Consider the following 221579-nt stretch of genomic DNA (forward strand, 5'->3'; position numbering starts at 1 on the left):
ATATCTTGTGTTTGGCACCTATAATAATCCATAATATAAGTCTCTTTCCCCTCATGTAATTGCTCTACTGAATCGGCCTTCGGAAAATGAAACATTCCGAAACTGAATGAATGTTCGCATGATGCTTCCACCTCGCGGGCGCGTGAACGAGCTCGTGCAGAAGAAGAAGTTACGTAGCTCTGACGCCATGGGCCACGCAAGAGACGCTCTGTGGGACTTTGAGGATTCCGAACTGCCGCCGTGGAGTCCCGACCTCTACAGCACCGATGGTCCCCGTTCATCATCGGTGCCGTCAAGATGGCCACCCAGAGGAACCGGCAAGGAAATCTGGCAACACGAACTCAGCCTCTTGTCGGAGGCATCCGAGGACAGCAGCTACCCAACAGCCGCCGCCAGCAGTTCTCGGATCCTCACACGAAAACCACGAAAGCTGTACCGTAAGCACGCCAGGGGTTCCAACGCCGTTCAGAGCAGCCACAACCGCCGCCTCAGCCTCGGTTCCGGTACGTTCTCCAGCATGGAGGCAACCGCAGAGAACGACGTCACAATAACGGAAGCCACGAGCAAATCCAATCCGCAACAAGCAAAACGTCAAGCGGAATGGTTGAAAAGGGCGCGCAAACCAGCCCCTTTGCCACGTGCAGCACGCAGACGCAGCACGTACGACCTCACTGGCGATGACGCCGATGTGACCTTGACCCAAATGAGGACGCCCGCTACTACGACCGATGTCAAGTTTAGTTCTCACGCGCGAGCGTCAAAGTATCGTCGTCAGTTTGCGACCAGAAACGCAGAGGGACCATCGGCGAGAGCGCCAAAAAAGCAGATAATGGTATTCTCCAAGACACGGCCATCATCTTTGCTGCCTCCGCCTCGGATTGATGAATTCTCGGACATCCCTCCCGTGGAAGTTATACTTTTCGAGCCGCCATCACAGTTGCTGAGCTCGGAACGGCACGGACCACAGCAATCGGCAGCACGTCTGACGTCGTCGGCCAAAAAGACCGAACGAAGCCGGCAGGTGCCAGCCTTGCGCAAGTCACCACTGTCACAGAGATCACCAGTATTGTCAGTGCCCGAGGAGTCAGACGAGCGACAGAATTCGCCAGCGCAAGGAGCTGTCTCCGGTAGGTTCACCCTCACGCAGATCTGGCTGTTCAGCGTCGTGGCGTTGGCGACGCTCCTGTTGCCATTAGGCCTGGCAATCATCTCCTACCTGTTCACGCCGGTGCGAGGCGCGAACAACGTCACAATGGTCACAACTGAACCTCCAGGCTTGAAGAAAGGAACAATGTCATCGTTTACCCTGGCTACCTCGCAGACACAGCCGGTTGCAGACGCCTGGGCGGGTGTGCCTCCCTCTTGTCACCGACAACCGAAGATAAACGACGACATCCACAATTTGTCGACTGGGACTTCCCATCCGAGGCAAGATGTGCCTGGTGATGACTTTTTCTGCCTGTACAACAACTCGAGGTTCTACAGGGTCCCTTTCTCATTCTTGCCCAACAATATGCCTTTCTGGTTCTGCCGGTACATCGTCTACTGGTCGTTCGGGCTCCGCGATGGTGTTCCATTTAGCAGGGCACCGGCATTCGACAACGCTTACGGACTGTTCAAGCTTAAAGAAATCCTCCGAAATGCCAATGCCACACATGTTAAGATCCTGCTCGCCGTGGGCGGTTACGTCGAGGACAACCCGCAGTTTGCTTTGCTGAGTAGGGACGCCTACGCGATGGCTCGTTTCGTCGTCGGCGCAATGCGTCTGGTCACCAGTTATGACATCGACGGCTTCGCCTTACACTGGCTCGAGGCTGAAAGTGGCTGCCGATACGGAGGCGTCGACGACCATCTGACGCTGCGTGCCATTGTGGTCGGCCTGCGCAGAATCTTCGACGTGAACGGTTTTCGCGGGATTCTCGCTGTCATCCTGCCGATGCAAGTCTCGAACCTGATCATTGACCACGTGATCGACATTGTTGATTACCTCTTTCTAGAGACGCATAAGGCGCCATTAGTGCCTCCTCTGGAATATGACATCTGTATGAAAGTGGCCGATGTGATGCTAAGGGCTCTCGAAAGCCGCATCAGTTACGCTGGCAATAAGCACAAGATGTGCCTCTCGTTAAGCCTGGCGCCATGGGTGGTTGAAGCAGAGCCGAGGATGCACTCCCTCCGTGAGGTGAAGCTCTTAAATCTGTCCACTGGCGGAAACCCTGCCGGTATCGGCAGCATGTCGGAAATGTGCAGATCGAATCCGTGTGTGCTCCATCAAGCAAGGCAGGTGAGCCAGCAGTCCTGCTTCGCAGTGCGAGGCTCACCATCGCTGATCCCGTTCCCTGTGTACCTGCTTCCCCTCGAAATTACGCTGCTCACCCTCTTCAGGAATGCAACAGTGCCCGCACACAGTGGCCAAGGTTGCGCCCTTCTCGTGGATCTTGATTTGGACAATTTTGCGGGTCAGTGCATCTTCAACTCTTCGTCTCTGTCTCGGTGGAATGTGAATGATTACTGGCTGGCTGATTACCTGCTGGCTTCACTCAAGAGAAATAGTTCAAACCTCTACCGTAGTTGGTTGTCGAGTTGTTGAGGCGGCCTGGAGGCCGTTCAACCGTCACGGACTTCGTGAACAAATAAATGTTTCTTTGTTTGCAGCATTATGCGATTTCCTGAGCGACCTTGTTTTCCCGTTGCCGCTGCAACCTGTCGCTGTGGGGCTGGTATCGGGCAGGTGACGCGGCGTTGTAGAGATCGGAGCCGGCGTTATAGAGTCTGCTCAGTTTACTGTAAGGAGAGTCGGACGAAGCGAAGGGCACTCACTCCCGTTATATGCTCCGTTATAGCGTGGTTCTGTACAAAAATACTCCGGTGTCACGAAGGAAATGCTGTGGCCCTTAGGCCGAAAGTTCTTAATTTTGCGGGGAGCGACCAGCGTTCCGACCCACCCCGCTACATATTGAGAATTAACAAGACCTCATAGTAAGAGAGCCTAGTTTCACAGCCTGAGTCCTTTCTGTAATAATCTGGCGTCTCTCGGTAGTGTAATCTTCCTTCGTGTAATTGTCCTATACTTGCCAATAAGTAATACTGCTTCGCCATTCCGGCGAAACTGCAGCCTCTCTCTATCTCTTTCTTTTTCTCTCAGTCCGAATATAAGCACTGCTGCGCATGAATGCTTTTGATTCTGATTTCGTGTGATCCCGGCTTGGCCTCATTTCGGTTACTGAGTGAATTGTACAGGGTGCTCCAACTACCATGCTCCAAGGCTTAAAAAAAAAGAGGAGTGGCGTTACTCCAGCCGCCAGTAATCTTTTTGTTACTGTTTTTTTTTTCGCTAATTGCAATTAGTTATCTAACTCGAAAAGTAGTGTCCGAATTATCACAGTGTCAATAGCCCGTTTTTAGGCACCCCCAAATGACATCTAACTACGGTGTTTTCAGCACCGCACTAATTTCGTACCATTTCTTTCGACTGGCAAAGAAGCATCACGAAATGTGAAACATTTCATGTGACTGTCCTCCCACCTACCCCATAAAGCAGCGCCCTCAAAAAACCTGTTTTAAAGCAGCTGCATTGCTTGTCGTAAACCCGAAGAGACAACGCATCACCTTGAAGATGATACGGAAGGATCACCAACAGCAGGTTTCGCGGCTATTCCTTCCTCTCATTTCTGTACTGCACACTTATTATTCGGCTCTCAACGCCGTCTGATCACACTAATAACCAAAGCCCCTTGATAGCGCGGCCGAAGCCAAACTCTGACCACGCACAAAACTCGGAAAGCAATACAATAGGCATAGAATGTTTCAAAATCCCGGCTTTGCTCGCACCTCATTGGAAAAGTCCGCGCTCATCTATATTTCGCGCCAGATACTTACTTGGGACCAAAGCCAAATTAAAGTGACGGTTTTATTTTTCATGAAAGGGTATGCGTGCTGCAAGAACAGGTTTGTGGTAAAAAATAAAAGCGAGACAAACAGTCCGAGAAGCGACCCACCTGTAGAAAAAAGGCAAAACCGATGCGTTCAAGAAAGAAAATATACCACTTCTAAATGGGCCGCATTGGCAATCGTGATGCCTGTATAAAAAATACAAAAGAAACATCATATTTCAGCACGCCCTTACTCGTAAGTGCCGTTGAACACCAGCTGCTGCCTAGAGGACGCGTTCGAATATGTCTCCTTCTGCAGCTACGCAGTACTCAGTCTGCTTTATAACATCTTCAGTGGCTTTCTTGATGGCCGACGCTGGAATTTTACGGCAGGCATCCGTTGTCCTTGCCTTGAGCTAACCTAATGTCCGTCTTCCTCATCTGATCACGATCTTTCACATAACCCCAAAGAAAGAAATCGAGTGGAGAAAGGTCAGGGGGCCTAGCCGGCCAGTTTACGAGCCCGTGCTTTCCAATCTATTGCGCACGAAAAGTCGCATCCAGCCAGATTGGTGCTCGGCTGCCGCTGTGTACCCCATCTTGCTGATGCCACAGAAGTGGAATACGTGACAGCGGCACTTCGCTGAGAAACTCGTCAACCACTCCTTCAAGGATTTCATCCACGTAACGCTGTTCAATTGGTGTTGTATCGAAAAAGGTTGGACCGAATATAGCACCGGTTTAAATTCAGAACCACACATTGAACGACCACTGGTACTGGTGCCGAGTGTGCTTTAGCCAGTGTGGATTGGAGTCACTTGAATAGTGTGCATTATGCAAATTTACCTGGACGTTTATGGAAAATTGGGTTCATGTGTGCACATGATGTCGCTCAAGAAGTCCGGTGATGCATCGGCTTTTGTGAGGACCGAATTCGAGATATCTAGGCGATATTACAGGTCGCTATCTTCCAAGCATTGGTGCTGGTTGAGGTGGTATGGGTGAAAGGCCGTCATTTAGAATCCTCCAAACTGATAACTTGGAAATTGGTACCTGGGCGGCCACGTACCGCACTTCAGCATAAGTTTGAGGCCATAAATGGTAGAAAGTCCGTACATAGGCTATAGACTCAAAGACTCATCCGCCGATGTTTCTTAAATCTGCCGGTTTGTCTGAGGTTTCCATAATTTCTGATGATAGTCGATGCGTGTCGTCTACAACCGCACTTGCATGACTGATATATAATTGCGACCTTCCTATAGTTGCCATTTGCTGTTCCCAAGGCTAGGATTATGTTTTCTTTCTGCTAATTGGAGAAAGACATGGTGACTGGGAGGAAACAAAGCGTATATATGAACATTTGCACTGACGTTGTCGATTCGCTTTTGTGGGGATAGGTTTTGCGGCAAAAAAAAATAAAGAAAGAAACATCCGTGCACTTTATTTACGCTAAGACAACTACTATCATAGCTTGTTTCCAACTAACACAAAACGCGGCGTGGTACTTCGGCAGGGGCGCGGCACATAAGACACGAGCTCGATCATGATTTCTTCCTTGCTAGCTGAGGGGTAGCATGTTCGAGGGCACTGCTTTACGATGCGGGTGGGGGAGCAGTCACTTGGTATTCTCCATATTTCGTAGGGTCTACTTATCAATCGTAAATAATTACTACGCAATTAGTACGCCGCTAAATTTACTGCTGTTAAATGTCCCTTGGCAGTGCCCAGAAATGCCACATTATAGTTTAATAATGAGGACAGTATGCCTCGAGTTAGAAAACTAATTAGAATGTCATAAATAAGTGTCAGCAACGAAAAAGTTCATGGGCAGCTACTCCGCTGTACTGGCAACAATATGCACTAGATTTCTTTCGAGTAACGCATTGCTCTTTTTTAAATCTTGCTGAAAGTTCATTGGGACACTTAAGGCCTCTGCGTGCAAGTGACGATGTTTTGATCCCTAATAAATGTTATAAACTTTTTTTTTCGTGAGTCGTACGTTAGCATTGTTTACCGGAGAGGAAAGCAATACTGAGACACATACCATTCTTGTGCATTTCTAACGCCATTGATAAAAGACTCTGCCGAAGGGGTCAGTAAAGTCGTCTTTTTTTTTTTGAGGGTCAAAAAATTATGCAGATCCGATGCACTGTGGGAATCGATGTAAGCGAAACTTCCTGCTCTACTTGCTTTGATTGATGATATTTAGCGGTGCATGATATTGACGGCGAAAGCTTAATTTATTCCTTGTTTAGTCTAACGCGAGAGTGCTGAGTTGATGTTAAACATTACCTTGCGTGCACCACTGCTCTTTGTCTGCGTAGTAGACTGAACACACAGGGAGAGCTGTTTGCTTGAGGCGTTGTCGTGCGCCATATTTCATAACCTCAGAGAGGGTTGGAGATTGTCATTGCCTCTTATGGCACATGGTATTGTTGCAGAAGTATTAAAGTTGAATTGGACTATGGGGCTGTGCGTGCCAAAACCACAATCGGATTCTGAGGAACCCTGTAGTGGCGGACTCCGGATTAATTCGGACAGCGTACGCGATTTTCTTTAACATGTGCCGAAATCTAAGGGCACGCGCGTTTACTATTTGGCCCCCCGTCCAAATGCGGCTGCCGCGATTGGGGTCAAATCTACAACCTCTAGCAATGCCATAGACGCAACGCTATCGCGGCGGGCACAGAAGTCTTGGTTTGACGGTCGACCGCTTCCGTAGTGTCGCCTGGACCCTGCAGTTCGCTTTACATAATTCGGCTCCGCTTCTGCACGGCCTGCGTAAGTTGTGTGCTTGACGAATTTGCATGGTAATTATTTTTTGGAAATAGGAGGAACGTATTGTACGGTACCACAAACTAAGCTTAACCAGTTTCCCTGCTACCGCTGATGTATATTAGTATGCCAGTGTGGCGACGTGAAGGGAGCTCCACATGGTATTATGCACATTCAACGCGGTGGGGTCCAAACGAGTTGCTCACATCGCCTTTCATCTCTGACTCGCTCCTATCATGTGTTCACACGCTCTGCCCTCCCCCCCCCTCTCCCCGCGATGTGGTGTGCCAGACAGCACAAGCCACAGCAGCAGCAGCAGTGGGAAAGCCGAAAGACGAGGCAAAGAGAGCTTCCTTTTAAAAAGCAGGCAAATAAATTTGAAGCGAGGTGAACATACAGCAACAAATTCGTTCTCTATACATAGGCGATCCATACGCTTAGAAATAATTGTTTATTGGCTACCTCCTTCTGCTTCACACATACAATGAAATTTGTGCTGTGCACATACTTAAATATATTGTGTGTGCATGGTGTTTATACTGTAAATTTAAAACAACGTTGAAGTAAGAAAACACGGTTGAGGCAGCCGCCGCTGGTACTTCTAATGCGCTTGTCCTCCTTTTGTTAGGATTTGCAGAAATAAAGCGAAAGTATGAATTAAAGGCCAAGCACGTCCGGCCCAGCAATGATGAAGTAAGCTACTAGCCACAATAAAATTATAAGCGACACCACCGAAGCAAGTCAAAAGAAACCTCAAATGATGTGGGTGAAAAAGACTCAGTAATGACACTTTAGGTGTGTGTGGGGGGGGGGGGAGGCCTCGGCATCGCCGGAGGGGGGCCTCAGTCCCCCCCCCCCCTGCCGGAAACTGCAGAGGGGGCTCGGGCCCCTTCCGAATCTTGGAAGAACTGGTGGGTTTCCGGCGCCACCAGTGTCAAAGCGATGACGTCCCACATACGAGGCGAAAGCTAATGCGCTTGCGTTCATGAAGTACTTCACGCACTTTCCGGGGGTTATCTATGTTTATACCTATGTATCTGACCATTTCCACACATTCCTGAGTAATTGCGTAGTCCGTGGTCGTATGGTTAGCGCATCGGGCTGCTGTGATGTGGTAACAGGGTTAGAAACCAATCGTCGGATCAACATGGGTCACTGAGTATATGCCAATGCGTACGTAAGTGGCAATCATAAATGATATATTTTTTTTCACGCCGACATAGGTCCCCGATGGTGGTGCCGCTCTTCGAAGAAACTAGACCTTCGACGCCGATGTTGAGCACTGGATGTATGCCAGTGGTTGTGTGTCATTCTTGAATGAAGGTCGTTGACGCCAACTTGGGCAACTAGGATTGTTCCACTGGGAATGTGCTTCTGTACAATGACAAGACAGACTCCTTAAATTCCTGGGGTTCGCTGAGTGGAATCAAACCCACGTCACAAGAGTTCCACAAGGACAGCAACCCGATGCAGTAGGAGGCTGCGCGCCATGAATACACTGGGTATGTGCTGCTCTTCAAAGAACAGAGTGCAATTTGGGCCAACCACTGAGTATGTACCACTCGGTATGGAGTAAGCGAGGAAACAACTGTCGGCCGTCGCAGGCATCGGCGTGCCACGCTTCTTGTCTTTGAGGCCACGTGCGGACTTCTCGGCAGTTCCACTAGATGGCGCAGCGTGTCCAGAAAGAAGCGCGCGAAAGAAACGCGAGACGCCCGGTTTGCGCATGACACGTTTAGCAACGTTCGAAAACACTCCGGCACGCGCCATGAATTTCGGAGTCCACATGCAAGTTTCGCGGTGGCAGCGCTAGATGGCACCGAGTGTTCTTAGGGAAGCGCGAAAGAGGAATCTCGCAGAAGCACACGCCTCATGCAGCATACCTCACTTCGACGGTGGCAATATGTTGTGTCCCTAAATTGATTTATTGCTAACGCATTACCGTTGACAGTCATCGCGAGATGGGCTCTCCAGCATTCTTGTACGACAGAATTACACTCAATCAGATTTTCTATTTATCTTCCCTGGTAACTTGGTTGCACATAGTTCTCGTTCGTATTCTGTTGCATTGGCATACATATTAAGATGGTTTTGTTTTTGCCGACGAAGGAGGCGAAATGGCCTCGTTGGGTCGGCGTTCTACTTTTCCTGTAGGCCCTAATCATTCTCCGTTTCTGTATTGTATTGGCAGCCGTGTTACCGTGTGCACCTCGTTTGTTGTAAATCGCGACATGGCATGACAAAAAAAATATGTGAAACTTCGTCTCGCGGCTTTTGAAACTCATAGGGTCGGCCGTCACCTGCAGCCGCTAACATTCCCCTTTTCCGCGACCTGCGCCCTTTCACCCTCATCCCGACTTCGTACGTTCGAGAGTTTGCAACTGTAGTCGTTACACTTATACCTCGTGATCCCTACGACGGCCAGCCAGCCGCTCCAGTCACTGCCAACCACCGTCGGAAAGACCTAGACCTGACGAACGCCTGATCGCCGACTTCTATGGTTCCAGAACCCGCCACCATTGTCGTAAGCACCTTTACCAGTGGGCGCGACTTCGCCATCGACGCCTCACGTCTTCTCCTATAAACACTTTGCACGGCTATAGCACGGCTACCCCGCGGGCCCCGCCATGTTTGATCACGTTGTGACGCAGCCATTATATGCCTCAACTGCGTCCGTCGCAGCTGAACCTGCTGAAGATAGTAACTATAAAAGCTTATTTCTTTTTTATTTCTCTATGCTGATCGTGAATACGCATTGAAGAGGGTCTGGCAATATTCGGATGGAATTAAAAGGTACCGTCTAGTACTGACAAAAAAGATGTTTGGGGTACAAGGAAAAAAAAAATCCGACTCCTCACTTCGCTGTCGTTCGAATTTCGCACCGAGGTCGTTTTCCATTGTCAGAATTGTTTTAGAGCGCAGCTCTTTGGCGTCCGTTCCAGGGTTTCGCGTCGTCGTCGGCGTTGTCGTCGGCCTCGTAACCAGCTCCGCCCCCCTTTCATCCCCCCAGCGCTAGCAGCGACCGACTGATACCGCTGGATGCCGCTGACGCCGCTAGAGAGTCAAGATTACGTGACTGCATAGAACACCGTCGCCGCCATGCAGAAAGAGCAGGAAAGGGTCCCCCCCCTCCCCCTGTTCTTGTGTGGCGGATAGGGTGCTCTTCAGTTGCCGACGCGCCGGTTATTTCACGTAGGCCCCGGCACGTCGACGAATACGTGACCACCTTCCCACGGCTAGACCTGGTTCTTAGCGCTGCGGAAGCGAGGGTATCATATTGTTTGTGTCGGCATCGGCGGCGTTGTCCCTGAAACCAACTCCGCAGCTGGGGTTGACTCACTATCGGCGTCAGCGGCATCAGTCAGTCGCTGCTATCTCTTCCCTCCTCCCTTTATCGTGTTGTCCGCTTGCTGCGCGCGCTTCTGCCCCCATCGTTTGCCGCTGGGTGTACACGCCGCCCCCCTCCCCCCTCTTCCTGCGAGTCTCCGGTTGTCAAAGCGCCGGCTCGAACTTAATTCCTTTCTTCGCTCCTCCTCCAATGCAACCCCTGTGCGGTGGCAATCAGAGAGCCAGATCGGTGGCGGCGGATCTGTATATGTGCACCGCCCGAGCCGAAATTGCCGCTGCCGTTCGCCCTGTGCGGTGGCAATCAGAGAGCCAGATCGGTGGCGGCGGATCTGTATATGTGCACCGCCCGAGCCGAAATTGCCGCTGCCGTTCGCCACTGCGAAATTATCTGCCAGTTCTTTCTGAGCCATGAGCGAGACGACCGATGGAAGTCCTCCGTCTGCTGCTGCTGCTGCTGCTGCTAAACGAGCTGCCAGAGCAGAGGCCCAGCGCCGTCGCCGTCAGAATCCAGACGTGCGTGCCGCCGAAGCAGAAGCTTACCGTCGCCGCCGTCGAGATGATCCAGGAGTACGCGTCGCCGAAGCAGAGGCTAAGCGCCGCCGCCGAGAAGACCCTGCCGTTCGCGCCGCCGAAGCGGAGGCTCATCGCCGCCGTCGAGAGCAACCAGCAGTAAGCGAGGCTGAAGCAGAAGCTCATCGCCGCCGCCGAGAAGACCCTGCAGTTCGCGCCGCCGAAGCGGAGGCTCAACGCCGCCGTCGAGAGCAACCAGCAGTAAGCGAGGCTGAAGCAGAAGCTCATCGCCGCCGCCGAGAAGACCCTGCCGTTCGCACCGCCGAAGCAGAGGCTCATCGCCGCCGTCGAGAGCAACCAGCAGTAAGCGAGGCTGAAGCAGAAGCTCAAATTCTGTGATAGCGCATACATGTGTTGCTCGATTTCTTTGCCTCAATCTATCGAAAAGGTGAAACAGCTTATTTGCTGCGCTCAAATTTCGCATTAGGAAGTAACGTAATCGTCGGTAATTTTTTTCGCTCAGCATTTCTACTAGACGCGAGACAATTACGCATTTTCTCTTAATATCTTTTTGCCATTTCTTAGGAACTCACAAAAGTTTGCACTACGTTCATCTGCGTGAACGTAAGCTCTATCAGGCCAAATCGGGTCCTTCGCAGTGTATGCCATTGGGCATCTGCTTCGCTTAAATGAACCTCTGTCGACCGCGCCATATTGAGCCATTAAGTACGTACCGCTGTGCAAGGAACCTCTTCCACGCCAGCCTGTGTGTCACGGGGTATTAGCCACTGGCCTTGTGCCAATCATCGATGAAAAAATGAATACTTCAATATGTCGGGGTGGCCTGAACCGAACCCGCGTCCAGTGGTTTTTCTTAATGATCTGGAGGCGTTAATGAGCTGGACCAGACTGGGTATGGATCGCGATTGCTTGACAAAGAAAAAAAAAACCTTTAGAGATTTTTCCGGTACAGGGTGGAATCGAAATCGCGTCTAGTAGTGAGGCAATGGGCGTGTTAGGTTGCGGAGCTCAATCACGCTCCAGTCGGTAGAGCGCGGTCTGAGTAAACTTGACGGCCGAAATGGACTTCCGATGCATAAGGAAGCCTGCTCGGCACGCCCCAGCCTGGGAGATATGGGTGTGGGGCAGCTCGTGCCTGCTATGGCTTCCGGCAAGGTGACGTGTCTCCGCCATGCTTGCACTTTCCCTCTTTCAAGCCAGAGTTGGCGCATCGCGCCCCGTTCGGTCTATTCTTTTCTTTTATTACACGTTCTTGATTACGACACATTACAACACATAAGGAATAGGCAGTACTGGTTAGACCCATTGCCAAAGGCTAGTAGAGGGGTCCCCATAAAGTAAGGTATGCAAGTATGAGCAATACATTTTGCAACACAAATGCTAAATAATAAATCCATTTCTGGCGAAAGAAAATAAACCTAAAGAACAAAACATGAACTGCTAATCATTATAAGGTAAAGCAAAAAATTGCAAGATAATGTCATTGACGGAACCAATACAATTTACATGCAATCGATATACATTTGACATGGTGCTACATACACTGCAACTGCAATATAATATAAAGCTAATATATAATAATAATGGTAAGTTGTGCCTACCAATGACAGAGCGGAGAAAAATTTCAATACATACAAGAACTGCAGCAGCTATGGCAGCCACTTGATATGGCCGGACGGACTTTATTAAAAGAAAAATAAGAATCGCTAATGGTCGGGGCCCGTAGTCCAGGGCTCCCCTGGCACTTCGCATCTTCTCAGCTCTCTGGATAATCTTGAGCTGGCCATCGAGGGCTGGCATTTGCCTCCCATTGCTCCCTCGTGGTGTTCCTGTCGGGGTGTTCTATGTTGTATAGCTTGCACTCCCACGTAATGTGGTATAGGATTGGTGTGACCCCGCACAACGGGCATTTGTCCCTGTAGACTGTGGGGTGTAAGCGATGTAATTAATATACGTAGGTTCGTCTGAGTGCCGCTTATTAACAGCGGTTCCGTGTTCACAAAGCGCACGAAACGCGATTGCGCATGCGCAAGCGACGTAACGCCCGTCAGGTGGCGCGTTGGGGTTTCCGGGCAGTCGCTGAGATCGCCGTTAAGAGCGCATCCGAGTGCGTGGTCCTGGACAAGTCCGGAGTGTGGCAACCTATAGAGTGCGCCGAATATTATCCGAACTTATATTGAGACATGCGCCACGCGCGCATTTCACGGCGGCGTTGCTAGGTGGCGCGACGAGTGCTGAAGAGACCTCATGGGTGGCGGCAATGGGAAAAGAAACCTCCCATGAGTAACTTCTAAAGAGAAAAAAAAACGAAATCAGGAAGGAAACAATTTATGCTAACTCAAAGGGAAGCTCATTACTTTTCGAAGTGAGATCGGGACGCCTTAGAACACGCACCTGTAAAGCGAGATAGAAGAAGGAAGAAGAAGCACGTGCTTACTGCGGTAAAGCTAGGGAAACGGGGAGCATGTTTTATCAGAATGTGAAGATAAATGCCCAGTGGTCGATTTAGGCACCTCTGGCCTCCTTGAAGCTTCTTGGATTCAACGAGAGCCGGGGGAATTAAACATGTCCGCAATAGAGATTAGTAAGAGGCGAGTGGAAGATTGGTGGAAGAAAAGTAGGGAAACGGCAAATAATGGGGAGGCGTACAAAAACAAAGTTCCCAGTAGAGGTTCACAAACTTCGGTTGTGAGATTTTATCCTGTTTTTTTTTTTCTTTTTTAAGTTTGATAAAGTTTTTTTGTGCATCAATTTGATGTTCCTGCTATTCATGTTTTCCGAAGGGTTAAATTATTTGTGATAATTGCTTCGTCTTTTCTTGGTTTCCGGTTTAACTGCTTTCGTCGAAACCAATGGAATCAAAAAGTAAACGACGCTTTTACAGTTGATACGTAGTTCAGCGCGTTGTCTCAGCCATGCGCGCCCTTTCTATTTCCGAAGCATAGAAGGAAGCGCAAGTGTCTCATGATATAGCAACGGCAATTTTAAGCAATAATTATGTTGTACTTAATAACAGCCGTCTTCCGTGCAGTAATCTCACAGACTACATACTGATCAGGTACCATGATATCGCCAACAAGGCCTCACCACTTACTGATTTTGATAATTTCTTTGCCAATTTAAAATTATAGTTCCTACCTAAACGCGCGAACAGGGCACTGCATTCTGTCACTATAAATCATGGTCATTCCATTTCCATCAACGTCTCACAGCATGTTCGCTCAAGTTGTCAGTCCCTTTAATCGATTAAATGCTAAAATGATGCATGAAAAGTCGTGAATCGAATAAAAAATTTATCGACCGACCCTAACTGACATCGACAGTTGTATTGCGCTGGTTTCTGCTAGAATCTTTATGTATGACAACAAGCACTCTATCGTAGAGTTTGTTCAGTCAGCAGGTCAGCTACATAGATTTCAGGGGCATTGGGCGCCCGTCGTCTGCCTAGCGGGATAGATTGTACTTATAGGCGTCATTTTCAAGAATATCTTCATTGACCTTTATGACAGAAACTATGTAGGACCAATTGAAGCAGACATAGCATGGTATAAAGCGTCGGCTAAGCATATTGGTGCCGGAAAACTATTGTAATGAAAACAGCAGTTTCATCAAAAAGCAACGAATCCTTAGAACAGACACGGTTGAAATGACTACCAGTCATTTGTGACAAAGATGACGCCCTCCTCATTGCGGCCATGCGCGGCAAAGAAGAAGAAGAAGAGGCTAGCTTGGACAGTCATGAGTCGCGAACAAAGCTTCGAACAAGTCGGCGCTTCTGCGAGACTTTTGGGGAAGGCTGAGGACTCCAACAAAACAACAGTGAGTCCACCATCTCCAGAGTCCATCTGGCATTTGAAAGCGATTCACCGGCAAAGTCTGAAAAGCAAGATCGGCACCTTGAGGAGTGTACCGCAGGACCAGGGCACCGCTGCGACTCTTAGCCCAGCCACCAGTGGCAAGTACAGCTCGCACGCGAGCGAGTCAAGGCATCGGCGTCCATTGGAGACCAGGCCAGAAGCACGAACCGCGACCCCAAGTCCACCAAAGCGGCACGTCGTGGTATCCCCTCCACGTATTTCGCCAAAAGCGGAGCCGCCTGCGAGAGTCGGCTTCTCTTACGTCCCTCGAGAGGAACTCATTCTGTCAGAGGCGCCGAACCTTCCAACTGCACAACAGCAACGGTCCCAGAACTCAAGAACTCCTTTGACGTCATTGCCGAAGAGCGTCGTACAATCCGGGGAAAGCGGCTGGAAGGACAGTGCACCTATCGTGTTGGCGTCTTCTCCAATGGATCCGCAGCCACAGTCATCGCCGTCGCCCGAAGTGTGCGAGGGACCAGCGACGTCGGGTGCGCGGACCGCGGGCTGCCCCGTCAATTTCGTGCAGGTCTGGACCCTCGGCATCGTTGCGTTGGCAACGCTAGGCATGCCTCTGGGAATGCTCATCCTCTCCTACTTGGCCGCGCCGCAGCTGAACATCGGCGGCGTGCCAGCCGGGCACACGAGGCTCCTCGCCGCGATCAGTCCTTCCGCCACGACGACAAACCAATACGAACTTCCCGGACTACTGGCTCATCCAATACGTGTACTGGGAGCTCGAACATAGAAGTCCTAACTTCGTGCGCGTGTCTATGCGCAATTGACGTCGACGGCAAAGCGCAGTGACGGTTATCTACTGCGCGAACGGAATAAATCAATGTGGCTACTTGCCTTCTGACGCCGACCTATCTAGATGAAGCCATGGTTCACACCCTACGGGGCTGAGCCTGCGTTATCAATGCGAATACCGTTCGTTCGTTTTATTATGCTCACTTACTTCTGCTCAGAGTTTAAATTACACTTATGCTCATTAGCCTTAAAAAAATTATGGGGTTTTCACGTGCCAAAACCACTTTCTGATTATGTGGCACGCCACCTGGGGTTCGACCACCTGGGGTTCTTTAACGTGAACTTCAATCTAAGTACACGGGTGTTTTCGCATTTCACCCCCATCGAAATGCGGCCGCCATGGCCGGGATTCGATCCCGCGACCTCGTGCTCAGCAGCCTAACACCATAGCCACTGAGCAACCACGGCGGGTCTCATTAACCTTGCGGGAATATTTTGCTTGCATCGCATTTTTTTTTGCTTGTTTATGGGGGTATGAGCTATGCTCACGGGAGTATGAGCCGTTGACGATGACAGTTTTCGACTTGCTGTTCTATATGTTGTATATGTGATTAGAAAGAATTTAAGCAGCGGTCGCTTCACTTTGCTGAGTGCTTGTAGTCTCCGCCTTATGGGCACGGCGAAATACACTACGAACGGGATTATGAATGCTTAAGGGGCTATTAGTAATTGATGATGATAGTTCTTGTTCACGGAGAACAAGAATGCACGGAACCCTAGCCATATGGAGCTTCGTTTTAAGAACAGCCTGCCGCAGGTGGAATACGAACCCATGTTTTCGCATTACGTGTGCGAAGCTTTTACCAACTGAGCTATCTGGGTTTATCTACTATACGTAACCCTAGGAGTGTTAGCCAACGCCACGCAAAGGCGTGAATGGAGGACGGAATTCAACCGGGACGTATAAGACATGATGCACGCTTTCCATGTCGTAGCACTCTGCTAGTCCACCTACACATGTGCTTCACTGTTCACACTTCACATTTTATCGCTGGAGAACTTGTGGAGGTGCTGTAACGTCTCCCTCCTAAATATCACGTTTGCTAAAGAGAAGAACAATACCATTTGCGCTTGTGCGTGGAGCCTCTCTATGCTTGAGACCATCATTTTGCTTTGTTTACCAAATTCAGGACCTTCCAGCGTATAACGATCGACGTCACTCAGAGCCGTACAGAGCGAATAAATGCAATTGGAAGGCGTGAGCTTTAGCAGTATTGTGCGCTCACGTACCTTAGGTTTTTTTTCAGAAGTCAAGCTTTCTCTCAGCGTATAAAGATGGCACTTGCTTCTCGCCTAGCCTTTAGCCGAGCCTACAGTTGAGCCTAGCCTAGGGCGACCACGCATACACGCTTGAATTAGGCTGCTTCCTAGTAAATTGAAAACTGTGGAATTCTCACATTGGTCGTCACTCATTGGGTAGTGTAGCGGTCCAGTGAGTGGCTTCGTGTGTTACGTAAGGATGTGCAGAGCTGAGCATTTTGTCGCCAGCAAGAACTTAAGCGAGCGACGAATGGTATTACGTCTTGTCTGCAATCTATTAGAAAACTTCGAAACATGGATGCTTCCAAGAGCACCATAAACAAATATGGCGCTAATGGCACGTTCACCAGTTATTACGTTGACAATTGGGTAACGTAACGACGTCGCACCCATAAAACACGTTACTAAACGAAAGACGTGACTTCCTTTGGCTTACACGCCACCGGCAACAAATAGATTGCAGTAATCCTGATTTAAATACGGCATCTTAAAGTCTACGTGCGACTGTGTCTTGGAGAACGAGTTCAAGCCCTGCCGTCTTTAGAAAGCCCATCGTACGGAAGAGGGGATATGTGACATTTAAGTGTCTTCTGTAGCCTTGGCCAGAGTTTCGTTCCGTTCACGCAGTCAGTGCCGGTGATTAACGCTGCAACAAAGGCTTGCTCCAACATACCGGCGTCGGGAGCTGACGTTGTAACAGCGGTTAGCGGTGTCCGGCTGAAGCAAGCAATGGACACGTCACCGCGTGATCGCACATGGCGGAGTGCGAGCTCAGCGCTGAATTTTGCGATCGCTGTCAAAGCTTGGCCATTCGAACGAAACTACCAGTCTACACTTTCCTCTGCTCTCAGTGCCTAACATTTAGCGCTGTTCTTCTTCAATGAAGAACAGTTCTCCCAGTAGCTACTTGTAACTGAAACTCATTGCCTTTGACATCGCGTTTCCACATTTTTCCTTCGCTAGTGATCTCTTTGGCGAACCTTGCCTACCTATTTCGATTGCCTGTTTGGAACATCGAAGGGGACATCGTCCGTTTTACGTGAACCGTTTTTACTTGAACCCTTGTTCAGCCGTTTGTTATAACAAGGGCTGCGGGCTGCGGTGACGTTTATCTTGGGGCACGTGATCCAGACCCACCAGCTGCGACGGCTCGAGCTGCCTCGTGTGCTCTGTGTAAACTCCTGTCTGAGTGCATCGCCTGGATGTCACCTTATGCTGGCAGCATGACAAGTGTGTCGGACAGAGAACGAGAACTGCTATCATCGCATAGAGTTTCGACTAAGCTCTCACAGGCTTCTCACTTGACGCTCATCAGCGTCCCATGTACGTATACCTGCAGCTGACTATTTTCGCGTTCCCTTTCACCCGTGTTAGAGCACTCTGCGGTTATGCACTGCGTGTCTCTAAAATCGTACATCGTTGTCGAAGCTGCGTACTGCGCTGAGGAGAAGACTATCGGGAAAGCAATCATGTTGGCACTGCTGCGTTTCATGAAAGCGACTGGCCTAAGTGAGCGATTACAGGCGTGAAGTTATGGATATACGCACGTTGTAATGGTTGGGGTCGGGCATGAACTAGATGGTAGCTGGCCCATGCCGTCGTCCAAATTATACACGCCGAGGACGTTGTTGAAAGGATAGACTTGTTCCCATTGAGAACCAGGAATATGGGATTTATTTACAGTATTTGCATGAGAAAGTCACAGTTCGTCAGTCTAACATGACTGAAAGAGGAATGCACCCTGAGGTGCCGTCAACCGGCTCCTTAAATACACTCTGTCCTCCCCAGATCCCTAGGTGATAGAAAACGGCCATTCAACCTTCGACCAAGGGGAGCGTCCAAAGTCATCGTCGTCGACTGCTTTTGAGTCGGAGGGTTCACACACTCACTTCCGCACAGGTTTCACTGAACAAACCGAGGTGAGTGGGTTTCCTGCAGACAGGGGTCTTGACCCGAGCAGGCGCCTCTTGATTCAAGAACTGACCCCGTAGTCAGTGGTCGCCGCGTCTATCGATTGACCGACGACTTCTGGAGCCCGTGAGACCGCAACTGCCAAACATCTCTTTCCAGGAATTGCCCGCTCCAAGCGACACGTGGCGGCCACGGCGAATCCACAAGCAATACTTGGTCCGCCGACCGCGTTTAACCATAGCGGCCCGTAAGGGGTTGTTGATGCGGCACATACAATGATGCGGCACAGCTGCGGAGCTCGCCACCTCCGCAGCTGCAGCTGGCTGGCAAAATTTTGTAGGTCGGCACCCTTGCAGGTCGTTCGTAACAACGTATTCACACTAATATTGCCTTCTTTCCTCCCTCTCCTTTCTTTTCTTAAATCCACTTTCCCTGTGTAGGATAGCAAACCGCACGTGCGTCTCGCTGACCTACTTTACCTTTCCTTCCTTCCTTTTCATCCTCCTACTCCTCCTCATCATCATGTTCCCGTGCCTGAGTATTTTCTGTGACTGAGTTTGTCCTAGCGGCAATAATAGTAATAATGGTAAATCCTACTGTTTTCAGATCGAAACTTCAACTCGAAAAATTTCTTTTTCTGTTTGTTATTTCCGTCACGTCGATGACGATTGTCTCTGTTGTCAGTGTGTCGTAGACTTGAGGCCACGTCCTCGTCCTCAACTTCGCCTATCGCGTAGGAAGAAGGAAAACAAGGCTATCTGTGCCACCACTGCCCACTGTATATATGAGCACCCGTCCCTGCCCCAATGTGGAATCCGGAAGCTGTGAGTTAGAGCGCAGGTGACTAAAGTCACAGTGTTGCCCGATAGATGAAGCATTGGTAGCAATAGCGAATTATTAGACAACTACCTGAAGTGAAATCGTAGTTTTATTCGCTCGTAAGTTGCTATAAACATTCGCGCTACTAATTAAATTTCCAAACATGGTGTACCGCTCGCACAGGCGAACATGTACACATCTCACTTGATAAGCGCCAGCGCTTGCTCTCAGAGCGCGTGCATGATGAAGAGCACCGGAAGGAGGGAGGGAAGGCTTCGTGCAGCCTTATGCGCAGCTCACAAAGACGAGTAAAGGAACGACGAGGACGAGCGCTGTGCTCGTCGTTCCTTTTTTCGTGGTTGTCTGTGAGAAGCGATGTGCGCATCGTAATGGAACAGCAACTAGGTCAGTTTCACACCTTGGTCCGTGCAGCCGCTCGCTTCATCTTCTCTCGAAAACTCGAGATTACGCGAGCTCCGACATGAGGGCACGCGGGAAGACAGCGCGCACGAAGCTGGGAGCGACGCCTCGCCCAGCTTTGCATCCTCCGGCAAATTGCCGCCGAGATTTGGCACGCGGACTACCGGGCCTGTATCCTCGAGGTCCGCTATGGGAGAACGCAGGGAAGGAGTTTCGCTCGCGGAGGATAGACGGGGCGAGTGGAGTCTCGCTTGGCAGTGGAGTCCGCCCGCTGAAATCATGGCTCCGCGGCTCTGAAATATTTCTATCTCGGCTATTAATGAGCCTGAGATTAATGAGATTTGAAAAACGTTTGCTGCAGGATGCTCCCTAGAGGATATGTAACTTATTGCAGCGTATGACCAAAGTTTGCTATGGGGCCTGGTGAGGGGCCCCTTAAAAAGCGATTATCTCGCTTTCATTAGAGATGACAAAGTGCCCATGACATTTTGAAGATTATGTAAATTTATTGAAATCGTTAAGGGAAACGATGGGTACGTCACCGCATGCAAAAGTCGGGTTCGTTTGGTTTGGTGCCTACGGATATGGCCCAACCAACTACGGGGGATCGGCCAAGGATCGGGCGGCAGTAGCTAAGTCTTGTCTTGTCTCCTCTACAGTGGCGCGTACCCTTGTATGGGGGATTAGCCAAGAAGCAGGCGGTTTTCCTTATGGTTAGAAGTAGAGAAAAATATATTTGTATATTGGAGCTTGGGACGGTAGAACTGTAATTAAATGTGTAATGAAGATATTGTTAAGAATTTCGATAAAATAAGGTAACGTAAAGAAATGAAATAGTGTAAATTATGGATAATTTTAGAAATTCAGGAAGGTACTCTTTTTGTCTCTCTAATAAAATTGTAAACTGCCAGAAAAGCATCCCTGTGGCTGGATCCCAGTGAAGTCACCCGAAAAGAAAGAATGCTTGGCGAGGTTAGCGATAGGCCAAGTTTGGTAAATGAGTATTCTAATAGCTTTCTTTGTCTTAGAAAGCCGTGGAACGAGAGAAAGTAATGTTCGATAGTTTTAGGTGCACTGCAAAAAGAACACAGAGGGGACATTGCGAGACCAGACCTGTGTAAGTAAAAATTTAGAGGAGGTATATACGACATCTCAATTTTGTAAAATAAACTTCCAATTGCTTTCAAGGACATCAATTAATATTCAGTGGGAAGCCAAGATGGTGGAAATCTGAAGACGGTGTTTGCATGGATATTGCAGAGTTTTGAGATATAGCGAAATTTCTGTACCTAGCCGCGGTGACATAAGCTGATGTCGGCAAAATAGATACGATAGGGCGGTTCAGGGATGCTCGTGCGAGTGAATAAGCCATTTCATACAAGGGCAACCCATGATGTCCAGGTACCGAAAGCAAACATACTTTTCTAAAGTACGGACGTACAATCGAACGAAATGATCTTTGAATTGCTGAATTTAAAGATGCAGTTAGTGCTGTGCATACAGATAGCGAGTCGGTCACAATAACCGCTAATGGGTCATTTTGAGGGAGTTTTCGTAATGCTAATATAATCGCTAATAATTCTGCTTGAAATATAGGTGAGAAGTCGGGAAGGCGAAGGGAGTAAGACCGTTGAAGAGATTTAGAGAAGATCCCCACACCTGCTTTCTCATTGCACACAGAAGCGTCAGTATAGCTATTACATTGTCAGTGGTTAGCTGGTGTAGGTGGCCGTGTAAGATATTAATTAAATCTCGCCTTGGTAATAGTCTAGCATGATTTGGAAATATGTCCTCGAACTCAATATTGAGGATTGTTAAGCCTTTTTTGAATGGTAAACCTGGCGTAGGTACGCATCCAATTTTTGTAATTGTGCTTGTACGAAAATTATCTGGGGACTGTGGAATCTCGACCACAATACTTGAAAAAACTCAGACGGTTCAGTGATAAATACATCTTGCGTACGTCTTCTTAAATAGTCATACATTTTTAAAAAGGTCTGAACCATAAGTATGCGGAATCTGCAATCTAGGGTGGGTATATGAACTTCCTGGTATAAAACAGCGTTGGCAACAAATCCAGGTAGCCCAAGGCATCACCGTAGAGCTTCTCTTTCTAAAGGTATGAGAGCGTTAATTTTGTAGGCGGGGCTACCGGAAAATTTTACGCAGCCAAATTCTAATATGGGCCGAACATACATTTTATAGGTCATCAGTAAGGTATCCCTCCGTAGTCCAGAGCGTCGGTGGCTGAGCCGGCGGAGCATATATCTACGGCTCGTTCTGCTTTTGTTTTAATATGTCCAATCTGACTACGCCAGGTGAGTTTGCCATTGTAAATGACACCAAGGTACTTGAATTCGTCAACTCGAGGAATGATTTCCTGTCGGTACTGTAAAGATATATGCACCTGTGCAGTTAATGGGGAATACTAATACCGCACTTTTGCTAATATTTAACGACATACATAACCCCTCAAGCCATGTCTCCACCATTCCTGAGTGATTCCGCAACGACTGTTGTAGTGAATGTTTGTTATTTGCGGACGTAAAAAATGTGGTATCGTCCGTATAACCATAACATGTACTTCCGGAGATAAAGGAATTGTGCTTAGCAAAATGTTGAATAATATAACGGAAGGAACGGAACCCTGTGTTACACCTCTTGTCTGCTTGTGTTTGGACGTCGAAATACTGTGTTGGTAATTATAAATCTCTCTATCTCTTATAAATTCATAGATCCAAGCGGTTATATATTTAGGGAAATTCGTAGACTGAAGTATATCGAATATAATACAATGTTGAACAGAGTCGTATGCTTTTGATACATCTATCGTCACCAAAGCTGCGTACTCTAGTTTGCGGTGAGCAAGTTTAATGCGATTCTCTAAATCTACATGGGCGCACCATATGGAGTGCCCGGGAAGAAATCCAATCTGGCAAGGACTGAGAAGGGTATCATCCTGCACGCAATTTGTTATACGGAAGAACTATTTCTATTAATTTGACGACGTAGGAAGTAAGAGAAATCAGTCTTATGTAGTCTAAGTCAAGTTCATGTGATTTTTTCTTTAATAGTGGAATAATTTTAGCTATTCTTCCCTCTCTCGGAACCCATGCATTCCTGAGAGATAAATTTATTGTGTTTAAGAGGTCCTGAGGCGCATAATCAAACAAAACTTTTAGCATTCCTGTTGTAATTCCATCTGGACGGAGAGCTGACGCCGGTAACGAACTAATAATGCCTTCAAGCTCTGTCGCTGTTACTATTTCAAAGTCGTCTCCCAAGGGAGGATTGTTTAGGCCTAACGGCAATTTATGTTTTAAACGTCGCGCAAGTCCTTGAGCAGTTCTTATACTTCTTTTGTTAATAGAACGACAGAATCGACATTCACGGGCGCCGGTATAACTTTACGAGATCGAAGAAATTTAAACAGGGCCTTCTTATTGCAAGATTTCGAAAGGTATGTGTAGGGCTTGTAATCATAATCCTCCTTAGCTTTTGAGACTGTTCGTTTATATGTACTAGCTATATAAGTATAATCAGCCCAATTAACAGGGCTCTGGTTGTATAAAAGTATTTCCCGCGCAGCTTTTCTACGTATAAAATCTCGCTCGCAGTCAGAATTCCACCAGGGACAATAGGATCCACCCTTAGGAGATTGCGCAACGAACTGAACTATTTTTGATGACTGTTTTAGAATTGAACACATGCTCACTGCTTTAATATCCCTCTCCATGCCTTCCTGAGCGTGTAAAGCTGGTTTTAACGCAATTTTTAAGTTTCAGTAATTAACAAAAGTGCTCACATTACTGCCTAAACTAGTTAACAGGGTAAGCAGTTGAAAAATTATAGGGAGGTTATCACTGTTAGTTCCGGAGTATATAGTCTTCCAGGAGGTGACAGACATGCTCGAGGCAGCAAACGTAAGATCTAGGGCAGATCGCGACTGACCCCGTACGAAAGTATGTGCTCTCGAATTTAAGCAAGAGAAATGATTCGTTAAGACCCAATCCCACAAGCGTTTGCCACAAGTGTCCGTTCGGAAACCCCACGATACTTGATGAGAATTAAAATCTCCAACCAGTATGATGTTCTTCTGACTGCGAGCAATATAGGTATCCAGATAGCGGGTATCTCGCAACTCCAGCGGGGAAGTACGTGTTAATTATAGAAAAAGGTGTGCAACCCGGGAGAATTATATCCACTGCTAAGATTTCACAGTCTGGGCTCATTATCTGGTATGCTATAGTAGCTCCATGGCAGATTTTTATGAGACAAACAAAACTTAACCACCTACTCGGCATAGGCGATCCAATCAAAAGCATTGGTAATTTTTTAGATGAGAAGCCTCACCAGCAACAAGCCAAGTTTTCTGTAAAATAATAATATCTGGAGTATATTTAGAAGTAAGATATAATAAATCTGTTGCAGCGGAAAGTATGGAACAACAGTTCCACTGAATTACTGTTTAAGCTCCTATGGTGAATAAATCCGAGCAGCAGACACTGCTTGGTCTAAAACGCTCTTTTTTAAGAAGTCCTTCTTAGTCAGAATTACTCTAACGCCCTTTTTTGCCTTGGAGCTGGCTGGAGAGCTAGGTTTTCTCTCTGTCGGTGAGCTTGTTCGTTTAAGCGATCGGGGGTCCATATTCAAATCTTGATTTTCCATCCCATCTGTGTCGGAGAGACATACTTGGCCGACTTTCTCAGAAGTTGATGGCTTTGATGAATCGTCATTTGTGAATGTCTGCGCGGTCGATATTTCAATTCATGGAGTCCGCGGTAGACCCAACACGGATCCTCAATATTGGCTTTATTAGTTACTTGAAGCCACGGAGCTAGTTGTTAGGACAGCATCTGAACAAGGTAGTCGGTGAGATTTGTCATAATGCGCTCCATTGTTTCCTCCAGCGCCTTTTCTACGGAAGCTGCCACTGCCACAGCGATTTTTTCCATACACAGCGTTTGACGGGCCGTTATACCAGCATACCCCTGAGTCCTGCTCTGAATTTCTCCAATGGCCTCACGACGAGAGCATCGACCTCTATCAATTATTTCAAGGATTTGTACTTCTTTTGACCTTGCAATGCAATTAGGCTCATCTGCGGGGTGGGGACCACTGCAAAGGCAGCAGGGCCCATTTCGGGAAGAACAGTCATTTGAATTATGGCCTTCTCCACAAATTCGGCATAGTGTGTTGGACCTGCAGCCTTTTATGGAGTGCCCGAACCACCAGCACTTTAGACACTGAAGGACACGAGGTGATAGAGGCTCAACTCGGTGCATAAGTGGCGATGCCTTGATTTCCGATGGGCGGTTCATTCCGGCAAAACTAACAATCTCTGTTTTTGTGATTATGCGCTTATTATCAACGACACGGCTGCAACGATACACAGAAATCACGCCTGTCGATGAAAACATTTCCAAAATTTCTGCCGGACACAGATTTATGTCGACACCGCGGAGAATTGGTACAGGCAAGGTGATGAGGAATGAAACTGCTCACCGGATATGTCGGGAAAACATCGCACTTCAATAAATCTTGAATACAAGCCTGGTCTGACGAGCAGCAAAGAATGCCCCCTCGGCCAAACTGTCGAACCCCGGTGCTTTGTTGAAAATTGGCCGAGGCCATACGGAGTTCGGTTTGAATTGCTTTGGGATTCTTCATGCGAGTCACTCCGCCATCACTCGGAACCAAAGCCACAGGTACGCTGCTGGTCCCACTGCGTAACAAAAGCTCCACCGGCAAATCAAAGTTAGGGAGTGAAGCCGACCTGGAGGAAGCCTCCTGTCCTGGCGATGAGAGTGACATTGTAAAGAAACAGGAAATTACTCTGGAAGGTTGGCAGATATTGAAACAAAAGGTCAAAAACAATTACGTAAGAGACGCAGATTTAAAAAAACCCGCCAGCTACTTGACCAGAACCAGTGTTCGGGAGCTCAGGCACCAGGCCACCACTCGACTGTGCGCGCCGGACTAGCCGAAAGTATACTGAGCTCACGAGGCCGGCTCATCTTCTTCGTCCTCATGAACAGTTAAATTGTCGGGCGCGGATGGATGGATGGATGGATGGATGGATGGATGGATGGATGGATGGATGGATGGATGGATGGATGGATGGACGGACGGATGGATGGATGGATGGATGGATGGATGGATGGAAAAACTTTATTGTGAGTCCTGAGATACGCGAGGATGTTACGAATCATTTTCGCGCACCTGCTAATTGCATGTCATAATCGTGCCATTTGTGTAACGAGAGTGAATCTCAAGGACATTTGTTTTTACCATGCCGCCGTTTTATAGTTCAAAGAAAAGAATTTTAGAAGAGCTACTACACAAACTTCGCTGTACGTTGACTCTCCGGGTCTTCCTTCCTTCTTTTTTTGGTGCCACCGAACCGGATTTAATCCACAGAAGCGTTTGTGAGGCCCTCTGCAAAATTCTGGGGCAGAGAAAGTGAATGCTAGTTTTTTGTTTTATAAATTCATTTTTATATAATGTAATGCGTGGTCTCATTGTTTAATATCTATATCAAGTAATTACGCTTGATTTTCACAAGTTCCAGTTACCAAGTTGGATTGAAATTATATTACTCAGAATTAGCATTATGATTGTTTAGCCCTTGCACCGTTCGATTAATGGCCGATCGCCCAAAGTAGGTTGCGCCAGGTCACTGAGGTATGAAATTAACGAGGCTAATGTTAGGTAAGAATGTTGCGCTTGCCATGTTTGGCAAGGCTCAAAGCTCCGTGCCAGCAAACCCTGCAGAAGTGTTTTTCCCCACAACAGCCGTCGTCTTTCAGTTATTGTCAAGCATTCGTTGGCATACCGTCGTCGCTATCCCCTAGTGGTTGCTCCATCGTAGTCATTTCGGCTCCCTCATCGCATTTTCATCACACTTCTGTCCCCATGCCTTCATCGTAATGCTATTGTCGTCATGCAGTCAATGTCATTAATCTTCGTCGTACAATCAGAACTCGGTGTCATTATGCGGTCTTCATCACGCTGCTGTCGTCACTCTCGTCACACCGTTCTCGTGACGGCGTCGTATTCGCGCCATCGGCGTCATACAGTCATCTCATTGTCCTCATGCATACGCCGTCACGTTATCGCGGTTATATTATCGTCATCCCAGGGACATCAAGTCGTCATCGTCGTAGAACCTTCGTCATTTCACCAGCGTCCTCTTTTGTCGTTGTACGGTCGTCACCGCGTCGTCGTCTCACAGCCGTCATGTGGTCATGCTCGAGGCCAGCTCTTGCGAGCGGCATATCACAGTGGGCCGATCCTATCACAATGACCCCTATTATAAAGAAGTTGTCTTCAGGAACATTGTGGGTAGCTACATTGCTTGAATGGTAATCGCATTAACATCGACAGTGACTTTGAGATGGATTCTGCCGGAATTCCCTACAGCCGTATTCGCTTGCCCTCGTGCGGGGTAGCCACGGAGCAAGAAATATGGTAGGCAACCACACTAGCTTCGGGTTAACCTCCCCGAGTTTCTGCGCAACCCTTTTCTTATCAGCGAACTCTACCCCCTTCAAAGATTGTGGATCCACCCGCTCCCAAAAAGCCTAACAATCCCGAATACCATTGTTTCGTGTCGTACCCGCCAAGGGGGCACATAGCGGTATCGGTGTTGCGCTGGCAAGTCCAAGTAGCGTGCGGAATAAAATCCCGGCCATGGCAACCGCGTTTAGATGGAGGCAAAATGCAAAAACGCCCATGTACCGTGCATCGGACACTCGTTAAAGAAGTGAAACTACAGCTTGGGTGAGGTGGTTTATACTTTGATAAAAACGCAGTGCGACTGTGACAGGCACTTGCATTTGAGACAAGCACAGGGATAGAGCTTTGGGACGTAGATGTAGATACGTGGATGTAGATACGTGGATGCAGCAACTGAGACAAGGACTTGGATGTATCTTTGGGTTTCTTCTTTCTCTCAGTCGCACTGCGCTTTTATGCAATGTTAAACAACTTCAGGGGGTCAAGACTAAGGTGAAGTCGCCCATACCGCGTGCCTTCTAATTATATCTTGTGTTTGGCACCTATAATAATCCATAATATAAGTCTCTTTCCCCTCATGTAATTGCTCTACTGAATCGGCCTTCGGAAAATGAAACATTCCGAAACTGAATGAATGTTCGCATGATGCTTCCACCTCGCGGGCGCGTGAACGAGTTCGTGCAGAAGAAGAAGTTACGTAGCTCTGACGCCATGGGCCACGCAAGAGACGCTCTGTGGGACTTTGAGGATTCCGAACTGCCGCCGTGGAGTCCCGACCTCTACAGCACCGATGGTCCCCGTTCATCATCGGTGCCGTCAAGATGGCCACCCAGAGGAACCGGCAAGGAAATCTGGCAACACGAACTCAGCCTCTTGTCGGAGGCATCCGAGGACAGCAGCTACCCAACAGCCGCCGCCAGCAGTTCTCGGATCCTCACACGAAAACCACGAAAGCTGTACCGTAAGCACGCCAGGGGTTCCAACGCCGTTCAGAGCAGCCACAACCGCCGCCTCAGCCTCGGTTCCGGTACGTTCTCCAGCATGGAGGCAACCGCAGAGAACGACGTCACAATAACGGAAGCCACGAGCAAATCCAATCCGCAACAAGCAAAACGTCAAGCGGAATGGTTGAAAAGGGCGCGCAAACCAGCCCCTTTGCCACGTGCAGCACGCAGACGCAGCACGTACGACCTCACTGGCGATGACGCCGATGTGACCTTGACCCAAATGAGGACGCCCGCTACTACGACCGATGTCAAGTTTAGTTCTCACGCGCGAGCGTCAAAGTATCGTCGTCAGTTTGCGACCAGAAACGCAGAGGGACCATCGGCGAGAGCGCCAAAAAAGCAGATAATGGTATTCTCCAAGACACGGCCATCATCTTTGCTGCCTCCGCCTCGGATTGATGAATTCTCGGACATCCCTCCCGTGGAAGTTATACTTTTCGAGCCGCCATCACAGTTGCTGAGCTCGGAACGGCACGGACCACAGCAATCGGCAGCACGTCTGACGTCGTCGGCCAAAAAGACCGAACGGAGCCGGCAGGTGCCAGCCTTGCGCAAGTCACCACTGTCACAGAGATCACCAGTATTGTCAGTGCCCGAGGAGTCAGACGAGCGACAGAATTCGCCAGCGCAAGGAGCTGTCTCCGGTAGGTTCACCTTCACGCAGATCTGGCTGTTCAGCGTCGTGGCGTTGGCGACGCTCCTGTTGCCATTAGGCCTGGCAATCATCTCCTACCTGTTCACGCCGGTGCGAGGCGCGAACAACGTCACAATGGTCACAACTGAACCTCCAGGCTTGAAGAAAGGAACAATGCCATCGTTTACCCTGGCTACCTCGCAGACACAGCCGGTTGCAGACGCCTGGGCGGGTGTGCCTCCCTCTTGTCACCGACAACCGAAGATAAACGACGACATCCACAATTTGTCGACTGGGACTTCCCATCCGAGGCAAGATGTGCCTGGTGATGACTTTTTCTGCCTGTACAACAACTCGAGGTTCTACAGACGCCCTTTCTCATTCTTGCCCAACAATATGCCTTTCTGGTTCTGCCGGTACATCGTCTACTGGTCCTTCGGGCTCCGCGATGGTGTTCCGTTTAGCAGGGCACAGGCATTCGACAACGCTTACGGACTGTTCAAGCTTAAAGAAATCCTCCGAAATGCCAATGCCACACATGTTAAGATCCTGCTCGCCGTGGGCGGTTACGTCGAGGACAACCCGCAGTTTGCTTTGCTGAGTAGGGACGCCTACGCGATGGCTCGTTTCGTCGTCGGCGCAATGCGTCTGGTCACCAGTTATGACATCGACGGCTTCGCCTTACACTGGCTCGAGGCTGAAAGTGGCTGCCGATACGGAGGCGTCGACGACCATCTGACGCTGCGTGCCATTGTGGTCGGCCTGCGCAGAATCTTCGACCTGAACGGTTTTCGCGGGATTCTCGCTGTCATCCTGCCGATGCAAGTCTCGGACCTGATCATTGACCACGTGATCGACATTGTTGATTACCTCTTTCTAGAGACGCATAAGGCGCCATTAGCGCCTCCTCTGGAATATGACATCTGTATGAAAGTGGCCGATGTGATGCTAAGGGCTCTCGAAAGCCGCATCAGTTACGCTGGCAATAAGCACAAGATGTGCCTCTCGTTAAGCCTGGCGCCATGGGTGGTTGAAGCAGAGCGGTTGATGCACTCCCGCCGTGAGGTGAAGCTCTTAAATCTGTCCACTGGCGGAAACCCTGCCGGTATCGGCAGCATGTCGGAAATGTGCAGGTCGAGACCGTGTGTGCTCCCTCAAGGAAGGCAGGTGAGCCAGCAGTCCTGCTTCGCAGTGCGAAATTCACGATTGCTGAGGCCGCTCCATGTGTACCTGCTTCCCTTCGAAAATACGCTACTCACCCTCTTCAGGAATGCAACACTGCCCGCACACAGTGGCCAAGGTTGCGCCCTTCTCGTGGATCTTGATTTGGACAATTTTGCGGGTCAGTGCATCTTCAACCCTTCGTCTCCGTATGGGAGGAATGTGAGCGATTACTGGCTGGCTGATTACCTGCTGGCTTCGCTCAAAGGAAATAGTGCACCCACCAGAAGCTGGTTGTCGAGTTGTTGAGGCGGCCTGGAGGCCGTTCACCCGTCACGGACTTCGTGGACAAATAAATTTTTCTTTGTTTGCAGCATTATGCGATTTCCTGAGCGACCTTGTTTTCCCGTTGCCGCTGCAACCTGTCGCTGTGGGGCTGGTATCGGGCAGGTGACGCGGCGTTGTAGAGATCGGAGCCGGCGCTATAGAGTCTGCTCAGTTTACTGTAAGGAGAGTCGGACGAAGCGAAGGGCACTCACTCCCATTATATGCTCCGTTATAGCGTGGTTCTGTACAAAAATACTCCGGTGTCACGAAGGAAATGCTGTGGCCCTTAGGCCGAAAGTTCTTAATTTTGCGGGGAGCGACCAGCGTTCCGACCCACCCCGCTACATATTGAGAATTAACAAGACCTCATAGTAAAAGACAGTCTAGTTTCACAGCCTGAGTCCTTTCTGTAATAATCTGGCGTCTCTCGGTAGTGTAATCTTCCTTCGTGTAATTGTCCTATACTAGCCAATAAGTAATACTGCTTCGCCATTCCGGCGAAACTGCAGCCTCTCTCTATCTCTTTCTTTTTCTCTCAGTCCGAATATAAGCACTGCTGCGCATGAATGCTTTTGATTCTGATTTCGTGTGATCCCGGCTTGGCCTCATTTCGGTTACTGAGTGAATTGTACAGGGTGCTCCAACTACCATGCTCCAAGGCTTAAAAAAAAGAGGAGTGGCGTTACTCCAGCCGCCAGTAATCTTTTTGTTACTGGGATTTTTTTTTCACTAATTGCAATTAGTTATCTAACTCGAAAAGTAGTGTCCGAATTATCACAGTGTCAATAGCCCGTTTTTAGGCACCCCCAAATGACATCTAACTACGGTGTTTTCAGCGACGCACTAATTTCGTACCATTTCTTTCGACTGGCAAAGAAGCATCACGAAATGTGACACACTTCATGTGACTGTCCTCCCACCTACCCCATAAAGCAGCGCCCTCAAATAACCTGTTTTAAAGCAGCTGCAATGCTTGTCGCAAACCCGAAGAGACAACGCATCACCTTGATGATGATACGGAAGGATCAACAACAGCAGGTTTCGCGGCTATTCCTTCCTCTCATTTCTGTACTTCACACTTATTATTCGGCTCTCAACGCCGTCTGATCACACTAATAACCAAAGCCCCTTGATAGCGCGGCCGAAGCCAAACTCTGACCACGCACAAAACTCGGAAAGCAATACAATAGGCATAGAACGTTTCAATATCCCGGCTTTGCTCGCACCTCATTGGAAAAGTCCGTGCTCATCTATATTTCGCGCCAGATACTTGCTTGGGACCAAAGCCAAATTAAAGTGACGGTTTTATTTTTCATGAAAGGGTATGCGTGCTGCAAGAACAGGTTTGTGGTAAAAAATAAAAGCGAAACAAACAGTCCGAGAAGCGACCCACCTGTAGAGATAAGGCAGAACCGATGCGTTCAAGAAAGAAAATATACCACTTCTAAATGAGCCGCATTGGCAATCGTGATGCCTGTACAAAAAATACAAAAGAAACATGATATTTCAGCACGCCCTTACTCGTAAGTGCCGTTGAACACCAGCTGCTGCCTAGAGGACGCGTTCGAATAGGTCTCCTTCTGCAGCTACGCAGTACTGAGTCTGCTTTATAACATCTTCAGTGACTTTCTTGATGACCGACGCCGGAATTTTACGGCAGGCATCCGTTGTCCTTGCCTTGAGCTAACCTAATGTCCGTCTTCCTCATCTGATCACGATCTTTCGCATAACCCCAAAGAAAGAAATCGAGTGGAGAAAGGTCAGGGGGCCTAGCCGGCCTGTTTACGAGCCCGTGCTTTCCAATCTATTGCGCATGAAAAGTCGCATCCAGCCAGATTGGTGCTCGGCTGCCGCTGTGTGCCCCATCTTGCTGATGCCACAGAAGTGGAAGACGTGACAGCGGCACTTAGCTGAAAAACTCGTCAACCACTCCTTCAAGGATTTCATCCTTATTGGTGTTGGTGTTGTATCGAAAAAGATTGGACCCAATATAGCACCGGTTTAAATTCAGAACCACACATTGAACGACCACTGGTACTGGTGCCGAGTGTGCTTTACCCAGTGTGGATTGCAGTCACTTGAATAGTGTGCATTATGCAAATTTACCTGGACGTTTATGGAAAATTGGGTTCATGTGTGCACATGATGTCGCTCAAAAAGTCCGGTGATGCATCGGCTTTTGTGAGGACCGAATTCGAGAAATCTAGGCGATATTACAGGTCGCTATCTTCCAAGCATTGGTGCTGGTTGAGGTGGTACGGGTGAAAGGCCGTCATTTAGAATCCTCCAAACTGATAGCTTGGAAATTGGTCCCTGGGCGGCCACGTACCGCACTTCAGCATAAGTTTGAGGCCATAAATGGTAGAAAGTCCGTACATAGGCTATAGACTCAAAGATGTACTCATCCGCCGATGTTTCTTAAATCTGCCGGTTTGTCTGAGGTTTCCATAATTTCTGATGACAGTCGATGCGTTTCGTCTACAACCACACTTGCATGACTGATATATAATTGCGACCTTCCTATAGTTGCCATTTGCTGTTCCCAAGGCTAGGATTATGTTTTCTTTCTGCTAATTGGAGAAAGACATGGTGACTGGGACGAAACAAAGCGTACATATGAAAATTTGCACTGACGTTGTCGATTCGCTTTTGTGGGGATAGGTTTTGCGGCAAAAAAAAAAATGAAGAAACATCCGTGCACTTTATTTACGCTAAGACAACTACTATCATAGCTTGTTTCCAACTGACACAAAACGCGGCGTGTTACTTCGGCCGGGGCGCGGCACATAAGACACTAGCTCGATCGCGATTTCGTCCTTGCTAGCTGAGGGGTAGCATGTTCGAGGGCACTGCTTTACGATGCGGGTGGCGGCGCAGTCACTTGGTATTCTCCATATTTCGTAGGGTTTACTTATCAATCGTAAAGAATTAGTACGCAATTAGCACGCCGCTAAATATACTGCTGTTAAATGTCCCTTGGCAGTGCCCAGAAATGCCACATTATAGTTTAATAATGAGGACAGTATGCCTCGAGTTAGAAAACTAATTAGAATGTCATAAGTGTCAGCAACGAAAAAGTTCATGGGCAGCTACTCCACTGTACTGGCAACAATATGCACTAGATTTTTTTCGAGTAACGCATTGCTCTTTTTTAAATCTTGCTGAAAGTTCATTGGGACACTTACGGCCTCTGCGTGCAAGTGACGATGTTTTGATCCCTAATAAATGTTATAAACTTTGTTTTTCGTGAGTCGTACGTTAGCATTGTTTACCGGAGAGGAAAGCAATACTGAGACACATACCATTCATGTGCATTTCTAACGCCATTGATAAAAGACTCTGCCGAAGGGGTCAGTAAAGTCGTCTTTTTTTGAGGGTCAAAAAATTATGCAGATCCGATGCACTGTGGGAATCGATGTAAGCGAAACTTTCGGCGCTACTTGCTTTGATTGATGATAATTAGCGGTGCATGATATTGACGGCGAAAGCTTAATTTATTCCTTGTTTAGTCTAACGCGAGAGTGCTGAGTTGATGTTAAACATTACCTTGCGTGCACCACTGCTCTTTGTCTGCGTAGTAGACTGAACACACAGGGAGAGCGGTTTGCTTGAGGCGTTGTCGTGCGCCATATTTCATAACCTCAGAGAGGGTTGGAGATTGTCATTGCCTCTTATGGCACATGGTATTGTTGCAGAAGTATTAAAGTTGAATTGGACTATGGGGCTGTGCGTGCCAAAACCACAATCGGATTCTGAGGAACCCTGTAGTGGCGGACTCCGGATTAATTCGGACAGCGTACGTGATTTTCTTTAACATGTGCCGAAATCTAAGGGCACGCGCGTTTACTATTTGGCCCCCCGTCCAAATGCGGCTGCCGCGATTGGGGTCAAATCTACAACCTCTAGCAATGCCATAGACGCAAAGCTACTGCGGCGGGCACAGAAGTGTTTGGACGGTCGACCGCTTCCGTAGTGTCGCCTGGAGCCTGCGGTTCGCTTTACATAATTCGGCTCCGCTTCTGCACGGCCTGCGTAAGTTGTGTGCTTGACGAATTTGCATGGTGATTATTTTTCGGAAATAGGAGGAACGTATTGTACGGTACCACGAACTAAGCTTAACCAGTTTCCCTGCTACCGCTGTTGTATATTAGTATGCCAGTGTGTCGACGTGAAGGGAGCTCCACAGGGTATTATGCACATTCGACGCGGTGGGGTCCAAACGAGTTGCTCGCATCGCCTTTCATCTCTGACTCGCTCCTATCATGTGTTCACACGCTCTGCCCCACCCCTCTCCCCGCGATGCGGTGTGCCAGACAGCACGAGCCACAGCAGCAGCAGCAGTGGGAAAGCCGAAGGACGAGGCAAAGAGAGCTTCCTTTTAAAGAGCACGCATATTAATTTGAAGCCAGGTGAACATACAGCAACATATCCGTTCTCTATGCATAGGCTATCCATACGCTTAGAAATAATTGTTTATTGGCTACCTCCTTCTCTTTCAAACATACAATGAAATTTGTGCTGTGCACATATTTAAATATATTGTGTGTGTGCATAGTGTTTATACTGTCAATTTAAAACAATGTTGAAGTAAGAAAACACAGATGAGGCAGCCGCCACTGGTAGTTCTAATGCGCCTGTCCACCTTTTGTCAGGATTTGCAGAAATAAATCGAAAGTGTGAATTAAAGGCCAAGCACGTCCACCCCAGCAATGATGAAGTAAGCTACTAGCCACAATGAAATTTTAAGTGAAACCACCTAGCAAGTCAAAAGAAACCTCAAATGATGTGGGTGAAAAATATTCAGTAATTACTCTTTAGGTGTGTGTGTGGAGATGGAGGCCTCGGCATCGCCGGAGGGGGGCCTCCGCCCCCCCCCCCCCCCCCGTCGGAAACTGCAGAGGGGGCTCGGGCCCCTTCCTAATCTTGAAAGAACTGGTGGGATTCCGGCGCCACCAGTGTCAAAGCGATGTCGTCCCGCATACGAGGCGGAAGCTAATGCGCTTGCTTTCATGAAGTATTTCACGCACTTTCCGGAGGTTATCTATATTTATATTTATGTACCTGACTATTTCCACAGATTCCTGAGTAATTGCGTAGTCCGTGGTCGTATGGTTAGCGCATCGGGCTGCTGTGATGTGGTAACAGGGTCAGAAACCAATCGTCGGATCAACATGGGTCACTGAGTATATGCCAATGCGTACGTAAGTGGCAATCATAAATGATATATTTTTTTTCACGCCGACATAGGTCCCCGATGGTGGTGCCGCTGTTCGAAGAAACTAGACCTTCGACGCCGATGTTGAGCACTGGATGTGTGCCAATGGTTGTGTGTCGTTCTTGAATGAAGGTCGTTGACGCCAACTTGGGTAACTAGGAATGTTCCACTGGGAATGTGCTTCTGTACAATGGCAAGAAAGACTCCTTAAATTTCTGGGGTGCGCTGAGTGGAATCAAACCCACGTCACAAGAGTTCCACAAGGACAGCAACCCGATGCAGTAGGAGGCTGCGCGCCATGAATACACTGGGTATGTGCTGCTCTTCAAAGAACAGAATGCCAATTTGGGCCAAGCACTGAGTATGTACCCTTCGGTATGGAGTAAGCGAGGGAACAACTGTCGGCCGTCGGAGGCATCGGCGTGCCACGCTTCTTGTCTTTGAGGCCACGTGCGGACTTCTCGGCAGTTCCACTAGATGGCGCAGCGTGTCCAGAAAGAATCGCGCGAAAGAAACGCGAGACACCCGGTTTCCGCATGACACGTTTACCAGCGTTCGCAAACGCTCCCGCGCGCCATGAATTTCGGAGTCCACATGCAAGTTTCGCGGTGGCAGCGCTAGATGGCACCGAGAGCGAAAGAGGGATCTCGCAGAAGCACACGCCTCATGCATACCTCACTTCGACGGTGGCAATAGGTTGTGTCCCTAAATTGATTTCTTGCTAACGCATCACCGTTGACAGTCATCGCGTACAGTCATTGGGCACCTCCAGCATTCATGTACGACAGAATTACACTCAATCAGATTTTCTATTTATATTCCCTGGCAACTTGGTTGCACATAGTTCTCGTTCGTATTCTGTTGCATTGGCATAAATATTAAGATGGTTTTGTTTTTGCCGACGAAGGTCGCGATATTGGCTTGTTGGGCGGTCGTTCCGCTTTTGCTGTAGGCCCTAATCATACTCCGTTTCCGTGTTGTATTGTAGCCGTGTTACCGTGTGCACCTTGTTTGACGTAAATCGCGACACGGCACGGCAAAAAAATATGAAACTTCGTCTCGCGGCTTTTGGTACTGACAGGGTCGGCCGTCACCCGCAGCCGCTAATATCCCCCTTCTCCGCGACTGTGCCCTTTCACCCTCAACCCGAATTCGTGCGCTCGAAATTTCGCAACCCTAATCGTTTAGAAGCGTACGGTGAGGGGCTAGTTAGTATGACATTATGTAACCTAATCGTTACACTTGCACCTCGTGATCCCTACGATGACCAATGAGCCGCTCCAATCACTGCCAACCAGCCTCAGAGAGACATATGAATGACGAACGCCTCATCGCCGACTTCTGTGCTTCCACAGCCAAACTACCTTTGTCGTAAGCGCCCCTGCTAGTGTGCGCGACTTCGCCATCGACGCCTCATGTCCTATTCTATAAACCCTTTGCACGGCTATAGCACGGCTACCCCGCGGGCCCCGCCATGTTTGATCACGTTGTGACGCAGCCATTATATGCCTTAGCTGCGTCCGTCGCATCTGTATCTGATGAAGATAGTAACTTTAAAAGCTTATTTCATTTTTGTTTATTTCTCTATGCTGATCGTGAATACGCATTGAAGAGGGTCTGCCAATATTCGGATGGAATTAAAAGGCACCGTTTAGTACTGAAAAGAAAAGAAAAAGAACTTTGGGGTACAAGGAACAAAAAATCCGACTCCTCGCTTCACTGTCTTTTGAATTTCGCACCAAGGTCGTTTTTCATTGTCAGAATTACTTTTCGCTCAGCATTTCTACTGGGCGCGAGACAATTACGCATTTTCTCTTAATATCTTTTTGCCATTTCTTAGGAACTCACAAAAGTTTGCAGTACGTGCGTCTGTGTGAACCTAAGCTCTATCAGGCCAAATCGGGTCCTTCACAGTGCACGCCATTGGGCACCTGCTTCGCTTAAATGAACCTCTGTCGACCGCGCCATATTGAGCGATTAAGTACGTACCGCTGTGCAAGGAACCTCTTCCACGCCAGCTTGTGTGTCACGGGGCCTTGTGCCCAGTGCCACGTAGCCACTGGCCTTGTGCCAATCATTGATGAAAAAACGAATACTTCAATATGTCGGGGTGGCCTGAACCGAACCCGCGTCCAGTGGTTTTTCGTAATGACCAGGACGCGTTAATGAACTGAACTAGACTGGGTATGGATCGCGATTCCGTGACAGAGAAGAACAAAACGCCTATAGAGATTTTTCCGGTACATGGTCTAATCGAAATCGCGTCTTAGTATTGAGATAATTGGCGTGTTAAATTGAGGATCTCAAACTCGCTCCAGTCGGTAGAGCGCGGTCTGAGTAAACTTGACGGCTGAAAGGGACTTCCGATACATAAGGAAGCCTGCTCTGCACGCCCCAGCCTGGGAGATATGGGTGTGGGGCAGCTCGTGCCTGCTATGGCTTCCGGCAAGGTGATGTGTCTCCGCCATGCTTGCACTTTCCCTCTTTAAAGCCAGAGTTGGTGCATCGCGCCCCGTTCGGTTTATTCTTTTCTTTTATTACACGTTCTTGATTACGACACATAAGAAATAGGCAAAACTGGTTAGATACATTGCCAAAGGCTAGTAGGGGGGTCTCCCTAAAGTAAAGTATGCAAGTATGAGGAATAAATTTTGCAGAACAATTACTAAATAATAAATCCATTTCTGGCGAGAAAGAAAATAAATGTGAGAAACAAAACATGATGAAACAAAATTATAAGCATGAAACAAAATTGCATGATAACGCAATTGACTGAACCAATACAATTGACATGCAATCGATATACATTTGACATGGTGCTACTTACACAGCAACTGCGATATAATAGAAAGCTAATATATCATAATAAAGTTAAGTTATACAGAGTGCAGAAATATTTCAATACATACAAGAATTGCAGCAGCTATGGCAGCCACTTGACACAGACAGACAGACAGACAGACAGACGGACGGACGGACGGACGGACAGGCATAGACAGACACACAGACAGACAGACAGAAGGACGGACGGACGGACGAACAGACAGACGGACAGACAGACAGACAGACGGACAGGCAGACGGACGGACGGACAGGCATATACAGACAGACAGACAGACAGACAGACAGACAGACAGACAGACAGACAGACAGACAGACAGACAGACAGACAGACAGACAGACAGACAGACAGACAGACAGACAGACAGACAGACAGACAGACAGACGGACGGACGGACGGACGGACAGGCATATACAGACAGACAGACGGACGGACGGACGGACGGACGGACGGACGGACGGACGGACGGACGGACGGATATATGGATAGACGGACGGATATATTGTGATGTGTGGTGCGCGACATGGTGCGGTGATCGGGGACGGTCAAGAGCAGACGACAATGAGTACACGCGCGCCGAGGCGGATTCCATGCTGGAAGAAGGAAAACAACGATGCCTAAGAGCGTCCGGCACGAGAACGCGCGGCGCATGAAAACCAACAAAAGAAGAAAAGCAACCAATTAGAAAAGACCACGGGGAGTCAGGCAGCCAATCGGAAAATGCCAAATCGGCCAGATCAGAAGAAAAAGCGTGGTGCGCTGGCAGAAAAAGAGGACACGCATAGAGACGCAGAGGAGACGCAAGGGAGACGCCAGGAGAGTCCCAGGAAGCGACGGCAGGAGAGAGGTCAACCACCGGAGCGGGCGTTGAAGACGGGCCGTTGGGTTCTGGACCCGAGCCACCAGGACTTCACCCGACTGGGTCCTCCTGCCAACCTGTTCCTGTGCGTCGCCCGTCTACCCGAGCGTGCCGCCAGCTCCTCAAGGCCGGTGAGCTTCTGTGCTCGTGGGCACGACGAGAACAGTCGGGCTACGGGCCCGAGCTCTACACCCAGCTGCCCGGCCAGAACGCCGCCGCCGTCTACTCGTGCCACCAAGCCGCCTGCTTTACCTCTCTAAGCCAGAGCTGGCCAGCTCCGGTCGCCCGGCCAACCAACTTACACCACGACCTTTGGTGAGACCGGCGCCACTCCTTTCATCAGCTTGTCTGCGCGTCGCCGCGTCGAGACTGTTGTGTGTCCCTGCCGCCGTGGCAAGCCTGGACTCGCGCACTAGTTAGCTCCATACTAGCCCCAAGTGTGTTTCCTTCTGCGATGATGTCTATTTGAGTGTTTCTTTTATGTTTTCTATGTTCTTCTATTTCTTTTAAGCTTCTTTTTGTGTTCCATTAAGTATTTTTGTGTGTGTTCGAAACAAACGGCTTTGTCCTCAATTGGGTTCTCGGAGGCTCCGCCTAAGAGAACCGTCAGAACCTTTTGAGTACACGAACCTTTGTCCCATATTAGGGTCATCACATATATACATAGTCGGACGGATATATAGATAGACGGACGGATATATAGATAGACGGACAGACGGACGGACGGACGGACGGATATATAGATAGACGGACAGATAGACTTCATTAAAAGAATAATCAGAAGAATCGCGAATGGTCGGGGCCCGTAGTCCAGGGCTCCGCTGGCTCTTGCCATCTTTTCAGCTCTCTGGATCATCGAGGGCCGCGCTGGATAGCATTTGCCTCCCATTGCTACCTCGTGGTGTTCGTCTCGTGGTGTTCTATGTTGCGTAGCGTGCACTCCCACGTAATGTGGTATAGGGTTGGTGTGACCCCGCACCACGGGCATTCGTCCATGTAGGCTGTGGGGAGTACGCTATGTAATATGCGTAGCTTCGTGTGAGCGCCGCTTATTGACAGTGGTTCCGTGTTCACAAAGCGCGCGAAACGCGATTGCGCATGCGCAAGCGACAAAACGCCCGTCAGGTGGCGCGTTGGTGTTTCCGGGTAGTCGCTGAGGTCGCCGTTAAGAGAGCATTCGAGTGCCTGGCTCTGGACAAGACCGGAGTGCGGCAGCCTATACAGCGCTCCGAATATTATCCGAATTTATGTTCAGACATGCGCCACGCGCGCATTTCACGGCGGCGTTGCTAGGTGGCCTGGACGAGTGCTGAAGAGACCTCACGGGTGGCGGCAATTAAAAAAAAAAAATTAAATTATGGGATTTTACGTGCCAAAACCACTTTCTGATTATGAGGCACGCCGTAGTGGAGGACTCCGGAAATTTCGACCACCTGGGGTTCTTTAACGTGCACCTAAATCTAAGTACACGGGTGTTTTCGCATTTCGCCCCCATCGAAATGCGGCCGCCGTGGCCGGGATTCGATCCCGCGACCTCGTGCTCAGCAGCCCAACAGGTGGCGGCAATGGGAAAAAGAAACCTGGCATCAGTAACTACTTAAGAAGAAAAAAAAAAGAAATCAGGGAAGAAACAATTTATGATAACTGAAAGGGAAGCTCATTACTTTTCGATCCGAGATCGGTATGCATTTGAACACGCACCTATAAAGCGAGATATAAGAAGAAGCACGTGCTTGGCTGCGGTAAAGCTATAGGAAAACGATGGAGCATGTTTCATTAGAATGTGAAGATAAATGCCCAGCGGTCGATTTAGGCACCTCTGGCCTCCTTGAAGCCCCTTGGGTTCGGTGAAAGCAGGGGGACAGTAAACATATCCACAATAGAGATTAGTAAGCGGCGATACGAAGATTGATGAAAGAAAAGCAGGGAAACGACAAACAAGGGAGGCGTACAAAAAAACAATGTTCCCAATAGGGGTTCGCAAAATTTGAGCGTCCGAGAATCTATTCTGGCATGCTTGTTCTGTGGCCATTCAAAGAAGGTGTCGGTTTCACCCAAACATCCCAGCCAATTAACATTCCTTCGCTCTGTAGGCAAGAGCACGTGTTTTAACATCCTGAAACAGCAATTCTCTTTTCCCCTGTGTATATTGCAATTTCTTGTATATTGTACTTGGGACTTCACGTTTCACTTTTGCCATTTTTCTCATTTCTCGTTTAACTGTTCTGTAGGGGGATTCACTAGCGCCACGTATCTTATTTAATTCTGCGCTAAGTGCCATTTTATAATGCATGTTCTTTATCATTTTCAAAAGCCACTAGTGCCAACTATATTCAGGCTTTAACAAGTTAAAGATTATCTTTTATCAAACGTTTATGCACTTGTGTTTCAAAACGTTAAAATAGGGTCCTACAAAAGCAGATAGCTGTGTTTCGACGTTTTTGAAAGTGCCGGGCAGAAATTTCGATGAATAAATTAATCGATGAAAAACCCTGCATCGAAACCGATTAGAGAGACTGACAACCAATTTTCATAGTACATATTTTTTATTTAATGCAATGGAAAGCTTACCGGTCTGAGTGTCTAATGAAGTGGTAACGCGGCAAACGCCGTGGAACAACTCTTATTCAAATTTTTCGATCTGCAGTTACGATGTAGTCGTTCACTGGGAACATGCTGAAGACGGTGATAGGTGAGCACGATAGCGATTATACGCCGGCATTAGTGGGAGGCAGACGACCAGCGCCGCCGTAAGTTTGAGAGGGTCTTTTGTTTATAAAGTCGATGTTCCTGCGATTCATGTTTTCCGAAGTGTTAAACTATTTCTGTGATAATAGCTGCGTCTTTTCGGGGTGTCTTGCTTCACTGATTTCATATTTAACCAGTCAAAACGAAACCAATCGCATCAAAAACGAAACGACGCTTTTATACGTGATACACATTGCAGCGTGTTGCCTTAGCCATGCGTGCACTTTTGCTTTCCGAAGCATAGGATATAGGAGAAGTTTCTAATAATAATAATTATGTTGTACTTAATAACAGCCGACTTAGGTACGGTAATCTCATCGTATACAGCACGATCTAGTATCATGATTTCACCTCTAGGTTTCGCGACTTACTGGTTTTTGATACTTTCCTTGCACCCCCCCCCCCCGAATTTAAGATTATAATTTCTACTTAAATGCGCGGACAGCGTACCGGATTCTATCACTATAACTCACAGTCATTTCATTTCTATGAACGTCTCACAACACGTTCTGGCATGTTGTCAGTCCCTTTAATCGATGAAAGGCTAAAATGATGAGTAAATCGTTAATCGAATAAAAAGAGATATCGTCCGTCCCTTACTGACGTCGACAGTTATCTTGAAATAGTTTCTGCTAGAATCTTTATGTATGACAACAAGCCCTATATCGTAGTTTGTTCAGTCAGCAGGTCGGCTGCATTGATTTCACGGGCATTGTGCGCCCGTCTTATGCCTAGCGGACACACTGTACTGATAGGCGTCATTTTCAAGAATATGTTTTTTGACCTTTATCACATAAACTAGGTATGACCAATTGAAGCGGACATGAAAGGGTATAAAGCGTCAAGAAACCATATTGGTGCCGGAATGTTAATGTAACTAAAACACCCGTTTCATCTAAACATGCCAAATCTTTAGAACAGACACAGCTGAAATTACCACCAGTCACTTGTGACAAAGTTGACGCCCTCGTCTCATTGCGACCATGCGCGGCAAAGAAGAAGAAGAGGCTAGCTTGACAGCGATGAGTCGCGAACAAAGTTTCGAACAAGTCGGAGCTTCTGCGAGACTTTTGCGGAACGCCGATGACTCCAACAAAACAGCAGTGAGCCTACCACCTCCAGAGTCCATCTGGCTGTTAAAAGCCACTCACCAGCAAAGTCTGAGAAGCAAGGTCGGCACCTTCAGGAGTGCGCCTCAGGACCAGGGCGCCGATGTGACGCCCGCGATTCTTACCCCAGCCACCACTGGCAAGTACAGCCCGCACGCGAGCGAGTCGTGGCATCGGCGTCAATTAGAGACCAGGCCAGAAGGACGAACCACGACCCCAAGTCCACTAAAGGGGCACGCCGTTCTTTGCCATCCACGTATTTCGCCAATAGCGGGGCCGCCTGCAAGAGGCGGCTTCTCTGAGGTCCCCCGAGAGCTACTCATTCTGTCAGAGGCGCCGAACTTTCCAACTGCACAGCAGCAACGGTCCCAGAACTCAAGAACTCCTGTGACGTCATTGCCGAAGAGCGTCGAACAACCCGGGGAAAGCGGCTGGAAGGACAGTGCACCTATCGTGTTGGCGTCTTCTCCAATGGATCCTGTTACGTTTCGCCTACAACGCGCGGTAATGCCGGCGCGGATGCAACGGACGCCGGGGCTTCGTCCAAAGCGGCGGACATTTTGGCCCGTGCGACGCCGCCGCAACGCTTCCCCGCCAAGCGTGTCCAGGCGTGTTTCAGTGCCACGTGTCTTCGTGTGTGCGTGTGTGTGTGTGTGCCCTCGCTTGTCAAAGCGCGGCAGCCGGGGAGCGGAGTTCCCCAAATGAGGAGCCAGGAGGTCTCTCGGCTCGACCGTGCGCGCCGTCGTGTGGGCGGGTTGGCGATGCGTCACTGCACTCGGTTCACCATGTCTCTCGGCTCAACATGTCTCTCGGCTCGACCGTGCGCGCCGTCGTGGGCTCATGCTCCGCCGTCGCGTGGGCTCTTCCCGTGACCTTCCCTTTTGGACCGCGACGCCGAGAGTATAAGAGCAGCTGCCCCCGGACGCCAGGAGAGAGGCTCCGATTTGTACTGTTGAGTTACGTGCTCTCCCGTCTCTCCACTTCGGTCGACCTGACCGGCCGCTCTTTTGCTATGTTAGAATAAACAAGTTGTTCTGTTACCAGTCTTCTCTTGCTTTGCCGGGACCTTCGGATGCTTCCAGTGCCCCAGGCCGCCAGGCCAACGCTACCCTTGGGGCTTGCGACCCATTGGCAATAACGGGCGTCAGCACCGAGACCCCAACAACTCGTGCCAGCGGTGCGATTCCAACAACTGGTTGCCAGCGGTGAGATCGCGACAACGGAGGCCAGCAGCGAAGAGATGCGGTTGACTGTATGCTGAGCAGCACAACGACCATCCGGGAGCAGTGCAACGAGCCCTGTGTGACGACTGGTTGCCTGCAGCGGAACGACTGCGCTGAATTCTTGGCTGCGAGGTTTGGTGAGTGCGGGACTTTCTTCTTCTGAGTTTTGCCAGGCTTTTGTTAGTGTTAGAAACAGAGCTGGTAATTGGGGTTGTCGTTGCTGCCGGGTTAGTTTGCGGCAAGACAATAGTAGGCAGTAGAGAAAGCAGCATTCAGAGCAGCCATGGATTTGAAGTCGTTGCGCAAACCGAAATTGCTGGAGCTTGCGAGAGAGTTGGGTCTGGACGTCTCAGACAAACTCAGAAAACCAGAACTGCTAAGGGCTATTCTTGAGTTAGAAGCTGAGGATGACGAGCTGTCGGAATGCCTTGAGACCATTGAGGAGAGGGAGACGGCAAAAAGACAGGAGCGTGAACTTAAAGAACAAAAAGAGAAAGAAAAAGAAGAGCGCGACCGTCAACACGCTTTGGAAATGAAGCGTCTCGAGTTAGAGATGGAACGCGCTCGTAATGGAAGTCAGGCACACGGTGCAGGAGAACGAGTATTGTTCAAAATGACTGACCTGATGCGGCCGTTTAAGCTTGGAGAGGACATTGGTTTGTTCCTGGTTAACTTTGAGCGAACGTGCGAGAAGCAGGGGTTCTCTCGGGAAACGTGGCCACAGCGCTTGCTCACTTTGCTACCCGGCGAGGCGGCCGACGTAGTCGCTCGCTTGGAGAGAGAGGAGGCAGAGGATTTCGACAAAGTGAAATCGAGTCTGCTAAAAAAGTACCGGCTGTCAGCGGAGGCGTTCCGTCGGAAGTTTCGGGAAAATGAGAAAGGCAGAAGTGAGTCATATACAGAGTTTGCGTACAGGCTTATGTCAAACATGCAGGAGTGGCTCAAAGAAGAGAAAGCGTTTGGTGACCACGAGAAAGTTCTGCAGTGTTTCGGGCTAGAACAGTTTTATAGTCGGTTACCTGAGAACGTGCGGTACTGGGTCTTGGATAGGCCAGACGTTAGTACGGTGGCTAGAGCCGCTGAGTTAGCCGAGGAGTTTGTGACGCGTCGGGCTCGTGGAGCTAAGGACGGTCAAAAGGGTGAATTTGGCTCCAAGTTTGAGAGGCCAAAGTTCACGCCCATGAGAGCAAAGGGGGACACACGTAGTTCGGATGCGAGTGAAAGCAGTCCGACCGAACGTAAGGAGACGGCGGCAACCGAAGCCGAACGCAGAAAGCGGTTCGAGACGAGGCAAGCGCGCGTTTGTTATACGTGCCAGAAGCCGGGTCACTTTTCGGCGCAGTGTCCAGAAACAAAAACAAAAGTCGTGTTTTTGTCTTTATGCAGCACTGACGAGAACATGAAGCTTCTCGAGCCTTACATGCGAGACCTCCTCGTGAACGGGAAAGAGTGCCGAGTGCTTCGCGATACCGCAGCTACGATGGATGTCGTTCACCCCTCTTACGTAGAACCCGATATGTTCACGGGCGAGTGCGCATGGATCAAGCAAGCAGTGGAAGCTCATAGCGTGTGTCTGCCGGTAGCAAAAGTGCTTATTGAAGGACCTTTCGGAGCACTTGAGACGGAGGCCGCAGTGTCATCTATGCTGCCCCCCCAGTACCCGTACCTATTTTCGAACAGGTCCGATCACCTCCTGCGCGAGAAGGGGCTTTTGTTTGGTGAGGCTAGCGTTCAGGCCTTAACCAGATCGAAGGTTCGGGAGCTCGCTGCAAAGGCGGTAGTTGCGGGACCGACGTTGTCAAACAAGGAAAAAGGGTCAGAGGCGCAGCAAGCTGGTATTCAGAGCACGCCCGAACGGGATAAAATTGAGCCTGTAGCGTTAAAGGCACCAGATACTGGAGAGGAAATTCTCGATGCGGGAAAGTTAGAAGAGCTTCCGGTCGAGCTTCCGGGACTAGGCTCAGTGACGAACAGGAAAGACACCGATCAAGTCATTAGTGACTTAATAAGTAAAGCATCGCTGTCGCCTGAGCAGAAAACCGAACTACACCAGCTCTTACAAGAGTTTCAAGGTCTGTTCTCTGAGAGGCCTGGTAGGACTTCTGTCCTTACTCATGACATAGAACTTACCTCCCCAGAGCCAGTACGATCTAAGGCGTACCGGGTGTCACCCCGCCAGAGCGATATTATGGAGGCTGAGGTAAAGAAAATGCTACAGCTCGGTGTTATTGAAGCGGGTGAGAGTGATTATACCTCCCCTTTGATTTTAGTTGAGGTACCGGGCAAGGAACCTCGTCCTTGCGTCGACTACCGCAGGCTTAATTCCATCACTAAGGATCAAATTTATCCGATCCCTAACATCGAGGAGCGCCTTGAGAGAGTGAGTAGCGCTCAGTTTATTTCCACCCTAGATCTTGTCAGGGGTTATTGGCAGCTAGTTCCACTTACAGAAGAGGCTAGTAGGTATGCGGCGTTCATTTCACCAATGGGGACATTCCGTCCTAAAGTTTTGAGTTTTGGTTTGAAGAACGCGCCATACTGCTTTTCAAGCCTCATGGATAAAGTGTTGCGGGGACAGCAAGAATTCGCTTTACCGTATCTAGACGACGTAGCGATATTCTCCGCATCCTGGCCTGAGCATATGGCGCACTTGCGGGCAGTGCTAACCCACCTGCGCGATGCGGGCTTGACAGTCAAGGCTCCCAAGTGCCAGTTAGCACAGGCCGAGGTTGTCTACCTCGGACACGTGATTGGTCGGGGTCGACGCCGCCCCTCTGAAATAAAGGTGGCCGCTGTGCGAGACTTCCCGCAACCGCGCACGAAGACCGATATTCGGTCGTTCTTAGGTGTCGCCGGCTACTATCAGAGGTACATCCCCAGGTACTCTGATATCGCGGCTCCCTTGACGGATGCTCTAAGAAAGACAGAGCCGCAAACAGTCGTCTGGGATGAGACGAAGGAAAGAGCTTTTAGCGCCCTAAAGAGCGCCCTAACAAGCCAGCCTGTGCTACGATCGCCCGACTACACAAAAGGGTTCGTTGTTCAGTATGATGCTAGTGAGCGAGGCATGGGCGTTGTACTGTGCCAACGGGAAAATGGAGAAGTAGAACACCCCGTCCTGTATGCTAGTCGTAAGCTGACCAGTCGTGAGCAGGCGTATAGCGCCACCGAGAAAGAGTGTGCGTGTATCGTGTGGGCCGTTCAGAAATTGTCATGTTACCTAGCCGGCTCGAGGTTTATCATTGAAACGGATCACTGCCCTCTCCAATGGCTGCAGACCATCTCTCCCAAAAATGGCCGCCTCCTGCGCTGGAGCCTCGCTTTGCAACAATATTCCTTTGAGGTGCGTTACAAAAAGGGGAGTCTCAACGGTAACGCCGATGGCTTAAGTCGAAGCCCCTAACGTGGGAATCAGCCTCAAAATTGCTTGTTATACTGATGTTTTTCTTCCTGAGGCAGGATTTTTTTTAACTTATTGCCTTTGTGTAGTGTTTCAAAGTGATGATGTGCTTTCTAGTGCAATTTTCCGATTTGTGGACGCGTTCTGAGTGCTGCTAAACTACTGTAAGGAACTAGGCAGCAGTATAAAAGGGGAAAGAGCCTGGCAGGGCTTAGTGAGGGTTGTGCCGTGCTTGCTGACTGAGCGGTTGACTTTCGGCGTAGTTCTAACGCTTGCCGGAAACGAGAACAAAAATGTCAACTCTCCCGAAGTCACTTTGCACTGTCCTGTGTGCACCTGAACGTGAGAACGAGGCCTTCTCTGTGCGCTGCGCTCAAGAAACGCCAAAGGACGCCCGACTTCGGTTATGAGCATCATCGAGCGACATCCCTCCGGACAGCGGATGCAGTCCCCTGACCATCGGGATCTCCTTCCCCCGGCGGGGCGGTCTGTTACGTTTCGCCTACAACGCGCGGTAATGCCGGCGCGGATGCAACGGACGCCGGGGCTTCGTCCAAAGCGGCGGACATTTTGGCCCGTTCGACGCCGCCGCAACGCTTCCCCGCCAAGCGTGTCCAGGCGTGTTTCAGTGCCACGTGTCTTCGTGTGTGCGTGTGTGTGTGTGTGCCCTCGCTTGTCAAAGCGGGGCAGCCGGGGAGCGGAGTTCCCCAAATGAGGAGCCAGGAGGTCTCTCGGCTCGACCGTGCGCGCCGTCGTGTGGGCGGGTTGGCGATGCGTCACTGCACTCGGTTCACCATGTCTCTCGGCTCAACATGTCTCTCGGCTCGACCGTGCGCGCCGTCGTGGGCTCATGCTCCGCCGTCGCGTGGGCTCTTCCCGTGACCTTCCCTTTTGGACCGCGACGCCGAGAGTATAAGAGCAGCTGCCCCCGGACGCCAGGAGAGAGGCTCCGATTTGTACTGTTGAGTTACGTGCTCTCCCGTCTCTCCACTTCGGTCGACCTGACCGGCCGCTCTTTTGCTATGTTAGAATAAACAAGTTGTTCTGTTACCAGTCTTCTCTTGCTTTGCCGGGACCTTCGGATGCTTCCAGTGCCCCAGGCCGCCAGGCCAACGCTACCCTTGGGGCTTGCGACCCATTGGCAATAACGGGCGTCAGCACCGAGACCCCAACAACTCGTGCCAGCGGTGCGATTCTAACAATCCGCAGTCACAGTCATCGCCGTCACCCGAGGTGTGCGAGGGACCAGCGACGTCGGCTGCGCGGACCATGGGCTGCTGCGTCAATTTCGTGCCGATCTGGCTCCTCAGCATCATGGCGTTGGCACCGCTAGGCATGCCTGTGGGAATGCTCATCCTCTCCTACTTGGCCACGCCGCAGCTGAACACCAGCGGCGTCCCAGCGTCTCGCCGCAATCAGTCATTCCGGCACGACGACTAAGACGATGCCGTTGCCGCCGTTCACCACGGCGGCGCTCTGCCCGCTGCTCAGCGTGGCTCCCTGGCTGGTGGAAGCCCTACTTGGGTTATCCGGCAGCGCAGTGCCCCTACTGAGCCATCGGAGCGCCGCGTCACAATTGGGCAGCGCGCACGGAGTGGGCAGTGCTCTAGAAATGAGCGGACCACCGGATCCGTGTCAAATACCTTCGCCCGCTCCGAACGACAGTGACGCCTGTCTTGCAGTGACATCTACAGCGAACCCTCCTCTCGTCTATATGTTCCATAGCAATGTTACATTGTGGAACATCTTTTCCCAAGGCTTGCCGGCAAACTCCAGTGTGCGATGCGCCTTACTCGTGGACCTAGACCTGGACAATTATGTGCCGCAAACCAATACGAACTTCACGATCCACTGGCTCATACAATACGATTAGTTGGTGCTCGAACATAGAGGTCCTAACTTCGTGCGCAATTCTATGGGCGATTGCTGACGTCAACGGCAAAGCGCAGTGATGGTTATCTACTGCGCGAACGGAATAAATAAATGTGGCTACTTGCCTTTTGAGGCCCATGTATCTAGATGAAGCCATGGTTCACACCCTATACAGCTTAGCCTACGTTATCAATGCGAATAGCGTTCCTTCGTTTTATTATGCTCACTTACTTCTGCTCAGCGTTTAAGTTAAACTTATGCTCATTAACCTTACGGGCATATGAGCCATTGCATTTTTGGCTTGCTTACGGAGGTATGAGCGATTGTTCACAGGGGTATGAGCCATTGATGACGGCTTTCGACGTGCTGTTCTGTATGTTGTGTGCGTGACTAGAAATAATTTAAGCACTGTTCGTTTCACTTTGCTTAGTGCTTCACTTTGCTTGTGTACCGAAATCAGGGCCTTCCAGCGTATAACGATCGACGTCACTCAGAGCTGGACAGAGCGAAGAAATGCAATTGGAAGGCGTGAGCCTTAGCAGTATTGTGCGCACGTACCTTATGATTTTTTGTTTCAGAACTGCTAGTTCTCTCTCAGCGTAAACAGATGGCGCTTGCCCCTCGCCTAGCCTATAAGGGCACCTCGATATATATATATATATATATATATATATATATATATATATATATATATATATATAATGTGTATGAGTGTTGTCTTCCCTATCCTCCAGGCAGAGTCACTTAAGCTCACTGAAACTCAGTCACAACTTAAGTATGACTGCACTCATTGGGCAGTATGGTGGTCCAGTGAGTGGTTTCGTTTGTTACGTAAGAATGTTCAGAGCTGAGTGTTCTGTCGCCAGCAAGACCGTAAGCGAGCGACGAATGATGTTACGTCTTGTCTGTAATCTATTAGAAAACTTCGAAACATTGGATGTTTCAAAGAGCACCATAAACAAATGTAGCGCGAATGACACGTTCACGAGTTATTACGTCGAAATTTAGGTAATGTAACGACACCGCACCCATAAAACACCTTACTAAACCATACACATGACTTCCCGTGGTTTACACAACACTGGGAACAAATGGATTACACTAATCCTGATTTAATGCGGCATTTGCAAGTCTACGTACGACTGTGTCTTGGAGAACGAGTTCAAGCTCTGTCGTCTATAAAAGCGCACCGCACGGCAGCGGGCGTCGCATTTGGACGAAGCGCAATGAGATCGGAAGAGGGGATATGCGACATTTAAGTGTCTTCCAAAGCCTTGGCCAGAGTTTCGTTCCGTTCACGCAGTCAGTGCGGCGATTAACGGCGGAACAGCGGCTTGCCTCCGAGATCTGGCACGCGGTCTGGCGTGGCCTGCGACGTATGCGTGGCGCAGTCCTCGACGTCCGGTATGGGAGAACGCAGGGAAGGAATTTCGGTTGCCGAGGCTAGACGGGGCGAGTGGAGAGACCGTCTTGCTTGGCAGTGGAGCCCGCCTGCTGAAATCATGGCTTCGCGGCACTGAAATATAAATTTATATCTCGGCTATTATTGAGCCTGAGCATAATGAGATTTGAAAAATGATTCCGGCAGATTGCTCCCTATAGAACATGTAACAAATTGCAGCGTATGACCAAAAATTGCTATGGGGCCTGGTGAGGATTCCTCCAAAGAGCGATTATCTCGCCTTTGTTAGAGATCACAAAGTATACTGACACGTGTACTTATCTTTATCAGGCGGCCACGTTTGGCCGCCTAACAAATGTTACCACGCAGCGCAGGACGCGCCTGCACGTAAAAGAAGTTTCTGCAACGTTATCGATGGTTCCGTCCACTGTCTTTCGCCGCAACTTGTGTAATCTGATTGCATGTATGCGCGACGCGAATAGTGTAGAACTTTGTGGCAGACACGCGGGTCCCATCGGTTAATCTGGAACATTCGACGACTGATCTATAAAAAACGACGCGCTTGACCCGCTGATCAGATTTTCGACGATCGCCGACCGTGTTCGCCGCTATCGTTGTGCTACAAGTGTAGCCTCTTATTGTGGGCACAGGTTCGCCCAATAAAAGTTAGTTTTGTCTTTCACAGTATTGCTACTGCGTTCTTCAACGTCACCACCACCTGACAATACCATAACATTTTAAAAATTAGCTAAATTTATTGAAATATTTAAGGGAAACGACGGGTGCGTCACAACATGCAAAGTTGGTTTGGTAACTACGGATATGGCCCGGCCAACTACGGGGGATCGGCCTTGAATCGGGCGGCAGCAGCTAAGTCGGACAATGAGACAGCACCGTGCTCACGAGGCCGGTTCAACTTATTCGTCCTCTTGAACTGTTACATTGTCCGGAGCGGATGGATGGATGGATGGATGGATGGATGGACGGACGGACGGACGGACGGACGGACGGATGGATGGATGGATATGCTGTGGCCCATAGGCCGAAAGTTCTTATTTTTCCGGGGAGGGACCAGCTTTCTGCCCCCCCCCCCCCCCCGCCAACCTACATATATATGAGAATTTACAAGACCTCATAGTAGCAGACTGTTCAGTTTCACAGCCTGAGTCATTTCTGTAAGAATCTGGCGTCTCTCAGTAGTGTTATTTTCCTTCGTGTAACTATCCTATACTTGACTACAACTAATTCTGCTTCGCCGTTCCGGCGAAACTGCAGCCTCTCTCGGTCTCTTTTTCTTTTTCTCTGAGTCCGAGTATAAGCGCTGCAGCGCATGAGTGCTGTTGATTCTAATTTCGAGTGAACCCGGCTTGGCCTCATTTTGGTTACTGACTGAATTGTACAGGGGGCTCCAGCTACCATGCGCCAAGACTTAAAAAAGAAGAGGAGTAGCGTTACTCTAGCCGCCCGTAATCTTTTTGTTACTGAGATTTTTTTCGCTTATTGCAATTAGTTATCTAAATGGAAAGTAGTGCCCTAATTATCACAGTGTCAATAGCCCGTTTGTAGGCACCCCCAAATGACATCTAACTACGGTGTTTTCAGCGACGTACTAATAGCGTACCATCTTTTTCTATTGGCAAAGAAGCATCACGAAATATGAAAAATTTCACGTGACTATCCTCCAACCTACCCCGTAAGGCAGAGCCTTCAAATAACCTGATTGAAAGCAGCTGCATTGGTTGTCGCAAACCCGAAGAGACAGCGCAACAGCTTGATGATGATACGGAAGGAGCACCAATAGCAGGTTTCGTGGCTTCGCAGCTCTTCCTTCCTCTCATTTCTGTACAGCAAACTTATTATTCGTCACTCCAGGTAATCTGATCACATTGATAACAAAAGCCCCTTGATAACGCGGCCGAAGCGCCACTCTGACAGCGCACACAACTCGAAAAGCAATGGAATAGGCACATGTTTCAAAATCCCGGTTCTGTTCGCACAGCATAGGAAGAGTGGGCGCGCAGCTATATACTTGCTTCGGACTAAAGCAAAATTAAAGTGACGGTTTTATTTTCCATGAAACTGTAGGCGTGTTCGAAAATAGGTTCGTCGTAAATATTAAGAGTGAAACAAACAGACTGAGAAGCATAAAGAGGAAAGGCAAAACCGATGCGTTCAAGAAAGAAAATATACCACTTCTAAATGAGCCGCATTGGCAATCGAGATGTCTGCACAAAAAATACAATACTGCAGCTACGCAGTACTGAGTCTGGTTTATAACGTGTTCAGTGACTTTCTTGATAGCCGACGCTCGAATTTTACGGCAGACATCCTTTATCCTTCTCTTGAACTAATCCGACTTCCGTCTCGATCATGTAAGCACGATCTTTCACGCAACCCCAAAGACAGAAATCGAGCGGAGAGAGGTCAGGTGAGCGAGCCGGCCAATTTACTTGCCCGTGACTCCGAAACTATTGCGCATGGGAAGTGCCATCCAGCCTGTCCGTGCTTGGCTTCTGCTGGGTGCTGGTGCTCCGTCTTGCTCATACCACAGAAGGGGAAGACGTGACAGCGGACTTGGCTCAGAAACTCATCAACCCCTAGTTCAAGGACTTCGTCCACGTAACGCTATCCAGACAGTGTGTGATCGAAGAAGATGGGACTGATTATAGCACCGGTGTACATTCCACACCCCAGATTGAACGACCACTGGTACTGTTGCCGTTTGCGCTTTACACAGTGTGGGTTGCAGTCACTCCAACAGTGTGCATTATGAAAATTTCCTTAGGCGTTTCTGCGAAAATTGGCTTCATCTGTGCACATGATGTTGCTTAAAAAGTCCGGTGATTCATATTATTTTGTGAGGACACAATTCGAGAAACCTATACGATTTTACAGGTCCATATCTTGTAAGCATTGGTGCTGGTTAAGGTGGTAGGGGTGAAAGGCGGTCATTTAAAATGCTCGAAACTTATGACTTAGAAATTTGAACCTGGGCGGTCACGTTCCGCACGATAGCATGACGGTTTGAGGCCATAAATGCTAGAGCATCCGTGCGTAGGCTGGGACTCAGAGATGCAGGCCTCCGCGGTTTTTTCTTGAATCTGCCGGTTTGTCTCAGGCTTTCATAATTTCTTATGATTATCGATGCGTTCGGTTTACCGCCACACTTCCATGACCGATATATATTTGCGGCCTTCGACTTATTGCCATTTGCAGCTCCGAAAGCAAAGATCATGTTTACCTTCTGCTTATAAGAGAAAGACTTTGCGACTGGGCCGAAACAAAGCGTACCTTTGAACATTTGTAGTGACGTTGTCAATTCGCTTTTGTGGTGGTAGGTTTTGGGGAAAAAAGCAACAACATTCGTACACTTTATATACGCTAAGACAACCACTATCACAGCTTGTTTCCCACTAACATCAAACGCGACGTGTTACTATGGCCGGGGCACGGCAGATAAGGCACTAGCTCGATCACGATTTCGCGATTTCGTCCTGGCTAGCTCAGGGGGAGCATGCTCGAGGGCACTGCTTTACGATGCGGGTGGGAGCGCAGTCATGTGGCATTCTCCATATTTCGTAGGGTTTATGTATCAATCGTAAAAAATGTGTGCGCAATTAGTACGCCACTGAAAATATCGCAGTTAGATGTCCCTTGGCTGTGCCCAGAAATGCCTCATTAATACTTGAATAATGAGGACAGTATGTCTCGAGTTCGATAAATAATTAAAATGTCCTAAATAAGTTTCAGTAACGAAAAAAATTATGGGCAGCTACTCCACTGTACTGGCAACAATATGCACTAGATTTTTTTCGTGTAATGCATTGCTGTTTTCTAAATCTTGCTGAAAGGTCATTCGGACACTTAGGGCCTCTACGTGCAAGTGGCGATGTTTCCATCCCTAATAAATGTTAAAAATTATTAAAAACGTTTTTTTTCATGAGTCGTTAGCATTGTTTACCGGAAAAGAAAGCAATACTGAGACATACCATTCATGCGCATTTCTAACGCCATTAATAAAAGACGCTGCCGAAGGGGTCACTAAAGTCAACATTTTTTTTTAGGGTGAAAAAATAATGCACATCCCACGCACTGTGGGAATCTATGTAAGCGAAACTTTCTGCGCTACTTGCTTTGATTGATGATAATTAGCGGTGCATGATATTGACGGCGAAAGCTTAATTTATTCCATGTTTAGTCTAACGCGAGAGTGCTGAGTTGATGTTAAACATCACCTTGCGTGCACAACTGCTGTTTGTCTGCGTAGTACACAGAAAACACATGGGGAGTTGTTTGCTTGAGGCGTTGTCATGCGCCATAATTCATAACCTCTGAGAGGGTTGGAGATTGTCATTGCCTCACATGGCACATGGCATTGTTGCAAAAGTATTAAGTTGAATTGGACTATGGGGCTGTGTGTGCCATAACAACAATCGGATTATGAGGCACGCCGTAGTGGCGACTCTGGATAAATTCTGACACCGCACGCGGTGTTCTTTAACGTGTGACAGAATCTAAGTGCACGTGCGTTTTCTATTTAACCCCCGTCGAAATGCGGCTGCCGCGTTCGGGATCAAATTCGCAACCTCTAGCAACGCCATCGTCGCAAAGATACAGCGGCTGGCACAGGAGTGTTGATTTGACGGTCGACCGCTTCCGTAGTGTCGCCTGGACCCTGCGGTTCGTTTTAATTAATGCGGCTTTGCTTCTGCACGCCGTGCGTAATTTGACCGCTCGGCGAATTCACATGGTGTTTATTTTTCAGAAGTAGCAGGAAGGTACTGTACCGGAACCATGAACTTAAGCTTATCCAGTTTGCCACCAAGCGCTGTCGAATAGTAGTAGGGTTTCCTTGATTCCAGAAGAGGGTTGTAGCGCCGAAAAAGACAACACGAAGCAAGCGAGACGGGACAGGCGCAACTTCCAACTGTTTATTCACCGCGTATGTGAACGAATATAAGGACAAATCAAGATGGGTAGCAAGAACCACACATGCGCACAAGGGTTTTACAAAAAAAGAAGATAAAACATAGGTGAATCACACACGTATTTCACGCCCGTGTATCTAAAAAAGCAGTTTCATTCGTATAAGTGGAGATAGATGGGGCGCTAACACAATCGCTACAGTTTCTTTTAATATAGAAAATTGTCTTTTTCGGCGCTACAACCCTCTTCTGGAAACATGTAGCAACTAGCCCCCCAACAAGTATTACTCAGGGTTTCCTTGCCTTGTCATGGCACTGCCCCTCTTGTATGGAAACTGCCTCTTCTCCTCCCTCCTCTCTAGTTCTGTCTATGTCCACTCTGGACTCGCAGTTTAGTGGAAAGGGAAGCGTTGCAGTTTCTGCAGCGCTTTTGAGGGGTGTCATGGATAATTACAGCAGTCAAGAGGCTAGTGTGGCGACCCCCAGGGAGCTCCAGAGGGTGTTGTGCACAGTCGACGCGGGGCACTCCCAACGAGTTTCTCGCATCGCCCTTCCTCTCTGACTCGCTCATGTCATGTGTACACACGCTGTGAACCTCCCCTCCCTCCCCCCCACCCGACGCGGTAGGCCAGACAGCAGCAGCAGTGGGAAAGCCGAAGGCCGAGGCACGCAGATCAATTTGAAGTGAGGTGAACATACAGCAACATATTCATTCTCTAAGCATAGGCTATCCATACGTTTAGAAATAATTGTTAATTTGCTAACTCCTTTTCTTTCAAATATATCATGAAATTTGTCCTGTGTATATATTTAAATACATTGTGTGTGTGCATAGTGTTCATAGTGTAAATTTTAAAATATAGTGTGCGAAAGTATGAATTAAAAGCCAAGCTCGTCTGCGCCAACAATGATGTAGTAAGCTGTTAGTCCCCATAAAATTTTAAGTGAGAAGGTCGAAGCAGATGAAAAGAAGCCTCAAATGATGTGGGTGAGAAAGCTTCAGTAAGGACACTTGAGGAGTGTGCGAGGGGGGGAGGAGGCGACCCCCACCGGAAAGCTCCGGAGGGGGTCGGGCCCATAAGCACCTCCCCCCCCTCCCCAGAGTCGGTGCCTATGGCGTGGCCGGCGCCGACGCAACAGTGGCGACGAGTAACCACGTCAACAAGGTGCAGCCCACGGAAGAAGGCGAAAAGCAGCCGGTGTCGGCAAGCTTTAGCGGCTGCATGACGAACCCAACGACGGCCATGCCACAGAGAGGCTACAGAAAAAATAGTGAGTCTGGCAGTCCCATTCCTTAAAAGCACTTCTTGTTGGGCTAGTTGTAGCTGTTCATTATAAAACATGAAGACGCCAAATAAAGAGACACACACAAGAGAAGAGAACGGAACAGGGCGCCACTCGCAACTGTTTTATTTACAGAACGGAGGCACATATATACTGTCAGTCAACACATGCGCACAGAGCAAACATTCATTCAGGCATCTAATGAAACATTCATGACGCACCAAGCTCAAGAAACCTCGTCTCGGCCTTATATAATGTTATCGAAGTATCGCTAACGCACAAGCTGCCTTTCTTGCCTATGTAATAGGCTTCAACCAGTTCCCTGGCTCTAGTATCTTTACTTCGGGCAAGAATCCGCACGTCTGAAAAGCGTAGTTCACAAGAGCGTGAGGGACAGGTCCCGATGTGTTTAGGCAAATTTGGGCCCTCTTTCATTTGCTCAACATTTCTTTCATGCTCATCACGATGTTGATAACATGATGGTGATAATAACGATGCCTTTATTAATGGCGCGCAAGACACTGTAAAAGAAAGCGCCAGTGTAAGGCTGCGTAGGTGTCGACTGGTGTGAGATGCGAGCCAGTTCGTAACAACCACGGCGGAGGCGACGTGACGGCGCCATCTTAACGAACACAGCATTACGACAACAGAATGACGACAGGACCAAGCCGAGGGCCGTGGTGCGACGACGGCTGCGATGACGGCGGCGTGGTGAAGACAGCATGACGAAAGCGGAATTCCTGCAACCTATTTAAAGTATATCTTTAAAGTATAGTATATCTAAAGGCGTATTTCTTTTTCGTTTCTTTCTCTATGCTGATCGCGAGTACGCATTGAAGAGGGTCTACCAATTTTCGTATGGAATTAAATGTAACCGTTTAGTACTGACAAGAAAAATATGTTTGGGGTACAAGGAACGAAAAATTGGACTCCTCACTTCCCTGTGGTCGTTCGAATTTCGCACCAAGGTCGTTTTTCATTGTCAGAATTATTTTTCGCTCAGCATTTCTACTAGGCGCGAGGCAGTTATGCATTTACTATTAATATGATTACCATTTCGTGGTAACTCACAAATGTTTGCGGTACGTGTGTTTGTGTGAATCCAAGCCCTTTCAGGCCAAATTGAGTCCGTCGCAGCACATAAGCGAGGCACATTGGGCATGTGCCTCGCTTAAATGAACCTTTGTCGACTACTCCATGGAGTACGTGCCGCTGTTCAAGCAACCTCTTCCACGCCAGCCTGTGTGTCACGGGGTATTTGCAACTGGCCTTGTGCCGCTAATCGATGAAAAAACGAATACTTCAATATGTCGGGGTGGCCTGAACCGAACCCGCGTCCAGTGCTTTTTCGTAATGACCTAGACGCGTTAATGAGGTGGACCAGACTGGGTATGGATCGCGATTCCGTGACAAAGAAAAAAAAACCCTTTAGAGATTTTTCCAGTACAGCCTGGAATCGAAATAGTATTGAGACAATGGGCGTGTTAGGTTGAGGAGCTCAATCGCGCTCCAGTCGGTAGAGCGCGGTCTGAGTAAACTTGACGGCCGAAAGGCAGTTCTGATGCATAAGGAAGCCTGCTCGGCACGCCCCAGCCTGGCAGATATGGGTGTGGGGCAGCTCGTGCCTGCTATGGCTTCCGGAAAGGTGACGTGTCTCCGCCATGCTTGCACTTTCACTCTTTCAAGGTACAGTTGCCGCATAGCGCGCTGTTCGGTTTATTCTTTTCCTTTATTACACGTTCTTGATTACGACACATAGAAAATAGGCAATACTGGTTAGACCTATTGGCAAATGCTAGTAGTAGACCCCCTAAAGTAAAGTATGCAAGTATGAGCAATAACTTTTGGAAAAGAAATGGTAAACAGTAAATCCATTTCTGGCGAGAAAGAAAATAAACGTGAAAAACAAAGCATGATAATTGCTAATCATTATAAGGTAATGCATAAAATTGCATGATAATGTCATTGATTGAACCAATACACTTGACATGCACTCGATATTCATTTGGCATGGCACTACATACACTGCAACTGTAATGTAATACAAACCTAATATATCATAATAAAAAGTAAGTTATACATAACAATGACAGAGTGGAAAAAAATTTCAATACATACAAGAACTGCAGCAGCTATGGCAGCTAGTTGACATAGATAGATAGATAGATAGATAGATAGATAGATAGATAGATAGATAGATAGATAGATAGATAGATAGATAGATAGATAGATAGATAGATAGATAGATAGATAGATAGATAGATAGATAGATAGATAGATAGATAGATAGATAGATAGATAGATAGATAGATAGATTTCATTAAAAGAATAATCAGAAGAGTCGCTAATGGTCGGGGCCCGTAGTCCAGGGCTTCACTGGCTCTTGCCATCTTTTCAGCTCTCTGGATCATCGAGGGCCGAGCTGGATAGCATTTGCCTCCCATTGCTCCCTCGTGGTGTTCCTGTCGTGTTGTTCTATGTTGTGTAGCTTGCACTCCCACGTAATGTGGTACAGGGTTGGTGTGACCGCGCACCACGGGCATTCGTCCCCGTAGGCTGTGGGGTGTAAACGATGTAATTAGTATGCGTAGGTTCGTCTGAGTGCCGCTTATTAACAGCGGTTCCGTGTTCACAAAGCGCACGAAACGCGATTGCGCATGCGCAAGCGACGTAACGCCCGTCAGGTGGCGCGTTGGGGTTTCCGGGCAGTCGCTGAGATCGCCGTTAAGAGCGCATTCGAGTGCGTGGTCCTGGACAAGTACGGAGTGTGGCAACCTATACAGTGCGCCGAATATTATCCGAACTTATATTGAGACATGCGCCACGCGCGCATTTCACGGCGGCGTTGCTAGGTGGCGCGACGAGGGCTGAAGAGACCTCATGGGTGGCGGCAATGGGAAAAGAAACCTTCCATGAGTAACTTCTTAAGAGGAAAAAAAAATCGAAATCAGGAAAGAAACCATTTATGATAACTCAAAGGGAGGCTCATTACTTTTCGAAGCGAGAACAGGACGCCTTAGAACACGCACCTGTAAAGCGAGATAGAAGAAGGAAGAAGAAGCACGTGCTTGCTGCGGTAAAGTTAAGGAAACGGTGGAGCATGTTTTATCAGAATGTGAAGATAAATGCCTAGCGGTCGATTTAGACACATCTGGCCTCCTGAAGCTTCTTGGGTCCAACGAGAGCCGGGGGAATTAAACATGTCCCCAATAGAGATTAGTAAGAGGCGATCGGAAGATTGGTGGAAGAAAAGTAGGGAAACGACAAACAACGGGCAGGCGTACAAAAACAAAGTTCCCAATAGAGATTCACAAAGTTCGGTTATTGGATTTCATCCTCCTTTCTTTTTCTTTATTAATTTTGATAAAGTTTTTTTTGTGTATCAATTTGATGTTCCTGCTATTCATGTTTTCCGAAGGGTTAAATTATTGGTGATAATTGCTACGTCTTTTCTTGGTTTCCTGTTTAACTGCTTTCGTCGAAACCAATGGAATCAAAAAGTAAACGACGCTTTTACAGGTGATACGTAGTTCAGCGTGTTGCCTTAGCCATACGCGCCCTTTTTATTTCCGAAGCGTAGAATGAAGCGCAAGTGTCTCATGATATAGCAACTGCAATATTAAGCAATAATTATGTTGTACTTAATAACAGCCGACTTCCGTGCAGTAATCTCACAGACTACCTACTGATCAGGTACCATGATTTCGCCAACAAGGCCTCACCACTTACTGTTTTTGATAATTTCTTTACCAATGTAAAACTATAGTTCCTACCTAAATGCGCGAACAGGGCACTGCATTCTGTCACTATAGATCATTGTCATTTCTTTTCCATCAACGTCTCACTGCATGCAGTGGCGTAGCTAGGTCGTCTGGCCCCGGGGCCCATAGGTCTTCTTTCACCCCCCCCTCCCCCGAGTGTTGTCGAGGAAGGCGAGGATATCGAGAATTTCCGGGTTTCAGCACCAGTACAGCCGCCTTGGATACCGCGCACGTCCCCAGGGTCACCCTCTCCTTCGCTTTCTTTCCCAGAGATGGCGAATGCAGCAGGTATACACGATGTTTTTTCTGCGCCAAATAACACAGGGTGCTGCACTGATAACGTGTGATAAGCGCGTGTGCACATCTTCTATCAGACTGTAAGGCTTGGCAGCCAATACAAATGCGGCATCGTGGCAAATACGACTCACGTCACAAGTAAAAAACATTTCTTTATAAAGATTTAATTACCAATTTTAGCGGCAACATTACATTTGCAAAATTGAAGGCCGATATTCATATCTTGCCCAACAACAACTTCACAAAAATCGTCGTAGGTACTATGGCGCGCAGTATTTTGGCTGTGGGCAGCTCTGAACGAAAACGAAAATTAAATTGTGTGTCAGTGACGCTGATCTCCCCACCATATTAGAAAAACGGAAAACGCCATCTGCCTCCCTGCTGTGCGGGCGCCAAGGCTATGACAAATACGAGTTCTCTTCATTCTGATCAATAAAGCCTTATTTTTATTTGCTGCTATACGGACAAACGTGATTATCCGAGCTGCGGTACCACCAATAGATTGGGAACAGAATAGAGCACGCTTCGCGTCGATTCTTGGAAAAAAAAATAAGACCGCGATGAAGCTCGTGCCACCGAAAGCTTGCACTACTGTTGGTCTGCACTCGCAGTGGAGAGGATTGAGGGATCAACGTCACTGCTCCACTATTTCATATTCCTTTCGCTGCTGCCATACTGGGCGCCGGCCGCAGTGCCAAAGTACTGTAGGTTGTAGCACCCAAAACGATAGTGTTTAAGAAGTTTTTGTTGAGTTAATAATATGACTTTGAGTCCTCAATTCTCGAATTGAAGTGCTTCTTCTATAAGGACTAATTAAAGGATTATTAAGGATATGGATATTACTTATCTGCCATATTTTTCACGCTACCGAGTTCCTAGTAATCACAAAGACACATAACTTCATAGAATATCGGGAAATATCCTTACAAAATTCACCTTTTTTTAAATAAAATTCTGTGCAGCTGACACAGACACTTGTACTGTACTTGTGACATGAAGTCACACAACAACAACAGTTTTCTGAAACTTTCGAGGGTAAGAAGGAAAGCGTGAAACGTAACAGCAGGTTTCGCAGCGGCTTCTCGGAGCGACCGGGAGAGGGTAAGTAAAAGCAGCCGAACATCGCGGGGGGCCCGCGACTAGAGCCTGTCGAGTCATACGCCGCCGAACTCTTCGGCTGCACCGAGTCTGAAGACAATCCAGGGAATCCCATTCGCGACTTTTGACGGCCGTACATATGCAACGTTGTTCTCAATGAACGCTTCGCCGTAGACGCGAGCGCCGGGCGCGCTGGTTGAACGCCCTCTTGCTGCTGTCTTTGTTCGTCTTCGCTGCGCGTTCTGACTCCTGCTCCCAGCATGAACGCACGGCACGAGCGCACCCCACATGAAAAGTTCCGCGAAGGCGAGCAGTTTAGCGACCATTTTGCGAAATAATTTTTTTAGCCCGCACATTCGTGCAATGATTTCGTGGGTTGTTGACAGAGCTGCAGCCGACAATTCTGCGGCGCAACGCATCGAGTACATGAGCTCGGGCTACCGGGTACCGGAGCATTCCTTGCCACTTGCGCCCAGTCAAGCCGGCAGAAAGAGGGGTGTCTTCAGGCGTATATGACACCCCACCCCCCTCCCGCTAGCCCCTTGCACCCGGGGCCCACAGCCCCCCGGCCCCCCCTGTTGCTACGCCACTGACTGCATGTTCTCTAAAGTTGTCAGTCCCTTTAATCGATTAAAGGCTAAAATGATGAATGATAAATCGTGAATCGAATAAAAAATTTATCGACAGACCCTAACTGACATCGACAATTGTATTGAGCTGGTTTCTGCTAGAATCGTTATGTGTGACAACAAGCACTCTATGGTAGAGTTTGTTCAGTCAGCAGGTCAGCTGCATCGATTTCAGGGGCATTGGGCGCCCGTCGTCTGTCTAGCGGGTCAGATTTTACTTATAGGCGTCATTTTCAAGAATATCTACATTGACCTTTATGACAGAAACTATGTAGGACCAGTTGAAGCGGACATAGCGTGGCATAAAGCGTCGGCAAAGCATATTGGTGCCGGAAAACTATTGTAATGAAAACAGCCATTTCATCTAAAAAACGACGAATATTTACAAGAGACACAGCTAAAATGACCACCAGTCATTTTTGACAAAGACGACGCATTCATCTCATTACGGCCATGCGTGGCAAAGAAGAAAAAGAAGAAGAGGCTAGCTTGGCCAATCCCCCACAGTGGGTGTGCGCCATCGCATAAGGTGTACCATACCATACCATACCTTGACAGCCATGAGTCGTGAACAAAGCTTCGAACAAGTCGGCGCTTCTGCGAGACTTTTGGGGAAGGCTGAGGACTCCAACAAAACAACAGTGAGTCCACCATCTCCAGAGTCCATCTGGTATTTGAAAGCGATTCACCAGCAAAGTCTGAAAAGCAAGGTCGGCACCTTCAGGAGTGTACCGCAGGACCAGGGCGCCGATGCGACGCCCGCGATTCTTAGCCCAGCCACCAGTGGCAAGTACAGCTCGCACGCGAGCGAGTCGAGGCATCGGCGTCCATTAGAGACCAGGCCAGAAGCACGAACCACGACCCCAAGTCCACCAAAGGGGCGCGTCGTGGTATCCCCTCCACGTATTACGCCAACAGCGGAGCCGCCTGCAAGAGCCGGCTTCTCTTACGTCCCTCGAGAGGAACTCATTCTGTCAGAGGCGCCGAACTTTCCAACTGCACAACAGAAATGGTCCCAGAACTCAAGAACTCCTTTGACGTCATTGCCGAAGAGCGTCGTACAATCCGGGGAAAGCGGCTGGAAGGACAGTGCACCTATCGTGTTGGCCACTTCTCCAATGGCTTCGCAGTCACAGTCATCGCCGTCGCCCGAGGTGGGCGAGGGACCAGTGACGTCGGCTGCGCGGACCGCGGGCTGCCGCGTCGATTTCGTGCAGGTCTGGATACTCTGCATCGTGGCGTTGGGAACGCTGGGCATGCCTCTGGGAATGCTCATCCTCTCCTACTTGGCCACGCCGGAGCTGAACACCAGCGGCGTCCCAGCCGAGCAGACGAGGATGACGACAAAGACGATGCCGTTGCCGACGTTCGCCACAGGGGCGCGGCCGATGACGGTGGACCCGTGGATGGGAGTTCAGCCCTCCTGTCGACGGCGACCAAACGTCGCGGACAACAACAAACTCCTGACGCTGCAGAACCAGATCAGGCTGCAGAGACCGATTCGCCGCAACCTCTTCTGCCTGTTCAACGTCACCAGATTCAACAAAGGAAGCTTCGATTTCGTGCCATATAACTTGCCCTTCGACCTCTGCCCGAACGTCGTCTATTGGTCATTCGGCATCGCAGACGGCGCTCCGTTTAGTCGGGCGCCAGCATTCGACAAGGCGTACGGTCTCGACAGGCTTAGGGACGCCGTGATCAGTTCCGGCGCCCCGAACGTAAGTATTCTGCTGGTCGTCGGCGGATACCGCGAGGAAAACCCCGAGTTCGTGCTGCTGGGTCGGGATGCCGGCGCTCTGTCTCGCTTCGTGCGTGGCGCGATGCGGCTCGTGAAGACCAACCGGCTGGACGGCTTGGCCGTCCACTGGCGGGAAGCCGTACCTGGCTGCGGAAGCGGAACACTACCCGACGCTTCGTCGTTGCGTGCCACCTTCCTGGCCGTCCGCAGAGTGTTCCAGCTTAACGGCTTTCCTGGATTGCTCGCCCTTATCCTGCCGACGGAGGTGCCCAGTACGAACATCATCATCGGTCGCGTTGTCGACCTTGTCGACTACGTGTTTTTGGAAGTGCGACAGGTGATACCTCCGTCCCGTAACATTACGTACACGTTCTGCGGGCGACTAGCCTCGCGTATAGTGGGACTAATTAACAACAGTTCACGTTACGCTGGCAACGAGGCGAAGTTCTGCCCGCTGCTCAGCGTGGCTCCCTGGCTGGTGGAAGCCCTACCTGGATTACCCGGCAGCGCAGTGCCCACACTGGACCGTCGGAGCGCCGCGTCACAATCGGGCAGCGAGCCCGGAGTGGGCAGTGCTACAAAAATGAGAGGACCACCGGAGCCGTGTCGAATACTTTCGCCCGCTCCGAACGACAGTGACGCCTGTCTTGCAGTGACATCTACAGCGAACGCTTCTCTCGTCTATATGTTCCATGGCAATGTTACATTGTGGAACATCTTTTCCCAAGGCTTGCCGGCAAACTCCGGTGTGCGATGCGCCTTACTCGTGGACCTAGACCTGGACAATTATGAGCCGCAAACCAATACGAACTTCACGATCTACTGGCTCATCCGGTACGTGTACTCGGTGCTCGAACATAGCGTTCCTAACTTCGTGCGCAATTCTATGGGCGATTGCTGACGTCGACGGCAAAGCGCAGTGAAGGTTATCTACTGCGCGAACGGAATAAATCAATGTGGCTACTTGCCTTCTGAGGCCGATGTGTCTAGATGAAGCCATGGTTCACACCCTACGCAGCTCAGCCTGCGTTATCAATGCGAATAGCGTTCGTTCCTTTTTTATGCTCACATGCTTCTGCTCAAAGTTGAAGTTAAACTTATGCTTGTGAACCTTGCGGTAATATGAGTATTTGTATTTTTTGCTTGCTTACGGGGGTATGAGCCATTGATGACGACAGTTTTCGACATGCTGTTCTGTATGTTGCATGCGTGATTAGAAGGAATTTAAGCACTGTTCGCTTTACTTTGCTGAGTACCTGTAGCCTTTGTCTTATGGGCACGTTGAAATACGCTATCAGCGGGAGTATGAATGCTTACGGGGCTATGAGCCAAAAATGCACGGAACCCTAGCCATATACAGCTTCACTGTAAAAACAGCCGGTCGCAAGTGGAATACGAACACATGTTTTCGCATTACGTTTGCGATGCACTTACCAACTGAGCTATCTGGGTTTACCTGCTATACGTAACCCTGGGAGTGTTAGCCAGCGCCACGCAAAGGCATGAATGGAGGACGGAATTCAACCGGGACGTATAAGACCTGATGCACGCTTTCCATGTCGTAGCGCCCTGCTAGCCCGCCTACACATGTGCTTCACTGTTCACACTTCACATCTTTATCGCTGGAGAACTTGTGGAGGTGCTGTAACATCTCCCTCCAAAATATCACGTTTGCTCGAGGGAAGAAAATGCCACTTGTGCTTAAGCGCGGAGCCTTTCTATGCTTGAGGCCGTCACTTATTTGTGTGCCGAATTCAAGGCCTTCCAGCGTGTGATGATCGACGTCACTCAGAGCCGTACAGAGCGAAGAAATGCAATTGGAAGGCGTGAGCCTTAGCAGTATCGTGCGCTCACGTACCTTATTATTTTTTCAGAAGGTCAAGTTTCCTCTCAGTGTAAAGCGATGGCGCTTGCTCCGCGCCCAGCCTACGTTAGCCTTGGCTTTAGGGTTCACCCCAGCCTTATCATTTGTCGGTTGAAAACCCACCGTCAAGCCGAGCGCGTCACAATGGCGGTGTGAAGCTCTAGCGACGTTCGTGTGCTCAGGTTTAGGTGCACGTTAAGGTACACCAGATACTTTAACGTAACTTTTACACCAGATACGGAGCCAGAAGCGCGGAGTAATCCGGAACCCCAGTACTACCGCTACTCTCATAATCCTGTGTGAAGTTCCATGACGCTAAACACAACATTTAAAAAAAAACAGAAAACAATTCCGCTATATACGCTGCACGAGTACAGGCTTGAATAAGGCTCCTTCTTAGTAGGTTGAAAACGGTCGAATTCTCACAAAGGTCTTTGCGTTCAAAAGCTGGTGGCCTCGCAGTGGTTTGTGTTCATGATTTGAAGAATATATATATATTATAAATAATAATGTGTATGTTGGTTCTCTTCACTATAGTCGAGCCACAGTCACTGAAACTCAGTCACAACTCAAGTATCACTGCACTCTTTGGGGAGTATATGAACGGCGGCCGGTGAGTGGTTTCGTGTGTTACGTAAGAATGTTCAGAGTTGAGCACTATGTCGCCAACAAGAACGTAAGCGAGCAACGAATGATATTACGTCTTGTCTGTAATTCTACTAGAAAACTTCGAAACATGGTTGCTTCAAAGAGCACCATAAACAAATATAGCACAAATGGCACGTTTAGTGAGTTTTTACGTACAAAATTGGGTAATGTAACAACATCGCACCCATAAATCTCGCTACTAACCCAAACAAAGGACTTCCCGTGACTTACACGACACTGGCAACAAATAGATTACAGTAATCCTGATTTAATACGGCATCTTGAAGTCTTCGTACGACTGTGTCTTGGAGAAATAGTTCAAGCCCTGCCGTCCATAGAAAGCCCACCGTACGACAGTGGTCGTCGCATTTGTACGAACCACAGTGAGTTCGGAAGAGGGGATTTGGGACATTTAAATGTCTTCTGAAGCCTTGGCCAGAGTTTCGTTCCGTTCACGCAGTCAGTGCCGGTGATTAACTCCGCAACAGAGGCTTGCTCCAACATACCGGCGTCGTGAGCTGACGTTGTATTCAGAGGTTAGCGGAGTCCGGCTGAGGCAAGAAATGGACACGTCACCACGTGATCACACATGGCAGAGCGCGAGCCCAGCGCTGAATTTTGCGATCGCTGCCAAAGCTTGGCCATTCGAACGAAACTGCCAGTCTTCACTTTCCTCTGCTCTCAGTGCCTAACATTTAGCGCTGTTTTTCCTCAATGAAGAACAGTTCTCCCAGTAGCTACTTGTAACTGAAACTCATTGCCTCTTACCTCGCGTTCCCACATTTTTCCTTCGCTAGTGACCTCTTTGGTGCACCTTGCCTTGCTATTTCGATTACCTGTTTGGAAGATCGAGTGGGACATCGTCCCTTTTACGTGAACTGTTTTTACTTGAACCCTCGTTCAACCGTTTCTTATAACAAGGGCTGCGGGCTGCGGTGACGTTTATCTTGGGACACGTGATCCAAACCCATGCAGCTGCGACGACTCGAGCTGCCTAGTGTGTTCTGTTTAAACTCCTGTCTGAGTGCATCGCCTGAACGTCACTTTATGCGGGCGGCATATCAAGTGTGTCTGACAGAGAACGAGAACCTCCTCACTCGTGGAGTTTGCTTCTCTGGCCACGCCACTGCTATCAACGCGTAGAGTTTCAACCAAGCTCTCCCAGGCTTCTCACTTGACGCTCATCAGTGTCTGATGTACGTATACCTGCAGTGGATTTTTTTTTCGCTTTATTTCACGCGAATTAGAGCACTTGGTGCGGTTATTCAATGCGTGTCTCTAAAATCGTGCATCGTTGTCGAAGCTGCGTACTGCGTTGTGGTGAAGACTGTCGGGAAAACAATCATGTTGGCACTGCTACGTTTCATGAAAGCGACTGACTTCAGTGAGCGAGTATAGTCGTGAAGTTATGGACATCCGCATGAATTCACACTGATAGTACTTTCTTCCCTCCCTCTCTTTTCTTTTCTTCCCTTTAACCCCCTTTCCATGTGTAGGGTAGCAAACCGGACGTGCGTCTGGCTGACCTCCCTGCCTTTCCTTCCTTCCTTTTCATCCTCCTACTCCTCCTCATCATCATGTTCCCCTGCATCAGTATTTTCCGTGAGTGAGTTTGTCTTAGCGGCAATAATGGTAATAATGGTAAGTCCTAGTGTTTTCAGCTCGAAACTTCAACTCGAAAATTGATTTTTTTTTCTGTTTGTTATTTTCGTCACGCTGATGAGGATTGTCTCTGTTGTCGTCACCGTGTCGTTGACTTCAGGTCACGTCCTCGTCCTCAACTTCGCCTACCCCGTCGGAAGACGGAAAACAAGACTGTCTGTGTCAGCACTGCCCAGTGTACTTATGAGCACCCGTCCCTGGCGTATCTTGTAATCTGGAAGCTGTGAGTTAGAGCGCAAGTGACTGAAGTCACAGTATTGCCCGAAAGTTGAAACATTGGTAGTAATAGCAAATTGTTAGACAACTACGTGAAGTGAAATCGTAGTTTTATTGGCTCGTAAGTTCCAATAAACATTCGCCTTACGAATTAAATTTTCAAACATGGTGTCCCGCACGCACAGGCGAGCGTGTACACATCTCACTTGATGAGCGCCAGCGCTTGCTCTTAGAGCGCCTGCGTGATGAAGAGCGCCGGAGGGGGGGGGGGGGGGGGGGGAAGGCTTAGTGCAGCCTGTCGCGCTGCTCCCAAAGACGAGTAAAGGAACGACGAGAACAAGCGCTGTGCTCGTCGTTCCGTTTTTAGTCCTTGTCTGTGAGCCGCGATGTGCACATCCTAATGGAACAGCAACTAGGCCAGTTTCACACCTTGCTTCGTGAAGCCACTCGCGTCATCTGCGTCTCAAAAACTCGAGATCACGCGACCTCCAACATTAGGCACGCGGAAATACAGCGCGCGCGAAGCTGCGAGCTACGCCTCGCTCAGCTTTTGCACACGCCGCCAAATTGCCGCCGAGATCTGGCACGTGGTCTGCGCGGACAGCCATGCGCAGCCACGGCCGGGCTGGTAAGGACGCCCGCTCACCTGCACCCCCTCCCCTAGCGCGCGCTTGATCATGTTACCGGGAGAGCCTATCTGTGCCTCATCAACTTGGGCTCACGTGACCGCGGCGAGAACGTAACAGGCGACGTTTTTTTTTAGTGTAGTGGCGGCAGCTGCGCCTTTAACGGGGTGGATTCGGTCAATTTGACCGTTTGGAAAGATGGAAAGAAACAAAACCGTCAATTTGCGGTTTGGTACTAGAGCACACAGCAATTTCATGAATTTTGATAAGGCTCGCCTAGCATATTCAGCCTGTATAGGGAATGCATTTTTGTCTTAATTCCGGCTTCAGAAGCTGTCTAAAACGTTCTTGGACATATTGATATTCGTCTCCACAGCTGAACTTCCGATATTCCGATTGAAGAATTAGGAATATGGCTTTTCTATTTTCTAAAGCATTGGGATTGAAAAAAGAACCGTGCACCACTTTATACAGTGTATGGCCCTTCCGTCACTTTATGTTTGCTTCTCATTCCGACACAAACAGTTTTATTGAGAGGAACGAAGCTGTCACCCTCTGTTCTTGAAAATAGAGTTGGAACAGAAGCAGTAATATCCTTTATAAGACATTACTTATGTGTATGTGTGCATGTTTGTCTCTCTCTCTCTCTCTGTGTGTGTGCGTGCGCATGCTTTCTTGTGTGCGCCACCGCTACTCAGTATGTTAAATAACCTGTCATTCAGTGTCAACGTGGTTCTCGCGGCATCGCACGTCATGTTTCGGGAGCCCCTTCGCGTTTCCTCCATCAGCTTGTTATTGTCGGCCTTCGGTAGTTCGTTCCTCCAAGGCACGGCTTTCGTTCGTTCCGATGAATACGAGAAATCAGGAGCGCCGTGTTCGAGATACGGGATTCGGCGACCGTGGCGTCAGCGTCAACGTCATTTTGGTTTCACCTGTATGCTTCCCAGCCGTTCGCTAGCCTCGAGAAACGTGCTGGCCGGCGATGCGATCAGCACCACCACGACGCACTACACAGCTGAAGCGCGAGGGAGGGAGTGTGACGTGTGAGTGGCTGCTGCTTGTCGTCGGTGTCGTTATCGTTCGCGTTATCCTTGTTGCTGCTGCCGTTATTGTCGTCGCTGTAATCGCCTTTGTTGTTCTCATTGTCGTTGTCGTTGTTGTCATCGTCGTCTTCTTGTTGCTGCTGCCGTCGTCGTTGTTCCTGCTACTGTCATTGTTGCCGCGCTTCTTGTTGCTGTTCTCATTGTTGCCGTAGTGCTTGTTGCTGCCGTCGTTGCTGCTGTCATTCTTGTCGTTGATTTTGTTGCTGCTGTCGTCAGTGTTACTGTTGTCGCTGTTGTCGTCGTTCATCTTGTTGTCGTTGTCGTTGTTGTCTCTGCTTCTTCTATTGTTGTGGTCATGATCGTCGTTGTTTTCTGGTGAAGATTACGGTTGCATAAGCTGCTTCGGTGGGAAAGGGACAACAGCAGCATACGAATCAGTGGGTGACGTCACCAAACTTTATATATAAAATCGAGACAGCTCTTTCAGTTCATTGTGCGGTCTACCCATAGCAGTCTTGCAAAGGTGAGACTCCCGAAGAGCAGCGTGAATACGATGAGCGTCGAATAGTGCGAAATCGTAATGCTCAACAACGGTGTCGTGCTAAGACTAGGCAAAACAATAAAACATTTCACATCCGCATCGATGGCATTTGAGTGGTTTTCTAACAGCTTCGCAGGCCATCCACTCGCCATCTCGCCATCTACTATAGTGGATGGCGAGACAATTTTCAACCCTCCCGTGCATCCTCCTGCATGTGCGCATTTATCCATCTCTCCCTCTTTTCCCCTTTCCATTTTCCTTCCCTTGTTCGCAATCCAGGGTTACCAATTTCAAAGGAGAAGTTCGTCCGTTTTACGTCCTTGCCTTTTCTTGCTTTCTCTCTCTCACTCAGTCCCATTGGTAGATCGATCAATCAATCAATTATTCAGCCGCACCTGGTGCTGTTTTACTCTCGTCGCTTGGTTGGGCTCCGAGAGGACTGGTCCATACTGGCGAAGTGGCTTGACGTGATTATAGTAAAGTCCCAAACAAGTCATCTAGTGACAGCAATATCATTTTTGAGAAAAGAAAGGCAGCCGACTCCAAATGCTGAGAAACAAACGCACGAACATCCTTGTGGCCGTTTCTGTTTTTCTTTTCTTTTATTTGTCGTCAGCTTCGCAAGCTGCGAACGAGCCTCCTTCCCAGTGCATCCAGTGAGCATACCACGACACTAACCATGCGGTTGGTCCTGGAAACCCTTCTCGGCTCGCTTTTGTTGGCTACCGCCGGTTCGAATCCCGAAGGTAAGTTACAATACATTTACGTTCCATAGGAACTGAAAGGGACACACGAGAGAAACAATATTTGAGATGTCTAGGCAAACTACACTTCCACAATACAAAAAGGTACTCTTACCACGAGAAGGAGCTTGGTAAGCCAGAAAAAAAATGCAGAAACGAAAGACGCCTGGCGACGCCACCTTGAAATCCTCCCACTACCTCGCCGTGACGTCATCCCACTAAATCGCCGTGACGTCCTCCCGCTACCTCGCCTTGACTGACGTCATCTGCTCTGGCCCACTGAAATTCTTAACGGTAAACATCAAAATTGTATCCTAACAGAGCCACATGCTGAACTTCGGAAGCTTCAAGAACTCTCACTGGACCACAACGGCCGACGATTGCGAGAAGAAAGAAAGATACCTTGCAATCCGTAACGTCACACTGACATACCGCGGCCCCGAGGTGTAGGTGCGAAATTGAAGAATTAAATTTTGACCGTCGTTTTCTCTTCCTATAATCTATTGCCGCAACATGAAGGAAAGTAAAGTTCTTCAAGGATCCTTATTCAATCCAAACTGCTTTAGTTCTTCTCTCTGATGCCACGTTAAGTAATGTGGTTGTGGTTTGAAGTAGTTTGCAATGGCAGGTAACGAGTTAAACCCTTCCTCTATATGAACTGCTGACGTGGCCTTGAAGATACGAATGTACAAAATGAGACGCTTAGGGAGACGCGTTCTGTGGAGATCATTGTTGTGATCATCATTATCAAATAACCAAAGAAATGGAGGTGGTATCCTCATTTTAGGGGGGAAGCAATTAATCTTCCCCGTGTTGACTATACGTATTATCAAAGTAGAATTCCAGACATCTTAGAACGTGTCATTCTTTCACCGGATTAAATGTATTCGCCTTTGAAGATTTGCAACGTGTCCTCTGCGTCACTGTCCCCGCTAGTTCTTAACAATTGTGTAGACATTATATTTTGGAGTTCATCACTTCTTCAGCAAATTGTCTGTATTCTCATTGTCCACGAGGTGTCGCAACATCTACAATGTGCTGCCGAGCACTACATCTTATATAACACGCAGACATTCAATTACAATTACACCAAAGCTGTGCGTGCGAATATATAGGGTCGAAAACGTTATATGCGTGGATTAGCGATTTTCTGAAAAACCATGATACCACGAAGTTTACATTTTGATAAGATGTGGTCAACGTTGTTGACTATGTGCAGTCAAGTATCTAAGTGTGTGTGTTAATTAAGGATTAACTGAGCGATTCCAAGTGCTCGTGTTCGGCCTCTTAGAGGCGTTATGTCAAACGCTTACCATTTCGCCGCTGTGCTGAAAAACCGAACGTTGATAAAAATTTATATACCTGGAGGAGAAACAAAGGGTACACGTTATAGTTGACGTGTACGCAAAGTTTAAGGTGTGTAGGTTAATTCTGTAATTTGAAGGCAATTGTCTACTCATTCTTTCTCAATTTTCATGCGTTATAGTAGGCGTGCCAGTTGGTTTTCCCGGTTTCGATCCACGGGGAACTGTGTCAGGCGCATTATTTATGTTTCGTTGAAGTAGGAAGCATGTATCGAGTAACATTTGATAAATATTTCATCCTGCCTTGTGTGTAGGTTCATTACAGATTTTGTAGAAAATTACTTATCCAAGAATTCTAGTGTCACGTACGCTGCCATTACCTGCAAGGTTTCACAGGGTCATAAATATGCTGTACATAATACATAGTTCAAATTCTGAGGAAATAAGCGGCACGTTAAGTGTCAATGTGTAGTGAATCGAACGTCTTTGGTTTGATTAGAACCACTGCAAGCAATTGCTGAACCCTCGTTTTTTTTTCCTATTTTCATGCGTTGGACAATTTACTCGTGACCGATTTTCTCGGTGTCTTCGGTGAACTGTAAAGAAGGCACGTTGCTTTTATTAGGTGAAAATAAGGAAATACTGAATAAAGCAATCTGTAGGCAAAGTTCGACATGTTTAGCTTATTCGCGGTCTCTGTAATACATGAAGTCTAAGCGCTCCTTAATGCTATGAGTGTGTTTTACGAATGAAGCAGCATTTAATCCGTGCAGCCGGAGGCACTATAAATGCCAACAACATCAGATCTAGAAAAGCGGGCAGAAGATTACGGGCCATGTTCTCGCCAAGAAAAATATCTGTGCATGAATTACGGTTCTTGTAAGAAAAAATCTCTAACAGGTGTTCAGAAACGTTGTGTGTGGGCAAGCTTTCAAACGGGCGGATGGCATACGTGCCACATTAGTATGTAATATAAATACAGGCAACTGAAGTTCATATTGCAACTGCTCGAAATAAACAGCTTCGCTGGGAATCGGGTTGCCATTCAGCAAAGTCGGTTGAGCAGTCTTTTTATATGTACTCATCACCGACTGAATGTACATTCTTTGCCCCTGAGGAATTGCACCGTGTTCTATATGACTGTTCCCGCTACTTCTGTGAAAATTTATTGACATTCTGCTAGAGTTTAACACTTCACCAAATTCAATGTATTTTCTGTGTCCGCGAGGACTTACAGCAGCTACCACGTGCGGCTGCTGCAAATTTTCGTACAGTATATAAGTGTTCGTCTAGAATTTATGGGGTCTTCACTGGCGTGAAGTTACTTGCTTTGTCCCTGCGAATACTGAGCACGTTCTACGTGGCTGTTTCCCCGCTACTTATTGCAGAATGTATACGCCTTCTTTTGGAATTTATGACTTCTTCAACAAGTACAATGCATTTGCTTTGTTGCCTAGCATTTGCAAAATGTTGCATGTGGCTGTCGCCGAGCGTTTGCAAAATGTTGCATGTGGCTGTCGCCACAACTTGTCAGGGAAGGTCTCTCAAGTGCGCGCTACGTTTTCAGTAGAATCGGATGAAGTACCGGTATCTGAGTGCCCAATGAACGAAGAGCCTGGAGACCCGTGCTCAAGACCTGACCTCCCGTGTCGTGGAGACACCAAAGAAGGTAAACAGACAATACAATCTATTGCGACTATTGATTGCGAAAGATACGCAATAACTGAAGTATAAAGAGGAGGCGTATGAAAGGTACAATGCTAAATGTGGTTGTGCAGAAGAGAAAATAACCTATAAAGAAGCAGCATAGGCACGTAATCACGCATACTAACCTTAAACGGGCGTTTAAGGAAAATTAGGTTGAGCTGTGTTCGTTAACTAGCTTTCTGCAACACTAAAAAAATTCACTGTTATGCTGGCAAGCGTGAGAGCGCCTTAAGCAGTTTACTACAATGGTCGTTCTGCAAAGCAGTTCCAACTTTGTTTTCCAGAATGCGTGTCGGTCGTGACGTCATTCCCCAGAAAGTGGTCTCGTGAAAACAAGGACTTCGTGACGTTTTCGGTTGGCATTCACCCCGACTCGCTCGGCCGTCCGGTATGCTATGCCATGCCTCTCCGAGAGCGTAGCAGACGACCGAACCAGACGGAGCGAGTGCCAGAACGTCGCGGCTTCCTGTAGCCATGTGACCTGCTTCTGCCTGACGGCATGCATCCTGGGAAACAAATTCGAAACTTACTCATATAAAAGCTAATGCACTAAAGTTTTTACGTCGATTTGGGGCTGGACAATAATTTCTGTGTTGTTCAGAGGTCCAGGACCTTCGTTTAACGCAAAGGAAGAAAAATCGAAGGTGTCATGCAGGGTATACTCTTCAAAGAAATTGGCAGTTTTGTCCGAAGAGTGAAGTGTATACTGACTGCGATAGCAAGGTATGGCGTCGCGCTCAAGCTCCTCGAACGGTGTTCTAACTGTAAGCGGGTCCGACTAACTTGCGACATATGAGGGCGCGCCAAAATTCCTGGCACCCTTAAAAGAGAGAGAGGAAAGGGAGGGAGGTTAACCAGATGCGAGTTGTCAGTTTCCTACCCAGCACTGGAGTGGGGGATATAGGGGTTGTAAAGGAGACAGAATTAGAGGAGGAAAAAAAGGAACAAGAAAAAAAGGGAGAAGAAAGAAAGATGGAAAGTAAAACGATACAGATAACAGAAAAGGCGCTCCAATCACAGGCGTTCACACAGCCCGGTAAATCTCAAGAAGCGCAGTAGGGCTTGCACGGCCTTCTGATGCGATGTTAAGTCGCGTCGATGTTTCAATATTTTTTCTTCCGGCAGAGGCTTTAACACGCCGTGTAGAGCCTACAATGACATCGCGCAGGTAAAGACCCGTAAAAATACCCGTAAAGAGCCGCGCCAGTAAAATTGGCAACAATTTCAGGTTTAAGAACTGATATTGTTTTGCACCTTTAAAATTTAATAGTATTGAGAAGATTGAGAATAAAATGCATGCTTTGTGAATATTATGCTTCGTTAGATTTGGTTATGGGCTGCCATTCTCCCAATTCTGGGGAATAATTTGGTCAATAACGTAAGATCTTGTATGATCAACTTTAGTGACATCATGATGTGCCAATTTAGCCCGCATATGCAGCATACATAATCATACAGTATACATATACCTAAACATATGCGGAGTCTCACGGCGATACCGACGCCGACAGCGACAACGAAGGCGGAAATTCGCTAGGAGTGTGCGTATAATTGCTATCGAAACTGAAAGCTTCACTGCGAAGCAGTCGGAGGTGACATGTAAAAAGTGTGCCAGACCTACCCGACACGAGTTAATATTGTATATTAGGGCACGAGGCAAATATACCTGCTATTTCTAGTACTACATCCACCTGTAAAGTGACAATAACATGAAGTATTAATAGATCAATTCAAGCGCGAGATGGCCCGGCACTGAAGTGGAAATGACATTTTCTTCCCGTCGACACAAGTAAATTTTTTTTTTACTTTAGGGCACGAAGCAACTATACCGGCACGTACTATTTGCAGTACTACACCCACCTTTAAAGTGCTAGTAACGTAAAGTATTATGAGATCAAGCGCGAGACGGCCCCGCACTGAAGTGCAAGTGACATTTCCTTCCCGCGAGGGCGTGGAATATTAGGGCGGGAAGTGCTCAGACTTCTCCTAAAATTCCTCCTTGATGCAAAGCTAGAGTGTGAATGGAGAGTCACGTGGGTCGACGTTGACTGGACGGCGTGCCCCCTGTGGTGTGTCCCGGTTCAAGTACATTGTCGCCATCAGAATTCCCTGACGTTACCAGATGCCGTTGTGTTAACAGACGGAACATGACTGGCTTCAGACAAGACTCTACAGCACTCGATAGATCGCCACTCGAGCGGAGCAAATACTGGCAACTTTTGCAAGGCTGGGTCCACCTGCGGCAAGCAGCACTTCTTCTACACCATTGTGCTCTGCGAGCTAGCCTTATTCGTTTGGAGGACAGGCTATTCTCGGCGATATTCTCGGAGATCGGAGACCTCGGGATATTTGCCTAAGCAGACACCCATGCACAAGGTCAAAAAAAAAAAAAACCCTATTGCACTTTTTTAAGGTGACTGGGCTGTAGAACGCTCGTGACTATTAACGATCATTCCTTTGCGAATGTGCACAGAATTTTGGCTTCATCTCCGTTATCTTTCTTATCTTTCCTTTTACTTACGTATTCTGCCCCCTTTCCCCCTGCCCAAGTGTAGGGTAGCCAACGGGGCACCTCCCTGCTCAACATCCCTGCCTTTCTCACTTCGTTTCTCCCTGCAGCCTCACTCTCACTCTCCGCCTACTTTAATCGCAGGTCAGTCTCTGTCCCCCTCCAACTCCACGCGCGAGAAGGGATGCTCGGGTTGCGTCTGCAGAGAAGGCTTCCGGCGTTCGGCGTTCGGCGAATGCGTCGCCGAAAGCGATTGCCGCACCTGCTGGCGGGACCCTTTCTCCGACTACTCCTACTGCGGCGGCTGTCCACCCGTGTGCGGGGAGGTCTACCCCGCCCCGTGCCCAAGGACATGTTCATCCGGTTGCTACTGCCTGGACGGATTTGTCAGGTGGGTTTCCGCGCGCTCGAAGGACAATGGGGAAGGCGGCGACTGCATTTAACATGGTTTCGTTTGCCTCAGAACGACATAAAGCTCAGCTGGTTGGTAAGGATTCATAATACAAAAAAGGGGTGAGGCGTCCAGACACGGACACAAGAGAAGTGGACAACATGTGTTCCTGTTGTCCAATTCTCATGTCTTGTGTCCGTGTCCGCACGCCTTATCCTTTTTTTTTTGCATTATGATTTGCCTATCGTCCCGGGTTTTGCATGGAAGCTGCTCTTGTGGGCTCCTTGGTCGACCGCAATCTTGGTGGATATATTTGTGGCTATATACACAAAGGTCATATCAGAGCCGAATGCGAGAAATAGCAAACTGACTTACTCTGTAACGCCGATATGCTGACCGACAAAGTAGTGCCAGTAAGCGCACCTCTATTTTTTGGTACCCAAATGGATGTCTGCGCACCCGAAGCGCCGCGCCATGTTGGCGTTCTGTCCTCCTTTTGCCGTTTTTTGAATACCCGGAGATTTGCGTTCCCTAATCTTGGGTGCGCAAAACCTAAAACTGCCCATTAAATGAATTTCCGCATAAAACACTGAAAACCATGTCTGCTCATGGGTATCTCTGAAGCCCCTCGATAACTTAATGTACAAAAGCGCATTACATTCAACTGATTCTTTGATTTAGTCATTCGGCATGTGTCACAGGCTGCATGCGCTTTCTTGGCCAATACTCCAGAATGGGTACGAGCCATTGTGACGCAAGTAGCACACAATTCCTGAATATTCCCAGATATGTGCCATACTTCGTTACGTGGTTCGAGTTGTCCCAGCAATCGCTGTTAGTATGTTGTTCATCGGGCTTCGCACTAAGGTAGCAGCTTAGCAGACGAGCAAGATAGCCTGAGCAAATGGCGTCATGACGTCACGAGACGCACACCTCTTGTGAAGTGACCGCACGCTCACTCGAGCTCAAGCGGTTACACTCAGAATGCTACAAACAGACACACACCCCACGCAAAACAGACTACACCACTACATGCCTGAGCTCTACGGCAAGTCTGATTGTACCAATTGCAATACATCCCTTAACGTCTATAATTTACTCTGGCCGTGCTCGCAAGCTCACATAAACTCCGAACCGGACAAGCACGAGTTTGAAGAAGCAATCCGGAGCTAAGAACTCGCTCCCCAACTCCGGGCCGTCCAGCAGGTCCACGACGCCGCCAGGAAACTCAACCTTCCGGTTCCGTCGTGGGAGACGCCCACTCCATGAGAGCCCAAAGCTCTCGTGGCCTGCAGGACCTTGAAAAAAGTTGATTTCCTTCCTTCCTTCCTTCTTGGGAAGTGAAACCGAAACTGGTTCGTATGGAGAAGTCGCAAAAGTAAATAATTTATACCGTGTTTCATGCTGGCAACATTGTGGAATCTATATACGTCAGTAGTGCGCTCATAGAAGAAGTCTCAATCTCACTCTGCGCGTTTCGCAGTGTGGTTGCTTTTAATGAGCGACGCCCTTATATGCGGAATAACTACGTCATACATTACAACTACAGGGTGTGTATTCTGTAAGAGTCCACCTAGTGGACTGTCCGTTTCGGCCGCTGCTGATTGGCTAGGGCCGCTCGTCTCCTCCTCTCTCGTACAGCTGCATCCATTTAGCAGTGGCCGAAATGGACAGTCCACTATGTGGACTCTTACAGAACCTCCCCCCCCCCACTTGTGACGTAAGGGCTCTTCGAAAGAAGTATCACGTGAACAGCTCTGTGCTCCAAGTATGTGGCGCTCTACGTTTTGTGCGCGAGTGCGAGCGGTGTGCCGTGGCCGCTAGTGGTAGAAACCTGTCACTCCGCTCTCTCGGTGGTAGATATCTTCGAATTGGCGACGCCTTCCGTGTAAAGATTACGTCATATATATTGCGACGTGAAAGCAGGAAACCTAATGCGACATCGAATTCCATCACCAAACATATGCCTTGCTGTATATGGGACGCACTGTTTTTTTTTTGGTCGCGGATGTAAACAGTGAGAAGTCTCTCTATAGCTTTCTTAGCGTTGCCTGCTATCGTGAAATGGAGTGTACAGCGCTCTGAGGCTTGCCATTGTATTTTATCTGAAGTTCTTGAGTTCCAGGACTTTCATTCAAAGACAGAAAAAAGTCTAAGAAGCCGTACCAGAACCACAGTAAAGGGACTGTCTATCCCTTGGAACATCTATTTGGACTGTGGTGGGAATAAGAAGAATGTGTACCATAGTGACGGAAACGAGCATGCTTATATGCTTGTATCCCATAAACAAGGGATTATATTTTTAATTTGGCTCTGAAAGTGTGCCAAGAACGACATGCGGCACCACTAGACGGTTAAACAGTGCAACCAATTTGAGTACAGGTGCATAGCCAGAAAGCTCCACACGGAGACTAATTTTCGCTGTATATGTAATATACAATTTCCTGCAATTGCATTTACTGCCCTTCAGCTAACTTTTACTTGCGTGAGAAATAACTTCTTTCGATTCCAGGGAGCGCGTGGTGAAAAGTATATGGTCTCGCCGCCATGTGCAGGCGAACGCAGTCAAGGTGATCGGAGTGGTGCGTTTGTGCATGGCCTCCGAGATTAGCATCGCCTCCAGTAATCAGTGTTGTGTGCGCCCGTGCATAGTTTTGAGAAGATACTACGCCAATCGAAAAATTCTGTTTTAAAGATTTCTGCTCACTTTCCAGAGAAACCAATGCACGTTTTTACACTTGAAGTGGTAGGCTTTCTATTGCGCTACAGAATAGAAGAAATTTGAAAATTACTGCCCAAGCACTCCGTACAGACGGTTAACCAGCGAAGCTGAAACGTGCTGCCCCGGTGTTTCATCATCATCATCAGCAGCAGCAGCCTGGTTACGCCCACTGCAGGGCAAAGGCCTGTCCCATACTTCTCCAACTACCTCGGTCATGTACTAATTGTAGCCATGTTGTCCCTGCAAACTTCTTAATCTCATCCGCCCACCTAACTTTCTGCCGCCCTCTGCTACGCTTCCCTTCCCTTGGAATCCAGTCTGTAACCCTTAAAGACCACCGGTTATCTTCCCTACTCATTACATGTCCTGCCCATGCCCATTTCTCTTTCTTGATTTCAACTGAGATATCATTAACTCGCGTTTGTTCCCTCACCCAATCTGCTCTTTTCTTATCCCTTAACGTTACACCTATCATTCTTCTTTCCATAGCTCGTTGCGTCGTCCTCAATTTAGGTGGAACCATCTTAGTAAGCCTCCAGGTTTCTGCCCTGTACGTGAGTACTGGTAAGACACAGCTGTTATACACTTTTCTCTTGAGGGATAATGGCAACCTGCTTTTCATGATCTGAAAATGCCTGCCAAACGCAATCCAGCCCATTCTTATTCTGACTATTTCAGTCTCATGATCCGGATCCGCGGTCACCACCTGGCCTAAGTAGATGTATTCCCTTACCACTTCCAGTGCCTCGCTACCTATCGTAAACTGCTGTTCTCTTCCGAGACTGTTAAACATTACTTCAGTTTTCTGCAGATTAATTTTTAGACCCATCCTTCGGCTTTGCCTCTCCAGGTCAGTGAGCATGCATTGCAATTGGTCCCCTGAGTTACTAAGCAAGGCAATATCATCAGCGAATCGCGAGTTACTAAGGTATTCTCCATTAACTCTTATCCCCAATTCTTCCCAATCCAGGTCTCTGATACATCCTGTAAACACGCCGTGAATAGCATTGGAGAGATCGTATCTCCCTGCCTGACGCCTTTCTTTATTGGGATTTTGTTGCTTTCTTTATGGAGGACTACGGTGGCTGTGGAGCCGCTATAGATATATTTCAGTATTTTTACATACGGCTCGTCTACACCCTGATTCGGCAATGCTTCCATGACTGCTGAGGTTTCGTAGAATCAAACGCTTTCTCGTAATCAATGAAAGCTATATATAAGGGTTGGTTATATTCCGCACACTCCTCTATCACCTGATTGATAGTGTGAATATGGTCTATTGTTGAGTAGCCTTTACGGAATCCTGCCTGGTCCTTTGGTTGACCGAAGTCTAAGGTGTTCCTGATTCTATTTGCAATTACCTTAGTAAATACTTTGTAGGCAACGGACAGTAAGCTGATCGGTCTATAATATTTCGAGTCATGGGCGTCCTCTTTCTTATGGATTAGGTTTATGTTACCGTTCTTCCAAGATTCCGGTACGCTCGAGGTCATGAGGCATTGCGTATACAGGGTGGCCAGTTTTTCTAGAACAATCTGCCCACCACCCTTCAACAAATCTGCTGTTACTTGATCCTCCCCAGCTGCCTTCCCCCTTTGCAAAGCTCCCAAGGCTTTCTTTACTTCTTCCGGCGTCACTTGTGGGATGTCAAATTTATCTAGATTATTCTCTCTTTCATTATTGTCGTGGGTTCCTCTGGTACTGTATAAATCTCTATAGAACTTCTCAGCCACTAGAACTTTCTCATCCATATTAGTAATGATATTGCCGGCTTTATCTCTTAACGCATACGTCTGATTCTTGCCTATTCCTAGTTTCTTTTTCACTGCTTTTAGGCTTCCTCCGTTCCTGAGAGCATGTTCAATTCTATACATATTATAGCTCCTTATGTCAGCTGTCTTACGCTTGTTGATTAACTTCGAAAGTTCTGCCAGTTCTATTCTAGCTGTACGGTTAGAGGCTTTCATACATTAGCGTTTATTGATCAGATCTTTCCGCTCCTGCGATAGCTTACTGGTATCCTGTCTTACGGAGTTGCCACCGACTGCTATAGCAGACTCCTTAATGATGCCCATAAGATTGTCGTTCATTGCTTCACCATTAAGGTCCTCTTCCTGTGTTAAAGCCGAATACCTGTTCTGTAGCTTGATCCGGAATTCCTCTATTTTCCCTCTTACCGCTAACTCATTGTTCGGCTTCTTATGTGCCAGTTTCTTCCGTTCCCTTTTCAAGTCTAGGCTAATTCGAGTTCTTACCATCCTACGGTCACTGCAGCGCACCTTGCCGAGCACGTCCACATCTTGTATGATGCCAGGGTTAGCGCAGAGTATAAAGTCCATTTCATTTCTAGTCTGGTCATTCGGGCTCCTCCACGTTCACTTACGGCTATCCCACTTGCGGAAGAAGGTATTCATTATCCGCATATTATTCCGTTCTGCAAACTCTACTCTCCCCAGCTATTCCTAGTGCCTATGCCATATTCCCCCACTGTCTTGTCTCCAGCCTGCCTGCTTCTTGCCTACCTTGGCATTGAAGTCGCCCATCAGTACAGTGTATTTTGTTTTGACCTTACCCATCGCTGATTCCACGTCTTCATAGAAGCTTTCGACTTCCTGGTCACCATGACTGGATGTAGGAACGTACACCTGTACGACCTGCAATTTGTACCTCTTATTAAGGTTCACAACAAGACCTGCCACCCTCTCGTTAATGCTATAGCATTCCTGTACGTTACCAGTTATATTCTTATTAATCAGGAATCCGACTCCTAGTTCTCGCCTCTCCGCTAAGCCCCGGTAGCACAGGACGTACCCGCTTTTTAGCACTGTATATGCTTCATTTGTCCTCCTAACTTCACTGAGCCCTATTATAACCCATTTACTGCCCTCTAATTCCTCCAATAGCACTGCTAGACTCGCACCCTCTGCTGCGTCGCAGGTCTGACCGCCGCCGTGGTCAGTTGCTTCGCAGCTGCTGGGGACTGAGGGCCGAGCTTTGGTTGTTGTGTTCATGGGGCCCCGGTGTTTATCACTGGGTTAATCCAGATGGTCCATTAAATGATGGCTTGGTAGGATGCCGGACACTCGTTACGCAGTTGCTGCTTCCGCTCGGCTGCACGAGCTTGTTCTTGTGCCCGGGCTGCAGCACCGGCACGGCGTACGTGAGCTCGTTCCCGGTCCTGCTCGCGGCGCTGCTGATCGAAAGCTGTCTGCTCCTCGGGGGTACGTATGACGCGCGGCATACCCATTTCGGAGCCGGACAGAAACCGCTGTGCGCGCACTCGGCTTCGACGGAGAGCAACGACGTCACTACCGGAGCAGCCAATAACGTGCCTCTTGCTCTCTCTTCTTTCGCGCATGCGCATGGGGTTGCGCCGGAGGAGTTTTCGGCGTACAGGCGACGGATGGACGAATCGACTAGCCATATGCAGCTTGGCTTTAAAAAAACGGCAGACCGTCCCTTTAAGGAATTCAGTCATTGCAGGTCATCGCTGGACGGCGGGTCATGCGTACCGGTCTCCTCGTGCCCTCCCAAGTGCCTCTACGAGAACATGGTGTTCGTGGCCCACAAGTCCTGCTTTCCGGAACGCTGTGGCCACGACGGGCTGGAATGCGGCGCCTACGACTGTGGGCGACCCGGGTGCGAGTGCTCGCGGGGCTACCACCTTCTCGATTCCTTGACTTGCGTCGACGAGTGCCCGGCTTCCTAGGGAATCGCCGCGATCGAAAAGACGCGCTTGTTTGGTGTTATTATTATTATTAAAGCCGCGCTTTCATTGTGCACACTCCCGGCCATTGGTGACCGTGCATGTTTCCGCTGCTGGCTCGCGTCACGTTGCAAAAAGCGGGCGAGAGCACGGGCGCGCCAAAGCACGTGCTCGTGTACTGCTCGTGCTCAAGCACGTGCTCAAGCACGTGCTCGTGTACTAGGCCACAGACGCACGAACCCGCTGTTTTATGCATCGAAGCGCAAAAGTAACTGGAACACCGGTGCATTTCAACGGACACTTTGAAAAATTAATATCTCGGAACTGGTGCTGTCCAGAGAATTCGTTCTGAGCGGATGCGCCGTGCGAACTCAGCGGCTATAATGCGTAGATTGAAATATGTGGCGTAAAGTAATTAATTAAAAAGTCAATTAGCCTAATTACGCTAATTATTCTATTGAACATTTTGATTTCTCGTAAGTGTAATGACCGCCTCATCGAATAATTTAGATGAGTGGTTAGAATTGTACTATCTGCCATGGGCAATTATTAAAAATTTTGGCGCAGCTAAGGAAGACACCCTGTATTTCTCGTGTGCAACGAACTGCATTGTAGTACTAAACGAATCCGACATGTCGAATCCGACCTCGCATCGCTTGTTTCGTGCCAAGAAAAGACTTAGCTTACGAGAATATTGCACCTGAAGGGTCCAGCTACTTTTTTCGAAACTCAGATCTCCCGCCGCCCAAACGAGGGGGGGGGGGGGGGGCAAGGGGGAAGTGTGACATTGCGTCCGCCATCACCACCCTTTGCTGCCGTGGGTGAGTGAAAAGGCGCCCGATAGACGGCGATAGCGAGTCAAGACAGTCGTTTTCGGCAGCACTGGCCTCCTTGAAGCCCTTCGGTTCAGCGAAAGCAGGGGAAAAGTAAACATGTCCGCAATGGAGATTAGTAAGAGGCGATTGGAAGATTGGTGGAAGAAAAGTAGGGAAACGACAAACAACGAAGACGTACAAAATCAAAGTTCACAATAGGAGACCAGAAAATGTGGTTGTGGGCGTTCATAGTGTTTTTTTTTTTCTTTTTTTATTGTTTAACCTAGGTAGGACATTAGGCAGTATAGTAGCAAGAGCTTGTTGGCGCAACCCACCACCCCGTTCTAAAGGGGATGCTCACAACATCCATCCATCCAGAGCGACAGAGCGATGGATTCGCCGCTGCAGCTGCTTTTTGGTCAAGTGGCGTAGACGGTTCTGGCATCCCGCGACATCACATGGAAGTTGCAATTCTCTGCTGTTTGCAGTTGTGCGAGTTTCGCGAGCCAGCAAAACCAGCGCATCACTGCGCTATAACGAAAGCGCTGAAACGCGAAAGCGCGGGCAGCGCGGAGTCGAGCGAAAACGAAACATTTCGACCGCCCGCGTCGTTGTCACGGGTAATTTCAGTTAGTTCTTTCTTCTAAATATGAAATAGAACTGAACAAGTAGCATTTTATTTCGTGTTATAATACAATACAGGGACGTTTCTTGCAACGAGGGGTTGAGTACTAGTGACAGAATTTGAACGCAGAGTGCTTTCGTCATCGGGCAATTACTTGAATGTCCCGGGGGAGTCTATAATCATGTCTTGCATTTACCCCAATTTCTCTATTATTAAGGCTCTGTTCGCGATAATATTGACGCCTTAGAGATTCTCGAGCACTAATCTCTCATTTTAGCTTGACTTAACATTTGCCTTTAGTGTCCCTTTAAATGGGGCGTTACTAGGCGCATTAATTGATTGACTGATTTGTTGATTTGATGATGTTGAACTGACTGACTAAAGGGTTGTTTGGTTGACTGCTGATGCACAACGCTACAAAACAACACAAGGAATGGACATACGCTGCAGAGGAGGACTGCACCAACAAGCAGTCGAACCTACGACCTCGTTCTCAGCAGCTGAATCCTGCGGCCACTGAGCCATGACGGTCGATACTGGCGTACAGGGCTAAACGTTTCGTGTTCACATTACTCAGAATGTTTTGAATGCCGAGTACGAACGTGATACAAACGCACATGAGCCATTTCACGTACACATCGGCAATTTTAATGCATACAAAGCCGTGACAGCACAGTACATAGACAGTTGACCCTTCTTGCACAGTTGGCAGGTCGCGGGAGATGACACACCAATGAAACGTTTTCTTTATTCTAAAATTTCCGATCCAACTTACGTGAAATGCGCTGCAGAGCAGTATTCCTTCCTTCTGTTTAACTTTTCTCACGCTCTTCACGAACGTGTTTTCCATCACGTTGTGTAGGAAAACACGTTCTTTTTACTCGAAAGAAAGCATGATGAGCTCGTCATACTTCATACTCGTCATACTTCAGGAACGTCGCAGCGAAAGCTTGGCAATATACACACGATATCCCTTAACGAAGAACTTCCTGAGCGAAGTGTACCACTGCGTCGAGTCTCGAAGCTTTAGTCATACTTGGCGAAACTTCAGCGTACAAGAAACATATTTTATTGTGAGATTTCTTTTTTTGCTTTAAACTTCCTTTTTAGTTCGTCTTTTTTCTGTTTTCAGTTAATGTTGAAATGAAGGCGTTTAACCTTCTAATGCTCAATATATAGTATATGCTGTACTGAATTTAATACCTGAAAATTGATTTAAATACGGGCGTGCAAGTTTACGCATGGCCCACATAGAAGCGTTTGATACGCTGGAGCCAGTTTTCAGTTTTGGATAGTTCAGCCAACCAAATGCTTCTTAATTACTACACTAATTAGGTTATAGCTCGAATCACATTTCATTGTTGTTTTTTTCGCGAATGTACTATCCCTGCATGGCCAAAAATAAAGACGAACAATTTTCCTTCATGCGGGATTAGGCATTACAAGGTCGGTCACTGACAATTTTCATGCAGAGTTCCGCGCACGTTTCGAATGCAGTCAAACACTGATGAACTTTGCAAAAAACACGGCAAGTCCTAGTTTGACGAGAAATGTCGGCATCGCGTACAAGCACAAATATCACTTAAGGTAACAACCAGAATTAGCTTAGGCGTTGTTATCGAGATTTCAATGTCCAGAAACGGAACTTATGATACCTCTGGCAGTCTTTTTCTTTTTTTTTTAGTGTGTGTGAACGTATTCTCGAGACTCGGTCAGGCTGCATCGACATCGTGTGCGTGAACGACGCACGGAAATTGAACACTGACATCACACGAACATCTACGAACGTTTCGAGTAAAGCGCACGTATATATCTGACTGTACAGAATGTGCCACATCGGGTCAGACGGAATGTGACATTGCATGTTTTTTTTTTTCAAGTGAAATGTGTTTCTCACATGACACGAACATCGACGAACGTTTCAAGAAAAAGCATACACATATATATTTATGACTGTACAGAATGTGCCACACCGGGTAAGACGGAATGTAACATTGCGTGTTTTTGAAGTGAAATCTTACAAGGAACGAACCACCCACGACAAAACGGTTTTTCCATGTCCCCCCGAGCTGGATTCTCGCTTTATTTTATGCTTTATGTGCCTGTAAAACACACTAACTGCCTTCCTAATCAGGCCCGTGTATGATCGAAAACAATAAATTCTACTTTTGAGGGTCAGTTACTTTCGCAGAAATAATATGCAGAGATAATTAATGTGGTGACGACTACAACGATGACAAAAAAATTCAGAACGAAAATTTAGCATTGGTAATGTTTGACTCAGCACCTTGTCCAATGCACCTTTGAGGTTGCGATTCTTGTGTACAACTGGTCTGACAATAAGCGAGAAGCTCAATGGTAATCTTATTGAAGCCTGAGAATCTGTCAGCATAGTCTTTATTGGCGTTAGCATCACGATCCAGCGATTACGTCAAAGAAAGCAATCCTTGTAGCCTCACTTTCGGGCAGGCTCCAGACGACAGTTCCGTTGTAAATGCAAGATAGTCTAAATTCTGTAAGCATTAAACTACAGTGAGCTTTGTAACGCGGCTCTCCAAGTCTTATTGCAGCATCTTGCATAACACCAAGATGGCGCAAATAACATTCCGTCCACCCATCCCTGCACCCATCTAAGCACCATTACTTCTTTATTGTAAAGAACACGAAGTACCCACAAGTCACGTACACACTGATTCTAACCTCTACTTCACAAGTTTACGACTATTTCTAAGCTTTAGACGGCGCTTCACGAAAAAGAGACAACAATTACGACCAACGAAGTTTTTTTTTTTTCGCATAAGGCACAACATAAGAGGTCGAACGGAGTCAATAGGCAACGAGTATGTTGTGGTTTACTACGTAGCACAATATGAATCTCATGTCCAAATCTGCGCACTATCTTTTCAACGGCTCAACATGAAAACATCAACTTGTCAGAAATGAAAAGGAAAATATCAGCCCCATCAATCGAGGGCTCTACGCATCAAGCAGATTCGTGGTCGGCCAGTGCGACAAGTTCAAGACTACAAACAACAACGGGGCAAAACTACAGCGACCTTGTTTTCTGACCATCACAGTTTCTGTAGCTGGGTGACTACGCAGCGCGAAGTTATAAATTTTCATGGTCATGCGCGTCTCAACAACGTTTGACAAGCTTGAAGTTTCTGTACGTCGGTAACGCCTGTCTAGACGCTCTAGATCAAAAAGGCAGCACTTATGGGTTATATAAATTCTACATTTGGGTGTTCTAATGCGCATCAGCTAGATTCCGGGCTCAAGCAACCTGCTGTAAGGCGAAGAGGCGTTTTTTTTCTTTGGCTGAACAAAAAGGTGCGCCAAGAATTAGAGCCTGGAGCAAACCGTCACTTGCTGGAAGAACTGGTTTTGTGAAAGACATGTTTTGACGTTGTTGCATTGACGAAAGTCTACGTTACGTTCATCTCGATAGAAACATCTTTAAAAAATGGCACAAAATATGCACATCAAGAGGGCGTGCATCAGCGCTCGGAAAATTCGGCGAAGAACAAAGCGTTCCCAAATTCTGCATTTGTTCACTGCTTGTCTCGTATTTGTAATTCTAAAATATCTATGGGACGCATCCCGTGAAAGTAGGCGAGCGAAGGGAGACTGTGTCGCAATGATGAGAGGCAGTAAAAGAATTTGCTGGGTCGCGCTACCGGAAACAAACATAAGCCATTCTGAGCACTTTCCCGGCAAGATTATTCAGATATACGCTTCATTGTTCTATTATACCAGTATAGCATACTTGGTATGATATGTCGATCCCACTATCACGTTATAATGTCACCATTCCGTACACCGACAAGGCTTTCGTAATCTACACAATTCTTTTCTACTCGCGCACCATAAAAATAACGCATTTTATTATAAGCAAGCTGTCGGTGCAAATGAATGTTTATATGACGGTTCGTAATTAAAACAGTCAACAGGCAAACAGGCAAGAACGGCCGTTACAGTGGTAGCTAATGTGTTCCGTTTCTTTTATTGAAGGTGTGTTGCATCATGCAGTAGAATTTGAAACTAACTTTCACTTTGATTAAATACTTAGTGTTCTATATCGAATGCGCGTCTTGCCTTATCATTTTGTATCTGCGAACCACGCGAACCCTTAGTCTATAACCGCTATTTCTGAAGCAGCGACTCGTGAATATAGGACGTCGATAGCGGTACAAAAGAATGAACCGGAATCAAATAACCGGCTAATTCTAATGGCACCATAATGACAAACATGAAATTACAAGGATTTAGCATAGCCCAGACGGTTCAGCACTGACGCACACCAAAATATCTAGAGGCATATTCGAGAGCTTCAGAGGTGGTGGGGACACCTACTCTTGTCGGGCAGTAGTTTTCGAAAACAAAAAAAAGATCGATATATATCCAGCTGATAATGGCGTAGCTGTCAACTCATTAGCGCAACCCATTAATAGGAATACTGTCGCACGCTGCATCAAAAGGCCTGCGAGCTTTGGCAGAACACGGTTTCACAAGATGGCGCACCCATGTCTTTTTATCATGTCTTTTTTTATCACTCAGCTAACACGTTTCTGATGTGCTACAGACTTTTATGCGTCCTTTTTGTGATCTTTCAGAAAAAAAAATAGAAATGTGAAACATATTGCACGAATCTTGGTCAGTTCAAGTGTATCCAGTCTGACCTTCTGAAATGAAATCAGCAGTTATGTTACTTCCGCACGAAAGAGATAGTTTGTTTTTTCGCATTTTCAGGCATGTCTGTACTACTGAGCTAAATGCTTTTTAAGGTTTCTTTCTCAATTATTTCATAGCAGTAAAACAATATTATTACACGAACCCCTACCGAAACTGCGCTTAAAGTTATTGTGTCCGGACTGTGTTTCAGCTCTGTCACGAAATAAGCTTCAAAATTCAATAAACTTCAACTTAGGTATACCTCTTGCCTTTTCAATCAACAAGCGTTGAAACCCCTATTTCTTGGCGTTTCCTATCAGCACACATCTTGTTTACCATCGGTAATCTGTCTATGAGAACGCACTGCAATGCTCGAACAAGAACAGACAATAGATCGTGAGCGGTAATTTTCCGTTGTGGTTACAACCAGACAGCATTCGTTGTCTTCCATGGACCATAACTAACAAGCAACATCCTGCGGCTCTTTTTTAAGCAGTGCATAACCAGAAAGAAACATCTGCAAGCGCAGCGAGAATCATCAAATAATATGATGCAACAAAGTACCACAACGACCTCACAACAAACCTTTGTCTGTGCATTTGTCCTCGTCGACTTCTAAGAAATATTAACCAGCGCTGACAACGTGTGGAGTTTAGATGTAAAACAAGAAGCATTTTGCATGCAACAAAGGCTTGTACAGGACAAAACAAAGAACAAAGGAAACAGAAGTATAAAAAAAAAGATTTTTAATGCCTTTTTCTATGCCGAGAACAATGGTCTCATCACTTATCGACACTTTCACACCTCTCTTCCAACGAGCCATTCATGTAGCTTAGAGCTGCGCGCCCTTGCGCACTTGCATGACGTGTCCTGTAATGATGCAGCATAAATTAAGGCTATCCAGAACAAAGGAAAAAGAAAGGTAAAGCAGCCACCTTGTAGCGTACAGTCACCGCGTACAGCTTGTGCCTTGTACACCGTTCAAAGATTTCACTGGAACAACAGCGCTGTCTTCTTGCACTCAACTATATACATATCCTTCTATGCATCCTTCGTGCGCGTGAACACTCTGCGCATGCGCTGCATTCGATGTTGCTCGCGTTACAAAGTTCGAACTGAGCTGCATAGCTGCCGACATTGGTGGAACGCTTGCAGGCTCTCGATGCTAAAAGAACCAAATAGGGCCTTACGAAGCAAACACAAAACTCGATTTTTAGCAGACACTTCGAGAGATGTCTAACGAAATCAATAGAACGTGTCGATGACTGTGTAAGTGGATTTCGTTGAGTGTGTTGCAGCAGATATGGTGTCTCAAGATATCGAGATGCTCCTCGCAATACAGAAGGTATGGGAAAATGACTTTTCTTTTGATAATGTTGATTGAGCCTCGATCGTCTATGAATTTGATGGAAGTAACTATTGTTTGGTCAAGAAATTTGTTTTAGTGGGAAGTGAAAGCACAAATAATGTCACCTAAATTTCTCTTGAAGATGCACCTTCCAGCACCGTTTTTATGCAAGTACCTTTGAGCACATAGAGTTACCATTGAATGTGCGACGACTGTTATTGATCACAACATTCCTTAGTGCGTCAAGAAAAAAATTTACCGCCAGTTACAAGACAAAACAGATCATGCATTCTATGTCCTTGTTGTAATGGCCTTTATTGAAAACACCCTATCGTTTGTATATTTTTTACTTTAAAAAATTCACTGACGGTTACGATACTCCCTAATGCGAAATTTGAGCGCAACTCTCCACGAGTTTTCATTTCGCGATGTATTGGCTAGCGCAGACAATCTGACTCGTGCGGCACGTTTCAAACGTAGCGCAGTGTGGCGCTACTGCCTCGCCAATTCGGGAGATCACGAGAGGCAGCGCGTGGGTGACGCGCGGGCGCGATTCGCAGCTGCCACCGCAGACAGATATCCGCTCATGCAGCGCTTTGGTGAACAGACGGCGCGCGCTACTCTGGCGCCATCTCGTAGCCATCATTGCCACAAAGCCCGTCTTGCGCGGCACTACGCTTTCCTCCTCACCCTTTCGCCATACCTTCCTCCTCCGCTTTCCGCCTCATGGTTCCGCTGCACCCTCTTCCTCCGCTTTCCCCCTCGCGCTCTCTTCGTTATTGCCACATTTCATCTCCCGCTGCGCTCCGCGTTCGCTTTCATCCTTCACTGTGCTCGTTCGCTCCGTTACGACGCACAACGCCGACGCCGACGCTCGGCGAGGGTAAAGGCGCCTAAGAGCCACGCTTTAAAGTATCAGTTGAATCTGACTTTCAGTATCATTCTTCCTCTCCCCGAATAACCCAGTCAGAAAGAATGGTACAAAATAACTAGCAAGAATCTTAGATGACCGAATTATATCCAGAAAAAAAAGTTTTAAGGAATGATGTTTTAAGCTAGCTTTAAGGCTTGTGTTGATGTTCTTTTGTCTGTGTAGAAATGCATTCCGTGCCTGTTTGCACTCAGACGTTCCTCAGGAACAATATATATTAGTAAAATTCATGTTTGATCGTACTTATTGCACCGTTCATGTAAAAAATAAAACCATACAGTGAAATAACATGATCAGTTTCAGTCAAAATGTCCCGGAAAAGCACAGCATGCTACCTGACATATCACCTGACGCCTGCGATCGCACATGAATTTGGTACTTCGTCAAAAGTAACTGTCCAGCTCTTAAAAGGCCATGAACAATTTGATTATAAAAACATCTAAGAATGCCGATACAGCATAATTTACACTCAGCATGCCTAACTTGTTCCAGAGAATTGTGACTGATCCTGCCTTTGCACCATCACGTGTGATAACAAAATATAAAACAATGTACCTAGCATTCACGCTTTTGCAGTAATGATGGCTCTTGCACAAAGATTGGCCGTGACAAGGCAAGCAGTTCTGCGTAAACTCAAGTTTTGTGGCGTCATAGTGTTATAATGTCCTATGACGGCGGTCATCCATGGTTGTTTTGACTGCACAAACATATAAACCTGGAACGTTGCAATCTATAGTAAATACGAAATACAATTTTTTGTAAGTTACAATTAACGATTGGTTAAGCTTTGTGCTACCTAGGTGCTTTGAGCATAAACATAATGGTTTGTTTAGCTACAAACAGTAATGATAACTCTGATGCGGAAAGTCTTAGGCGTACGAAGGATCTGTTACGAGTATAATGATCGTGTGCAATGCGATTATCACTGGTATAAAGTAAAAATGTACCATTTTTGGTAGTGCCATTTGCGCCTTCTCAGGGCCCATCTTATTAAGAAAATGCGTTGTGTCAAATAAGTTATACAGTTGTCAACTATTGTAAAGGTCCATCTCGTGAATGTTGAATACACTAGTCGGAACTATAATGCCAGACTCATATGGCAAAAGAAAACGAAAGAAAAATTATGCGCAAAATATTCGATATGTGGCAGGGGTCCGAAAGAGCTACCCTCCGACGTCCTAAATACCCTTCCTTATATTTTGTTCCTACGCGCGTTTATGGAAGCATTGGTACTGAAAGACTGTCGGAACATCTCAAAGTTCTCTTTTTTCTGCGAACTTAATGTTTTAATTACAAAAATATACGTGCATATATGTTCACGAGCATACCGGATTATGTACACACGTTCCTACCTACACATGCACACACACTCACACACATTATATATACTTATATGGCTTTTCTCGTTGTAACAGATCACCGCTTCAGAGAGCGCCAATGAGTTCAGTGAAACAGCAGAAACGTATCTGTGCATCTTCTTTGGGAACGCATTACAATGCTAAAAAAAAGTATCTGCATCACGCAGTCTATCTTAAATGAGCATGTCGGCCAAGAGGGATGGTCGCTGGACATTTATATGCACGAATGAGATGCTGAATCTATATGACAAACTTAAAAGTTAGGAATGGATAACATTTGTCCATAGCAATACCTAACTGCGACAAGGGATAGCCTACTACATTTTTGGTGTAGCTGAAAGTGAACACAAGTTGGCCGTATACCGAATCGTAGCTCTACACACGAAGTCATCTAACCATAGAATGTGTGATGGACTTCGATTCTGCTGATTCAGCAACGCTGCGTACGATATCTTGGCTGTAAGCTACCTGTTTTTCTTTAATGCATGCTTCTGTTTTGTCGCACACGCACAGCGTCACCGAGCAAACAATGAAGTGTCTCCTATCCCGTCTAGGCCGCCGGACAACTTTGTGCAACTCGACTTGTCTAGCATGGAAATGCCTGCAGAATCCGAAAAAGCTACCAGAGAAGTGCGGTTACCTATGATCAGCGTGTTCAGACGGCGCGCGCAATTAGCACTTTGTAAATGAGATTAAATAACTTCGTGCGCGTCAGCAAAAACAGCATTATCTTCAATGACGAAAACAGGGATCTGTTACAACGAGACTTTCCTTGCACGATTCTTATAAACACTAACAGTGCTATTGTGTTTCTTATTATAGTTTGCTTCCTTTTTTTTTCATTTCACAATGTCGGCCTTTTACTTTTGACCTGTCTGTAGGTGTTTCCTTGTCTTTGATTCTTTGTTTCCGTGTTCTATTTTTTTTTTTTTCGTTTGCGATCGAGTCGAGAACGAGCAATGGTGTCCAATGGTTTCCCTTAGGTGACAGTGTTTACGACGATGACGACGACATTTGAACACCCGAGCAGATGTGGTGCAGGTGGGCGGTTGATGAAGTGTGCCTTCCAAAGAAGGCGACCCAGGTGCGTCCTAGACGTCCTTGGGCTTTTCAGAAGCCACCACTACCAGCATTTTTTGTAAAAATACCGTGGCACTATCTGCAAGGCAACAGAGAAAGGAAGGGGAAAAACTGAATGAATGTGACGTCACGTGGTCGTCAGGAGTACTAACATGAGATTTAATACTGCCCCCATAACATTATTTCAACATGATATCGGATACCCATTACAACACCTAGAAAGATTACCACTGCAGACCGACACTGTGCTGGCAGCCTCCTAAAAGCGTACTTCTGCTTGACTTAGGCAATTTGTCAACATATAAGACAGTCGCACTTTACCTGTCCCTACCGAGAACATGATAGGCTCGTAAAACCTTATAATATGTGGTTCGCCTCACCAAGCATAATTAGTTAAGCTTCACTGCACCTTCTTTTATGTTGCACGATAGGGGGTGCCACAAAAAAATGTATCTACGGATATACCCAATTTTGAGAGCAGCATGTTCTTGTGGTGCCAATCAGTATTCCAAGATGGCGTCATGGTCTTGTGGTTCTGGTAGGAAGTGGTTTTTAATAGTACTGTGGTCATGCCAACTTTATGTTCAGTTTTTCAAAACAATTTTTTTTCAAAGCCTTCATATCTGAAACATCTTTTCAGAAGTACTATATTCTTGCCTTTCTGATTTAGTTTATATTTGTTAGGATTAATTAAAATGATTGGTATTCTTAGGTCTTTTTTGCAGACACTGCTCCACAGCAAAAGGTCAACTGCTACGAAAGTTTGGACCACGTAACAAGCCTTGTCTCACACAGAGTTTGTAAATAGCAGCCACCGCGCAAAATTTCGCGTTTCGAATACGGCTTGAAGCGTCACGAAAAGTACACAATAACAGACATTATAGGCACCGAGCTACGAAAAAAATAAATACTGCCCCAGAAATGAAGCAAAGCACGGAAGGTTGAGAACCAACAAGGCGCCTCGGCATGACCTCCGAGATCGGCGGCGCCCAGGAAGCGTTGAATGTCATAAAGGTCATGATCTGGGATTAGTGTTACGTCAGCTAACTAGCAGGTGCATGTGTTGTCGGCTTAGGTGCTATTTATGGACTGTTAATAAGAAACTTAGTCAATTACCTTCCTTGCAGCAGCTTTGTCATGTCTACTTCTAATAGTATACGTAGATTGTACAGCATTTATAACCAATTTAGACACAGTGAACTTTCGTCGCGGCTGTCCTTCGAGCTAATCTAAGCAAGCCTAACCTAGAATTTCTAGAATTTCATCACGCTAAAACGAGACATGTGGCAACAGTGACGTCTCTCGCAAATGACAGTATACCGACTGTCTTCCCCGCTTAGCAACACCCAAAGCTCAAGACACGAATGAAATTAAAATACAACTTTTTCGAAACCTTCAACTCTTGTTGCAAGGTCGACCATAGAGTGCTGACGTGTCAGTGCAACTGTCTCAGCTGCATGGGTGTTTACGACACGAGAGTGTGCAAGTCGATGGGAAATCAAGCTTGTTATAGGCTAGCAAAGTGGACAAATTGGTGACGATTTGTCCTCACCAGCACCACGAACGCGCGAGCCTCCCTTCTATTGATTCATGCGATCGTGAAGGAGCCTACTTCGTGTAATGTACCACATGTAACGAAATGGCCTATTTCCTGCACGTCCTGCAATTCATGTAATAAACTCAGTTGCCGGTCAGCACAATATCTGTGTTCTCTTTGCTCGTTTCTGTCGTAGGGGGTACTGTTAAAATAGTGCGAACAGTACAAGTTTTAAGGCTCGCTTTTAGAAGTTCTTTGCGAATGTAAGTGGTCATATAAAGACAAAAAACAAAGAGTAGCGGAAATCAAACAACGAAATGATCCATACCGAAGGTTCCTTGGATCCAACGCGGCTTGTTTTTCCAGTAGACAAAGATGAAGTAGACGGGTGCTCCAGTGGCGATTATCAGGGCTCCGAATCCTGTGATAAAACGAGAGGAGTGAATTGACGGAAGATTGCGAGACTAAAAGTCACGCTTCCTCGAATTATTTCGCTTCCGAGTTCATGATGCTTCGCCAGTTTTTGTTTGTTCTCGGAAAAAAAAATGACGCTGGGGGGGGGGGGGGGGGGGTTGTGCGTCCGAAGCATTCTTACGAGGCAATGCAAGCTTCTACATCTAAGCTTTTTGTCTACCAGGAACGACATTTCTTGTCATCCCCATATGCGTGCGTGTTGCAACAATTTTACAGGGCTTGTTGGCTGTGTGCAAAGCTAAGCTCAACGTGGCACTGTTTTGTTCGGGAAGTCTTGCTTTCTCAACAAAAAGCAGTGCCACGTAACACTGTCATCAGAAGAGCAAACATTTCTTAAAGATTCAACTTTTTTCTCCCTTAATATTCCGTGCCCGATTTAGAATCTTAATATCTCAACATGGTATGAAATGGGGACAATCGGGTGGAACGGAGGTTGAGTTTTAAGATGAAAAGGAAGCTTAAGTTAGCGGTCAACTGCGATTCAGGTGTATGTGGAAAGCAGATATGGGACGAGAAATGTCACCAGCTAGGCCAATTGGTGTGGAAAACATGGCATTTGAGTGACAAAATTAAGTTTCAACAACTGTAGGAAGGATAATGTTTATTTGGGTCATCATTCTTTCTACAAAAAAATGCCAAAAATTGGTGTTTCAATAATAGAAACTCACAACTTTGCACGAACGACAATTATCGCAGTTCTGTAAACTTAATCTATTATAGAACATGTAGTGTGCAGAAACTTGACACAGAAAGATTAGTTCTTTCGTGAAATAGTAAACACTGTTGTGCAGAGCGACGAAGGGACAGGACTTAAATAGAGAGAAAACGACACACGACACCTGAGCACAGATGCTAAGTCCTGTCCCTTCGTCGCTCTTCGCAACAATGTTTATTATGTCGAACCAGCTAGCCCACTTCGGTATTCTCCTTAATTCTTTCATGAAATTATTACAACGCTTACTCGAGTTAGGCAAAAGTCCTATTCACAAGTTATTGGCATACTTGAAATCGATGTATAGCATGCCAGCTTTGTCAGTTTTCAGATGTCTTATACCGGTGCAGTTCAGAGAATCGTGATACCATTATATATAACTAAACTAAAAAAGTTAGTTGCTAAGTTACTAAACAAAAAGTTAGTTGTAAACTTGGTAACTGAGCTTTTTTAAATCTTGTACGTCCAACAGTTCATTACTTAAAAAAATCTGCTTCCACCTGTTACCAGATCTTAACTTATTCATTTAACTGCAGTAAACCTAATCAATATCGCTGCAGTGGGTGTCAAGCAGAACGAATTCCTCTTTCCCATGTATTTAGATTAGTTCTCCGCGGCAAAGCTTCCACTTAAAGCTTTTTCTTAAAGTCTGTCCCCTTCGATCGCCGATAACAGCGTAACTCTATGAAACAGACCTGGAGATGTGTACGTTGATCTAATTACATTTGAGGAGTGTTCCTCTAAGTCAACGCGTGGGGGCGGTTCGGGCGACCTTTGACTCCATTCTGGTGGTATACCCGCGCAGCAAAGAACGTATACGTTCAGCAAAGACAACAAGAGCCGAATGCTGTGTTAGACCATATTTCCAGAACAGCGTTTGCCTTTGTCCCACCTTGGTCGATGCAGAGGCACATCGCTCGTTAAGACGTCAGGCACGCTAAGGATCGCTGAAACGGGAAGCACGCTGTTGCGACCGTTTCTGAAAACTCACCAGTTTGCACGGGCTCCGCAATCATGGGGACAATCGTGATGAAGACGGTGGCAATCAAGTAGATTATGGGCCAGATAAGGTTAACCTGCGATTGAGAAAGTGCGAAAAGTAAGTGGCTGTGCCTGCACACGACATTGAACTTCTTCGGGAAAGCAAACACTGGAAGTATTCACATCAAAAAAAAAAGTATAAGCACGTCCTTCCGCGGTCGTAGAAGTGCATGCGAGTCGAGGTGTGCAGCTTTGGGTGAAACAAAAGGTCATTTCTCTCTTTCGTTCAAGCGTGAGTGTGAGTCTGAAAGTCCTCGTCCACGAATGGTGGAAGGTCATCTGGCACTACAGCTGTCCCAACAATGGAGCCAATTCAGTATAGCCTGGCCTACTCTAGCTGCATGTCGTCGCCACCAACCGGTTGACGAGATGGCGGCCAGTAGCGTCGTGCTCGAAGATAGGCTGACATGAGCGTAATGGTTCCAAACTTATTATCAGTAGATTCTCACGTTTATTTAGACGTGTGTGTGAGTTTGAAATTACCCGCCCATGAGTGGTGGAAGGTTATCTGGCACTACAGCCATCCCAACAATGGAGCCAATTCAGTATAGCCTGGCCTACACTAGCTGCATGTCGTCGCCACTAACCAGTGGACGAGATTGCGACCAGTGGCATCATGCTCGAAGGTGGGCTGAAATGAGCGTAACAGTTCCAAACTTATTATCCATAGAAGCACAAATCACTGGCTGGGCAACGTAAAGGCCAAACTACACGTACCCTTGCCGGCGCGCGTAAAAAAAAATACAAGACGCGCGCCAGCGCGCGTCTACTTGGCTGAAACTTTCGCCTTGGTAGGCATCGTTTCGTATTTTTGTGAGGCAGTCAAAGCACGGATTTGTCTGGAGAAGATATATGTGCTCGCACTGCGCTTCGACGCGTACGATGTGACAATCTGCGCATGCGTGAGGCACGAGAGCGCGCGCCGGCGAACGTACGTGTAGTTTGGCCTCGACTTCACGACAAACAAACACGACCGCATTGCTGCTCTTGCAGTTAATTGATGACAATGCGTAGCCTAACAGTGATTCAGCTCGATAATTTGTATCCATAGATAATTACCACTGGAAGTGCAAGCATGTATGAAATCTTAAAAGATATGGCAACGCGAGGCGTTCCGATGAACGTTCGACGTTTCTCAGATGTCCTTACGAAAGGATCGGTGACTGTTGTAACCATATGGCTCGGCTCAAGGATTCCCAGGACGGGGCTCGCTTCTTTCAGTACTTTCACAATACGAAATCTGAGCAAACGGTGTTAAGCACGTTCTCCTGCAGCCTTCGCAGGCCTTCCCCAGTTTGATGCCACCCCCCCCCCCCCCGCCCCGTGTACGGAGAGCCCACATACGATGAGGAGTGAATCTAACCACTCTCAGGGATGGCCTGGCACGAGAGAGATCGTGCCAGGCCACCTCTGGGAGGCTCATGGGACCATCCATGTCATGCATGCGGTTTATGACTGTCGGCTAGCTTTGCTGCAATCAATGAAATTCATGTTCATTTTTGTTATTCCTCATTTATCTTTCGTTTTTTTTCTCTCTCATGCTCAGAACCCCACTCCCCCTCCTGTCCCCGGCCTTCGAGCATCGACCTGCGTTCGAGGCTGGCCTAAATTTGAGCGAATACCCCGCACGCACCTTGATGGGTCTCTTGAGGTTCGGCGCCTTCCAGCGGAAGTAGGGCAGCGTAGCCACAGCCAGACCGATGGCGAGCCAAGTGGCAAAGCCCACGTACGTGATCAGGGCGAAGATGTCGCTGCTGCACAGGTACACCAGTGACAGCAGGCACTACGAATGGTGAGAGGAAATCATGTCACGATGGAAGTCCTCTACTGAGACGTACGCGCAAGTCCACTCTGGACATTATCGGCTGTTTGCAATGATTCGTCCCGAGTTCATTTCGAGAGAGATTTGTCTCTACAGGCACTAAAGTTTTCTTGCCGGACCTGTTTAAATAGCTCAAACTTAAAAATTTTAAACACTGAGGCACCGAGTTTACATATTCTTGACTCTACACCAAAGGAGCTATTGCCGTCCTCAAAGCGGCTTCTTCGATTGTGTTAATTTTTATGTGAATTATGTGAATTTTGAAACGTACACTTTTCTTTAAAAATTATTTTTATACTGAACTCTACAAAGGGACCAATCTAGTATCTTTGATACGCTATTGTGATACCTCAAAATTTATATTTGATAGTGTGAAACCTCTAGCGGCGTTGTTGATGCGCGTAAGCGAGATTTCAGCTGTGGATACTCGAACAAACAAATTACTAAATAATTATATGCATAAAATTATTATTTTAGCCTGATTAAATTTCATTTTTCTTTTTGTTTACGAATATAATCTTCTGGCCAGAAATAACAGTGATCAATTTTTTCTGCTTTCCCTTGATGTGGAATGGTGTTTAGGCTTTCTGAGGTTAAGCAAGATTGATATATAGTTCCGGTACTCCGTAAACTGTAAACTTGCAATATGCAACAAGTAAAACTTCTCTAATAGTAGAGAGTTTTAGTAGAGAAGTAATAAAAAAGATGGTAACGGTACAGTTTTAGGCACTCTGTTGGAGCATTACCGTTTACGAAATACTGGAACACCGGATACGTGTACGGCGGCGGCAGTAGCCACGTTGCTGGCAGCGGACATAACCAGAGGGAACACAATTTTATTGGAGCGTCCAATCATAATGCAGTGAAGCGTCCAGGTACCGACATAATCAATAACATTCGACCTTTTCTTTACATTTCTCTTTGATAACAATACCAATGTAATAACGCCCCTAATGCGTTTTAGTTGGAGAAGGCGTCACAAGATGTCGCTACCAGCATTACTACTTCCGCACACGTCATCAGTAACGTCACTTCCGCACACTTCATCAGAACGCGTCACAAGATGTCGCGACCAGCATTACTACGTCCGCACATGTCATCAGTAACGTAGTATTCCGCGAAGGGTAATACGTCATACAGACAATTAAGTTAAAACAATTTATTCTTTAATACCACTTCTCAACCAGTCGGTACTACACTCACAGAATGAAACGCGTAAATTTAGGCCTAACTAATGCGCATACTTTCGTTTCCACCACCTCCAGTTCGAGTGACACCGGCGTGATTTCGGTTCGCACACTTAAAAAATCACAGTCTTCGTCGTGTTTAGGAGCCAGATTCGTAGCGACATGACATGGCACTCTCTAGCAATTGCACATATGGAGGGTTCTACTTAAGAGTTTCCGTGTTGCGTTTCATTCCGCGAGTCTAGTACCGACTGAGGTCTTCCACGTGTGAACGCCGACTCACCATAGCAAGGACAGCGGGCGTCGGTGTCAACCGGTTTATTGAGATCATGCACAGAAGTCTGGGCATCTGACCGTGCTCGGCACCGGCGTAGAATAGACTGAAATAAAACAGAAAAGCGATTGTGTTACTCGGGTGATTAGCACACGGATAAGAGAGGGATATGTTTGCAGTAAAACTTTAGCTTGGGCGGGTTGGTTCATACTTGGATAAAAGAGCTGCGTGACTGAGACAAGGACAAGAAGAAACAAAAACAAGAAAAACACAGCGCTTGTGTTGCAGTGTTTATTCATGTCCGAAGGCAACTCTGTGTTTATTAGAACGACAGAAAGCTGAGCTAGTTGGTAAGGAGTCATTATACAAAAAAGAGGTGAGGCGTGCAGACAGGACACACAGGACGTGCAGACAGGACACGTTTGTCCACTTCTGTTCTCTTGTGTCCTGTCTGCACGCCTCACCTCTTTTTTGCATATTGAGTCTGTGTTTATTCTTTTTTTATAGGTTTGCGCATTCCCCTGAGACCCGAAGGCAACTCAAGGGCGCGATCGCTTTGTAAGTCGGCTCCTATTACTGAATGGTATGTTACGGACGTGGAGAAAGAATTGTTTAACTATGCCGGTTGGATGCGGGAAGCAGGGCCTCCCTGTACGCGAACTAAGCTACCATCTCGGAAAAAAAGGTGTTTGAGGAATGGGGACAGGCAGTAGGATATTCCTGCCCGGAGGGTCGGTTGTTTTTGTTTGTTGTTGTTGTTTCTTCACCCACTTTCATTTCCACTAATTTATAATTTCTTTAACTCATTTAGTAAATACAAGTAATTTCCCCTTTGTTGTCCTCCGTGTCAATGTTCGTTCGCTTCTTATGACATGATTAATAAAAATCGGGTCCCTCGGTTAATCCCCTTTCGTATAGTCTGAGAAGAGCTAACATAAAGGACATGCGCTGTCCGTGTTTTTTTTTTTTTTTTCATTACATTTGTTCGTGAGCTGCCGTTCTCTAAATCCCGAGGAATAAATTTGTGAAGAATGAAAGGCAAAGTATGAACAACCTTGGTGGTAGAGAAGTGGTTGGGTATGCCTCGTTCGGAATTTGGACGAAATTCTTTTTATCGAGGCGAAGTCCAATCACAGAGAAAGAGATTCAACTATGGTCCAATGCTGGACGCCGACGACTGGTTTTTTGCGACACGGACTCCTTAACGCCATCGCGTCAAAAAAAGATTAAAGAAGAAACTGATTCCACTGCTTACTACTAGATGGCGCGAGTACACAACTCAAAGTTCGAAGTTACAATTGAAGACTCGACTATGGTGGTGCCGCCATCTGGTGGGCGTTATTAGAAACGGTTCAGCCAGCGAAGATACGCGCGCTTCGCTTTCGTGTTCTCACGCCCTCTCGCGGTTATCGCCGATGCGTTCGCTCATCGATTTTCGTCGGGAGGACCGCGTTCAAGTGAGCGCGATCTCCGGTCGTCTGCACACGCGGCGGCTGCATGAAAACGTCGTCTGTTCCGAAACAGCGCGCACGACGTTTGGCGTGGTATGACGCATTTAACGGTGCGCCAGGTGCGAAAGAGAACGGTGCGTGGATCAATGCGATTCTCGGGCAAAGAGAGTTTGCTACGCAGCGGTTCTCATTCTTTTTTTTTCGTTGTCGCCAAAGACCGCGTGAAAGGCTCAGAGCGTTTTAATTTAATTCATTAAATGCTATCATTTAATGCTATAAAATATATATAATAGCTATTATTTTTAAAAAACTGTTGAACGGCTTTGGATGAAGTTTCTGGCATATACTAGACAAGGCTGAATTTTGCACACTGTAGGAAGAAGAATTTTGATTTAGGGCAGCGTAGTTTTAGCGATTACTGCTGAAAATTGGTAAGTTAGACAAAAGCTGAACCACAAGGTATGTATGTATGTATGTATGTATGTATGTATGTATGTATGTATGTATGTATGTATGTATGTATGTATGTATGTATGTATGTATGTATGTATGTATGTCTGAGCATCTGAGCAGACAAATGCGTTATATGAGTTCACAGCGTCTGTAAAGTTAGAACAATGTTTACGAGAGTTTTATAGAAGTCCTACTAGCGAAGTAGTGTTGTATAATACATCAACAGAACTGCGATACCGTTTTTAGCCCTAAGCTACGGAGTTGGATATTGGTGCTCCAGTTTTTTTGTTGCTTTGTTTTCAATTTTCAACCTTGAAGTGCACAAAAATGCAATATATATATATATATATATATATATATATATATATATATATATATATATATATATATATATATATATATATATATATATATATATATATATATATGTGTGTGTGTGTGTGTGTGTGTGTGAGGGGGCACTATTTTTTCACTGAAGCTCCTTATGCTCACGCATTAAAAACCGCATTACATTGGGCGGCTCCGTGTATCCAGACCAAAGCGATTTCTCTGTTACCACTTATCTAGAGGAGCGCTCCAAGCAAACCTTTCACGCTTGGACCCGGAAGAAGAATACATATATAACGAGCTGACTCTCCGAGCTGCGTTCTACTAACCGTACCCCTTCTATGAAGTTGCATACCCTACATTCGAAGTGTAACCCTCCAAAACCCCGAAGTGTCGGGACCACAGTGGGATCGATTGATGAGCGGATTCTTACCGAGATGACGTGAAGAGGATTCCGTTGACGCCTCCGAACGTGGACAGGGCGACAAACACTGGCACAATCCAGGCCATGTATCCGTAAAGCTTTTCAGCGAAGGTCTGCGAGAAAATTCAGATATGTTTAATTAGCGCTAAAAAATACGCAGGCCAAAACGAGAAGCACACAGGACGAGGGTTTTTACAGCGAAGCTGTATACCTCTTCCCCCAATGCGTTTGTACTGTCCGTAGGCAAAAACTCGACCAATCACAGCGGGAGGCGCACGCCGCGTGCGCCACTTAGTTCCTTGCAGCACCACGAGATGGCGCTCACCTTAGCGGCGGCGTCGGCGTCGGCCGTGCGCGGGACAGAAAAAACAAACCGCACAGCGCATAGAAAGCGCATAGCGTCCGGTGCGAGTGTTTCCCACTAAAGACTGCGATTGCGTAGGCTGCAGTTGCCGGGAAGCGGCAGCTGTAGCATACTAAACAGGGATCGAGTGACGTAACTACAATTTCGTACGTAAAAGAAGGACCCGCCTAGCAAGTGATTTGTGTTGTGACTTCGTGATATGGGAAGGGCACGTATAGTGAGCGCTATACTGAAGCGTAGCGTGCATGTGAGGAGCGCAGCGAAAGTGTGGTTAAGTGTATCTCTCTTGTCTCTGGTCCACTCTTTGTAGGCGCGCGAAGTAGCGGCGCAAGCCAAGTCGCAGGCCGTTGAAGCGTCTTTAGGTAAGCGTGTAATCAGGTAAAGTGCATGTGAATGTCGCCATGGGAATAATTCCACGCTATGTCGCAATGGCCAAACGTTCTGCGTGTCGTTTACAGCTTCGCTGTCCAACCTCCTTCACAGCGTGGATTGGAGACCAATTTTTTACCGAGATATCATTTCGAACTTATGTTTCTGGCCTTACGTCTCCTTAGCTCTCGGTAATCGAGTGTGAATTCTTGAATGCGCACTAACTGCAGCCTAACTTTCTTTTATAAAAGAGAATGTCGCAGTTGCGGACGAAGTGCGTATAACTGAGAGCAATAGAAATGTATTGGAATGTGCATTAGAATGTACATTGGAACTCGAAGTAAGGCTCATAGATTTATGGGCAATATAAATCCAAGAAAATTTACCCCAGCCCAGTTTGTCCAATTTATTGTGTTTGTTCGGACAAAAAAATTGCCGCTGAAGGTCTCCAGGTATCTGAAATTAGTCCAGAGCTGGTGCGCTACTGCATTTCTCTAAGCTCCTGTAATGTTATGGTACGCCAAAACCAATCAATAAGGACCAGACCGTAGCATGAGTAGGCATTCAAAGACAGTATACTACATGACAGTAAAAAAAGCAAAGAAAAACACGGGCACTGCAAGCTAGTGCATCACTTCGTACACTCAGTGCTAAAAAAATGGAAATATTTGTGGCAGCACAGGCTGCGACTGTCACTATACCCACAATGCTGGAGCTAGTTAACCAAAGCCTATGGAACACCAAGCATTCCTTGTCGTTTCATTCAATATCAGACAATGATGATGATGATGATGGTGGTGGACGATGATGATGATGATGGTGGTGGTGGCAACGACGACGACGATGATGATGACGATTTATTGGCACCACCTTTCAAAGGGGGCCGTGGCAAATATTCATCTAGCGGGCTTGAGTTAATCAGGTATGCCGTACGTGCTTTTCATTCAAGCATTTTTGTATGCATCACCTGAATCTTTTTTTTTTTCTTTTACTTAAATCTTATATGTCTACCTTATGCATCTAATCGCGACATGCAGCGGCGGTGGCGCTGCATGTCTTCTGACGTCATTCCCGACGTCACGCGATGTGTACCGGTTTGTCGTTTGCCTGCACGTCTGATAACACAAGGCGGGACGTACCACAGCGACGGCTTCGGCGCCGAGCACTTCTTGCACGGACAGCGTGGTGTGGAAGGCCACGATGCTCAAAGTGTACACGACCATGACCAGGATGCACGAAATGAAGATGGCCAGTGGGAGGTTCCTGCGTATGTGGCAGCACGATACACATCACACTTACAGATTGGAACAAAACCAAGCGCTAACGTATAGTGGGTTACGAAACCCGTGTTTACGGAGGGAAACCGTCCTAGTGTCTCCCTTTGTAGAATCGCGCTGCAATTTGGGGGGGGGGGGGGGGGGGGGGCTGATGGCGAAGTATGTCTTCGAACCTTGCTGAACGCGTTAGCAAAGGGAAAAAAAAAGATTCAGTGGCGATTTAGCGGCGATTTAGCGGCGATTTAGCTGTAGATACGAGAGAAATGCGTTTGCATTGCATCACACCTGTTTGAGGTCCCGGATTCATGATTGAAACCACGTTCACCACATTGCAAAGGGTTGTTCAGGAGCTCACGCGACAAGCGCCTATACCTCTTCAAGGAGCGAACTGCAACTATGCAACTAATGGCGGTACGGAGCAGACCGCCAACAGTGGCACTAATATATATATATATATATATATATATATATATATATATATATATATATATATATATATATATATATATATATATATATATATATGCGTAGGAAAAAGACGAACCTTTTGGAAGTAAGACGTGTTTACTTAACGTTTTCGGCTGGCGGAGCAGCCTTCGTCAGAGTACAGTATATATATATATATCGCTTCCCACACTTCACATGCACTTTTTCCCACTTGGATGCTGCCATTGCTAACGCATTAAACTATTGTTAAGATGACTTAGCAAAGTTTATTTAACGAGAGATACGACCATCAATTCAACGCGCAAATGTAAAAGATGCAAAAGAATCGCGCAAGTTGAAGAACATGTGCAAAGAAGCAATCAAGTTTTGCACAGATTCTGCATAACTTTCACTATATATGTTTGCTTACCTGTGAGGATCTTTGAGCTCTTCGATGACGAAGTTCAAGTAGTTCCTGCGAGGAGAGAGCACAAATTGTATCATTGAATTAAGAAACTAATACTGACCAATAAATCATGCACACAAAATGACAGTTTATCAAATGGTTCGCATGAGTGCGTGCTAACAACACATAATGGTCATTCAATGTGCAGCATGAGATATGCAGTGCAACAACATAGGATTGACAGCTTATATGTAAGGCAACTGATTCTTGAACGTCATTATAAACTGAATTCCTGCTGTTGCACTTTTCTTCGGTAATTTTGCTTAGCAAAACACAAGTAAGTCGTTTCCGCATAAAGCTGTCTTTTCTTCATCTGGTTTGCTACAAACGTCGCTGTTAAGCTTCATATTATAATTCAGTTTTAAAGGCAAGATATGTAGACGTAAACGCTACCGTATAAAGCCTGCATAATTCGTACAAACTGTGATTTGTTTCTTTTCAACTAACTGAGTGCTTCACCAGCGAAACGCTGCTTGCTAAACACTCAGGCTGGAACACATTCGACCAAAGAAACATTCTAGAGGCACAGGGCCTACCTCTAAGGCAGGAGAATAAGCGTCCTTTTACAGATTGTCTATTGAAGGCTAGTACAAAATGCATATTGGCAGTCTATATTCGGGCGCAAGATTTCATTGAGAATGTTTCCGAAGCAGAAAATTTATTAACTAATAAGCTGTCCCCCAACAAATTTTCACTTCCTTCGCATATCAGAGAGCATGTCTAAAATACACAGAATACATTCGTTGAGTTGTAGCAAGTAAGGCAATAAAGCCACCAGCGCTGAGGCTGAAAGTATTGACGATAAAAATAGCGAGAATATGAGTTTAATATAACGGAAGTAGCCGGCACCTCCTACAATTGCCAACATCTCCCTAAACATAGATAATATTTAACCGTGTAATGCCCAATGTATCATCTTTGCAACGCTAAATTGGACTTAGCGCTGCCTCCTCATCACATAGCCTAGAGTAATGCTTTTGACACGGTGTAGCAAGTTATGAGTTGTAGATAGTCGAGCAAACCGATTACTGATTACTAGACTAATAAAACTTTTTTACTGAAATAGCATTTTTACCCGCAAATGTACCCTCTGTGGTCGAAAACAAAGGTGAAAAAGTTGCTTTAATTTTTCTGGATGCGAACTACGTTTGCGCATTACACAATTAAAAAAAAGTTTGGTCACTTATTTGATCAAAGCAACGAACACCCGTGGTCAACATCAGCAAAATAAGTAAAAGTGCACTTACCAGCCGTTATAAGCGAATAACCCCGAGTAAAAGGACAGCGCAATTTTTGTGACGTCCGTCTCGGTATTCTCGAAGTTGAAGTGCTCGGTGTGTCCTGTGAGAGAAAAGGACAGAAGAAAAAGAACAGGAATGCGTTAGTTTCGTAGCAGGCTTGGTTCGTTTAAAGGGCCACCAAAGCACGCCCTGCATTTTGAAGCCACTTGAGATGGACACGCGGCATTGTGTATAATATAATGCCGTGACGATCACCTTTCACAGCACTAAATGTTTCGGGCAGCAGAAATTCGGCGAAAGACGATTCCTGAGTTAGCCGCCGCCGCCAACGTCACGCACCATTGAAAATACAGAACGTGCGAGGCTATTGTTGCATAAATGTTGCCATTCTGTTGCGCGCGCGTAATTCCAGAACATCCGAAATTGAACTGAGATGCGTGTCATCTAACCTTCTAACGCAACGGTTCGGGAAACTTGGTGCAAGAGTCGAGCCTAACACAATGACAGAAGACGAACGAAAAGAAACCAAACGAGCAATCGCTGCCGAGCTTTTGGAAAGTGCAAAGTAGGGATCGTACGTTTCTGTTAACGCATCAATGCCGGACATGAAAGTGACTGCTACCAGCGCGTACCCCAGAAGAAGCGACAAAGAGCCGAGGTCCTGGGGTTCATCTATCTCGCCCTAAAAAAAAGTGGATCGACAACCATCGAAAACAAACGCGACGTCAATCGCATTTTCAGAAATGCTTAACGCTTGGTGCACCATGAATATTTGCTTTGAAGGACAAACAAACGCACGTCGACGACAACGTGAATATAAAAACGTTCGTGTCATACAATCGGCTGGCGCCGTCCTCATTTGTCGTCATCTGCACAGCGCTCTGCAGGTGCGCGGCTGCCCCGAGGCCCCACAGTGCGGTATATATAATTGCTCGAATATTGTGTATATATATGCTTAACATGCATATATATGTATGCATGCAGAGCATCATGCTCTTGCTCTACCATATTCCCCGAATTCCCCCGAACTGCGCGCCCGCTGCTTCTTTTTTTTTTTTCTTTTCTCCCTGGGAAATAGGTCATCGTAAGAGCGGCTTCACGAAGGTAAAGTGGCAAATGCAAATGCGCTTTGACTAATATGCTGAAGAACATCCCGAAGCCTTCTACGCTTTCCTCCGTAATTGATTGATTGATTGATTGATTGATTGATTGATTGATTGATTGATTGATTGATTGATTGATTGATTGATTGATTGATTGATTGATTGATTTGCGGGGCTTTAGCGTCCCACGTCCAAAAGAAACACTAGGGCTACGAGAGACTCGGTAGTGGAGGAGGGCTCCGGATAAAAGCTTAACCTCGCGGCTTTTTTTATTTTGTGCACCTAAATCGAAGTGCACGAGCGTTATCTTGAATTTCAAACCCGCCGAAATGCGGGTCAACGCGGCCGGGGATCGAACCGGCGACCTCGTGCTCAGCATCAAAACGTCACAGCCACTGCGCCTCCGCGCTCATTGTAAAAAAAATTTACACCCTAAAAAGTGAAAAAAGGTGTAATTGTGTCTATAACACACACCCTTACGGTGTCCGTTATATAGATAACACGCTAAGGATGTGAGTTACAGACACATTTACGCCATTTTTCCCTTTTAAGGGTGTAAATAACCTTACAGTGCTGTGGATACTCACAGGAACCGTGGCAGCTGCGCGTAGATGGGCGAGGGGTCTACTCTGACAAGAAATGAACGCATTAAATTTGCGAGCGGAATTTATGTTATTTATTTATTTGAGCATACTGCTAGCCTCACATTTGAGGCTGTTGCAGAAAAGCGGGCAGGATACATATTCAAGAGAACACAGTTCAAGTAGGCGCGGACATAGATAACTTTAGGTGAACAAGGTAGTACATATGCACTCTATATTCATTATACAAATGCTATAAAAGTATGGGGGGAAAAGTAGTAAACGCCATGATGGAAGGTTTAACACACAAAAGAAGAACATGGATGCTTGGAACATGGAACATGGAAGAATGGATGCTTTTTCTCCGAGCTCAGTGCTAAAATTGTTTGCTGGGAAAAAGTCTATGCGTGTTTTTGGAACGCGGACGCAAAGAGGACGAGCGGCGCGGCGCGTTTCTTTTGTTTTTTGTCCGTTTTTATTTTCCCTTGAAGTTAGACAAAATTTCAGAAGGAGGCAGGGCCAAAGAAAAAAATAAAGCAGTAAGTGCTTGACGGACAAAAGTCCGCCGCACCCGCACACTTGCAGCTGTAGAGCGCGTATGAAACAATGCCCGTTCGGTGCAAACAATCGGTGTATTTAAACGAAGTTTACTGCACAGATTTATTAGTAGTTCATGCCGCGGTGTTATCAATGTCATGCACAACGAATAAACACAAATCGCTTGCAAGTTGCGCAAGAAAAATAAACATCTGCTATTATAATTTCTATTGCAAGCACACACTGCAAGCACATACTGCAAGCACACACTGCAAGCACAAACTGCAAGCACAAACTGCAAGCGCAGAAAATCAATTGACAAACAATCTCAGAAGCGAGACGTGCTGGTACAATGTATTCAAGGCTTTTGGGCAGAGTTTGTACTGAATTGTTAGCGTGTCATCAAACATGGTTTCCTTATGTTGAGTACGTAACAGCGCAGTCATTTCGTAAGAAGCACAGCTACCCCCTACGCAAAGTAATAACCACCGCCCACAACTTGTCCTCCGCCCCTGTATACGTATACTTCGATTCAAACTGCTGACGGGATGGCTCGTGAATTTCGCGGTGCTTCCTACGCAGAGGAGAAGGGAGCTGCTGGAGTTAGGAAAGCGAGGCAGCCGGCCTAAACAACCTATATAGTAAACGGCAATCGCGCACACACACACACAAAAAATGCAATGAAAAGCTCGCGCTAACGCAAGATGTTTTGACAAGAGCGTCGAGACGGGTGTCGCCTCATCGCCGCGGGACACGAGAGGTCTTTCTAAACAGCTGTGCAGACTAACGGATCAAGAAGCGCGCTAACGTGAGCCTTCCCACGCAAGCTTTCGAAGCGCGAGAGACACGGCAGGGAAAGCAAACGCCTTTATTTTTCCTGCGTCAAGGCATCGGCCCACGCGGCCTCCTGAATGGATATGTCGCCAAAGTCCTGCAAGTTGGCTGCCGTGTTAAGGTTCCAGCGCTATCAAAAGAAAAAAGAAAAGACTTTTGTCCACGGAAGAGCTTTTACGCTTCTGTTCAATAGCGAAAGTGGAATGCTTTGCTCATTTTTGTTTTTTGTTTTCTTTATTCCTTCTTTTTGGACCATCGCGTTACAACTTCAAATATGAGCCACAAATCGTCACTGGCTTTTGTTTTTATTATCAAACATTGAGGGCCAGTTGTCTTGCCTTTCGGTGGTGGTGAGGGCGGTGATGGATTTGTTGGCAATAATATACTGTCGATTAATGATGATGATGGCGATGGTGATCGTTCTCATCATCATAATTATCAATGCCTTAGAAACGGGAACGTGGAACCTACCAACAAACTCAATTTTTTTTTTCAAACTTTACTGCATGGCGTATCTAAATCCTTACACACCTTAGTACACTGGGATACTATTAACATAGAGAGTCCGCTTCATTGTCACATTTCATGTTTCACTAGGCCACCGATATTCAAGCCGTCTCTTTCAACAGCCTCAGTGGCAGATCCACTTACGTTTCTCAGACTGCGCCTGTAAATCCAAACTTCTCAAGTCCAGCTTAACTACACATTTGGTTAAGATCGCAGTACATGCTGCGTAGTGGCGCAGCAGTAGACATAACTGAGACAGGTGGTCCAGAACTCCCGGGCACGCACCGTTGCGTGATCTCAGAGAACTCGCGACATCGCGTGATCGGAACGGCGTCTACGTTAACTTTCTTCGAACATTACAAAAAAAGTTCCTGCCGATATAGCGCCACGGAATCTGAAACCGCGCCTAAAACCAGGGTGGAACTTTTTTCTCAACCCCGGAGAACGCTTTTTTCCCAGGGCATAATCGAACGCGCCGCAGGTTTGCAGAGGAAGCAACAAAGAGCGAGCAAACAAAAAAAAAAGCCATTACTACAGCCGCTAACAGGAAACGGTCTGAAAACGACGCAAGGCTCGGCGGGGAAAGTGTTCGAGCAGGAAAACGCCTGTCGGGCCGGTGACCCCTTCAAGCCGACGCGAGTTGGGAAAGCGCGACAAATGTGCAGCTTCAGTGCGCATGCGCGCAGCGTCATTAAGCGGAACACACCTGTGCCAGCGGCAAGTAGCTAAGGAAATGCAAAACAACGCAGCGAGCGCAAACACACACACACACACACACACAACTGAGTCCAACAGAAGTTCTTTCCAAACAGGACACGGTTTACGAGCCTCGAGCGAGCGCCCTCTGTGCGCGCGCGCTCCCCGTCCCACGGTGCTCTCTCTCTCTTCATCCCCATACCCCCTTCCCCCAGTGTAGGGTAGCAAACCGGACGTGCGTCTGGTTAACCTCCCTGCCCTTTCCTGTCTTCTATTTCTCTCTCTCTCCCTCTCTCTCTCTCCGTCCCACGGTGTGGCCACAGTGCTCGATGAGACAATTTGCGAAACGAACGGGAACAGCGATCGAGCCAATGCAAAACTGCAAGCGCATAAACAAATACGGACGTTTGGGAATGGTACGAAATGAACCATTGCGAACACGCAGGAGCAGAGTGTGAGAAAAATACACGGCGACCACGGCCAACGGGGACAGGTCGAGGCACCACGCGAACTAAATAACCGAGATGTATGAAAACGACGGCGCAACAGCGTTCGAAAGTTGCGAAAAGCTTGAATGGGACAACGCCCTGCCCCGGCAGTCGCACAAAGAATATCCAACGCGGAACCAACTCCCGAAGCGTAACACGCGATCGAAACCGGAAGGCCAAAATCACCTGTCTGACTCATAGATCAGTATAAGGGGGGACTGCGAACATTGATTCTTCTTTTTTTTTCAGGCGAGTCGAATGCGAATCGAATAACAACGGAAAAGAATCGAGCACTGAAAGATTGAATACAATCTGAACTTGAACGCTTCTCCGAATTCTTCTACAGCAAACGCATTTCGCCGTACATTTCGTGTGTGTACTATGTCTATCGACCCAGTGTTACTGTGTCATTGAAGTACTATAGCGCCAAACAGACGACACAAGAAGAGACACGGACGAGCGCTTTCTGTTTGCTGTTTGTTTCTGTTCTGTTCTGTTGGACGAGCGCTACGTCTGTTTGGCGCTATAGTACTTCAGTAACATGCACCAACTAGCCCAACAAAAAGTTCTGCTGGATTATTGTGTCATCATCGTCACTCACCAAGTTGGTATAGGTGTTTTGTCAAAATATTTATTTCCTTCTCAACGGGGTGTCAGGTACAGTGTTTCTAGCAAGCGGTATATATATATATATGTACTTTGTGTGCTCGTTCGCATTTACAAAATACACATTTCTTAAAATTAAAACTTCACTATAGTCAAATAGTGACATGCCCGCAGTAGCTTGTGATGCGCTACCTAAGAATTAGTCGCCTCTTAACCTCTGCCGCGCTACTTTTGTTAATCGCTCGAGGCATCCCCTGAAACGACAGTAGGACGTACAGCTGAACGCGAAAGCTTTCAGAACCCGCGGAAGCCGAAAATAAAAAAATAATAATTGACTTCCCTTACGCCGCAGCCAACAAATTTTGAAATTTACGTGGTCATGTAGTGCGATGATCTTACACAGGAGTATTCATTGCAACGTTCGTCGCGAGGACTGGTGCGTAAGCTAAGACATACTTTTCTTTATACCTCCCTTCCCTTCTACCTTCCTTCCTTTCTTTCTTTCTATCTTCCTTTCTATCTTCGTTCTTTCCTTTCTTTCTTTTTTTCTTAAGCGATGCGTCATAGAGGAGTTCCACAACGGTTCTCGCGTGACGACGGCTGTGTAAAGTGTGTGGTGGCACGGTCGGTATCGAGGGAACACAGAGAGTGGAACCGTAGAACATACAGGAACACGGGTCGGATATAGCGGACATGATTCCTGGATACTAAGCTCGGATATAGTGAGGCCTTCCAAAAAGACTCTCGGTTATAGCGAAGGAATTTCACCGGATTTATGGTGAAGCGTTTGTAAAACCCCGAATAGATTTCGTATAGTTCGACCCCTAGCTAGGACTTGCGAAAGGTTTTGGGCAGAACGTACACACCTGATAAACTCAAACACGCAAACACAAAAAACAAACGCACAGTACGCCAAGCCAGCTCAGTGGCTGTTGTGTTGCGCTGCTGAGTTCGAGGTCGGGGGTTCGAGCCCGACTGCGGCGGCCGCACTTCGATGGTGACGATATGCAAAAAACGCCCGCGCCGCTTACGTTTGTACTTGTACGTTAATTAAGCCCAGGCGGCCAAATTAACGCGGAATCGCCCACACTACATCGCGCCTCATAATTAGATTGTGGTCCTGGCACGCAAAGCACTAGAATTTAATTAGTTTAGCCAACACACGCACACGCATACGCACACCAACTCCGGCGCACCTACGCAGCGAAGCTGAACGCGAACTGCTCATCGGCTTGCTACACCCTGTAGATGAATAGGGCGCGGGTTCGTTTCGCAAGGCGGACTGTCAGTCACTCTCCAGTCAGTGCTCGCGGTAGTACGCGGTTGACGTGACCGCTATTCACGGGCTGTTCCGGCAGTTGGCTGTGTTGCTGTTCGCTTCTTCGCTGTGTTTATCCTAACCGTCAACGCTTTTCACGGAGCAGTAGTGAAGGATATTAACTCACGGTGTTTAAAATGGGGAAATTTCCGAATGGAATCGAGTACGAACATTGGATAATAAATGACGTCCGAATATCGAACGAAACGCCAAGCACCTCCTCGTTTATAAACAGAATGAAATGTACTGAAGTCCCGCCGAGCCATTTTCGGAAAAAACAGTGACGAAGGCTGTAGTTAACATCATTTGGTGCATGCGTGCGATACCTTTTACAAACGGGCCTGATCTCATCTACTGAGGAACTCGTAAATAAGAATCAGTTGGAAACCGATTGCATATGGAGCACCATGGCACTTGCAGAAATGGGACAAAGGATCATCTGGTCACCGGGTGGGCCGAAAGAGGAAAGTGTAGTACACTACAGCAACTACACATCGTTTTCAAGGGGACGCGGACATGGGGAGATAGTAGAAATGCGAAATAGCTTTGTATAGAACATTTGCACATTTCATATTTATTTTTATTCTCTTTTTCTCCCATTCTCCTCTGGAATAGTTCAATCCCATTCCCCATCCCTATATAGAGTAGCATGCCGGCGGTTATATACGCGCCGGCAAAATTCTCAGTTTTTCTAACAAAGAGTATACATATGTATCTCTCTCTTTGTACAGAACGATGTGTCTGCTAGAGATATCACTGCATATACTACGGCTACGTTCCAACGTGCCCGGTTGGCCAGCCTTCGAAAAAAATAGCTAGCAAGTTAAGCTGTATGTACTTATAAACAGTTTCTGAAATGTCAAAGTGCGCGGTCGCTCTCACCGCAAGGAAAAGCTTAATTGGTGTACGCCAGAGACGACGCAAGATCGCAATACTGGTGGCGGCGCAGCGCCGTGTACTTCCTGCGTCAGGTCTCCGTGACGTCATCGCGATTTTGAAAGCATCCACTCGGCCCCAGTTAATTCTGTAAAGAAGGGCTATACTTTCCATTGTAAAAATAAAATAAAAACTCAACCTAACAGGGTTCGAACAATTTTCCTGCGTCGAAACGGCCCAAACGCGAGAACAATACTTCTGAAAGCTATTCATGACGTCACGATTGCGTACTGACGCAGGGGCTTCGGGGCGAAATTCAAGAACAGGATGTAGCTCCCGCCTTCAATTCTCTCTATACTCGTAACCAACCCTTAATTCTTGGGCCAAATGAATTAAAGTTGTGTTCTTAAGAAGCCCACTGCCTGGCCGTTACAGAACGCTTTGTAGCTTTTCGCCAGGAATACTACATGCAATATGTCGCTTTGGACCACATACACACAAAAAAAACATGCTTGCAATCTATATGCAGACTTTTTGCCTCTCTCCACCGCCTCCCTGCTACCAGTTGCCACACATTTTTCACGCTCACTTTCGGCAGAGTTTCTGTAGTCGCGCGATAAAGAAAGTGTGCAGAAAGTCTGCAAAGCCTCTGTTGCAATCAATCAATCAGTCAATCAATTTTATTATTATTAGACATTATTACAATTACAAAGGAAATGTAATACAGAAGGAGATCCCAAAGTAAAAGCTGTCAGCTAGGGGGACCTCCTGTTATGACATGTACAAATATATAGAATGTACGATTAGCAACGAAGTTAAAAACAGCGTGAAACAGGATGCAGTCACAGGATGCAGAAGATGTTTCAACTGTTCTCTAAAAAGCGAACTCTATAGCTGAACGTGTAAAGAGCAAGGCGCAATAGACCAGGACAGAAGAACACAAACGACAGATGACTAATGTTTCATGCGTGATTCGGCTTGGTTGACCTACATAAGGCAGACTTGCTGCGGAAATAAAACTTAGTTGTGAGTGGCGCCGGTCCTGTCGTTTGTGCTCTTCTTCTGTCCTGGTCTATTGCGCCTTGCTCTTCACGCATTCAAGCACGAACCAACTAGCCCAAGCTAGAGTTTTAATTAAGCGCTATAGCGATTCTTCGTTTGCGTGCCTCGAACGGCTCCGAGCCAGACGTCTGGAACGGCACCACCGACCTATAGTCGGCAACGTGTGCATGCGACGATCGCTGCCCGTATTCGGGGCCACTTGGCACGAACTGCCTGTCGCACAGCTGCTGGCTTCTACGGCACCTGCCAACGATACGATTTACGGCGACGGCCCGCTGCTCCTCTCCCCGCAGTGCTGTGGACGCGTTGCGAACGCTATGTAGAGATGTCGCTGAAGCCCCTCTCCCTCCCCCACACCCCAGCCACTCGCACAGGCACGTATACACCGCGGTACATATAAGCACGACAATTCGTGCAAAGGTGATCGTTTTTCAAGTCTGTTGAGTCGTACGAAACGCTCCTTTCGATGCTGGCGCGTCGTGCTGTTATATACGGTATGATACGGTATGATACGATATGGTACGGTATGTTATGATATGGAATCGATGCACTTCCACGTGGCTAGCGCGTGGAAGGTTAAAAGGCCGAGGAGCGCAGCGCTCTTTGGCTGCAAAAGCGACTAAACCGAGTCGGGACGCACCGTCACGCTCCTTTCGATCGGCTTCTGCCGTAGTCATGTAAGGGCAGCGTTCTGGCTTCCGCTGCTGGCACGAGCTTTGTGCCCGCGTACATTAGCGTCGTTCCAGCAGCAGAGCAGGGTGCCTATGCACTGGTCTGCGCGGAAGCGACAGTAAGCGTCAAGGTAAATGGATGGTATACATAGACTCATGTAAGAGAGAGAGAGAGAGAGAAACAACTTTATTTGCCACTGCAGGGTTGGAAGTTAGGGCAGGTAGGCCTAGTGTGGCTCCCGGAGGGGGGGGGGGGGGGTCGACGTCTTGGGCCCACGGGACGAGTGCGAGTTATGTTTTCTTCTCTGCTCTTATCCGCAACTGCTTGGAACCCTCCTCGGAGGGAGCTGCCAGTAACTCGTGTAAGGGCCGCACCCCAACTTGGCATGTCCGAAATTTTGAAAAAAAAAAGAGATTCCAAAGGAGAAGCAGTCGCGTTCGGTGACCCGATGATGTGACTAGCTCGGAACTACACGACCAGCTACGTATAATCCAGCGGGCCCGGGCAGCGGTGGTAAGGCTATACCTCACCCCACAGAGACATTCATTAAATTACTTGCATTCTCATTCGAATGCGTTGTCACGTATTGCTTGTTTTCTCCCACCATATGTCGTGAGTTCGAGTTCCTTAATTGATGCTTCCTTAATTAACTTTGCCTTTTTGACATAATGAGCGGCATCGCAGCCAGCTGTGGAAGAAGACGGCGAACGCGAGAGCAGTGGCACGAGCGCGTGTCTGCGCGAGGGGAGCTCACGTGACCTCCTGTACCGCATGCCGCGTTTCGCAGACCATCGGGGGTATGAACCACTTAAGCCTTAATAAGACAAGTGCTCTGGTCGAAATAGTGACTGTCTCTCTTTCAATCACCGCTGATAATTCCAATTGGTGTAACTTATAACTTGTATTCGCGCTGCGTTGGGTAAATTGCTGCTGTTTAGGGCGTACGGTCATTATTTAAAGCAAGGAGCACCGATTACGTATGTAAATGTGACGCTGCACCTTCAAAAAAAGAACGTCATCGAGTTTACAGTGAGCGCATAATTTCTCCTCGACACTGTAGTTACGTCCGTACGAAATTTGGGTTCTTCCTTCCTTTCTTTTCATTTTCAAAAAGTTGTGACGCACGGTACAAGCTCGCAGTGTACACCTGAACATTTTGGCGATTCCCGTTTGTGCTTATCTAATGGTATATCGACGCTGTCCCGCCAGGACCATCATAAAATTCTACAGGACCACGTTTTACGACAACCCTGTCGCGTCTTTCTTTTTATCTTATTTTTATATTGCTCTATCATTTTCATTAATACGACACAATCATACGGCAGGTCTTCTGTTGCGTATAAGAAGCATTTCTCCATAGCCGTATGATTCGGCGACATCTTTATTACGCTGCTTAGACATAACGCGAAAGAAATAAAACTGCCGTAAAATGAATCGTTGTCGTTTTCCTTTTTGTGAATGTTGTTTTTGTCATGCTTCGTCGCATTCTATTCTGCTTTTCTTCTCTTTAATACAGTCCCCAACCAGGCAGATATTTGCTGAATGTTTTGATTCTGTCCTGGTGTACCGTGTATCCCTTGATGCACGCGTCTTACGTTTGTCGCCATCAATATAAAAAAAAATTCTAAGCAAAATTTCATGAGGATATTGTAGCAGTCTTCATAGATCCGGAAGTGACTTGTGTACAACAGTACACGTTTATTATACAAACTTTCAGCTTCAAAGCATTCGTGGCCGATAAGCGATACCATACAACGCCTCCTCGCCCACCTCCGTGTAGTTAGGAGGCAAGTGTGTCGTGAAACTGCTTACTCATTCGTTGTGTGTGTTTTTCACTGAACGTTATAGTTGCGAGTGTTAAGGCTAGCCTCACATTGTCGTGCATATATTCCTTCCTACTTCGATTTCGCCTTCGTATGCGCAGCTTAAAAATCTAGGCTCACCACCCAAACTAATTCTCGAATACGCTCAAGAAATAACGGCTAAGACAACAACACTGGTTACCTCTATTGCTTTGTAACCTATATGCGGGTTTTGGTACATGTTTGTAATGCTGTAAGGCTTCTTTTTCTTACATTAAAGGAAATTGGTTAATTAACTGAATTATTAATTTATTTGTTGATTTTTTGTGAGCTCTGTTGTATTGCGTCATTGCACTTCTTGTTGAAAAGAAGCGTATTTTTATGTAGTACTGTGAGAGAGAGAGAAAGGTTTAATGATATGAAATGCAGAGAGGTAGGCCTGAGGTACATTCCTCTAGCCAGCTACTCTGCGTTGGGGGAAGGGAAAGAGGGAAAGAAAGAGGGAAGAAAAAGGCGCATGATGGGTGACGATGCTGAGGAAAGATGGAAAGCATATAGTAAACTGTCTGGACAACTTAAAGTCTGCAGTCCAGGCTTGTACTTTTTAAACAAAGCACGGGCTGTTTATTTTTTTGTACGTACTTTGTTCTATGCACTTATTGCAGCACATACATCAAATTAGAATGAGATTTGGCACCAACAGCCGAGATTTCCACTGTAGTGCTGTCTATGGTCACAGTGAGGTCTCCCTGCAGTTCTCGAACTTCAGGACGTCCGACTGTGTTAGTAACGCCGCGCCGCCATCTTTGTTACGCGGTCGGCAACTGAATGCACGTGACCTTCGACTCACCGTAGCACAGCTGCACAACTCCGGTGATGATGATGGTGGCCAGGGCGATCAGCTTGCCGTAGGTGAAGAAGTCTTGCACGCGCGTCGACCACTTGACGTCCCAGCAGTTGACGAAGGTCAGCAGTGCTGCGCGAGAGAAGAAAGGTCCGATAAATTGATCAATTCATTAATGCATTCATTGAACGGAGCAATAACCGTAGCGAACATAATTTAAAAAGGGTGACTCCGATCAGCGTTATTTCGGCGTGGCGACTGTCCTGCGACCTTTCTTGCATCCGTTATGTCAACGCCACTGTTCTTGCTTTGGCAAGTTTGACACGACGAGACCAAGAAAAGCTTTTCCTAAACCAATTGATTGATTGATTGATTGATTGATTGATTGATTGATTGATTGATTGATTGATTGATTGATTGATTGATTGATTGATTGATTGATTGATTGATTGATTGATACTGTTTATTTTTCTTGACTTTTTTCCAAGGAAGATACAGAAGCTAAAGGTGTGGCAATACCTTTCGATTTCAATTGATTGATTGAACAACTGATTGTAACTTTGTTAATTCAGTCTGCAGTCATAATTGCAACAGAGAGGTTTTGCGGTGAATGACACAGCAGTCCATAAAATAACTTTCCTGCTTGTAGCAACTGCCATCGTTACTCAGTGACCACAATAAGAAAAATAAACATATCAAAAACATGTCTGCTCTGCGTTCGCTCCCAGAACGAGCAAGCCACTACAGTTTTCGCCGTCGTAATCATGGTGTCACAGCCCGTCTCGCGAGGGTCGGTGTGCTCCAATATGGTACGGCGTTAAAACCTTCCGGAGGGGTGTCAGTGCGGTTGATAGATGTACACATGAATCATACGCACGCACGCACACAGGCGTGAGTATTTCGCACGTCATTCTCGTCACACCTAATGACCACTGAGAAGTGTGGACCGGTTGACGTTGCCCCGTTTCGCGTGAGACCGGAAACCTTTTGCGCTCCTTGAAGCTTTTCCTCTTGCTTCGTTGCCCCCACCATTTGCGTGAAGCACAACGAGCGACAGTCAGCTCGTAGCTTTGTGCCTGTGTTGTGCGTTAGTGTGTCGCGAATGTGTTAGTGCGTGTGCAGATGTGCTTGTGTTGCGTGTGTGTTGTGTAGGCGTTTGTGTGTGCTGTGTGTATAATGTATCTGCTTGTGTTTAGTCTAGACATTGATCGATTGAACGGTTGAATAAATGATGGACTGATTGCCCGTGTTATTCACTGCAAAAGCTACAATACGGACCAGCGTACCTGTAACCTAGGGATCAAAGATCTATACTGTGTCGCTCATACTAGGCCAAGGTATATATGCCCTAAATAAAGCTCGTGTCGAGACAAAACAAGGTTTGTATTGCAATGCATTCAGCTTAGTTGTGTGCGCTGCTTAGTGCGTACTGTGGGCCGACACACTGCAACACAAACAGCGTTCCCTTTTCTCACACGCGGTAGAACACACCACCTCTCAGGCTAGACTGTGTTGGTCTTTCTTTTTCTCTAGCGCCGCTTCAAAGGCCCCGTCGCTTAGTTTATCGACGAAGCAGGAGCTCGACACCGTCTGCGTCCCAGCCACACGGCAGACGGTTTTCTCAAATAACTTTTTGGCACAGATCCTGTCCCAGACGTGGGAAGAGCAGACGACGCCTGCCAGTGGCGGTGATGATGTGCGTCTGCTCGTCCGCTACGCCTTCCTTCAGCTGTGTGGGCATGCCACCTTCCTCCTCCTCTCCCCGTCCAATCTCCCTGGCTGTCTCTTGTGGGTGCGTTTATACAGCCTCCCTCGTCCTCCTAATCTCGGTGGATCCACGCCGGCTATGACCTCTCCTTCTTTCTTTGTTTCCCCCCTACAATCCACGCCTCACGGATCTTCGAGGGAGGGCCCCACGACGGTGCCGCAAAAGACTTCGGAGAGCGGGAAGGTCGACCTGCCGGGCGCGGCATCGTCTGCTGCGGCGTCTCGCAGACAACGACGAAAGCGGCGAGGCAACCCCCGCTTGTTTGTTTCTTTCTTTTTCTTTGTTGGCACGAAGACAGCCAAGGCAAGCCAACAGTGACCGAAGGGTTCGAAGCTGCAGTGCAGCCGTGGAACCGGCTTCTTCGAAAACGGCGCGGCGTCGTCGCTTTTGACAGCGGCCCACAATCCCACCGCATCGCGCATAATGAAGCATACGACTCACTGCCTTTTGTATTTTATGCACATTTTTTTTATAAGCAGACGGCTTCGAATGCGCCGTCTGTTCAGGGACGTCTGTTCAGGGACGGCCCTTACGGCCTGAGGAAAGAAAAAAAACAAATTTGAACAGTCTATCTGAATAGCGCTTTTTTTTTCGCTCGCCTAGAATCCCGCTTTGTGGGACCGGTTTACGGCTTCGGTCGAGCGTGGTTCGTCAGTGGTCAGCACGCCGAACGGCAGACAACGTGACTGGCCACACTTCGAGTGTGATTGAACGCCGGAGACTCTCAGATGAAGAGAACGATCGGGCACGGAAGGACATATATACACGTTTGAACGTGGGTGTGCTTGCAGAGCGCACGAACGGAAACCAGTCCCGAATGGTTCATACGGGTTCAACGGCGAAAGGAACGAAGTAAATCAAAGCAAGTAGCTCGCTGTCAGTTTTTGATGGGTCCCGCCGTGGTCTGGCCAGCAGGTCGCGTACAAGCAACGTGTACGAACTGACACGTGCACGCGCGCTTCCGCGTTTGTAACGTAGTCCTGATTATACGCATATTTATCCGGTTAACGTTTTGGTGCGCGCATTGCACTGGAAGAACGACGCGTGACCTGAGGACAGTGTTGAACGTGCGGTGTCATGCACAGAACATCCAGATGAATAAATAACTAAGTACTGTAGTTATTTCGAAAGCATAAGACAAAAATGCCGATCAGAGACCTTTAATTAGCAGGAACGATATACTTCATATATGCGTAACGAACTTCCAGGTGTTTTGCTTACTGCTTCATGGTTGGTTCAGCTTACTCTAAATGCTGTACAGTCATTCTCAAAACTAACACGACCATGCATGTGCGACCGGGGCTCATGCGCTTCCCATGATGGTTTAAACCACAATAGTGCTAAGGCGATTACCTCCTCTGAGTATAAATTTCTCATTCGTCTTCGGCATCAGCAGAAGTGACTCTGTTCACACTGTTTGTTCTCTTGCTTGAAACCGAGTTTGTCCTCACAAATTATATGACACTATCCGAACCCGTACATGCAATAGTTCGACTGTCCAAAAGCCCCTGCAGAGTACATCACCCAAAATGGCTCAGCACATACCTCGAGTGCCGACTAATAGCGCGAGAAACTGCAGCTGTTATTCTTAAAACACTGCCCTCATTTGGTGCGAACAGTGCATACTGAACAATGATCCACAATTCATACAACTGCAGCGTCTCGTAAACTGAACTTCAAACTTTTATCGCCGTAATAAAATGGTTATGTGAACAAAAAAGAAATACTCGAGGAATTCTAGACGAAGCCGGAAGCATGTCATCAAGCTTAGGCCACGGCGAGATCAACTAAAGTCAATGTACACCGGTGAGGAATATCAAGGGTAACGTCCAATAGGCATATAAGCGCCGACAGTAAGCGCTTTTAATCTGGTCCGATACAGGTTCTGCTAAGTACCTGGAACATATTTGCAAGAAAAAGAAGTTTCGTTTATTTAGCAGAACTTATGAGGAAGGATTGTACTCGAAGCAAAGTGTTGAATCAAATTTGAGACAAGCAGTTTCAAGTTCAACGGTTCATCTACATGCGTTTCATTTTATATCCGGCATAGATGCTGAGTCATCATTATTGGTTCAGTCTTTCAGACATATGAAATTTTGTTTGAGGCGTGGAATAAATTTATTTCGCCCATTTATCTCGCCTTCTTTCTCTCGCACGCAATTACGTTTTTGTCGCTGTATCAAGCTGGGTCATCGTGCCTTGCATTTAGTAAAGCTAACATTTTTTTTTTTAATTTGCGATCTTCGAATTTTGACTGATGGTCTGTCGCAGCTGATCATTTGAGATTTTTTTAGGCGAGAAATTTGTTTCCATACATTTGGCTGGGACTTATCAAAGTATGATGTTACACTTAAAATTTGACGTACATGTTAATTACCTAATTAGGTTGTGGCTAATACATACAGGAGACACAGGTTCAACATCTGAATGTGTCACATTCTTCTGTCCATACATATTTCTTATTGCTACTTGCGTGTTCAATATATTACTGAGAGTGAATGCAAACTACAGTGTTTCCCTAAGGCAAATTAATCGAAGAAATTTCACCTGCACAGGCGTCACGATCCAATGCACAAATGCACAAATAGCCTTTGCTACTATGAAGTCAAACTCTAATAGTGCAAACAAGGAACCTGGAACAGTTCCGAAAACTCAGCCTTCTACATTTAGGCTCCTGCTCCGTATCCACATTCCGTACTTGGTCACTGACTGCAACGTACCTCCTTCTTGGATTATTGTCGTCATGATCACCAGCCCATTGTACGTCCACTGCAGGTCCAAGGTCCCTCCCAACGATTCCCAATTATACCCCTGTCTTGCAACAGTTTGCTTAATCCTGTACCAGCGATTTTCCATATGTTATCACGAAACCTAGTGATTATGCGCCGTAATGGACTGCGTTTACTTGTTCCAGCGGACCGCCGGTTATGTACCATAAGCATTACACGACTTGTCCAACTGCGCTGCTTGGTCTAATCTCGTTGAATTTTGTCAGTCAAATTGACCACCCAAGCACTTCGTTTATTGTCGCAGTATCTGGACAGCTTGTTGTTCCAGACAGCCTTATCGATGCTCGTAGACGAAAATATATGACCTCAACGCGTACGACAGGAAGTGGACGATTCGCCTTACCGACTGGCCCCTTAGAGGGCATCCAGTCCGACAAGACGCCTCTCGCGTGAGCGAGTAACGTTACACGCCACGGTGGTAGCTTCGTCCGATTACGAGCACGGCCACAGGGCAGCGCTAGCTGTCACCGGAAATCAAGCTCAGGTGTATTGCGTGTTGTTCGCTACGACGGCTAGGGGTATGGTCTGCCTCGCATTGCAGCCTATCGGTTACCTGCTGCCCTACACGGAGAGGTCAGCTGAAGGACTGCCGTCGAAGCACATACACGTGTTTGTGGATACGGAGTTGACGCTGACGTTCTGCCATCTTTGCGACGTGGGACTGAGTGCTCTTGGTCCGCGGCATGCTGCAACCGAAGATAGGCGCAAGCAGCAATTTCTCTCGCATCGGAGTTTCGGAACTGCTGCGCCGCCGGATCATGTAACTAGACTGCTGCGTCCACACGGACGTTGTCTTCGCAAAAGAAGCATTCGCAGACGAGACATTTCGATTTTTGAGCAGAAAGCCAGTGAGATTGAGCCGGTTCGGAAACATCGTTTTCTCGGTGTGATTTTAGACTACTAGCTTCGCTGGACTCATCATTTGACCGCCCTGGAGGGCCAAACTAGTTGTGTCATAAATGTTATCTTCGCAGACTCGCAGGTACGAAGTCGGGTGGAACAACTGCAACCATGCTCCACGGTCACTCAGCACTTGTCCACCAGAGAATAGCTTGATCCCCCCCCCCCCCCCCCTGGTCATTGCTGCAGAAATTATCTGCGACGTCCTTTAACCGACCGTTACAGGCTCGGAGTTTACGAGTGCGCCTAGGAGTCCGACAAGCTGCATCCACTCACCTCACTATCGCAGGAGCGCCGGGACCACATTTCACTTTAATTCGATCGCAGCCTTGAAACATGCCGGCATCTCTTCAGAATTTCCGCTCAGCATTCTGCTCATCGACTTCTTTCAGTGAAACAGAACTGTCCGTGTGCACAGACACACGCCGTGTTTCAAGAGCATAAATCACGATTTGCACGATCGCAATTCTGGCACTCAGACCTCTGCTACCCACCGCGGCTTCTACAGACGGTGAAAATAGAAACGTCAATCGAAGGTCTTATAACCGTCCTTACAGGAGGAGTACGTTTGTCGGCATAGGACGCACGTCGTCATCAACAATAGCGGAACCTTATCGGCGTTAGAGTGTCTTGAAAATATTGATGACAACCAACCACAAGCACGAATGACATGCGCAGTACTGAACAGTTCAACTCGGGCTACTGAAAGAAAACATGAAGTGATATTGCAGTGGGTCCCAGGACATGCTGGTATAGAAGGCAACGAAATAACGGAGTTGGCAAAATCGGTCCATAATGATGCGGAAGTTCAACTCATCCCTTTACCACCAATGGACGCGCAACGCATATTAATATTGCTAAAGAAGGAATTGTGTATGTCAAGAACTGCCTGTGGGCCCAGTTGGTGCGTACTTGACAAAATTTCTAAAGTTGAAAAGAGACATGGCACAAAAGAACGGTCAAACACAGGACAAGCGCCTGTCCTGTGTTTGGCTTTCCTTATATCCTTATATATATATATATATATATATATATATATATTGCTGTTTCTGCTAAGTAAAAAGCACTATAGCAAACCCCATTAACAGGCGCGTGCCTTTATCAACGTTCGCTTTAGCTATATGCTTTCACCCAAGCTCTGGTAATACTTTTTTTCTTGTTGTTGTTGTTGTTGGGGGGGGATCTGTTCTGGTCATACCCATGGTCATATACATGCGCGTTGAAGAAGTCCATCCACTCACATAGATTCCAGTACGCCGTTTCGCAGTCATGCCAGAATCTCTGGACACCTACGTAGTGCCTCAAGATGAGCGGTGAAAAATTGACGAGGCGAAATGGCACCACGCCGGCTACTGAAAATCGTTTCCGCCTCGATCACTAGGCTGCGTTAAAGGGCGACTCCGGTAATTTTTCGATGTCCACCGATCTTAATAAAATTTTGAATATACGTTTGCATTTTGATTATCTATGGTAAACGATATGGCTGCAAATCATTTAGTTTTCCTGAAAATGAACTTTAAAGATTGGTTGCGTTCCCGACTGATGACCTTCTACTGGCCACCCTGTGTTTGTGACGTCAGAGCGTACACCACCGCTGTCGCTGAGATCATCGCTGAAATCGCCGCTGTCTTGTTCGGGGAATTTGTAAAAGCTCCCTGTGGCGTCAGGAGACATCATCAGCTTCGCTTCTTTGGCGTTAGCGCCACGTGTACTGCGTTTTCAGCACGCGTTCTGCGTGTTTGCATTATGGTAGTGTATGGGTCTGACGTCATCCACTCATCGTGATGTCACACGAAGCAGCTACCGGTTTCGATTTCGGCATCCCGTTTATTGGTTATGTAAAATTATTTATGAATTTATAAGCAAATTGAACCACCTTACCGGTGACACGACTGTCAATATAATGTGAAGATGAGAAAGTCCTAATGGTGAGAAAAAAAAAACGCCGGAGTTGCCCTTTAAGATGCTGTTGGCATCCGACAAATCGTTCCAGGATTTCGCCGCCTGCCGATTTCGATCGAGCGGCTTTCGTGGGCCACCATACGGCCCGTGCACGTGCTCATAGTGTCCCAGCTATACCACTGTGAACGTCCACATCGCAGCGATATCGCGCGGGTCATCAGTCGTTATCGCGGCGGTATGTGGAATGAACCAGTTTCGCAAGAATCCATTTCCCATGCAACGTTTATTTCGCAGCTGCGACGAGTGCACGCGTCGCAGTTATCGGCCGTGTTTATCTCTCGTTCCGACATTCAATTAACAACCTGTCGCGCGCTCGTCTCGGTAGTTGCGGTCAGCCAACTAAACGAGCTTTCCTTACACAGCTTGCACTCGAATACAGAGCAAAAGACTTGATAAAACTTGAAGGCCGTGCAAAAGGATGAAAGCGGAGAAAGAAACGAAGGGCGTCCAGATGTTCCACGAGCAACGCGCCACGCTTTTGCCTTCTCTCCCCCTCTCCTTTCTTTTTTTTCTTTTTCCAGAGAGACCGGAGCCCGAGCTCCACGTCGAACACCGCCAGCAGCTGCTCCGTAGGGCAGCGTATACACGCGTACCTTTTCGAAAAAGCTGTATAGAGTGCAGGCACTTCGATGCTCGCCATGGAGTTGTGCACGAGAGTTGGGGAGAGAGCTGTGCGTGCGTTCGCGTGATTTGTGGAGCCACGCGCGAACAGTGAATCACAGCGCGACTGTATAGGCTCTGGCGGTGCCCCGCCGAATCGCCGCCTCAGTATGAGCCGGCAACATATTCCGTATATTTTCTATATATTCTACATAGAGCTTTAGGATGGAGTGATATATGAGGACTCGAAGCCTGCTTGGGTTTTTTGCGGGGACCCAGATGGGCTTCCGGAAGCGGAACCCAAGGCTGCAATTGCGCCCCCTAATGTAAAGGTGTACGTTCGACATGTCGCTTTTGAGCACACTCTCGGGGTGCGGTTTGTACTCGGAGAGTCGAAATCGAGCGCTATAGGAACGCGTTCGCCTCGTTTCGTTCAGAGCGTGGCCTCCGCGATTAGCCGCCGGAGCCGATCGCGGAGGCCACATTCAGAGTGCCGTGTTGCCAACTCGGGGCGCTCCGAGGCACTCTCTCTTCAGTTTCGAACGTGGGAGCACGTCCGCGAACTGCGACGGAAACTCGATCACGTGTAGAAAGCGGTGGTGGCGCGTGGATGGAGGAGCTTTAGTGCCTACTAGCTCCCAGTGGTCCCTATGGTGGTCCGGGGGCAGGTGGACGTTCGGCCGGGCTGCAGCCTTTCTCTGGCTCCAATCGCGAGACGACTCCGCATCGCTGCAAACCGAGCTTGATCGCGGTATAGGAACCGTGCCGCATGTAGTAGCAGAAACTTTCTACTCAGTCAGTCTCGATGCGGCGAGCGCAAGTTATGCATGAGAAGTGACGTTAACCTCGCGTTTCTTAAAAGCAGCATTACTTAGATGAAATTTACGTAGAATAGATAAACCTGAAGTTGCTTAACTCGCACCCAATGCGCGATAGACGAGCGCTTTTTGCATTCCGCTCCCGTCGGAATGCGCCCAGCAACGCAACGTCATAGCCGCTGAATTACTGCTGCGCGTAGCTTTACTATCAAACTTAAACGTCTCATAAGTGTTGCCCCGTCCTTTACAGCTGTTAAGTCTCGTCCTTTTACGTGTGAGAAGAGTATACGATGGAGCTTTTACAACTTCGAAGTTATGTGACTGTGTGGGCGTGTGTTTGCATGCGTGTGTATACGTGCGTTCCACTGTCACTCCGAACTCTCCGCACTCCTCTGTCATACCGCCATGCTCGGCTGAGCGGTGTGTCTGCTTCAGCTATTTCTGTCTCCCTCGGCGTTGATTACGCAACTGTATCCCGACACGCTGCAATTTGCTGATTTTTCGTCTACTGTCACCTCTCTCTCTTTCTCTCTCTCTCTCTGCAGCTGTAGTGTTTTACTGCCTCATTGCCGGGGTGGCTGGCGTTCGCAATCTGTCTCCCCTGCAGTCGTTGACCGCCACGTGTGCTTGCGACAACGGCATTCTGTCTACGAAACGGGGGCTGATCACATAGAGTTTTACATTGTCCGTAAACGTTATGAGGCTTGCTGAATACCGGTTTACCAGAGATGGGTATGGCAGCAACAAAGCTGCAGGAGCGACATCTCGCCACGCAGAGCTTAACCAGAGAGCTCAGAAAGCTGACAATGTGGTGACTTTGCATATTCGGCACGTCTGCTAGTGTGAAGCTTCGGCGGCGACGCAATCTATTATAACGTGCGATCCCTTTTACGATTTTCCTTCGACGAAAGCACGCACGCAATGCAAAAACGTTTCTGACGCATTGTAGCTGCGCAAAGCGTGACTAGATGTCGCTGGAGCTTTACGCGGTGCAGGCTGTGGCAGCGTCCAGAACCAGTCCAGAACTAAGCGGTACGCCTTGAACAGTGGAGGACAGCAACCCTGCAAAGCAGGCTATTGCCAACGGCGTCAGTGGAAGACAGAGGGACAAGTGTCCGTGGCAATGAGGGTGTGCGTTGAGGGGACGAAGTTGGCCACTCTTCCTGGAAACACCTATGTAGTTCTTTGTTTCTTTCCTTAATTTTGCTCGGCCGTCATTATAACGGCCACCGGTTTCAAAGGGAAAGACATCACTTCATCATCATCATCATCATCATTATCATCATCATCATCATTCGTGTTGCAGTTCGATATGGTGATGATGATGATTACAATAATGACTATAGCGCCGCGTAAAGGTACAGTGTAAGTGTTTGGCATTCGAGTGCTACAGGAGAAGGTCTCACTTAACAGCTGGCGTACAAAGGAATTAATCATTTTAATACACGCACTCTAAATGCACAAAAATTCTTTGTAGCAGCTAATAATGAACTGGACTAAATTTTGTGATGGGCTAGTTACAAAGGTTTCTGGTATTTCAGTATGACGATGATGATGATGACAATAATGATTATAGCGCCGCATAAAGGTACAGTGTAAGTATTTGGCATTCGAGTGCTACAGGAGAAGGTCTCACTTAACAGCTGGCGTACAAAGGAATGATTCATTTTAATACACGCACTCTAAATGCACAAAAATTCTTTGTAGCAGCTAATAATGAACTGGACTAAATTTTGTGATGGGCTAGTTACAAAGGTTTCTGGTATTTCAGTATGACGATGATGATGATGACAATAATGATTATAGCGCCGCATAAAGGTACAGTGTAAGTATTTGGCATTCGAGTGCTACAGGAGAAGGTCTCACTTAACAGCTGGCGTACAAAGGAATTATGAAAAAAAAGGAATATCAGTAGTATAAAGAAATAGAGCTATGAACTAAAGTTCAAATATTTTAATACAAAATACGCACGCATCGAGATGATGGTAGTGGTTAAACTTTTCAACGGCGGGGTTTTATTCTGGACAGCGCTAAATTCCTCCACATTGCCGGATTCGCCATATCAATTGTCAGGTCTGACTGGCTCACAGGGCATGCAACGGCTTCTCTGATAAGCTTAGAAACACAGAACTCGTTTCGAGCCGATTGGCGAAAGAAAAAAGAAATAATAAATTCAATAACCCGACGGGATTTGGCAGTGACAGGGACAGGCACCCAGGACGTGCTAGTCATTCTGTCATTGTGTCGCTTGAACTAACGTACCTCATGCTTGAAAACGAAAGTTCCAACAGGGCGGACGCGACCTATGGTCAAGTAATTTAGCGAGACCCTATTGTGGGGCGGACGCGCACAAACCCTCGAAGCCACGCACGCGTTATCTTTTCGCTAAAGAGCGGGCTGGAAGCGCCAGCGGCAGTAGCGGTGTGTATACCGAGTCCAGAGTCCGCCGTCAATGGCGGTAGCTCTCAGATAAACGCAATCTCGGACATTTCACGCAAGGCTCGAGAAGAGAGAGAGAGAGAGAGAGACAGAGACGACGTTTTGCCTGAGAAAGCTAGCCGCGCATTGCAGCTATCTCGCCACGCGGAGACGGGCCACATGGCCCTTGTTTATCGGTAAAGCCGGGTCAGAGTGTTCCAGGCACGTACCTCCCCGCGCGGGAAACTATGTGGACCATAATACGGATTGGGGCGATCGCTTCAATAAATCCCCACGCCTTCATATCAATTTTTGTAGCGCACCGACAGATGAATGAATTCGGAGGTTTTACGTGCTAAAACCCACCATTTGATTGAGGCGCACGCCGTAGTGGGGGACTCCGGATTAATTCTGGCCACCAGGGGCTCTTTAACGTGCCCCCAATGCATGGACACCGACGGATAAGGAGTGTACTTGCGTTTTTTTAGTTGATTTTACTTGGTTATAGTTAGTTAAACTTAATGTTTTTGACTTTTTCATTAAGCCTGTTCTGTGAAGCTATGTCATATGTGCCTTAGAGATGTGCGCTCAGCAGGCGTTTTACTTGCGAGAGCAAGTTATACACTTCATGCTTGCACTGATTCACAGTAATCTTGTCTGAAGCTTCGTGTGTGTCTTGTGTTCATTCAAGCAAAAACAAAAAACGAGAACAAGCGAGATAGGAGCAAAGGTGCGCACTGTAAACTCGGAGACAACAGCCATCATTCTCCGAGTGCGTGCTAGGTGGCGCCACAGAACTTACTCCGCAGCAAACGCACAGGCTTCGAGAACTAAGGCGCGTAGTATCTGTACACTGCTAGTGCAATAGCACACTGCAAGTTCGTCGACGTGTGCAACTGGAGTGGTGGTTTGCGGGCACGTATGTGAGTGACACGGCGCGCAAAGTGCAAGACAGACACGAATTTGTCATCGGCAATCACTTTCGGTTCACGCTTTATGCGAGGAAAGTTTCCTTAAATTGTTGATGTTTATTTACGGCGACCGACTGTTAATGCTGCCATCCCCGGCGATCCATTTCGGTCCGTCTGTTCTCGCCTCACATCCCGCGCTTGGTAATTAATCTGTCGAAATGTTTTCGGGGTGTTCAGCACACGCAAGTTCGTTCTAGGTGACTGTGCAGTGCAAACTGCGTGTCTCTAAGAAAATCGACAAACTGCAGGCAGTAGACCTAAAGGTTATGTGGTCAACAAGAGCAGACGACAATTTTGACACTGTTCTTAGCCGTTCGCCGTTTTCAGCGACAGTGTTTGCCATATAACTTTGTAAGCTGGTCCGCGTCTAATAACATTGTCCCGCCGAGAAAAATTCACGCTAGTCGAGTTTGTCCAAATCTTGTTTCCGGTCGCAACCGTATGGACTCAGCAAGCCCACGCTACCGGAACCTTTAGTTTGTTCGAGCGTAGGCTAACCGGAAAGCTTCGAAACCCTGAGCACGCAAATTGGTCCTCGAAGAGAATGCTCTCGACGAAAAGCGGAGGAGACGCGACGTGAATAACCTCGCGGCTATCGCGTATTTGCATGGCCCTCGCAGTGGCCGCACCCCCACGATAGTGCAGTGTCCGGTCAAGTTTTGCACCGCCGCGTCGGAACGGCCGCAGCCAATCAGAGAGCTGGAAAGCGATCGAGTCAGATGCCGGAACGCGCGACCTCAGCGTCTGCGGATGCACTCGACCTTGCCCTATCATGCCATCGATGCACGGCTGCGCAGTGTGAGATACCGCCATTTCTCGGATATAAGCCAGCCGCGAATAAGATTCAGTAGCGATACAGCGGTGAATGCGAGAGAGAGAAATGCATGAGCACTACGTGACACCTATGTGAGATCCAAGATCCGTGATTTAAACCGTGTATATTTCGTATATATAAATAACATTCAGTAAAACATTTAATAGTAGTTTTCTTGTCTAAGCGGAACTACACGCGATAAAACAAGATGCCTCTGCACAGCAACACCGGGCAGAACACGTTGTCGTCTGCTGAGATGCAACCACAAATGTGGCAACCTGAGCCGAGGCACCGCAGCGCCGAGTAGCGTCCGAGCTTCAGTGCATATACCCTATATACATGTTTCTACCCGATGACCGGCGTTCCACGCACACTTCACACGCATACAAGTTTTCTACTTTGACACACCTAATGCTAAAAAATAAAGTATAAAATTATGGGGTTTTACGTGCCAAAACCACTTTCTGATTATGAGGCACGCCGTAGTGCAGGACTCCGGAAATTTCGACCACCTGTGGTTCTTTAACGTGCACCTAAATCTAAGTACACGGGTGTTTTCGCATTTCGCCCCCATCGAAATGCGGCCGCCGTGGCCTAAAAAATAAAGTATAACGCCTATGTCTCGAACGCCGCGTCATACTAAAACGCTCCGACGCCGCTGCGTTCGAGTGACATCTTTTCGCAACGGAGAATGATCACATGCGTGCACGGGGTGACGTCAGAAGAACGGTGATGTCTCACCGAACTCGTTAACGAGAACAGACAGTGCTTCTTTGCTTCTGACGGTTGACTTCGGGTGTTTGTGCACCTAGCATCAGATTTGCCTTGTGTGTTTGTGGGCGTGGATAGCGGCTACAACACCACTTGAAGCTTCAGGAACAAGCGCTATAGCAACAGCACAGCGAAGTGTCCTTGGAAAGGTATGCGCAGGCTTAGAAAATTGTTAACCGCATGCTGGGGACAAAAACGCGCGACACACGAAGAAGACAGCATTGACCGATCGACGGCAATGAGGGTGGTAACAATAACGCTTCGGTCGGTTGCCGCCGAGGACGTTAACGAGACATTGCAAGCGTTGACAGCCGCTGCTATAGCTTGTTTAGGCAGTGTTGCCATTTTTCTTTTCTTGCAATTTCCCGGCAAGTTCGCTAACAGCGAGTCCTCAACGTCGCCGAGCCTCAGTTCCCCTCGTCGTGCTCACCTTCCCCGTCAGCCGCGGAAAAGAACACAACCCGCCTAGACACGATAGCGCATGGCACATAATACACTACTGTATGCACGTGGCAACATCGGTTTAAGTGAATGTAATTTATCAGTCTAAAGCGATTTAGTACTTTTCTTTGGTGGCGCCAATTTTTTGCCTGCAGGTAACATTGACGGAAACTCGATGATCACTCGATCCGTGGCCTCTAAGATCCGACGGAGACAGCGCCCCCCCCCCCCAAATCTCGGAGGCCACGATCACTGGTATGCAATATATACGTACAGACGGAATGACACTTGTTTAGAGTTAGTATATAGAGTGGTCGAATGGACGGCTATAGGGACTGTGGCAGCTTCCGTAGCTGCCACATCGCGGTAGGTTCCACATGTTTCTCTTATAGCCCAGGGACCCAGCCTGCGACGTGACCACGCGTGGTGTCAGTGCGGCGTGGGCCTGTGTTTTTTTCTTTTTTTTTTCTTTGTGCGATAAAATGGCGGTCAACTTGGCCGACTGACCATTCAAGGCAAGTGCGATTCCAATCTGTGCGGAGAGTCGTTGACACCGGCAACGTGACGCCTGCCGTGTAAGCTAGATTCGTCGGTGTCCGTTATGAGCGCAATGCGCGAGGGGAGACAGACCGCGGATCGCGGTTATCGCACTCACGAAGTGTAAGATTACCAAGCGTGACTCCACCCACGATGAGACGCAGAAGGAGCGGTCGTCGTTATCAGTTCAATCTTATTCATCTTACGTTATGTCGGGCGGCCACCGCCGAGCGTTTATCTCGGGCGCGTGAAACTGAGCAGGCGCGACTTCCGCACTTCCGAAGCTTCTATCACGTCTCTTATACTGGGTGTTTCAAAGTTCTCCAGACCGTGCTACAAAACATTGAGTCCCTGAGGAACATTACCAGAGGGAACGCGCTGGCCCTACAGAATTTCCTTGGGGACAGCAAGTTAATCAGAATTTGTACATTCTTACGTACTAAATATTTGAGTGTTGTCACGGTGTTGAACTCTATATTGTGGGTTTGATGTCAAGACTACTTAAACCATGACATTCGTGTGTGTGACGCGTACGACTGTTTCCTATTGCACACTGAACATGTGCTTTTACTTATCGCGGGCGCTTGAGAAAAATGTTTTTCTTTAATTTACATTTAGGTTTCATTTTTGTAGACGTAGTTTGCGTGTTTGCGGTACGCAGGCTTGTGAGGAACAGGGTAGTTTCCATTTATTGACTGCTTTGGGACAGCCGGCTTTAATAGTACGTTTGCCTTCCCATTTGTCTGCAGTTATTAAACAACTACCATAACGAGATCTATCCAAAGAAATTCAGCTGGATTGGAAATTATGTGTAGCAACAGACGTTCTTGTGGCGTCACTTATTGGGTCATATATCTCGGTAAATTTCAAAGTTATTCTACTTTTTTTTTAACACAGCAAGACAATACGACACGTGAGCTGTGCTTCCGATGTCTTTAATGAACGTGTACACACAATTTATACAGAGACGTGTAAAAAAAGCAAGAATAAAACATCTATTTTTTCATTTCACTGAGAATTAAAAGCAAAATTAAACCCCCCAGAAGAGGAGTCAAGCACGTAACACGAGATCACAGGTGCCGTACGCATACACGAACAAGTCAACCTAGCTACTAGTGAGGGGGAAAAACCAAAAGAAACCATACAAACTCAAAGTCACGCAGTCGCCAAAAGACACCAGCGTCTCTAGCAAGACACTCTAGCAAGAACGGTAATTTCTTTTACAGACAAAAGCATGAGGAAGGCATGCTATCACAGCCATTGCGTAAACCCAGATCACGCCTAGCTGTTTCCGTGATTTTGCGAGTCGTTTGATGGCTGTTCCTGCCGATTACGTTGGCTTGGTCAAATCTTGGCTTGGTCAAATCTGGATTGGCATCCACACCATTTGCGGTGAATTTGCTAGAAATCCTGATGAGCCGTTCTTCACGTTGTTATTGTGTGTTTCCGCAGCCTGTCATTCATTTGCCTGCTTGCCCCACATAATTTTTGCCACAGGTCAGCGGGACTCAAAAGGTGACCGCAGTTGCACAGGGAACGAACTTATTCCTGTGATTTACTTGGCACGTTGTGAAGGCCTCGATCAAAGATTCGATCGAGGACTCGATCACGATTTTCATTGGCAATGAAGTTGTTCAAACGACTCGCGATATGGTGGAGACGGCCGAGATCATGACCACAGTTGCATAGGGATCGAACTAATTCCTGTGGCTTAATTGGCAAATTGTCAGTCTCCGTCAAATACATGATCAAAGGCTCCATCACGTTGATCAATCGACATGTGCAGACACAGCTAGAGAGGACCGATATTGCGAGTTGAAGCAACGGCTATGCTACATAATTTGCATTACAATTTCGTCTGCGAAGTATCTTTCCTATCTTGCTATAGCGTGTGATCATGTTGTATGAACCAATACGTTCAAGCAATTCCACCTTGCTGAATCAACGCCAAGCTGAATGGAGGCGTCATGGCTCCCCCATTGATTGTGGTCCCTACCATTATGTTAGGCCTAAATGCTTCAATTCGTCTGTCACGTGTTCACAGTTCGCAGAAGACCTCCTGCATCGTCATGTACGGCGGACCTGTTTCAGCGCTAGCTCTTTGAAAGAATGCGCTCTCTCCGAGCAAGCAGCAGGAAAAGGCGCTTGACTACAAGTATTGTTCGGCAACTCGTTTATACGCCCTGTGAGGTCATCTATTCGAACGGGCCAGTGACGCCTTCCTTTGCAGGTACGCAGCAGTCTTGCAATGCAAGCAGCAGTCGCAAGATGCAATCGCAAAGCATCTTGTGTTCAACTTGACTTCTGACCTCTTGCCTATACGCTTTCACAGTGCGACGTCTTTTGTTGGCCGCTGGCTGTGCCCACACCTTCGGCTTCTCCGAAGGCTGGGCCAGCGATCCGGGGGGTCGGTCAACAGCCGAAACGGCCTGTCAGCGCAGGATGTCAGTGAGTGCGCAGCTACTCGTGACATGGATGAACGAACGGCCTGATTCAACGCCGACGTCTCATCTGATCGGTTTGCGTTTGTACTCTAGCGCGTTCATAGCCCTGAAGTCACTTGCAGGCCAAAGTAATGGGTGTTCCAAAAGTAATAAAAGAGGTAAACATTCTGGAATTTCTGAAGTATGGACAGCAGTCCATAGTGGCGCTTTTGGCAGAAATGCGTAGAAAGACATGATAATTTCTTATTAGCGAAAATATTTTATTGATGTCCTGGGAATTATGGGTAGTATGCAAGGACTTTCCTGAACTTCGTCCTTCTGTTCTTAATTTGCAAATTGACGGTCTTCAACAAATTATTGCATTATAAGCATAACAATTTGCAATTGATTATGCATGCGCACATACACTTATTGTTTTGATTTAGAAAGCTGACTGTAAATGTAGTTTCCAACATGTGCGCTGGATGTACTTCCCTTTTCTTTGTTAGGAAACTCTGTCTTATTTATGGCCTGCGAGATTGGGATGCTCGCTCCGGATTTGAGCCGCCGGTGTCGGTTACCATATTTTATTATATGCGCAATCCCGAGTCACCCAGATTTACGGATAGTCACGTGTTGCCCGCCCTATATGGGGGGCAGCTGCAGGCTATGAAGGGCGAGCTTTGAGCCTAAACAGAGATGGCACATTTTCGCGATAGTTCTTGTGAAACAGATCTATTGTGGCACGCGGGCGGGGGGGAGGGGAGGGGGGGCGCTGCAAGTAGTTCCGTCTCCGTCCCTGTCGTCATGTGGAACGTACAATTCCGCCAATTCCAAGTTTGAAAGAGAAATGTAATTCGACGTTTCGTCAGAACCGCGCCGCGTATGTGGCCGAGGCACTTTCGAAACATTTTGAGCCCCTGCGTGCAGCCTTAATTCAATAACGCAGTCTTGACAGGGATGTCCGAAGAGATGTCAAAGGGACACTAAAGGTCGCTACTAAATCAATTTAAACGGGTAAAATATCCTTTCACAATTCAGCTTTTCTTTTCTTTTTCATTCGGCAGAAAATGGTTCGTATTTTGTAATCTTTAGCAAGTAATTACTATACCTCAGCGGCAGCAACACGTATGCCGTGACGCACGTGACGTTGGAGTGACGTTGAAGTGACGTCGGGAATTCGAAAAGTACGTTCACGCATGCTGGGCCCTTTGACGCAAAGCAGGCTCCCGAAGCTTGCTAGGTGGAGTCAGTGGTTCTCCTATAACGCAATGCAGTCATCTTGTAACTGATAGAAGAATGAATAGAGCCGTGTGTCGACCCGGTGTCAAAATCTGTGACGTCACAGCGTGCGGGAACTTTGGGACAGCGTCGTTATACCAGCTCTTATGCGCATTTTTTTTTTTTTTTTGTCGCTAATCAAGCTTCTTCTCCCGTTAAGTGCGGCCGCATTGTTATTGCAGAAGCCTAATTTACTGCTACATCCTAACTAGCTCTTCCTTTTTTAGTGTCCCATTAAAATGTACTGTCATGGGCTTTTCACATCCATCACCACGGCCATGGCAGGCGCTGGCTAACATTCCCGACGAAGAGAGAAACGATCAGGGAGATATAGGCAAAGTGTTAGACTGCAGTAGAAGTATATAATAGCTAGTTAGCTCAAGCAGGTTATGCGACTATTTGTCGCCGCCCCGTCTCGCAGGTGACGCCAGTAGAAACGATCATCATCAGGGCTATCTTGACTGCAGCGTAGAGAGGAGCAATTATTGAGGAAAGACAGAGGGGTTGGCCTGAGGTAATAATATCATCGAGCCTGCTCCTCAGTCCCGAGAGTAGAGCAGGGAAAGAGGAGAGAAAGAGGGGTACGAGGAGAAAACGGGAGAACAGTCGCCGCGGTAGCTAAGTGGTACAGCATCGCACGCGTTATGAGAAAGACGTCAGTTCGAATCCCACTTGAGGCACGGTTATCTCTTCGAGCACTTTCCTTTCCCTTATTACGTCGCCACGTCAACCAAAAAAAGAACACTTAATTTATCCGCTGATATTACTCGGCTTCGCGGGACCGTAGGTTTCGCTTTGTCGTTGCCTCATGCCACGTGACACCCTGTTCGCGTCAACACAGGTTTACTTGGTGCGTCAAGACAGACAGGGCATGTCGCGCGTCACACATGATGCAACATTTCGTCATGCCATGTCGTCGTCGTCGGGGGCGCCCGTGAAACCGGATACACGAGCATATGCATGCCGACCGAATTCCGAAGTATAGCGGGCTACGAGTACAAACTATTTGCGTCTGCCGATGGGGGGGGGGGGGGGGGGGGGGTGGAGGATTTGCCCGACACATGAACTGACTGGCGAGGGGAAGGAGAAAAAGAGGGGGGGAGAGATGTGGCTTTTGGAGAAAGGCGAAGCCCCGGCTAGAGTGCACCAGAACACCCTACCCCGGCTGTGAGCCTCAGAATAGAATCACGTGCACAGCGAAGCGGGGTTCTAGTTCAAAGGGAGGAGCGGTTTCACCGCCGGAAGCACAAGTCCTGTGGGAACCGCGGCGGTTGCCGTTTTTACTCGCGTAAGAGATGCGCTTGTACTGTTTTTCCCCTTGCAGTACAGATACGATGCGGGCGCTACGGGAGTCAGATTCTTCGTTGACACCGCGAACATTGCAGCGATTGCTACACACAGTCTGCAGCTAGTAGTTAATAAACTACTAAGAATTTTTACTAATCATTTCTAGTGAGCTTCACTAAGAGGAAGTTTTACCAAAGGAGCTTTTATATAAAGATATCTGAACTGAAAGATTAGATAGAAATGGCATATTAGTAGGAACGAGAAGAAAGGGAACCAAGGGGCCCGATTTTTATTAATCATATCATAAGACGCCGACAAACAAAGACACCAAGGACAACATAGGGGATATGTGCTTACGAATTGAATTAAAATATGATAAATTATTGAAAAATGAAAATGGTGAAAAAATAACTGACCGCAGGTGTGGAACAATCCCACTTCTTCGCATTACGCGTGCGATGCTCTTACCTACTGTGGCGCCCTTTTCCCATCTGCTTTCTGAGGTATTTATGTTTTACTAACTAATGATGGGAATGTTAGCCAGCACCACCACTCACTAAGTCATTTCTCTGATTCAATTAGAAAGTACAAGTAATTTACCCTATGCTCAACTTGGTGTCTCTGTTCGTTGGCTTCTTATGTCATAGTAGTAGTAGTAGTAGTAGTAGTAGTAGTAGTAGTAGTAGTAGTAGTATCGTACCCTTTCGAAAACACCCATTATTGTCCTCTTACGTTTACTGTGTGTTTTTTTTTATTATGCCCAGCTGTTCTCTTCGATCCTTCTCTGTTAGATACCTGCGCGTTCATCGCTTTTACATACATTCTCTTTAGTTGGCTTTCTTATTTTTACTCAAGATTTGTTTCCGTCTTGCACCAGGAGGGGACTTAACACGAGCGAATACGGTATATACGAGCGGGCTCTCCTTTGCGGTGCCGTGTGCAAAGAGAGCAAATGAAGTCGCAGGATATGTATCGTTGGTCGCTCGCTCTTCCCCCCTGTCGCACCCCTTTCTCAGGCCAGCCGCCTCCCAGTCTGTGACGTTGCATCATCCTCTGGTTTCGTCGGCGCCTTGTAGTCGCTCTGCACTGCAGTCCATTGTCTCGGATATCGCGTCGCCGGGCCTCTGCGGAAGCGGCGTGGCCAATCGTTTTCGATGTCAAACCAGCCGCCGCATCCTCGTGTGTCGTATGCGAACGTTGCGTCAGAAAAAAAAAACACAGGCACCGTTCAATGCCACGATGCATATACGAGGTCGAATACTGCGAGCGTCCCGTCGCAAGCGATTTGTCCGCAAGCCTACAAATGTGACATATTTTACAGGTTGCTCCGAGTCGTTATAGTGTTTACGGGGGAGGGTTTTGCAAGAGCGCTGTACTCAGAAATCATTCGTGTATTTCAGAGCGGCGTATGATACGTCAATTTTGTCCGATTTAGATGTCTCGATAGTTGCGGTTTTCAGAACTGGGATGTCGTTTTCTTTTTATATTGTCGAGTTAGAGAGATTCCACTTTGTTTCGAGTTTCAGCCAGCTCAAAGCTCCTTCTTGGGCACGATGACGCCCTCTGAACGAAATGTTTCGAGCATTCCTTGCAAAACAACGATGGCATTGTCTCATTTCTGCATGTATACATGTCATACCTTGTGTCGGCAGAAACACGGGCCCACTTGCGGAGGATACGGGACTTGCACAGGCGGCATTAGATGGCAGTGGGAAGTATTGTGTGGTACAATGTTAGCCGCCACTCCCTTGCACGTTCTTTTCAACGTCGCTCTAAGCAGCCCGTGTATGCGTGCGTTTTCCAATCATTATCTAATCTTCACTTATCGTTTTTTACGCTTTGTTTGTAGCACTGTCGTCTGCTTCCGCATTGCGAAGCAGACGACGCAGTCGCTTATGAGCACCGTCCGTATATTCAGCTAGCTTAGCTGATACGTAGCTTGAGTAGAACTGCAAGGAATTAGGGTTTCAAGGCGCAGTTGGCAGCGCCCAAGAATTCTTGGCGTGGTCGCGACTGCTCTGAAAGAGGCACACTCAGTAACAAAGGACAACGAGCCCTCAATTTGAAACCTCGTGATCTCGGGACTCGTCAGATGCGCCCCGACGCCAGGAAATTTTGAAGTCCCGCCCACGTGCTTCGGCGGCATTCCGCCATCCCATTCTTTCGTGCAGCAAACGCCGTCATCTGCACGCGAGTAATCTTGGTGCCAAATATGCGGCCGACCGCGCTTCGCAATCCATGCAGAGAAACAGACGGTGAAGCTGAAGATGTACTGACGGCTGGTTCATCACGCGGCCGGTGCATTGGTGAAGTCCGCTTGCAACGGTTATTGTATTTTCATATATAGCGCGTTGAAGCGGAGTAGGACCTTCTTTCGGTAACATAGGTACACTACCACTGTCTTCTGCACAAAGCTTTTGCTGTTGATTTCTCCTGATCAGAGGGATGCCGTCTGCATGTCACTTCTGCTTAGATCTCTCTTGATCAGATCGATGTCGTCTGCGTGATCGATACTTCTGCTTCTGATCTCCCCTCATCACGGAGACGTCACGCTCGAGCGATGCGTGGAGGATATAACTAGCCTCGACTAGCAACTGAATTTCTCAAAAGCAGCCGTACACGCAGTCTTGCAAGTATATGGCGGTTAGTTAGCAGCATCGAAGAATTCCTGGCGTGCCGTTCTTTGTGTACTTGGTGTTCTTTGCCAGTAGGAGAATGCGTTGAATAGTGCGCCAGCAAATGCTTTTCTCTGGTGCAATCTCGGAGCCCAATCTGCAACGGCCTGAGCTTCGCACTTCCGACGGGAAAGTGGAAGCAAACGATGCACCTAGAAACAGACGACGCCCCCACGAACATAGCGGGGGCAATGCCCTTACAAAAGCGTACAGTGACATTAGGGCTACTTTTTTTTTACTTACACTGGCTACGCGACTGTAGCGAATGTAGGAAGTCGCCGTTCTTTTTACTTGGTGTAGAAAAGAGTAGCTCTGTCCACCTACACAAAGCCATTTTTTATAGCTATAGTGTAGCATGAAATCGACACTGCGGTTTCGATGAGTGTAAGCAGCAGACGACAAACAAGCATGCAGGCTGGCTTTGCAGACGCGTGGCGCCATTTTGTCTGTGACTGTCGGCGCTGGTATAGCCACGATATTTAATATCCGCTGCAACGACGGTAGCGAAGTGCTGGTGTGACCATGTCTCACAGAGGATGGTGACCTAATCTTTCAATAATATAAAATTATTTTACTTATGGATGGTACGGGCTGTTTCAGACTCCGCGCTGCATTACACGCATTAAAAAGTTGTCTTCGTGCGCTGTGCATTCGCGATGTATTTCGCAGCAGTTTGTCTAGACTTGTTGGCGAAAAGAAACTCGTACATTGGCGCTTAGTTTCAAGCAAGGGCATATATGAGGTCAGTAAGTGCGAAGTCAGACGAAGTGCGGTGTCAGGCGCTTTTCGTCTGCCGATGCGAAAGACTACGTGCTGTCTGCTCTGGTTGGCTACAGCGCAGCGAGTCAAGTGCAGCACACGACGTCATAGCCTCTGTCCAAAAACATTACTCGTCTGCAGGAGCCTGCACGAAGTGTAGGTAAAAAAAAATCGCCCTACTATTATTCAGGTCGAGCTGCTGCGTAGAAGATAATTGAGCACTACAAGAAAATGGTCTTGAGAAAGAAAAAAACACAATTGGGAGGCTAACTAGAGTAACTGTCAAGTTGGCTACTTTGCACTGGGGTCGTCAGCCTTGCTCAGTAGGCTATTCTGCGCATAACTGTGCGCATGCAGTGTATAGTTACGTAATATGTAGCGAACGTAATTGCACAAAGTGCGGGCTAACTGTTGCAGACGGGCGTTGTCTGCTCTTGAGCGAGATTTCCCTTCCTTCTGATCCCTGCCCTTTAATGGTGTCTGCATAGAGGTAGCAGCTCACCTTCGATGCACCACTGCGATATTGACTGCACGTGCCTCAGCTATTGTGAAGTGGCTCTCAGGGACAACCCGCGTACTTATCTCGTTCAAGTATATTTACTGTGTTATTTTACTACCTTTCTTTCTGTTGTTGACCCTTAGGTGGCTTTGTTTGCAGCAGGTCAGTAAAGAATATGTTGACCACTGACTCGGCGCCATCTTTACTGCGTTATGGAAGGCGCTGAACCTGTTATCTTCCAAGGAACGCCCGCAGTCTGCGAGTCATTTGTTTCGTCTGCCGAGAGCTCTCGGCCGCGGCCGTCGTCTGCTCATTCAGTCACCTCGTTGCGAGTAGTTACCTGCCCAGCAAGTTCGTGAAAGAAAATGCGCAGAGCACATAATAGCCCAGAAAATAACATAAAGGTTCCGTAGGGTAGTGCGTAGGCGGGGGAGTAGGTATCATAAAACAAACTTGAAAAGGGCAAGCAAACAAAAATCGTCTGCAGAGGCAGGAGCCCCTGCGGTGGGCGGGTCGATGATGGAGCTATAGTGTGTGCAGACGGTCATCGTCTGCTACGTTCTGTTCAAAACCGGCTAGCAGACGACTCTTGTTGCACAGCTGCAGCTTCTCCGGTATCGGCGGTTAGAAGCAGTTGCTTTTGAAAAAGCGACCAGAAGTACGTGTATCAGGGCGTATTTTCGCGACGGAACGAGGAAAAAAAAGCGAACACCAAATGAAAGTTAAAAAGCAACCGCGCAAGCGATAAAGGCGAGCGGGCAGAGCAGACAGCGGTGGAAAGTCATTAAGCGCTGGAACTGCTTTGTGAACGTTGAATTGTGGCTCGACTACTCCGCGCCATCGTACACGCCATGCAGGTGCAGCACATTAGTAGCGTGTTCGCCGAAGGAAGGCTGTTGACGGAGCTGTGGAGGCCAATTTCTATACACTATTTGAAGTAGTAGAAAAGTTAAGTGTAGCTGGGGGGGACAGTTCCACACAAAAACACTGTTTGACCTCCGCAACAGCAAGGCTAGAATAATCTGTTCCTCTCTGATCGCCTGTCTCGTCGTGTTCTGGGCTCTTCCTCCTATGACCATTTCTTCTGTCGTTGTTTACAACTCGGAGCAAGCAACTAGAAGCGCTTACATTAGGGTCTCTTGATTTCGGCAAGTATACTCGTCTGGCAAGTATCACTCACTTCTTTTTCACACTATATCGAACAACTTGTTACTATAGCTTCTTTAATAACTCATTATATCACTGTGGTTTAGACGGGCCTATCGGCAGCTGTCTATACGCAGCAAAAGATATGTTGGCACAGAATAATTGTGCTTTCTTTTTCACTGCTAATGAAGATTACCAGGTAGATAGCGATATTTCTATCGTGTCATCTCTCCGAAGCCGTCTTATCATGAGGATGCTTGTGATGGCAGGCGATATAATTGGTTTGATATAATTACGTCTGTTGTGGCAGGGCATGCTGACAATGGATGAAAGACAGAACCAGCGCTTGTAATGTGTTATTCTCGTCCACTCTCAATACGCGCTGTGTAACATACGTAGTGTTATCAGCCATGGTTGCCGATTGCAGAAACTTAGTTTTCTCCCACACAGAAAACATTCTGCTCCTTTCGACAATATAGCGATATTCATGCAAGAAAAAGTGGCATCCGGATATCTTCCTATGACGCCACCGCCAATCAGGCAAGTTCAAGCGTCAACCTCTGTAGCCTAAGTCCAATCAATCAATCAATCAATCAATCAATCAATCAATCAATCAATCAATCAATCAATCATGTCGGTAACTCACTTCGAAATTCAGCCATCTGTAGCCGCTTTTTGGAAGCTAGCAGAGGTGCAAAAACCCCTACGATAAGCGAGCCGACGAACTTTTACCCTTTCATCTGTCTGTCTACACGACCGGCTAACGTACTGTATGTGATATTAAGTGAAGTTTCAACATTTAAACTAACAGAGCATCAAGATTTAAACCATATATACCATGAGTGGATTCGCTGCTATTGTGCTTTAAGAGCTCATGAGTTCTCACTGTCACACACAAAGACTACGCGTGAGTTTCTAGACCAATTTTTTAAACCGGCCAAGCATAGCGAAGCAGCCCGCCATTCTCAATCCCATTGTTAGCAGTTCAACTACAGCCCCGCACTATACCCCCACCCCTCTTTCCCCTCGTTTTATACTTTATTCTATTTTCAGTCTCCCGCCAGGGGTCAGCAGCTGGCTCCAGACGCCTACGCCGGAACCTGTTGACCGCGCCGTTAATTGAAGCGCGAACGAACAGAATGCTAAACGACCCGTCGATCAACCGGCTACGAGACGCTGACCTGACCTCTGCCCAGACCAACGGCGCGTAGACGGCGAAGGGGAGAGAATGGCGTGGGAGGTTTGCAAACAAGTATTTCTCTCGCTTGCTGGAGGGGACGACAGCCCGTTGAACTGCAATCGTAAATTGCGTTTTTCTGACAGCTAAACGGGCACTCTTACCGTTTAGTGAATGCTCGAGCAGGCCTGAGAAGACGCGAGGTGACGCAACTGTCAGGCTTCGGGCCCAACTTCGCCGTGACGTCATTAACTTTGAGAAAGTGTCAGGTTTATTTTGTTATTTGTTCATTGGTGAAGAAGAGTTTTGCATTGCATTCTAAGCGAACCAAGGGCTCGACCGAACAACTTTCGAGAACTTCTCCCGCGCCAAAAGGACCCGAATGCGAGAAGATAGAAAAAAAATTCGTCACGCCCTAGTGACGTATACCGACGCTCAAGTATTTATAGACCAGGCCCTTAAAAACATGCACTAAGCTTCCGTTCCGTGATTAACAGCTTTTGGTATAGTCCTCGCCACACTCAGTGCTGGTATAGTGAACTGTTCTGCCTCTGTCCCCTTTAATTCCTTCACCTTGCGAAGGCAAGCTGTTGTGTCGACTTCCCCAAGATGGCCAATGTTCGCCGCCAAATATCATATCAAAGTCCTCGGAATTCTGTGTTACACTATGCCTATCAATCGTTTATCAAGCTCCACAAAATACCTTACGCAAAATGCATACGCAACATCGTTTTATATCATCGCACGCTTTTGAAGCATCGCCACTCCACGCGACGTCGCTATGGTCGGAAACATCAAGCAGACGACGGAGCAGCTATCGAGCAGACGACGGACCATCTATCAGCAACTGTTCACATACAGCGCATTTTCGCGCAGAGGGGTCCGTTCGGCGAGAGAGGACGTGTGGTTCACGTTACTCTAGCTTTCTTTCATCACATGAACTTTATGTTCGTTATGTCTTTTTATCCGTTTCGAACCCTACTCCTACGCTTTCTGTGAAAGTTCAACGACCTCCCTCGTGCGTGGCATACGGTCCACTCCCGGTCCACTTTTTTTTATTTTATTTTAAAAAAGGACCCGCCCTCTGGGCGAGGCGGCCATCTTTCTACGTCCGGATCAGCGAAGTCAATCCCCTACCCGACGACCTCGTGGTCTCTACTGCCGCAAAAAGGCCCCCTCCGGTCTAGACATCACCCCCTGCGCCTTTCTACGGCCTCCCGGTTCCGTTGTGGTGCCGCAATTCAAGACGGGCCCAATGGCGCCTTTTGGACTCTACGGGAGGTCGAAGCGTGGGTGAAAGGGCGTAAGAATGCGTCTGAACGAATGCGTCTGAAGAACTGGCCTGTGGCACTTATACTGCCGGTCTTCACTTGATTTGTTCCTCTCGTTGTTCGTAACGGGACAGCTGCGCCCCCTAGTCATTTCCTATTCTTCGCGTTGTCCAGGTTTCCCTGAGCGCTGAACGAAATGAACATTTCCTAACTGGCCGGTTTCTCTATCGCATTTCGCAGTTTTGCAGCGACAGCTGTTCACTAGGAACGTACTTCGTCTAAATTTAGTGGCCTGCTCTCACAGGAATCATAATAAAAACCACGACTATTATCATCACTATCATTATCATCATCATGTTCAGCTACATGTTTTGATGCCAGAAGTTAAAAGAAAGTAATATTTAAAGAGGTACTGACGCTATATTTTCGGCTATTCATTTGTTTGCGTTAAATTAAGGTCCTAGGTCTCTAGACCCTAGAAAAATATTCAGAAGCCCCAGACTGATCTAAATAATTTAATGTGTTAGTTGTTCTACAGCCACTATCGATTTCGTTCCCCATCAGTATACTGCGCGTTTTCACGTCCCGACACAGTATGTGGTCATGTGTCTAGTATGCTGCTACCCGTTGTGAGGTTCTTATGGCCGATGTAGCGTCAACGCGTTGCAATGCACTGCTTCCACGTGACCACGTGCTACGTCACGACGTCACAACGCAGTGGAAACGAAACCGAAATTGCATGGTTGTAGAAAAGCTGTTATATTGGATTATTTAGGCCGCAAACTGCGTGTCTTCAAAGTATTTTCCTTGGTGTTTAGAGGTAGGAGACATTAAAGCGACCACAACTAAAATAAAAAAAGAAGACTCGTAAATATCATGTCAGTACAACTTTCATTCCATCACCACCGAGGACGCGAGCACAATTCCAGGATATCCAAAAAACAATTATTGGGTTTTAAACGTGCCAAATACACTATCTGATTATGAGGCACGCCGTAGTGGGGGACCCGGAAATTTGGACCAGCTGGCGTGGTTTAACGTGCACCTAAATCAAAGTACCCGGGTGTCTTCGCAGAGACATCGTGTTGCTGTCGTGCTTTCGTAGCACTGTCCCCTTTTATTGCCTTCTTGCCAAATTGTCGCCGTCTTAATGTTCGGACCAGCTGTTGCCGTTTTGGATGACTCGGTGTTTTTTTTTTTTTTTTACAACAAAACTCAACGCTAACGCAAGCGACGAAGAAAGTGGCGCGACTCGATCCGATCTATGAACAACGAATCCAATCCAAGCAGCCCAATAACTTGGATTCCTAATTCAACTATTTCTGATTTGTTGACTGGGTTTCTCCGTGATTACAAGCGTCAGGCAAATCTCTGTCAGAGGCAAACGAATATTAAACAAGTACAACTACAGCGTCCGTCCTAAGCAAATTGTGTTGGCGGCCAAAGTATTGCAAGGACAATAAACCCGACTGCCCTGTATAAGATGAAGCAAACCTGTACTTGTAGCAAACCTGTAGTAAGCGTATAAAATACATTCCATACAATACATCCAGATTATCTCTTCATTGTGTAGGAAAATATACAGATGGGAAGCGAAAATACGATGTGCCTTTATTTTTTTAGACGTTCGACAGGCAGGTGCTGTGGAAAACAATGCCCCGTGGATTCAACTCAGTGGCCCTGCGAAGACAGGCTTCCTTGTGCATTATCGTCTCCAACAACAGACGTTATACTTTGTTCTTTGAATTTGGCTTCCCTGCAAAGCTTCGCGGTCCCCAAAAGCGCTTGCTCTCTTATACCATCTCACCTCTAGTACGGTACACCACGGGGAAAGCGGCTTGTCGTTGTCCACGTTTCTTCTTTTTCAGTCACATATGTTCGTTACTCATATCATCATCTTCACCGACATCATCATCATCATGATCATCTCCACCGCTGCCACCATTATTATCGCTGCTACAATAGCTCAAGTCAACAGGTATCCGCGGCGGTTAATAAAATCGGTGCAGGACTATACAGTGCTTCTTTCTTTCAACATTTTTTTTTTCTCTTTTCGTCCCCTTTCCCCTATTTCAGGATTGCAAACCGGAGGTGCATCTGGTTAATATCGCTGTTCCTTCCTTCTCTCTCTCTCTCTCTCTCAATACCAAATGCCTATTATCGAATAGCCAAACACTGAGAGGTTGCGTCGCGGCTACTCAGGTACCCTCGTCGAGTAGGCCGGAGAGCGGTGCCAAACACCGCCAACGCCTGCGTAAAAACATCGCGGTACTCCGATGTCGCCCGACGAGGCAGCCAACAATTTGCGCACGCGCGAGAGATTTAGCGTAGGCACGACGCCACGCGGGCAATTTCGAGCGGCGCCAAGCGCGTTTTGCGAGCGCAAGAAATTGATAATGAAGCACTCGCGGCTGTGGAGGGAGGGGGCGTGCCTTAATGAATCCGTGCGTTCGCGGTGTTTGCCCTGGTGCGGTTGCCGGCCCTTTCAACGGTGCCCGCCCTCAGAAACTAACGCCCGAAGAATGAGACGGAAAGAAAGGAAGAGAAGAAAAACGATAGAGAGAAAGAAGGAAAGAAAGGAAGAGAAAACGAGAGAAAGAAGGAAGGAAAGGAAGATAAGGAAAACGAGAAAGAAGAAACGAAAGGAAGAGACGGAAAACGAAAGCGAGAAAGAAAGAAAAATAAGGAAACTGCGAATGAAAGAAAAACGAACGAACGAAAGAAAGGGCGTCGTCGGGCATGGCGCAGGTCACGAGACTCGCGTTGTGACCCCAAAGCCACCCCACGCCACTGCCGAGTGGCAGCATCTAGCTCCGTGCTGCAGCCGTTCTGCAGATGGCGCACGGCCGCCATCTTTGGGCAAAGCATTGTAGAGCGTACCTGATTAACCAAAGCAGACTAGGTGAGTGTTTGTCATCGCCCCCTTTCAAGGGGATGCCAATAAATTTTCATCATCGTAGACAGAGACCAGTCGGGGTATTCCATAAGAGTCCACATCGTGGACTGTCCATTTCGGCCGCTGCTGATTGGACGCAGCTGTACGAGCGAGGAGGAGACGAGCTACCCTAGACAATCAGCAGCGGCCGAAATGGACAGTCCACTAGGTGGACTTTTACAGAATACCTCCACAGGACCCGCAACTCCATGGCCCAAGTAAATTTTCTACGCTGAAAGTACGCCCACCATCAAGTCCCCCCCCCCCCCCTCCCCCGATCCATGGCTGACCTCAAAGCGCAACTTCGCGTCTCGAAGTTGGGACAGCTTGTGAAGACGCGTTCTGTTCTCGGGCACTGGCAAATTTCGATATGCTGTCGAATTCCATCACGATGGTATTTTGAGTCAACCAGAAATGCGACGCCCTGTGAACCAGTGATATCTGAACATGGCTACGTCGACAAGATGTGTACATTTCTGTACGCTGGGCGGAAACGCCCTTTGTACAGGGCTACTTTTGTTTAGCTGCACCAAATTCCTAAATATTGCCTGCGGCAGATAGCAGAATTCTAACCCTTGATTCAAATTACTCCATGAGGCGGCCAATGCTTCTGGGAGAAATCAATATTCTCAAATGAACAATTAACGTGATCGCGCCAATTACATATTTAATTAGTTAAGTTACGGCACATATTTCTATTTATGAATTGTCGGTGGTAAGTATGCAAGGCATATCGACTTGGAATGAATTCTAAGGATGGCACCGTTTTCTAGATTTGCACCATCACACCGAACCACGTGATTTTGAGGCGCTGAAAGCTGAATGCTTAGTTGACACAGCTGCGTTGTTCTAGCAGTTCTTTTTTATTTAAATTTTTATTTATAATGTAGTGCCGCGGCGATCTCACACGAGGTGCTCGAAAAGGCTCCGCGACACAGACGCACCAACCGCAGTACACGTATGAACGCGGATTGTTGTTCTCAATGCTGAAAAAAAAAAGAGCAGTCATTTCCGTCTGCATGTCGGTATACGTGACATCGGAGCCCAGCGAAGCTCCAGTTGGGCGAATAATCGTGCGAAACCATTCATTCATCCCTCTCAGGCTGCAGCCGCTGTTATATTCAAGATCATCATAATCATCGTCATTACAGTTTAATAACCCTTAAAATACCGCTTGGACGGTATCGCGTAAAGGAAGACTGGAGACATCAGTTAAAACACAATCGTCACCGCTATAAACATACACGAAAAAAAGAACAACGAAGTCCAACTTGGAAATTTCGAAAATACGATTGTATATCTTGGACTCCTCATTTTGTTGTTGTTATTGCTGTTTTGTTTCACTGCGACAGTAGTCGGTGACTCAAAAGCTGAGTTTCCTTTGCCTGCTTGTATCTTATGTTACGCAGTCGTCATCAGGACGCAGCTCCTTGATTCTGTGCTTCACCCTCGCAGTATGGCGAAGTGAAAAAAAAAAATAAACGAAATTTTACGCACCGATACGACCACAGGGGATCGAAATCGCGCCCTGCAGGCAATTGAAAGGCAAGCGCGCTAACCACTGCGCTGTCGTGCAGCGTATCACACGTGGCAGTTTGTGCGTTGTTGTGTGCAGCACGCGGACCTCGAGAGTTGTGGCTATCTACGCACGTATTTCGGAGGCCACAGCAGACGACGCTGTAGCAGACGAGGATGACTTTGTGAGCAGCGCCAAAAAAAACAACAAGAAAGCTCTTCTCGAGAATATGGCGGCTTGTGCTCTGAGAGCGTATACTGCTGACCCAGTTCAAAGCGGCAGAAATCGATGAAGCCTGCCGACTTTCTTTCTTTACTTCTTTCCCCTTTTTTTCGGCGGCAGGACATCGGGTTTCATCAATAACACATCGTCCAGTAGCCACCACGAAATATCTCCAAAAACGCGGACCGGGCAAGGAGTTCTACGAACTAGGGAAAATCCATAACATTTCGGCTAGAACGAATTGAAAACGTCTCGAAGTAAAACGTCAGAGCAATAATAATAATAATAATAATAGTAATAATAATAATAATAATAATAATAGAAGCTTGCCTGCATAACGATCGTCCTTTAAGAAGGCAACTTCTGGTGCATAATTAGCGCTATGAGATACCGCGCATTAGCGGCGATTCTAAAAGCCTGCTTAATGCGTGTCGAACTTTCTCGGTCCTTTAAAATATGCATGCCACAGACCGCGAGTTCCAAGACAGACGACGCAGATGGTGCAAACGACAACCAGAAAGGGGCGCCATTAAATTGGCACAGATGACACACCGAAGCAAACTTAATTTACACCCCGGTGCAGTAAATACATCCCGCGATTAGTGCGCAGAATACATTGCGAATAACAAAAGCAAGACCAACTGATACGAGACATTAGGACTTGCAGTTTCCCTTAACGTAATGGCAATAATAGGTGTACACAGCCTCTTGCTTCGCGTATTCTGCATGCGCCTGCGTCGTCTGCACCGGTCTGCGGCTCGAAGAGCACTTGACGGTGGCGTGGCGTCTGTGAAACCGGTTCGAGGAGGCACTAAGTTAATTTTTTTCTTTTTGCTTCATTTTATCGAACAGACGTCCTGCTTATCACCATAAACACCTTTGTATGAAGGAGCGCTGACCCGCACGGCTTTTCAAGTGTCCCATTACCTGGCGAAAAACACGGGGGGGGGGGGGGGGGGGGGCTTATCGTCGGAGCACCATGAATAATTTATGAACCCTCCAGCCCTGTTCCCGCCTCACTTCATGGATCATTACGAACCGACGCCTACCTCCACTTTTACCCCCCTCCCCTCCTCACTTCTTAGATCTCCTTAGTTCAAATTGTCTACCGGTTCCGCAACAACAACCACGCCAGGTTAAGAAAGCGGGGGCTGATCGTGACCGTCCGGTATAGCCGCGCACCCTTTCGATGAAATCTCGCGAGATCTGATGTTGCTGGCGTGTTTGTACAGATAGGAGTGGGGAGATTGCGGTGTGTGTTGTATCCGACAGGTGATGAAACGTGCAAAATGACCTTTCTCGCTTATAGCATCGTTCTCTTGCCACCGTATTCGTAAGAAGCCACGGTGGCTGCCGGCTACTTTTATCTGGCAGCAAAACGGCCCTTGGTCAAAAGGTCGTGCCAACAGCGAATCCGGAAAATGCGCTGTTTCGAGATCGCGTACTTGGGATAGGAGTAGCGGGGCTTACTTCCCACAGAGTGCATCTTCCAGTGAACCTCATCAGCCATTGTTACTGCTTCGACGAACAACGGCAGACTGTCCGTACGGTGTGAGGTCCTGAGAGCAATAATCGTAGCGTTAACAAGACAGACACAGGAAATGTGGCAGGATGAACCCTACTGATCTACGAAGCGACTAGCCATTGGACAAGTTCTCATAAAGTTCTCTGAAGCTGACTTCGTTCTTCATCAGCCCACGAAGCCTCACGAGTGCTTTACAGTGCCTGCGCACTGGAGGCAACAGATTCGAATGCCCGGATGTAGCCACTCTACTACTTGTCTAGCGAGCGTGATTATTCTGAACTGTCTTCTCGCTCTCTTTCCTGACCTCCTATCTGTCTGTGGTGTAGTCAGTTGAACACTCCATTCGTGGCCTCCAAGATTGCAGTGCAGGTGCAATCTCGGAGGTCACATTCCATCTCACAACTTCGTGCAGTGCAGCCCCAGCCAATCAGAAAAAAGCGAAGCAGAAGGAGAGTAAGGAGAGTTCGACTACATCGATTCTAAAGGGGCCAGTGACTGAACTTAGCGAATTTCCAAAACCATTGCTACGTCACAAATGGCCCAAATGCGAGAAAATAGCTTGGAGTCCGTGACGTCACGTCGACGTGCTGACGAAGAGGTTTCGGCGCAAAAGTCCAGAAATGGAACTTTGACCTTCTATTTTTCTCTTTACTATAATCAACCTATTCCCTCGAAATTAGTGAAAACAGAGCTTCGAAAGAGTACTGTTATCAGTACAAGATTATTTAATGTTTCCCTTCATCTTGGCCAGTCTTCATCAGCAGGTGACAATCTTCGTGATCACCTGTTACGGTATAAACTGAATTTGTCTTCTCCTTCACCAGTATTCATCAACCGGTGATTACCTTCACGATTACCTGTTACCGTATATCAAACAGTGCTGCCGACAAATTCTAACAACAAATGAACATTTTCTTCATCTTCTTCTTCGTTAATGAACTTTTAACAGACTTCTCCCGTAATGCGAATCAATGAAGGCGATGGACACGCCGTGCAAACCAAGGTCGCGCGTCCCTGGAATTGTCGCACACTGACGTGACAGTGTAATTACGGGCCAGCAACGAGGCTGCTGCGTAGAGGTATTGGACGCGCAAACCGACGCTGCAACAATCACACGACACGTACAGCTGGCTGCGCCCCAGCTGGAAATGAGCGCCGAAACTTGTACGTTGGCTTGGCGTTGCACAGCTTATTTGGTTTTGCTTGTTGCTAGGGCACAGCTAGCCTGTTTGCTGGTTTAGTGTTGTAGTCGTCCTGTTAGCACACACTGTGCTAGTTTAGTTCGGCTCGTTGGGCATATGGTCTACGTTTTGGTGTTTTACGGTTCGATTACCGTGTAGACTCGTGTAAGGGCCGCACTATTTTTTGTTCACGATTTTGACGAGGTGCGGGCCCTCACATGGTACCGAACCTTTTGGTCAAAATGGTGCGGCGACCTTTGCACAACTCTGGGTGTACCGTTGCATAAGATTTCAACGCGCAGTTCTTATGCAGTTCTTAAGCTAGCTAATGCGTTCACTTCCGCTACTAGTGAAACGTATTCCCTATCCAGTTAATACGTTTGCCGCGCTCTGGGAAAACAAATGCAGTGCGGAAAACTGTTGAATGGAAGAGCAGTGCAGGTTATTTTTACCTATTGCAGGAAACTTGCGCAAAGTACGCAGTTTCTAGCAGTTTGAGTGCGCAGTTTCTAGCATGTTTGAGTTCATTGGAGTTTATGGTAGGCTCCACTTCAATGCCTCCTTAAGTTAATAATCGAAAAGTGAGTCATTAAAATATGTCACTTATTATCCGTTATGGAGGATTATCGCGAAAATTCTGTTTTGCGCCACTGAAAAAAAATAACGAAGCTTGGTCGGCCCAAATTCACAATTCTGTCTCGACTCCCCGATTTTTTCAATAATCATATATTGTCGCGTAGCTAAATCCCGCCGTGTATATCCTCCAAGCAATCCAGAAATTCCTTGAGGGCCACCGGAACAGTTTATTTTCGAAAGCGTCGTTCTTCGAGCTGCGTGCCTTGTAGCGAATACATTGTAAAATAATTTACACCATTAAAAGTGAAAAAGAGTGTCAATGTGCCCATAACTCCCACTCTTACGGTGATTTATATAACCGACACCCTAGAAGTGTGAGCTATAGACATATTTACACCCTTTTCACTTTTACGGGTGTAAATTATAATGACGCTTTAAGAGTGGGAGTTCTGCACAGATTTACACCCTTTCTCACTATTAAGGGTGTAAATTATAATCACACTCTAACGGTGCGGGTTATGGACACATTTACACCCTTTTTCACTCTTAAGGGTGTAAATTGTTTTACGGTGTATTCCCGACGCACGCGCAAACGGCGCCACGGGAAAAAGCGCCCCGAAAGAGCCCACTTCCTGCTCCCATCCCCGGCTCCGAAAAAAACATGATCACATGAGCATATTTTCCAGCTTGAATTCCGCGTACCCAGCCGCGTCGTCTGCACAAGCCGGAAAAGTGGCGGAGTTGCTTCCATTTAGATTTAATCTGTTTTTCTTTTGTTGTTGTTTTTTATCGCACTACAATATTTGTCTGCCGTTTTGCAATTTGTACGCCTCTAAGCTTGCTACGCCCCTGTATGACACGTTTATGGGACAGAGACCCAGGAAAGCCTCGTCAGGCCTCTTGTCGTGCCCGAAACATCGGCAAGATGTTGAAAGACGATTGACTGATTGATTGGTTGATTGATTTCATCCACCCACTCGCTGCTCTTTAACTCGCACTTTCGCTTTCATTCGCCTATAGCTCTTTCATCACCTACCACGGTAAATACCTGAAAGCCATCTCCATCAACCACTATCGATCGGGGCCGTAAGGGAGGGGGGGAGGGCGTCGTCGTAACAAAGGCCGGCTTCGGTTACCATTAAACGCTCAACAAAAAAAAACGAAGAAAAAATTTCACGTGATCTATAATTGCGCGAGAGAGAAAGGATATGCTAGAGAAAGGACCCCGCCTCCATTGTTTAAGTATGGCAGACCCCCCCCCCCCCCGCCTTTCAAGAATATATCACCAATAAATATAAAAATGGAATGATGGAACGAAAACTCAGTACTCAGTAATCGATCACACGTGATATGAAGTGCCAACATCGCATTCCCTAGCTGTTCAAGAAAAAAAGTATTCTCCATATCGTTGATCATGTGGGGACCTCTATGACAACCCATATGTTCCCATATAATCCCGCATGATATGTGGCCACGGATATGATATTAATGCACGGAACATATGGTTTCCTTTTCTTTAATAGGGAATACACAGAGTTATATTTAATGTCCTATAGATCTATTTACTTTTACCAATAAACACTGTGAACAGTTACTATTATCGTGGATTTATTGCCAGTTACGTGTTCCCTTTGTAAGCCGACCCAACTCTACAAGTGGATTATTGTCCGCCACGGTAGCTTTGGGGATATATAGCGATCTGCTGCCTAGTCCGAAGTGAGAGGTTCGAATCCCATCACCGACGACCGCATTCCTAATTGCGTTCCACAAAATGCAGAAAAAAAGGCTCGCATATACATCAACTACTGGGTGCTCGTCACACAATCCCAGGCGGCCGAAACTAATTCGGGCGCTAAATAGACGTCTCTGTTACAGCTTCTGCGATCTTTCGGGACTTTAAACCCCGCGGATCAATATTCTGGGGAGCTGAGAGTCCCGAAAACACCCCAAGAAACGGATCGAGTCTCGGATCGGCTCGTTCCAGCCACAGGGAGCGTGCGGGACCTTGAACGACCTTGCGCGTTTGGCGCCGAAAGACAGGGGAGCCGAGAAGGAAAGCAAGAAATGGGGATCTGGGTCGACGCGCTCCCCCTTTTTCGCGCACACGACGACTTGCCCTCTCCTAGATCCCTCTTTTGCCGCCCCCTGCCCAGCGCGCGCTCCGCGGAGTCGCACCAGACACCCCTGCCGGATCCATACCCATCCGCGAAGCGCGTCTCACCTCGTGGGGAAAAAGGGGAGGAATTCGTGCAGACGGGAGAGAGGACTGTGACTCGCTCTCTCTAGGGAAGCGCATAATGTGGATGCGCCAACTGGCACGATGGGACTGAGCGAAGGTAGGAACGAAAAATGAAAGCGGGAAGGAAGCAGGAGGAGAAATGAGGGAGGGGCAAACGAGTGCATGTTGAGGAAGGAATGTGGGGACAAAGGGAACGAATGAAGAAGGTATACAGAAAACTGAAAGTTCTTCAAAGAAAACGGCCTGCATAGCGGAAAACAGCCTATAGAGTATATTAGCAATGAGCCCGCTCAGTAATTATTACCAGCATGGCGGGAACTTGGATGTTAAAAAAAAGAAATTGAAAGGCACGCCATAAGGACAGCTCAACGGGCGGTGGACCGGAAAATGATAGGCACAACGTTGACAAATAGGAAGAGGGAAGATGGCACTAACAAAACAAGCGCGGGCATACAGCCTATATTCTAGCTGAGATTGAGAGGACGGTGTTGGTTTGATCGTGTAATGCACAAAGCCGATAATCAGTTGTCTATCAGAGCGTAGCAGGATCGCCGCCAAGAGGGAGGAAAATGCAGTTGGGGAGGGCTGAGAGTTAGACCGAGCCACGAGATTAGAAAATTGGCGGGTGTACGATGGGTTCATCTCACACGGGCCAGTGGTAAAACAAGATCGCTGGAAATGGTTACCACCCTGCAGTATACTTAACGGGATAATGATGACGACGGTGATAGAGGAACCAGAAATATAGTACGAAGACAGAAACAAAGAAAGTTGTGCCGGTAGCATCGGGGTTTCACGAGAGAAAGAATCAGAAAATGCGAGCAAGGCCGCTCCGTCGTCAACTGCTGCCGGAGAAGAGGTGAAAGCACCCAGGAAGAAGAGAGTACAAGAAGGGACCATGACGTCACGCGCGCGTCACATCTTCCCCTCTTGGGCACCGCCAGGGGACGTCACGCCCTTGGAGCGAGTGAAAGCGACCGATGAAGGCCGGCTATGACGCGCCGTCTGCGTCACTGCACCCCGCCCACCTCCAGAGGCAGCCGGAGGCGCTCGCATCGGAGATCGGCGCTAGCCGGCACAGCGAAAGGAGAGAGTTCGGCGTGGCACACGTTCGCGTCGATTGCACCTTCTGCGCAGTTAGCGGCCTCCTCCTCCGCGACGATCGCGGACTGCGTTTTCTTTGTTATAATGCTGAAGGTGTGCCCACAGCTGTATAGCGGACACGAGAGCTTCGTGCAGAAATTACGAGAAGTATCTCTTGCGCTGCGATCGTTATAAGCTACCACGGGAAGATACTACTAACGTTGGGCAACACGACTGATGCCATACCAGTCGGCCCAACACGTGATCGTCGCGTCAGAGCGCCCGGTACGTTTCAATGCTGGCGCTCAGCACGCAATGCTAGGGCAGGAAAACTATAGTAAACGAGAATACGGCCCTATTCTAGCTCAATATAAGGAAAGCCGAACGAGTGCGCTCCGATTAAAAACTACCGAGAACCAAACATTATCGGCCAATACGCGGAGTGTCGAAGGCCACGTGTTGGGCCGACAATGAGAGAGAAAAAGCCAAGGGAACGGCTTCACGCAGAGTTCGCTTGACAAGTTTCACTGCGTGGTGCGATGCTCCCTCCTAGTTTAATTTCCTTTCTTCCGTGGAATGATGGTCCCTGCGTGGATTCGCCTAATCTTCATGCTTGTGGCTTCAAACGTGCTTGCCACGTTATCTGATTGACTCGTTTCTCAAAATTCCTAAGCACAAACATTTCTTTTTCTAAACGCGAAAGGGCAATTATACTCGCGAATAACTTTCTGTGGCTATGAAGGCAAAGCTACGGGGGCGGAGCTTCTGCACATGTGTTACTGCGCCAAGTAGTGCACCAGCGTTTGACAGTGCTTTTGTTTGCACGCCGAATCGACACAGCTTCCACGTGCGACGGCTTCGCGTATGCCCAGACGCGGAAGGGAAAAGCCGCAAAATAAGTGAACTTTTATATTCAGTGGCGTTTTGTCTTATTTACCTTTAGCTAATAAGGCGTTTATGTTTTCTCTTCTCCACCTTAAACTAACGTGCACGAAAATACGGGACTCCTTTCAGAAGCGCTCTCTCACTTGTGCGCGCTTTGCCTCCGTAGCTTTCCCTTCGAAGCCACAGAAAGTTGTCCGCGAGTATAGCCTCCGAACACATGCGCAATGATCGGGAGTTGTTGCTTTTGCAGCACAATAGCGTGTTGAAAATGATCAATTCAGGAACTCACAAAGCCGTTTGAAGCAAGAGGGACGAAGTTTCGGCAAATCTTTGGGCTAATCCTCATTCCTCGGCCGGCTGAGACGCCTCACTTGCAATTCCCGAAGGCACTTGAGCCAGAGCTTCCTAATTATTGTAGGAAACCGTATAAATGCACAGCACGGTTTGAACGCTATCGTTGCTTTTATTTTCTTTCTTTCATTGTCTAAAGCCTGGACGTGACGTCGACACCATGAATATGGCTGGAGTGTCGGTATAATTGCTATCGACATTAAAAGGAAACAACGCTGTGAACACGCTTTGGTTTGTTATAAAAGCGCATCTGCTCGTAATTATTCGAATTAAAAACCGGTACCGTGGTGAGAATCGACGCAGTATCGACGAGGAGCTGAAACACGACTCCGTTTTCTTTTATTATTGAACTTTCAGATCCATATTGACGTTTCCGAAACTCATTTAGGACACGTTGTCAAAAAAGAACGGAGGTGCCATAGCTTTCCGTTTATCACTTTGCTCTCTTACAAAACAAAACGAAACGAAAGCAGGAAAATGGTGTCAACGATCGCCACTCTTGCTCCCATCCCGGCATTTGTCAGCGTATCTCGCTGCGCAAACATCGTGAACTCATGTCTGCCAGCTGTCAACCGTGCAGCCGCCGTACTTGCTCAGAGACATTGCTCTGCGTTCGCTTATGTTGCCCAAGTGTTGAATGTGCGCCATCTTTCGCTTAAAATAACTACACGATTACTATATATGCTGTCTACCATTTGGCAGCCTGCATCAGATATGCTGGCGGTGACGACACACACACAACATCCAATAACTTCTGCGCCGTCTGCCTGTAAGGCCGTTTTCGCAACGCTAGTGCTGCAGTCCTACTTGAGTGCAGACGACGTTCTCACTATGTATTCAGTACGCGTCGTCTGCTGCTTAGGTCGCTCGCGGTGCAGACGCTTACAAAACGACGCGTCGATTAAGCCAAATACATCATGAAGCTTGCCACGAGAATTACTTTAGAGGCTTACATTAGTTTACATGCCGAGCTAGATCAGCTATCGTGGGGACGATGGACGATGGTTAGAATACGCCGATTTGTATGTTCTTCGTATTTGTGGCTTCAGGCGTTCTTGCGCCGTAGTTTGCTACGCCTTGCCTTTCTCTATTACCAAGAATCTATACTTCTCAACACATAAGGCAAAAACTTTCTGCGCACATACGTAATTATTGCGAAATGCTGCATACGTATAACGCTATATTTCGTTAAAAAATGATCATTTTGCAAAATCAAAAAGTTGTTAGAAGCCAGAAGGACGAGGCTTAGGCACATCCAGGTGTACTATATATAGCCATCGCTTCCATTAGTGTTATTCCGGACATCGTATAATTCCGCCATATTTTCGAATTCTGTAATCGCGGTGTTTCGAGCCAGTCAGGCCGTAGCAACCCTCTGCGCCAATCGAAGCCGGCAAGATGGCAAGTTTGACAATATGGCAGAACTTGACAATATCCAGGGTAACACTAAAAGCTTGTTGAAGCGCCACACTCGCAGCTTCTGCAGACGCTAGCGACTGAATTCCCTCTAGGAATTTTCGTATAGGCAGCGTTAGGAAGCACACCACTACGTCTGTGAACCTTTCGCTATACGCTTATTAACAAGGGCGCTAACCTTAAGACCTCCAACTTCACCCGATGGCCGCGCGGTTGTTGAGGCGGCGCTGAGGCAAAACGTGATACCGAGGTGACCCTACCTACAGACTGTATAGAAGGCAGCCAATAAAGTAGGAGCATTGTTATGTACCCTCGCCGGAGAAAGCACACGAGCTCGCAGCTGCGTAGGGAGCTGTGCGATCTCGCCGTCATCGCCCGACCTGAGATTGAACGAAAACAAAACAATCCGAAGAGAGGGCGGCACGCGCCGGTTAGCACAGCTGTTGACGAGTGCGCCATGCCAGAACAAAGAATAGCTCTGGGCGGGCAGAGGTCACGTGATGCGGCTAGGCCATGCAGGCCACCGACTACAAAGCGCGTTTGACTGCGTCGGGAAAGATGTCCGCTGCCGGCAGAGCGGCGCGCGCGACCCGCGACTTGCGTCTCGCAAGTCGTCACGAGGCTCGGCGCGAAAGAGCGGGGGGAGGGGGAAGGGGAGAACGGAGGGCTCGACCTTGTTGTTCGAGACAGTGCGGCGCCTTAATCGTGGCGTCGTGGAGATTTCTGGCACGATGAGAGATGAGAGAGAGAGAGTATAGGCAGAGCACGGCCAACCTTAGGCAACCTCCTCGATGGGCAACTGGAGAAGCATGGACTCCGAGACTGGCGGGGGCTAACAGCGCCAAGCAGTCGCGAAGTCTTGGAGGCAACTACTGCGGAATGCTGTAAGAAAAGCACGCACCCTTCCAGTCTCGTTGTGTCACTAAAAAAAATAATCGTCACCTACCCTGCGTACCTTTGCTTTGTACAGCTCTGCACGCTCAGTACTTGCTTCTAGATCACGAACGGTATGCGCGTATTTCCGCCGTATTTATGCGCCCACTTAAACGCCATATTTCCAACACTCACGAACACGGGCAGAAAAGCCGCGGAAATACTGAATACACTAAGAAATGCGAAAATAAGAATATATGCTTCTTCAGAAGAACAAGAATTGCATCAACAAATAAGATGAAATGCAAAGTCATAATCAGACCTAGTAACTTTTTAATATTCCTGATTCATCAGGGAACTTCTCTTGCGCGTGCATCGCGGTGTTGCAAGTTTTCTGATGGACATGAGCTCAAGATATTTCCTAATGACAGTGGCCACTTCGGCCAGCTGTCTAAAATCGATATCATTGCCGAAAGCCTCTTACGGTATCATAGTCCTTGTGCAAAAGAAGATGGTCAGTGTCTCGTAGAAACCTGTGTATGTCTCATTAGTCATTTGTTATATTATAGTAATTTGTGGTACTTCTATTCACAAACGTGAAAAAAGGCGAGTCAGTTTTAAAAAATCCCGTCAATTTCACAATAAATTGAATCAAAAGGCTTTGCACATGAAACTTATGATGATCTTGACTAGAGCCCGTCTACACGCCTTCGTTTCCTTCAAAGTTCACCGAACGAACGCATCATTTTCCCAACCCTTCTAAGGGTTACCAATAAGATATGGGTTGGAGTGCGTACGGCAGATATTGTCAGATCCTGACTGGAAGCTTACCACTATCATTGAAAAGAAAGATGTGCAGTCAATGCATTCTACCGGTGCCAACATATTGGGCAGAAACTTAGAGGTTAACAAATTCAATTTTATTTTCCCATCTTACAATATGGACGGAGGGGTTGCAGAAAAAAATCTACGCCAGGGCAGCTTGACGAAAGAAGCTCGAGAACAAGTTAAGGACCACGCAAAGAGCGATAGAACGAAGCATGTTAGGCGTAACGTTATGAGACGGGAAGAGAGCGGTGTTGATCAGAGAGCAAGCGGAGATAGCCGATATTCTAATTCACATTAAGAGAAAGAAATGGAGCTGGGAAAGCCATGTAATGCGTAGGATATATAACCGGTGGACCATTGGGATTGCAGAACGGGTGCCAAGAGAAGGAAAGCACAGTCGAGGACGACACAAGACTAGGTGAGGTTGCGAAATTAGGAAATTCGCAGGCGCCAGTTGGAATCGGTTGGCGCAGGACAGGCCAATTGGAGATCGCAGGGAGAGGCCTTCGTCCTGCAGTGGACATAAAATCGACTGATGATGACGACGAAGCGGACCTCTAAGTTCAACCACAACGCGAGAGTTCCTTATTCTAGATCCACCGTTTAGCAGTTGCCGAGGCACTTCAGGGCAGTATGGCGACGCATTAATAATGCAACGTCTCGTACAGCCGACCATATATATACAGACGAACGCGATCGTTGAACGCTTTGAGCACAAATGCTTTTCTCACACGTCACACGGGCCCTACAGAGAGCGCCGAACTGGACAACTGCGACCAACTGGACAAAGAGGGGGCAAACCCAATCGATGAAAGTTCGTCGGCCTCACCACAACGCCCGTACTTCCATGTACAGAATCGGAGTTCTTTTCTCATTTGTCGGAGGGCAGTCGCGAATGGGAACAAACACACAATACGCACGTGCATGCAATACAAAAAAACGTACGCGACTCAAAAAAAAAAAAAAATAACATCGTTAGCGCCCATCATAAAAAAGCGAGGGTTAATGACCCTTTGAAGCTATCTTTAAAACTCCGACGGGTAAGCCAGTCGGCATTTTTGGTAGATATATATCTAATTCTAGCCCCAATAACGGCATCAGGCCATCAGCTATGTGTGCATCAGGGGGGAGGGGCGCGGGATACTACTCACGACGCCGTCAAATTCCTCCACTCCCTCATCTTGTAAGCTCTGATTGGCCCATACGAATGCTACGGCATCACCGATTGGCCCAATGCACCGGCACAACGCAATTGAACAGTTTCCGGAGTAGCACCCTGTTAGGAATTGGTGAACATCTTGACATTCCATTGCAAAGTACTGAGTCGTCCCTATAGGGTTTTTCGTACTGTCGCGAATATTTGCTCCTGCAAGTTCTTGTCCTCAGGACATTTTTTCTTATCAGATTGCCCGCCGCCTTTGAAAAAAATTATTTTTGTTCGTATATTTTGCATCATATTTACTGTCTATAATTCTCTCACTTTCTTTCTGATCACCCTGGGTTGCTTTTCTGTACCTCCAATTACCTACTGGTTTGAGTCAGCGTTTGTGATCCGAACTGAGTGACCGAACGATATACCCAGTAGACTTTCTCTTCTTCTTTTAATCTTTCCGTCCCCTTTTCCCTTTCCCCAGTGTAGGGTAGCCAACCGGGCTCAGTCCTGGTTAACCTCCCTACCTTTCCTTTATCATTTGCTCTCTCTCTCTCCAATTACCCCGCCCTTGGCTGCCAGCTTTATTGACCAATTCCTTTATTCGGTGTCCACGTCTTTGAAATATATACGTTTATGCAATCTGTAGCAGCCCAGTACATTTTCATCCACGGATCTTCCTGAGTCTTTTCTCAAAACTAATCTTGCTCTGTGCTTTCCTGGTTCCAAAAGAACCCTTGTCACCGCCCTGCATATACTGCCTGTTATATCGTGAGCCCCCAATGCCGATGGGCACACCGTCGTTTAGATTAACTTGTAATGCGACAAAATCTGTGATATTAAACATAGGTCGGTGTTGGCATGTACGTCAGATATGCACTATTACTCTTTGCCGAATGCCTGCTCATATTTATTGCAGCCCCAAAGTGCTCTTTCTTTCGTTACAGCAACGCGTTCCGCTTCTCCTTAATCCTCAGCTTGCCCCGGGAGTTTCAGCGCCCCCTGGTGTAAAAAAAAAGCGAGGACCACACGTTCGCTACGTTCTGTTCGTTTTTGTTTCTGAGTCATACGGAGGCTGCCACACACCCAGAGGAAAACCCTTCTCGGTAATTAGGCAACGGTGCTCGAGCGCACGCGTAATTTATTCATTCACTTTATGTATGCATCAGACTACGTACGTAGCAGGTAGGTATACGCAACAGATAAGAAAGAACACGCGCAGTAATCAAGGCGAGAGGCTCTAGCATCGCTGACAACGTTACCTGAAAGAAGCAGCGCATTGTTAGCTGAACGCGTTAGGCGTGGGCACAGAGTGTGATTACGCAGATCGGGTTAAGCTGACTCGGTTGCAAGTTGTAGTCAGAAGCGCCAGCGATACTCGGCGCCAACCGGCACCGAAAGTGTCTTCGTGGGTTTTTACGTCTGCGCGGTTTCGGTCGTCTGCTCGACCTTGATCAGCTCATTTCAATCAATCACTTGAAAAAATAAATTTAACAATCCATAGACTGTGCATAAAATTTTATAGACTGTCTTGCACTTTCATAGATTAGTTTTTTTTATAAAACTCCTATAGGCCAGTTTGAAGTGTTCGTCCATAGGCATTCTACAGAGTGTAAAGCCGCGCGCTCTTTCATTGTCTATAGAATAGCCAATAGTACCTGTATGTAGACAGTCCACGTATATTTGTCTATATACATTTTACAAAGAACAGTCTATAAAGGCATAAGGTTATAAACACTTACACTGTCATAGACTAGTATGATATGATTCGTCTGTAGACGATACATTGACCTTATAGACAAAAGGTTTGATTTCCCGTCGACTGTCTATATATATATATATATATATATATATATATATATATATATATGGTAGGTGAAGTAATATAACACAGTAACAAGATATCTATTTAGTCGTTAATTTGTTGTCGCCGCTCTATTTGACGGGTGAGAAGCGTAACGCACCATCTCCATGGCAACGCCACCTGGACGGGAACAATATACACTCCATTCTGAACCGATCGCTAATTAGTTGCGGCAAAAGTGCATCGATATAGTTTCGAATTGCAAGAGGCAAAAAGGCTAACGATGCCGCAACATCAGCACATGCATGCTCCCCGTTTGCTCATACGCTGCTCGTTTGACATCCAATCTGTTTGTTCGCTTTCGCTCGATTGTTTGCCCCGTTCATTCCGTCGCTCGCTTCCTTCATTGGTTTGTTTAGCTCTATTACTTGATTGGGCGAATGAAGCCACAGACGCGTACATCGTGCGAGTGCTATTTGCTTTGAGTGCAAGCGTCATCTCACACGCAATCGCTTTGTTCCGGGACAACGGTTCTATATATATACGTGAATATACCAGCCAAACTAATTTGCAACACAGTCTGATGCACAGCCTAATGGAATGCGAAGGTATTCGGCCAATGAGACCAATGAGACCCGGCCCTAGTTAAAGTACACTTTCCCGAAGCGCTTGGATTAAAGTGGACGGAAGCAGCCACCGGTCAGCAGTCGAAATAAGCAATAGACATTTAGAGTATTGGTGAATAAAAAACCGGAAAAATATTGATACGACAGGATCCATTCCAGGCGTAGCTAGCGATAAAAGGTAGCTAGAGAAATTCTGAGGACGCGAAAAAATGAGATTAAAGATATGTATACAAAAATACTAGAATGAAAAGCATGTGTGGCACATACCTGATTAACTCAAGCAGGCTACGTGACTATTTGTCACCGCCATGTTTCAAAATGGATGCCAATAGCTCATCATCATCATGAATCACGGACTGGAGCAAGAGCTTAGATTGGAGAATCGTTTCAGGGTGTACGGTAAGTCAAACGCTACGACTGAATCTGAGAATGGAGTAACGAGAGAGTGAAAACCAAGTAAAAAGAGCGTGACAATAGACTAAGAGAGTACTGTATTCTTGTTTAACGCTAAGTCACCATGTTTTCACTACAGTACTGGAGTCCAATCTTTGTCTTTCGCTCCATAAACATATTACCGCCCCAAGTAACCGACTTAAACCACACTATAACGTACTATAATATACTTCTCGGTGTTCTTCACGCCATGATCGTACCGCATCAAGCTCTTCCTTTCTCTCTCAGTCTTTCTTTCCGTTTTCCTTTCTTTCTACAGCACAGCATGAGACGGTACACGGCACATTACACATGTACGCACAACCTGTAAAACCACAGAAGGATACAGAAATATGTTGAGGAGAAGCCGGGCTAAACGAAATAAAAACTAAAGAAAAAGACGTGTCCGCGAGTCAGAAAGTCGTAGCGGCTTTCCGCAACCCGTTGCAGTCGTCACCGTTTCCTGGTGGACGAAAAAAAAAAAGACTGTGAAGACAAAAACACGGCTAACTAGAAGGTGACGGCAAAGACATCGTTTATAAAATGTCACTCGGAAGTCCTCGTCGCGGCTAGGCCCCTCTGGGCGGCGGCCAAGTTCCTGGTAGACAATGTCAGTCGGCTGCTTTTATCGACGCTTGCGTTGTTTTCTTTCTTTTTTTTTGAGTTCCCGCAGACTTTCATTACAGAAAGGAAAATAAATGATAACACCGACCATAGAATAATAATAGATGTCAAGAAAAATAAATATGCTCCGTTCTTTTTACAGCGATAGTTACCAGCTATCGCTGTTGCAGAAAAACTGTGAAGACAAACGGAGTTTTCTGGCGGCTCTTATGCGACGATAATGTGATGATGTAATATGATGATATGATAAGTATGTTGGCGATGCCTGCGACAGGCGTCTCAAAATAAAAAGGAAGCGTTTCATGATCTTTTTTTTTTTTTACTATATCGCTGTAGAAGATTACGTTAATTTCGCACTCCAGAACGTGTGCGCATCAGACGCGTGCCACTTCAGTATCAGTCGACAACGGAACTCAGTGGGGTACGTTATCTGCCTCAAAGGAGGCGCGTATTTGGAGACACGTTTATAGCTACAGAGCCCCCCGTCAAGTCTTCGTCGAAAACGGATCTGCGTGAACCTCGCGCGGCACGTTCTATATACTGCAATAGCCACGGCAGTTGCGTCATCCGCATATACCCCCTGGCACTGCTGCTTCCCGAACGAGTTTTCACCGGCGGCCAGACGCAGCAGGGTCTGCAGATTGGTTAAAAGCAAGTTGTATGTGCATTGCGTCTCATTAAAATGGAGCGGGGGCCGCAGAAGCTGCGAGGATGTGAACAACCAAGCACTGCAGCTCTATAGCTGAGAGCAGTGGTAACTTTTTTTTGTGCTCATTAATGACTGTAACCGTTCAGAAGAACTTGTGCACTGTCACGTTTCAGTGTGAAAGTAACGCTGGTAAATTAAACTATCGTAAGGTAACGTGTTGATGTTAATGGCTTAATTTTCTTTTGCCAGTTCTTTATAGTCATGCAGTAAGCACCGACGCGTCCAACGGCGCGTCCTGAAGGAAGCCAAACTCGGTCTAAAAAAAATTTACAACAGCAATGTACTGGTACTGTCAAATGCGACGCGATGCATTAAGGTCTATCCCGATTAACGGGAAGGCTGGTGCCACGAAGGAGACCCCCGTCAATTCCTACCCTAAATTTCTTCTTTTCTGGGATCGATATTAGTTTTGATACCCTGGCGAAAAATAACTGAATCAACGAAAAACCAGCACGGCTTTCACCGTTAGAGTAACACGGCTGCAAAGCCTCCAAAGGGTAAAATGAGCTACTTTCATTATACTCATAGCTCCTATTTCTACGAAGCAGATCGAAACGGATCAAACCTTTCTTACTAAAAGATGATAATGATTTCTATTCGCATCTTCTTTGAAACGGGGCGGCCACAGTCACCTAGCCTGCTTGGGCTAATCATACATTGTACACATGTATGGTAGTCTTGCATTTTGCCTATCTCTCCTTGATCTTTTCTCTCTTCATTAAAAGCTATATCTTTATATTGTATGGTTCCCGGCCTACGCCTGTCCATCCCCTCCCCGCGTTTAAGGTTGCAAACTGGACTCAGTCTGGTTAACCTCCCTGCCTTTCCTCTCTCTCTCTCTCTCTCTCTGCGCCTGTAACGACTCCGGTTCCATCAATCTCTTCCCTGCTGTTTCTTCGCCAACGCTTGACGTCTCTTGCTTATCTCGACTGCTCACCGGTTAATGCCTAGATCCCCTCCGAGTCCCAGCGCTTCTGGAAGGTGGAATTTCCCTACAGGTCTCAATTGTCATTGTATTACGATGTGCCGAGTAGTTAATTCCCGGGCTTTTGCTGCAGCAGCCATATTCCTCGTCCTGTTCCGAGCATTTGCTCCGGTATGTTTTTAACCTCAGGCAGCCAGCTCGGGGCTCAAATAGCCGTTTGCATTATCGCGCAGGTTTTCTCTCCCGACTTCTTTTCTTGCCATTCTTGTAAACATCTGCGGTCTTCTCTGTTTCCATCAGTTGCATCAAATTTACCGGCTCTGTTTGCCTCGCTTTCTTTTTGATGACTCTGGGTGGTATATTTGCACTTCATTTACCTTGTGCGTGGCGGCCAATTTTCTTGACCTCTTCTTCTTTTCCCTGTTCGCGCTTTTGAGGTGCAGATTCTGGCAGATGCACATATAGGAGGCGTCGAAAACTCGAACTCCACATACATGTCGCCGGCTCCGCAATCGTTTCCGGCGTATGCAGTCAGCAAAAGCGTGGCCTTCGAGATCGGTTTTGTTACGCAGAGGGAGCCGTCGCTCGGGCGTCGATTTCGACTCGCACTTATTGGTGAGATGGAGCCTGGGGGCCTTGCGTTACACAAAGGCGTGCGCGGAACGGGCGCAACGATCCGTTTTTATCGTTCGTGACCCGCCACGAAGGTCACGTGACGCAACCTCCCTAATAATCGATCCGCCGCACCGAGAACGCGGACCTTGTGCCGGCCAAGCTTTCGCTTGTACGTTGTCTTTGCTTCGGAATGGGGACACCGTTATAGGTATTGCATTGCTCAACGGACGCATCACGTGGCTGATCGACACCGGTCAGTGAGCGGAGAGCGATATATCATGGCGGATCTTTCGCTTCGGTAACTGCTGGCAAGCACTTGAAACAGAGCTCATTTGCATTCCGAGTGGCTGTAGTCCTCGATCAGATAACATCGCGTGTCACTGTTACGCCCGGCCGTGCGGCTGGCACGGGCGTGCCTATCTCGGACTATATGCTAATATTATTACGCGGCCTCCTTTGCAGAAAATGTCGATCCCGCCGGATAATCGTTTCGAGTTGTCTGCTGCCACGTCGCATTCCTATCCCGTTCCGATTCCTTTCTCGGCACTGGCCATCGGTGAAGTGTCCCAAGTACTGGCGCATGCGCTCTAGACGGATAATAACGAGGACCGCAGAGATAGAAAAATAGAAAAATTCAAAGCACGCCAATCCACGTGAGTCAGGCGCAAATTAAATTTTTTTATTAAAATGAGATTCCGGGGTTTCGTGTACGACACATAGACACGATAATGAGGCACGCCATAGCCGGGTAAATAGTCGGGATCAATTTTGACTTTGTGTGTTTCATTAACATGCACCCGATGCAGGCTTCATTGGTGCATGTTAATGTTAATCACCCAATGCAGGGTGCATGCAGGGTGATGTTGCGAAACACAATGCACAGTTTTTAGTATGGACGTAACACAGTTTCGCGCACGCACTTCTCTTATGCAACATTACGTTTTTTGTCGACATTTTCTGTTCCCTTTATTTGCTACATGGTACAATTGCTAAGCACCTTAATTTAGACAGTACGCAAGTAACATGTACCTACCGATATCAGCGTATACTTTTTGTGCCGGATGCTGGAATAACAAAAATTATTTTGACTTTAGATCGGATATGCGCCACGAAAGACACGTGGATCGTGCCTTCTGTTTCGACGCCGGACACACGTACCCGTTCAGCTACGCCCACTAAGACTCGCTTATTAACGAATCACTCCGCGTTCGGCTATTCCGTAACGCTCGAAACGAGCTTGTCGAGCCGTTAATTCCGCTCGCACTGATATCTTGCTCTCCATCGACCACGTGCAAAACCGGAAGGCGAATACTTCTACAACCTCAGCGCACATGTAACCGAAGAAACGGATCTCTCTTCAATTGTTCGGAGCGGCAAAGCCGAAACCGCGTGTAATGATGACGCAACTCGACCCTCAGCCTATTTATCTCTTCTTTCTTCAAGTGGAACGAGCAGGATTTTGCAGCTGTGATGCGCATCCTGTACACGGTTTTCACCTTCGCCGCCATTGTGTTGCGGACGCGGCGCCCTATCTCGACGCCCGCTGTGAAAGGCGCCTTCGCATAAGTGTGCACAAACGCGTGAGAACTATTTGTAGGCGAAGTCGCCTCGGCTGTCGCATTGCTTGCGAAACTTTCGCGCGGTACTAGAGTGTTTGTTCCTCCCTTAGAGGTCGTTTATTTTTCGTCTCGGTCGAGCCCATCAGCCGACGTTGAATCTTATAAATCAAGGTGTCTCTCTCTCTCTCTCTCTCTCTCTCTCTCTCTCTATATATATATATATATATATATATATATATATATATATATATATATATATATATATATATATATTGTCGACGTTTCAGCCACCGAAATGTCGAAAAGAGATTTCTTATGCTTCTCAACGCGCACTTTTTTTCTAAATAACTATACAGTCAGCAGGAATTATTACCTTTCAACAATATATATATATAGTTGACAGATAATAGAGTGGTTCCTGCTGACTGTATTAATTATTTGAAAAAGTACACGTTGAGAAGCATAAGAAATCCACTTTCGACATTTCGGCGGCCAAAACGTCGACTTTCTCGTAGCCGCTGTCATATAGAGCAGCAGACATCGCACCACGAAAAGCACAGTGTAAATTATTTGTTTTCATATTTCAATGATTACATGATAAAGGGAAATGAAAGCGGATAAAAAAAGAAACAACTGGCCCTGATGTTATTGTCTGTCGGCTTCATACGATTGTATTGTTATGTATATTTCGACGTTTCGGCTGGGTACCGCGCCGAAACGTCGTATAATTGTAAAACATCTTCCTCCCCGTAGTCTGTTCCTCCTGCTGCCTTGATAGAGACATAGAGATAATAAACGTTTAACATTTTGATTTGAACTTTAATGACCTTTGTCGTTAAAATATGCCCGGGTAAAAATATGTGGTGCGGGCGCCGCTTCCTGGAATCAGCGCGAGGCCCGTTTTTCAACGGACACTAGCTATTCGTCGAGTGCGTCGAACAGACGTCAAACGAAGAAGTAAGGAAGGTGATTTGATCCAGCGATCTGCTCGGTCTTTGGCCCTGAACGAATGCGCTGCCTCGCTTGTTTCTGATGCAAACGGAACACCGAGTTGCACGGCGACTGGTTCTATACCGAGCTCCGATGAGGCGCGACACGTGCTGGCTGCACCGATGTTCGTAGTGTGAGAATAAATTCAAACGCGAACAAACTGAGAAACGAGGTTGGGGAGCGGGTGTGTTGTCAGAAGTTGGGTTTACGTGAGCGTTAAGGAACTCCGGATGGTGTGAAAGTTAATGCTGAGTCTTAAATCACGTGCCGACGTGAGGTATTGGCAGGAAGTTTAAAAATATTGAGCTTTGAAACGCATTTTTAGTTGTCAACGTATACTGCGGTGAAATGAACGAAAAACAGAGCTTAGAAAGAATATACCTTACCAGTTTAATCTGATTCAGTGTTTTCATTTCAGTGTCCCAGCCTTTAAACCTCATAATTGAATTAATTTAACAGTGTCAAACTTGTCCAGCCGTGATGCGCTCACTGTAAACCGATTTGTAGCATTAAGAGTTCTTAAGGGTGTAAATCGGTTTATAACTCTTACCCAGTAAAGGGTATAACAATGTGAGGTAAAGAGATAAAGCACGCTTAAGGGTGCAAATGGGTTTATAACACTCACCCAGTAAAGGGTGTAACAATCTGAGGTATAGAAATAAAGCATGCTTAAGGGTGCAAATCGGTCTATAACTCTCACCTAGTAAAGGGTGTAACAATGTGAGGTATAGAGATAAAGCACGCTTAAGGGTGCAAATCGATTTATAACTCCATCCAGTAAAAGGTGTAACGATGTGAGGTATAGAGATAAAGCACGCTTAAGGGTGCAAATCGGTTAACAGCGCCCTTATCATATTTCTACCGTATCTTATTAGCAGAATCACAACATGGTCTGCTAAGTGTCTGCAGCGATTACAGCTGGATATAGTCGTATGTATAAACGGCACCACGTGCTTCTCGCGCATAAAACGATCACATTTGGCAAATGAAGAGGTTGGGAAACGTAGGACGTGTTAATCTAACACTGAACTCAGCCTCTGAATGGCCTCGAAGTGCCGGAAAGAGGTATAATTTGTCTAAATAAATATAGAAAAAGTTAATCGCGAAAAATAAAATTGAGGTCTAAGCGAAACTGTCTCTCGGCTACAGTTTTTTTTTCGGGGTTAAATTAACCGCAGTTCAGTATACCTCTTCAACACCAAAGCACCATGTAACAATGTTGTCCGCTTTGAACACTCCAGCAGACACACTTAATAACATTGTGACACATCATTTGTGCCAAGCCATATTTAATATTGTTAACATGAAAAATTATAATTTTTTTTCTTTAGTATATTTAAGACAAACAGATGACCTAAACCGGAAGAAGTATTGCGAGCTGATGCAAGCGTGACTTACAAAACGAAGCATAAGTCTTTCCATCAACGTGATCTCGCAATCTATTAACCTCGAATATAAACCAATTGGAAATGGCCGGGCCTTCCACTTCTCCCCGTAGACTCTCCCTTTTTTTTCTTTAGATCAACTTGTATACTTTCCTCACGAAAAATGACAGAAGAAAGCGGAAAGCAGAAGTTCTTAAGAAAGACACGGATGTCTTATGACCGTAGTCTATAAAGCGCCTTACCACTAAACTGGGTTTCTCTCTCAGCTCTCCAAACGCTGAACGACGCAACAGAAAAGAAAAAAAAGCCGCGAGAAAGAAAAATAAAAGTGTGCGTGCGTGTGCGTGTGTTATATCCTTCTCCCTCCCTCTCTCCCGCTGCGCGTTCTCCTTTTCGCTAAAAGGAGGAGGAGGAGGAGGAGGAGGAGGAGGAGGCGGAAAGGCCTTGGCCTTGCCCCGCCTTTCCGGCCGACTGTGCCTCTCTCAACGGCAATGCTGCGCCGTCTCGGCTTCTGAAACACGCCGTTCGCGTAACAACCCTTTTCACAGACCGCTGTGCGACGTTCTGCCCCCACCCGCCGTGTGTCCTCGGTCCATTTCGACACCTCTCGTCTCCAACTCTTTCTTTCTTTCTTTCTTCATTCGAGCAACTGTAGCAAGCTCAGCGTTCGTGGATTGCTTTACAACCTTTAGACGCCGCCTGTTCATCTTGTTTTTCTTTCGAAAACCGTCTCCTTCCCTCCCAAATTGTTTTCTTTTTTTTGTTCTCCTTCTCGATAGCTGGCTCCTTGTTGTAGCCTCATCTTCAGTCTTATCGTCTCGTTTTACGGCTTATTCGAGATTCCGAGAAGGCAAGCTGGTGTGGGTTGCGAATGAGGGGTACGGTCTGCAGCGTCGTGGCCTCAACCGTCCGGGTGAGCTATGAAGGACACCCAAAGAACGAAAATCCCGGAGTCTGATCGGCTGAGCCACCAGAAGAAAAAAGTGGCGCAATTAGCGAGAACGCGATCAGTTTATTGGAAGATCGACAGTCAGTGGTGGTGGTGCACTTACGAAGAGCCTTAAATTTATTTATTTTTTGTGTGGGGTGGGGGGGACTTCCCACATTTTTATTCTTCCCCATTACCCCTCCCCTAGTGTAGGGTAGCAAACCGGACGAGTCCTTGGTTAACCTCCCTACCCTTCCCTCTTCCTTTCTCTCACTCTCCCCCGCACACTTGCCGGTATATGGTTTCCGTTTCTAACCTCTTTCACGCCAATCTGTACCACAAGGTTTGTGCCCGAATAGACAACTTGGGAATGGAGAACTTGAACCAAGGGTATGTGCTACTGGGAATGTTCCTCTGGGTATGAGCAAGAAAAGAAAACTTGGGCCACTGTATGTTTGCAATTGGGCATGTGCCACTATGCACGTATTGACCAATTCTCCAGAATGGGCACGCCCCACTGGATAGGTGCCCAAATAGACAAGCGGAATAAGAGGCAAGAGATGAACTCGATCGGCAACAGGAAATCCAAGAAGTCGGCTACGTGAGAAGTGAAATAGATGTCGGTAACAGAAGATTGAGGAAGTCGACTACAGACAAGTGAATAATTCGGCAACACGGTGTGTTGCTTCACTGCTTCAATGCAGAGAAATGTTCTGGCTGAATGTTTTATTTCTTAGTATTCCCTTCTTATGTTACCTTTCTTGTTTATTTTTGCGGCGTCGGCTGTTGAGAGCCACCTTACTGCTAAAGTCCGTCCTATCCAGTACCACGCGGATTTACCACATTCAAGTCACGTGTACGCATGGCATCGCCAGGAATAAAAGTAAGCAGGAACTCTAAATCATTTGTGCCGGTTGATACATTGTCTCAGAACAGCCCTTTCATTCATTTAAGAGTGGAAAGGGCTTATTTTTTTACCGGAGAGGAAATGTAAAGGTCAGGTTTCCCTTTTCTGAATTTCGCCCCAAATCCTATAGCGCCGCTACGTAAGTGTAACGTCACGAATTTCAAAGTATTTTTTCCCGCGCGTTGGCCCCGGTTGTGGTGCCAGTAAACGTTGTCGAAACTACTTGAATTAAGTCTTTGACTCCTTAATCAAGCAGCGCAGTAATTTCTTGCCGATAAAGAAATTAACTAGGCCACAGCAGTCGCCATAAAAGTCCATAACGTCACGGCTCGCTAGTGCGAGAACTTCACGCCGGCGTCGCCACCTGCCTTCCTTTTATTGTCTGGCTTACTGAACCCCTTCTCGTGGTAACAGTGAATTCTTTGGCATTGTAGAAGGGATACTAATACAGGTTAACCCTATACTAATACAAGTTATTGCTGGTACGGGTAGTACTGGTACAGGTTAACCTATTTTTCTCTAGAGTGTCCCTTTAAACATCAACATAAACATTGAAAAAGAAACACCAATGAACGAATAGTTTCAAAAACAATCACTTCTGAGCGCCGTCGGTTCGTTCCTTCCATCAACTTCTTAGCTAGCTACTCTTAGTTACAGAAGCACAAGAAACTAATGCAGACCTTCGCGCTTCTCAAAGTCAAGACCTATGTCTAGCTTTTTTCACTGCCAAGTGAAGAAAAATAACGGAAAAGCAAAACTCCAAAATTCTGAAAGAGATAGGAAACTATTTCCTCGTCGCCTGGCCAAAAGCCTTCCACTGTTCGCATCACAACGGTTTTCACCTCCCGCTATAGATTTACCGTGAAAGTGGCGACGGTAAATCTAACCGCGCAGGAGAAGGCAAGCGCAGAGCGCCAAGCTCCCAGCTGGTCCCGTAAATCTCGCTGTCAGTCAATCATCGGACCGCTCTGTTTTTGCCTCGCTGCTCCCGCTGAGGTAGCTCCGTCCACTAAACTAAACCTAACCTAGAACCCTCGGTCTGGACGCCGACTGCAGAAACAGCACTCCAGTTCCTCGACGAATGTTTTCGTCAGCTGCTTTCCCAATGGACCGAGCACCGGCGTCCGCGGGGCAGTGAATAATTGTTTGCGGCTCCAAAATAAATTTTTAAAAAGAGAAAGCAATAAAAGGGGGGAACGAATGCGAGAAGGAACCTTGTGGGTTGCGTGCGAGCAGACGAAAGCATGCCAAGAAGTCCTCAGGCACGTTGCTGTCTTCGCGCCTGCCTCCTCCCGGCCTTATTCAAGCCTGGCGGTTATTTGAGGCGAAGGTGCGTCGCGGTTTGAGCTAAGTCACAGCAGGGAGCGCTGAATATAGACGGCTCGTTGCAGTCGCTCAGGTGTAGTGCAGAGTCGTGCGCTGACCGTGCGTTGCTGCTCGAATTTCTGGGCTTGAGAAAGCGTGATCTGTAACATATGCTCGCTCGGCTGCTCTTGACACTCGTGTAAGATTGGTTTCACGATTCGTTGTTGCAAACCGGCTGCGCCTTCTTCAAGGAACCCCTCGCCGGATTTGGGGCATTGCAAACACAGCAACGCGGTGGCAATCGCGTCTGCAAAATACCAAGCGGCTGCAAGGCGCGAGAAGAGCTGGAATTTCAAAAAACGAATTAAGGCACCCGCTCGCCCTTTCCTCTCGAGGGAGTTAAAATTCAATTATGGAGTATTACGTACCAAAACCACGACCTGATTAATGAGGCACGCCGTAGTTGGGGACTCCAGAAAGTTGGACTACCTGGGGTTCTTTAACGTGCACCTAAATCTAAGTAATCTAAGTACACGTGTTCTGTCCCTCCACAAACACGTGCACTTGGTGGCGTGCTGCTCCCCTTGTCCCAATACTGACATTGTCATAGTCCTTACTAAGAACGCAAGTTCATTTGTCAGCTCTTCGTGGGGCCTGACGTACAGTTGTGAACGGCATTACATTTATGTAGTAAATGTAAAGAATCCTTCCTTTTTTTTTCAAACGGACTCCATTAAAATTTTATAGTTTCCTTTATTTAAGAATGACAAAATATTCGACATTCGAAGATTGTTTTCCTCGAATATTTGTATCCAGATACGAATTTCCATTCTTCGAACATCACTAATAAATATGAAAGGTCGGTCAGCTAATGCTGGACCACGAGGTTGCCCCTAGAGCCACATTAAATTACGAGTGAGCAGAACTAAAGAAAACGAGGCAGACGAAATCTTTTCGTCTGCACGGCCTATCGTCTGCACAAATGGGCGCGACAGAAGTGAAATAAGAGAATAATAAAAAGTCGTCTGGAATAGATCCTGGCCGGCATCGACCGGCAGGAACCGGAAGTCCGTAGCGTATAGCACGCGAGAGCTGGCGCAGACGGGTTTCCTGTCTAGAAAAGCAAAAATTCTCGCCTTTTTGTTTTACAAGCTTTTGATCTTTCATCCCCCTTTTTTTTTTCGTCGGCTGACTTCGTGACCACCTGCGTGTGAGGAGCTGGCAGTCGGCCATGTTGGCGGAGCACGTGTGTTGGTTCGGCAATGAGCCAAGCGAATCCGTAAAAGGTGCGATACGCCGCCAATCCATCACGCGGGAAGCGGCAGAACGCGGTGTCGAGATGAAGATGGATGTTTTGACGGCCCAGCAAGTACTGGGGTGGCGGCGTCTCGGAAAACGGGCGGCAAATACACACGAACAAACGCTAATCCTCGAACGCTTCGACGCCTTTCGCCATCTTAATTCTGGGAACACAGCGGCGGGCGAAAATCTCTTGAGATTTACAGCCCTTCAAAGCAGGGAGTCGGCACATAATTTGGGCGTTGGCATATGCGATCACAGAGGTCACCATCTTTACCGTGCGCCCTTCGCCGTCACACCCTGTCTCCGTCGATCCCACAAGCTCTTTCCCTAGCGTAGAGTAGCAGGCTATAGTCACATCACTCGATTACAATGATGCATCACTAGCTTATAGTGCCCGTAACTTAGTGTGACCTCCGACTTGGTCCCAACATGGCCTCTGAGATCTTGCGACGCAAGCTGCGCGCGCAATCTCGAAGGCCATGCTTTTAATGAAGTTTCCATTTTGCTTAAGGGATGCTGCGGTCGTGCATCTAACATGAAAATGGTGGGGGTAATATAAGAGAGTTCGTATAAGCTCCGCGTTTGTGCTCCTACAGTGTAGATTATTGGATGATGATGACGGTGGTGGTGGTGGTGGTGGTGGTGGCGGGGGCGGGGGTGAGACGGTGGCGGCGGCGTTCTTGTGCCTTCATTGATTACGCTTCACCTGCCTTAATTAGCATGAATTTTCAAGAAACTCACGTTCCTCCACTACGCCGCAAATGTTTATTTTTTAATTCTAAGCGAGTTTAAAAAGAGTGTGCTCACATGCATAGTCATCGCGAATTGTTGATTCTATGACGCAATATTTTGTCGTACGTGATCAATTTGCGAAGTCGCAAAGTCACTTGAAGCCAGGAGAACATAGACTGTCAAGTTGGAATGCTATGCTGGAATGCCTTTCCTGTACATATGTATCTTATCGGTTATTTTTAGTCCATTTGACACGATATGTACAACAATTAGTGGCGTAACATCCTTACCCGATGCCTCAATGAGGAGAGGAGCCTGTGTATAAATAAATAAATAAATAAATAAATAAATAAATAAATAAATAAATAAATAAATAAATAAATAAATAAATAAATGGTAGTTTAGGTAGATCCAAGCACTACCCATTATTTTCATCCAGGTCGAACCACCATGCTTAAAGCTGCCGTAGTAAGATTTTGGTTTAAGGCCTCTAATATTTTTTACTTGTAAAAAATCGGTAGACTTTAAAAGATAGCAGCACGAGCTTTACAATTACGTAACTGTGCACCAAAAATAGATCTCGTAGTTCTGCAGACTGCATCTGTACAGAGCATCTCAAGCGGATAAACTTGATACATGAGTTTACTGCTTATGTGAAATTGTCAATTGTGGTTATGAAAAAGTCCAAATCACACATTAGCGCTGCCATGTCAGATCCGTGCGCAATACATCGATTTTGACCGCCACAGATGCATTATTGGACGCCCTTTACAGAATTGCGATATCCTTTTCGATTGCTGATTTAATTGTAAACTTGATATCAGAGACTACTTTCTTTTTATTTTGGAATTTTTCAAAATTATTCCGAGAAACTGATGGCATAAATTGATAATAATTTTTTTATAGTAACCACATTTTAAATTCTTCTATCGAATGCAAAAAACCTCTTTAAAACCAGTGCAGTGGCCCCTGAGAAAAACTATTTCTCATTCTCCATGTAATCATAAAGGAGCTACTTTACCGCAGGGGTCCTTGTCTAAACACATGGAAAGAGAAAAGCTTTTCCTCGGTTCCTACGGCAAAGATTTTGATGAGGTTTTTGCACTCGAAAGCAGAAGTTAAAATATACACGGAACGCATTGAGTGTTTATGTATGCCATATTCTATTCAAATTGAAATTGTTGAAGTCAGAAGTGTTAAAAAACTGGAGAATAAACGTTACCCCTCTATAACTTTCCACTGAAACACGATATAAACGATTCTGTAAGCTGTAACGACTGAGGGGCTTGAAGCGAAGAAAAGAAATAATGTATTAAATTCTACTATCAATTATATTCGACGCGAGTTGGAATTTGGCAAATCCCTAATAAACGCTGTAGCAAATTAATTAAATATACTCTGGGGGTTTTACGTGCCCAAACCACGATCTCATTAAGAAGCACGCAGTAGCGGGGAAACTCCAGATCAATTTTGAGCGTCCGAGGTTTCTTTAACGTGCATCTTTCTTTTGCGTTTTTGCGTTTTGCCCCCATCGAAGTATGGCCACGGTGGTCAGCATTCGAACCCGCGACCTCGTGCCTAGCAGCGCAACGCCATAGCCAATGAACCACCACGGCAGGCGTCGTAGCAATTCGCGAAATTTGCAAGCTCGTGCGTCAATATTCTCCGCAACAGACACTCATAACAGATGCACTTAACAGAACTACGATATCTGTTTTGTGCTGATTCAGAGTAGAGTTTATCGTTTCGTTGGTGGGACATGTATACAGGAGATGTTATACAGAAAGAGCTCCCACAATTGGAAACTGCAGTGAGACCTTTTGTCCTTAATGACATAATAATATATAACTAAGAAGGCCGGAATTGCGGTTAGGAATAAACAATAAAATAACGGCTACACAATTCCTACAATGTTCAAGTATGTTTTAGTTACTGATTTGTAAGCTCTGTGCTTCTTTTTGTAACTTGGCATTTTCCGGCAATTGATTTAAAAAAAAGCTATGCGGCTTCAAATCAATATTCTGATTCAGCAGTTGGTATAATTAATATTTCTGTCAATATAAATGCGATACATTCCACGATGATCGGTTAGTTAGCGATTGTTTACTGAGATCATACTATACCGCATTTCACACGCATTTGAATAAGGAAACTGAAATTAGCCTCGAATTACCGCCTTGTTTTAAGCCCTTATTTTAATTTTTATTCTGCCGCACCCAAACCGAATCTATATTGGCATTAGCGTCGCAGTACTTCCGATTTTAACTTTGAAAAAAAAAAACGAGCCTAACGGGAATCGTACGCAGCCGCTTCACGCATAGAGGAGAGACACAAGACAGTTTTAAAACAGCGTTTGTCGCCTTACGTACGTTAAACGTAAGCACCTTTGCGGGTCGTTACGGTGTGCGTCCTTTCAATGATTTTAGTTTACCGTACGGAAACGCAAATGCAAACAAGACGTTATAAAACGGCGCCGTCTGATGCCTCGTGCCAAACGTATCCGAGCCAAGACGATCCATTAGCAACCATCCTTATGCCACGTGGACGCGTCTCGTTAGGCCTACAGGCGCCAGAATCGTCGAACAATCTCAGGAAATGGACGCGCTGTGCGCTCATAACTAACCTTTCAGGTGAGTTTAGAGAAAGCGAAAGCTCACTACAGTAGCTACTGGCAATCAACGCGAATGGGAGCGTAGCTATCACCAGAGTTCACGCTGAGGAGGGAGCCATGCGCGCCGCCGTGTTGACGACGCTATTTCATAGCGTCCGTAAACAATGCGAACGTTAAACTCGCAAGATAACGCGCGTTATCATAGCGCACGTAAACCACAGAAACCCAGTAACGTTCGGAGCACGCGCAGTGAGAACGACGCTATTTCTTTACGTACGTAATGCGTTTATGCTTGGTTGCAAACCCCAGTAGTCTAAAACTGTCTTAAAGACACGCTCCTCAGCCGCAGACGCCGCTACATCACGCTTATCGACGACACCTCGAGTGTTGCCACTCGAGATTACACGGCGAAAGGCTTGAGAGCGTGCACTTGGCTGTGCCCCCACACGGTGTTAGATAAGGGAAGCTGACAAACACGGGGTGAGCGGTGGCGGTCACCGTCCCGCGTCGACCGTGGATCGACGCGTGTGACAAACGGAACCTTGCATGCTTAAGACTTCGTAAGAGAGAGCCTCTGCGTCGCGGTGTCACGCTTAAACGCTGACGCGATGCGCTCCGGTATACAGGTACTCGCCAGACAATACTACACCCAAGAAAGCACAGTGAAAATGTTTGTTTATCTAGTTACATAGTTTGTTTATTTGTTGTTTGTTTGCTTTATATTTCATACGTTAGATCATTAGATTATTTTATTTATTCAGAGTCTACAGGAGGCCCTGCAGGAGTGGCATACGTACAAAAATAAAGAGCAACAACGATGCGCAGGAATGAACAGAAGGAAAAACGCCATCGATGCACAGCGAAAAAGAAACTTTAAGAACACAGAAGATGCATCTCGCTAATATAAAAATAGCAACAAAAGCTGTTAGAATGATGTAAAAAAAAAACAGTCACAGCTTCGCCCGAAAGGCGAAGCATCGATTGCGATAACAAAATTAGTAGACAGCTGTACAAAGTAAGGATAGTAGTTTTAACGGCCGTATAAACTTGTAAACCTTCAGTTACTAACTAAATTAACAAGCACGGCGTCACGAGCACACGAGCAAACATGAACACATCTCAGCAGCAGCGAGCGAAATGACCTTCGTGCTGCTTCTCGCTTCAACTCGAACTAAGCGGCGAGGACGCAGCGCACATGAAGCTACCAGCACTGGGCGCACTCTGCCCCCAAATTAAGATTAATTAAATTACGGGGTTTTACGTGCCAAAACCACTTCCTGATTATGAGGCGCGCCGTAGTGTAGGACTCCGGAAATTTAGACCACCCGGGGTTCTTTAACGTGCACCTAAATCTAAGTACACGGGTGTTTTTTCGCATTTCGCCCCCATCGAAATGCGGCCGCCGTGGCCAAAATTCCATCCCGCGACCTCGTGCTCAGCAGCCCAACACCACAGCCACTGAGCAACCACGGCGAGACACACTGCGCCATCGCACATCGCTTTCAATACAGGGTCCGCGCGGCCGCGCCATACGCAGCCGCCACCAGAGTAGAACGCCCCCCTACCTCCCCCCGCCCCCTGTACCTTGCGCGCGACGAAAGACGGCGCGCTTCGTCCCCGCTTTACTCCCTTGCGCGTGCAAGATTGAGCCCCCATTGTTGGCTCATCTTCACACGCTTTCACTCATACATACAGCATAAGGCGCGCGGCGATGATGTTATCACCATTGAATTTTATGTGGAACATCACGGCGACGGCGACGGCAGAAATACGCCCGGAGCGTGCATATAATTGATCGCAGTAAAAATAACTCGAGAGATGCGGGCTCCCCAAAGCAAAAAGATAAAAGAGCAAATATAAGTTTCAAGCGCAGCTTGCTCAGTTGTCAACACGTTCAATTATTTCAGTGATTAAAAAAGAAGACTGAGAAAAAGGGAAAAATCGCCGAGATGCTCCCAAGACAGGCTAAACAGAAGAAAAGTCTATTTCTAAACGCTGGCGTCACACAACTTCAGAAGACAAAACGACAACGCGAAGGTCGATGCAGACCGTGCCATTTTCGATTATCGTCTGCTAGTGGCCATCACAGCCCTCTGTTGTGAGGATGGGCACCGCTCCTGGCGGCGACCCGAGGAAAAGCGCTTGATGAGTCTGGCCTCGATGGTTTCCCGTTCGCTCCATCTATCCTGAACACGGGGTCGCGTGGTCGGGGTGACAGCGTCGACCGCGAGCTTCCGAGAATGCTTCGTCGAACTGCACCGAAGCGGAGCAAGCTAGCGGAGGGGATCGTCTGCTGCACTGCAGCAGACGACAAACGTCGTCTGCCCTGGCATCAAAATTTAATATGAGAGAACGCGTAGAAGAGATAGAAGAGCTAGAGGGAAACCAGGGAGGTTAAATAGAATATAAAGCACTGAATAGGTGGTAGAGAAACGGTAGCGTACATTTATTCCGGCTTGGTGCATGACGCATCAAATTGCTATAGATATAAAGATTTATTCCGCTGAGTCGTCTGTACCTTTGTTTCCGGAAGCCACCTGTATAACGTGAGGCCACAAGTACTAAACTGTAAAGCAATTACAGTTTCGTCCACTTTACATGATCTATAAGATGTCTAGCTTGTAAAGCTTGTAAATACGTTCTCGACGTGTAGCCACGAAAACTAAAAGGAAGAACTTCAGAAATAAGTTTCGCACTTTTTGCAACGCTTTCTTTTTCAAGAAATTCTAGGCCTGAACTATAAACTGTACTATTTCTATCTGTCACTATAGAATCATATACTTTTCTGCTTACACATAAACCATTGGTATACTATTTAAATCGACTCAGTTTTACGGCCAGTGCGTTTTGCCGTTCGGGTCATATCGAGTATGTTCTACATACTCAATATACACCACCACATACGAACGGGTGGATGTCTGATTTTCCCTTTATTAATGTGGAACATTAAGATCCCTCGTTAGGCATCGACTATTACGTGTATAGTGATGATGTTGCTCGACGTGGTTTCTCGGAGTACTTCGGCGCTATCGGCGTGATTGAATAGAATGGAGTTTGGTAGCGGTAAAACTTGTGATTGAAAAAAAAAATAAACAAGATCAAGGAAACGAGGGTTAAAGGCGGCAACGAAAGAGCGCCCAACGAAATTGGAAGTAATCGGGAAGAGTTCCGACAAAGCTTCCGGGAATCTCATTATACGCGCTCATTGCACGGCCGCTCGAAGAATAGGAAGCGAGGTGGTTAAGGTCAAAGGCGGTGCGACGGAAGGATAATGGCGATTCCATCGGGGACATAATTGAACTTCTCGTATACGGGGGCGAGCTTCGAGCGAGATGCCGGTACTTACAGACTTGTCGGCAAACAGCTGCGAAAGAAAACGGTGGGCGATGAAAACCTGCAAGGTCACGCGTTGCCATGGCGACGGCGTTGAATGCCGGCAGACAGAGTATATGAATGGCGTCCATAAACTGGTGGCCATGACATCATGCGAATTCTTGCGACCGCAGCGTTTCCTAATATAAAGTTATTAGGGTAAACTCTGGTGCTGCGATCATTCGGCTATACCATTAGGACGGCCGCTCGATGGAAAGGCTCGAGCCGTGTAAATGAGGGCTGTAGTACATAAATTTGTCTAGTGTTCGTGCTCGCAAGGCTTCAGGAATTATTGCCGCGTTATTTGTTATACTTTATGTTTCTAAATTTCCAAGCAATTATGTGTTGTGTAAACGCGTGAAGGGCAATAAGTCTCCGCGAAGACGAGCGGTCATCGGGAAGGCAATCCCTTGTTGCAAAAAGATTCAATTTGTAAGGCTCGAAGCCGTTTGAAGCCACGAGCACGAAATTTAGCCAAGTCCATGTACTAAGCACCATTCCTGTATGCTGGCTGGAACACCATGAATGCAGCTCCCCAGGACATTGGCGCCTGCGGAATTCCGTCTAGTAAATTTTGTATAAAGCCGCATGGTGTTTCGTTTGCTTTGCCATATGTGAAGGTCCCACTCCTGAAAGGCTTGGTCTCGATCGCTCTTCCGAGAGAGCTCTGTTTGGAGGGCGCACTTCCCTGGGCACCTGATGCTAATCTTTTGTCTGGACTATTGTACAGCGAAGCTGTTCATGGCTATAGGGTTGCGTGCGTTTTTCGTCTCCGTCAACAAACTTGCGCGAGCAAAAACTATCATCAGCAATGGCTCGTGCCACTGCTCGCGCGTTCGTCGCCGTCTTCCACAGCTGGCTCCGTTGTCACTCATCATGTCAGCGTTCCCTCTGCCCCTCCGCTGACGGCATTGGCCCACTGCCAGTCGCGGTGCGGTGATTTCGCTCTCAAAACTCTCCGCCTTAATATATCGCGAAATGGAAACACGAATGCACATAATGAATGTATAACATGAACGAACGCGGATGTATCAAATAAATGTGTGTGCGTAAGCTTTCGTCACGATGACCCCCAATCAAGACAATAAATGAGTTCGTATATACCTTCGTTCAAAATTTTGTCACCTCTTTGTCGTGTGCTACACACAGGTGACAATTCTCGCATGTCGAGTGTTTACAAGTATGAAAAAAGAAACCTCAAGCCTCCCTAATATTTCCGCTCGTCGTGTCATGAATCGTATACGTCTTTTTTCACAAGCTTTATGTTTTGTTTTAACGAGAACCTGAAGCGTGGTCTTTTTACTGCTCTTATATAACTATGTATCTCAGCGTGTCGCGATCACCACCTGAAAGGTGACATTCCATAGTGCCGGACTAGCAAGTACTCTGATTCGTTGACCTCAAGGACTAGTCAAGACTGCAATCACCTTCCCACCACCATCTTCTCCATTATGGACCGAGATGATTTCAAGTCCGCAATTGCCGCTCATTTTTGTAATGTGTACTTTGTGAATATTTCTTTCCCACTACTCTCTGTAAAGCATAAACGACCCCGAAACTGACAGAGTGACTAACTAACTGAATGAATGAAAGAATAAATAAATAAATAAATAAACAAATAAATAAATAAATAAATAAATGCAGTTTCACGATGAGGAAACATTGTGATCCTCCTGGACCGTAGCACGAAACTACAAAGGAAACCTATACTGGTTTCGAAGAAAGAAGGTTTCGAAGCTTTCTTACAGGGCGCATACCACCGGGTGTACAAGAGAACGGGAAGAAAATGAACACAAAAGACCGCGAAACGAGAGCAGCAAGAACGCAAGCAGGCCGTGCATGGGGCATTGGGTTATCTACGCAAAGAGGCTTATTTGGTGCAGGTTTCTAAAACTCCCTAAATGACGGGCACACCTGCAAGCATCGGGGCGCTCGAATCGACAGTACACACATTCTATGCGCTGTGCACGCGACTGTTTCGGGCTATCGGAAACCATGCGTTAAACGTTGTTTTCTAGGTCGCAAAATATCGCAGACCCCGACAAGGCGCGCCGGCAACCGTCTCAATCCTTTGCACGTTGCAGTCTCCGCTGGCACGATAGAAACACCGCGCGACGAATGCTATACACGCTTTTCCGGCGTCAATTATCCACTACAGGAGCGCGCACTTCGAAATCTCGCCTCCCGTCATTATCGTCAAGTCGTGAGTGGCGCGAGCCGATATCTGCGCGGCGAGATCTCAAAATGCAAACACGCGCGGAGAATCAAGGCGATGCATACCTTAACGCCGTATCGGATTCTGCCCCTCCGGGAACATTAAAGAAAAAAAATTCGTATTCTCTCATACTCCTCTTCGGTAATTGCGCGCAGTGCTGGAAAAGCTCGCGGATCCCGTCGGGTCGGCAGTCGTAAGCCGTCCGGGTGCACAGTGTTATCGGAGCCACCGAGTGAGTTCTGCAGACGCCCGCTAGGGGGACGAAGTCTTACGAGTTTCCCAGAAATAGGAAATAAGGGAACGGTGTAGAGCTATAAAATAGGGAAGAAAGAGATTGGCAATAGTGCTATACTCGCATTTTAATCCCGGCCATACAAAGCCACCAGGCAACGAAGCCAAGGAAAGCATTCGGGGTAACTAGCTGTGGTTGTAGCTGAAATGTACAAAAAGTAATGAAGGGGAAATGAAAGTGGACGAAAAGATACCTTGTCGCCGGTGGGGACCGAACCCAAAACCTTCGCATTTCAATTACAATCGCAGCTAATTACCCCCTATGCTTTCCTCGCCTTCATTGCCTGCGGGTTTTATATAGCACGGATTTAACGAAAATCGACCTCCTCTGTCTCCCGTCTCTTCGTCTAGCCGAACATTAGTGGCGTACTCCAGAGAAATGTACAATATGTTCATGTTGTCCCGTTTAACCGTTGGAATAGCTGCTGTTTACGTAATTGCGGTATCGTTTAATTTTATTTTTTCTGATTTCCGAGTTACAAAGTTGTAATCTTCGTGCTTCAGCTTTATTTTTTAGATGTGTGATTTTGAATAATTGTTTCGTCAAACAAATTTACAGCCAACGTCCGATATCTGCTCCCTACAGTCGGTAGCTTTTAAATGTTTCTTTAAATATAACAAGCTTGCGCGAGCTCACCGCGATTTTTCTCCCCCTCCCCTCCCTCTCTCTATCTTATCTTTCTACTCCCTCTGGCCTTAATAATTTACATCCTTAAATTGAATAAAAGTGTAAATCAGTATAACCCGCACCCTTTCATCCAGAAAAATGGTGTAAGGGTGTGAGCTGTAGACGGGTTTACACAATTACTCCCTTTTAAGAGTTATAGCCCGGTTTACACCCTTATTCATTTGTACACTCTTAAAACTGTTGCACCCTTTGGGGTGTAAATTTGTCCCACAACAATAATCGTCATCTGCCTTGCTTGCGTTTCCTTTCCTGAAAACTCGGCGCTCGCTACTTTCCTGTCGAGAATGCTGCGTCACACTGATAACGCGCATGCCGTTCGTGACTGGGAAGTACCGGGCTCGCCGCGTTAGAGAAAGGAAACGCGGGCAAGACGGATGACGATTATTGTTGTGGGACAAGATAAGCCCCAAAGGGTGTAAATTTTTCTAAGAGTGTAGGAGTTTATACAGATTTACACCCTTATTCACTTGTAGGAGTTTAGACAGATTTACACCCCTGTTCACTTGTGGGAGTTTAGACAGATTTACACCTCTATTTACTTTTAAGGGTGTAACCTATTTTACAGTGCAGAGCGCAAAAAGAAAAACAGACGCAACGAAACGCTGTGTGCCGTGTCGCTCGTGTTGTGTTCGCGATCCGTGTGTTGCGCCTTCGTGCTGTTTCTTCAGAACAAGCCGTGTACCAGCGAACCTGCCCAAGTGAGCACAATGCCGAACTACACTTCCCGAATGTCCGACACGCCTCGTAGCTCCCGCTGTACTGCACGCATTTGGCTCTCATATGGGAAAACGCAATCGCCGCACTTGTCCCTGTAGTATATTTACTGTGGCGTCGATTACATCCAACCACGCTGTTGAAATGTACGGGAGCGGCAATTATCTAACGTTTGTGTCTGCGTGGCAGTAAAGTTTATGTACCGTATTTTCTTCGCTGTAGCTCCCGTCCGCCCAGGCTTCTTAGAACATGAAAGAATACCACAGAGGTATTGTAAGGCGGATGCTATCATTCACCTTCTAGCGTTCCTTACTAAACTTCCTGCACAAAACAAGTATATCTGTGCACAAGAGCGGAATTTGGTGACGTCACGTAGAAGTAAGGCTAGGTATAATGACGTTCTTCGATGATTGTAGCGGCAGAACTCACGGGACACGGACACAGAAGGAACGACTAGACGAGGACGCAGCTGCTGCGTCCTCGTCCAGTCGTTCCTTCTGTGTCCGTGTTCCTTAAGTTCTGCTGCTACAGTCCTCGAAGAATGAACCGACTAGCCCAGTTAAACACCCTTTTGCTAATGACGTCCATCACAGAAAACATAAATACGAGTGGCACAAGGAGTTTCGTCTGGCTTGTATAGTTAAAAAGACGAAAGAAAGGAAGAAAAGAGGTGGGATGCTAATGTCTGAGCAAATACGGTGCGCCGTATCGCATAGGGTGTATCAGTGTGCTTGAAACTGAGCACCGCAGACCGCAATGACCCTCGCATTCTCCGCCACGCCTACGGTTCACGTATGTTCTTAGCACGCATAGCTCGAGGCTGTGGTCCGACACGCACAGTTGAAGCGGACTCCACTCAGGTCAGGTGTACGAGGCGAGGGGGGAGGGGTAGAGTAGAAGGAACGGCAATTAGACTAAGTACCCCTCAATTGTCCGCGAGCCGCGCTGATCGCTCTAAGGAGTCGCCTCGTACACAGCGCGCGGGGGCGCGGAAACTGAATGCGGCCGCGTTTTTGCTGTCTGTGCTTGTAACCGTGCTTGTGCCTTGGACACTAGGGAAGCGGCTGCTGAGTTTCTCCCTCTTTTTCGTTCTTTCCTTCTTTCTTTCTTTCTACCTGGGTTGTATACCAGCATGGCTCAGTGCTTATCAAGTTGCCCTACGCGACAAAGTTAATTGTCGGTTCGATTTGTGGTGTTTTATAGATATGACGAGACTGTAACAAGTTAGGGAGCATTATCGTGTACAAGAGAACGCAAGAAAAAGTGCGAGAAGAAATTTAAATGCGCACATGAACGAGCGAAATTCGCGCTTCTGCCTGCAAGCTGCACCGTTTGAGTAATTAGTTTATCTGTCAAAATTACACCACAGCGTCATCCCCGCAACGGCGCCTCCTCCCCCCCCCCGTAGCCGTTCCGGCACTTTAAATGAAAATTAAATCCAGGGTTTTTTTTTTTTTTACTCTTGCCAAAACCCCGATATGATTGTGAGGCCAGCCGTAATGAAGAATCCAGGATTAATTTTGACCGCCTGTGTTTCCTCGACGTGCATTTGAATCTAAGCACTCGAACGTATTTGTTTTTGCATTCCAAAAGCCATAGGAATGCGGACGCGGCAGCCGGGAATCGCACCCGCGACCTACAAGACCAGCAGCGCAATGTCATAAAGCGACCTGTTACCGCGGCAATTGTTTCATCGCTTTGGGACGATTATATCAATTTAGTCAATCGACCATTAATCAATCAGTCAATCCAGCAGCCAATTAACAAGATCGGCTAGCGTAGGCTACAATCTATTGTTTTATTTTAGCCACACCACTATGTCGGCAGATCTTCTCGAGAAGAAGAGCGCCCACAAAACGGTCAAACTGCCTGAAAGCATTTCGAGTACCGCTATCTCGTTGGGCGCGAACGCTAGAAGCAGCCCTTCCGAGAAAGTGCACGTGGTAAACACAGGCATGCTATATATAAGGCGAGCTCTATGGGGCCGACCTTGCCGGCTGAGGTTAGGGTACGATAACGGCGAAAACCGTTACACCGAGGCGTTCGCTAAAACGAGAGACAAGCGGGGGGGAAAGGCGTGATGTTTATCGCTTCGAGTAGAAAGACACTCGGGAGGCACCCGCGAGCAAACCGTATAGGCACACTGCAGCTGTGTACTCAGTGGGACGTGTCCAGTCTGAGAGGTTTGCGAGATGAAAGCCTCGACCTTCGCGACGAGGGAGCGGGCGGCGGTGTTGTTCAAGCCCACGAGCGAGAGCGTGCTACGATAGTGTAGAGGTCGAGGGGAAAGCCACACGGCATGGGGTTCGGCAGGCAGCGAGACGCGGGCCGTATCGCGTGCTCCGTTATCTAAGTAGCTTCTGGCGCGGTGTCTGATGTCAGGTGCCGACAGGTTCACCGCCTTGGCCGAGGAGCTTCCGAACGCTGCCTAACGTGCGAGAGCAAGCTCTTTCACTTTCAAAAGCGAGTTACACTTTATGTGGAAGAAAAAAAATGCGGCGGTTAGGGATTATCTTGTCCCGGAGCTATGATCACCATCTTGCGCGCTTTTCCTTTCTCTGCCGTTGCGCTCCCGGTATATGTTCAGGTAACGAACTGCGTGGCGTAGCGTTGCTTACAGAAAAAACTAGCTAGCGCTGAGTGTCAAGTAAAAGAAGCGTACGCCATATTGACAACGATTATTTTTTAAGAACAAGCCCCCAAGAAGGGAGTATTTTTTATTTTACAGCACAGTGCTTGCACTGGTGCGTGAAGCTTCTTTGTCTGAAGACTTTTGTGCGTCACATGTGCCTCCGAGATGTCTAGTCAAGGAAAGCTTTACTTGAGATAGATAGGTTTGTGCCAACTTGTCTGAAGCCCCTTGAGTGTCATATGTCTAATCAGGCAAGAAAATCGACAAAAAGAAAGGCGGGAAAACGCCGAAGCGTGCAGTGACATCTCGGAGGCAACAGCCGTAATTCCCCAAGTGCAGGTAGCGCAATGTCACCGTGCTGCAGCATACTTGGAGACCTTTCACAAGGGCGAGTAATATATATATATATATATATATATATATATATATATATATATATATATATATATATTAGAACTGATGAAAAAACCTTCCAACTGCATACCAAGTGCGAGAAAACAAACGACACAGGCACGCGCCGTCTGCTTTTGACTTTCTTGCATGTAACTTTTTTTTCACTTGGCCTGTTTACGCGCTCTTCGCATTTTGGTGGGTATAGGCGAATTTGCCTACCAGCGTGTTATTTGAAGCTGCACACCTTGGTAACGTGAATTCAAACCACACCAAGAGAGTGAGAACAGGGCGTCGTCTGCTATCTAACGTGGCGCCTGTTCCACATGTCTGCTTCACGCACGTAGTAGTTCGAAGATTATACGACGCGGATGCGCGTCGTCTGCTCTTTAACGTGTCGTCTGCTTCGCATGTCTGCCTCACGCACGTAGTAGTTCGAAGAATGTGGGAACCAACTCAATCCAGAAGGGCGCCATTTTAAGAGAGACGTGAACTCACCGATGCAGACGAAGGCGAGGGCCCTGACCGCCGGGTCCGGGGGGTCGCAGTCGGGGAATATGGGCCGCAGCACATAGAAGGAGAAAGTGAGCGCCACGATGGCTTGCGAGCATGGCCGCACGATCAAGCACTCCACCCAGAGTCGGAGAAAGGCGACGAATGGCCCGAACGCTTCCATGATGTATGCGTAGTCGGCACCGGTCCTGCGAGGGGACAGACAGAATCGTGTTAATATAGCCACATCAAATGGACTCGTGCCGGAAAGAAACGCAGGAAGGGCACTGCCAAGAACAAGTACACAAGCGATAGTGTAAAATAAAGATTTCTAGTAGCGTTTTTTTTTTAATTAGCTCTGGAAGAATTATAGAGAAATATATATTTGTGGAACAATCACAGTTCTTTTGAATCCCTTGTTTACTGCTGCACCAAATTAAATGCCAAAACCGACTAATATTGTTCATTTGGGAATTTGCGTAACGAAACGAGGCCGCCAGTCCGGTACAACCGCGTAGAGCGCAGACGCTGCGGTTCTAGACGCAATGCGACCACCGCGGAAGGTTAGAAACAACACCCACTTAAATGGAGTAGAGAAGTGCCTACGTCGGTTGGCTCGACTTACAACTGTAGAAGCGTCATTCAAAACACACGGAATCATTCTCCACTTCCGCGGCGTTTTCTTGACTTCTTTTTTAAGAAAAAAGAATTTGATCCATAAATATTTTCACAAAGACAAACATTTTTTTCTTTTTCCTTACTGTTTGGTTGTTGCCTCGGCTCTCTCCTTTAATAGATCGCTTAATTTCTCAACCCCTTGCGACTCTTGGTTCCCGTTGCCAATTTTGCACAAAAAGTGCTGTGCAATTAGGGAAAAACCAAACGAGGTAGCAGGTGACATTCACATTGCTTATGGGTTTAACGGTTATTGCAGGGTGTGATAGAAATTGTCACATTTTTTGCGATGGCTCTGAAAGGTAAATCATTGAAAAGATATCACTGGGGCCTTTCCAGCGGCAGCACCTTGAGATTTCGCAACAACCATCGAAATAATTAGAAATGCGAAAACATTCCGGCATTTTTTAGTGGGTAGAATATCAATATGCTTCAAGCCCTCAGTTCAGTGTCTTTTCCCTTGACCCAATCAGCGATCGCTTCCACACCTCGGCCATAATAGTACTGTAACAGCAGCCCAGTGTTGACGGCTGAATAGCTGTCGAGTCACAAGATTGATTTGGCGGCGCTCTAGGAATATGTATAAGGAGTGGTGGCATGGGTGGGGAGGGGGGGGGGGGGATTATGCCGCTTAATTTCGGTGGGGGAGGACTGGGTACGTGCCTGCACCAAACCATGACAGACACAACACTTGAGGCACACGGTATCACCAAACTAATAGAATGCCTCAAATTAACATCCTCGGCCGGCATCGATGAAATCCATTCCAATAGGGTTAAGAACACTGCGCACACTCTAGTGAATTTTTTGTGTGACATCTTTTCTTCACGGCGCAGTTTCACCAAGGTCACCTCCAACATAGACACCTAAGGCTCTAAGGCCTTAAACGAAACCGTGAGTGGCACTAGCTAACACTTGCAGGGGCTAAGTCTAGTAAGCAAACACACATTTACAAGAAAGCGGCCGGAGGCGCAGATTTCGACGTGCGATATGCGAAGGTTGTGGGTTCGGCTATGCAATCCTGTCTTCAAGTACCATTTGCCATTTCCGCGTATTAATTATGCCTTTAGGCTCAATATTACTGCGTTTCTCCTCTTTTCCTACAACTATAGGAAAAGCGTCTCCAATACACACACACACACACAAACGCCGAGGTTACAGCCAGAAATCAATGAATGTAACTTCGAACCAGTACAGTACATACTTTCAACTGGTGTTTCATTGTGATTTCATCTGGACCGAGCAAGCCGAACAGGGCCAAGCCGGCCGAACGGCTTAATTTCGCAAAGCCCGCAGCGCTGCCTGTCGGCGACCGATAAAGACTAATCCTCGGATTGCCTGACGCTAAGCCTAACTCCAACAGCTATGCAGCCTTCCTTCTATTCCCACAGTGCCTAAGAAAACAACCCAAAAACCGCCCTCAGCCATGTCGCCGCTCCTGCAGTTGCGCCATTGTTGCTCACTGCTTGACCAGTGGCGCCAAATTCAGGGCCTACTTTACTATAGATGCCACCATCGTTTGCCCAGATCAGACTTTGAGAATCCTGACGTCATACAGCCCCGATGTTAAGCCCGCGTCGCTGCATTGAGAATGGGGAATTAGCCCATGGCAGCACGCTTCCTGCGTGGCTTGTGTCACGTTTGGTGTGATAACATGTACTTATGATGTTTAGTTATCACCAATGAACTTGGCTGTCATACGAAAACGCAAGTTATGGAAGACTTGCGATGAAAATCACGGAAGTCTTACCAGCTGGAGGGTGGTAGCTAACATGAGCGCGGCAAAATTGAGGTTAACGCATTTTGTGTGGTGCTTACTTTATGTTTTAGCAAGATGGCGTCACGCATTATTGTCTCCTTGCGGCACCTGAAAGACACTTATGATCGTTATTACTGATAGTCAATCCATACCGCATCCATATATACTTTTGATCAGTTGTTTGTCTTTAATTTCCTTCTAGCTTTCAGTGTGGTAGTTGAATTGTATGACGTTGGTTTTTTTTTACGTATGTAAAGCCGGCCAGAAAAGCTTACGGGACGTGGAGTTTACCAAAAGAAAGCTGAATTCCTGAGAAGCTTATAGCACATAGCCTCGAATCGAAAGCTTCGGCGTGCAGTAGCCTTTGCGATTTGCACAGAGACCCAGTAGAAGCTTTAACAAAGCAGAACTTCACACTTGTCGGTAAACTCACGCGCCCTGCACATCTTGCACCAACAGTGTATACTGCTCGCTCTTCGGTCATTACACATGCCCCATGCGGTGCTCGCAATACTCTGCGTAGTTCCAGTACGTACGTCATCTTTACTCGCAATAATAAATAGCATGTATGTTTGACTTTAAAGAGGGACTCCGAGATTATTTTTGGCTGCGTGTGGTTCCATAACGTTCCCCCAATGCGTGGAACCTCCACCAAAATGAAGCCGTCGCGGCCGGGATTTGACTACGCCATCTCGTGCCCATAGCATCGTAAAGCCATAGCCACTACCCCACCACGGCGGGTGGGAAACACACTTATAAAATAAACTATAGTAGCGAAATGAAGGTGTCCAAGAGCCTACAGTATTCATGTAAGCAAGAAAAAAGAAGTTAAATAGAAAACTACGACCTAAATCAACGTAAACGGGTTACAACGTCAGCATCGTTATCACAGTCGACCTCGGCAGCCCGCTTTTATCTGGCGACGTAGGCTAATCAGCCGGGCTCGAGAGGATGGCTTTACGACGAGCCTTTGCATAAGCACCATATGCAAGTCCAAGCTGGACGAGCGTCAAGGATGTACGAATGCGCGCTGGCGGCTGGTGTGAGGACTCTAACCAAGTGAACAGATCGTCGCCGGATGGATTTCTAGCGCTTGGCTGCCGCAAAAGCGTCTGACGTTCACCGCTTTAAAGATAAAGCTGCTAAAAAGTATTCAGCGGCGATTTAGCGGTAAATGCGAGACGAACGAGCATTACGTACGTCTCAACTCTGTAGCGCCTTTGATTCTGTATAGTGCTGTCCGTGCACTTACCTCTCCCCTTCTTTCCAACCCCCTTCTCCCTTCCCCCAGTGCAGGGTTGTCAAACGGACTCTTGAGTGCTTAACATCCCATATATATATATATATATATATATATATATATATATATATATATATATATATATATATATATATATATATATATATATATATATATATATATATATATATATAACACGATATACGATAAGCCCACGAAATCAGAGCTCGAACCGCTCCACCTAAGTACCCTGCTTGCACCCAGGCCATGGGCGCGTCGAGCCTGTATTTTGCAACGTGGAACGGGGCGTGGCAGCCAGCGCGACATTTCTTTATAATTGTCGCCACCGCCGGACCCTCGCATAGACGTGTATGAGGCAAACCGCCGGAGCTGAAAAAAGAAAAGTGCTACAGGGTGAGCATGATAGTAAAGTGGCTGTACTAACGAAACCGTGTTGCCATTAGCAACGACGACGACGTCAAGGCGCCTGAAAGGCGCTCGCGCGCTGTTCCCGGGGAAATGTCAGTCACAACGAACGAGGTCCGAGCGTTGAAGGAAATGTCGAGCGCTAGACGAATAAACAACGAAAAGAAAGCACCCAAAGTCTGGCCAAGCATATATATATATATATATATATATATATATATATATATATATATATATATATATATATAGTGGACACAAGGAGTAATTGCCGCCATGATGGACTGGTCGCTTTTAGATTCTGTTGCAAAATTGGCGCAGTCGACAGGATCGGTATACATATACGGTGTGCCCCAGCTAACTTTAGCTAAGGTTTACTAGTATGCCTAAGCACTGTAAGAGGACGCGACCAAATGTATATATATATATCGTGGACACAAACAGTAATTGCTGGCATGATGGACTGGTCGCTTTTAGATTCTGTTGCAAAATTGGCACAGTCGACAGGATCGATATACATATACAGAGCACACGATCAAATGTATATTATTGGATGTTGTATGGAGCAAGTCACACTATTATTTATGCTTTTAAGTGCATAATTAGTCAAGGTTATTGGGTTAATTAACTAATTTCGCACATATTGATTTCAGGGGGGTAGTCTTAAGAGTCCACCTAGTGGACTGTTCATTTTGGCCGCTGCTGATTGGGTGCAGCTCTGCGAGAGAGGAGGAGACGAACGGCCCTAGCCAATCAGCAGCAGCCGCAATGGACAGCCCACTAGGTGGACTGCTACAGAATACCCTCCAGGACAATATATATTCAGAGAAAAACTGGCAGGTGGTTAGCACAGAACGACTGTATCTCGTATTCCTTCGATGACTCTATCTTCGGATCAGGACTTGCCCGATTATCGCCAATACACGGTTAATATTAGCCAATATTTCGCGAATTAACGTAATCATCAGTGAGTGTATGGGGTCACAGCAGGATTGAATTATAGGGCACGACCTTTTGCATCACCCGCCGTGGTTGCTTAGTGGCTATGGTGCTGGGCTGCTGAGCACGAGGTCGCGGGATCAAATACCGGCAGCGGCGGTCGCATTTCGATAGAGTCGAAATGCAAAAACACCCGGGTACTTAGATTTAAGTGCACGTTAAAAAAGCCCGGATGTCCAATATAATCCGGATTCACCCACAACGGCGTGATTTATAATCAGATGGTGGTCTCGGCACCTAAAACCCCATAATTTAATTATTTTTTAACCGTTTGCATAACCTGTTTTGCTATAGAACATGCGCCCGAAGAGCATGGATTTCGAGAAAGAGCAAGTCAAAATATGAACTCTGTTCCAGTAAACATTTTGCCGTAGTGCTAAAAAAATTACAGTTTCAACTGGAACAACATGGCATTTCACTGCACTTATCTAATCTGTACCATTTCTCGAAACAGGTACTAGGCACTGAGTTTTTAACAAAAGAGGTTGTGCTTTCAGCACTGGATGACTTCAATTCTGCTAATACAGCATTCTCTACAAGCTTCATTAAATGAGTTAATTAGTGAGCTTTCGTTCACTGAAAATCGCAGTGGCGATTATCGCTCAAAGTCTGGTGTCCGCTACTGCGATGAAGCATTGGTTAGCAAGAATTGTTTCTACTTTCCCATGGTCCTGAGACATTCGTCGCAGGGGTTCTCTTTATTTTTATATCAAGCGATGTAACAAGGCTACTTCCACCGAACGTGAATTTGTTTCACAGCCTAACGAAAGTCATTTCGCAACCACCGATCACTTTACATACATGTAGCTCTATATTTAAGTAGATATTGCCCAACTGCGTAAGTTTATGTAAGAGCTACCCCTACATTTCTTTTTAACATGGAGAGCCGGGCTAGTTGGTGGTGGATATTAGAATGCATCATGTAACCGCGCAAACAACAAAGGACAAAGAAGGAAACACACACGACAGACGCGGATCCGCGTCTGTCCTGTGTGTTTCCTTCTTTGTCCTTTGTTGTTTGCGCTACATTTCGACACACGCAGTCTGATGTGGCGGGGACTGTATCATCAGGGTGGGTGGGCTATGTCTGGCCCACTAAACGCACATGTTCACGTAGCATATGCGGAGAACCAAGTGCCGTGATGGCGCTATCAAAGCGCTGGAATTCAGCAGCGCGTGCATTTCGATCTTAGGTTTGGAGTTGTAGCAACAGTAGCTGCGTAATATCCTTTTTTTCTCCTTCAGTATACACCCGACCAGATAATCGTGCGTCAATTTCAGTAACGCATAATCCCTCCAGCAAACACGTCTGCTGCAAACCAATTGATGCATACAAGTCGCCGTCTTGCGTAAAAGAGGCCATTCGCCTGACGCCTAACAATTACGTCGAAATAATTGCACTCTATTCTGTGGAACTAGTCATATGCAAAACGTAACCAAATACACTCGACATTTCTTCGGTCTCCGTCTGCAGAGCCCTTGCGTCATCCTCAGTAGCAGACGACATATGCAGAGACGCGCAGACGATGACGTCGGCATATTTTTTTTTTATTTTCACAACTCTCACTGAACACTTTCGCAGATCAAAATAAATTCACAGATGGGAGAGTTCGTACGAATTCGCTGCTACAAACTGCGCGACACGCGGCTTGCGCATTGCAAATACAAGAAAAGGCACAAAATGAGCGACGTTCATTGTTTGAGTTCCGTCTGTCGCGCATTACTGCAGAGCAGACGACGCTGCAAAATCCAACAGATGGCAAATCGCTTTAACCTCCGGCCTTCCCAAGCGCAAAGTCAGACACTTGTTAGCGTCAATTTATGATGACGTCGCCGTTCTGCGAAAACAAGGTCGCAATCCGAGTACTGGCTTTTTTTTTCTCTTTCTTCTTCTTCTTTTATTTCGTTTTACAGCAGCTTATAAACGACTGCACTACAGCGTACAACACTCTGCGGTCTACCCGACGCTGAACAAGTAGATTACATGTAGATAAGAAGCACAAGTAGATTACAAGTAAAGATTACAAGTAGAGTTGACGTCGGGACCAGCCTGTGAGATTACAAAACCACAGGCTGGTCCCGACGTCAACTCCCCTAGTAAGCATAGATTTTCCACCTAAGCTCACTCGAGGGAACTGGCACTGCATTTGTTCAGTAGGCATGGAAATTATAGGTTCGTCTAATTTTTGTACTTGTGTCACCAGATGTATTTTCTTGTGAAGTACGTTACTTGTCACGGTGCATGTTTTTAAATTTCCAAGCAGTAATACGTTTCCAAACACATGAAGGCAATAAGCGCCTGTATGCGCACGGGAATAATGGTTGCGTCTACAACGCAATATCTTGTTGAAAATTATAGATTTACCCACTCAAAACGTACCGTATATGCCATCAAATAATTGCGCGTTTCCCGTACGATTCCTATAAAATTTCCGCGGAATTTGTGCGGAATCCACATCCACATAGAGTTCGTAGGAATTATATGTTAAGCGTACGGAAAAAATACGCGGAATTATTGCACAGCGTACGGAACTGTCTCGGTGGCTTGCAAAGCCACAGGGTCATTTGAAGCCAGAAGGACGAAGCCTAAGCAAATCCATCATTCATATGCTGACTAAAGCGCAGACGCCAGGTGCCGCATTTTAATCTAGTAATTTTTGCGGGACCTCTGGGCTCGATGATGGCGGTGATAATTTCTGTTGGCATATCCTTTGGAACGGGGCGGCGAGAAGCAGTCACCTATAGCCTGCTCGAGCTTAACAAGTTTAACTACATCATTTGCAGTCTAGAATTTCTCATTTAACGCCTCTTCATGATATTGCACACTTACACACTTCTTCCTTGCTTTTTTTCTCACCAATACTCTAAGCAAAGCGTAATTTAATTCCCGCACGTACAAAGGCGGCGCGAGGTAGCCATTTGACGCAACCGGCCCCTTCGGATGTGCAATGGTCTTCGCTGCCCTCCAGACCCACGCAAGCCACACCCCACTCTGCCCCGAACTTGTGCACAACCAGGAGAACAAACAGGCTGACAAATGTAGCGCTCTCAGCCAAAAAGAGACTGAAACGAACGACAAAGAGGCAAATTAATTCAGAACATGCCCAAAAAAGTCCGCTCATCTCTATGGGCGCGGTTCTATCTGAGTGCCAAACGCCGACTGCTAGATCCACTCTACAGGCGCCTGCCGTACTGCAGCCCTTCTCATTTCAGCTCCTCTGTAACAGCTTGGGAAGCATGGACATCATAACGCCGTCTTCGTACGTTCGCGAATGAATGCCAGCCACCAGTGAATCCTTTTGGTGCGTATATCGATGGCCCGGCAGGTCTTTGGGGACCTTCCCTTGCGTCTGTGATCGCTTGGCAAGAGATGCGATAACGTTCATTCATTCCGGAGCATTTCCACAACATCGATGTGGGCCCGAGCTATTAGAAATTCTGCAAGGCCGTGCATCCCTCTGATCTGTCGTTATTTTTATCATTAATCCCGTATCTCATTCCCATTCTCCTCTCACATCTGTGCAGAGTATCAGGATGGATCGCACTAGCTCACGTCGATTTGTCTGCCTTTCATTCAATAAAACTTACATATTATTTTTTTCATATTATATGGTGCTTAAAAGATGTTGCTGCCTTTAATTGGCACCGGCTACTCCTTTTTTGCATAAATATGCCCAATTAAAGTCTTCAGGTAAGAAAAAGATATCACTTAAAAGCACGAGAACTTAAAGTCAACTCAGAACCATTGTAAAAACAAAGTCCAGTCACACAGCTACACTAAAGTCAGGGCACATGCATAAGAAAACAAGTAATAGGTTCCACACGAAGGCGCGTGAACCCAGGAAATGAACTGGGCGAAAGTCGGGCAAAATCAGACATGTAGAACGTGCGTATCACGCATATATACGCTACTCAATAGCTTCCGAGAAGATCGCTTGCTTCTAGAAGCCTTTGGAGCCCCAGTCGTCTTTGCAACGAATATGCTGGCCGTTGACCTAACATCTTCCTGAGGTTGAAGGGCCTTCGGTACATTGCCACAGTGTTAAACTTTTTCTATATGCGTCGTGTCGCGGGAATTCTAGCAGAATATCCTCATCCGCGCGCCCACGAGCTCCTTGCGGACTATCAGATCTTGAAATTTTTTTGCAGAAAGTGTTTTTCACGTGCTGTACCGAGCCGCATACGGTTAACGAGCGTCTCCAAGGTTCTGCTTGTATCCAATGTGGACGCGATCTTAAAGTTGAAGCGAAGGGCCAATGTCAAGCAAATCTGAAGATTTTGAATTCTGATCGAACCGCGTCGGCTATGCAACCAGGGGCTGAGACCTGTCTCAATGTACACCGCCCTTCGCCTTGTGTTAGAGTGCCCCTGAGTCTAGATGTGACGTTGTTATAGCAATCGCCTTGTACAGCTGCCTCGAACGGCTGCAACATTCCCGGGGATATTACAGTGGCCAGGTATCTCGTTTTTTTTTTTCCATCTCGACCGCTGACCAGTTACAGCGCCGCTCCCAGCTTTGAATCTCCGCGCTTACGGAAGGTGGACGTTCTCTCGGGTCCATCCTGGGTGAACATCTCGGCCTGCCGTGACAGTGTGCCCCCAGTCGCATCCAAACTTTGCTGCGGCAAACACGCGCGAGATAATTGCATACAACAGCGCCATCTGCATACGCTTGCCCGTGGAAAAGAGGGCTCCTCGCCGTTTGCATAACTGTATTTTACTGGCACGAGCGAAGCGGTGCGTATAATTGACGACCCACGGACGAGCATGCAGGCAGGCCCGCTGCAGGCAGACCTACACAGACAAAGCGAGGCCTGCTGCCTTCTGTCCGAGGCGCACAACCGGATGTGTGACGTATGACGTCCGTATCCGCTTTCCACAATGGACGCGCGCGTTGATGGAAGCGCGGCCTGCCCAGCTTCGTTATTGCGAACACAAAATTCGCCGACTGCTCCCCCCCCCCCCCCCCCCCGCACACACACACTCCCCTTTACTACTCAGGCGTGGGGCCTTTGTTCACCTGGCTTTAATGGCCTACAGCTAAGTAACTATGTTCAGCGCTTCTTTTTTTGTGGTACAGTTTTTTAATAAAGATCTGTATGTATATATGTCGCAGAAGTACGCACAGCCGTGTACGCATATGCAGAGACGACGCTAACTCAATGAAGGTGCTATAGGAAGCGGCTAAAAAATACTGGCAGTTTCGTGTGGCCACACATAGTCATCTGTTGCTTTATCTTGGTGATCGAGAGGCACCTGATAGATAGATAGATAGATAGATAGATAGATAGATAGATAGATAGATAGATAGATAGATAGATAGATAGATAGATAGATAGATAGATAGATAGATAGATAGATAGATAGATAGATAGATAGATAGATAGATAGATAGATAGATAGATAGATAGATAGATAGATAGATAGATAGATAGATAGATAGATAGATAGATAGATAGATAGATAGATAGATAGATAGATAGATAGATAGATAGATAGATAGATAGATAGATAGATAGATAGATAGATAGATAGATAGATAGATAGATAGATAGATAGATAGATAGATAGATAGATAGATAGATAGATAGATAGATAGATAGATAGACGGATGGATGGATGGATGGACGGATGGATGGATGGATGGATGGATGGATGGATGGATGGATGGATGGACGGATGGACGGATGGATGGATGGACGGATGGACGGATGGATGGATGGATGGATGGATGGATGGATGGATGGATGGATGGATGGATGGATGGATAGATGGATAGATAGATAACATGACTGAAAAAAGAAAGGTGCTGATTAAAAATGCTGTTTATTAGACTGTTTATTAGATTGAAAAGTTGTTATCGAAACTAGCGTCATTGCTGCCTTTCGATGGCGAAAAGAGAAAAACAAGCCAGTGGGTGGTAAGCGAGAATATATATATAAACACCGGGGAGTGACGGTCTCACGACAACGCTAAGTTGTTCGCATCCACTCCATTACACTGCGCACTCCATCACATAGCGACGTGCCGGCGACAAAAACAAGTATACTGCTCGAAATGGCCAGACGTGCGAGGGTTATTGTAAAGGTTGCTACACGTATACTTTCTCAACTGACGCAAGTAATTTCCGTACTGACGTCAAAACTACAACATTCGAGCGGAGAACAAAGACTCATAGGTAAATCATATTTTCTCATATAAGAGCTTCGTTCACGGCAACTGCTTTCTTTTTTATCTCCCACGTTTCAAGTGCGCTTGAACAATGTTTTCGAGTGCACATTTAAGAACGCCAGCAGAAGCGACGACTCGATGACGACCGACTTGTTTTGAACGTTAGAATGACTGTTCTCTAATTCACGACTGTTCTCCAGGAACAATATATAACACTCGGGGAATTTATTTTCGGAAAGTTGTACGGTTGAAAGAACGGGAAATCGGGGAAGCACTCTACAAAGCCATCTCCTGACAGACAAAACTTGATATAGTTGTAAACGGCATTATATTGAACGTTTCCAACGCTTTTTGAGAACTAAGAGGCGTGAAACAGAACAGATGCAACACAGGAAGTTGTGCAATAAAGTCAGTAGTAATGGTTTGAAAGGGCAATAGTACGTAGTAGTAAAAGTAGCAAGGTATAGGTAGGAGTATAGTTTATAAAACTCGTTTTAGTTGCCGTCGTTTTGAGAGTTATATAAGGGCAGACGGGTCGCCGCCTCGGAGATAAAAGAACACAACCTGTCGTTGACGAGGCGAAGGGTCATGTAACTTTTCATTGCATTGTCGCTAATGCAAAAGTCCTGCTGATTTCAAAGTTGGCGAGTTTCTGTTCAGACACAGCTAGGGATGAAGTGTGTCATTAATTTAAGTAGCACGTGCTATTCCAGTATGCCATGCACGCACGTGAGCCAGCCTTCGATTATCCTCTATAAGCAAACTGTCATGCCTGAAACCTATCTGTCAAGGGTGAATACATGCACCCATGGTTGTTGACAACCTTGGCGCTGCATCCCCTTTATGTGCACATAGGTTTGTGTGTGTGTGTGTGTGCGTGTTTGTTTACTTGAGAGGGGGAGAGAGAGAGAGTGAGAGCGCGTCGTTGGTTGCAGCTTATAACGTATATTCACTAGGAGACGTAAATACGCGTTATTCACATGGATTCATCATTCCCATCAGCTTACCGGGGCGATGGGTAAGCATATCAGCTTACCCATCGTAGTAAGCCACTCCTCTAGATTAAAAAAATATAAATAAAATAAAAAGCTGATTCATTAATCTCCATAACTGAGCAGGTAATTGTAGTACACAGAATTACCCTGGTGGCGCAAGAGGAACGACATCCGAACACCGTATGAATTTCGCAATTTTATCGTTCACTTGTCTTTCATTAACAGCTTGGCTAACGTTAGCTGGGGCTCGATCTGTATACATCATCATCATCGTCGCCCGTGTACGGTGGCGACGTACGTACGACTTGCGCAATCGGCTGTAGTCGCGGCTTGGCACTTGCGCGACGACAGAGGTGACGGAGCGTGAAGTGCGTGGAACACTTTACGCAAGACGCGCCTTCATGCGACGAGCAGAAACAAGCAAGCGCAGAGGAGGAACACTTGTTTCCCCCCTCTCCCTCCCCTCCCCCCCTTCACACACACACACCTGGCTCTGTTTCTTCGCTCCGACTCCGGGCGCTTTGTCTTCGCCTGCAACCTCGCAAGGACTTTCTATACAGTACGATCGGCGATTGATTGAAGTCTATCCGTGGTGGATTTATGGATCTACTGAGTGACGCACTGATTGGTTGATTTAGTGATTGATTGCTTGACTGACTGGTTGATGTAAAGTTTGCCTGCGTTTTATACTTGTTTGTTTGTTTGTTTGTTTGTTTGTTTGTTTGTTTGTTTGTTTGTTTGTTTGTTTGTTTGTTGATACCGTTAACCCCCCGAAGGGTCATTACAGGAATGGAGGTACGGTCACCATTTACAATTCAATGAAAAATCATGCGCGCAACAATGAAGACAACGATGACAATACTTTAATAAAGGCACTGCTTTTTCACGTATATTCGTAGTAGCAATAGTGCGGGCGCAATTGTACTTGCCGCGACCACGACATGGTGTTGTTGATCTAGCGGATCAGAACACTTCTCGACTCGAACAAACAAGAATCTGCAGCTCGTCTCCATATGTATTTAAACAAGAAGAGCAAACGAATGAATCGGGCAGCATGTTCCATTGCCGAATCGCTCTAGGAAAATAGCTATGTTTAAAAGTGTCATTTCGTGTTAATGGTGGTTCGATATAGCTCTCGCCTGCGTACTGGCTCGGTAAAGGCAAATCGAAACGAGCCAACCGTCTCAATGCGCTCGACTGACCGCGAGGAGCGTCATAAGTCGAAGGACCGCTCGGCGGACGGTTCAATAGGACCTTAGTGCTTTCGCACTCACAACTATTAAGAAGTGCTTTGGTGTACTCGGATTTTTTTTCTTCTGCCGTGAGCTTACGTTATTGACCACATATAATTAATTAATCAACTTCTGAAGTACTGCATTGAACGAAAAATCTTCAGTGGAAGAGTTGCAGCGCCAATTGAGAAATGTCTTCGGTCGGCGTGCAGCATCGACTCTTCGTTGGTAACATCCGGTCACATGTTTCAAGGCACTGCCGCACTCATAGAGTTTCCTACAGGAAACTGTATGGCCGCACTAATGTCGCTGCGGGAAAGCGCCTAGTCACGTGGCACTTTTTCAAATCTCGAGCGCTGTTTTTTTTTCTAGCATCCCGGAAAATTTAAATCCACACCAGCTATCGTCAGGGAAGTTAATTGTTTGAATATTCCTGAATACAACTTCTCTATTGTAGATAACGCATCTAAAGCAATTGTTTAAGTTAGTGCATTATTGTTAATTGATTACCTAAGCTCACAGTAAAGAATACTCTGAGATGCCCGAGAGGATAGTGAGGAGTACTAAATTGGTTGCCTTCTCGTCACAGGCACGTGGATTTTTAAGCCTTGGCACGATAGCTGAAGTATCGTGTATTAAAGTTTTTGGGCGTGTTGACTTATTCATTTATTTATTCAGCTATTGATTGACCACAACGCCACAAAGCAACAGAGGTGCTGGAGAGAGGGCTCACACAATGAAGGGCCACCGCGTCAGCTGATCGCTGTGTCCACTGGGACACCATGGCCGGCAATGAGCGACTGTCTGATTGGTTGATCGAGCGGGTGAGCGGCTGTGCGACAATGACGCCCAAAACCAAGTCTATAGTTTCTCAATACATTCACGACCCTGCGTACAATCTGGTTTTGCGTGTTAGTGCTGGCCGTCAGGTTGACAACGCTTTTAGGAATTTGCGCTTCGCGCTTGCAGACACCTTCCAAAGGGAGCAAAATTCTGCGCTAAATCAGCATTAAGTTTAAGTAACGTTCTATTGTATTATATAGCGACCGCGGTAGCATGAATGTCTTATAGACGTATGTAGCGCTGCTGAGCACGAGGTCGCGGGTTCGATTCGTGCGGCGCATATTGCGTGTGCGTTACAAAGAACCCCAGGCGATCTAATTTACTCCGGAGCTTTCCACAACGTCGCGCCTCCTATAACACTATACGTCCTCGCAGTTTGGAGACACGTCGAAACCGACAATTTATTTTAATTTTAAAGACAACCGCGAATCCAGCGCGCGTCTCGCCAATGCGTCTTCTCGATGGTCCCACCCTTTGCAATGTAGAAGCAACAATCACGCGTTGTTTTCTACGCCAGCCAAGCGTAAAGTTCGAGGATACGAGTGCGCCATTACAGCTGCGCGTACACTACGGCCGACCACGCCGGGTTTAGGCCTAGCGGGACCGGTGGGGGATGCTGCAATGCGCCGGTCGCGTTGCAAGCTGCTGCCGCTCGCGCTCGTCGCCCTCGACGGAAAGAGGGGGCGAAGGACCTTCGTCGGAACACGTGCTCCGTACCGCTCGATATACAGGAGGAGGAGGAGGAGGAAGCGGGAGTGGGCAAGCCCTCTTGATTTACCTTTTTTTTATTTTCTGTTTTCTCTCTCCTTCTTTGTTGCCGGTTTACGCTGAGGAAGCGAAGCGCTGTGTGCGTTTACGCGGTATCGTCGTGTAGTATCTGCGTCCGCTTCCTTTTAGCCGCGCGTCTTGCGAACTCGCGGCTTCCTCGGGGTTGTGCCGACACTGGAAATTTATAGCGCACACCTTTGACTGATTTACCGACCAATTTGCTGGCATGTTTACCGACTGACAAAGGCTGGGAGCCATAGGGCGCGTAGCTCCCGCCGTTTTGTGCCATGTGTCACAACACGTACGTACCTAATCGTCCAGTTTTCGCTCCTATACTGACTGACAGACTGACTGGTTGGCTGACTGACTGAACGATTGGTTGTCTGAATGAGTGATTGATTGACTGAATGGGTGATTCATTCGCTGATCGACTGATTCATTGGATGTGAACGATTGATTGACAGAATGAGTGATTGGTTCGTTAAGTCTCTGTCTCAGTGGTTGTTTGATTGATTCAATCATTGAGTCCTCAAATGAATAACTATTTTATTGATTGATTGATTGATTGATCTAGACAGATCAAGGCAACACAGGAGCTCTGAAAACGCCAGTAAATGGTCTCCAGTGGCAGGGAGACGCTTTCTAGACGGAGAAACAAATTCTGCCGACGCCACACGAAGCGGGCGCGGCGTCAGCCAAAGCCACCTATGGCTTTGCCTCAGCGCACTGCTATGCTGTTACGCAATCACGGTAACCGGCGGGAGCCGTTCCGGTAAACTTAGCGGAGCCCGTTAAACTCCACGCATGCGCAGTCATGGTCGCCGCGGTATCAGTAGCGGTAAGACAAAATTGGCGCAGGCACTTAAGTGTCTTTACGTGATTTGAATGCGGAAGCGTAATGATTTCTCTAATTGATTGCGTTCGTGATGCGTGATGTCACATCTCCTTCACAACTATCCTTAACGCACCTTGCTTTAATATGCAGGAACCTTAACCCACCTTAAGTCACCTTACTCTAACTTGTTCCAACTTTAATTCTGCATTACTGCCGACATCATTCAAAACGCAGATGACGTCAGTGGCGATCATGAATTTTTTACCACTCGTTGCAGACAACGCCGCGTTTTCTGCTTTGCGGGACATACAATGCTTTACGCATTAATTAATAACGCCGTGTTAGGACACTTTGTGTTACGAGTGGGTACGTACCGTGCTATAATCAAAAACAGCCAATTTCAAAGCCTGGCATGCACAGCTGCGAAACGTGTAGACGGAGCCAGCGACGCGTCTCGACAATCGAAGCACATGCGACGATCGGGATGTTTGCATTCTGGTCACTGCGGCGCGTACGGTTATGCGATCTAGGAGTGACTGGAAAGTGCAAGCAGGCCGGTCACTGCAGACGTGTATATTATTAGGGACGTCGGTGCAGTTTGCCGGCAACGGTGTTACGCAATTCAGCACCGAAACCAGATCGATCCGCTTTCCAGAGGGAGCAAGCGTTTTCGGAAGGAAGGCGTTACTCACAGGATTGATCAAAAAGAACGAACAAACAAAAACGTGCGTCGCCGGTGCTCTATTACGGACGTACGTGACTCGAATGTCATGCGTGGGTAAAAAAATGAAATGAAAAGAGATACAGTTATGGCCACGTTTCCACGATCCACGGCACCGTCAGGAAGAGAGAGACAACTCGAGCAAATGAATTAAACTTCAACGGAAATTCAGGTTAGCCCGGAAGGTTGTAGCTTTGACGCGTCGCTCATTCCATGCGCAGCTGTCCGCATTTCGGTACCGCCCACTCCTTTCTGTAATGCCTCCGCCCTGAGAGAAAATTGATCGAATGAAATTAAGACCCATGCGTCTCGCACGTCGGAACGGACGGTGAGCAGTATTCCACAAGTATGATGTTATTTTCTTGATCAATCTGAGTCATTTGTAACCTGGGAGCTACTTAGGTACGTATCGCGCTCATTAAGGATAATGTGGCTTTTACATCTGTACCACTGCGATGCAATGAGCTGTGCCACTTTGGCCAGACATAATCTTGTTGTCCTTGTAAACCCCCTCTCCCCCCCCTCCCCCGAAGCAGTGTAGGTAACGAAAAAGTAAATAATAAATGTGTTCATTCCATATAATCATACGGTTTATTTATTTATTCATTCATTCATTTGTTTATTAGAGTACCTTCAAGGTCCGCGGGGTGTTACTAAATTACTGCTGTGGCTCGAACTGGGCAAAATATAACATTATTTAATCGTTTGAGGAACGAATGAGTATACAAGACCCTTTATGGTCATACAGGACTACATCATGGCCATACAGTGTCTACATCAACAATTATTTTTTCTTGAATATGGATGAGGTATACGTCAGTTATATTCCGGCAATGCGTGTAGAGGCTGTAAGTATATTGACTTTCAAATGACAGTACCGAGAGAAAATGTGGTGTGTGTGGTTTAAGTGTTCTTTGCCAACTTTCTTTTAAAGGTACAATACACGAGACGTTCTTTACTTTTATTTAGTTGCTTATATTCTGTAAGAGCAGTTTACGTACCCGCTCTGTAATCAGTAGATTTGAGATTTGCACAATCAATAATTTTTTTGCTACACGGACTACTTATATAATACTGCGTTATACAGGAACCCTTTCCACCACTCAATTGTAATTGCGGTGTCTGAAATGTTCCGCAATTCCGGTGTATTATATCCTCCTATAAATATATTAACTGTTATCCTGTGTCAGAGCAAAAAAAAAAAATGCCAGTGCTGACGACAATGCCCATCGTGAGGTCTTTGTACAGAAACATTTTGTCGGGCCAGATGTGTTTTTTACCTTTGTCCGAAGCTGGATTCATATGCAACTACCGTTTTGGAAAGGTGTTAACATTTAAAAAAAACAAGCTGACAGCTTCTTTCTTTCTTTCTTTCTTTTTTTTTTTTTTTTTTTACTGGGAACGTTCTCCGCTAACTTCGCGTCACTGGTTTCAAGCAAGCGACTCCCTACCTCGGGATGGATGGATGAATGGAAAAACTTTATTTTCGTCAGAACGCATGTGCGGACGATTCCGTGCTAGATGGCCACCAGCTCACGGCTGACTGCGACCTGGGTGACCCACTCCACGGTTTTGGTCAGGACGACCGGGTCTGAACTGGCCAACACTGCCTCCCACTGCTCGAGAGAAGGATCACGCATAATATCCGCCATTGGCGGCGCTATGCTACAGCTCCATAATATGTGGTCATAGGTGACCAGTTCCTGGCACCATTTTCATTCCGGCTGAACGTCCGGGTAGATTTTGTTTAACATGTATGGGTTATAGAAAGATCTCATCTGCAATCTTCGCCAGACGCTTTCCTGCGCCTTCACCAATTGCTTGTCCTGGGGCGGGTAAATTCTCCGCTCAAGTTTGTAATGGTTAGTAATGTCGTGAAAGGACACCACCCCATCTCTCGTGGACCTCCACGGAACGCCCGGCTCACCTGCTCGGCTGACGAAACCTCGAGCATTTATGTGAGCCGCCTCGTTCCCAGGGTTCCCAGAGTGTGCTAGTACCCAGACAATTTCCACCTCCGTAGTCCCTCGCCCCGTGGCCCGATTTAGCAATCCTGCCGTTGTGACAGATTCTGCCCCTCGACAAATTTCGGATGGCTGTTTTAGAGTCGCTGATAATCAGGTCAGCTTTAGTATTACCTATAGCTAGCGCTATCGCCGCCTCCTCTGCAGTTTCTGAGGAGCGGGTTTTGACTGATACAGAGGTGACTAAGCGTCCCCGCTCGTCCACCACCGCAACTGCAAATGCGTCCTTGGTCGTATACTCGGCGACATCTACGTAGACTGCCCCGTTGTAGTTCCCGTACTTAGCATGTAAAGCTCTGGCTCTTGCCTTCCTGCGGTTCTCGTGATGTATCGGATGCATGTTTTTGGGCAAAGGTTTTATGCACAAGCCCTTGTGTATTTCTCGCTTCACCTGAATTTTCATGTCCCCGGCTGGAGGATCAACTTCCAATGCCGATCCTCTCCAATATATCCCTCCCTACTCTCGTTTTGGAAAGCCTACTGAGTTGCATCACCAAGTGTGCCTCCCGCAGTTCTTCCAGGGTGTTGTGCACCCCTAATCCCAGCAGCCTTTCGGTAGACGTATTGTTAGGCAACCCAAGGGCCGCCTTATACGCCTGCCTAATCGTATCCTCCACCTTGCCTTTCTCCGTTGCGTCCATCTTCATACAAGGCGTCGCATACACTATTCTACTGAGCACAAACGCCTGTACCAGCTTACACAAGTCCTTTTCCTTGACTCCTCGCTTACGATTGGCGATTCTCCTGATTAGACTCACGGTAGCATTGACCGTATATTTAAGCCTTTCCAAGGCCTCCCTATTCTTCCTGTTAGTCTGCAGATACAGACCCAGGATCCTGATCGTTTGGACCTCAGTTACCGCTGCACCCCCCTATTTCACCTTCAGCGGTGATGGCGGCACATAGTGCCTCGCATGTATCCCTCTTGGTTTATCCCTAAGCACAAAAAGCTCGGACTTGGCCTGAGAGCACGAGAGTCCTGCCTCCCCCGCTAGCTCCTCCACAATATCCACTGCCTGTTGTAGAGTTTCCTCCAATTGGGCGTCGCTCCTCCTTGTTACCCACAGAGTAATGTCATCCGCGTAAAATGTATGTTTAAGTCCCGATATACTTGCCAGCCTCGGCGTTATCTGGATCAAGGCGAGATTAAACAAGAACGGCGATAAAACCGACCCTTGTGGTGTCCCCCTGCCCCCCAACGGGAAAGGATCCGATTTAAATTATCCGACTACAATCTCCGCAGTCCTATCCTCCAGAATTGATCTGATGTACCGGAAGGTACTACCCCCCGGTCCTATGGGTCCTATGTCCGATAGGTTCCTTAATATTGCCTCATGGGTGACATTGTCAAAGGCATTTGTGAGGTCGAGCCCCAAGATAGCCTTGGTGCCCGTGCCGTACCCAGGATCAACCACGTTCTTTTTGAGCTGTATCATGACGTCCTGCGTTGATAAATTAGCCCTGAAGCCAATCATCGTTTTAGGTACCAACTCCTTGTCCTCCACATAACCCTGAAGTCTGTTGAGGATCACATGCTCCACCAATTTGGCCAAGCAGGACGTCAGCGAGATGGGACGAAGATTCTCAATACAGATCTTCTTCCCTGGTTTAGGAATAAATGTAATCCTAGCATGCTTCCACTCTGACGGGATCTCCCCGGCCGCCCAATATTTGTTCATCAAGTCCGTGAGCTGACTTGAAATCCAGGTTCCTCAGCATTTTATTAGTAACCCCGTCCGGATCCGCTGCCGACGTAGTACGAAGCTGCCCCATTGCAAACTCCCCCTCCGCCACCGTAAAGTACGCATCTAATTCGACGTTTCCCTCTCCTGAGTAATCCGACAAGCAACCGCCCGCCTCGCCGTTTATGTAACGACTTCGGAGTTCTTAAATGAACTCCCCAGTCGTGCCCTGATACTGATGAACTAACCTAGCCATTTGACCCTCCTACGCACCACGATGAGTTGAGCCCTAGCCGCTAGCCGTTGCGTCTTTATCAAGAGGTCTGGCAAGCCCACCCCATTATCTTTCGGAGAACCATATACATTAAGAACAAATCACTCTGCTCTCTATGGTATGCTGAATCGCTGTGGTGTTGCGGCGGACTAGCACAGCCGTGAAGACGCTCGATACGCTATACGACGTTATACCTGACGATAACGCTTTTCTAAAAAATAATGGTAATAAAGAAAGCACGCTGCCTGAACTCCGTCACAGCCAGCGCAGCAGACGCCGCGTGGACCGCTTACGAGCACTGCGGAGAAGACAGCTTGGCAGGGGTGAGAACGCTGCGGTGTTTGGCGGGAAGTGGGGGAAAAGGACCTCGTGGACATGAACGACTACAGGTTTTCTGTCGGTGTCAAGTGCGGAATTATACCAAACCTCCGCAAAGAGCACGGTAACAGAGATAACAACGCCACCAGAAAGGGTTCGGGGGGACTCACTTTGTGATCATGCATCCAAGCTCCGCGTAGCAGTATGCTCCGATCATGGAAAAGATTCCGCACGCAACCCAGACGATGAGGGACGCTCCCACGCTACCGGTGTTGGCCAAGACTCCACGGGGCGACACGAAGATGCCCGAACCGATGATACTGCCGACGATCACGGTGATACCGTTGAGCAAACTCATCTTGGGCTTCAAGCAGACGACGTCGCTCTCGCCGGCTTTGTTCGGAGCGGCGGGCTTGGTTGGCTCGGCCTGCGGAACCTCGGAGTATTGCGTTGCCTCGGCCATGTTTTCTGTCGTCTGTGCCTTCTACTCACTCCTCTGGGAATGTTAAAGAGCGTCCTCTGTCCCCCCAAAATCGACCGTTTCTTTCCCACTGTATGTTACACAGCGGCGACGTTGCTGACGCTCAGCAGACGTGCTGTACCACAGTTGTCTGCCGTGTGCTGCCGCTGCTTCGCCGTGCCGGCAGCTTCACAGCGCTCGTAGCAGGCGCGCAGATTTGCAGTTGCCGTCTGCACCGGTTGAACTTTGAAGGCTTTGTCTTCTGCTTCTTCCTAGCTGCGCCGTCTGCGTCGTTTTCTGCTTTCTCCCTCCTGTGCCCGGCGTGTGTTTGGAGTGCCGCGGTGTACGGGCCCCGGCTGCTACCTTCCCGCACCGCGCCTACGTCGCGAATGGTGTGCGGCGCCGTGCGAAGCCCCCGAACACCGGCGAAGCCCGACGCAGCCGCAAGCTGAGAGGATTGACTCCCTTTCCACGTTCGCTTCCTCCTCCATTACGCAAGAGGAAGAGAGAAGGAGCTGTGCACTTCCCTTTTTATGGATCCCGCGTTTCCGGCGGACCGACAGCTGGCGCTGGCTGGGCGGAGAAGAGAGGATGAGAGATGTCCACATAAACAGTATCTACGAGTAGAGTACGGCACCGAAGCGCAGCATGCAGTGAAGCCATCCTTTCTCGCCATGGTTGCGAAACTCTTTACACCTTCGTTTCAAGACGACGTAACAAAATGAGTTCATTAAACATAAATCCACGATTGTCGCGACACCTTTGGATAAACTATAAACTGTACGACGCAATACTCTTCAGCAAAATAAGAAATTGATTTTATTTTTCAGCGATAGGTGGCAATTGTATCTGTTTGCGCCCAAAAAATTGGTCACTACAATGTTTGGGGTAACAGGAGTAAGGAACGAAACAAGGACTGTAAATTTATTGCTAGAGATGAGCACAAATATGCGCCGTAAGGACATATACAAGTTACTAAGCTCTCTGCCGGCCTATGCTTCAAAAATCTGTGCACTTAAAAAAACAAGTTCGCAATAACTGCACAGCTTTGCCCTGCACAGCGTTGCATTAAAAAAGATTATAATGATAAAACAACTAGTAACTAGTTAACCTAAATGTTCAAATTGCTAAAGAAATAAGAAGCGGAGGTTACCCGTACACGTGTTCTACTTTTTAAACACTGCTTACACAAAATCACGCATGGTAGCCGTTAATGGAAAAAACAGCATCTACAGGAAGAGTGCGGCACCGAAAATCTACGCGAAAGAAAGTATGGCGGCGAAGCCAGCTTTACATTATAATTGCAAAACCCATCACATCCAAACGTCAACTTTAAAGTTTGTCGCGCCATCTATAGGCTAATAGATAAACTAATATATCAATCAAACGTTCAATTTAAAGTGCAATTATTTAAGCCTTCTTTTCTCATAGGTGGCAAAAACGTTCTCCACCACCTACGATGTGGGTATTTACAGCTTGCTGTTTTATGCGAGGACATCTGCGTGAAGCTGTATGATTGCCAGGTCCTAAAAGATTGTTTGTAGGATAGGATTACGCCAGGCGGCTCGCAGCAGACGAGAATCAGAGTTGAGTGGACAACTGAACTGGTTCAGCCGCGTTGCCCTGGAGTTCGCCGACCTGAAAGCGCTGAACCGCTGTAACTCGAGTTGTGTCGATACTGCTGCGGACTGAGGCGCGACAAGGCGCGGCGCGTTACGTTCCACTACACTAGTACACTGTAGTTTGTACTAGTACGCTGTAGTTCCACATTCGTACGCAATTCATAGGCAGTGATTCCGAAGGCCTAAAAACGTTTGCACTGCTACGTCAATAACGTAGGTGAAAGCTCAGGAAGGCATGTTACGTGACCGACAGCGGCACTGATTAAGATGACGCAAGCATGAACAAAATTTGCATAATGCAACCAGAAGTGCCAGTATATGCGGGGATGCATATAACGGAGGTCAGCTGACAGCAAGTTGATATTATGTAAAGAACTAGGGCAGGTTGAATGCCAGAGCAGTTAACTGGTGGTCTATTAACGACATGCGAGTAAGGGGTGCAGACAAGTGAATAAGAGAACTAGATGGAGTGATCAGGCGAGATAATTTGCTCGCATATGTATTTTTTTAGTATACAAGGCTAATTTAATTGGACAATGGTAAATACCCTTCTAACAAGTGCTAATTAAGAAAGAGATCTGTCTGAACGCGACGTCTCTACACACATTACACCTGCGTCAAAAAAACAATAAGCCACAGGAGCATGCAAAGAATACATTTTCATGTTAACACCGACCTAATGGCAAAAATTTAAGTTAACGATGGCACCATAAACAAAATCGATTTTTCGTCATCATCGGACACAGAACAATGAAAACGCGCCTCGATATATATATCATCCCGTGTAACATAGAAGACGACAGAAAGAAGGAACAATAATTTTGGGAAACAATTAAATGCTTTCGTGTCACTCTACTGCAATATAAATAAAATGGTAAATGAGATTTGTTTTGAAAACAGGCAAGGTGTTTTCAAGGGCCAATATTTAAGGGGCATACCGGGTACTTTCTTTATCTAAAGCATTGCAACTTTTAAAAAATCGCCTGTGGAATACGAACTCTTGTTCTAAATTACTCGATAAAGCGGCCATTATTTCGACGAGAAATCAAAATCCTTAATGGAATATATACTATAATTATGCTAATTAACTTTTTCATGACTGCACATATTTCAATCTACGAATTCTAGCTAGTGAGTAGGCAAGGCATATCGGAACGAATTCTGAGGATGGCACCAGTTTCGAGGTATGCGCCGTCAAACTTGCGGTAAAAAATGTACTGCTTTCCCACTTACGTTTATTAAAGAAAACGCTTTGTGTGTACTAAAGCACAAAAATAACTGGAACGCCAATGCACCTCGTCCGACACTTTGAAAAGTAATACATCGGAAGTGGCGTAGTCCTTAGAATTGGTTTTAAGTCCTTTTGCCTTGCATACTCACAATTCGTAGATCGAAATATGTGCCGCAAATTAAGTAAGTAATATTAAAGAGTTCATTAGCGTTATTATGTTAATTATTCAATTAAGCATTTTGATTCCTCGTAGAAGAAATGAATATGCCTCAGGGAGTAATTTAGATCAAGGGTTACGATTGTGCTATCTACCACAAGCAATGTTGAAAAAGTTGGCGCCGCTAAAAGAAAACACCCAGTATATACCGTGTGTCCCACGTAACTGTGCCAGATCTTAAAAAAATATTCAAGTGCCACTTTCCTGGATATGCAATGTTGTATAATGGTTACCATATGCAATGTATAATGTTGTAATGAGTCAAGCTATTTCGTGTATTTTACTTAGTTACATAATTAGTTATTTATTAATCAATCAATTTCATTCAATATATTCAGACCCAAAGCTTCAATGAGAAAATTGTAAACCATCTTGAAAAATTCCCGATCCAGCTTTCTGTTACTCAAGTGCTACGTTAAAGTTTTTTTTTCCAAACCTGCAAGAAAGCCCGCGAAACACGAAAAAGTGCGGTTGATTTAAGCAGCAGATTAATTATTATTACCTATTTATTTATTAGGCGAAATGAGCTCACTGATTGCTATACTAATGCGAAATTTGACCGCAGCTCTATACGTGTTTTCATTTCGCGGTATATTGGCTGGCGCGGACAATCTGCCTCGCGCGGCACCTTGCAAACGGAGGGAAGCGTGGCGCGACTGCCTCGCTAATCGGCAGATGGCGAGAGGCAGCGCGTGGGCGTGATTCGCAGCAGCCGCCGCAGACGGACCTCCCAGACGACTGCGCGCTACTCTGGCGCCATCTCGTAGCCATCGTCGCCGCACTACGCTTTTCTTCTCATGCTTTCACCATGCCCCCCCCCCCCCTCCTCCGCTTTCCTACTCGCGTCTTCCAACCTTCGCTGTGCTCGTTCGCTACATTGTTTCTAGGGAAAGATATTTGTTGTTTGAAGTCAGGACGGGAGTATGCCTTGAGGACTAAGACGTACCGAGTCAAGTACCAAGGGATAGACACATTATGCGGTGAATGTGGAGAGGAGGAGGAAACGGCTGAACATCTGATACTTTTCTGCTTCGCCCTGCAGTTCAAAGCAACGGGGCTGATTTTTTCAAAGCATTGGGGTTTTGGGACAGTGGAGGCAAAATCGATTTGCGGTGGGTGGAAATAACCAAGCGGAGGTTATATCATTAGTGGCTAAAATCAAGGCAAGATTGAAAATTTCACACTCCACTAAGTACAAAGTATATAGATGGCATACCTAACACTTTCCTGAAAAGGTATGCAGAGTGGGTATCTAAATGCTTGCACATTGTTTTTAGGCTCTTTAGAGAAAGGACAACTTCCAAATGACTGGAGAACAGCCCGAGTGGCACCACTTCATAAAAATGGCACCAAACAGTGCATAAAGAATTACCGTCTAATCTATTTAACCTCCAACACTTGCAAACTATTAGAGCACATAATGCATATATAAACATGTTTTGGATTTCTTAAACAGATATTACATCTGGACGAAATTTCAACATCGTTTCAAGAAAGGCATTTCATTTGTACACAACTAGTTGCCACCATCCATGTGATTCTGTTAAATCTACAAATCGTTTAAAGCAAATTGATGCGTTTTATATGCACTTTTCAAAAGCTTTCATCAAAGTATCACAAAGAAAACTAATACATAAATTGCATATTTTGCTTAGAAATACGTGTCTTTTTAACTGGATCTCAGCATACTTAAACAATCACCACCAATTTGTTCAATTCACAAGTCATCAGTCGGATCAATAACTAGTGAAATCAGGTATACCACAGGGCTCAGTTGTTGGGCCAGTTCTTTATCTCGCCTACATAAATGATATTGTATAATACACCCCTGTTAAAATAAATCTGTATGCAGACAACTGTGTTCTGCACACAGAGGTAAACAGTCAATTGGACCAGGTATCATTAAATGAGAATTTTCATCGTGTTGTTTCATGCTGCAAGCTTTGGCAGATGTGTATATATTTTGTCAAAACTGTTTTTATGTGTATCACTCGTAAAAAGATGCCCCATGGAGTTTAAATACCAATTTAATCATTTGTTTCTATCTGAGGTGTCCTACTGCAATAACTCAGGTTATGGATTTCTAATGATCTTAGTTGGAATGAGCATACTCAATATGTTACAGTTAACACATACCATAAGCTATTTTTCTTGGGAAGAGTACTAACCTAGCTACCACCGCTGTTCGAAGATTAGCATATAAACCTATTGACCTCCCAATTTTAGATTATGCTGTTATAATATGGGACAGCTATACAAAAGCTAATGTTCAGAAAATTGAAAAAGTGCAATAAAGAGCCGTACAGTTAATTCATAACAATTTTAGACGCAGCCCAGTTACTGACTTGTGTCACATGTGCTAACCTAACCCCTTTATCTGAATTAAAGGGCACTATAAAGTTAACATTAGTGAATGGGTTTCTTCTTCCTCCAGTTACTCAACACATCAGAGACACGCCCCAACAATAATGCCATTTCACTCCTGTAATGACTGCTTTAAGTATTTTTTTTTCCTGCAAACAGTCAGGGACTGGAATAATCTTAGCATGCAACACCATTGTCCAAGCAGGTTCACTATCTGTCTTTTAATCTTTTTTTGGTAACTGAAACATAATTTGTAGCTTTTCAGCTTAATTACACGTCTTCTTTTTGTCTAGATAGTACTGCTTTTTTGTAATTTGCCTGTTTTATGCAGATTTAATAACATCTGCATGTTACCTTGTGCCATTATATTGTATTTTCTTTTACTTTGTAACCCACCGGGCTAAAACCCCAGTAATGGTTGTTGCAGTACCAATAAATAAATAAATATTACTAATCATGGCTATGCGGTGTGAGCCGCCGTCCCATTTTAAGAGTTCAGCCTTGTCTATCCATACACGAAGGCCCCCTGGGCAGCGCTGGTTTCCCATATGGCGGCACATATGAGAATCTCTTATGACTGCGTATGATCACTGATATTTATGATTATGACATACATGTAGTGAGTACTGAAGAGGTAAGTTAATAAAAGGATAATCGAATTAATTACGATGAAATCAGTTAAGGCTAAACAAGACCCTTTAAGGCTAATGAATGGTAAGAAAGTCTAATACGGGTGTCACACGGTGCACGTTTGATTGCGATCAAGCCTGATCCAGATCCTACTGCTCGGTCGCGATTGGCTCCTGTGTGCAAGCTGCGCGAGGGAGCCAATCGCAGTCCAGAATTTCGATCTGGATCGGACATGATCACAATCGAAAGCGGCCATGTGACACTGGTATAATAGGTATTAACAATTAATTCATTACTGATTAAGTAATTGATTAATAAAATTATTAGTGATTAATGACACCTCCATTTAAGTACGCCTAAATTCAATTAACATACAATTTATTAAGGCTAATCAGAATTGATTAGGTGTAATTAGGTTGACTTAAGCCTAACTTCGATTGATTAACATTAAGTTGACAACGAATAATCAGGATTACCAGGTTAGGCAGGATGCAGCGGTGCCTGTCTAAAGCATGCCACACACAATTAGGACGGCTGAGGAGCAGCACAAATACCATTAGCATCAAAGGGAACAGCAATGTCAATATGCACAAAGGTATCGTGCTCAGGATAGGCAAGACACAGTGGTCCTTGCAAAAGAGGCTCAGCATGGCAAGACAATGCAGAACTTCACGAAGCAGTAAATGCAGCCAAAACACGCAAAGGAATAATGTACAGTACATTTACTTGTCTTCCTGCCAATCATTTCATGTAGTGCATTACTCAATTCATCCTTCAAGGCTACGTCACATTGGTCAATTGGATCAGGTGATACCACAACTTTGCAGA

The 221579-nt window shown here is 47.1% G+C and overlaps 2 protein-coding genes and 1 long non-coding RNA gene across 3 annotated transcripts; 2 read left to right on the forward strand and 1 right to left on the reverse strand.

Moving 5' to 3' along the window:
- The first annotated feature begins 67058 nt into the window (after positions 1 to 67058).
- On the forward strand, positions 67059 to 84412 carry LOC126544954 (uncharacterized). The gene is made up of 5 exons (XM_050192526.2): positions 67059 to 67129; positions 71869 to 71998; positions 74867 to 74968; positions 77660 to 77906; positions 84112 to 84412. The coding sequence occupies exons 2-5, from the start codon at positions 71932 to 71934 to the stop codon at positions 84335 to 84337; spliced, it is 642 nt and encodes a 213-aa protein (XP_050048483.2). The 5' UTR covers positions 67059 to 67129; positions 71869 to 71931; the 3' UTR covers positions 84338 to 84412.
- Positions 84413 to 91178: 6766 nt separating this feature from the next.
- On the reverse strand, positions 91179 to 215119 carry LOC126544953 (large neutral amino acids transporter small subunit 2). Its single transcript, XM_050192525.3, has 12 exons — positions 214398 to 215119; positions 193275 to 193477; positions 120940 to 121065; positions 109014 to 109107; positions 107731 to 107775; positions 106737 to 106860; positions 104874 to 104977; positions 102219 to 102315; positions 100560 to 100709; positions 98877 to 98961; positions 97028 to 97120; positions 91179 to 95241 (listed from the first exon to the last, which is right to left on the reverse strand). The coding sequence occupies exons 1-12, from the start codon at positions 214688 to 214690 to the stop codon at positions 95174 to 95176; spliced, it is 1482 nt and encodes a 493-aa protein (XP_050048482.1). The 5' UTR covers positions 214691 to 215119; the 3' UTR covers positions 91179 to 95173.
- Positions 134686 to 136106, forward strand: LOC129388043 (uncharacterized). Its single transcript, XR_008615123.1, has 2 exons — positions 134686 to 134893; positions 135341 to 136106. It is a non-coding gene; the product is annotated as an uncharacterized lncRNA (long non-coding RNA).
- Positions 215120 to 221579: the final 6460 nt, after the last annotated feature.

This window comes from Dermacentor andersoni, chromosome 10 (assembly GCF_023375885.2).
Source record: "Dermacentor andersoni chromosome 10, qqDerAnde1_hic_scaffold, whole genome shotgun sequence".
NCBI lineage: Eukaryota > Metazoa > Arthropoda > Arachnida > Ixodida > Ixodidae > Dermacentor > Dermacentor andersoni.

Excerpts from the sequence above, each read along its gene's own strand:
- LOC126544954 (XM_050192526.2), top strand. The coding sequence starts at position 71,932 with ATGCGGTTGGTCCTGGAAACCCTTCTCGGCTCGCTTTTGTTGGCTACC. Across the intron at positions 74,969-77,659 it reads TCGTGGAGACACCAAAGAAG|GTCAGTCTCTGTCCCCCTCC; the intron begins GTAAACAGACAA and ends CTTTAATCGCAG. Across the intron at positions 77,907-84,111 it reads TGCCTGGACGGATTTGTCAG|GTCATCGCTGGACGGCGGGT; the intron begins GTGGGTTTCCGC and ends CAGTCATTGCAG.
- LOC126544953 (XM_050192525.3), bottom strand. The coding sequence starts at position 214,690 with ATGGCCGAGGCAACGCAATACTCCGAGGTTCCGCAGGCCGAGCCAACC. Across the intron at positions 121,066-193,274 it reads CCTCGCCTTCGTCTGCATCG|CACTGCTGACCTTCGTCAAC; the intron begins GTGAGTTCACGT and ends TCTCTCGCGCAG. Across the intron at positions 107,776-109,013 it reads TTATTCGCTTATAACGGCTG|GAACTACTTGAACTTCGTCA; the intron begins GTAAGTGCACTT and ends CTCTCCTCGCAG.